The following is a 243,800-nucleotide window of genomic DNA, read 5'->3' on the forward strand; positions in this document are numbered from 1 at the left end:
GTCATTTTTTTTTGTAATTACTTAAGACTTTCATAGCTCTACTGGAAAGACAACAAAATTGCAGAAATGTTGCTGTAACCTGAAATGAATACTGGGAAGGTCATTGCTCTTTGTATTAGGTGAACCTTAAATGTTATTAGGACTTTAAATTGTTTTTTATTAAATGTTATTGTTCAGATAAATCATATGGGGGATGCTGGACAATGTATCTGTCTCCCCAGCTGTCTTATTTATTTGCTTATCTTTTTAAAACTATCAATTTGTCTGTCTGTCCCTGCTCTGTGTCTGCATATTGTCTTCTAATGACCTATAGCTGCTTCTTGATATTATTTGAAGACCCATTAGAGCTCTTGTTGTCCAGCGCTGTTACAAAGCAGATACCTTAAACGGGGCAGCGCTCCTTCTCATCTCCCAAACAGAAGAGCCATAAGCATCTTGCTATAGATTTCTTTTTATTAAAGTTGTATATCTCCCTTTTACAAAAACTTGGCTTGTGGCTCGGGAAGTCCAGCTGAGGGCTGTGACTCCTGGGGGACCCCTGTTCCTACAAGTCTTGTTGCTCCAACTGTCCCCCCAGCCTTGCTCCCAGCTCATTTCTCTGTCCCTCTGTTGCAGGTGCAGCCTGACGGTGAGCCCTCCCTTTGCCCTGACCGCGAAAGAGCGGGGAGACCTCAGGGAGCAGCATGGCTTGCAGCTGAAGGCTTGGGGACCTTGATGCTCGGTTGCCCAAAGGCAGAGTCAGACAGAAATCCTCGCCTGCGAGTGCCTCGCCACCGCTGCCAGACACAGAGGGAGAAGCGGCAAGGCCAGCGCTGCTCCTGTCAACCCAGCGCCCTGCGGGGACCACTGCGGATCTCGCCACCCAACGCAGCTACATTGACACCACCATCCTTTGGGAGAAAGGAATTCTAGCTCCAAAGAGTCTCTCTTGTCAGAGTTGTACTGATGACCAGATGCTATATTTATTTTACGTACTAATGTCCATAACCCACAATAATTATTTAAGGCAGACCACAGTTTAAGGCACTTTCCACAGCGACGCATTTGTGGCAGACAAGAAGGTTGAGGAAAACCTGATCCAGCACCATCTCACGGCCTCTCCAATTTACTCCTATCAAATTTCATCAGCAACTCAGAACTTGATCTTCCTATTGATTGACTGGAGTCACCTCTAGATATTTTCATGCTGATTTGGAAGCTTTTACATACAATAAAAGGGGGGGGAAATGAGGTTAAGGAAGACTTTTGACCACTGATCAGCAACTCCAGCCAAAACTTTCCCAATCAAGTGATTTGCGAACTTGGCTCCTCTGCAGAGAGAAACTTTCCACATCCGAATACAGCGTGCAGAGTGAGATCGTTCCTGTTATTGTCTGGATCTCCTTAGACTGGATCACTTTTAAATGAGGAGTTTCCATGCTGATCCTGAGAGCAACCCCTAGCCCAGTAGCTGCCTTCCTCGGGACTCTCGGCACTGCCCTCGCCCAGGGATCCCGCACTTGGCCGCAGCTGCCATGCTCTACCTGCTTGCTCTCCTCTTGCACTGTCTCCCCTTGGCCATGGGACAGTATGACATTTGCAAGTCCTGGGTGACGACGGATGATGGCCCGTCATGGGAGTTTTATGCTTGCCAACCCAAGGCCATGCGGATGAAGGATTATGTGACAGTACGGGTGGATCCGGCGGGAATCACTTGTGGGGACCCGCCAGAGAGATTCTGCACCCACGTAAGTGTTTCCCTCCTTGTTCGATGTGTTCTAACGGACTCTGCGTGCGGGTGGCCAGAGGCAGGGTCCTGCCGAGATGCTCTTAGGAGGACATTTGGGCTCGGGGTGGTAACGGTGGCTGCCACCTTGAGCTCTGTCTCCCTGTCTGCAAAATGGGGAGAAGGTGTCCTGCCCATCCCGGTGCTGTGCCGCCGAGAGGTCGGCCCTGGAGCAGGGATGGTGCTGGTGTGCTGAGGGGAGGGTGAGGAGGAGCTGGGGGGGTTTAGCAAGCCCTGGCTGGGGGTGGTAAGGTCCGGGTGTTGGAAAAGCTCTGCCGCCAGCGAGCACAGAGCCTGAGCTGCTGAGCACATCCCTCTGCTTGCTGCAGTGCGTGGGCTGTGTTCACCAGCCCCATCCCAACCCGGGGTTTTATCCACGGTGGGCGCGTGGTCTCAGCGTGAGTGAAGCCGGGGCAGGGCGGTGGGGCCCAGCGTGGCTCCGCGCACCGGCAGCTCAGGCGGTCGGTCTGACGGCCACGAGTTTCACTGAAGTCCCTGAAAATGCAGCTCTCCCTCTCTTCTGCCCTCCACATGAAAAGACTCTCTGGGCAGACACTTGCCCTTGTAGTTAGAATCTTTAACTTATTTTCTCTTAAATATTAATCATTGCATTTCATTCCGTGCACCACAAAGCTCAGCAGGAACATTTGATTTATAATTCACAAGGCTTTACATTGTTAAAAAGAGTTCGGGGGTCAAAGCAAAGAGCAAAACATCGTGGCTGTACCGTCCTCCAGGAGTGGCCCAAGCCCGCATTTAAGGCCCAGGGACCAAGCCAGCCCATGCTGGCAGGGTTTCACTGGGGTGAGCACTGGGCAAGGAGTGTCTCCTAAAAAGGTATATTCGCCTATTGCCTGTAATGAGAAGCGGAGAGTTCTCCTCCCTCTAAATCAGAGGGAGAGGCGACGGGAGTCCCAGTTTCTGTTGCCAGCGTCACCCAGACTCAGATACCCCATGCCACAGCTCCCCACCTAGAAAACGCACGTACACAGAGAAAACACCCTGGGCCCAACCAGCTCGGGGTGTCTCTTGAAAATCCAAGAGAAAACTGCTGCTTTGATACCAGGAGATGCCAAACATTTATGGCCATCAGAACGTGCCACCCCTATTTATTTACCCGGTTCTCCCCAGCCTAAGGGGTCTCATTAGTACCAGGGAAGATATTTTCCCTAATTCCCAATGAGTAGCAGTGTTTCCTTTTAAAAGATGATTTGAAAAGAAAGATTAAGTCAAAGGTTGCAAATAAAGCAGTTAACTATCGACGGGTCAGTCTGGATTTCCATTTATCTGACTGGCTGCGGAAGGATTAAAGGGTGAACAATACCAGATTGTTTTCCGCTACGTTCACTGCAGCTGTTTGCAAACACTTCCCGACTAAGGATGCCCCAGGCTTCAGCTCCACTGACCTCCAAGGAAGCAAAAGACGCAAACTGCAATCAGCTCTCTACATCTCTTGGTTCAGTCAATACCGAGCTAAAATCTTTCTATTCTGGGCGCCAGCAGTATTTCCTCGTAGCGTACGCCTGCCATGTGCTGTAACACTTGCAAACACCGTGTACCGCCGTGAATGGGAGTTACACAGATGCAAAACACGGATTTGCCTTCCTGTCCCTGCCTCACCCCGGGGTGCGCGCCTGGCCCGGCTCTCAGCTCCCGACACAGAAACCAGCGCTCAGGGCAGCGTCCCTGAGCAATTCCCCTGATGAAGAACCAAGCTGAGAACACGAGCAGTATATTGCAAGTTAGTTTTTTTAGATTTTTGGGCTAGGTTTATTAAACGCCCCCTGTGTTCGTGGCCCTTTCTGCCCCATCTTACACCACTGCTGTCCTCTCCGGGGGATTAAAGAGTTTTAAAAACAAAGCAGAAGAAGAAGGGTGGGCAAGGAGCCCACCCAGCGCTTAGTCCAGAGGTAGGAGATGGCTGCAGGAGAGATCCAGGCTCCGGTCCAGCCCGAGGGCTTGAGTGGTGTGTGCGGGGAGGCCATCAAGGTACATTTTCACGGCCTCTGTCACCGAGAGTGACACATGGCCATTTACTGCTGAGCATCCCCTTATGGTCAGTAGAAAGTGGAATCAGCAAGAAATGGCCTTTCCCTCGCCGGCCTGGGGTGGCGAGACTTGACACCTATTGACGTGCAGAGAGAGGCGAGTGGAGCCCGCAGGGGACGGGAGCCGAGTTTTGCCACCCCTGCGCAGAGGAAGCGCTGGGCAAAAAATCAATGTTGCTGCCCACCGATCGTTACAGCCTCCGAGCGGGGAGGGCTGGTGCTCGCACGAACCCTGCGCGGCTCCTCGACTGCTCAGATGCCTTTCGACGCCCTGTTATCCTTTCTTTTCAGGTTTTAATTATTTTTATGTAACAGGTGTGTTCTCACAGGAGCCTGGCTTTCCAGCAGAGAAGTTCTTACGGTGACTATATTGCTTTCTTAGGTGTCTTTCAAAACAGCAGGGGACTGTCCGTGCAGTTAAACTGACGTTATTCAGAATTAAGCACAGCCTGGCAGGACGCCTGCGCTGCTCAGACAACTGAAATCAAAATTAAAGACACGCAAACATCCCTCCCTGCTCAAGGCAGCCGGACAAGAGGGAGCTGGACGGTGTCCCTGCACGGGGCATGGCTGCGGGCAGGCAGAGGGGGGGACTCCTGGTGAAAGTCAGGGCCCTGTAGGACAGGGAGCGTTGCCTACGCGGCTGCACTGGTACCGAGGAGGCATCGCACAGCCCGCAGCATCACACACTACGGGTGTACCAACTTCGAGCAGCACTCGCAGAGAGTTCTGCAAAAGGAGGCGCCCGGGGGACCGCAGGAATTATTGGGAGGATTGTCCTTTCCGCTCTACAGCAATTCGAGTCACATCTGGCTGCTCCCTTCTGGTTGGGAAGCGTTTTGCTGCTTGTTAAAGTCGTGGGTTTTGCTTTTTTCCCACAGTTTCTGAACCTTCTCCTGTTCATGTCAATGCCTTTCTGGCAGGGTCACCTGAAAAATGAATTGTACTTTCCCTCCTGGCAGGGCAGGGGGAGCGGTGGGAGCAGGAAGACAGATGGATAAGTAAATAAAAGCCTGAATGAATCTAAAAGCGTGGCTGGAGACTAATAGGGAATGGATCTTTTAACCAAGGATGCTGAGGGAAGGGTGAGACTTCAAAGGTCACATCCAGGACACGGTCCGGGGCGGCTGAATGCAGATTTCAAGTGAGGGGGTTTGCAGGACAGGCAGGGCTGGGGAACGGCAAAGCTGCACAGGCTGCGTGGGGCAGAGGGGAGACGCGGCGTTACTTCGTCATCCCACCCTCCTGGGGAGGAGGAGGAGGAGGGCACAGCTGACAGGGCGCCCCCAGGTAGTGGGATGTTCTGAGATGCTGAAGCACTTCTTTGACACCGCGCAGGGACCTCGGAGAATTTCACTTTCGAGCATTGGTGTTTTGCACACATGATAAAAAAAAATTATGCAGGTTTTGTGGGCAGTTTACGGGCAGGGTGGGTGGCGGGCAGCAAGCAAGCACCAAAGCCACGGACCCTGCTCCAAACAGGTTTGCAGCTCAAGGGGTTTCCAAATCCTCCTAGCAAGGCGGGGCATCCAGGAGGGGTGTCCGGAGCAGACTCCCTGTGAGCCAGCGGCCGTCACAAACGGCTTTGCTGCCTCTTGACACCCCGGCAAGAGCCCCACGCACCCCACTGGCGGCACAGGGAGCCCAGCTCGCCCCTGGGATCGGGGCCCTTTCTTTCCCCCCGGAGGTGTCAAGACAGTATTTCTTGTTCAGACACCGCTCTTTGATGCCGGGCCGAGCTCTTAGCCCATATTGATGGGTCAGGGGTATTTTTATTTGGCGTCAGCAGTGTTTCATGTGCTAATAGAACTTGTTGATTTTGGCACAGGTACATGAAAGGAAAAGGCTTTATTTATTCATTACACATTCAGCCAAATTTGATGTTTAGTTTAATTCTTAGCTAAACTTTTCTGAATGACCTGTGGTTATAAGGCTTGTACTAAAGAACTATTTCTCTTAGTAGACCAGGTGCTAAAATTGGAAATGCAGAAAAACTTTTGGGCACAGAAACCATTTTCTCTACATTCTTAGTCCGTGTCATACAACTCTACCCAACCATACCTTCATACGCCCGTTTAGGTGCAAACAAAGGATTGTGCATTTGGAGATGGTTTAAACTAAAGTCAAAGTTTGTAAAAGAAAGAAGGAAAATGGAGTTGCTTCAGAGATGCTCTTTCAAGAGCCTTTTTAAAGATGCAGCACGATCTGGTGACTAAAGGATGGGTCCATCCCTTCTGGTACCCCGAGCAGAGGCAAAGCCCCCAGCCCGCCCCTCGCAGGGAGGTGCCGCCTTTCAGAGAGGGGACCCAGGGGGACAAAGCGCGAGGGGTCCTCAGCCTTGCGACTGCCCCGGGATTCACGGGCAGCCTTTGGGCTGAGCGGAGCCCATATACAAGTCAAATGGAAAATCCTGTCCCAGAAAAGTAGATGTTTCTGCCTCCTCCTTGAATAAACCAGCGCTCCCCAGAGTTGGCTGCAAACCCGTCCTTGGCCTTGGCAGAGGGCTGGGAGTCAGAGCTCCCCTTTGCTCTTCCCTACGGGACCTATGTGGCATTGGGGACAATTACTTTGCTTTTATGCCAAAATCCAGCAGCACAAGAAATCCTCCCTCCGCTGTCAAATTGCCGGGGACATCTCGGTCAGGGTTGTGGGGATGGAAAGCCGCGTCTTTCTTTCCACATCCGTAAAGTGCTAACAGCCCCCCTTCTCCCTTGAACCCTCCAGTACCTTAAATTAACACCTGGAAAACACTCCCCTTTCCTTTGAGGAGAGCCTGGAAAAGGCAACTGCTGCCATTTCCATCTGGATGAAGGTTTCCCTCATCCACCCCTTGCACCGGTCGCGACATTGCTTTCGAGCGTGGGAGAAAAGGCTGGGGCCTGTCGGTTTTATTCCCACCCGCAGTCACTTCTCAGCGTCGGGGCTGCTGCAGAGAACACTATTTGAAGTCAAGATCAACGGCTCCATGCCCTTGGGGCCAGACCCTTGGATTGCACGTTATTAGCTGCTCAGCAAATTACACGCTGCTCCTCTCCTACCACAGAGGCTACTCCGGAGTGCGGCAGGATCTCGCTGTTATAAAAGCAGAGGCTTTACAGAAAACGAAAGAATACAATTCAGCTTTAAATTAGAGAGTGCTGAGCAAACTGGATTTCCCCTCACAGTCCGCAGCAATTTCCTTAAACGCCCAGTTCGGGATTCATCTTGTTGTAAAGTGGGATGCTGCTGCCCTAACAAGGATCATTTCCACTTGCCGATGGAAGAGACACAGCGATAAAAATCAAGCTGTCAAGTAGATTTAATTGGTACAGTGAGCAGAAAGTTTACCCCCATCTTGAAAGAAATGGGGAAGAGTAAACTGCTTTTAAGCAAAGCTTTGCTCTTCAAAGGGAACAGTGTCCAGATGGGAAAAGCTGGAGAGAACTGACTCCAAAGACTTGCTGGGGAGCGCGGCCAGAGCCAGGAGAGCAGCTCTTACAGCAGCTCTTACACTCGCTCGTACGCCAGCTCCACGTACGAGTTTTCCATAAGCAACTTTTGAAGCTGAAGCTGAAGGGATTCAGGGAAGTCCTTCCCATTTATTTTTCAAGTCCATATTGTATTCTATAGCATGGATATGATCCCCATAAACTTTCAAAGGGATTCTCCCTACAGACAAGACAGTCTGAGTGGGAAGGAGCGCTGTCCTACCACACTCTGGTTTCCCTAAGGGAAAGTCTGGTTTCAACCTTAGTTGAGCCCCGGTACAGTTTCAGACCCCAGACACAATCTTTTTACCATCAGAATTTTGAAGCGTGGGGTTTAGGCTGTCCCAGCCCCATGACCCTGCCCGTTGTCCCGCACGAGTGACAGCCACGTCCCCTCTTGTCCCCTTGCAGCAGCACTACCAGCTGCAGAGCCGTGGTCGGTCGGAGCCATTCTGTGATCCGTCTGAAAATCACCTCTGCAAAACAACCCAAACCGCCCCGCTTTCCGCTCCCGCAGCACTGCATGCTGAGGGCTTGGCTGCAGCGCTGCATGCAGCAACAGCCAGGGCGTCTGCAGCAGCAAGGGGCAGCCAGCTGCAGAAGTGGGGTTGTAAAATCACCTATGGTGCTGGATGGGCACCTCTTGCCCCATGGTTACACTCTGGGGCAGCGCAGCAGCAAGCAAGCAATCCTGATGCCCTCAACAGGGACCACCCAAGCTCTCCATGTGGTTTACCCCATGGTTTTGGAGAACCCAAAATGGAAACATGACCAAGGAATGCCAAAACCCCACGGCACAAGCCCACAAAAGCCCATGGCACAAGTGGCTCAGCAGAGCACAGAGCTTCCAGCAACACAGCGATGGCCGGGGGGTCCCCAAGCTTAATGAATTCCTCCTCTGACCTAGATGATGAGCTCCATCAAGCATGAGCAACACCAGCTCGGCAATGCTTGGCTAGCAGAGCCTGAATTTCTGACTTGCTGGAGTTATTATGCACGTGTGGGCTGTTGCTGACCTGCTTAGCGGGAGTTCTCCACCGAGCTGGTGTGAGCACCGCTGCTGCTCTCCAAGGCATCCACCTCCTTGGGCGCCCACCTGCAGTGCTCCATGTGCCCCGGGCACGTTCGACGCAGAGCGCAGGTGCCTGTGCTGGAAAACTCCAAAGGGGCTTTTTCCTCTATGCACTGCGAAGCGCTCCTTGATGACCACCCAGGAGATGTCTAAGGGGAGAAGGTGATGCCTGCAAAGCCCTGGCTAGGACCCACCAGCAAACGGCAGTTTGAGCTTCCAGCCTTCTCCACAGGCAGACATCCCATCCCCTGCAGCCTCAGACAGGTCCTGTGAGGTCTCCCCGCAAGTCCCCTCATCTTTCAGGCAGGGTCACCAGCCCCCACAGAGGGCGCACACGGCAGCACTGACCCCGCACCCACCGTGTTCCACTGCCCCAACTTGTGCTTGCTCCAGCGTTTGGCACTGGCGCCTCCGCACATCTGCTCCGCGCCGTGAGCAGGCGGGCTTAGGGAAACCTGTGGCTTTTGGCTCCATGGCCGTTTCTCCGCTTGTCAGCTGTCCCCAGACCAGGAGCTCCGTGGGCTCAGGCGTGCAGCGACACAGAGCCCCCAGGTTGGGTCACAGCCCAGCCGGCTCCCACCCGCTCACATCTCCGCAGAATCAACTAACGCAGCGGCCTCCCCTCCCTGGAGCAGCTCCACGTGCGACACCACGACTCCAACCTCCGCCAAGTCGCCCGGGAAGGCGAGTGCCGGTGTGTGATCAGAGCAGCGCGGTGACGGGTGCCCGAGCGGGCAGCGCAGTCACCCACCCATGAGCCCATAGCCCAGGACCAACATGGGCAATGGGTCTCTGCTCCTCCAACGCTGAGCTCCATGTGGCTGCTGCCACCACTGTGTCCCAGTCCTGCCCTCGGCACCTCCACATCCCTTTTGGGGGCAATATCCCAAATGGAGAACTAGCACAGGTCCAACTGGTTTTTACCCCCAGCCAAAGGCTTTGTGAGCCCCCATCCCCTGGACAAGTTGGCTGCTTCAGCTCCATGGTGCTGCCATTGAAAGGGTGTAGGGGAGCCCTCTAAAGGAGAGGACGGCAGTCCTGCCCTCGGGGACTGCCCCCCGCAGCAGCCAGGGCAGGTTTCGGGTTGAGCACAGCACCATCCCGGCCACCAACAGGCACCTGCTGTAACGTTACCTTTAAAATAGGGCGTAAAGCAGCCAACTGCTTCGCATGCACCAGCAAGAGCGGAGCGCTCCGCGCAGCAGCCACGGGAGCCCTGATGGGAGGCCGGGGGTGGGTGCCGGGGTATCCACCACCCAACCGCGCTCCCCCCGCCAAGGCCGTGGGGAAGATCTGCACCTCCATCTGAGGACCACGGCAGAGCCTCCGCTCCCTCCCCTTTCCCACCCCCAGCCTCCGCCTCCTGCCCTCCCCCATTCAAACTATCAGGGCCTCTCTTACAGAATAAAATATTAATAGCGGCGTAGCGAGCCTCTCTGCAAAGGCTGCATGTATCGAGCTTACAAGGCGCACAAGCTTTTAGAGAGCAGGACACTTTTCCTACTTCCTAAGCATTTTCTTAGTCCTGAATCAATAATGCACTCGGAGCCCAGCACACAGGTCGCTGCCGCTGTGCTCCTGCTGGTCGGGGCTGCGGCCACGGATACATCTCCGTAGCAAGACACAAGGGCTTAATAATCTGGCAGCAAAGGGATGGGGCAGGATCCAAGCAGCTTAATTCATAGAGAAGTTTCAGGGAAGTGCCCTGGGAAGAGCAAAGCTTGCAACTCTTGGGTACAGAAAGTCCAGGTTTGGAGACGAGCTAAAAAGCAGTCAATGGGATTAAATCCCTGTGTCTTTGAACGTGTGTCCACGGTTGGTGGCTGAGGGGTGTCTGCTTCATCAGCTTCCAGTCTCGGGCTCTAGGTCACTCCGTAATCCACAAATTCGCGAAAGGAGCGGTCGCAGGGGTGCAGCTCCGGCGGGGAGGTGAGCGCAGAGGTGAGCCCAGGGCGCCAGGAGGGACGGGGCTAGAGCGGCTCACCGGGGGATTAGCAGTTCACAAAGAAAGAGCCGCTCAAAAATTATTCCATGGGAGGCCGGGCTGCGGGCGGTGCATGTGTGTGCCCAGCACAGACGAGATTATCTGCTTAGGAGTGGAATTTTCCAAGCGGCGTTAACCCTTGTGTCGCCCACAAATGGTCTGCACACGCGTTTTTCAGGGCAAGGTGCCGGGCAGCGGATCCGGCAGCAGAAGCCGAGTGGCTGCCCAGCCACCCCGGGGCTTTGGAAATGAAGTACTGCCCCGAGGTCACCCTGCAAACAGCATGCTCGGGGCCCTTCTTGGAGAGGTCACCTCTGGACAGGGCTGATTTCAGTCAGGAGGTTAAAATTCACCAGATTTTCTGACCTGTCCTGGCTTAGCCAGAGTGGGCGTGAAGGGATTTGTGTGGTGCACAAGCGGTGCCCGCTGCGCTACAAAGGTGGAGAGGTGACTTGGGACGGTCCCTGTGCGTGACGGGCAGTATCCCCCTCCAAGTCCTCCCTTTGCGGAGAGGATGCTCCCCGCCTGGATGTCAGCCTGCTGCAGAGGTTGTATCATCTGCGGTGCAAAGATCGGTTCAGACCCTTTTCATGGAGGTACTACAGAGACTAGGGGGAGAGTTTCAGAGACAGAGAGCAGAGATTTCCTTGACCCTCATGGTTTGTCTTGACCCTCACATCAAGATTGGGTGAAGAAGCCACTGCTTGGCACAGCTGTAGGTGCCTGGGGGAGCTTGGTCTTCAGAAAGGTGGAGCCTCCGATGCTCCCAGTGAAGCCCAGTCCTGCCCCTGAAATCCCTCCCTGCCTCAGTTTCCCCATCTGGAGATGGGATGTTGTGCAGCCACCACACTACCCTGTCTGTCGCTGTGATGTTTCCCCATGGCTGGTGGGGAGAAGGGCACAGCGCTGAGCTAAGATGAAATACGTATGAGATGCTTCTCGAATTCAGAAGCAGGCTGGAGGGGGAAGGGGAAGAGCAGCCGCAAGTAGGGGTTGAATCTCTTCTCCGGCAGAGAGACGGGCCCAAGGGAGCCCGAGAGCCTTGAACGAGCGGCGCACTGCTCAGTGAATGAGTATCTGCTTCAGGCCAAAGGGAAGAGGCAAAAAGCAAAGGAAAATGTCTCGCTGAGCGCGTCCCGGCGTGTCCTCGCAAAGAGCTGGTGCCGGTTTCTGCTGACTCACGCTCTCCCGAATCCCACACGCAGGCAAAGCGTGTCCTAACGCCCATGCCGAGGGGTGACCTTGCGCTTGGACAACCTCCGATCCGGGAGGAAGGGGAAGGAAGCGGAGGAGCAATCAATCCCCCAAACCGCGGCCAGGGGGGAGACGGAGGGAGTGACATTCAGCTGAGCCAGAATTAGCAGCAGATCTGTGGAGGGACCCCATTTCCACCCTATTAATAATTCATTCCAGCTCTGCCTTTACCTGCTCATAAACAGCAAACAGCTTGTTAGCGAGGACCGGTTTCTCCCTTTTTGCTGTCTCTGCCCTAATAAGAGCCCCTTGTAGATGGCTGGGGGGGGAGGTGGTGAAGGAAGGGCACACGAGCGAGAAACCACCCCACCGGCCCACCCTGAGCACCCCAACCCATCCCATCCCCGCAGGCTCCCTGCCTCCCGCTCGGGGCTGCCCTTCCCCTGCAGAGGTGAAGCTGCGAAATAACCCCTCACCAAACCTTGCCAGAACCTGCCTACACGTACAGGCCATTTAAAACCATCTCTTTGGGGGGCTACCACGAAGGAGGGAGCGACGCCTGCGGGGTGTGGGGACGAGGGGTTTGCCGGAGCATTCCCAAGCCCCCGAGCGGCTCTTGGGCAGCAGCCGTGCAGACAGCCCCTGGGAAAACTGTATCTTCTGCCACGCGAGACAGCTTCTGGTTATCCAAAACACAGAGAGCTTGACCAAAGTGGTATTTTTAAAAAATAGGTGGAAACATAGCGTCTTGAAGAAAGCTATTAAAGACTTCATTTCAAAAAGGCGCATTTTGCATTCAGAGCACCCCCAGCGTCTCCACAGCCCGATGCTGCGGTGCTGGCCCATGGGGGACCCCTCCCTGCACTGACAGACACCCCAAAACGGCGCAGGCAAAGCTGTTTCCGAGACGTGTGACGGATCTGAGCCCCAGCCGTGCCGCGGGGAAAGGCTGCTTGGGCATGGGCGATGGGGTAATTAGTGCAAGAGGAGCGGAGCCTGGCCAGGGAGCTCTGTGTGGCCCCCCCATGGCTCCCGGTGTCCCCCCCTGTCCCTGGGGCACCGACCGGGGAGGGCACAGACCTTCACCCGGGCTCATGGGGAAGGGCTGGTGCGCGGCTGTTTGGCTCGAGAGGGGCCTCTTATTTCTCCTCAATTATCTCCCTGCTCCCAGCCATCTCTGGCCGGCGAGTTATGCCACTTGCCAGCTGTTGGAAATAATCGCTGTAAATTAATTATGGTTGTTTCACCCCTCTGATCCCTCCCAGCCCATGAATAGAGCGAAAATTAATTGTCAGAGAGCATTTCCAGTTCTCTGGGAGTCCCATCCTGGCCACGGGCAGGTTATGGTTTATGCCCTGAAGCATGAGATTTAATTACCCACAAATGTTATTTTTGATCATAAAATCACCTTATCTTTTCATAAATCCAGATAGAGCAGTTGACCCCTCAGGTCAGAAGCAGCAAGAGTAAAAATATCCCGTTAATGACGTTAGGACGAGCCTGCGTTTTCTCCCGGGTAAACGCGATTCTGTTTGGGACAGAGGATCGCGTCCTGGAGCGGTTAGTGGAAGAAAAGCCAAGGAACCTTCCTGAAACGTGTATCGCTCGCTGTGGCCCTTGTTAAAAATTTTTGCTGCAGAAAACAGATTTAACTCAGTATCAGTGGGGAGGATAAAGGTGGTTGCCACAGGGACCAGGTCAGGGACAACACCTTCCCTGCACCGGAGCGAACCTGCAGCCCGGCCGGGATGAGGACGGAGATCCCTGCAAAGCCCCGGCAGAGCCAGGGGAGCCGGAGCAGGGGATGGAGGTGAAGCAAAGCTTCACAACTCAGTCCCAGCATGAACTGGGGGAACTCGGCTGAGCGTAAAGAAGCAGGAAAGCAAAAAAGCAAACAGGCCGAGACGATCATTTCAGCTTTATCCTGCAGCCTCCTGAGCAAACAGATCCAACTTGGTGCTGGACGGGGAAAGGGAAGGGGAGAAAATAAAACTTAGTGGGGAACGTGTGCCAGAGCATCTGCGGGAGTGGCAGGGATGGAGCGGGCTGGCCCCCGCTCCCCTCTGCGGGTTGGGGACCCCCATCTCCCACGGCGATCAGCCCTCCCCGTGACAGACAGGTTGTTCAGGGCAGGGGAGGCCCAGGACACCCGCGGTGGCACCGGTCCCACAGCAGGGCAGGAGGGATCAGGTGCACATGAGGATTTTGCCGATGCGGTTGTTTTGCAGGATCTGGAGGAAATTTGATAGGAGTTTAAGGACTTTGCTGCCACGCAAGAGAGTGTAGGGATGTTGTGAACCTCCTCGGCTAAGATTTAAGCACAAAATCAAAGGCAGGATGTCCTGCAAGAAGCAGAAGGACCTTGGGATGCTTGTTAAGCACCACGGCTGGATGGGGCGGGCACTAAGGAGGGGATTGTCCTGCCCTGGGTGGAGGTCCAGACTGAGGATTCCTCAGCCATGAGTGCTCCTGAGAAGAAGGGAAGGTTTTCGTGCCACCACCTGCCCCACTGAAATCACTCGAGCAACCGCCCAACTCACCCCTGCTTCTGCACAGGGATGTTTTTCCCCTGAATTCCTTGGGCCGCTACGGAAAACTTGACGAATACCTAGAGATAAGAGGGGCAGCACCATGCAGCCCCTCCTCACCCACGTCTCCTCCACCTCCTGCAGAGGTGGCGCATGGTGGTGGCTGCTATCGGCACTAGAAGGGACAGCCTTCAGCGGGCACCAGACCTTCTCCTGTCTGCGCCAGGAGCCTGGTTGTTAAGCAGATCTCTCATTTCAGAGTCTGCAGGAAGAACCTCCTCGTGTCAAGGGAGCCAGACGCGGCTCTCCAGGCCCTTTAGGCTGTGGAGGGGGAGATCAAACCTCCCCCAGTCCCAACCATCGTCAGTGCTTGCAGAAGAGCCTGGAGACACCCAAGGTCTGAGAGCTCTCTGGTTCAGTTTGGGAGGCAGTTCTTGGGGAAAAAACCCTCGACAGGAGAAAGGACTCAAGAGAAACCCAACCAAGAGCATAGACCTTTGTGCCAAAGAAAAACATTTAAATTTTTCCCCTTTGATAAAATCTTCCTGTAAGATAGGAAGAATTTTACCCCACAACTAAAAAAAAATACAGAGTCTGGATTTCCAAAACTAGTCTAACTTGATGAGACCTTGCCATTACTCTTATTAGGAAACTGACTGTAATTAAAACCAAGTTGATTCCAGGGTGACCTAGGTTTTAGCAGAAGCCTTGGCTTAAACAACGCAGTTTCATCAAGCAGAAGAGACCCCTGAAAGCACAGCAACCCCAGGGGGGTCCCTGGGCCAAGACACCGTTAAACCAATCACACCAGGTTGTGACAGCTGTGATGAGCACCCTTGGCCGAGCAGTATAAATTTTCACATTGTCCACTTATTTTTCCTTGCTCAAATCTTGGGATTTTTTCCCATTATTATTATCATCATAATCATTATTATTATTATTATTTTTCTTCATTGTGCAGCTCATTGTTGTAATCACTTTCCAGCTTCCCTTTGGCATGGAGATCTCCTAAAAGCTGCAGTTTTATCTCTGTGCAGCTTTCACCGTTCACAACAGATGTCTAGTTTGTTTAAAATATTCAACTGCTTAATGATTAATCAAGTAATTTCACCTACAAAAAAATATAATTTTATGCTATGAGGCTTAAAAATGGCATTATCTGCCAGGAAAAAAAAAGCAAAACAACTTTGTGCGCTCATTAAGAGCCCTGGAAACCAGCTGGGCTTTGTAAAACCGGGGCCTTTTATTGCGGCTGTTTTCCCCCGCTCCCTCCCTCCCCAGCAAGGTGGGGAGCAGCTTCACTGCAGCATCCCGGATCCCTGTCATCATGCCTTGTCAGAGCGATACCTTGTTTCTTAAGAAATCCTCCTCAAGGAGCCAGTCCCTGCTGTCACCTTCAGAAAGTCCCTTTTGCAGCATTTCTGCCCAGCGTTGACCCCAGGCACCGAGAGGAGGTGAAACCCAAGAGCTGGACCTGCAGTCACTGGGACCGGGACACATTTCCAGCCTGAGAAACAGGCTCGTGGGAACCTCAGGAGGTTCACCAAGGCCAAGTGCAGGGTCCTGCACTGGGTCTGCGCAACCCCTGGAATCAGCACAGGCTGGGGATGAAGGGCTGGAGAGCAGCCCTGCCGAGGAGGAGCTGAGGGTACTGCGGGATGAAAAGCCAGCCATGAGCCGGCAACGTGCGCTGGCAGCCCAGAAAGCCCCTGCACCCTGGGCTGCATCCCCAGCAGGGCGAGGGGGGGATTCTGCCCCTTTGCTCCGCTCGGGCAAGCCCCCCCTGCAGCGCTGCCTCCAGCTCCGGGGCACCAACAGCAGAGGGACACGGAGCTGTTGGAGCGGGGCCAGAGGAGGTCCCGGAGATGCTGGGAGGGCTGGAGCCCCTCTGCTGTGGGGACAGGCTGAGAGAGCTGGGGGGGTTCAGCCTGGAGAAGAGAAGGCTCCAGATTATAAGAAAGATGGGGACAAACTTTTTATCAGGGCCTGTTGCGATTGGACAAGGAGTAATGGTATTAAACTAAAAGAGGGTAGATTTAGACCAGATGTTAGGAAGAATTTTTCTTTTTATGATGAAGGTGGTGAAACACTGGCACGGGTTGCCCAGAGAGGTTGTCAATGCTCCATCCCTGGAAACATTCAAGGTCAGATTGGATGGGGCTCTAGATGAACCTCATCTAGTTGAAGATGCTCATTGCAGGGCGTTGGACTAGATGGCCTCTAAAGGTCCCTTCCAACCCAAACCATTCTATGATTTGCTCCATGGAGGCACAATCTTGCTGCGACGCCATTTGTTAGGACAACTTGTCCTCAACAAGGCCTTTGCAGTTTGCCCCTGGGGTTTTGCCCCTTTGGGCTGAGCCGGGGCTAAGCAAGGCGGCAGTGCTCGTTGGTACACCCTCAAGAAATGAGCAACCAGAAGAGCATGCTGGAGAGCTGGAAACCTGCAACATCTAGTTGCCGTGAGGACACTCACGACTGATTTAATAGCGTGAGACTCAAAGTGAACTGGTTTATTTTAAGATCGCTGAGACCAAGTTTGCCTGGCTAATGCATTCTGACTTTTAGATTGAAGACGTAAATATCTTGAGACTTTGGACAGATTCTTTGGAGGACGCACGGCTCGGAGGAGGAAACCATATTCGAAAATAATACCTGGAATTGTTTCAACAGCGCTATAACTGATCTTACCAGGACCAACGGAGCAGCCAAAGTATGGCCATCTGTTTCCGCTCCCCCCTGCCCTCCCGCCTGACTTCAAACCACCCCACCAGCAGAAAATGCATTGAGCATCCCGTGGAGGAAGGACAATTCAATAAACCTAAAACCAAAAAGGAACACTTCATTTTAGCAGAGGAAGCCATAGTGACGTGACTCGCTTGGTGGCTTTTGAGGCTCTCCCCCACCTTCCAGCACTGTCACTTAGAGGTTATTTTTGCGTTTGCCATGTTACAACCACATAGATCTCGAGCCACGTGCCGCCCCAGAGCATCAGGGTGGTTAAAGAGGTCTTTGCTGCCTGCTGAGCTGAGCATGCTTCCCGGCTGGGATGTACAGGAGCCATCAAGGATTGTGCACCCCCATTCCCTCATCTCTGGGATGAGCATATGGGAGACAGGCAGAGCTCTGGCTCCGCTTCTTCCTGCTCTTGACCGCTGCCAGGGACATGCCTGGCCAGCTCTGTCCCTCCAGACGGGACACCGGGAGGGGGATCACGCTTGTCAGACTCAGTTGCTTCCCTCAGTGTTCTGGGAAACCTGTCCCGCCTCCCACCCTGGCCACCCCGTACTGGTCTGGGTAATGTTTTCTTACCGCAGCTTGGTCACAGAGTCCTTCCCTTGTGTAATTTGGCCACTGCTTAAGGAAGCCTCCAAAGAACACCTTGGTAGGAGCATCATCCCTAGCCCTGAAGGTGAAGCTGGCCACTGTGGCCATGCTGGGGACAGCCCTAGCAGCAAATACTCAGTGGAGATTCATTTTACACTGGCTCGAGGGCTTTGGCAGCCCCAATGGCTGCCGCACACAAGGAAAGGAAGCCACGCAGAAAGAGTACTCTTGGCAGGACGGCTCCGTGCACGCAGGCTCCTGCTCGTATAGAGCTGCTCTGAGCAGCAAGGGGGGGTTATTGGGGAGCTTTCTGCTGCCACCTCAAGCTGGGTCCCCACGTGAGCCCACCGAGACGCTGCACTGCTGCACCCTCCTTCAGACGTGAGGTGAAAATGGACCTCCGGGATGGTCTTTTCAGGACCGTCCTATTAAGCCATCTGTATGGCCACATTGGCAGTAGGACCATACTGCAACACAATATGTTGCCTCAGCACAGGAAGCGTGCTCAGAGCCCCCAGCGCTTCAGCTGATGGGGATTTTTCTTCCTTTTTCTTTTACCACTGTAAAGCTGCGCTAAGAGGCAGCTACATCCCCCAGCAGGAAGCTGTGTCTCATTAGCAGAGGTAAACAATTCTTCTGAACGTGACGAGTCAGGAGAGCATATTAAATATGTCAATATCTTAGGTTTTTTTAATCCCCGCTCCAGAACAGCGCACTGCAGCAGGAAAGGACCCCCCAGCGTGGCTCAGAGCCCTGCCGCACCCCGGCTGGCATCTCCCCTTGCTCGGGGCATCTCCTCCTCTTTGGGAGAGGAGTGGGGACCTCCTGGGCAGGTGCCCTCACCCCTCGTCCTGACCCACCCGAGCAAGCCTGAGGGCGCTCCATTGATTTCCCTTGCTCAACTGGCACAGCTGCAAGTGAAAAAATAATGAAACTATTGCCGTTTGCTTTTAAAACATCAACCAAAGCATTCATTTAGTAGCCTTCCTGCTCCGGGGATGGGCTCCGGCTGCAGGCCTTCCTCCCAGCGCACGCAGAGATGGCAAAAGCCCCGCGTCGCCCATGTTAAGGCTGTAACAGGAGGAGCAAATCCCAGCACGGCACTCATGGCTTTACCGTCAGGCAGATGCGTGTCTGACAGCAAGACAATGTTGAAAACAGTAGGAGTTTTGCCCCATTTTACCAACCGCCTTCTGCTGCTTTCCCTGGCAGCCGCACACACACACACGACAAGATGTGCTTTATTTACAGGAGTGTCCCCTTTTCTCCCCAAGGCCCCCACCGCAGCCCCTGCAAAGGAGCCCGGTGCTCACGTACAGATCAGCTGCTCGCTGTTTTGTTTTATCCCCGCTGCTGGCGGAGCAGCCTTCTGCGTTATTTACAGCGTGCTACTCACACACTGCTCAGAAGACGGAATTATTTATGTCCTCCTGAGCTTTTCTAGGCTCCTCGGCGCTGTGGCCTCCACTCGCTGTGCAAACAGTTGCTCGCGTTCAGCGTGTGTCTCCGAGCTGCGGGGAGGCACCAAAGGCCCATTTTACAGACACAAAGCGGAGAAGGTCTAAGTACCTCCCAGGACTTTTGGCTGCCCAACTCGAGGTGGAAGAGCCCAGATTTTCCAAAGCACCTCACGTTACATGCTGTTTTCCACCTTCAAAGCAACAGCTACACTTTGCACCCAAGAGCATCCATTTGTGCAAGCCAGATCCCCTCCTCTGTTTTGCCCACGTGGCACCCTAAAGCAGGTCACAAGCACTGAGACTCCAACAGTTTCCCAGGTCAAAGCAAGCCCGTGGTGCGGGATCAGTCCCCAGCGCCACGGACACAGGAGCAGCCTCTTCCCAGGCTCACAGCGGGGCTCTCCCAGCCCTGGGACACAACCAGCCTGCACAGACCCCGGCCCCACACCCCCTTTCTTTGAGCCCCCGGGTAGGAGCAGCAGCTCCCTGCCCCCCGGCACAGCCCCAGTGCTGCAGGAGGTCCCCCCTGCATGCTGCCCCCCGCACACAGAACCTTCACCGACTCCCAACCACGCGCAAAGCGTTCACAAACCAAACCACAAAACCCCGCTCGGTCTTACCTTGCAAGTCCGCTGTGCTCGGGAGGGTCAGACCTCACACCCCAGCAGGCTCCTCGCCTCCAGCCATCAGCTCTGAGCAGCTCCAGCTGCTTTATGACCTCCTCCTCTGCCAGGTGGCTCTGCCTCCCTGACGAGGGTCCCACCGCAGCAGAGCCCGCTGCCCTACCAATCCCTCTCCCTCCCCGATCCTCTGGACTTTGAGTCCGAGAGGGAAGTAAAGCGACAGCGAAGAGACGCTTCATATGCAAAAAAGATTTGCAGTGTGTTGCAGAGTTTTTTTGTGGATGGTACCCACTATCGCACAGCCCCACGTCATCCCCAAGGCAGGTCTGACCCACACACTCCGGAGGCAGGGGCTGCAGGGCCAGAGAGACCCCAGCTTGTAATGATGGGCTTTAACACGTGTATGCTTGAGCAATAAACCCATTGGCACGACTAACCCTGATGCTCGCCTCCAAAACGTCAACATTTGGTGCGTGACCTTGACAATACGCCCTTAATGCAGTTCAGCACGTGTGGACGCATGCCTGTCCCCTGCAAAACATGCAAGCTTGGCCGTGCACTCTCACTTGTGGGCAAAATTGGATGGCTGGACCTTTTCTCCCATTGCCCAGGCCTGCAGGCGAGTGACGTAGCAGCGGACATTGTCACCCGGATGGGATGAACCATCCTTCCCTCCTCGGTCCCTGCGGGTGGGCGAGGACGGTGGCACCTCCTGCCTGCACCTGGGGAAGGCAGCGCGGCTTGGGAAGCGCCTGTCCCGCAGGCAGCAGGACTGCCAGGCACAGCTACGTAACTCAGCTTCTGCAAAGACAGACGTTAGGTGACAGTCCCTTCTATTTGCCATAGGTTTAGGCTTGTGGGAGTCCTGGGTCCCTTCTGGGCACTGGCAGGTGGGCACAGAGCTGCCCGTTCCCTCCCTGGTTCCTTCCCTGTCGGGTCAGCCTCTGGTTAGTTCGGGTGGGTTGAACTGCGGGGTGACCAGCAATGGTCATCACATTGGGCTGAGCAGGTGCACCCAGAGCAACTCTGCTTGTCCCCAAGGCCAGGGTGCAGTCCTGGGGACAGCAGAGACAGCAGGAGCACAAATCTCTGCTCTCTCTGCTACTGCCCAGTCCTGCCCCAGCTCGGAGATGAGGAAATCTGTTTTCCGTCCTCCAGCTGTGCTCTGAGGCGCTGGGGTGACAGTGTGTCCCCAGCCCATTTGGCATCAGGAGCCATCAGAGGCATGGATGTGCTTCGGGGATTTCAGCCATTCGGTTTTCGCAAGGGAGCAGGGGTGGGCGCAGCTTTCTGTAGGCTTGTAACTCGGCCAAGCTTAAGTGAAGTTTCTCAGAGACCATCTCAGGGAACGAAAACTCTATGAGAACTGCCCCCGTGCCAAACTGAAAGGCTCTTTCCCAAAGGGCCTGTCAAAGGGAACAGCTCAGCTGTTCTTGTAGCAAAGCAAAGCCACCTCTTTCTGTCTTAAATTCATGCTCAGAAACAGCATCACCCAGAGCCAAACCCCCAGCAAACTCCAGTGCAGCCCAGCAGTTAATATTTGACACAAGCAGCTAAAACCAGGGCCCCATAATGTTGCAAGCTCGTCTGCCTGCCCGCAATGCCCACGCGATGCCCAGCCATTGCCGCCTTCTCTCGTGACCATTGTTGTTGTTCCAGGAGAACCCGTACCTGTGCAGCGATGAGTGCGATGCCTCCAACCCGGACCTGGCCCACCCGCCCAAACTCATGTTCGACAGTGAGGACGAAGGGCTGGCCACGTACTGGCAGAGCGTGACGTGGCGCCGGTACCCGGAGCCGCTGCTGGCCAACATCACGTTGTCCTGGAACAAGAGCATAGAGCTGACAGATGACATCGTGATAACCTTCGAGTACGGCCGGCCCACCATCATGATGCTGGAGAAGTCGCTGGACAATGGGAGGACTTGGCACCCGTACCAATATTATGCAGATGACTGCATGGAGGCCTTCAGCATGCCAGCACGGAGGGTCCGGGACCTCTCCACCACCAGTGCCAACAGGGTCCTCTGCACAGAGGAGTATTCCCGCTGGGCGGGCTCCAAAAAAGAGAAGACCGTCCGGTTTGAGGTGAGGGACCGCTTTGCCATTTTTGCTGGCCCCGACCTCAAGAATATGGACAACTTGTACACCCGGCTGGAGAGCGCCAAAGGGCTCAAGGACTTCTTCACCGTGACCGACTTGCGGATGAGACTGCTGAGACCGGCCTTGGGGGGCACCTACGTGCAGCGGGAGAACTTGTACAAGTACTTCTATGCCGTCTCCAACATTGAAGTCACCGGCAGGTAACTGTGTTTCTTTGGGCGCCTCTTCTCAGAGGGATGAGAAGAGGGTTACTGCTAGAAAACTAAGCCATCAGCGTTTCTGTCGACCGATAAGATTATCAGTGTTTCTCCCTTTAATACCCTCTCTCCCCGGGCAGGGCAGCATCGGTAATGAAACAGATGTGTCCTTGCAGAGAATGGCTGGAGCACCTCCACGGCTGTGTCTGAGAGAAGGGCTGTGTCCTCCCGGAGCTGGTGTGGGGGGAGCTGGGACATGGCTTGGATGGATGGTCGGGGTCTGAGTTCCCTCCGGTGCCCCGTCCGCAGCTGTGCAAACACGGGCAGCTTCTGCCCAAAAATCCCAGGGGTGACAGTAGTGTATCTGGTGGGGTGAGGAATGATGCTCGCCCCACTAAAGTCCAGCTCGCTTCCAGTAGAAGCAGGATGGGCCGTCCCACGTCAGTCCTGCACCCCCGGAGCAGCCCCAGCTCCGGCAGATGACGTTTTGGGCGAGGGTAAACCCCCCGACAGACCTGGGGCAGGGGAAGGCAGGAGGGGGTTTGTTTCTCCGGGCTTTTGTTTTTCATTTCTCTGTACGATGCCATATGTTACGTTATGACATCAACCAAAAAAGCAAAGTAAGGTGGAAAAATGCCGAGATGGCTAATTTCCCATCCAGCTTGTGGATTCAGCTTGTGCGAGACTTTCAGGCGAGAGGGGAAAAATATCTCCCCATCACCCACCCCGCGCTAACAAGAATCACCACAGCGACAGAGGAGCCGTTTGTCTCGGTTCCAAACCGTTTGCTTCTGAGACGTGCAAGCAAAAAAAGTTTTGCAGGTGCCACCGAGGCTGGCTTTGAACGGGCTCCAAGGGGAAGGAAGCTGCAGCGAGGGACGGGAGAGCCCTTTGCTCCGGCGGGGGGCGGCGGGAGGCAGCGGTGAGGGCAGCAGCGGGCAGAGGCGCTTGGTGGCCTGGCTGGGAAGAGCCACGGTGCCTCTCGGCTCGGCTGGCAGCGTGTCGGGGCGCCAGCTGCCAGGATTGCTCAGGGAGGAGCCCTGGGGAGCTCGGGCAGGATTTTGGGTTTCGATGCATTTTGCTTCTCTATAAATATGTGCAGAGAGACGTTTCACCCCTGGCCATAGGAAGCATTGCCAGGTGTACTAAATATCCACGGTCCTAAAACGCTCAGGACGGGGCAAAATAGCAAAGGAAAGAGGGTGAAAGGAAAGCAGGAACAGGGGAGAGGAAAGGCCAGCGCGTTGCCTTCCCCTCCACCCCGACACAGCCAGTCCTGGCCCCCGCTCCCCCGGGCTGCCAGCAGGGACGCTCGGTGTTAGTGACAGCGGTGGCAAAGCCACAGGGATCAGTTCCCAGCCAAAGGCCACGCCGAGCGGGGCGGCTGGCACGAAGGGTTGGAGCTGGTGCATCAATTTATTCGGGCTGGTTCGACTCTGGGGCTGAAACAGGGACACAGAGTTTTCAGCTCAGAAAGTGGTAAATTAAGATTAAATGTCTGATGCCCTTGTGCAACGACCTTCGGCTTCCAAGCACGGAGATAACGGTGCAGGTAACCAAGGACTTGTAACTGCACCTACAGCAGCTTCAGGGGACCTGATGCTTTGAGGCACGTGTTAAAATACTGTCGGTGCCCCATGAATGCCTTCCTCCCCAGAGGCTGTTACCTTTTCTGCCTGGCTTCTGCAGGACGTGCCACTTCAGTACTTCTGAATTCTGGCCGTGCTGGGGGGATTCTCCACAAACCAGCGCCTTGCTGGCTGTCAGCGGTCTTCCTCCCCCCCACCAGTCCCCCAGTGTGTTTTGAACTCACTGTCCAAATTCAATACCATTTAATAGCAGCAGAAATTTCTGCAAGAGATAAAATCCCTACAAACTTTGTGAAAAGAGGTAACTAGGGCAGGGGAGGAAAGCCCCTTCAAACACCCCTGGGAGGAGGCGGGGAAGTGGGACACAACCCGTACGAGACATCCGAGAATCCACAGCGCTGACGCAGGAGGGTCGGGCTGCGAACGCCCGGTGGAAGCTGCAATGCTGCTTTTTTTTCTGCTGGGGCCAGAACCAGACGGGTCAGGGTTTGTTGGCCGATTCCTGGCGGCCCCCCCGGCGCTGGCGCGCTGCCGGCGTGGCCGCCTGCCCGTGGCTGCTGCAGAGCAGCGGCTCCGCTCGCCTCCGCTCCCGCCTTGGCTCCGCTTGCCGAGAGCTGCCCCACAGCCGCTGCTCCGATGCAGCAGGGCCTCTGGGAGGAGAGGGCTTTTCCTTGGCCAGGGACAAAGAAAACTCTAAAAATCTGCTTTTTCCAGCCCAAACTCCCAAGTCCTGAGCTACAGCAAGACCCAGGTTTGCACAGCTCTCCCCAGCTGTCCCTGCTCGCTGAGACAGTCCCCAGAAGAAGGGGATGCTCATCCTGGACGAGGACGGCATCACGACATCAATGCCTGTCCTGGGCTGACCCTTCCAGCACCGATGGGCACAGGGGAGGGCAGAACGGCCGGCTGAGGAGCTGTGGATAAGTGGTGTGTAAGGTGGAGAAGCTTCATGTGAATTAACTCTGCTCCTGTGATTATTCCGGTCCCAGCAAGCAGGTTTTTTCACTGGAAAGCAATCTAATTCCAGCTGTAAGCAAAGCCAGTTATGGTGCAGGGACTAAAACCAAATTAAATCTTGTGTGTGGCTCAACAAGGGGTGGGTTATTGAGAGGAAGACAGGAGAAATCAATGTGAGCCTGACAGGAGCGCTGCGCAGGGAAGGGGGGAGGCAGGGCGGGCAGGGCTGGGGGCACACCGTGCCTCTTCCAGGACATGGGCACGATCATGTTCAAGGAACGGGAGGAAAGTGCCTAGATAAAATGGGGGGTGGCGTTAGGGATCCACTACAGGGGTCGTGGAAAATGAGAGGGAAGGTGATTGTAAAGAACTGAAGGCTCAAAGGCAAAAAGCAGCCAGAAAAATCCCACCAGGAGAGCAGAGGAGCCAGTGACTTACAGATGTGAGCAGCCCCGGGAGGTCGGAGGAGCAGTGCCCGGCCACGGTGTGTGGCATCGGAGGAGCAGTGTGTGCCACTGGAGCGCGTGGCATCGCCTGTGCCCCCTCTGCCTCCCACCAAGGAAGAGCCTTCACCACGATCTCCCAGAGCTTTTGGGAAAAGCAAAGAGATGGAGCAAAGGCCACGGAGAGAAGGGGAAGGAGTTTGCTGCCTTCTCTCCTCCTGTAGGCCAGATGGACTGAGGGGGTTCGAGAGTTTGCCAGGATCTCCAGAGGGTCTGGTGAATCCTGAGGGCCATGGCTCCCTTCCCGGTTTTGGTGCAATAGGCTGGTGCTTCAGGGTCCCCTCTGCTCGCTCCGTCTGCATCTCCTACTCCCACAACCTCAGTCAGGTCCGTTTCTCCGTTCATGGCTGGCAGTTTATTTTTACTCTCTTTCTTCTTGGTATCTTTTTCTTGTCTTTCTTTTTTTTTTTTCTTCTTCTTCCATCCTGTCCCTATTGATCTGCAGAGTAACTGGAGATGCAGAGGAGTCAAGACAGGAATAGACACAAGCAAGCCCTTGGCCTGCGTGCCTGTGCTCCTGCCAGCCAGGTGGGGAAGGGAAGCGGAAAGTCTTCTCCCCGCAGATCTCTATTCACCACCTAGTTTTCTCCTCGGTGCAGCAATGGGCTCGGTCGTCTTCTCGGGAATGGGTGAATGAGCTTTCCTGGCTGTCAGGACTGACAGTGGGCGCAATGAAAGCCGGTGGTTCTCTTTCCATTACACACCGTGTCTCTCTGGAGTAATTTTTTCCCCTTCATAACGTCAGTCACCACAGTGCTCAGCAGGGCACGATCCATCACAGAGACATTAATAAGCCATAATTGAAGTTAATGTGCCATGGCCAGGACATGTGGATCCAGTTAGGAGAAATCAGATTGAGCAGAAGCGAATCAATTTTAGGCTGATTATTAAGATTTCTCTCTTTGGTCCTCCCCTGCCCCAGTGCACGCTCTTCTGTCTGTCTGTCCTGCCAGTAACGAGCAGTCCCCGGAGGAAGGCAGGCAATACCCACCACCGAGCAGCTCCGTGTAGCAGTGCCTCAGCTCGGGCTTTGCTCGGGCCAAAAAGGCTCCAACAAGAAGATGAGGTTTCCAGTTTTGTAACGGCGTTTCCTTTCCTCTCTTCACCAGTTGCTTTTCTGAGGGTTTCCTTGGCTTCTCTTTTGCTTACACAAAAGAATTGAAGGGAAAGGCCCTCTGCGCTCCCCTGCTTTGATCCCTGCCTTCCCCTTGTGCGGTTGTCGGTGCCATGCACCGATGCTCTCGGGGAGGCTTTGCTCTCCACGTGACTTGGAGTGAAGAGTTTGTGCTAGCAGAGCAGAATGAATTTGCCCAGCCGCTATCCTGGTGCCAACAGCCAGGATCAGGCGCTCCAGACCTGGAGGATCAAGGCCGTCCCCCAAAGCACCTCCTCCAATAAATCAAGCTGGTTAATTGTCAATGGTACCCACATGCAAGGGATACATTTTTCTACATTCTTGGTGACTTTTGAGGTGTTGCGTTGCTGTTTGTTAGACATGAAGCAATTCCTGTTCAGCCTGCTGCTGCCTCCTGTTCTGTCCCTCAGGCCAGTGCAATGACGGCAGCTCAGCACACTTCTCCTGCGATGTAGCTCAGCTCGAACTGGGGGTGCCAGTGCAAAGCGCGTCCCAGTTGCCCCCAGGCTGCTTTGCCCTGCTTGGACATTCCTTCTTCTGGCTCTGCTGGTGAAGTTGTTGGAGAGCCTCCGGTCGATCTTGACTTCTCCAACAAAGCTCTCTCTAGAATGGAGGAAAGAAGCAGGTTTGGTCCATGGGACAGTCTCTTGTTGAGGGTCTTAGATTTTGTGTAATGACCAGTGCCCCCATTAAGCGTCTTTCCCTGAGGGTGCGACCTGCCAGCTGCACCACCGCAGCTTCCCCAGGGGGGACAGGCAGGCACTGGGGTAAATCGTCTCTGAGAGCTTACCCAGCTGAGCTTGCCCAGCCCCAGTGCTGGAGCATCCCCCCCCAAAATAGCCACAGGATCACCCAAACATCCCCCAAGAACTAGCCCAATGCCCCTGCAGCCAGCCTCCGCCTACGCTCAGCAGCTTTGGGAAGGCCCCAAAACCCAGGGTGAGCACCGCCTGCGCCTGGCCCCGCTCCTTCCCCCGCAGCTCCTGGCAGCCCGGCTTCGGGTCCCAGAAGGTAACAGCATCCTCGTGTCAAGGACGGCCAAGTCTGCACCAACCCTGCACCGCATTCCTCGGCCTGTCCTCGCCTCCGTGCTGGGCAGCCCCCGAGAGCTGGATGGCTGAATTTCCCTGGCATTCCTCCAGGCTGGAATTAGCTTGAGTTCGAGCAAAATCTTGCTCTTGGTCATATAGTTAAATTAAGTTAATGCCCAGCAACTGTTTGCTTGGTTTTCCTTGAGTCTCGTAAAGGTTTATACTCCCACTGCAGCAAGATGGAGGAGAAACTTGCTGAGTGGGAGGGAGGGAGCTAGCGAGAAAGCCAGAGAGCTCCTCCTTCCCCCAGACACTCGTGACACTTTGTCAATAGCCGGAGACGGATGCCCAAGGTCCTATTACCTGCTCCCGGCTTCGGTTTGTGAAGGTTTTTATTTCCCCTCCGATTTTGTTGCCGAGTTGCGTCCGGCCCTGAGCGGATAATAGAATTTCATCGATAGACTGAGAAGGTGATGTATGTTAAAGCACTTAATATAAAGAGACTTCTACAGGAGCCCAAATTCAATTTGGCCAATGAACTCAATTGCAGACATTATTGCATTCCAGGAGAAAGACCAAGAGCATTTATACACATTACTCTGCAAATATTTATGTTCACCTATCCCTGTGATGTCCTCTTCACCCTTCCTCCCTTCTGTTGCCCGAACCCCTAATGGGGAAGTTTGGTTTCGTGTTTGCTTTTTAAGACAGCTTTGAATGTAAATAATGTTCCACCAGTCAGCAGGATCCTGACAGCTGGTGAGTGTCAACTTATTTAAAATAAATAGCCTCTCGAATGGGAACAGCCAGCTAACGTGCTCTCCACTTTGGCATCTTTTAAATTGTCTCGTCTTTGCAACCCAAACCTCAAATCATTTCGAAGGGCAGCAAGGAGGGTTCCTCCCCGCCGGGAGGGCTCATCCATCCCTACCACACAACCAAAAGTGAGAACCCACAAGGGAAGAAAAAGCTCTCACAACGTGTCCCTCTGACCTAACCCAGGGTTTTTTTTTTTCAGTGTTTTGGCTCTGCAAAAAGCAGTGAAACCCAGAAGCCTCTTTCCCTGCTTAAAAAGAAACAATGCAGTAAAATGGCTTTTCCTCCCCCTTCGGCCCCTGGACCGCAGGCTCAGTTTCGCTCCCAGCCCTGCTCCTGGCATGAATGAGCCACCACTTCTTCAGCCCTTTCAGCCCAGCTCCGGCCACTGGCAGTAGTGAACCTCTGCTGGAGCGATCTCCCAGCAAGGCGAATGCTAATATAACTGCTCGCCACAAAGGGATGGTGCTTCTTCCACGGCCCAGCCATTAGAAGTTATTTTTACCTGCTTCTACATGCACAGATGGGCCAGAAACAATCCAAGCTCAGCGCCCGTTACGCTTTGCCCAAAAGATTTGCTCCCTGCTTTTGCTGAGCTGCCAAAACAGTTGCAAAGAAGCAGGTAAAAAGTGGGTAAGTCATGGCCAGGCAGCTGCCGGAGCGTGCTGCGAGCAACGGCTGGGGATGACAATAGAAAGATGGAGAAGAGTTATTCATGTTTCCCCGAGAGCCGAGATCAGTTGAAACATCGTTTTCCTCAGGGACAGAGAGGAAAGAGCTCCCTTCAAACACATCGTCCCATGAGACTCATTAAAGGCTCATCAATTACAGTGAGAGCAAACAATTCAGGGGAAAGCTATCATAAGCCTTCCTTCGGATGGCAGTCATTAGCAGCTCTCTGCTGTGCACTGCGCTCCCCAACCCAGCTCAGGCGAGCAGAAAGGGAGCAGGGGGGTACCACTGCCAAGGCGGTGGTGGGGGGAAAGCAGGAGCCCGGTGGCCCAGGAGCCAGCAGGAGGAGACCACAGCATCCCTGAGGCCATGCAGCCAGGAGGGGACCACAGCATCCCTAGGGCCATGCAGCCGTGCAGTGGCATCCTCATGGCAAGCACAAGGTGGAGAAGAGACCACAGGCTGGACTGGAAGGAGGCTTGGAGAGAAGTCCACTGTAGTGGACTTCTGTTGCCCCATGTCTTCACCCAGGCTCTATTTTAAGGAGCTTGGGGCAAGGCAGGATTGGGCCACGGTGGGAGCTGGGTGAGAGGTGCATGGGGGTGGAGCAGATCTCTGGGTCTCCACCTGGCAAGCGGTTCCTCCAGGAACCCCCGTCAGGCCTGAGCCGGGGGTGCTGGCACCCCAAGGCTGGCTCAGCCCCACGGGGAGGGAGAGGGATGAAGAAGTGCCTCTGCCTTTCTCTGCCTTAATTCCCTGCTCTGCAAAGTGGGGTTATGGACAGAAAAGAGGTTGTAAAAGACATAAGGATCCTTGGAAGGAAAGCAAAGGGCTGGGGTGGCTTCTTAAAATTATTTCAGAAGTCACTATTAAGGAAAGCTCAGGGGCAGTGGCTGCTTTCCCACTCCCAGCACAGCTCCTGCAGGTTTGCGGCACCCACCCCCGCCTGCACCCCCTTCCGAAGCCTGCGCACGGGCATCTCCTTCCCTCACACACGGGCTTGGCACCAGACGCCTCTCCAACCGCTCGCTGCTGTGACCTCCAGGATGCTGACTTGGAGAAATGCAGGGATGGCAAACTGTTCTTTATGGCTGTAAAGAAAAAGAAAAAAAGGACACTTTCCTGTAAACTTTCCTTGGCACTCCAAGCTCCGAGATGTTCCCTGGTGGAGGCATTGGCAGCGTCTGACCACACTGCACCACTCTGAGGGAAGGCAGCAGCTGAACGACCTCCACTAAAATAAACTCTTAAATACCCTTTTGTGCAAACGGCAACATCTTGGACCACACGTCGCTCCGGCCACTTTTGCTGGGAATGGTGTGAGCCAGTTTCTATTTAATGCAAAATGCAGTTGCGTGCACACCTGTGAACAGCCCAGCCCCGGACTTGGGTGTCCCCAGGCCATGGTGGGTGCCTGTGGGTGCTGTACCTCCCGCTGGGGCTGCGCTCCTCCAGGCTGTGCCCCACCACGGCTGAATCCTGTGTGAGCTCTGAATGCTCACCGAGAAACAGCAGCGTCACCGCTAGCCTTGACCCATGAGCTAGAGAGGAGAAACGCTCCCAGCTCTTCAGGTCTCCTCCGGAGCCAAAGAGACCGTATTGCAACCAGCACTTTGCTGGAGCAGCCCCGGGACTGGAGCGGGGCCATCGCTGCCTTCTGCAGGACACAGCACAGGTGTCTGCCCCACTGCTGCTCTTTAAGCCTCATTGCTAAGTAGCTCCTAACCTTTCCCTTCATCCTCTCTTTCCTGCGATGGCTGGCCGCCCGAGGAAGATGAGCCGAGGCAAGCAGGACTAGCGGCTCCCGCCCAGGGGACCGGGCTAATGTCATTTACTCCGGTCTCCACCAGCTGGATCTTGGCTGGGGAAAGACGTCGTGCACAGACCATTGGCGAGCACATGTCCTTGGGCTGCGGGCCCGGAGGAGGAGGAGGCAGAGAAGCCTGAAGAAGGGGTTAAAGCCGAGCCGCGAGCAGCAGGGAGGCCTGGATGCAGAAACCTTTGCACAAAATGGGGTTGGCAATCGGGGCTGGCTGACGGCGCTTGGCTGTTCGCTATTAAATAATGCAGCCTGATTGATTGGGCTGAAAAGTGCTGTGTTGCAGGGTCAGCTCGCTGGGGTTATAGTTCTCTGCTTAGATTGATGAGCCTCAAAGGTCGAATTCAGAAAGCAATTCCCCGGTAAAATGGATCCTTTGGATAACAAAACTTTTGCACAGTGGCGAAGGGCTGAACAGTGAGAAATATAAGTGACCCGGGCACAGGCAGGCAGGGTGACCGGCTGCCTCTGCTTTCTTGTTAAGTTTCCTTGTTTACACCAATTAGGAAGCGAGGGTCTCCCCTGGGAAGAGCAGTGCCCCATCACCCCTACAGGCAGTGGCTGGGGATGGCCATGAGCATACACCCCATCCCGCGGGCAGAGCTGATGTCTCCACTCGGGACTGGTGGGGTCAAGGACATGCGCCTCCACATCGTCCCGGACTTCAGAGAAAACAAGGGCGATGCCAGGCCCTGCCTTCTTTTACCCCCCTCCCCTGGGGCTCTTAAACTCCCCCTCGGCTGGATTTGAAGGCTGCATCCTGCAGCTGGTTCCCGTCCCCCCGCTCCCACCAGCGATGAGAGGGCGGAGAGCTGCATTTCCCAGACGCTGTTGCTCCGATTCAGGCTGGGCCCAGAGCGGCAGCGGTGAAGCTTTGACCTGCTTTAACCCACTACCTTGCCTGCTCTGCTCTGGTATGCTCATTTTGAAGCGAGAGAAGGAGGCCGTGCTGGGCGGACACTGAATAATTCAGAGTCAGGCTCTGCAGCTCCCCGGGGCTGGGCATCGCCTCTGCAAAGGGCTGGGATGGCTCAGCCAAAATCCTTCCTCAGCAGAGGCAGAGGGGACACGGAGCGGCTGAAATAGAGCATCCCTCCTGTGTAGGTACCAGCCAAAGCTGCTTCCTTCCGCCGGATGCTCGGATTCACAGCTTGGTCCCAGGGTACCGATGCTTGGAGGCTGTTAGTGCTTTCAGCCGTGACGTGGCATCTCCAGCTCTCGCTGAGACACAGATTCAAGTGGAGCATGCTGAGTGTGTCTGCCTCTGCTCCATGGACCACATTTTCTTCCTTCTTCTCTTTTAGAGACTGCAATATTCCCTCCCTGCTTGGTCAGAGACAGGGCAGGGTTGTAAGAAGAGGAGAGAGACCGTTCATCCAGCTTACGCTTAGCCTCTGAGCGGGGTTTGCTAGAATTAAGGACAGGGAGGGGAGGAGGGGGGGAAAAAATCATACGTGAGGTCAGCTTATCCAGCCATGCGTGAGGAGGAGCACTGCAAAGCGGCCTCAGCGGGTCAGGCAGGAGGCTGGGGAGCATCTCAGGGGGCTCCAAGGGAGAGCAGGAGAGGCACCAGGAGCATGCGCGGCGCTGGGAGGGACCCGGCTCACGGCTCCCAGCCTAATCCAGGTTGTTTATCCCAGTGCAGACAGAGCACGAGAAGAAGCAGGCCATGTTTCCTCTATCTTCTCTGCAAGCGGGTCGTTCCCCTCAGCTCTGCAGCTCTCGTGCAATTAGTCCTGTAAAACGAAGCGCTCCCGGTCAGGCTTCTCTACGCAGTCACATAAGGCACAGCATTACTGTCTTCTAATGGTTCTGCTTCTGAGGGTGTAAATTATTACACAGAGCAGTGAAACAATGGTGGGTTATGCTAGGGACCCACTGTCTGGAACGAAATGAGAGGTTTTGGTCCCCAAAGTCTCTGTCTGATGGTCTCAGCTCGGGCCCAGGAGTCGCTAGAGCCACATGTGAGTTATGGGCTCAGCCTCTGTGCTCTGCGCAAGTCACCTCCAGAGTCTGAGCGACAGGAATTATTGTGCACAGAGATAATTATTCCCTGCATGCTGCACTACAGCTCATTAAAAGTTTGTTAATGGTTGCAAATTGCTGAATAGTGGTTTTAGTTGTTGCTGTTCTCTGATGAGGCGGGGACTAAAAGGCAGATTCTGATGGTGACTCGTTCTCTGTGTTATTTTGGTCACAGCAGGCTGGGGCTGCGCTGCACGGAGGCAAAAGGGGTTGTGTTGGGCAACTTCACACCATGGGAGAAAACACTCCTATCTTTAGCGCACTGAGCAGGGGCCGAGCGGCCAAGTCCCAGCAGTGTCAGCCATGCTCCTCCAGCCCAGGCTGTCCTCCCTGCCTCCGAGTAAATGCCTACATCTGAGCTAATCACCCAGATTTCTGCAGCAGCCTGAAACGCGTGACTCCTTCCTGGAGTCTCAGCCGGAGATGCTGACTTACCATTAAATGGCTTGTGCTTCCACAGTTGGATGGTGGGAGTAAAGTGTCTCTCATCTTGGAATAGAGCATGCAGATCCAGCCTGGGCGAGGACACGGACATCGTAACCCCAGCAGCGGGGAAAACAGCTGAGTTCAGTGAAAAACTCCTACAGAAGGAACAGGAAAGGGTTAAACCGGCCCAGCACCACCTCTACATTTTCACACACAGGACAGCACTGGCCAGGGGCAAGGAGGAGTTGCAGTAATACCTGACAGCTCTTCTCCTGCGTTCCTCTTCCAGGTGTAAATGCAACCTCCACGCTAACCTGTGCGCCTTCAAAGAGGGCAGCCTTCAGTGCGAGTGTGAGCACAACACCACGGGGCAGGACTGCGGCAAGTGCAAGAAGAACTTTCGCTCCAGGTCTTGGCGAGCGGGATCCTACCTGCCTCTCCCCAATGGGTCCCCCAACGCATGTAAGTAATCTGCCCTGGCCACGCTCCCACCTTGGGTGGCACAACGCCCACAGAGGAGAGCAGATTCTCATCTTGTCCTTCCCCATCTGGAATCAGTGCGGGATGCTCAGCTTTGGAAAGGGAAGCGGGTATTTAACCTGTGTCTTGGTACACAGAGAAATGAGAGAGGATCTGAGTGGATGCAGAGGTGATTTGTGGGCTACTGGTAGATGAGCGATGAGTCCAAATGACGGTCGGGAATAGGAAGGACAACCTTGGGCCAAGATATAGGTCCGTGGCTTTGTAGCAATGCAAATTACTGTCCCTTGCAGAAGACATTATTTAGCCACAGTAGAGCACTGGCTGTCAAGTAGTCCACGGGCTCAGCGCTGGCACTGCTCAGCTGCCAGAGTGCAGGTTGGTTTCTGGATTGCTTTCTGGATCCCGTTCCGCGTGTGTTGGCGTTTCAGGCAAGCGCCGCGAGCTGCAGTCCCTCTGCGCAGCTCCAGTCTCATCCAATTGCCTGCTGGAGCGAGGCACTGACAGAAGCAAAGGCGCGCAGGCGAGATGAAGGATGCATACCCACCATCGTTCGAGCAGGGGAATTGGGGCAGGAAACATCACAGATGGGCCAGTTTCTCCTGGGTTTCTGTCCAGTCCGCGTTAGCAGACTTGTTTAAATGTCACGGAGCCACAGTAGCCACTCCAGCCTTTCAAGCAGCAGCTTTGAGCATTACCAAAGAGAATCTTTTCCCTCCCTCCCCCCAAATTTTTTGAAAGATTTATGTGCTTTAAGATGATCAAAGCTGAAATTCAGGCTCCGAAGGCCGTGACGGGAATGTTTTGTGTGTGCCAGGGCTGGTAGATGAGCAGGTTCTTTGAAAGGGAACGAGCTTGTCAGCTCCCACCAAGCGGCTGCATTGCTTCAAAGGAGCCTGGGAGAGTTTCTGGTGTTGACAGGCGCAGACATGCTGTTCTCTCTCTTTCCCTCCCCTCCGTTCCTTGTGTCTCTTCCTATTTCTCTTTCTCCTCTGCTCTTTCTTCTCCCATTCGTCTCTCTTCCCATCTGTCACTCAGTCTTCTCCCCCCCACCCCTGACTCTCTCTCTGTTGCTTCCTCCTCCCCCCATCGACATCCTCTTCCTCTCCAACAGAGACAGTTCTCCGAAGCCCTCTCCTCTCGGTGGCCCTACCTCTTCCATCACTGGTCCTGTGCTTTATGTTCATGCAAAGCTGAGACTTTCCATGATTCACCCGCTTCTTACAGTAGGGAGGAGCGTGGCCATCAGCCTTCTGGGTGCCAAATGCCAGAAGCTGGTCCTTGGATGGCTTTTGACGGGTGGGTTTGAAGCCAGTGGCTTTGCAGCATCCTGTTGAGCAAGTGCTGCAGCAGGAAGGGTGTTCAACCCTTCTCGCTCCCAGAGAACTGCCCTAGGTGCAGCAAGCTGGTTCAGACCCTGCGGTTTGTACTTAGCAGAGCGAACCTCAGAAGATGTGCTTGTCCTTTGCTGGGCTTTAATGGCAGGTCAAGGAAACTGTTAACAGAGGAAAAAAAAAAAATCCGAAAGGACCAAGCTGGTTTTTCTCCCCAGGTGAAAAGCTTGAGATGCCAAGACCCCAGACGGCCCTGTCTGGTTGCCTCTGTAGTTTGACAAAAGTAGCTTTTAAGATGTTGCATCAAACTGACATGCCTATGAGCAAGACCCCCGGTAATTAATTGCTGTTTGGTCCCACGTCGTGTATCTGTCTGATCTTCTGCTGGTATCAGAGCCGATGGCGTCCTGCTTCCAGTGACCGGGCTTCTTCTTGTTTTTTCCAGGTGCAGCTGCAGGCTCAGCCTTTGGCAGTAAGTAAAAACATAACTGAAATGCTGGCATTTAACACCCCAGTGCATGGCCCTTGCGGATGTCACTAGGAAAAAAAATAATGGTTGTTTTCTGTCCATTATCATTTTCCAGGCAATAAGTCTTCCCTAATTGTGCCTCATTTTCTGTCCTGTCAAAGAGTCTTATATTTTCTTCCTTTGACTTCAGTAGCCTCATTTTGTCTCTTCCTCTGGCACGGTTTCCCCCCATGAGGTTCATTAGAATGGCAGCCGGAAAGGAAATAAAAAAAGACTCTTCAAAACCACCAGTGCTCGCTGTGAACTTTTCCCCCCCAGTATTGCAGACTTCTGCTCTGAGAAGGAGCTGGGTTTGAATTGCTTGGCATAGCACCCAGTCTGGGTGACCTCGGGCTATCGATTAAAAGAAAGGTATATAGAGTGTGTGGACATCTGTACGTGCACGCGTATGTACAGGAACATGTGTCTATGAAGGGTCGGCAGCAAAGACGGTAAAGCTCAGCGGGGATTTCTATTGAAAGATTGATGGTACGATTGGAGTCCTTATTTAACAAAGCTGGAGGTAGTTTGATATCAAAGAGCCTTGAGTTTTGGGTAAGCAGAAGCCTGGGTTTGAATTTTGTGGCTCGGAATTACCCTCCAGAAGAAACAATCGGAGAGCTGAATGAATAATGGATTCTTTGGTTTGCAGGCAAGTGGAAAGAAGTGGAGGAGAAATAGTTTCAGAGAAATGCAAATGCAATTAAGCAAAGTGCACCTGATTGAAAAGCGGAGGACTTTTTCTGGGTAAATGAACCATATTTAGATTTTAAGCAGTTAAATTGAAATGGTTAAAAATTTCAAATTACAATTAGAAGTCTTCCTCAAGTAATTTAGGGTTAAAAAAATGACGTGTTTTAACAGTCCAAAATATTCTTTGCTTTTCCGGTCAAAACCATTTTGATAATTATTTTTTTACCCCTTAACAGAGCTCGGCAGCCTGAGGCCTACTTCTGTTTCACTGGAAAATGTTTCCTGTCAAAATTTTCTGCCAGGGAGAAGCCGGGAGGGTGCTGGGAGCGATGCGCAGGAGGTGGACAGGAGGGATTTGTGTCCAAGGCCAGTTAAGGAGAGATTATTTAGCCTGCATAGAAGACTAGAAGTGACCTAAATTAAGTATTTAAACTAGCTCAGGGCTATTATGAAATTAAGCATGATAATCTGCATGAAGCAGTGGGACAAACAAGGACAGGAGGGCAGCAGGTGTAAGTTAAGTAGGAATTTGTGTTCTGAGTGTTATTTTAGTTCAGGCTGTTGTGGCGAGTGCGGTGGAGTGGGCACCGCACCGGGGATCGCTCCCGCGCGGCTCCGCGGGGGCTCGCTGACCTTAAACCATCAATTAATTTCCCTCGCGGAACGAAGGGTGCCAGCAGAAATTAATACGTGCCAATGGTACGGGCTGGTTTTGGTGGTGCCGGGTATTTCACTGCCCGTGGGGTGGCAGAAGGGACCGGTGCTGTTGATGGAGCCGGGGAAGGCAGGGCTCTGCCCGCGGGCGCGTGGATGTCGGGCAGCAGAATCCCAGCTCTGCAGAGGGGCTCCTCGGCACCTCCTGCCCACTCTTCACCCCATCTCTGCCCGGGCGTGCTTCTGTTTCCCCTTTTTCAGCTTAACTGGCAATTAGTTTATGATAGAGCTGTAAGTATTTAAGCCAATATCTGCACCAACAGAGTAAGCTGATACAGCCACAGCCTCCGGCCCCTGCACGCACACGTGCTCGCTGCATCCAGCGTCATCCAGCCGCTCTCGCCTTAATCCTCTCGGTGCCCCAGTTGTAACCGCGCTGAGAAATCGGTCACCAGTTCAGCCCCAGCAGCAGCCGCCTCGCGGGCGTACGGGCTGGTGAGGAAACCCTCCATTTTGCCCCAGTAAGAGCCTCCCACCTCTTCTCTTTACTTGCCAGCGTATGAGCGACCGCAGCGGGTTGCCACCGCAAAAACCACCACGGCAAAAACGACCACCACAACAACGTCCACCACCACAACCTCAACCACCACCACAACCTCAACCACCACCCCCCTACCTGCCACCACCACCCAGCCAGGTGGGTGCCACATTCTCTGCCTTGCCTGGAGGGCCAGCACTCCACCGCCGGGCTCCTCTTTTCAGCTGCTTCCCATCCCAGCTCCTCTGGCGGCGGTGGGCAACGCAGGGGGCTGCCGTGGCGGTGGCCCTGGTAATCTGCTCTGTAGGATGATAAAGGGACATGGATAAAAATCACCCTGACTCGGTTCACATCCCCCAGCCTCTGGGCAGTCCTGGTTTGCTTTTCTCTCCCTATTCACTCAGACACGTGTAACACAGGCTGGGAGTGAGTATTATGGTCCCTATAAGCAGGGAGCCAGCCACAGTGGGTCCACTTCAAAGCCCAGAGACAACCACACCATGGGCTGACATCCTCCCTCACCGGCTGAGCTCACTCTCCTGTCACTCTGTTATCATCAGGGCAGCAAGAAGGGACGCCAGGACTGGACGTGGGGGAAGCAATGCTTTTCCCTTTTTTCTCTCCATTTTGTTTGTTTTTTTTTTTAAAAAAGGAAAGGTTTTCAAAATCCATCCCCCCTAGAGCCACTTGGCAACACTGTCCTGCACAGGGCTGGCACGGCTGCAGGAGATGCTCTCTTACAGCTCCATCACGTGCGGAGCAGGGAAGCAATGACGGCTTTACTGTCCCACCCTAAAATTAAACCACATACCCCTTCTTGCCTGGCTGGAAGGAGAAGAGATCTGCACCCCATCCTGCTCTATCCCTGAGCTCTGATACCAGCACGGGCAGGAGAGTTGTCCCTGGTGAACCTCCTGGGTGCTGCTCCCAGGGCGGGATGGGGAAGGCTGGGTGCTGCTCTCTCCCCCAGCCGGGGAAGGTTCCCCCGAGGGAAGCTGCCGGGGAGGGCTGCTGCCACCCCCTGCGACTCACCAGCAGACTCAGAGCAGCCCCCGGGCTTTGCTAAGCCATGCCAGGGACGGGCTGCGGGGTCCAGGGAGAAGCTGGCTCTGTCCTTGCTGGCTCTCCCAGGCCTGCACCAAGTCCCAGTGGCCAGGCTCGGGGATGGAATGCCTGATGGATGGAAGGCTGGCGGCACCTTCCAGGGTAGTTTTCCCAGGGCAGAGCCGCACTCTAACATTCCCCAGGTGGCTGCTGTACAAGCAGCTGGGGAGCGTGTGGGGCTGGAGCTCACACACACGCCAGAAACACCCTTCCCTAATTTCTAAAATCACCCCGTGGAGGAAAACTTTTGTCCTTTTTTCTGGGGGTTCCTCCTTCCCTTCTCCTGTGAACAAGGAGGCAGCGTTTTCACTTGTCTTTGGGAAATGAGCAGATAAAACTTAACAGCAGGACATTTTTTTTAAGCTTCTCATGGGGGAATTAGACACGCATTCCTCCCCTTGCCATGCTTTCTGGGCCTGATATTTCCCAGGAGGACGTTTTACACCCACAGTATGTTAGTAACAGTCTGTCTGGGGGAGCTGCCAGAAGCCAGTCAAAGGGATGAGGAAACTTGATTGCATGTTTATGCAAATATAGATATATTGGTGGAAGTACCCTGCTTGAGGGGTTAATCAGGAAGCCGAGGGTTTAGCTCCAACTTCCATGGAGTTGGAGTGACCCCGGCAAGAGAGAGCAAGTCTCTGCTCAGTTAAGAAGCGCTCCTCGCCCAGAACACGTTGCACACGTTCAGGAGGGGGCTCAGCCAGCGCCCCTGCCCGGAGCTCACACCATGGCCGTGGCCCCAGCAGTGACAGGGGACCACGTCCACACCTGCGCCACGTGCTTGGGGTCATTTGATTTTTATCCATGCTCACCCATAGCAACATTTAGGTCTCATTTTCTTGCAAGTGCTGGGTACGTGTGGGTGGTGTGTTTAGTGTCTATCTCGTGTGTGACTTGCGGTGCTCTGCATCGCTTGTGTCCTACGCCTGGGGCGGGCAGGACGGCATCTCTGTGGGGTTGGGGGTTGTGGGGGTAATGTCTCCTGCCGAACTGCTCTGAGGGACCTGGGAGACACCGCACACCTCCGGGTTTATTCCTTCTCCAAAAGCTGCTTCCTGGGCAGAGAAAATACTTTCATAGTGCTTTCTTTAACCGATGGCAAGCAACTAAATAAATATTTCCCAGTCCAGCCATCGCTTCTCTGGCTTGATAGCAGGAGGGCTGAGCTCTGAGCTCCTTGCCTCTGCCTAGACCCCTGTCCGTGTTTCTGCAGAGCCAGGCCTCACCCCAGAATGGTGTGCCTGGGGATGGAGACAGGCCCTGGAGGGGCTGCTCCAAATAAGAAGGTCGTCAGGGCCACCCAGCAGCTCAGGGACCCGCTCTCTGGCCTGGACGGCATGCTGGGTTTGATGCCAGAGGTCCGTTGTGTGCCTTTGACCAGCAACAGGGAATCAACGCATGGCCTAATTCTGATCTGCTTTTGACCAGAAACATTCCTTCCCCTCCAGTCCCGCAAAATGTAAAGCACTTCTCTAAATACCACGACATCCCCAAGGGGCTGTGAATCTAACTCACCGGGAACCCAAAGGAAATACCTTGTTAAAGAGATGACCCTTTGAGCTCCTGGTAAGGTGCCCATTTGCAGGAGACACAGTAACCCCAGGCTGGGTCAGAGTCCCAAAGACATTCTGTCATTACCTCCCTTTTAAATTCTACACGCATTAATTGAATCCCTCCTTCCTTTAAAGCCAGCCAGACATTTTTAAAAAGTCCCTTAGAGCCCTGCCCCATCCCTGTGCTGTTTCACCCTGTCATTTACACACTGTCTTCTGCCCTCTGAATTTCTGCTTCCCACCATCAGTGAGCATCATCAGACCAGCCTCTGAGCTCGCTGCCTCTCTGCCTGTGAGGGAGACAGAGAAAAAAACAGGTATTTAAAGCCAGATCGATGTGTTTTTCCCTTCTCCTTCGTGCCTCCGCACACTAGTGGGTAGCAGCGAGGCAGAAAGCAACGTAGCACGTAGGCTAGAGGAGTAGATTAGATTTGAGTTGTCTCTAGGTTGCATGGATCTGCTAGACATCTGCTTCCTTCGGCTGCTCGTGGTGTTTTGTGGTCAAGGTGGAGCTGTGGTCATGTTTGTAGGATGTTTTTGTGCCCGGTCGCTTGTTGTGCGGTGAGAGGGGGGAGAAGAACGAGTTCATGGGCACGGTCTGCGGTCTGAAGGCCGTCGAGGCTGCCAAAACGGGTAGAGGAAGGGAAATTGCAGAGTTACCCTATGGAGGATGAATTAAGTGCTATTCTCATTTGCCTTCTGCAGTTCTGTTATTTCGAAACCTTCCTTGAAGCCTGTCAAATTCTTCCTTGCCATTTGTTACATTTTTGCCACATTCAAAATAAGGAAAAAAAAGCTTTTTTTTTTTTTTTTCCTCTCTCCCCCTGCTTCCATTTACCCACCCTGCTCGGTAACCCAGCAGTTCCAGTTCACCTCTGGGAAAAACAAAACCAACCTGCGCCCCGCTTGACGGTTTAAGAGCTCCAACAGAAAGGCAGCACCAAAAGCCTGGCTTTGTGTAGGTCCTGCAGGAACAGGACCCCACGTTTATGTTTTGAGAAGGACTTTTTCAGGGTCCTTCCCCACTACGCCACTGCTGTTTGCCCTGACGGTTTTTGCTGTAAAGCTTCTTGGTTCAATTTATCCTGCTTCCCCAGAAACCCACCAAGGGCAGCGGGGGCCGATACAAACACCCAGAATAAGAGCTGCCCAGTGTTTCCCATTTGCATGAACTGGGTCCGGGGGTGAAACATTTCTCTCCCCCTCCTGCACTGTGAAACTGTCCGTTAATGTCCCAGAGCTACAAAGGAAAGGTTCTCAGGATAATGAGCATTAATAATTTTCCTGGCTCTGTAAACGCGATTGAGTGGAGGTGTATGTGAATGACTAAAAAGCAAAATGCCTTCAGGGCTGTTTTTTATTGTGACTCTAATTAAACCCTTGCCAATTTGCACAGGGCTTTTTTCATATTCTCTTTAACACCATATTAATATCAATTGGTTTCCAGTTTCCAGCTGAAAAGGACAATGTCTATCACCTTCTCTTAGAGCTTGTCATTAAAAAAAAATAATCTTTTTTTTTTTCTTTTTTATTCTGCATTGTTTATCATCCCCTTGACGAGGCTGGGAAATCACATTTCTCTCCTACTCGGGTTTGTCCTTTGAAACTTGGCAACGATCGAGAGATTTTTTTTTTCCCTCCTCCTCCTTATGTTACCCAACTGGAGCTTGAAATTAATAATATGGCTTTTGAAATTTTATTCCTTGGTTTGTTTTCTAGCAAACCTGAAGACTGTTACCAATATTGAGGAGACAGGGAGGGGTACGGAGCCAGTGGGGTGAGGGCTTGCAGGGAAATCAAACAAGTGATCCATACATTTCTTGCTGGTTTGATTTCTCGCCAGTGGCTTGCAAATTCTTTAAACTGGTATTTCCGAGGGAAGAGCAGAGCCTGGGGGAGGGCCTAGAAGTTTGGATTAGAAACCAGGACTTGGTGCCTCCACCATAAGACGCTTGTGCCAATTCTCAGTTCCACTCTTTCAAAGTAAAGCTCCTCAAAGCAGAGGGTGCAGATCAGCCCCCGCGGTCCTTACGCAAACGCACGGGCAAAACGCTGTGTGTTCAGCGGGGCTGAGAAGGGGCAGCTCAGCACACCACTGCCCAGCCCCTCCAGTGCCCCAGGACCCACCAGCTCCCCAGTACCAGCAGCAGCGCTTGCATCCAGCAGGCGTGGAAACCTGCGGGGCGCAGGGCTGGGTTGGGTTGGGTTTGTCCTCCAAAGCTCCGGCCCTCCATCGGAGCTCCTCGCTGGCTGCCAGCTCCCCCCAGCGCACCCAGTGACGCAGATTTCCCTTTTGATCGCTGCAAGACTACACCGGCTTATCGGCGGCTGCCCCGCTGCAAGTGGGCTCTCCCCCGGCCAAGGCTGGCCCTGGACCAGAAGGTAGGAGGCGCGTGGCTGAGCTGGGTCCTGCCAGCGAGTACCAGCTCCCGATGCTCAGCGAACGCTTTAGTTTCTAGTTCTGCATCTCTGCTTTCCATGCATCTCTCTCCTCCTCCCGCCTGGGAAAAAAAGCTCCGGGTTTGTCTGTGCCCGACACGCAGCTGGGAATCTGGTGAGGCTGGATTGAGCCTCAGGGTTTAGTCGTATACATGAAATATGAGGATGGTAAGTGGTAGAAGAGATTGTTCACAGCTTGCTGCTGGGGTGAACAGAGAGGATCATGGAAATCCCGTCGTCTCCCGAGACTGGAGTCTGTTTGTAGAGCAGAATAACTTTGTAAATAGATAGGCCTGTGTCGTTTGTAGCATAGATGCCTTCTTTTGTATTTCCTCGCTTCAGGTCTCCTGTGTGACTGCCTAAGGTGAGCTGCTCCCGGTGGGAAACTTGGGAGGCTTCACGCTGGCTGTTGAGGCTGAAGTTTCTCCTCCTCGGGGTTCCCACCAGCACACACCCTTCGGCAGTTGCCTGTTGCCGCTCAAGTCCCGTTCCCATCTGAGACGCCTGTAGCTCACTCCAGCCGTAGACATCAGCCCCCCCTCCAGTGCAGAACATAACAACTGCTGAAGCTGGGCCCAGGACACAACCCAGTGTTGGGAAATACTCAACTGGGGGAGAGAAAGTGCTGAAGTTGAGGCTTTTTGGAATTGTGCCTCAGACAGAGACAAAGCTGTATTCGATACAGTAACAAGAAATAGGCCTGCACCATGGGCATCGATGCCAGGTGATGCTGACAGTCTCTGCCAAACAACAGGGCCTTTTGAGTCTTGACAGTGGTCTGCAGACTCAGCTTCTCCTCATGCATGGGCAACGTAATGACCGTATGCCAACAAGTGTGCATCCAGCAGCTCCCATGCCCTCTCCTTAGGAGTACTTTTTCTGTCTCTTTTCACACTTAAAGACTCTAACTTCCGGGAGACTTTGTCTCTCATTCCTGCTTCAACACATCCTCAACCAGATGTGGCTCCACCCTCCCACCCTAGATACCTGCCTAGAGCTTCCAGTGTCCCTTTGCCACTTTTTTAAGCAAACAAGAGGAGGATCTGTATTAAATCTGATGTTCTCTCTAACTGATGCCACCGTAAGCTGCTCAGCGCCCACCAAACACAGCAGCACTTGGACCCAAGCCGAAGCCACCAGACCCTCCTGAAAACATTCGAGGTAAGGCCATGCCCGTCCCCAGGGAGGGGCAGGACAGGTTTCTCCCCCAGCGCCCATAGGCTAGGACAACCCACCATCGTACGGTCTGCTCTCCTACTCAGAGGGTCCACCTCAGCTCAGTTCTGCTCAAAGAGATCTCCACAGGGCTGGGTGGAGACATGTTTGGGGCTGGGATGTTTGCAGGGGTCTCCCTGGACCCCAGGAGAGCCATTTCGTGCCACGGGGCAAGGGACTTGCACCTTCGCCCCTGCCCAGATTAATTGGGCGAGATTAATTGGGCTGATGGGCTGCGCTGGCCCAACAGGGCCAAGCCTCATCGGTGGATCACCCTGATCCCGACACTTCGTGGAGCCTCCTCACAGCCACGGCACCCTCCTCATGAGGGATAGGCACAACCGTGAGGGCTTCTCCGCAGGGATATGGCCCCCAGGGCCACCTGCAGCACCCACTGCAGAGATGTGGGGACTTGGGCACCCTAGGGACCCATGGTGCTGCTCCTTCACCTCTGGGCTGCCCTACTTCCCTCACAGCAGGGACAACAGGCCCTGGTCCCCCTGAACTGTGCCAGGCCACTGCTAAACACCTGTGAGAAGGGGCCGCCACGTTCCCTGCTCAGCCATCGTGCCAGGGGATGGAGGAGGCCATGGTGGCAGAGCAGGGCCTGGGCACCACAGTGGCCTGTCATGGCTATGGAGGCTGGAGAGGCCACGCTGGTGGAGGAGGGTCTGGACACTGTGCCAGCCCACCAGGGGAAGCCATGCAGGCCTGAGGAAGCCCCAACCCCGCAGCAGCATCACAGATGGCGTCAGAGGCAGGAGTGGGCCCACTCTCACCATGGCTGAGCTTCCCGCCTGCCCTGTGGGTGGGGAGCACAGCCACCTCCTGCCATCGCTGTCACTGTGGGAGTGTGTTCAGGGCCGGGTTGGACGGGGCTCTGAGCAACCTGGGCTGGTGGGAGGTGTCCCTGCCCAGGGCAGGGCATCTGGAACTAGATAGTCTTTAAGGTCCCTTCCAACCCAAACCATTCCGTGATTCTATGTGACCAGCACCGGTGGGACAGAGCCAGCAATGCCCACCCAGCACCTCCCTAAGCACTGCAGTGCTGTGTAAGGGCTGGTGCACCACAAACACTGGTGGGACCTGTTTCTAAATGCCTTGTGGGGTCCCAGCGCTGCTCAACCTTGACCTTTACTGAGGTTACCAAAGCACAAAACCCCCCAAGCACCAAACCCCATCAGCTCGACTTGGAAGAGGTGGCCTTTACCCCCAGTGCCCCAGTCATTCAGTGCGGGACAGGGTCCGGCTGGCAGCACAGCCCCAAGGAAACAGCGTCCTGGCTGGGGCAGCCCTTTGCCCTGATGAAATATCCCAGCCCAACCGTGCTGGGCTGGCCCCGGGAGCTCTCTCCCCACCACAGCACTCTCATATATTTTATTGTCTCGCGTAGCGGCTCCGAAGAGCAAAGCAGGGCGCACAGCACACTCTGCAGGCAAGAGGCACAGGAAGAAGCCAGGTACGTGCTGGCAGGGACGAGTTGGGCTGGAGCAATGCGTGCTCGGCAGGACCCCTGCCAGATACCACCTCCGTAGCATTTGTCCTCCTAGCTGTACTCCTAGCAGCTTTTTGGGTGCCAGTTGGCATGACCTCTGTCAAACTGAGGCCATGGCCCGTAGATTATCTTTTAAGCTGTTTCGACTTGTAGATCCTTGGCCTGAATAACCCGATTCATGCCACCAAACATGCATAACGGAAGAACGTACCTCCTCAGCCCCCAGCTCTGTACACGGCAATAGCGCCGTGCATGGAGTTTTTCATGCATCAAACTTCAAGGAGGGGAGAAGAAGAGGAGAAATTTAGCAGCTACCAGCTGTCTGGTGCAGAAATAGATGCCGGCACTGCCGGAGCGGTGTTCTTGGCTTGGCATTGTTCTCGTGGCAGAGCTGCTTGTGGTAGGGTAGGACGCGGAGCGGTGCTAAGTGGTGAGAAAAAGTGTGTCTTTGATTTTTCTTAAGCATCCTCAAAGAGCTCAAAACTCATCCGGCTCAAACCAGACTCTGGCCCAGTGGCTCCTATCGAAACGTATAAAGGTAAGAGGACGGAGTGCGGTGCTTCAGGGCTCCTAGTCTTTGCCCAGGTGATGTGGTCCAGCAGCCTCCAACATGGAGAAGATAGGGAGGGTTTGCCTATCCAAGTCACGGTTAGTTGTATGTAGGAGTGCATCCCTAGGGTGAAACAACGCTTGGGAATTGCAGCAGCCAAAAGTATTTTAGGTGAAATTCTTTGGGTATTGGTCAAACAGGCAGTTGTTTCACAGAAGGTAAAGATTACAGCGGACTCAGTTCCTCCTCAGGCAGCTGTGAACCATGGGGAAACCTCTGCCCTGCTCCATCTTCCCTGGTCTTCATTTCATTGACACATGTCTCCTCCACCAGTCGCATGTGCATGTCTACCCACACCCTTCCCTCCCATCCCTCTGCCATCCTTGAACGTTTAATGTTAGAGCTTGGACCAAAACCCCAGCTCCAAGCCTTCCTCCTCCCCTCCAACAGCTGGAGAAGCTCACAGCTGGCTGACACTGTCTCTGCTCACTTTGTCCCCTGCCCATGCTGGCTGGGACACCTCCTGACTAGGACAGGAGGGCCACCTCTTCTTCTCCTGTATTATACTTTTAAACTTCCAGAAAGATGCAGCACCCTGAAGCCAACACTGCCAGGTAGTCACCATCCCAAGTCATGCTAATAACAAGCAAACACAAGAAGCACATAATCAAATTCCTCTGGCTACAAATTAAACCTAGCTGGTTGTTCCCACAGCTGAGAGAGGTCTGCCCTGGGGACAGGAGCAGTGCTCGGCCAGCCAGCGGTGAGACATCTCCCACCCCACCAGCAGCCTTTGCAGGCATCCCTGTGCTGCGCCAGGCAGCCCTGGTTCAAACCCCACGCGCTTCTCCACCATCTTTGGAAGGACCCCACACAAACCACGCTTCCTTGCCTAGACTCATTTTAAGTGCTTAACCTGAGAGTCACCATATTTCACAACCAGCCCATTGGTTTGGGAGGTACAACAGCAAGGGACATGCTGAGAAGGGACACGGAGGGGAAAAAGCCAGAGAAGCAGCGAGGTTTTACCTGAACACGCAGCAGCTTCAGCTCCACTTCAGCCTTGTCCAGGGCCTTCCCATTGCTGGAGGCAGCAAACACTGCTGCAAACGCTGCTGCACCCTCTGCCAGCCCCGTCCCATGGGCCAGCCCCCCCTTGCCACAGTGAGGAGCTCCGCACCCCAGCCCAGCTCCTTACAGGTCCTACAGCCCCCCAGAGCCAAACCCAGGCACCAAGCTGGGCTCTGCTCATTAACAAGGCAGCTCTTTAATTAACACCTGAATCCACTCCACAGCCCACTGCCAGCTCCCATGATTATACATTTCCTTAAAGAGATTGTGTTCTGGGACAGCCGGGGGCTGCCTCCTGCCTGTCCTCCCCCTGGGGGACAGAGCCCCCTGACCCCACGCTGCTCTCTGAGCAATGGCTTCCATCCCGATCCCCCCATGCCAGCGAAGAACGGCAGCGGCTGTGCGCACCCATCCTGCCCAGTCCACCCCAGTGTTGGCAGTGGCCATTGCATTTCACCGGAGCAGGAGCCTCCTCCAAAGCCTCATGGCTCCTCTCCTCTGCCCAGCGCGAGGGAGGATGCTCCTGGCCCAGGTCCCCAGCTCTCTCCTCCTCTCCGCAGACTGCGAGTGCTACGGCCACTCCAACCGCTGCAGCTACATCGACTTCCTGAACGTGGTGACCTGCGTGAGCTGCAAGCACAACACGAGGGGCCAGCACTGCCAGCACTGCCGCCTGGGCTTCTACCGCAACAGCTCGGCGGAGCTGGATGACGAGAATGTATGCATAGGTGAGCGCTCCGGCGGCCTCCATCAGCGGCACCGGGAGGTGGGACGGCTCGTGTAGGACCTCACTCTATGGGGTGGGCTTCATTTCAGCCCCTCTGTGGAGGGTGGTGTGTCCACCTGCATGGTCCCCAAGGACAGCGGCCACTATGGTCTTTGCAGCCCACCAAGGCATCTCTTCCCTGAAAACAAATCCCAAATAATATCCTTCTAATTTGATTTAGAGGCATCATTCTACCAGGAGATGCTCAGCTCCAAAGGGGGGTGGTCTTCGCACATGTGTCTGCACTGTTGGACCCTCTCATGAAACCATGCCCTCTCAGCCCCTCGGTCCCTAACAGCCCTCCCATAGCATGCAGACAGCCTTTTCCCAAGGCCACAACACCTCCCTCGGGGCATTAGCGGGCACAAAGCCCCTGGGCAGGACAGGCACTAACAGCCCTGTCTTTGGCCAGAATGTAACTGCAACCAGATCGGCTCCATGCACGACCGCTGCAACGAGACCGGCTACTGTGAATGCAAAGAAGGTGCCACAGGGCCCAAGTGTGACGACTGCTTGCCCAACTACTACTGGAGACAGGGCTGCTTCCGTACGTACCCGAGCCAGCGGGACTGAGGGAGGTGGGAGATGGGCCCAGACAAGACGGGGATCCCCAGCATTGCCTGCACGGGCGCCCCGTGGGCGTAGGGTGCGCAGACTCCAGCTATCTGTCCCAAGTCCAAAATGACTTGACAGCTTTGCCCCTGGAGTCTGTAGCCCCCACTATGTTCCTCTGTCCTTGGGACTGCTCTAGCATTGCAAGGGTTGGATAATTTAACCCCCTAGGAGCTAAAGAAAGCCAAAAGTTATTATTTTCTGTTGCAGTCAAGGATTTTAACACACCCCAGATTAACGTCCGCATCCTTCCCTCCCTCCCACCTCATAGCCAACGTCTGTGATGACGAGCTCCTGCTCTGCCAGAACGGTGGCACCTGCTACCAGAACCAGCGCTGCATCTGCCCCGTGGGCTTCAAGGGGGTCCTGTGCCAGCAATCCAGGTGCGAAGCCGACAAAAAGGACTGCGACGGTGCCCCCAGCGTGCACAGCAGCCTCAGCACCATCCTCCTCGGGGTGCTCGCCCTCCAGCTGCGCGGCTGGGTGGACCTCTGAAGCCGCAGAGGGGGGAGCTCAGCCCCGGCACGTCACCCGAGGGACCTGGGGAGACTAAGGTAACGGGGTGGCTCTCCCCACCGTCTCCTCCGCCTTCCTTCACGCTAGGACTTGCACAACGTCTTTTGGTCCACTTTCGAAGCAGAGGTATGCAGAAAACCAGGGGCTGACTCCTGCCCACGAACCCACCCCGGCAGCAGCTGGGGTGGCCGCAGCATGGAGCGCAGCGGGCAGCGGCGCGGGGACCGCACCAGCCTGTGCCGGGACCGCGGTCCCGCAGCCCGGCGGGGACACAGCCCCGTCCTTCCCTCCGCGCAGCGACTCTCCTTCCCCGCCCCTGACAGGGCAACCCGGGGCCGGGGCCACCGGGGCCCTGGTGAAATAGTGCCGCGATCCAAGGGAAATTTTTTTTATTACTTTATTTACTTTGGTATAGGCTGGGGTGTTCTTTTTATTTTTCCTCTTCTTAGTGTCCTGTTTGGAAAGAGCCTGTCACGACACCTCCAGAGCCCCGTAACACAACAGGCAGGGGAAGGGGAGGGAGGGAAGGGGGGACTCTGGTCCATCCTTCGTGCACAGTCCCACATCCCACCATCGGCCTGTCTGGCCACGCACATACTGTTGCCTACAACTCTAGTTGCTGCATTGATTTTGTATTTTCATTGCTGGGTTTTGTTTTCTTGCACTTAACGGAGAACGCAGGGGCCATTGGGCATATGGTACATGAGGAGTGCAGTGTCTTATCCACCGTGTACGGTTCAAATACTTTTTTTGGTAGAGACTTATTTTTGTTTGGATTAAATGTTATAAAAGAACCACAACTTAAAGGGACGTTTTGCCATGAGCATTTGATTCTGGTGTATCCTCCTCCAGTAAAGCAACTATCAACTGCTGCTTGATCACCACGTTTTCCTTTTTGTGTGCACAGTTAATTACAGGTAAAGACTTATTTTTTGATTGATAATGTCCTCTTGTGTTTTCTGAGTCACTACCAAGGTGCACCACATGGTGAGGGAGAGGGGAGGGAGAGAGAGGTTGCCTCATCGTTGAGAGCTGTTAATTATTTCTCCTAATTACTTTGCTGAACCTAGGTTAGACTACTAACTGTTGACAATGAGCAAAGCCTGAGTGATATATTAAGCACTGGGCTTGTGCGGAAAGGCCATTTCCAACTGAGAGAAGGCTGGGGAGTCCAGGGCTGCTTCCCCAGGGGGACCTCGGCTGCCCAGCCCCATTGCAGCCCCTCCCAGAGCTGGTGCCAAGATACACCTTTGCAGAAAAAAAGCCGTTTATGCGGGGTATTTTTAAGCAGCCACAGCCGGAGACTTCAGTATAGAGCTCACAGGGACTAGATCAACTCGTTTAAGGCTCACGAACAGGCCCCTATCGGAGGAAGCATTTGCAGCCAAGCACATCGATGAAGGCAGGAGAAACCAGTCACAAGAAATGATGTAGGTCACTCACAACAACGGGAATGAACACAAGAGCTTTAACTTTGCCGTGTCCAAAGATGGACCAAGCCAAGAGCTGACGGAGGGGAGGATCAGGAGGCGCCCCCCACCTCCAGCACGGTCAGTTCTGGGCTAACTCTCTGGGCAAGGGAGCAGCCCTCGGTCACTGCCCCCGCTCTGCCCAGCCGCCCCACGCCACCCAGCCTCGAGCCTCCACGGGCATTGCCAGGTCTGATGTCCTTGCCAGAGCTCTCCTCCAAGAGCTCCTCTGTCAACATCTGTTCTGTTCCAATGCTGTGTCTCCATGGTCCTGTCCCTGCAGCTCGTCCTGCCCGGGGGGGCAGTGCTGGGAGCAGCCCACGTTTCAAAAGAGCAAGAGCCTGCAGCGTCTTCCAGCCTAACACTGCAGACACCACGCACACAGCCCGTGTCCCCAAAACACAGCCACCTCCATGGAGCGGGGGCCACTGAACTGGTACTTTGAAAAAGGAGAAAAAAAACAGGAGTGAAGGCGCAGGACAGATATTGTCACATCAAAGAGCAACACAAAGAAATCGGGTGCGTATTTCAAGCAGCATTTAACATCCCAGGGGCCAGGCTCAGGACTTAGTTAATCCACCATAAAATAAATGAGGGTTAAAGTCACGCTGCTGAGAGGAGTGGGCTGGCACAAGCATCGCCTCCCTTGCTTTAACGCAGCCGGCTGCTGCCTGTTGTTATTGACACTTGCTCCTTCTTTGCACTTTCTGACTGCGATATATTTAAAATTCTTATACGTTACTGTTCTTACAAGCAATAGCACAGAACAGACTGTAACAAGATCAAGATCTCTAATGGCACTTCTGGAAGGTGAAGCAACATTCTCCTTTCCCTGCACTAGTGTTTTTCTCTGGAATATTAGATTAAGCAACAGAAAATTCACTACTTCATAAAGCCGTGTACCAGACAAACTCTGCACCCAGCAGGCTCCCTGCAAACGCGCACTTTTATTGCAATACAAGCAGGAACGTGCCAGGCAGCGGCACTGAACTCCCACAGAAAATAACCTCAGAAGGGCACGACAAAGCTCAGAGCAAGCACGAAGCCTGCTGAGGGTGACACACCACTGCAGTAGACCTTTTTGGGGTTGTGGGATTTTCTCTTGGTTGACTGGGGGTCGGTTGGTTTGTTTGTTTTTAAGACAAGACATCATTGGCTTCCCAGCTCAGCTCCAGAGATAGTACCACCTCCCTGTGGACCCAGAATACCAATAATGGACCTTCTTTAACCAAAGCCCAATGAACAGTTCAGTAACTTCAGCCAGAAGCAGAAAGCTGCGGTGCTAACCATCCTCCAAAGGACACCTGAATAACGTTGCAGATGATGGGGGGGGGGGGCAAAACCAAACCAAAACACAAGTCCACCCTCCACACAACATACACTGTTCCTAGGCTTTTACTAATCGTGCAGAAGCAAAGACCTCTGTGAAATAGTAACTGCAAAGGACAAACACAACGTGCTTCATCTTGCAGAAGAAACGACATGGCCTTTGGGCTGTGAGCAAGAGCAGAGCCAAAAGAGGGAGTTCCAGGCTTCCCTCCCGCGGCTCCGCCTGCAGCCGGGGCAGCACAGCTCATCCTCAAGCTCCGCCACAAAGCTCTAGCCCTGCGTGTTGGAGACCAGGATGGCACTTTACCCATCCAATGGTGCTGCAGAACTTACAATTGCAAAACACAAACCACTGCAAGACCAAAAAAAAACCCACCCTCTCTCACAAAACTTCAACTTGGTCTTTAAGAAAATAATTTAAAGCTTCTGAAAGCTTCAGCACTGAAGATCCATTAACTGCAGACGTCTGTTAGCACACTGGTGTCTAGACAAAGAGAATAGAGCATTATTGAAATAACACAGAGAGAAACCGGCACAGCAAGTACCCACAGATCCAAAAGTTCATCTTCTTTAAAACAGAAACGTTTGTACATCAGTTAATGCTTCCAAATGGGAGAAGTTGTCCAATGAGCTTGATACTTTACTGCTGGAAAGGTTAACCAAAAGGTACTTCTCTTTCCGAGAAAAGCCACTTGCGCTCTTTCAAGAGGTTTTCATGTGTATCCTGTGCCCAGCATGCAGCCAGCATTTGATTCATTTAGAAAGTTTTGAAATTACACTTCTGTCTGCAAAAAAAGAGTGACCTCTTCAAACAGTGTAAGTAGAGCTTTTGATTGTCCTTGTTCACCTCCAATTCTACTCTGATTTTAACTATTTAGAGCGCTGGCAAATCCAAATCAACAAAAGACCCAAAGCAACAAAAATCTGCCTGATGCGACAGAGCGCTGTGGCCAGGCTGTGTCCACCCCGTGTCCACCCCAGCTGCAGAGAGTCACCCACAGACTGGCTTTATGCCTGTTTGCTCACTCGCCCCGTAACACGTGAAGCCCCCAGTCCCTGGGAGCTGGAGACAGAAGGGGGGGAAACTCCATTGGCGCTTATCAGGTATGTTATCTGGTTTTACAAAGAGGAGGAAGCAGACATCTCATCTACAGGAGTGACTCCTAGGGAGCCTTGGGGAGGCTGGAGTAGCGAGAGAGCCAACACTTGAGCAGTAATAAAATCAACAGTCTCACCAACCAATTCTGTTCTGCAATTGGGTTTCAGGAGAAGTCCCAAATATAAATAAAACAAAGTATAAAGGAGGTGCTGAGCGTTCTTGCTCAGAAATGAGCAGAGCTGGAATTTGAAGAGCTTTGTATCACCATCTTCTCATCCCTTCTGGCAGGGAGTTGGAGAGTTTGGCCAATACCACACAGAAAATGGCTAAAACTCACACGCTGATTTGAGATGCAGAGAAGAGCTTCAGACTGTCCTAAAAGCTCCTTTATCATTCTCCAAGCATCGTAACAAGTTTCACTGCAGCGTAAAACGTGTGAGGAAAGCCTAAACCCACCCATTTTTACCATGTAACTAACTTCTCCCCTGGCCAGCAACGATACTGGGCTCCAAAAGCTCCATCCTGAGCCCACGCTCTGCTATTTTAGGGATTAAAATAAAAAAGAGGGGAAAGTGATGGGATTTTTTTGTAGCAAAGGGAGTTCTTGCTTGATAAAACAGTGAAAGCGGTGACAAAATTGGACAGCCACACCAGTGCAGCCTGTCAGGCTATAAAACAAGGTTTTCTACGTTTTCACAATACCAAATGTAATGGGCACTCAAACCACCTTCATTTTCCTTTCTATCACTATTTGCCTGGGAGTTGGTGGCAAATTAGTCGAGGCCTTAGCAGACAGGTACGTATGGCTGGAAGGTCTCATGTGTCAGCGATATTCGATGTACCAGGCTGCTTAGCTTACATTTATTTGCACTAAAGAATAAGGCATTGGGCTCCTTTCCAAGCATCTTAAAAAGACAAGGAGACCTTATATACGGCTTGGGAATGGACCCATTGTGGCAAGAGACTGTGTTATATCATTAACATTATAAATTCCATTTACAATACAGCAGTCATTTCATCCATCATTTATTCATGCAGACTAGAGAGAACGTCTTGCATTTTTAGGACTGTAGTTCTGCTTTATCCTTGGTTTTCTACAGGCGCTGGGCTGTGAATGAGCAGCCCAGCTCCGGTTGGTGGCTGCTCTGGTCTCTCCCGTCTGTAGGCAAAAAGGAAACCCCAGCATCTCACCATGCTTCAGTAACTGGGGGGGGGGGGGGGGAGCGGGGGGGGGGAAGTCTCAACTCTGAAGTTACTGGAGTTCCATGTTATTTTTTGGATCTCAGCTGGGACTGGGAACGTTGTTTGCCCTCAATCAATACATCTGGTCATTATATTGGTCACTCTACGTTCTTTCTTGCTCTGGAAGCACACGCTGCTCGGTGCTTCCCTAGCACCAGTGTTGCAGGGATAGGGGCAATTCCCAGCTTAGGGACCAGCAAGAGGAAAAGGCCAAGTGCCTCGCCAGTCCACACACCTCGCACCCTCTCCCAGCTCCTGTGCCTCCATCCGTTAGACCCAGCTGCTAATCAGTCACTGCACTCAGCTTATCAAGGAGACAGTTCTGTAAAACCTCACCGCTCCGCCAGTACTACCAGCGCTGGAAGGGTGAGCGTAGAGAAGGGAGGGGAGGAGAGGCTGAGGTTGTCCTCACCCCCTCAGCAGCACCGCACACCTCCTGTTGACACTCGAGGGCATCGCCAGCTCTCGGCCTCTACTATCCCCACCACCACACCAAGGAGCAAATGCCCTCCCTGTCACGCTTCCCAGCATGGTTAATGCTCCTGCAAACAACTGGTTTTCCGCTGGCGGGTCCACAGACACCCAGAGGCACAGCTGATAAAGTCACGGTCATAACCCAGCACTCCACGGCACAGCGTGGGTACAACGAAACAGAGGTAAGAAGAAGAACTGATTAGGCAAGTACCTGTTTGGCTAGCATCATTATACATATGGCTCTGGTTTGTTCTCACATCGCTATAATTTGGAGTAATGACAAGGAAAACAATTACAGTAAACCTTAAAGGAAAAAGGAATCACCAGAACTATACTCCACCTTTACTAGAAAGCCTATTTCATGTACAAAGAATTAAAAAAAACCCCAAACCAAGTTTTGAACACACTATAGTCCAACACTTACAAGAGATTTTTCCCTTCTTAATGATATCAAAGTCTAGGAATACCCCAGAGTGAACTGGTTTTGCACTGAGAATTAAGCTGCCAAGCTTGGAGGAAGTGTGGAAGCCTCTCTAAAAACCTGAACACTGCTTCTTCCAAAGGTTTTTGGCACAACCTCCAATTAAACTGTTTTACATAAAGTTACGCTGAATGTGTTTCTTTACTGATTTTTCTGACTTTAACACTCAGCAGAAGAGAACAATCAGTGAACAACCTCCTCCAACTGTCACCGCTTCAGAGATATTAAATGAATAAAGCAAGTCTACACTCAGCTTACCAACACTGACTCTCCATCGCTACTCATTATTTTGTAACACACAATGGAAAGGGCAGAGAAGTTATGAAAATTGTACCTAATCCATTTGTTCCCCAATGCAAATTTTATTTGAGTGAGCGAGAAGTGTGCTTTGGACTGGAGTATGCTTATTTTTCCACGTTATGGGTTTAAGAGAGGGCAGAAAAGGCTAATTAAAACTACAAACCTAAGCTGAGTAGGTGAAGAGGGAAAAGTGTTGTAAGTGCAACAATCCAAATATTTTTTTTATTAAAGAATACACCATTAACGATACAGACTGATATGGTAGCAATAAGCTACCACTGAAAGACTGACAATTTAAGTCAGATAAATCTGGTATTAAATAAGCAAAAAAGTCTGAGCCACTAACCATACCTCAAAGATGATTTATGGAAAGATACAGGCGTTATAGAGTACACGACCTACATACTGGGTACAAAATACAGTAAAAATGAAATGTTAAAACAAAATTCCTTACATTATGTGGTAAGTATAGCTCTCAGAAGAACACATTCTGAAATGCAGATTAAGGAGAAAGAAAACTAGAAGAAAACTTTCAGAGAAACATTCTTTTGACCAAATTTTATTCAATGGCCAGAAAAGCATTTCCTCATTCACACTGTTGCCAGCATCACTTTATTTACATACAGTCTAAATGGCTTCCACAGCTATAGGATCCTACAGCCGGTTGCGGAATAGCAGCCTTTTTAATGTGCTAAGTAGAAACAGCAGGCAGGCCAGCACAGCCCTGCCAAGAGGAGCCAAGAGGTTTGAAAGATGACAGCATTTTTAAGTATTCCTAGTAACATAAAAGGAGATAACACCCAGGGCATGGATTCTGTGATGTGGGGGTGACCGAAATGTCCGATTGGTGACAGATTCATTCAGGCAGCCTTCCTTCTCACACACAGTACACAACATCAAGGAAGAGTCACAGCAGTTTCAGAAGTGCATGCACTGCTGACAAGAGAAAGTCAGGGCTCACTGAAGCGATTAAGATTGCAACATAATGAATAACTAAAGCTAAACAATGCACATATTCTGATTTCACTTCACAGGCATCTCAAAGATGCTCAGTACTATGCAGCACAATGAGCTAGACAGTCTCAGACAGCAACTAAAAGCCTCCCAACTGTCCTGGTCTGATGACACCCACAAACCTACAGTGCCGTTGGTACCAGCACAGCACATTTGTTCTGGGCTGGGATGCATTAAGGATGTAAGTTGTACTGGCAATTACAGTTTGAACCATTACCTGGTGTTTGCACGGTAAGGCACCTGTACTTCACTGAACTGGATCACACGTACCTCTTTGGCAGTGGCTTCAGAGGACAAAGCTAACACTAATCATTGTAATGAAGGTGTCGGGACAGAAACGTAACTAAAGATCATGGCTAAATTCTGGCCAGAGAAGTCTGGCAGCTCATTTGCTTAGGGAAAGCCACTGCTGTTATACTGGTTGACCACAAGTCAGTCTGCAAGGGCCATCTGTATTTTAAGACAGATGCACGGTTACAGCGACCCGATGCACTCACAATGCACCCAGCTTGTATTAACATGGCGAGGTGCTGCATTCGCCGGCGGGAGCATGCTAGACCACCTCCACGCAAAACTCTGTGCGCATGAAATGTTGCTCTTCACCTCCCTGAGACAGACATATACTCCAGAACAAGAAAGTGATACTTCACAGTGACCCAAAGGCATTCCGAGTAGAAATAATTCCTCTTCTATTGTGAAATTGTACAACAAGAGGAAGGCTTTCTTAAAAATAGTACATCTCTCCCCCCATTTTACTAGTTATATATTCTTCATCAACACAGTGGAAAAAATCCAGTAATAACACCTAGAATGAACTGCCTGCCATTTTTATCTCTGTAGATTTCCAAAAGCTCTACACAAAAGAAACTCGAGTGTCATTACCAGTAAGCGTTAACTAGATCTTTGACTAAGATTCCACAGTGCTGTTGCTTATTCCTCACATGGACTCACTGGACCACAGACCTCGTAGGCTTCAACCTGCAGTTTGTGTTGCCACTGCAACAAGGAAAGGATTCCAACTGATGAAGCAGCAGCAAGAGCAAAACTCAAGGCACATTTATATAAACGAAAGCTCTTCTGTTTCTATAAAAACAGGCAATGAAATATACAAAATAAGTAGAATTCTCTCCATCCAACCAATGTACATCTGCCTTCAGTCTTTTCTGAGGCACTAGTGGAGCATGAGGAAGAATCGCTGCGACCACATTTTCAACATTCACTCTTTGCTATCAAATAAATTAGACTTACTAGTGCAAAGGGAAAAAGTCTGGCTGTTTTTTGGATTTTGGGGGTTTGTTTGTTGCTTGGGTTTTTTTGTTTGGGGTTTGTTTGCTTTTTTTGCTTTGCTCTGGTTCTTCATAAAAAAATTGCATCACTAAGAAATTAGCATTTGCACAAGGAAACAAGAAGCTATGTATCTGCCAAATTAAATCTTAAAATAACTGTATACTGTACAAATATACATTGTTAAACATTTACAACCTTAAGTTCCTAGATGACGAAATTCACTGCTCTTCCAAGCAATGCAGCTATCCAACTTTTCTTTTCAAAAGCGCAAAGCTGTCAGGTGTAAAGTGCCCTTCACAATTAGGGACAGGACGGGAAAAAGATGGATCTACTGATAGTAGTGGTATCAATAGAAGGGAGTTCCAGATGTACTAAATAATTTAAAATGCAGTCCTCGCTAGACAGAAACCTGGGAATAGATTTTCAGTAATGAGCCACTAGTAAAGTCAGTGAAAGGTCTTTCTTCGCTTGGCACCGTTTGAGTCTCTGTTCTCTAGCGATTCCTCTGATGTTCTCCTTGTTAAAACACGATAGTCTTTGTCCCACTTACTGCTATTGCTTTGACCTCCTTCGCTGTAGGCTTTTGAACCGCTTTTCAATACAGAAGCTCTCCGGTCACCCTCGTGCCGAGCTGCGTAAGGTGACGTGGAAGGCATGTCACGTTGTCCCATTGTTTGGTGGGGCTGCTTAGAAGTTTCTGTTCTGGAAATCCGATCCCTGGCAGATGAGGACACACGGAGGCCTTGCTGTGACGTTGATCCTGGATTGCTCTGGGCTGTCCGACTGCTGCCTTTTGAGGCCTGCTCCTTCCCTTTTGTTTCAGTTCTACTAGCCATACTTGCCAGTCTTGGGTCCCGTGGTTTCTCTCGATCGGCAGGAAGCGCCGGTGCCTCCACGGGTGCAGGGGCACTGCCTCTCCTGGAGTCTGCAGCCTGAGCCCCTGGGGGCTGCTGGGGCCTTCTGCTTCCTTGGGGCACTGCATGGCCAGCGTCAGCAGGGACATCCCGCGGGCTGCTGGCCTCCCTTGGATTTGCAAGCTCATCCATCTTGCTGCTGGAAGAACAAGCCTGCAAGAGTGGAGGTTTCTTTGTCCCTGCGTTGGCTGGGAGCGGTACTGTTGGCTTAAGCTTCAAGATCTTAAGAGCATCATTCCTGTAGCTTTTTTCTGATGTCTTGATAATGGCACCTCTTTTCTGAGCATCCTGAATCAACCCATTCCAGTCCTTATTGTCCTTTAAATAAAAAGAGAAAAGACACCCCCCCAAAGAAAGAAAACAGTTATCAGAAAGAAGTCAACACAAACAGACAGAGGTGTCAGAGGATGTACAACCTCTTTAATCAAGATACCTGACACAACTGTCATGGAAACCACTGTTATGTTCCTTCTGGAATGGAAGAATCTTATGTTTCACTTGCAAAACAGCAATAGGCACTCTGGCTGCTGTAACACAGGGAAGGCACTTTCAACCATCAGTGAGCTACTACTTCAAATGATAATGTCTATATTTATGCAGGCCAGAAGAGTTCTCTCATACAGAGTGAAACAACAGCATGGCTTTAATGCCCTCTAGTGGTGCAGCTACCACCTCCCACCCTTGGACAGAGACTAAAAATCCAGTACTGTAAGACATTACATCTATTCAAGAGCACTCCCTACACGTTCAGTGGGCCTTTACAGTCCCCAAATACGCAGTTCTGTTTCAGAAACACCTGTTTCAAAAGAGTACAGGCAAAGAGTATCCTCAGAAACCACATGACTACATAAAGTAGCGTCAAAAACAATAATATGAAAATCAGGGGAATGTTTTGGGCTGGTTTGGGTGTTCGGTTGTTGGTTTTTTTTAAAATCATTTTCCTTGCTCAAATTATCCAGTGGCAACTGCAATAGCTGGAGCAACAGTAAGGATCAAGCAGAAAGTTATCTCTGCCATCGTCCTATCTTGTGCAGATACACTTTTCACAACCCCCCCACTTGAATTGTGAAGGACTGCATTACAATTTAGTTACTAAAAATATTGTGAGAGTAATTTCTAATTTTCTTTCTTGGAAGCAAGGAAAACAATTCTGGTTTTTTAAAGTTTGTACGACAGTTACAGCCAAAGCTTTCAAAGAGAACCCTTCAGAGGCCTGGATTGTACTAATTTAACAATACGCTATAAAGGGTCCCCCTTTCATAGACAGGAGCAGTCTGAGGATGGTTTTCACTTCCCCAACCCTGACTTGACCTAAAAGGGTGAATCACAGAAGATCATTTGATTAACACTGTACCTACCATGAGCGTTTTCAGTCTTCCAAGGATGAAGAGGCTGTATCTGGCTCGGGTAATTGTAACGTTCAGACGCTGAAGACTCGCCAGAAACCTAGGTGACAAGACAAAACGAAGCTCATAAACTACTACTTTCATGAGGTTTAAGGGTTATGAGAAAAAGAGATAATATTCAATTTCAGTGAAATGAAGATACCAGAAGCGGTTACAAAGAAAGCAGTAGTTCATGACCCATTCCCAGATCCCACTGCAGCAGCCGTGCCTTACATGTAGGGCTTTGCATGAATTGTGTTTTCTTTCTTTCACCACTCTGATTCCTCGTAGGGAATTCCAGTTCATTCCAGCTCTTGCCATTGACGTTTCCTTTCTTGGAGCAAATCCCCTCTTAATGCCAACCACTGCTTCCTTAAATGTTCCTCAAAGTACAGAAGACATCAACCTCACTTCACCTATCAAGACTTTAAGCTTCTTTTTGTCTTGAACTAAAATAGATTAATAATACTTGCCATGATTAATGGGAAAATTTTCTACTGAAATACTGAACGCTGGACATGAATATTTTATTTTAAAGGTGACCTGCAGTAGAAGCACACGAAAGAAGACTTTTGCTTTGTCATGCTTCAAGAGTGAAATGTATATTCCTTGCAGAAGAAAATTTTCATAGTCCAAACATGACTGTCTAGTCTGGTTTTGTGAGATCAGAAATCAAGGTACTGAAACCTAAACAAACAAATGCTTAGCATATTCTTAAAGGCTGATTTCTGTTAGGGCTTGTTTACCAAAACTCAAAAAAAAAAGTTTGTGAAACTGATATCAACTATTTCTCCTCTAATGAAAAAGCTCCCAACGCCCACAGCTTATTCTATACTAACAAAGTTGGCAATACAAAGTCAAGTTTTTGTACACCTTAGCTTGAACAGGCCCAACATCAACGCCTGGTACTGTGGGCACGGCACTGATACCTGCTCTTCTCAAATTCACAACCCCTGCAGTAAAGACTGCAAAAGCCCCAGAGCCACCCCAGAAAATTTGGGCAGCACAGGAAAAAAAAAGATAAGAGAGGCAGAAAGCAGACGTTGGGAGTGGCTCCAGCAGCACAGATATTAGAGTTCTCTAAGTCTTGGGGTGGGGGGGAGGAAGGGACCTGGAAAGACCATAAATATTTCTAACAGCTTTTAAACCTGAAAGACAAGAAGATTCTTTTCTCAGGAAAGGAAAAAAAAAATACGTTGTAAGTTCTTGGAGAATTTCCTCCTCCCTTTGCAAGTTACTTTCAGTGTAAATTTAATGCTGCACTAGCAACCTTGGAGACCAAAATACTTTCCTCAGCTACAAGACCATAGGTAAGGGGGATGTAAACTTTCCCATCACACCTTGGCAATGACACCAGACCTTGAAACAGAGATGTCCAAGTCATCAGTATGTACAGCTAAGACTGCCAAAGCTTTACTATATAAACCTTCACCACAGTAAGCTGGAAAGTTAACTTCTATCTGTTCTTTTGGAAGAAAAGTCCCATGTCAGCCAAAAGAACTGGCAGGTTCTAGCTGCCTTCAGTTTCCAAACTCCATCAACCAAATTAAGAAACGTCCAGAAAGCATCATTGTTGTTTACTATAGGATTTGGATTCTTTCTCTTCCCAACGTAGCATGGATCAGCACAATTAAGAGCCCTTTATCTAGCAATTAGAAAGTTAGTATCAGAGAAACATAAGTATCTTAAGTGAAACCTGGTGTGCGAAAACAAAGATGTTTGTTTATGTGAAAGGCTTCCCACAGTTTGACTTAAAAGCCGATGAACTATAAGAAGGCACGTTTCGATTACCATTTTTTAAATTAAAATGACCAGTAAGTTAAAGAAACAAATCAACAACTGCTGTAGCAGTCTGGGGTTGAACAGCACACCCAGTATCTAGTTCCTTCTGTTTCAGGTGTGAAAAACCCATATAAAATTACCGAATTTGTGATCTTGAATCTTCCTGCAAACCTCCTAATTCAAAAGACAAGTGCCTTCACTTACAAGTCAAAGATCCAGCTCATCTGTATCACGTTCCTAGCGACACATTTAACTAGTGAACAATAATACCTTAACAGAATGCTATATTAATAGGATAGTGACAGTCACAGAAAATTGATTTAATTTTAAAAAGAGCAGCATCCAGAAAGTTACAACATGTATCAAAAGTTACAAGAAAAATAACTGCTGCAGTACCAATGCAAAGAGTCAAGTTCCCAAGACCAATCCTGCCAAACTGGAACAGTGACAGGCTAAGGCATCCATGCAAATCCCTCAGCGCGCAACGCAGAACACAATACTTAGTGTTTCCATGTCCCTTTTGTTCAGAGATCTCGAACCAGTAACATTAATTCATGCATTAAGATACCCTTTAATTTGCTGGCTGTAGTGACTTGTTCTCTAATCACTTTCTTACTGGTCATATTAAAAATAAAATTACTATCTCCAGAGTGTCGTTGGAAATGGGATTTGCAAATCACTGAAGAGAAACATACCCAATTGACCCTTTAGTGTTGTTTGCCCGGACACACGTCACTATGATGCAGTCTTTCTCTCGTCCCTGGAATGCATCCACTGTGTCTACTTCTCCTGGGCTGTTGAAGAAAGAATTAGCAAGCTGTTAAGTTATGTTAGTCGAATTTTTAAGCAACACACTGATGCAAATAGCCTAAACACCATCCTTAATGATCAGCTGTCAAAATAACCCAGGGTAAGTTTCTGCTTCAGTGTGTGAGAAGATTCAATGTATGAACCTAAAGCCAGATTCGCTTTTCTGAGGCCAGCATCATTGTTGAAAAGCCGTTCAGGGCCATGTAGCTTGGAATTTGAGGTTTTCTTTTAAATGCACGCCTGCATGCCCCCTTTAAAGCAATGACAAAGTACAGATTTTAGTAGTACAGAAAAACGTTTGAGTTTTTGCCATTATTTTAAGAGGATAAACAAAGGACTAACATGCAAGAGCCAAGTCCCATTTGAAAATTCATGTTCTTTTTACCTGTTATTCTTAAACACTCTGTCCAGTTGATCTTGGATTTTCTTTTTTTGTGCACTGTAAGGGGTAATTATTCCAATGCGACGAAGACCCAGATCTTTCCTTTTTTCTTTAATTGTTCTAATTAATTCCATCACCAGCTTCACTTCCTGAGGATTACTAAAAGAGCTGAACGAGATAGAGTGAAAACATTGCAGAAACACATTCGACGGCTCTTTCAAAGTCAATGCTTCAGCCCAATTTGTAGGGGGATTGCGAGTCAAAGCCCCGGTCTTGAACTTCTGCAGCCACCTTCACACAGAACTTTGCAAGCAGGCTGTGTGGAGCAGCTAAGAAGTGTTAGCAGGGACAGGCTGCACTTAACATTCCCTTAAAACTACATAGCTTTGATTTCCTTACAGACTAGGTAAAAGGGAGGACTGAGCCTGACACCTTCTGGCATTACCTCAGCGTGCAGCTGTGAAAGGAAAGTCACTGATAAGAAAATAAACTGGGAACTCAGAAACTGTTATTAGAGCCATCAGAGCTCGTGTAGGCATTCACTGGCACCTAGCAGATAGTCAAACCAGGATCAAACCCACCCAGTTTCAGATTAAAAAAAAAAACAACACAATACTTAACACATGCTTTAGTAAACAAGTTCCTTGTAAAATTAAATCAAATCAAGTTGAAAATGCAGTTCTGGTTACTTAATGTATATTGGGAACAATAGAGGAGAGATGACAAGTCTTCTGCAGGTAATTAATTCTCAGTAAATCTAAATTTGGCAGAGTAGAACGCAGGACTTACTCATTGTCTCGCTCCTCACGACCATCTCCTACATCAAAAATAAGGTAGGGCTGGAATGGCCACTCTGAAGAACATCTGTTCTCTTCTGTTGCTCTGTAAATAACATTTTTTACGACCAGGTAACCATAAAGAAATTCTAAGAACTGATACCTCATTTATTTACACCATGGTTATCAAATACAAGCAACTTCCAGCTTTTTTTCCAAAGTCCTTAATTTTCACTGGTACCTGCATACACTGAGGCCTGAAAATGAACTCTAAGTACACTCAATTTTAAGTGATCTACTTAACTTATGTATCACAGTCAGCACTAGCCGTTGGAATGCAAGTTCTCTCCCATTAAGCATCTTATCCTCCCCACAACCTCAAAACTTTTTAGACTCAAAGGAATATCCTGATACGAAAAGGCTTCTTTGAAATACCCCCTGCTCAGAAAGGAGAACAGAGATACACTCACTTGTCAGTCTTTAGAGTCCTGCCATAAATATAATTGGATGGGAAGAGGCAGATGTCAGGGTGCATCCTGTACTGCAGTGTCAGCTGCACAACTGGCAGGCTTCGTAAAACATTCTTCTGCACTTGCTCCTCCAGGTGCCTGTGCAGACGTGCCATCAAGGACTGATCGTACCCGTATTCCTGAGCTTTCTGCCAGAGGGAAAACATGAGAATGACTAGGTCCCAAATTAAGAACAGGAATTTGCTTTTTGGACTTAAAACTATTTGGTATTTTCTTGTAAACTTCTAAATCATTGACAAAATGACAGCTACTCGCATTACAGTTTTCTATTTGTGTTAGTCTTATTACTTCATTACAGATCACCTTCATAAATCTGAGTATTTGTCAGGTAGTCCTCAACAAGACAACTTTCCTTTGTGAGTCACAACATAGTAAAATTTTAAAAAACATCAACAACAAAAAGCAAGATCTTCCAGGTGGCACCTCATTAAACATGCACAGAGCCCCCAGACAATTTACCCTTCTAGACAAGCCACCCTTGTTTTCCTCCTTCCTTTATCAGATGTTTAAAACATTCCTCCTTACAGTTGGATACAAGAACCTATACGTTCATCCACAGAACACACCCACAGGGTGAGGAAGTCCTCATACAAAAAGGGTGTGTTCATGCTCCATTCCTTAAGGAATACGACACTGACTGAAGCTCGCGTAACAGAGCCTCCTGCAACACAACATCCATCACAAACCAAGCGCTGAGTTGCACCGAAGTTTGTGTTACCGTAGCTATTCTTAACAGTGCGTTAAATCAGTTTCAAGCTACGCCGGGAAAGTCTACAGAGGCTGCACTCACGCATCTGTATTAGTTTTATGCACACATTTGAAGGCAGTATTGCTATGGTCTCCACATAACACAGACTAAACCTGGCAGGGCAAAAGTTATTATCTGATACACATCATGATTTGACATTGAAGCATCTTTTTTCTTTTTATGCATACTTTCTGTAGATACTCTTACACTATATCCACTATATAGCGTTAAAAAATACAGTTTGAACACTTACTATTGACTTTACAGTAGGAGGAAGCTGTTTGGGATCTCCAACAAGGACCAGTTTATTACAGCGATGGATCAGTGGAATCAGTGTTTCAACTTCACAGGACTGCCCTGCCTTTTGTATACGCAAACAGGACAAAAAGTAGAAGCTGTAAGCAAAGGACTGGAGGAAGTACGTTAAATTTCCTGTAACAGAGCCAGAATAACTCAGAAATGCTTTTTAGGGCTTCTAAAAAAAAAAAAAAAAAAAAAAAAAGAAAAATTATTCTCTCTCTCTCCCCCCTAATAAAAAGACTCCAAACAGAGTTTTCTTTTATTACTAAATAAGCAGAGCAGATAGAAATACAACACAACCATCTGGAAACCTCTACAGCAAGAGCCACACTTTAGCCATGACTTAAGTAAAAGCCATCTGCCATAAGAGCACCAAACAAGTCAGAAAAAGAAGCAATTACAAGTTATTCTTTCTTCTTAAGGCTCTACGCGGCAGGAAAGGCTCGTGATCAGTTCAAAGGTGGGGACGGGACAGTCAACCCACAATATATTACACCAGCAGCCAAAGAATCACAAGTAGCTTAAGCAGAGAACAAGGCAAAGCTTTAGAGGTGGAACATGCTGTAGTTTTAAATAGCCTTACTGACCTCATCCACAATGACACAGCTGAAAGGATCAAGTCCTTGCCGCCAAAAAGCAGATTCCAGCAGACTTCCTCCGCTTGTGCTCAGTGTGCAGCAGATGATGTCGGACTCCAAGATGATAGCCGTCTGTACTTTCTGAGAGTGCCCCCGAACCTTCAATACAACAGGACACCATGTCTCCTCTTCTCTTTTAGTTCTCTTGAACCACCTTAGAGCAATTTGTAACTGCCTGGACAATTCTAACAGCCAAACAGATCACGCGTAATACGTCATCCCAACAAAACTATTTCCACCATTACAAATGAAAGTCAAAAGTTTGCTTAACTGAAGTCATACTTTTACTTTAAATTACGCCACCTTTGAGGAGGCAAACGGGAAAGAAGTATTCCTGTATCTCTCCAGCTATGCAATCTACACACAGCAACTGCAAGCAAAGATTAGTTTGCCACCACATTTGCGACTCCAAGCCTCTGTGACCATTAAGAGTCAGCATATATTTGTTAAAGACGAACCTTCAGTTCATCTCATGGTTCATGCTACTCAGCCTTAATTACTCATTTTGCTATCAGTGCTTATTTCTACTTTCAAACCTCTCTCTTTCCACACACACAAAAAATTCTTCCAGTTGTTGCTTTCCTTAAAAATATTTAAAAGTATCTCTCAATCCCAGGAGGATTGTAAGGGGCATGAAAGCAGTGATGAAGACACATCCTAGAACATGAGGACATGCACGTTTCTATTACCTTCTTTGCTAAATATACATTTTGTTTAAAATGAACTGTGAGAGTCAATATTCCCACCTGGGTTTTTTGCATTATGCAGCCAGAGCGCACGTGGATTTCACACTAGGCTAACCATAACTTAGCTCACGATCTTTATTTACCTACTACTTTATAAATACCCCCAGCCACACCAAAACCAAATCTCCACCACAATTAAAGGACATCAAGTATATAGATAGATTAGTTGATGTTTATTAAAGAGCTGCCATAAAGATAAATTCCTACCTCCTTTAGTTGAGAAGCAAGCTGCTGTCTCTCCTTTGAAAGTCTGGCAATTTCATCATCTAACATTTGACTCTAGATGGGGGGGAAAGAGAAATAAAATCAGGAATAATTAACACACATTTCCCATATACCTTTTTTCCTCCCATACCTTAATTAATTTCCTAAACATTTAGACTTGTTCAGTCTTTTAATATCAAACATGTCTGAAAAAGCAGATCAGTTTCTTAGAAAATGGTCAATATATTTACACTTTCCACACAATACTACACTCTACATTTCTGTGCAACTGGGAAAGTGCTTTACCGTCAGTAATCTGTAATTTGAGCACAAATGCCTAAATTTTAGACAAAAAAAATTGAAAACGTCACTGCAACACACATCCCGAAATCTCAGACTGCAAGGTATCTTACTTGTTCCAGTCAAGCAGAGCTTTGAAGTACACAAGTTAAATCATTAAGTTTAATAAATATGGTTACACTGGTGATAGAACCGAGTGAAGACTACTGAGCGCTAGAGCAAGAAGCGGCATGACTGACCTGCTGAAAATACCAGTATAACTAGACACACAAAAAATCCTGATGTAAAGTTCCTCATTCCCTATCACAGTGCTAACCAGCATTTCCATTAGTTGAAAAAGCAGGTGAAGAGACAGTTACTGCTCAGACACGGCATTAAAAGGAGGAGTTCTTCACTCACTGTATTCAGTTATGAATACAAAAAACACACACAAACAGGATTAAAGATACTATTATCTTACTACCTCCCTCTTCTCACATCTGTGCATGGCACGCTGACGAGACAGCATGTCCAGCTTTTGATCCAGAGCTGCTTTTTTTTTCTGAATATCCTGGTCATAGTCAGATGGCATTCGTTCTATAATAAAACAAAGGCAAACAATACAGGAGGAATAGAAAAACTATGTTACAATAACACTTGCTCTCAGTCATGCATCTTAATTTATTAAGAACAAATGGAAAATTTATTTTTTGTTGCATTTTAGTTTTTTCTATTAGGGTCTTATCTTGTAAAACAAAGATAATGAGACTTGGTTCCAACTGTAGCTCTCAAATGCTGCATAGACACATTACTTTAAATTGATGGCTTTTACATACATTTATTACAATTTCTTTTAAAAAAATAAAAAAAGCCAAACAAGAAGCTTATTTCTTTGGTTTTGCTTAGATTTTAGGCCATATGTAAGTTAACACTTTCCCACTAAGACAGAGTAAAACAATGCTTATGAATCACTATCGCAGAAAAATCTTTTACCAGATCTTCCTTCCTTCCTGAAGGACACACAGTCCCAAGTGTAAATCATCATCAAGTTCTTAAAGACGACCGAAGAAAAGTCTGATTTACATGTTACTTACTCATTCTATGTTCAACTTGCTTATCCAGGCTAAATCCCCGGACTTCACTGTTGATTGCCTTTTCAGCACCAAGTCGCACTAGTTTGATATCACCACAATTTCCTGTTTACAAAAATCAGAGTCAAAATACTTATAGATTGCTCCAGTCATCTCTGCACTGTGGTATGAGAGAAAAAAAATTAAACATCAAACAAGGCTTTTCCTTTTCTGCTTTTCAGGGGTTCGCAACAATTTATTTGCACTTATCTAAATGCAGCTACAAAAAAAAAAATAAATCAGTAACTCCAAACTCTTAAAAAAAAAAAGGAGACATTGCCTACATTTCACTAGTGGCTAGCAGTTAGGAATGTTACTTTGAATTAACTGAACCACCTCTTCCCTCAGGCTTCTTTATCTAAAATCTACAGAATTCCTAAGTTAGAAAATTACTGAGTACCAATCGGTAATGCAGCCGGTAAGTCAATACTGAATTAACATCGGTATTGATGTCAATGTCTATATAATGACAAAGTGCAGTTTACTTTTAAAAAAAAAAAAACCAATACCTAATACACCTTTTAAAAAAGCACATTAAAATTATTAACAGTATGAGGAGGTACCAGTCATGTTCTGCAAGAGAAAAAAGCTGCTTAGAGTAGCATACAAGTATTATATGTAATCAACTGTTCCAGTTTCTCCTTCAGGTTTTGTCTATTTAACATATAAACAGAATTTTAAAATAAACCATACCCAAAGGCTCCTGTTTGTTTTGGCATTTTTCCTTAAATGCAACGATGATCTTTTTCATGAGTTCATCTACAGCAGCATTTGATGGTGCACAAACTAGAAAACGGTTTGGCTTGATCTTGGAATTTGTTTTTTGAGTTGCTTTCTCATTCCTAGTGTTCTGTAGATTAATTAACAATAAACCAAAACAGGCTCTTTAGATTGTTGGAATTTGTGATTTAAAAGCCAGACTGTACACACATCTTAATCAGCATGCAGAGTATGGGGACTACTGCACTTGAGTATCTCTTAAGGTATGCCATACTTGGACAAGTCAACTGTATTAATGCTATTTGCATAAATTCCCTTCAACAATTATGTACTTGATGAATCTACTGGATGCTAATATGAAAACCATTAAATGGGACAGGCCAAATAACACTCTTTAATACATCAAAATATTAAGGGTTTTTTATGTAGCCAAGTGTTTATACTACTGATTGTGCCTGTTTTCCTGATTTTACTTTGTAGGAAGTACTTTTTACTTTTAAGTGTTTTACAAGATGCTCAAAAGGTATTATTTCCACCTTTACACCCTACACAGATTTAATTAAGCCAATTTAATGAATTACACCCTCAGTGATTACCAATACTACACTTCCATTTAGTTTAAGCTATCATTCACTTCCATTGGGAAACCAAACACCAGTACACGACGATCACGTCACGTTCACTTACTTCTCTCAAAACACGAGACAGAAGTCCAACAATAGTTTTTGATTTCCCTGTTCCAGGTGGTCCGTGGATGAGGCAGATCTTGGGAAGCCCTGGATGTTGCTTTATCATGGCATAAGCTGTCTCAATGGCTCTCTTTTGACCTTCATTGTATTCATTCACATCCGATGCCTGAAGGAACAGACAGAAAAACAGAACAGAAAAAAATAATTAGTTACTTAATGTTGATCAGATCTTCCATGCTCATTTTATGTATTTTCAGTATGTCCCCCACCCCACTAGCTACAACTCCAAAAATTTAAGGGCATGGAAGCTTTTGATTCTAAGTTTGCTCTACATGCACACCCAATCCTGACTCGAAAGCTGTAATGAAGGTTTCATTTATTCTACACACCTTTATTTTGCATTACCTTTTCCATACTACACCTTACTTCCTGAACAGACACCTCTCCAGTAATGAAAAAAACCTGAAAGCTGCTCAAAGTGCACTACTAGTATCTATGTCAATACAGCAGAAACACCTGAGCAAATTCAGACTCCTCTCTATCCACCCAATCAACCGACTCTGAAAAGCACAGTGCCTTATTGCTTTCAAAACTTGTCTGTTTGCACTTGGTCATCTCAAAAAACAGCATGCAAAACCAGTTTCACAAAACTCATGAAATCTAAATGCCTACTTTTTCATCTCCAACTACCACTTCTAGCTGCAGGACTTACAGCGCTTTCTGAAGCTGTGGTGAAATCTCTGGGACAGAAGTCACTGTAACTTGGATTTATGATGGGTTTAGCCAGGGGACTCCTGCTCAATAGTAGTAGACCTTTGAAAGTTCGGTGTGTGGTCACCAGGGAGCCAACCACCACACACTTCACTTGCTTATTTATGAAGAATGACAAATTGCCTCGAGTTTGCACAGAAAGATGACAGACGGTATGCTGCTCCCTTTGTCCTAATAAAAGGGGAAAGAGAAAAAAAAAACACAAAAAAATCACAAGTTGTTAATTCAAAAGAATATCCAAATTGTTAACTGAAAGATACTCAAACAGGTCACTCAAAGAATTCACCAGAACCAGGTGCTGCCTTCTATTATCAAGGAGCCAATGCAAGAAACCCAAAACCCTTTCCCCTCCACCCCCCAAAAACGTCCAGGAAGAAAACAAAAAACAAAAAACCACCAGCCAGTACTCTGTAAAACAACTCAGATCACAGTTTGAATCAGACAGCATTAATCCTGATTCTTGGTAACACACAACTTCAGTTCCAGAAGACAGTGAAAATTTTAGTCAGTGAGACCACTGAAGTTCACAGCACTTCGTCTCTTACAGCAATGCGCTCCTAAAGATGTATGCAAAGCACTTACTCATCATTAGTTTCTGTTCTTACACAAAGTATTAACACCTGTATTGGAGGAAGTCCCTAGAAAAATGCATGGAAAGGAGGTCTGTAGCTCCAGCTCCTGGCTTTTTACAAAGCTTCTAGCACAGAACAGACATGCTACAGTGGAAAAACCACCCCACTGCCTCTGAGGTAAGGGGCATGCTACAACAAGCAACAGCCAGCTATGAAGAAGCATTTTACAGTACCAAGAAGAATCCCGCTTTTATTTCAACCCCATTTACTTACTAGTTAAACAGCCAGATGCACGAGAAAATCGTGTCACAAGACCAACGTGATTCACTATATGGTTCTCCATCTCACTTTCTTCTCCAAAGGCGTCTTTCTTCTTTTGGACCACCAAAAAGATTAAGTCGTCCTCCTTTGGATGAAGCTGCTTTGCCAAATCACCTTCTTGAAAATGAGCTACCCAGAATACATTTTAAAATTAGAACATTAAAAGGAAAATGGCTACAATTACTTTCTGACTATACTGTATAGAAGACTAAACTGCAATTAACGTATTGCATATACTTCAGTAATATCCATCTGTTAACTTTTAAAGCTATTAAAAGCTATAGCAAAAGACTGCAGAGTTTTAACTTCATCCTGCACTCTTAAGCCTGAACATAGTATTGTATAAAAACAGAGCAAGTCAAGGATTATTTTATTCACCAAAAGAAGCTGTAACAAAATGCCAAATGAGTGAGATGGAAAGTATTCCAACAGCAATCAAATAACTTTTTGCACTGAACACTTAAGGCACAAATTCCCTGCAAAATCCATAGTTCTGTTATGTACATTCTGTAAAATAGCAAATTCAAGATCCTTTCTGTATTTAAAGCAAATAAAAGAAAAAATCTATCTGTAAGCGCTAGGTCATTATAAGGCATTGTCTACTTGAAAAATAGAAGATGGTTTTAAAAAAAAAAAAGCCACAAAACTCTTACCTGTAAAATCTGCTGTATTCAAGTCAGCACTGAAGTTCTGTAAGTAGAAGTAGTAATTCTTCTCTCTTCCTCTCTCCTTTTCTAGCCACTCTTGTGCCAGCTACACGTTGGAAAGTAAAAGCTACGTAAAAATACTTTAAAAGGTCTAGTGTATCAGAAGAATAGTTTACCATGATTCAAAGGGCAAGCATGCTAAGCAGAAATAAAAGAAAGCTAACAGACCATCAAATACAAGACATTAAAGAGTCTTACTCCTTTCTTTTTTTAAGATAGGCATATACATTACATATAGACACACAGGGCAAACAAAAGCGCTTCCTCCCCAGCCACCGCCCACTTAACACACTTTCTTATAAAGCTCTTTGAAATAAAAGTGGGTTCCCCCTGCCTTGCATTTTTACCTTAAGATATCAGTATTATCAGTATTGACTTCATTTTCTACCCTATTTCTGCGGGAGAAGTGATGCAATGACTGAACTTGAAAGCATACAGACTTTAATTGAAGGAACATGGGGTTTTCACTATTAAACTATAAAGTTAAACTGTTTAGAAAAAAAAATACTTCTCAGATTAACCTATCCTCTCACATAAGCTCTCAACATAAATCAAAACATTAGGTTCTTAGCCTCGTTTTACAGACACTGTCATTGAAAGACCTTCATTTCCTAAAGATTTCTGGGTTTAGCTTTATATACTATAAGGAAAGAGGAACCATGTCCTTTTTCCCTCCATTTGCATGCTATTGTGGATGCGCACCCAAAAAAAAGCACCCAAAAAAAAAAAAAAAGTCTAGATTATTTCCCCCAGTTCATTCCTCTATTCAGATCTGTATCCTAACGTTTTCAGAAGGTAAACAGAGGACATAAACCAGTTTACAATCTCTTGGTAAAATCGCCTAGGGTTTATGAAAACAAGCCAAGAGGCAGATAGCTACTTACTGTTTCAAAGGCATTTAGCATCATCAAGGGGAAGAACGTATTAAAATAGTCATTGTATCCATGAAATTGGACAGGAACAGAGGCTACTAAGGAGTGCAGGAGGCTGCTTGGAGGTCCAAACTGGCTGGAGCTCACAAACATTTCGTAAGTCCACTTTAGGACTGCATTAACAAAGATACTGTGATCACGCTGCTGAACGCCAGAAAAGGAAGAATAATATGCTTCTCGGGCAGGTCTGCTGTAAATATTTGAAGCGTTGTCATTCTGTCTATTTTGCGGCTGGAGGACATTTCTAGAAACAGAAGGTTGAGGTACATTACTGAAACTTGGAGACTTGCATGTTTGATTTCCAGTTGGTATAGCCTTTGCATTTGATGGCCTGGCCACCACTGGTTTTGCTGCATTCACTTTGCTTTTTGAAGCTGGTGATAGTTTCTTAAAACCTTCCAGATCCTTGCTGAAGGCTGCATTCCGTGAAGAACTTGCTGAGCTGAAAATTTTGGTAGTGGAAGGCTTTCCTGTTTTAGAAGGTGGCAGGAGAGAAGGCTTGGCAAACAAGTGATCTCCTCCCGAGCTGGTGGCTGCATGCTTACTGCAGTACTCTCCTGGGTTTTCCACTTTTTCTATACAGTCTGTGTACTTACATTTCACAATAGTCGAGGATTCATTCTGCTGAAGGCTTTCAGCAGTATCCATTTCCTCAGGTTTTTTACTAGCTATAGCAATACCTTGAACACTTTCCTCCTCCGAACATAATTCCATATCTACAGGATCTAACTGAGTTAAAAACAGATCGTCGTCATCTTCACTGTTTTCATTTGGGTTAGACCCATTTTCTTTTGAAGTTGTCTTCTCACCCTCGGGCTGGACAATGCAACCTTTTCCTGAAGGTTCATCTTTATCATCTCCAACAAGTGCAGCAGAAGAGAGACTTGAATCCATAGGCGCAGGAGGAGCCATCATGCTGTTATCCTCTGATTTTCTGCTCCAGTCTGAAGAAATAGGCATTTTAGAGAGACACGTCTCCTCCTCCACAGAGGAGATTTCAAATTTTCTCTCATTGGCAGAGGGAGAGTCAGTCTCCTCCCTTTTTTTCTCTCTTTGGTTTTCAACAGATCCCAGTTGAAAACTTTTAGGCTTTTGTTCCGTAGATTTTGCATCCACTTTGCTAACTTTTTTGTTTCTACTCTCAGAACGTCCTGCAAGATTTTTCACTCTGACACTTCTTTTGGGCCTCGTCTGCCTCAAAAACTGAAGGTCTTGGCAGGCTAGAAATTTTTTATTATGTTTTACAGACAAATTCTGAGGAGCAATTTGCTTAATCTTCTGTTTCTGTGCAACCCTCCCTGCGGCTTTACCATAGCTGCGCAATTGAGCTACACTTTCTAAGGAGCGCTGGGATAATTCAAATGCTTTGCGGGGTGCCTTTTTCAGACCAAGTTTTTCTACAGTTGATGTTGGTGCAGGACACTGCCTAACCTTCCTTGGAGGAATCACAGCAGGCATCGACCTGACAGGTTGAAAATTTTTTGATGTACTTTGAGGTAGTTTTTTATTTTGTGCTGGTTTTAGAACAGGTTTTTTAGGACTTCTTTGGATAGTTCCTGCTACCTTAGATTTTGCTATATTCTTCCGTGGGCTCGTGCTATTTTTCTTAAGTGCCAGCTTTGAAGCTAACGAGATGTTTGATGTAGATGCTCTGGGTTCAGTCAATTTTGAGTCCAGGGTGAAGTCTTTAGCAGTAGCAGCACCTTTGTCTGCAGAATTCTCCAGTTGATCTTCTGTGTTTCCCTTACTAATAGATTCTTGTAATGTGGAATTAGTTACTACTTCTGTATTACCAGCTTCTTTCTGATGAGGAATATTTTCTATCTGCTTTTCTACCAAGTTTGCTTTTTCTTCCGTGCTATCCTCACTTATGTAATCCACATCATAGCCCCACTCATTTGTGTGATCGTGCAGTAAGCCATCTGAATTACTAGCATCAACCAATGTTGAAGCGTTACCTTGTTTATACTCTTGAGTTGCTTCCATACTATATGCTTGAGTATCTTGCCAAACCGAAAAGACATCACCTTCTGTTTCAAATTCAAAGTACTGAGACTCACAGTCTTCCAGTGACACGGGAGGGCTTGGCGGCGTCTTTGATTCCAATTTGGTATTACTATCAGAAACGCTGCTGGAAGTTGAAGGTTGCTTTTCAGGACACACATTTTCATTCATTTTTTTTGTTTCCTCCTTGTCAGCCACAACTACTTCTTCATCAGAAGAGTCTGAAATTATAATGACTTGATTGTCAAGGCAATCTGCATCACAGGGAGACTCAGTACTTTGGCCATCATTGGAAGATCTTACAGCACCTTTCACTTTCCTTTTAATATCACCCACATTATGATGTACTGAGCTTTCTTGGCTTGAATCAAAGGGAAAATTGACACTTTTGGCATACGCAGCTAAAGATAATTTACTGAGTTCTCTGTCAACCTGGGAGTCTGTCGAAGTATTATCTTCAGAAACCATCTTCACAAAATCCTCCTCTTTCTTCCTTACCGAATTGTTTTCTCTCTTGAAATATTTTGAAAATTTGAACAACCTGTCACTTGATTCACACTTCACTGACAGTGGCCTAATCGGAGCAGCAGCGTGGGATATATCACTCTGGTTTTCAGAGCTAGGTGGAACATGACCATTTGCTGAAGTTTTATCCATACAGAATGTCTTTGAAATTTGATCTTTAGAGTCATATTTAACCAAGTCATTTAAATTAGGCTGTTCCCAGTCTGAAGTTTGTATGTCACTGTCTGTCTTAAACACAGACTTCAACAATGAACTTGATTTTTCTTCAGTGGATACTTTTTTCAGTGAGGTGTCACTAATCCCTGAAAGCAAAATACCATCATCTTTATTTTCCTGCACACCAGGCTCATTTTTAAAGGAGCTAATGCGATCTAGTGGTGTTTCTTTTGACACCTGTTTAGTGGGGGCCAGTTCGAATTGAAAAGCACTGTCGGCGCTTTTTTCACAACTCCTTGAAGATGGAGTATCAACAGAGATTTCATTTTCACACACAGTCTGGTGTTTATGACAATCTTTGCTCGTACACGGATAGCCAGTGCACAACTTAGGTTGCTCCATCTCTGCTTTTGAAGCACTTGTTGCTAAACTGCAGTTTTTCAAGTCACGTGGCTTTGCTGGCTGCGATACTTTTGGGAGCCATCCAATTTTCTGTATCTTGCTTTTCAAACTTGAGAGTCTATGTGCATCTACTTTAAATTTTGAAGATGAACTAGGAGACGTATTGCTTTCCTTTGTATCTGAGCTGTAAACATGTTCTGGAGAACCAATATGACTTTGAGTAGCCAGACGCACTGGTGTTATGGATCCTGCTTCACATTTGTTTGCCAACTCTCCACCTTTTCCAAAATCTGAATGCTGGGCATTTGGATTAAAGTGCTGATTATCTGTATCAAATTTCCCTGCCACAAGATAATTGTTCCTACTTTCCTGAACTTTCCCACATACTTTTGTTGCCAAAGAGTTCTGTGGGCAGTCGTATTCCTGAGTTGTGAAGTCATTAAGTTCCTTTTTAATATTCACGCAGAGGCCTTCTGTGGATGTCCAAGATCTTGAACTTTTAGATGCACCTCTACATTCCTCTTCTGAGGCACTCTTTGTTCTAGGGAAAAGGTTCTCTTGACAATCTTCATCTCTGCCTTCCTTCTTGACAGCAAATGGTGAACTAAGGTCACCACTACCATGTGCGCTCATCTTGCCTCCATCATCTTGTGCGCTCTTCTCTTGCTTTGTAGAAACGGTAGGCAAAGTTGTGGAGTTTGCATTGTTTCCTACAGGCACAGAGGTATTCACTGCTCTGCTCTTTATACTTCTTATAACTTGCTTTAAACACATTTGTAATTCCTGGGTTTCCTGGATGTTCAGCTGCCAACCTAAAGATAGATTTCCCCGCAGAAGAAGATTGAGTTTGTCTAGGTATTGCTTGCAAAGAGAATGCTGCCCAATTTGATAGCCTTCTCTAAGAAGGCTGCGTATCAGCTGCACACAGGCATGCTGCACAGAGTTAGAAGCTTGTAAAGATGCTGCTGATAAACCTCTCCCACAGTGTCCAGACGCTTTTTCAGTGCACCGTGTAAATGCTACAGCTGGGAGCTTAGCACATCTCACCACTGCTTCCACCCATTCTTGGGAGCTAATCCATAGCAAATGCAGGCACTTTTTATTTCTGTGTAGTTCAATAATGGACACCAAGATCAGCAGAAAAAATTCAGAGATTTTGTCACACTGCTGGATTCTTTCATTGAGAATATCTTTAATTTCCGAGCAGAGGTAGTGAATGACTTCTACTATATATGCTACACCCAAGTCCTTGAGATCCATAAGCGACTGAACAAAAGGGATGAACCACAGAAACGTGCTATGATGGACACGCATATCTCTGCCAAGATCAGACTGAAGCACGTTAGCCAGTGTTTGCATATCTTCATACATGTTGGGGCAGTAGTCTGGACAAATGGCAGCCTTCCATCCAGTATCCTGAAAAATAAATTCACCACACATCATCCTCATCACACATATCTGCACAGTTCAGTTTGCCTTTTTTTTCTGCCCATCAAGGTTACTTTCTCTCAAATATATGTTGATTAAATGATAGCATCTCTTATATCCTAATATAAGTCAAAATCTAAATTTAAAAAATAAAATCAAACTAACACATGTATAAGGAACTCATTTCCTAAAATGTAACCTATGAAGTAAGTGTAAAGTAGTACTTCCTTTAAAAAATCATTGTGAAACCCTCCAAAGATGTTGTTATGCAGACATAATTTAACTTCAGATAATCAAATATACATTTAAAGCCTTTAAAAGACATTTCATAAATACAACGCACCAACATCAAGAGAACACACTCACAAATGTTCCTTCTGCTTTATAACAACAAAAAATGGCGCTATTTCGGAGCATGGTCTAACATTTGAAAGTACATCAATGCATGCATACCTCATTACTCCGTACTCAATATATTAGTTTAGAATACTGAGAAACAAAAAGTAAGACACAAGAACTCTATCAGCAACTTTTCTTTTAAATTGAATGCAGAGTTTTCATTGAGGTACCAATGTTTGTTTCAATCTTGATAGGATTTCTTGGGCTTTAAAATCATCTCTATCCAATTCACAAACCCATTCTTCTTTCCTCTTACAGCCTGAAAGTACCAAGTAAACAAGAAGCGACCAGACTAGCTGCTATTTAAAGTACACAACAGCAACAGAAGTTATTTAATATTTTTTCTTTACAACACCACTAGTAGAAGTAGAGCATCTTCCTCTTTGTATTTTATAGATGGTTTAAAGTCACAGTGTCATTCAGAGATCAGAGTTCAAAGAACAGGGAAATAAAATATTTTTAATACCTTTTGAGGCTTTTCTGTGTTATAATTATACACAATCTGACTGCAAGTAACCATGTCATCACCATAGTCTGACTCTGGTTCAGATTTTGTCCTAAAAAGAAATACAAATCATTATAGACTCCACACAACTAACATAAACTGTAAGAAAGCCAGGTGGCCAAGACACAGATTTCACTTGTCAGATACTGACCATGTGACTATTCAAACTTGTTAGTTACAAAACATACCTATGAAAAGACATCAAATTTAAAGTTGTAGAGCTTGTTCTATCCTGCTCATAAGAGGCAGGGAAGTGACTGCCTTGGGAAAAGGAGCTTTCTACTAAGCCATGGATTTGACTACCTAGAAGAAACATCCAGAAGAATTCCATTTTCTTTGAATTTTCTATGCATAAAGGCAGCTCAATCACGGCTACATACTCATAAATTTTGTATGCAACTATTTGAACACCACACTCAAATAGTTTGTTTAACTACAGAAAAATCTCCTTTAATAGGCCTTCCTTGGCTCTCTGTAACATTCCATACATACGTATCTGTAGCTATCTATAACAGACCGTGTGCGGATAAATATACTGACCATTTAAGACATTGTCACTCAAAGTTGATTAAAAATATATCACAGGAAAACAGTAAACGACTGGCATGGTTATTCAGGTACTATTTTCCACCAACTTTTTAAAATTACACACAGTTTCGGTTTTCAAAAACAGCAAGTGTTCCTAAAGTCTTGGGACCTGGATTCTTATCAAATCCTTAAAAGGCACAGCATGCCACAAGATGGAGACCAGGTTTACCTAACAAAATTCTGTTCTGTAGAAGCTGTTTCTAGACTTCCTAGCAGTGAACTAACCAACCGCTTCCACAATGAACAAACGCTTTACCTAATTAACTTTCTGTTCAATACTGACAACACTGTCACTCAGAAGTGACTCAAAAGCTACCTTTTCATCTTAGGATATAAGCATATGAAGACAAGATGTTTCAAAACAGTATCTGATGCCTGCTATGTGTTTTCACTATGTTATCCAAGCTACTAAGGGCCACTTTATTACCTGCCCTGAAAGGACTAAAATTTTTAAACTCCCATACGGTACCATTAAGCAAATCTAAACTTGTAAAATATTTAAGACTTAACATGAGATAAAAGTAAACTCAAATCAGTTGTCATCTAGACCCACAATAAAATCTAAAACATATCATCCACTGAAAATTCTGGAATTGCCATAATTTTACAAAGAATCTCAGACGTGGCAATCTTCGTTAAACTTAGTGCAAGTTGGTTATAGCAGGAAATAAGCACTAAGCAGTTAGCCGCCTTCCTGATTCAGGAAAAAAATCCTGAAAAGTGTAACAAACATCATAGTAGGCAAAAAGAAGTGAGCATATATTTTTTTGAAAGAACCTCACAATTTTAGGGGACCTACTTCACCTTTTCTTTGTTTGAAGTTGGCAACACCTGATTTTTTTACTTGGCATCTCCCTCCCCCAACACAAATTAATGCAGCACTGACAAGAAAACCAAGACCAAGCTACTATGCTACCTGGTATTAAAATCATAAAACTGTTCTAGTCTCTTAATAGAACTGACCTCTTATAGCTACTGCGTATATTTTTTATTTCATTGTTGTAGCTCACACTGTTGATAATGGTTTGAAAGGCTTGGACAGGATCAATAAGCTGACCCCATACTTTAGATCCGAGCTGATCCAAAATAACCATGAAACAATGCAGCGCTGGCCAGAAGGGGTCAGTAGAATCATCTGAAACATAACAGCAATATTGGGGAGAGTTGAAATGCAAGAGTCCTGTACAGTCTTAGACTAAGCTGAAGTTGAAAGTAGCTGTCTTTCATTGATTTTTCTTAAATACTAATATAATGATACATATTCTGGTAAGTTACAACTATACTTTTTAACCCAGAAAAAGGACGAAAAAAAAGTCAACCTCACTTATCGGTACAGACACTGCTCCTTATACAGCCCTAAATCAACAGGAACCTGGATAACTATTACTAACATTTCCCAGCTCTATGAAATGGATTCTTCCACACTGATTTTTGCAGTTGCTCTTCTAAGAAGTGGGTACTATTTACACAGCTATGACAATTTATACATCAAATTTAAGCTAGAAGCAATTGGCTTTCCTTCAAGTGTGTTCTTCCTTCTTCATATCACATCCTCATACCATGCTATGCTTATAAAGATCTGGTCATTTAAGAGGCAGCCCTGGTCTCTCGAGCCCATGTGCCATTCCTGGGCTATGGCATGGCATGTGGCCTACAAGAATGGCCCAAGGGCTACTAGTTTAAAATCTAAAGTCCCAAACATATGGACAGAAGAGTCAAATTTTAAGCAAGTAGCAGCAATTCAGAAGGGTTTTTTTTATTTTAGGACTCAAAATTCAAGCTTCATGCCACAGTCAAACGCACGTTCCCATACGACCTGTACATTAAGTGAAAACAATATGGTAGAAATTATAGATTTTTCCTCTCAAAACCTCTATGCCAGCCCTAAGCAAAGCCTTGCCATTCCTTCTCCACTTACAGTTTGTTTGAATGTAATTTTTCACTATTTGTCAGTATCGCCCAAATATTGTGCATTATTGGTCATCTTCCAGAAGATAAGCAAGCCTCAATTAAAATCACCTCAGCGTTATACTATTAAAGATTTACTCAATTAAACAAGGAAGTTTGATAAAGATGAAAAATAGCCTCTGAACTGTCTTAATCTCAGTATCAAAGTTAGTTACCATCTGCTTCTTTCTCCATGGTGTGAAGTATAGACTGCATGAAATCATTTTGTTTGTCTGGGCCCAGTAACAAGGAGTCCATAGCTTGTTCTTCCAGCACTGTTAGCAACATACAAATTCCTACAAAAATGAAAAAGCAAGCAACCTGACCATATATTTGCAAAAATTTGTTCTGATTTTCACCAAATCAAGGATCATCTTCCAAATGCCATTACCAGTGTAACGCTTGACCAAAGAGATCGGCAGCAACGTGAAACTAAATAAACACTACTTCACTACTGCAGTTGTGCAGTGCTCAGTTTTGCCATTTGACATGCCCCAAAATAAACAGCACCTGTGAAACATCAGGGTTCTGACTTGAAAGAAGTACTTACAACATGGGAGAGACTACATGCAGAAATTCATTTCTGATCATAAATACTCACCTAGCCAATAGTTCTTGTAGTTGGAAGTATCATATAAGTGAGATGGCAGAAGGATGAGTTTACCCATTTCAATCATTGAAGAGCTGTAAATATCTGGACTCTCAAAAAGCCCCAACTCAATAACTTTGAACAAGCAAGTCAATACTTCCTGTAGGTCATAGTAATCATCCCTGTCAACCTTCCCTAAATTCCTTGCCGTTAGGATGGCCCATCGACGAATCTAAGGATTAAAACAGAAACATCGCCTATCAATAAAAATGTCATGGTTTAATCGCAGCCAGCAACTGAGCACCACGCGGCCACTCGCTCACTGCCCTGCGGTGGGATCGGGGGTGAGAATCGGGAGAGTAAAAGTGAGAAAATCCGTGGGTTGAGATGAACACATTTTAATACGTAAAGCAAAAGCTGCACGTGGAAGCAAAGTAAAAGAAGGAATTCGTTGTCTACTTCCCATCAGCAGGCAGGTGTTCAACCATCTCCAGGAAAGCAGGGTTCCAGCACACGTAACGGTTAGTTGGGAAGACAAACGCCGTAACTCTAAACATCCCCCATAACTCTAAATGTACCCCCCTTTCTTCTTCTTCCCCCAGCTTTATAAACTGAGCATGACATCATATGGTATGGAATATCCCTTTGGTCAGTTGGGGTGCCCCTCCCAGCTTCTCGTGCAGCCCCACAATTGTTGTTGGTAACAACTGCAATTGTAAAGTCTTTCAATCTAGACACTTCCAGTGTTCCAAAATTTCTCATTTTGTTACTTTCTTAAGAAACTGGATTCAAAAAGAAAGCAGCCTCTGCTGTGTACAGTAGCATGAATGATACTAAGATCAGCTGACACTTCTAAATATCATAAAGGATGGAGCTCTCCTGTTTACGCTTTCAAATGAACTTTTGATCGGATTGTTCAATATTAAAATATTCCATACGAATTCAGCCACAGGCAAAAAAAAAATCTCCAGAATTTTGAGCTATTCTACCACTTAACACACAAATCCATTAAAACACAATATTGCCTCCTCGTAAAGACAAAATTCAGTGACGATTAAAGGGCATTTCAAAGAAAGCCTATGCTGAGCATCTCTTCTTGCAAGTAACTACACTATTCTCACTTTTTCAATTTTTAAGGCTAAAATGTGAAAGCTTCTAGAAATGAAGAAAGAGAAGGGAAGGACAAGGGGATTGATACACTAAGTTACAAACCCTGGCCCACTTTAGACGAATTCCATTTGTGAGTATAGGGCATAAATTTAAAGTTTGGTTGAACACCTCTAACTTCTCCCCATTAAATGCAAAAAGTGAAGTGATTCTATAAATTTTGCAAAGGAAGAGTAACTATATTCCTACTGAAATCTCGTTTATATATATATACTGTACAGAAAATCAAACACTTAAAATTCTGAACTCTGCTATTTTCATATTCTTTTCATTAAAAATAAGAATCTGTTCTGCTGCTAGTTAAAACTAAGTTTTAGTGGAACAGAAAAGTAACTTACCACTTCATTCGGGTGTACCAAAAAGAGATAAATTCCTGGATATTTCTCAAAGACCTGAAAGGAGCTGTGACTTTGTTCCATTCTACAGAGCACTTCTACACACAGCTCACCTAAACAGACAAACAGTTACAGTAAGGACTAATTTATACACTCACAAAGCAAAATAAAATATTTAGTGTAAAAATAAATACAAATACATATACAAACATACACTGGTACTTCAGTTTCACTACTATTTGTTATTTTCACCTCCTTCAGTAAAACCGGTATCATGCCTTTCCAACTGTATACGTAAGATACATACTGACTTTCTCATGCAGCAGCAGATATGGATATTTCAGTATTTCTAGAAGAGGCACTCGCAGGTTATTCTCAAAATCCGGGCCCACATAACCCGACAGCTGTGTCTCTCCATTCTCATCCACTATAAACAACTCATCATCTTCTCCAGCTTCTTCACTCATGGATTTCTCAATGTGGGCAACAAGACGGGAAGTTTCCAACTCCCACAAGACCTATTCAGAGGGGAAAAAATAATCAAACAATGTGCATTTGTGAAGTAAGCAACGAAGGACATTTATTATCACATTCAGAAGCCTTGACTACACTTTCAAAACTTACAGCTTCATTTTGAAAAGTTTCTTTCCAAGCACAATGTGAAACAATAAAGTTTTCACATGGCATTCAGATTGTGCAAATCACAAAACTCCCGCTTCAGAATTAAGATTATAAAATCATTTTTAAGAGAGTGGCATTGAAACCAGGAGCGTTTTTATAATTCTATTAAATACTCGTACACCGTTCTAATAATTATTTCAGGCCATAGGTTAGTCACAAAACTTTGTTCCACTGGCCAACATAAAGAAGTGCACAATACAGAAAACTATCATATTGGAGATGGGAAAAGCATTTTTATAATCTTGCCTTATCGCAGATTTTGCAATGTATCAAGTGGAAGGGAGTGAATGTAAACAATGCAAACACACCAACTGACTTGCTGAATACTCGTAGGGGATTCAGCTCACTTAACATTACTCATCTAAATTAACTGCTCCAAACCTCCATTAGAAACCACAGTTATTTCCTACAGCTAACAGTCAGCAGTCCAATCGCTCCATTATACTCAGATGGGATTGCCATTCAGATAATCTAGCTGACTAATTTAAAGAGCAACCTTTTAGACATCTGCATTATGACCAATTAGCTACAAATATTCATTTCACATACATATACACATAAGGGGAAATAAGCTTTCCAAAACACAAAAATGGATACTAATGAGGGAGAATTATAAAAGGCTTATAATAAAGCGGTTTGTAACTTTTTTGATTGTTTGTAATCACAAAAATCTCACAGGCTTACAAGACCAGATCTTTGAAATTCAAGCATAGTAGAAAACTACCAATGAAAAATGAAAGCACACAAAGAGGAACAAACCCAAAGCTGAACAGAAGCCAGAGGAAGTGAACAAATACATAAAGAAACAGAGCTGTTAGTTTATGTGACAGGTGTTCTTTTTTCCAGATATCAGACCATCGCAGCATGAATAAAATTCAAGTTGTAATATCTAGTCAGCAACTTCCCACTACTGTTTTAATTCTCACCAATTTGAATATATGCAAAACAAGAGGGTCCTCTTGTTTTACGATCAGCTCAACTCAATATAAAAAAAGCAGACAGTTAAAAAACAACATACACTATCCCCCAAAGCCAAGAGAATACAACCCCTGCACAAAACTCCCCCCTACACTGCGGCTGGACGACAAAAGCTTCTTCTGAAGTTTTCCTTCAGTTCCAAGTCTTCCCGCTCAGTCGCCGGGGCCAAATCTTAATTACCTCATGCAACCATGGCAATTTTTCCCTTGCTTTGTGGTATTCAACCACACACTCCAGGCAGTAACAGAGATCATCGTTGGATGCTTCAAGATCTTCCTGGGACAACTGTTTAGAAGCATAGCTCTTCAGGAACTCAGTGGTGTCAGAACCACTAGGTGTACACCATCGACATGTGCTCATTCTTTGGATGGAAAGAAGAAGGAATTAACGTTAAGTCCAAAGACTGAAAGCAGCAAAATACTTCCTTTCAGCCACAATAGTACTTAATTTTCAAGTGTGATGAGTTTCAGGATTTATGTAACTCATCGGCAGCATAAAAGCATGTGTTCTTGGATGTTCTTATATCATATAGGCGTATGCAATTAAATAAAGAAATACAAATTAAAGCATTAAAAAAAGTTACAGAAAAATGTTTGCTGAATGACAAACATTAAAAGTAAAGCACCAAAAAGAAGTCAACTTACATAATTTGCAAACTACAAAACAACGTGTGAAAATTCACTTTACATACAAAAAAAAAAAACCTCATCCACGCTTAACGCACGCTTTCCAGAACTACAGTGCTAATGTTCATTATGTTTTACTGGTATCTGTGGAATCTAGGTCTAGGGAGTACAAAATTTAATTAGCTTTTTTTTCTTAATCCCATGCTAAAATTTATAGGTCAACAAATCCCTGTTGTCAAATGCAAAGGATATTTATGCAGAACTTTCCTGTCTTCATTATTATAGTTAGAAAGCACCATAAAATTCTCACCACAGACTGCTTCCTCTAAAAACAAAAGTTCTTCACTAAGCAGCAATACAGTCATCTCAGATCCTGCTAGTCGGAAAAACTCAACAGAATACCGGAAAAGCATGAACACTTGAACTAACTATGGGATGTTACACTGAACTATAGGAATAACGGTAATTGCTTCTGTATGCAAAAGGAAAACCTAGATAAAGCAAAATCATAAATTTCCTTGTATGTATGTACGGGGGGAAAAAAAGCAACTGTGGTGTTTACCTTTGGAAAAGGAAGCTCTTTGCCGTGCAGGTGTGGCAAGTCACATGGTGGGAAAGAAAAGAGAGCTGCCCTGTGGGGGGGGAAGGGGGTCCCGACCTTCAGCCATACGCGCCCGAGTGCAGCACAGCAACGCGGCTCCTTCAACAATCCATCCCCTGGGACCCGAGTCTCGACGGTACTTCAAAGACCTACAGCAGAACAGTAATCATCAGAAAGCGGCTCAGTTCACACGCTATCGATTAAGAATCGCTTTATGACTTAGATTAACACACGTTATACTGAACACGCATTTACTGAAGGGATAAGTATGACTTGCACCTGAAACCATTCTGGCACTCAAATGGGGGCAGTACAACATCTATCGCACCTTTTTGCAACGAAAGGTGTAAAAAAAGTCCACCTACGCGCATTAAGAAGGAAACTACTTGAACAACCGCACACAGACACGCAAACCTCAGCTGCGAGAAGTCCCCTTTACCTGTAACGCTTTGCTTCCGACACACTTTAATAACGGCTGCCCGCCGGTGAGTGCCGACATCCGCCCACACGAACACCCGAGCGCCGGCAGTTTCTGTTTCCCGGTTCTACCCGCCCCCGCCGCCCCGGGGACTCCCGGGCACTCACCAACAGCTCCCTCGCGAGCGCCCCGGCCGCGCAGTCCCACCGCCCCGTGGCCCGCCCGAGCCGCCGAACGCGCCGCTCCCTTCCCGCCGAGCAGGCCCGGCCCAGTGGGGCAGCACCTCCCCTCAGGCGGCGTGAGGGGACCGAGACAAAAAGGGAGCCGGAGGGGAACCCGGCCTCCTCGGCGGGGGAGGCGGCGTGGAGCGCGGCCGTGGGAGGGGAGCGCGGCCCCATTGCGGCCCCGTCCCGTCCCTCCTCGCTCACCTCAGCCCGCTACCGTCGCTACCGTCGCTACCACTCCCCAGCCGCCCGCTCCGCCGCGCTTCCGGCCCACTGGCGGAAGTGGGCTCCGGCCTTCACCCCGCGGCCGGCACCGCCCCCTCGCGCCAGCAAGCCCCGCCCCTCGGGGAGAGCGGCGGGGCCTTAAAGGGCCAGTAACGAAGGGGAAGAGCGGGAGGGGGAAACTGAGGCACACAGGGAGGGAGGGGTCGGAGCTCCACGGAGGGCACTACCTCACGGAGAGAATTACTTCAATACTAAAGGTGACAGGGCCAACGCCGCACCCCAGGCTGGGGGGCTCTGGGGACCCCAACCGATTATAGTTTTTCAACTCCTCAATTAAGACAAGGTGGGTGGAAAAGGCAAGTTCCTGTTTGATCTTCAGCAGCTGCCCACCAGAACACACCTCAGCTTTAAAGTGCTCCTCTACTGCAAACACAACTCTTGTAACCCAGATGTCTCCAACTTTGATAATGACACACAGCCGAGAATTTTTTTTCTATGCCATTCAGGCCATTAACACACCAGGAAAAATGCTTGCAGCAATGTATCTGCTTGAATCACCAGAGTTTTTAGAGGACTCGCAGTGCTTTTTAGACTCGAAGGATGTGTCATGCTCTTCTTTATAATGCAGCCTGATACACAAAGTTTTGTCAGTAGTATTTCCCTCCTCATTCGGTAGAGGCTGGCTGTTGTTTTTTTTTAAATCCCCGCATGGAGTTTGCTCTGTTTTCAACAATATTCAGATACCCACATGAAACAGGTGCCTCCCCCGCCTCTGCTCCCAGGAGCCTTAATGAGATGATGGCAAAGGGGAGAACTGCTTCCTTACACCCTCTTAAGTGCCATTATCCAGCAAGCGGGAAATGACCAAGTAGCATCTCCTTCCCCAAACCATCATTTGTCCGTGTGCAATGGGGTCACAAATACCCCATTACCAAAGGAGATGCCATAAAGGAACTGTTCCCCTACTCCCTTTTCCAGGGCTGGGGGTAAGACGGACAGTGTCTCCCTTTTTTCCTGGGCAGCAGAGGTCAGGTTTAGATCCTGCCCTGGCTTACTCACTCCTCAAAAGCAATTTCTCTGCAAAATAATGTATCAGCAAAAGTCCTCCTTTAGAAGTTTCCCTTTAAAGCAAAGGATAAAATAAATCTTGCTCTGGAGGCAGAAGTTTTTTTCTGTGAGATCTACTCTACAGACTCTACAACCATACCATCATCTGTGCTCCAGCCTGCAGAAAATTCAGATCATCTCCATCTTCCAGGAAAAAAACTTCAAAAATTCAAGTTCCTCAGCTTTTAGCCTTCAAACTCGTCAAGCAACAGAAGCAAATCAAAGGCCTAAGCGCCAGGGAGCTGGGATTTGTTTCCCCCACCCTGTTCCATCTCTTGGCTGGAAAACTTACCCTTCTACCAGTGGCTGATCCCATGGCGGGTCGTGCCTGTCCCACAGAAGTCCCATTGTTATCTACCATCAGAGGAACTAAAGCCAGACTGCGGTTAAATATGGAAACTTCACACTTAACATCCTTTGCTCCAAGTCACAGTCTAGAAGAACATCCAACCAAGCCTTTATTTGAAGCCATTGAAAGTTCTGCGTTTCCAATGATAATTATCAGAGAAGGCAATTATCACTTATCAAAGCGACCATCACAAAGCAGTATGTCAGAGAAAGTAATGCGAGAAGACTTGGTCTAACCATCCATACAAATACTTTAACACATACGCAGAGTAAAATTTATTTTTTTTTAACACATTCATTCGGTCAATTTACAAATAATCACTCTAGGAGATAGTCAAAAATATACAATGACATGCGTACAACCTCCCTCTTATCCCTCAATTGTCTTATAAAAAGGTAGAAATTGTCCTTGGCACAATAAAAATATATATATGTATGTATATATATATACACACTGTCCATTTTGTCTTTGTATTCCAAATATTAACATTCCAGATTTTAAAAACATTTTAAATGCACTGTTCTGATTAGAATGAGATAGCATTACAATTTATGAACAGTAACGGACAAAAAGCCCTTTTCTCTGGAAGGGCTGACAAAAGTACAAGTCTACATCAGAAATAAAAATCGGTTGCTTTTAAGAACAAGATATCTGCTAAAAAACCCAAACTCAATGTTGTGCTGTTTCCATCAACACAGACGTCTTAAGATTTATTTATTATAGATATTTAAAGGCAAATTGAAAGCTGTCCTTGTTTGAGCCTTTTCCCAACTCCAAGAATTTATTTTTTAAAATGGTTTAAAATTCACTGAAGTTCTGAAAACCAGGTTCATGCACAGCGGGTAAACAGCAGCTTCCAACTCAACAGAAAAAAAAAAAGTGGAAAAAATACCATTTTCGAGACATTCAGAAAGCAGCTTGGATGCTTAAAAAGACTTTTAAAACCAAAGGTAATAAAAGGTGACACAAAAACTGCATGAAACAGGGAAATAAGACACCCATATCTTAAATTTTTCCATTATTAGCTAACCTGTGTACCTGCGGTTGTTGATCTATGCCCACTTTCAGATCCATTTTATCATTAAATACAGACTAGGAATTGTTTTTAAGGCAGTCAATTAATCGCTCTCTTCGCTGGAGTCAAAAATGTCACCGAGTCGGAAAGCCTTCTTCTGTTGACTGGCTGTTGAATTGCCAGAACGAAGGCGTTTCCCCTTCCTTTTTTCTAACTGTTCTTCAAGTTCTGGAAGTTTCTCTTCAAAAAGATAATCAATAATTTCTTTGGGGAAAAAAAAAATAAGAAAAAAGTAGTCTTAATTAGATCTGTAGGGGAACTGGATGCCATGGGGAAACAGGATCTCACAGAAAGCAATTATTTTGTCAGTGTTAAATGCAAAAAAAAAAATCTCACTATGCCACAGCAATCACAGTGGCTGCAGGGTAGGTCAGACACATACATACAGGCAAAGATAAACTGACAAAGCACAGTCGTAAAACTTTTAAAGCCAAGGTATTAAAGAGGTTGATAAGCACTGCATGAAGGTATCATTGAAAGTAAACTGTTATTTTAAAAAAATAAATCATTTAGTAACATAAGTATAAAGCCTGAGATTTTAGCCAATTTACTTAGGGGACAGCTGACTAAGAAAGCATTAAACTAGAATATAAATCCTCTTAGATTCAAGCAAAGACCTTAAGGAGTATACACAAACAGCTGGGATACTGACCAGAAAAAGTCTTTTTTTGCCACAAAGGAACACAGGAGACTTTTAGCTTATAAAATTTTGCTTGAACGTAGGCTTTAGGGACATCTCTGAAAAGGGAAGAGTTTGAAGAATTAGTGGTGCATGGAACTATTAAAAAGCGTAGTTGTTATTGAGTTATCCATCCATGGGAGTGATGCCGGTCAAACAATATCTTAGCTTTAGGTAGAAAGGATGGATTTCAAATCCTCATCAAACCAGTTTTTCAAGACAGCAGTTGCCCTTGCAGGTAAGAATGCAAACCATCTCATCATACATCCGCGTTGTATGTCCAGTGAAAAGAAATAGTAAATGAAACTGAAAGCATGTGGGAAAAGAAAGAAAGCAGCACAGCAGAGAAAGTACAGCACTCCCAGTATCGGTAATTTCATATTCAACGCTTGCTTTGTGTTCCAATAATTAACCCTTTTGCTATGTGCTGATTAACAGCTGGAAAAGTCTTTTATCAAAGACTTTAGCACAGACGAAATAACACAGTTCTAGTACACGGAATGTGCTGGGAGCAAAATGAGGGTTGCCTGAAGTGGTTAGAAGTAAGTTTCAGAGACTACAGGCATGGCTTGTTGCTCAGTGCTATGCAAGGATATACAACTCTATGTTACCAAACCAAATTACGTTTTCTATAGTTGCAGAGATCTAACAATTTTGATTCTTTTGTGGAATTTTTAAGACCATCTGCTTCAACTATCCTTTGTATCCATAAAAAGAGAGGAAAAAAGCTTACCCGATAGCATTACTGAGTTTTTCCCAGTCTATTTCATTATCATCCTCCACCTTCATTTCATACAACCTGTGAATATAATACAGAAGCAGTTTGTAGGCAGAATTCAAGAAATAATTCAATAATACTCACAGTTCCCCCAGTCAGAAGTCATGGGACATTTCGTCTAAAGAAAAAGTGATTGTGAAACCTGTATGAAACTGCAGGCATGCCGTTCTCACCCGGCAAGTTTTGAGAGTTCAGTAAGAGATACAAAAATATTCCAGTAACTCTGAACTATACCTTTTAATAAGATTGATCTTGGCCTGTAATCCTTTGGTCCCCCTATATAGCTGCTGCCCTTTGGTCATCTTGTTTGTCAAAACTGTAGTCCTTTGAAAGCACACAAAAAAAGGACTGTATCATTTCAAGAAATTCCAAGCATCAAAAGGAAATGTCTTCAAGCTGTTACTGCCACAGAGAAGCAGAAATCAGGCTTCGCTACCACAGCAAGAAGAAAACTTACCACAGATAGCAAAAAGTTATTTATTTGTCTCGGACACGTTTGCAACATCTCTTCCCTAGTCTACAACTTATTTATTACCTATCTTACCAAACAATCCTCATGGTAACAAATGCTTTGGCAGAATGAAGTTAAATACTCCCAAGAGCACGTTTTACTATATCAATTTAGTATCTCTCAATATAGTAAAGGTAAAACCTTACCATTTCTGTTTACATTGTCTCCAAAAACGAGTTCCCACTTTAGCTGCAATCTCAGTCCATGGTAGTTTATGGCACAGTGCCTCACGGTCAATCGAGATCTCTCTATGTGACTTTTCCGATGATGAAAGAGAATTTCCATCTTCCTTTTCGATTCTTTTCCTTATCACCTCCTCCACTGCATGCATTAACTTCTGGGTCTCTTCCTTTGACCAAGGACCATAATTAACAGCTAAAATTTAAAAATAAGGTTAAGGCATGATCTATCATAAACAATTAGGGAAAAAAAGGCAAAAGAGCAAATGCTTCACTTTGCATTACTCTTATTTACAGGACCAGCTTCTTAACACACTTCCGAGAAACTCTTCTGCGTACCGGATCTGAGAGAGCTGTTCAGCCTAATCACTAGAGAACAGCATCGATCCCTAGTTTCAATCTTTTAAAATCTGGTCACCAAATTCCTCCTGCCTTCCCCCTGAAAACATCTATTTAGGTGCCAGTTCCATTTAATAAAGCGTTGCATTTGTTCCACTTCTTCTCCCTTTTCTGTCAGAGACTGTTCTTATCCCTTTCGTATGAAAATGCAGTCAGTGGTTTGGAAAAAAGAACCACCACCACGAATTAATTTAAAAAAACAATCCACTCTAGGGATTTTTTTCCCTAAAGTTTAAGGCACGTACAACATACAGTTAAAATAACTTCTCAAATTGCAATACACAGAATAATTTTTTTTCCTTAAAATTACATACCCGACTTGATTTCAGAGTATTTCATAGCAACTGAGAGATTAGAACGGGACATCAACTCAGAGATCTTCTTCCAATTATTCCCATGCAGAGCATGATACTTCTTTAATTTTTCTTTTTCTTCTGTACTATACCTAATTGAGGAAATGGGCACAGCTTCAGCCATAAATCCAAACCATGCCAATATTTTAAAAGGGCTGTAATCTTTACAGGTGTTTCAATGTTACTCATCACTACCGTTTTAGGACAGAGGAATTGATAAGGACTAGTCAGAAAAACAAACTGTCAATTAAGTCACAGCAACTGGTACAAATAGGGGAGATTATCTTCATTTACATCCATTTTTAATGTACAAATAAACATCAGAGACTGAGGTTAGCACTCAAAAGCTCTTCCAAATGACTCACCTCCCTTTATAATTATGTGAGTCAAACATCTTCCTTGCTCGATAATATATCAGCCTCCAGGGTCGTGGTATGCCCTCAGCTAGAAGGCAAATGATTAATTTTTCAGAAACATTTCTCACACTGGTGAGGCTGCTTCAAAAAAGCCAGAACAAAACCAAAAACGAACAACATACATTTTCATGACCACGCGTCAACGACAGATTCTCTCCATTCAAGAGAACGTACTTTACAACACTTTGGTAACTGCACAGGAAATAGTCAGAACAGAATCTCCTGAGAAGTTTCGAAGATGTAATCATTATGAGAGTGATAGGATTGTGAATGTGGACAGCTAGTAAATAACTGCGTACCAGCACGCATATGTGTGGGTGAGTATGGAAAAACTGACCTTTTAAACTCTCAAGCACAAAGCTGTTACTCATTAGCTACAAATTGCATGGCCTGGCTGTAAATTTTGATAACATCTGGATGAAATGTAAGTAACACACTGAATGTGCCCATTAACCGAGAGACACGAGACAGCCACAAATCAGCAGGCTGATGAGATATTGTTCTTCTGCATGTAGACTATTTCAATGAGGAAAAGCAGGGGCCAGGGGTATCCAGCAAAAATAAAGTGAAAATCTTGGCGGAAGGAAAGATCCTGGAAGTGGGGGAAGATCCACAAAGACCAATTCCTGGGAACACAAAACAGTTTTGGTCAGCAATGCCCAGGACAGGAGACTCCAAGCAACTTGTGTAACACTGACAAGACTTTCTGCCCAATTTTCCCAGATGGGAAGTCAACACCAGGCAAATGTGACGATGCAGGGGGAATGACTGTGTGTGTGAAATCATCAAGGAGGAACAAATCTGTAGTCTCAATGATCCTTAATTAAACACTAGTATCCAAATCCATTGCAAATCCAAATCCATCTCTCTTACCTATGCTAATGATACAGAACAAACACGGAACGGAAAGCCACTGAGAAAGTGCACTGAGTAGATTAACCAGAGATGTTCCAAAATGAGCATGTTTGCCATATGAAGTGCGTGCGTTTTCTAGCCAAGAGAAGTCTAACAAAACGAGGAAAGAGGAAGAGAAGAGATGCTCCTCCTGCAAACAGAATCTCAGTCGTAAGAATTTTATTGGTTTTCCTCACATCTTGGAAAACTAACTACTTTGGCTAATGACCTAATTTCTTTCAGCTTCTGCCATCACTCACTCAGTCCCAAACCTGCCACCTACTTATGTGCTCTAAGAACGATTGACAATTTCAGACAGGACTTAATCACAGCTCCCATTAATAAATCACTATGCTTAACTAAAGCCTAGCAAATAATGCACCTCAAGCCATAAAGCCTAAATGCAAGTTTAAAAGTCTCTAAGTGCTGCTAATCATGACGACACTTTAACCTCTTCATAACTGAGAAAAGATATTAAGACCAGTATACCGTGCAGATTATCAACTACGTCATCTCAGCAGCATGCTCCTTTTTTTGCCAAATTTGGCAACATTAGTGCTTTTCAATAAAAAAAAAAATGTTAGAAAATATCCTGATATCACCAGGTCATGGAATATAACATTCAGCTATTTGAGAAGGAACTTAAATACTTACAAAGTTTTTCACAAAAAAGATGGTCTGCTTTAAGGCGATTGATAGTGTCTTTATCTTCTGGATACCTTGAGGTAAACAGGAGTTTTTCAGCACTGTCTATTCCAGTAATCAGTAAGAACTCTTCAATATTTTTCCGGATTTGATTATTTTCCTTCTGGGAAAATCTGCCAAACTTGACAGCAATACCTAAAATATAGAGAAAGTTTTATTTAAAAAAAAAAAAAAACAAAACACAAAAAACACAAAACCAAAACAACCCAACAAACCTCAAGTACCATCTCTTGTGCATTACACTTCAGGTTTTAGCAAACATAATATCCTAGTTTCATGTAAAACAGAACCAATTTTCTTTTCAGTAATTTTACTTTTCAGCTAAGCCTCTTCTAACTAACTGAACTCTCTGAAATTAACAGCACGTTTTTCAGACAGTGCAGGCTTCTAGGAGTGATTATTTATAGTTAATACAAAGGAATGCTATGCAGAGGCTCTTACGCTTACTGCTGTAACGACCAAGGTCAGGTAACTTTTTTATATGCCCTGCTGGAGGGTTGGAAGCGGAAGAGCACAGAGGGAATACACCTGCGGGGAGGAGCAACAGGACCCCAAACTGACCAACAGCGTATTCCATGCCATCGGCATCATGCTCAGTATAAAAGCTGAGGGATCAAAGGGGTCAGCTCTCTTTATTCAATGGCCAGCATCCAAGGAGGACTCTCTGTGTTCATCTGCCTTCGATTGCGATCCGAGCATTCCTGAATCCAGTTCCTAAGTTCAGCTCCCATCTGCTGCCGAGTCCAGTCTGGGACTCTCCCAGGGCGTGCTGATGTGATCATCGTCCTGGGAGCTCAACGTGGTTTTGCATGTATTGCATATATTTCATTATTTTCTTACCAATATTATTATCTTCTCTTTTTATAATTTTATTATTAATATTTCATTAGTTTAGTTTCTTTTCAACTCGTAAGTTCTCTCTTCCTCTCATTCTTCTCTCACTTGGGAGGGAAAGTAGAGAGCATGCGTTCTTTGTTTTAGAAGCCAGCCCAGCCCAAACCATAGCACGTGTAATGAAAGATCAACAAATTCTAAAGGTGAAAAAAGAGAACTAAAGAGAGACAAAACAAGAGCTCAGAGCAGGGAATTTACACATACACTTTGTACTGCAATTTGACAATGAGTAAGCAGATATTATGAAGCAGAGGAACAGAAAATGTGTCCGTTGGAATGAAGTGAAACAGACTCCATGCATGTGATAGACAAGATACAAACCCAAACTACCTTCTCTGTCAAAATATTAGCACAACTGCACAGTCCTTCCTCACTGCAACAGTATTTTGAGAGCTCACCTTGCTTTTTAAACTGTTTAAACCTCGCTAGGTCTCTTCCAGCCATCTTCCTGATTGAATTGTCCGATATATTCCTCACGTGAGGAATAAACTCTTCTAATTCTTGTTTTGCAGTATCCAAATCTGAGACTGAACACACGGTAGAGTTCAGGAACTCTTCATCATGCAGACTAAGCTCATCAAGGGCTGCCATTTCAGTAAAGGAACTATTCTGGTCCCTCTTTCTATTTGATGCTGAGGGCTCTGGTGTCCTGATATTAAAAAAATAATTAAAAAAAAAAAAAGTAAAATTTAAGAATAAAAAAAAAAAGAGTAAAATTTAAGAATAAAAAAAAGAGAAAAATACACCACTAGAGTTCTGAAACAGATTTTGTTACTATCTCTACCATTAAAAGAATGAACATGTTCATTAATTAAAGAACAAGAAATACTTCACACATCTACCCTGCTGTACTTCCAACCTTTTAGCACAGACATAATTTATTATCAAATGTCTATACTTACAATATTCAAAGAGCTTGCTGAAGTTTTGAAAATCTACACCTTTCCCACTCAACTCTCACACATGGACACAGAAAAGAAATTGCATGTCTTGCCACCATTGGCAACACAGAACTTTTCCATCTGTCTCTTACTAGTGCTCTTATTGTGGGTTCTAGACACTGCAAAAGCACCAACAGCTACTTACCTGAGCATTTGTTTGCACAGACACTGAATTCTTTAGCTGACCTAAGTATTTGTTTGGCAAAAATGCCTATGTTCAATTTAAACACCAAATTTAACAAATGGAATCGCTTTCTTCTCCTTTTTTTTTTTTCCATAAAAATAAATTACTTGCACATAAATTACATCTATACCTACAGTTTTTAAATAGAAGAAAATAATCTACATTTAAGGCAATGGTATTGCATTCTTACAGATTTTATTGTATTGATAACTAAGCTCTTAAAGTAGGCCTCCATAACACCTCAACATACTGTAAACATTTTTGAAGTTGTTTTTTTAAAATACATACAATACAGACTGAAGAAAAATCTGAGACCTAGATAACATGATAAAAACATATCTAGGGGTGGGAAAAGAAAACAAACAAACCAAACCAAACCCTAAACTTACATTACATCAGATTCTGAAGAGCTGTCTTCCATGACATAAGCACTGCTTTTTATTTTCTTTCTAGCCTGCACTGGAGTTTTTTGCGGAGATTGATCATCTGCTTTAGTCAGCTTTGAAAAATTAGCAGGTACGTCCACAGAATCTTCACTCAGGGCAGAAGTAGCACAGTCACCGTCTTCATACCATTGCTGGGGCGTTGCCACACCACCCTCTGCAGGTAACGGCGAGACTGTGTCTTCCCCGTGCCTGTTTTGCTCTGGATGTGACAACAGTGACTCGTCAACAGTTACATCTGTGTCTTCCTGCATATCTTGGGTACTACTGCCTCTTTTCTTCTTCTTCTTCTTTTTTGATCTTTTATTGTCATTTTTATCATCTGTTTCTGAGGTGGACAGCTCACGTACCTCATCCTCTTCAGGCTGTTTTTTTCTTTTCTTCTTAGCAGGTTGTTTTAAGTAAACGTAATCAGCATCGATCTCCTGACAATTATCAGTGCTATGGTGATTTACTGTGATACAAGTTATATCACTTTGATCATCTGTACTATCATACTTCCGCTTCTTTTTCTTCTTTTTCTTTGGGGAAGCTTCCACTTCAGTTTCAATACTAATTTCATGTTCCAGTCCTACACAAGAATTATCTAACAAAGACTGTTGCTTCTCCCCCTTGTCTTTTTTTTTCTTCTTTTTACAGCCTTCAACACTCTGTGCTGCTCGATCTTCAAACATCAGTGGAGAAGCACGGCTAGGCTCTGCATTTTGTATACTTTTTCCTTCATCATTTTCATGTTTCTTATTGTATTCTTTGCGTTTTTTCTTTTTCCTCTTCTTGAGAAAATCCTGAACTTGAAAATCATCTGCACTTGCTTTTTCTGTCATATTTTTTCTTACCTTAAATAAAAGAGATGAGTTTTACTCAAGTGCTATAATCTACATACCGTTACGCAATAAAAAAAAAAAAAAACAGCCCAAAACATTAAAATACTATGGGACTACTCAATATTTATTATCTTAGAAACGGATGATAAAGATACTACTTACTTTTCAATCCAGCTAATTTTGCAAAGTGACTATGAAAAAGCAGCACCTTCTTAATCAAACAGATGTGCATCACAGCTGTATTGCCTTAAAATTGCCTCCCTATAACAACAAAGATACACTTTAATAACTATTAGTTTTAAGTCGATTTTTAATAACTAAGCAATGACAGACTGCTATATACAACTCTGCTTTCAGCACTGAAACAGCCACAAGCTAAAAATAATAAAGAAACACTAAACCAACCAGCACTAAAACCAAGTTCTCTAATTAGAAGGTTCTGACTGACTTTGCCTATGTTCAAAGAGGCCCAAGCTTAGCCGAGACCTGCACGAAGTATTTTTTAATACATTTTCTATGGTCAGCACATAAAAAACACTTACAAAACAAGATTCCATCATGTCTGAAATAAAAGACCTTTAATTTCACATCCCCAAAACACTTTCCAGTGCTGACAGGTACCAGATGTTACTTCCTCACTGCCGCTGGGAAGCGGCTGCCCTGAAACCCCTGGAGACACCAGACCCCACAAACCACCACACAGGTCTGGGCACCAAAGCCCACGCCACTCTGGGGACGGGCGCCAAAGCCCGCACGGGTGTGGGGACGGGCGCCAAAGCCCGCACCACCACACAGCTCGCCCCTGCACCACGCTAAGAGAGCCAGGCCGCTGGCCACCAGGCGAGGCCCCGGGCAGGCCCAAGGGCGGGCGGTGGGACAGGCCCCGCAGCAGCCCCTGCCCGGAGGCACGTCCCATCCCCGGGCCGGCCCGCCGTTACCCCCCGCCTCCCTCCGGGACCACTGCGGGCGGCGCCCAGAGCACCCACAGGCCTTTCGGTGCCGGGAAAACCGCAGTGTCGTCAGGGACTCTGACGCCCTCCCCGCCAGCCTCTCCCCTACCCTGGCCGGGCCACCGCCCCCGGGGGGGATAACCGTCCGGCCGGTGCCACCCGCCGTACCTCCGGGCCGCGCACGCTCTCACAGCGTCCGTCCGCAACACCGGCCCCCCACACACACGCTGCTACCGGAACCTCCGTTCCGCTGTCCCGCCTCTCCCAGCGGAAGCGGTCCCTGCCGGGCCCATCCAAGCGACAGACCGGCGGCGGGGGTTGCTAGGAGACGGGGCACCGCCACACACACTGTCCATCGTCCCCACGCTCACGGGTGGGAGCTGCAGCTCCACCGAGAGACCCCCCCCTCCCCACCGGATAGCCCAACGCCGCCCGCCTCGGCCCCAGCTCCCCCCGGGGGGCGGCCACATGGCGGGCTGTCCCATGGCGGCCCCGCGGCAGCCACTGTCACTGGCCGAGGTGGAGCCGGGCAGCGAGAACGAGAGGCTCGGGGTGGCCCGGGACAGCATGCTGCGCAACCCGCTCATCCTCAAGGTAAGCCCCTGTCCCTCCCCTCCATCCCTGCTCCCTGCCCATCTAACGCCGGTAGCGGCCAACAGGGCCCCCGGGAGGGGCGGGGCGGTGTCACGGTCCCCATGGGCAGCCCCCGGCCACCACGGCCATGTAGGGGAAAAGTTTCCTTTTAAAGCACCTGGAGGGCGACAACAGTTGAAAACAGTTTTTTTCCTCCCATTAATTTATATGACAAGGAGGGAAAAAATGTGTTTTCTTGGTGCTCCTTCGTGGTTTAGCACCGTTAACACCCGGCAGCCCCAGGATGGTGACCAGCAGCAGTGTGGGATGGGTTTTCCCTCCAAGGCTCGGGTGTTTTTTTGAGCAATAGCCCCAAGGTTTGAGGAGTGCTCAGGGACAGGGACTGAGATGTCCCTGGGGCTGCTCTCTGCCACCTTCCGCAGCAGGGGAGCTCGGGCAGGACACAAACTCTAACTGCCTAAATTAGGATTTTTAGACCAGCTGTGGAAGTTACGGTCACTTCACAAACTCCCAACACTTCTTAACAGTTCACTTGTATCCTGTCCTGTGGATGGGCTGGGTGGGCTTTAGAAAGCTTCAGGCATCCCACTTGGGTTGTCTCCCCCTGATCATCACCTACAAGCACAGAAAATCAGGCTTTAACCTCCCGCCTCCCCCGCAGCCCCCCCCTCCCCGAGCCGCAGCCGCGGTACATACAGCTCTCCTCCCCTGGATGGCACTCGCCGAACGGCTTGACCAGCTGCACCTCTCCTCTTCCCCTGGTGAGGGCAGCCACTTCTGCTCAAAAGCGTGGGGTTTCCACCGCGCCCGGCGGTGACACTTCCACCGCGGCTGCTCAGCCTCCGCTGCGGTAGTTAAGGTCTTGAGTTCCCCCGGCACCGGCAGGCTTGGAAGTCGGCCATAGAATTGTGGAATTTGGAATATCAGAGAAAATTTGAGCCTTGCAACGCTGAACATCTTCCTTTTTTCTTTTTTCTTTCCCCCTTATGAAACTCTAAAATTTGGAAACTATATCAGGAAGGCAAAGAAAAAAAAAATAGGTTATGCGTCATAACTCAAAAGCAGCTTCACTTTTTCAAATTCAAAACTTCTACTTTCTTTTCTCTGGATCCTATAACTTTGATAGGGGTTGCTGGTCTCTGCTTAGAAGTGGAGTCAGGGGGAGATTTCGCACCCAGCTGCCCCCCAGCAAGAGCAGGGTTGGACAGACATAGGGATGGTGAACCTCGGGATGGAGGCAGCTGCAGTGCTGGGAGGGAAAGGAGGCAGGCTCACGTTTTCCCCATCCCTCCAAACTGTTTCTGCCTTTCTTAGAAAAGTGTGCTAGTAAACACATTTTTAGGTGGTGCATGAATATGAATCCGAAGATTATGTAATTATATGGCATTTAAGGTACACTAAGGCATAATTGCAGGGGTTGGGTTGATCCTACTTATTTTCACGATGCATTTACATTCCTTAAATTGAAATAGGTACAAAGCACCCGTCAGCACCATAAATCCCAGGTCTATGAATATAACACTGGGGTAATCCTACGAATGGCAGCTCCTCTCCTGTAGCGTATATGTCGCAAGTAGATTATATGGGGTCATTAAGATTATGTTGATTTATGTGGGAGTTTTGCCTGTCTGGGCAGGAGCATTTGGCTGAGTGCTGTCTGTCCCTAGAGCTCAGTTGTTGTCTTCTCCCCTCAGGTCCAGCACTTTGCTCAGCCCCAGCTTTAGGGCTTGAGTTTTTTTCTCAGCGTAACTGTTGCAGAGCATCCTGGCAGTGGGATTTCTGAGCAGTTATAAACCATGGGATGTTTTAATAAGACTTGATCTGGATTTCTGCTATCTGGCCAGGTGAAACTACAATTTGAGCAAGTAACTGGGCTTGCTCAAATGGGGATGTTTTTACTCTTGGAATCAGTGGCGATTACACCTCAGTAAATTACTTTGTAAAAATCTGTGCAGGAAACTGCTGACCCCTTACCAAGTACTTTCCCCACATTGCATCATGCCCCACTCAATGCTGAATTTACCAGGGTGTCTGCCGCAGCTGGGAGGTGACAGTGACGGGATGGCAGTTTACTGGATAAGCACTAGCAGTTGGCCAGTCCCGCGCACTGGCGCAGGCACCAGTAGTGGCATACTTACAGCGTCAGCCCTCTACCATGTCTCTGTGCTTCCAACTGCAGCCTGGCATCTCTTCCCCCTCCCAGGGAGCCCTGGGGACCAGGCATTTTGGAGAGAGCTGCCGAAGGAGATGGCTAGCAGGTCCCAGCCCTCGTGCTGTGCAGTGACACCTGAAAACCAAGGACACAGAGATGGTTTAGAAGAAGGGGACAAAAGGTTTTGGGACAACTGCTGCTTGGACAAGTGCTTCTGGCAGCCTTGGGAGGGCACTGAGGAATGCACAGCTCCAACAGCTTTCTTTAACATTCACAGGACAGCAAATACGCAAGAACCTGCAGCCCAGCTGCGATGGATGGGAAATTTACTGCCCAGTCTTCCTCCAACTAGCACTCAGTACCCAAAACCACAGTGCGAGTGTGAGGGACATCCTACTTTGCAGCAGCTAACAACAGGATCCCCTACTTTCTCTCCCAGTTCTCTCACGTTATCTTCTAAATGAGGCATCACGTATCGAAACGGAGACCACTGCACAGCCAACTGCCTTGTTTCTGGCTGACCCTCCTGCCTCAGCTCTGCCCAGCCCCATCCTCCCCCCAGGATGTGTCCACACACATTGGCTATCGCAGATTAAAAACATCATCTTTTCACACAAAGATTTCTAGGGATGAACACTCTATTATTCTCCGGTATAATGTGTTTTAATTAATCAAGGAATTAATTTAGTTTATCAATATATATTTGCTTGCAGCATAAAACTGAGGAAAGTATTTCATCTACTGATGCCAGTAAAAATCTGAGCAAAGCATTTTTGGTTGGTTTGTTTTTACCAGTAAAAGCCTTAGCCAAGCATTTTTCTCAGTACAAACTTACTGAAAACTACTGTGTCACAAAAATAAGCCAGCTCTGGGCAGGAAACAAGACTTCACCACACTTAACCCCCCGCATGCCTGACACGCACTACAGAAAAAGTGACCCACACCCGTTTGGTTACACTTATATTAGCATCTTTCAGATAACATGCCATAATTAAGCTCAACATATCGCTGCCAAAGTCCAAAGCCGTTGTGTCACCAGCCTGACATTGCACATGTCCCTGGTGTAAATGGGAAATCACAGCTGCGAGACCCACATGCCAAAGCATCCTCTTACCACACAAAAAGTGGGGAACTGCTCTCCATGGAACGCCTTCAGAGCCGAGAGGCATCCAGCTCGCCCTCGGAGCCCCAGCCGCCGCTCTCAACAGTAAAAACTGGTTTCCGAATCAGCAGTTTGGAGGAGGATGGTGATGGTGCTGTGGAGGCTGGGAAAGGCTGACACCAAGTCGCAATCCCAGTCATTCAGGCTGCTGGAGAAACAGATTTAACAATCAGAAGTTTTCAGCACTGCTGGAATGCGCAATATTTGTTTTAAAAGCTTGTTATTTACATGACAACTGATGCCAGGCTCTTTTTATTGGTCTGAATGCCAGGCCATTTAGGGTTCTTCTCCTAAGCTTTTCTCTCCAGCCCTGAGGGCTGGAATTCTTTCTTTTTTTCCAAATAAGATTGAACAAAAGCTACAGGACTCGGGCAATAAAATTTCACCAGCTACAGTCTCCAGAGGAAAAATAGATGATAAAAAAACCTGCAAATCCACAGGAATTGGCACATTGATAGCCTTGGTTTTGGCAATCCCAGCAGGGGAAGGATTAACTGGGCCAGGGAGGCTGAACTGCCCTTTTTAGTGGAGGAAGGGGACACATGGGAGAGCTGGCCCCACGTTCACCCGGGAGCCCGCCCCATGCCCAGGGAGAGCAAGTTGGTGCAGGTGATGGCAGGGCGCCAGCCGGGCGGCTGTGGGACTTCACTCACTACGTGGGTACCAAGTAAAGGCAGAAAATCACTCACCACATTTTTCTTTTTCCTTTTGTGCCTATTGGACATTATCATGAAGAATTTCTGAGCCGTCTGACTTGTCACAGAGCAAGGCGCTGCTGAGAGTTGTTGCAAACTCGTTTTGGTTTCTGGAACAACCCATAGAAAGGACAGCTAGAAAAGAGAAACGGGCATTTTATCAAACTAAAATTGTGCCACATCATGAAAAAAAAAAACCCTCTAATTATGCAAGAGGCAAACATGGACAAATGCATGGTGTGAAAAAGGATATTAAAACTTTGAGTTGTAAACTGCATGTATCACAAACATCTCTTGCAGTATTAGTTACTGAAAGAGCAGGTTTTCCATTGTTCTGGAGTCAAAGTTTTTATTAATAGACCTGCACTGTAGCTGTAACAGGGCTTTTACACTTGACTGTTGTGCTCAGTCTTTGAGCCTTTAACCCTCACCTTCCTGTTTGTTTTTTTTTTAAGCCTTCTCTCCAAATCCACTCATCTTCTTTAGCTCTCTGGGTCCTGGTATAGCAAGGAGCCAAGGTGAACCTGGAATGATGCTCCCATCTCACCAAGCCCTTTCTCAGGGCAGAGCTGGGAGGCACCGCTCATCTTTGTAATCCTCACCCATCTTTGTACAAGGACTGCTAACCCGCACAGGAAGGGAAGGTAATAAAATAAAGCCTTCCCTAAAAATATACCCATTGCTGGATGCTGAGGGAGCAGCTGTAGGAGCCATCAGAAAGCGTGCAGGTGTAGTGTCTGCGTTATGGCTGTGACTGACAGAGAGTAAAATCATTCCCTCTCTGCAGAGCACCTACACAGGGAGTGCGCAGAGGCAGCGCAGGTCCCCACGGGGTCCACGGCGTGCCTCTGCGCTGTGTGAAGGATCTGGGGGTCAGCCACAATGAGATCTCACAGCTCCTTCCATGTTGACCGAGAGCCCCAGGTGTGGCAAATGCTGCTGACAGCATCACAGCCCCACGACACAGTCCAGAGCGTTTGGATAACTTCCCTCAGGTGTTAGCTTTGTGATTTAAATAACTCCTTCCCTCTCCTAATACCTGCTCTCAGCTGTTTGGAATCAATTAACCCATTGAAAACTTGGTTGGGGACCAGATTTTCGTTTGTCTGTCTTAGGTGAATAAGCCCTGTAACACAGAGCAGAGTAGTCACAAGTGCTGTGCGCCGTATTTGGAATAAGGTGGTCTTTTATTTGGTGTTAATTATACTGTTTACCTCAAATCACTACATGTGCTGAGCATCCTGCCTTCTGTGCTTGCTGCTTAGGGACGCTGAGGATTAATTAGTGTTTATGCAGCATTTTGTGTGCTTATTACTATTATTATTATATCACTACTACTATTATATTTTTGCAATCTAAGGCCAGTGTTGTGCTTTTAAAAATGTATTCTGAAGTGTCTACACAGTACAGCTCAATAATTCATTAGAGAAATAAACTAATGAAGGGCTGGTTAGTCAAATAATCATTAGGTTTGGTTCTGAGCTTTGTCTTTCCAGTGCTCTGACTTCTAAGGGTTTTCTTCTCAGCATGAACTCATTTAAGATTTTAAATGAATTATTTGGTACACTAAAAATTAAACTCCTTATGAGCTTTAGTGCCCTCCCATATTTTGCACAGACATCACTGAAATAAATAAGGCATTTCCAAGAGGCAAGTAAACATTCTGCATGAATGGAAGTAGTGGGTTTTTCTCCTGGTTATTTGAAGACAGGACTTAGGCTGGAAACTGCCAGCTGTGATTCGGTGGTCGGAGGGGCACCCGCAGCACGGGGCATGCCTAGCTGCTCACCCCCAAGATCAGCACGCAGTATGTAAAAGCAAGCAAAAGGGCATTTTGATCCTTTATGTGAACAAAACAATGCAAATTGGTGAGACTAATAAGCCCAGAAACATTACAAGGTGAATGCCTTTTATGTTTGTGAAAATCTTCTATGTTTATTTGTCTAATACAATGGAAGTAAAGCTTCAAAGGCCCTTTGATTTAAAGTGCATTATTGAAGTCAGCACAATAATAACCATTAGACCGAACTGTTGCATTATGACCCTAATAGGAGCATTGTCACAGCAGAGAACGTCTGTGCAGCCTCTTGCCTGACTTGTTGGTGATGTAAAAGCAGAAATTAAACGAAAGGAAGAGAGAATGTAGGCAGAATAGGAAAAAGAATAAAATGAAAAAAGGTAACAAGTAGGTCCATGCACTCACAGTGCATTCAGAGCTGCAGCAGGCTATAAATTTTTATGATGAACTTAAACCTCAGGCTTTATTGTCTGAAAGATTTAAGAAACTTTAGGGGAGAGCCAACACCAGCAGTTTCTGGCATTGGCCCCAAACCACATTAAAACAAGAGATTATTTTCAGACTAATTCAAATCAAAGACACCACGCAGCAAGTCAGGGATATTCCCAATCCCGATAACGTGCCCTTACTCGCAAACCCTTCTCCAGAGACACGGAACCCAGCAGGCTGAGAGCAGCACCAGAGCCCCAGCTAAAACCTGTTAGAGCACATGAACATCTCTGCCCTGTTTCCTCTCCATCCTCAGCTTCCCACCCCAGCAACAATAAATACCTTGCCTTCTCTGGAAGAGGCACAGGAAAACGTTCCAAGTACAGAGGAAAAGCTGGTGGAGGCTCAGTAAGGACCGTCCTGGACAGGAGGGTGGGCAGCTGCCCAGAGAAAAGGCCAAAAGCTCTCCATTTTTGAACCTTTGCCACAAACATTTCCCCTCTTTTTGAGTGCTGCCTAGCGGAATATAGAGCAAACAAAGTACATTCACGGTGATCACAGGGAGCAACGTTTTCAGTTCTGCATTTTTGCAAGTTTTTAGCCACACTTTCCCCAAGGGCAGATTGCTTTCCATGCAAATTCTTAGAGATGCTCTTACGCTTAATTATTGAATTTGAGAAGCCTTTGTCATCTTGCAAGGAATGTTTTGTTCTTGCTTGGCTGCTCACATTGTACAGATTAGACAGAACCTGCATTTTGAGGATATTTTCTTTTTTAACCATTTGTACTTTATAAAACACTGACTTTTCTACCCACATTTATTTGAACTAGTATAGCTAAATGAAAGTGGGACTCTATTATTAGTTTTTCAACAGCAGCCTTTAAGAAAACTTCAATATCAGAGGAATATCTCTAGTTTGATTTTTTTTTTTAAGCAAACCAACGTGCTTTTTTATGCCTGAAAATCTTACAAGTGAAACCTGATTAAAAATAATAGTGTAATTCCTAAGCTGGGGTGGTGGGGAGTCAGACAAGCAAACACAGAGAACCTTGTATTGCTTACTGAAGAGCAAACTAGCCTGAAAAATAAAGATAGTTTTAATCGCCAGCTTCAGGGCTGCTCGCCCAGGTAGAAGAGCCCCTTTGTTTGCAGCACAGCTTTTCAACTTCCCAACATCCCTTTACATTTGCTCTCTCCATCACCCTCCTGCTCGCTGCCCGGCCCCTTCAGTGCTTCCCAGGAGATATCAATCAGCTGGGCAGAAGGCGACTGTAACTACACTAATTACCATGTATTATGGTGTGTTAAAGCTCTAATACACGCCGAAACGCAAGTTTCCCCGCACCGGCGCGGCAGCATCCGTCGCTGCGCGCTGCCCCTCTCCTCCCTCTCCGCAGTGCCCCGTCGAGGGGCTGCCGTGCTACCTCTGCCGCCATAATCAGGGAGCTAAAATTGTTATCAGATTAGCCCCAGCAATGAAAAGCACAGTCCCAGATCACACTCCCAGTTAGTTAGCATTTAGATAGGCTGGGACGGGGGTCTGTACAATAGGCATCAAAGCTGAACTCTTGGTGCAGCGAGAGGGATTAATTTCTTTAACCAACATGCCTGATCTGGCCTATCTCATTACCCTGCCTTGTCAGTGTCGATGTTAGATTTGATTGAAGATTATACCATTTAGGCTTTTCCCCTGTTTTCCACAGAAATCAGGCCTATTGAATTGCACATTCTTCCATGGGCCCCTGTCAATACTCAGTGGCCTGAGCCTCTAATTCTGCTTCATTTAAACTTCATCAACTTTTCCAATCAAGTGGAAGGATCTGAAATAGGCTCCGTAAGCAGAAAGGCCCTTTTTCCTTTTGTCAGATAATTTATTCTGTTTTCTCTTTCTCTCCCCCTCGCTTCCCCACCTCTTTCTCTTTTTCTTCTTTTCGCTCCCTTTCCCTGATGCTGAAAATGAGATTACAGTATTTAAATGACTATGATAATCAATCGGGGGACCTTGAGCTGAGATTGAGGTTAATTTTTCTTAGCAGAACAAAGAAGCGTGATGCCATCGGGGATTTGAAGGTGCAATCTGTGTTTCATGCTTGTATTCTTCCCCCCCCAACCCGAAACTGCAGTTTTAGGAGTCTTTTCTTGTTACTAACTAGGCAGTTGTTGTGATTTTTAACAGAGGCAAGCCCTAGGAGAGAAGAAATGTAATTTTGGGTTGATAAATAGCTAACAGCCTTCAATCAACAATTTTAATAGGAAAAAAAAATTCACTTACATGGTGTGACTACAGATGTAATGGAAGTGCTATCATTACCTTATTTATTTTTAAATACAGTTGGAATAATTTTCAGCAGTGCTATAAGTACTCCTTCCAGGCTGCACAGCAGAGTTGTGAACTTTGAACTGAATACCCCTTTCATCCAGCCACTCTTTTTACTTAGTAGCTTTCTTGGTTGCCTGGAAAAAGTCGAGACTTTTGTCATGATTTTGCTAATCAGAAATGGAATCGCTTATGTTCATCTTAAAACCCACATTGAAATGACTTGTTAAGTCTTTAGATGATGTATTTTTGGTTGTAACACGCCAGCATTCGCTCACCTGGATCTTTCCCCTACCCTTCTCAGGAAAAGAGAAAGAGAAAAATATGCATTTCTTTGCTTCCATCCTAGCTGTCTTGTCAGTGCTGTTTTACATGCTGCCACCCAATGTTATCTTTTATTTGTGTCAGGAGAAAGGATTTGACAAGTTCAGTATACAATGTTCATTTGGCAAGGCAAATTTTTCATACCAATTTTGAGTAGAAAATGAAACCATCTTTCAACACAATGAGCAACATCATTTTTGGACAGACTTATTATGAGAAGAAGAATTGCAAAACTTTATTTCCCTGCATGATCCAAAAAAAACCCTGGAAATGAGACATTTAAACAAAAAAATAAATACATGTATGAATGTTTGAGGCCATCAGTTTGTTTTAGAAATAAAAAATAACCACCAGCTGCTGTCAGGTAGCTGTGGCCTCCTTTTTGTTAATCAGATGCTGCTGAAATTGGTTGCATCATAATGTAGCTTTGTTTCAAATCTTTTAAGCTGTCAGAAGATTGGGAAAGGCAGACCGACTTCAGAAGTTTGTCAGCGTTCGCCAAGCAAAACACTCATTAGTCAACAGCGCGTAGGCTGGGGCTTGTAAAGATGCCCAGGGCCTGAGCGAGGGAGGGACCAGGGGCATTTCAAAGGGCTCTGGGTGCTTCCCCTCCCTCCAGAATCCCAAATGCACCTTCTGGCAGTACCAAATACCCTGAACAATCCAATTAATGGAAAAAATCTCGTTATAAATTCTGCTGTCCCATGTGCGTCATGAGTTACACAGGTACAGCAGGTTCCTTGGGAACGACTCTTGTTTTTGACAGCCCCCTAGCACAATGGGCTTCTGGTCCATGACAAGGACTTGCTGGCGCAACTGCATAGCGAAGACCCAGGACAGTTAAATAAATATTTTCTAAGGAAGACAATGCTTTGATAAAAGGCTGTCAAACCTTCAGTGGGTGACAAGTTCATTTTAGCACCCAGGACCCCTGCAAGGCTGGGAGGTGCAGCCTGAGAACCGTGTAGGGCTGTACGTCCTCCGTGTTCTGCAAGTCAATGGGAAACCTCAGCCTGTGGTGGGAGTTGGGATGCTCTGTGATGCCCCAACTACGACCCTCTGTGAATTTTACCCCTAACAAAGAAGCAGCAGCCCCAAGGTGCCTGTTGAGCCCCACAGACTTGGAAGTTGTGTGTCTCAGGCAGCGTTTTGCTCTAACAGTCTTCTCTCTTTAAGCAAACGTTGACTCACCATGGGGAAATTAAAACTCTATTAGACATTGCCACATTGTAGAGCAGACCCCATTACAGCAGGCGAGATGCAATTAATTGGTTTCCTCAGCTATTACTTAATTCTGGGAAGGCACAGATAGATGGGAAGGACAAGGCCGATCTAAACAATAATTTCCAAAAATAACATAATCTAAATAAACTAATGAAGCAATTACATAATTATTAATCTAAATATAAAGAAGAGTCAAAAGAAAATATTGGGTATGTAACAATTCAGAAAAAACAGTAGAGTTAATACCATTCTGGTTCGACTCATCATGAGGCAATCAGCATTTGTGCTTAGGGACAGATGTTGGTTTAGCAGATTAATTATATTTCATGCAAATGCCTGCCATTTCAAAGTGTCCCATCTTCTGCTTTTTCTTGGTCTGCTGTCCATGCTACTTCACTTTTCGACACGTGGATGGAAGGGGCCACAGCCTACATGGCACTGCAGGTTTGGGGCTTGTTTTTTAACTAAGGTTGCTGTTGGATTAGGAAATATAGAGCAAAATAACGATAAAATGAAAATCCCTTGCATGCAGATGGGGTAATTAGTCATTTGAAAATATTCTGGCCCAGGGAGGGCCATCCACAGGCAGCCCCTCTGCAGAGAGGCAGCGGGGAGCTGCATGCTTGGGGCGCTCGCTGTGTCGGTGCCTTGGGCGCCACAGGGTTCCTAAGAGCCGTGCAGCGTCCCCCCAGCCTGCCGCGGGGCAGGGAGCAGGGCCAGCCGTCTCCCACACAGCTCTTCTGTGCAAAGCTCATTCCCTTGCATTATCAGGGTGAGAAAGTATTTGGATTCAGGAGAATAAATAACTAGGCCTTATAAGTCATTAAAAATGCATTACAAGAGAAATACAGTGTGGCTATAAATAGAAAACAAAGCAACTCCTGTATAAACTTTTACAATGACTGTTACTCAGACTATTCGTCACTGTCTGGTTTTAAGCGAGTGTAGCACCCGTGATCTCTGGAGACTGCTGTCCCTTGAAGCTGCAGTTCTGCTCAGGCACCGGCAGCGTGCTGCCCTCCGTAAGCCTCCCCCGGTTTTGGTGATGAGCATTTAGTGACAGCAGCTCAGGTCTGTGACCTGCTCAGCCTGTCTGAGAGGAGAGGAGATGAGACCAGGGCAAAGGGGCTGCTCAGTCCCAAACCGGAACTTAGGTGTTTTTCCCCCCCCTTCTCTTTTTTTTTTTGTTTTAAGTGGAAATATTTCACTTATTTCTAATTCACTTACGTTCACAACAGTCTGACATGTAGCAGTTACTTCCATAAAAGATATCACCTCTCCCCGCAAACCTCCACAGGTACGGACCTTGACTTAATATCAAATGAACTTTACGTAGCAATACATTAATCATTTAGTGATACATCATTACTGTCTTCCTTTCTGTTATTACTTAAACAGTAGTTCATGTAGTTAAATTCAGGTACACCCAGTCATTTTTAAACCTTTCTTGAGGAATATGCACATTTTTTGAAGAAGCCGATATCTCCACATTCTGCTTAGTGCTCCAACTGAAGCCAGGGCGAGCTGGCTTTCAGGGGGACATGAACTGCACTTTGTGTTTTCAAACATCAGTGTTAGAAGTTTGTCCTTTTTGGTCTGATTTTCTCTTTGTCATGTCAAGCAGTAATGGAAAAATGAGGTGGCTAATATACCTTAATGCAACTTGGCACCCAGCAGCACAGACGACACCTCAAAGTTTCAGCTAACTTCAGCTGTGTGATGCTACAGCTTTGAAAAATCAAGTCCTGACTGTGGTCCCAAAATGAAAACTCCATGACAGAGTACTCGCAGTGCTTAAACTCCTGCGTGTAGCTAATAGGTTGCTCCAAGGGAAAGCCTGGGTTGCCTTGGCTGGACAGTGATGAACAATTAGAGATCGCAGAACCCAGGTGTACTGATGCGTCCATAGTTACACATTCAGGTCAAGGAAAGTAGGCCACAGATCTAAATGGTGAATCCTAATAATCTGAGTTGTGGTTTCTTGGGAAGGAGGACATTTTGTGCAGCTTACGTCTTAAGAAATGTGGTGTTTTCATCACTATGCTACTGGACGCAAAAGAGGGAGCTGCTGCAGTATGGTCCAGAACAAAAATGTTCTGTTCATTTGCAAGACTACAAAATAGCCAGGGGCTGGAGACAATGTTCAGATCTTTTCAAGTGTTGGGGTATTTCAGGCCTGGGGTAACACTCTCCTCTTTGTTTCCAATTAATGTGTCTCTGACTTAGGACCCTGCAAGAGGGTGAGAGATCTGGATTTGCATTTAATTCCTGATTGAAATGTAATGACTCAAACTAGTTTCAAAATAAGCCTGTACGCTGCAGTGAGGGTCATTCGCGTGTTGTGTGGGTGTGAGGGAGAGCAAGTTTGCTCTTCTACATGGGCATTCACTCTGGACTGCACTCCAGGTATGCAGACTGCTGGCTGGAAACACTGGCTGAGGGTTTCTTAACAGAACAGACCCATTGGGCTCATTTCTGCAAAACCGTGAAATTCAGCAAGCGATGATTGGAAAAAGCAATTTCCTTTTCATGAAATGTGGGCACTCGCTTTGTTTTCATCCTAAACTCACAAGAACCTCTTTCTAAAATGCTCCACCAGCCTCCCCCGGTTGGGGTCTCGTTGATCACCTCCCTCCCGCAAGGCTGTTAGCGTGTGGCAGTCCCTTTAATTTGGGAATTTAACAAATAATTCTAAATTGGGATGGTGGAAAACCTGTGATCCTATCTACCATGTCTATCCTATCAGATGTGGTTCTGTGCTTTCACTGCCTTGAAAACAAAGGGGAAGAAAGTTGAACACATGGTATCCTCAACTAGAAAGGGCTTTGCTGTAAGAGGATATTGAGTTGTTTTATAAAGCCCAATATTACGCTTGAATTATGCCTGAATAAGGAGAAAGGACATTGTTAAAGAGCCCTAAACATTGACCATAGTGGATCTGCTTTCTTCCAAACCCTTCAGTGGTGTTGTTTTTGGCTGTTAATGATTTGGTATTGTATTTATAAGCCAGCAGGGTAATCCAGGGAGCAGCAGGAGGGGCAGTTGCCTTAAATAAAGCTTTACAATGCTGCTAATTAAAATGATCCTTCCTCTCCCTGTGATGACTAATGAGACAGAAAGAAGAACCGGGGAGGGTTAATGAAAATGTTGCCATGAGATTCCCTATTTTTAATTGGTCTTTTTAATGTTTTAATCTTCTTTACGGTGTGGGGGTGGAGATGGAGAAATTTTCTTTCAAACTTTCTTGTACCGTGCCCAATAGGTTGTAATGCATGGCATTTGAAAAGTGCATTTCTAGCTATATATTAAGAGTCTGTAACCGAAAGTCTGAGGCAGAATGTAGCCTTGAGATGGAAGAAGCAATTTTGGACTTTAATTGGGAACAGAAACAAGAAATGTGAAACCTGTTTTTTAGCTCAAGCTTCCAAAACTCCAAGGGAGCATTCATACCCTGAGGACCGAGGCTAAGATCTGTTGTGAAGAGTTGGCACTGATGCTTAATAGTATTTAGAGCTTTAGGTCATGATGCGCTGTTAAATGCAATATTTATCCCACGAGCATGTCACAGTTCACCTCAGATGTCAAGAATTCAATTAATATTCTATTTAATAGAATGCACCGTGACCTAACCTTTTAATACTCTTAGTGTGTCTGAGCCCTCCTTATTAGTGTCGCTCTCTCACTTTCCTTCTCAGCTGATACATCTAACAACAACTGGGATGGGGAAATTGGGAGCAAGGAGAGAAGGGAAGAGATTTAAATTACTTTTGGACCTCACTGTGAGGATTCAGCAGCTTTATCCCTTGTAAAACCTGGTTCGCAGGGGGTTAGCACACCCTACTTTTCCCATTTTTATGGGGTTGACATCTTGCAAGTTTCAGCTTTCTATCGATTCAAAACCACAAAAGGCACCGCCAAATTTTTCATGGTTTGAGCCAGTCCGGTTTTGCATTGAAACAGCATTGCCCCTGCCTCACGTCGCATTATCCAACTTCGGGTCAGGGGAAGCCATTCACATGAGTGACACCTGCAAGATGAAATCTTTGGCTTGAAATTTTATCTGTCTACTCTGATGGGGGGTTGTAAGTACTCAGAGATTTTGGAATCAGCACTGTAGAAATTTCCCTGCATTGCATCTGAGAATTGTCTCTGAAAGTGGGATCCCTTGAATGCATCATTATTTTTCAGATCGGACTAGAAAATCACAGGACTCCTCCTGGCCTGAAGTCTAGGAGTAAGCAGGGCTGCCTCCTTTCCCCTGTGACCGGCAGCAGTGCCACAGCAGCCCAGCTTCGCCCGTTTGCTGCTGAAATCAGAGATGCAGAACCAGGCTTGGCCATCCTTGGGTCACCTCTGATGGACTATTAGGAGAAAGCCATAAAAAAATGCAGTAAATTGTGTGTTTCAGATCATATGAAATACAAGATGGGCTTAGTAATCTGGTGGGGCTTATATCTAGCTTTTTTAAAGAATGCAATTAATTTTAAAAACTCCTAATTGGGATTTACCTCAGCCCACTATCTTTTCTGTGCGAGACCTGCGTAACACATGAGAAGTGGAAAGACTGAAAGCGAGTAAGTGTTTTAAATTATTCTGTATCACGTAGCCGTTACATTTTGAGAGGTACTAAATAGCAAAGGCTTTTTTTAAGGCAGTTTTTCCCTGACTTTAGCCAGACGGGTAGGATGGGGTTAGCACAGCAGAGAACACCTGCCTGCAGCTGGGAGGGGGCCACGCTATTACCACACCTGTGATTTCAGTAAGATTTGTTGGGAAGATCAACCAATAAATACAGACTCTGTACCCGCAGCTCCTTAGTGTGGGAGGAAGAACAGACATTGTGCCAGATATTTTCATGCAACTATATTCATTATTTATGCAGAAGAAGAGATATTTCAGGAAAACAGAGCTGAACCATGAGTGACAAGGTATCTTTCCAGAGCGTAGGGTGCAGGAAAATTGCACTGAGGTTGACAGCTTTTTAATGTAGAGTCTCTATTTCACTGAATTACTGCATGTTGGCATTTCGAAAGTACAAGATGACCTATTTATTAGCTGTGAATCAAACAGAAATTACATGCTAGAAAATAAAAGAGTTGTATGTTTCTTCCAGCTGGTAAGATGCTTATCCTACAGAAATAACATATACATAAAAGAAAACCTGCAAACAAAGGACCATCAATCACAAGGCACTAAATTTCATGTCATAGGACCTATATTCATCTTGTAATATTGCAATCATATGTGCTTGTTCCCTTACATGTGATGTAGTATTAAATGTATGTGTGTCATAATACTTTAAAATTTCACTATCCTTGCTCAGCTTAGGCTCCTACCATCCTCTTCCCTTTTGAAGGGGAAATACAGGTGCGGAAACTTGGCTTCAACAGTAACATGTATCCTAGAACAACACAAAATGGCTCGCTCAGATCAAGCTCTCCGTATTCCTAGCTGACCTCTTCAGGCACGTCCCCTCTCCATGTACAGGCTGGGGTCAGAGATGTCCCCAGTTTGGGGATGCCAGGCTGTCTCATCCTGCCTCTCAGTACATGCAGCACTTCTTTTAGCTCTCAAAAATCCTAGCCAAGCTTGAACGAGGGCTGCCCAACATCACCTGTAGTGCAGGAAACAGCAAGTTAGGAAGTGAGAATGTAATTGCTGTGACCAGCAGCAATGGACTATTTTATACAATATCCATCTTGCTATGCCACCGGATCTTCCAAATCCAGTCATCTTGGAAAACCCAGCCACAATTCTTTTAGATAGAGGGGTTCCTACAACACATGGAGGAGGGAGCTGAGTATCACCCATCTAATGTCTTTCAATTACACGTGGATATGCTTTTATTATCCATCTAATTGACGCAAAACCCTCTGGAAATACTACTGATCTTATTTTTCAGTGGATAATGATGCTGCATTTCATTATTTCCTTAGAGATGGCATCATCCAGTGGCTTTCAGGCCATACTTAGAGGTCAGCAATAGCTAGTGGATCTCAGAGTCTCGTTCTGCAGCCATCTTTCACGGTCCACTGTTAGAAAGGCAGCTGTTGCTCAGAGAAAAGCACGTGTTTACTGCTGCTTTAAAAATGTAACAGAGGCACAGCCAGCCCTGGGGCTTCTCTATGATGTTGTAGAAAGTAGGGATTTACTCACAGCTTCTGATACCAGGAAACCACGGGTTTCTTTTATGAAAAAGCTGAATATCAATATACAATGGAAACTAAGCACCACATATTAGGCGCTTGTCTGAGCCTGGAAGGAGGTGTCCTCTCCAGGCCTCTCTTTGCCTTCCTGCTTGTAAACGGGCAGTGCCAGAGCCTCGGGAGGAAGGTAAGAAGCTACAAACTGAGTGCTAGAAACTCCCAGGCCATGCAGATGGGGCATTTCCCTGGGGGAAAGGCAAAAGTGGGAGGAAAAGCTGCCAAAAGAGCCCAAGCAGTAGCCCTGCACTTTGCCAGACGGGCAAATGCCACATCAGAAGGAAATACCCGTACGAAGCACAGCTCGTCATTTGGAGAGGGGAAATTCTGCTTTCCCTGTGAACTTTGATATCTAGGATCTGAACAAAGGCACCAGAAGGAAAAATGCTAAAATTGTTGAATTTGGCAATTGACATTCAAACGAAGGTGGAACAAATTCATGCCTTCTCTTCCCTCACGTTCTTACGTAAACAATTTAAGAGATAAGTTGCAGGAGCAAGTGTCCAAGCCCAAACCTGAAGCAGCGTTAAATAAAGTTTTATGTGTGTGTTTCATATACCTTTTCACTCAGAAAGTAAATAATTTTATTTACTTTCAATTTTTCACTCCAAGAACCACAACCATCAATATGAAGAGTAATCCCCCCACAAAAAAGAGGCCAACACATGGAATATGAAAGGGTGCAGAGAATCATTCAAGAGAGACACAGACACACACGGAGTTGCTACCAGCATGCAAGTGTGCAGGAGTAACAATGTGATGTACGGATTGATGCAGGCCAGCAGCGGTCTGGAAATACAAAAATGTGCAGTATCACAGCGAGTGGGTGGCCTCATTGCCTTCCTTCATCAATCCCTCCTGTTCCCCCACCCTCGGTACCAAGAGCACAAAGTCTTGGTGTCTTCCCGCATGGCCTGGATGCTGTTTTCCCCCATCAGAGCAGCAGGCTTTGTGGGGAAGATGAAGTGATTGCTGACTCTTTTCTTCTCATTAAGTTTGTTTGCATTGTGGACCATTGAGGTTTCACTGGCTTTGTGTCTCATGTACTCTGCTTTGAGAATCCCCAGCATTCATAAAAGTGAAGCCAGCTAAACCTGCACAACTCTTCTATTACTTAGAAAAGTCCAGTGTGAACTTCTATCACACGACTCTTTCCTTTATTTTTAAAAATGAAACTGAAAACTACAAATTGTCTGTGTAGAAAGAAGATTGCTGCTAGGTTTATCCGCAGACCTGGCAGTTATACCCAAACTCATTCTGGACCAGCAGCCTCCAGAATCAGGGCTCTGTTATATCGCAGTGACCATGGCCAAAAGCACTAAACTCATCCTGACTTTGTAATAACCTAACAGGCATTTGACCTGTGTCCTGAAGAGGACAATGAGCAATAACCTCCCAATACAATTATCATTTCTGCTAATCCATCCATGCGTCAGGGGAGGGGAAGACAGCATGAAAAACTATTGGTCCAGACAACTACCGTGGAAGGAAATGAAGAGAAGGAAAAATATTACAAAATTCCTGTTGGCTTATCTGAAACCCATTAGCAGAGGCATGTGGTGAACCCTGTAACTGCACCTTTGGCTCTGACACTTTGCCCTTCTGGGACTGCAGAGCAATGTCTTTCACCAACCTTAAATTCAAATCAGCTTTGCAATTCATCAGCACCACTTTTATATATGTATATATATATTCTATCAATATAATTTTCAGACTTATTCAGTATAGTGTCTACTTCCTCACATTAGCTAGATAAAGCTTATTTTTTAAATACATGCTGATCCAAGTATATTTGCAATAGAAGCAGGGCAGTTATTTCAGCATTGCACATTCATTCCAAGTTAACACTTAGGATCTTCAGGAAAAAAAGAAAAATCTATACATTAGAAATATTTAATTGACCACTTGATATTATTCCAATCCCTTTGTGTTGAATCCTGAACGGTAAAACTTAACGTGACTCTTTTTTGCTTGAATTATCCCCCTGCTCTTGCATATATACAAGCTATGTGCTGTAATGCAAGACTCATACATTCATCTTAGTAATTTATCTCATTTCCTTTGGAATGGTGTCCCTCAGTGGCTCAGAGAAAGTGGAGCGGTTGTTTTAATAGATTTGAGTTTTATCTGCCTCTCTATTTGCAGCAGGGCATAATAATAATAAATTATGATACTAATAAGTAGGTTGTGCAGAATGGACTACAGTGGTACCACTTCCCTCCCCCTCCAAAAAAGTAATTTATGGGTACATTCTTGTGACTTTAGGGGTGTAATAAATTATCAGGGTTCGTTTTTCCATCCAATTTGAGGCAGTGCAGCTGTGTTTTGCAAACAATAAACTCTCTTGTTGTATTTCTTAGCTAAGCACTGAAAAACACAGTGTGATTTTTTTTCCCCTCCCTTCCCAATTATTGCTGCAACGCCTGGTAGCTTCTCTGTAGTTAAGGGTTTGCCAGTGCTTCTATTATAAACCTCAATTTTCAGGGGCCTATAACTTTGCTCTTTTAAATCATAGAGGGCTAGAACTTGGTGTACATCTCTGTCGATCTATATGCTTTTTTAACTGAGAGGAAAAGCAAATTTTCTTAATGAGTCCAGAATTCCCAAATTGGAGCCATGTGCGGAAGTCAGACACACATGGATGCAAGTAGTCAGTAATGCTTGGATACCTCTTCAGCTCCTGAAAAGCCTATGAGTGCCTCTTCTTTTGGACACATCTTGGGGTAATATTTGGACCTTAATTATATTTTTGACACAGTGGACAGGAAGGGTAGCACCGTCTGCCACTTTGCTGCTGGAGGTTTGGGGATCAAGTACAAGTCAGCCATCTGCAGAAGCTCCCTCCTTAAAGGTGATGCCCTGCCACTGAGTGCTGGCCCAGCGGCTCAGCCTGCCGAAAACACAGAAGGTGTAAAGGAACCTGCAGCAGTTCACCGTTCCCAAGCACCGGGTTGCAGCCTTAGCCAACTGTATTGACCAAAATACTGTCACAAGCTCTGAATTCAAGGAGAGGTTAAGAGCCTTTGTGGACCTGGTCCCCATTCCTGATACCTGCCCCCTTGGATTCAGCCTGAAGCAAACAACGGTCAAATAAGCAAGGAAGAAAATGAGAAGACACAATAACAACACTAGAATTGCACAAACTCCCTACAGCAACCTTGGAGACCCCAGGCTGGGAAGTACAGTACGTGCTCAGCTCTGCCAAGAAATGGTGCATTCCTTCCCCTCTGCAAAATCATACTGAATGGGGAAAAAAGCCACCTGATTTTCTAATACCTCTTTGTACGGGTACAATTATGTCTTGCTTGTGGTGCACAGGCACTGCTCTGCAATGGGCACCAAATACCTTCCACTGCAAGGGAGTAAACCAGCAGTGGAGTAAAAACAGCTCTGGGTTTCCAGGGTGCTCTTCGGGGGAGCATCGTGGCAGGGAAGGAGCAGCTTGCGGCCCCTTTGTGCAGGCTGCTGCTCCAGCCGCTCTCGTATAAGGCCGTACAGCACTGCCAGACTAATGCTTCTGCTAAAGCAGCCTTCTACGTGATCGGCAATTAAGCTGTGAAGTCAGCCCCTTAATATTATGTTAACATAGTTCAGTATATTAAATGTAAAACAAGTCATAATTTTTAAAGGTACCTCGGCTTACTGAGTTTAAATGAAGGCAGCAGTAGGACTATCACAGCCATATGCAAATCACCTGCATTTTAAAGCTAACAATAGATTTTGCTTTATTGTTTTGGCATTTAACGAGTGGGAAAATAATAAATTAAGCCACATGGGGAATCCCTGGTGCTTTTACAAACTGAAGCAGTGCCCATTTGGAGAGAGAACATTCCCCATTTTTCTCCCTAGCTGCATTTCTCTTAACCCACCACCTTATTAAAGCTTATAGGGCAAAATTCTCTTCTCATATTCCTCTGGCAGCTCTTAGTCCACATTCAGCTCTCCCTACCTTCCTGGCTGTCTTTCATCCTGCGAGCTCTCTCTGCAGACAGGGAACAGAAGAAGAGTAAAGGCTCACTGGGCCGTAGGGAGTCAGAAGAAAGATGTTGTCGTAGTTTTAGAAGGGTTACAATAGATATTAGAGCACGGACAGCTTTTTCTGCCTGTTGTAATAGGGGATGGAGTCGGCAGCTACCAGTGCAAGGTCTGTGGAAGAGGCAGCTCTGGTCAGCAGTAAGCAGGATCCATGCAGTGAAAATAACAGGACTCTGCAGCTGCCTGGTGTGCCACCGTGCCAGGTACCAGCTACGACACCAGTGCCAGATTCGTGGCTCAGTGGAGCGGTGTTTGTTTGTGGCTGCGTAGCCAAAAGGAGGAAGGGGATGATGAACATCTTAGCATGACCTCTCTGTTTTGAAGTGTTTTTGAGTAGGGTGTTAGACTGCATCTCACAGGGTATGAGCAAAAAAATCCAAACAACAAAGCGGTTTTTTTTTTCATTTTAACTCACTCAGCTCTTGATCACAGCCCTGAGCTAAACGTCAGGCTCGGCTGTGAGCACGCTGGTCATCTCAGGCTGATTGAATGGGCAGGTGTTGGTCTTGCAAATGGCAGTGTTTAGCTCACACATTGCTAGTTATGAAATGTAGCTAAAAACGAATCACAGAATGGATGTTCACTCCTGAACACCACGCTAGACATGTCCTCTCCAGGCAAGTCACCAAAAGGAAGATACACTGCTTCATTGCCCACGCTGCTCCTGCGTGCGAACAAGCACAGATGTCCCTTGTGCAGAGCCGGCACATGAGCACGTTCAACACATGCGTGCTTCCTGTGTTATCTGCAAGAAGTATCAATTATACATGCCCGTGAATATATCCCTGTACCTGCATTCCCCCAGGAACGCTGTTTTACCAACACCAAAGGATGCAACACAAATCAGGAACCACGGTAAACCAGCCAGCCTAAAGTTAACACGATGCTGCAGCGTTAACTGGCAACAGAAAATTGCCAGGGAAAGTGGAAATTTAAACAAGACAAACAACAGGAATGTAGAGAAAATACTTTGAATGGAAACCTACAAACCTCAGACAAGTTTGGAACATGCCTAGGGATAATTCATCAGGTTCCATCTCATGGCTTTGTAGAATCTCTTAGAAAAGCCCCTGCAGTCTTGCCACACACGTCTGTTTTCCACCAAATGTGCTGTTTGTCCTATTTGATGCATTTCATCTGTTGTGTATAATGTTTGCACGTACATACGTGCCATGTGGGGAAACTGTAGATAGAAGGTTTGTGCAGCCCTCTGAACATACGAAGTGCTGCACAAGGATTATGGTTACTTTCATAATAATTCTCCACCGCTGCCTATGTTTGAAGCCAGGGATGTCTGGTGGCTGAACCAGACAAGCAGAACACATGCAAAAGCCCAATTAGCTTCTTATCTCCAAAGCTCTTGCAAACACTAATGCATTAATCATTGTAAAAACTAAGAGATGAGCGTTGGTCTGTACTCCTGGCTCCGTTCAGTCGGGATGTAACTTGACTGACGCTGAGAATTACATGACAAATCTTGTTCATTCATCCCCACTGTGCAGGAGAGGAAACAGAAACAAAGGCAGAGCACCTCAGTGGCCACCCCGCTCTCAGCCCACAAAGTCCCTTTGTAAAACCTGACCAAGTCTCAGCTCAGGAACAAGCACATCCTAGGCTCAGGTCCCGCCGAGCATCAGTCCTCCGTGTGATGCTTTCTCTTACCCTGTTAGAAAATCTAGATGCTGCTTAAAACATGGAAAGTCTAAAAATGACACGTGAATAGACAAGGAAGGGCTAAACAGCAAAATAAGCGTTTGGTTCTGAAAGAACTGCACAAGCACACAAAAGGAAGCTGGCTCTAGGAAGAGCTTTTCAGATTACTTGAATGTCTCTTTAAAAAATGGATTAAAATACAGATTCCCCCTATTATTTTTCAATAATAGAAGTGCAGCACAGAACAACTCACTAGTGCCACAAACTACTTTTTCATTTCTGTTTTTGTTTCATGCTTCAATATCTTCTTCCAGCTGCTCATGTCTCCTTTTCCTTCTCCTCACTTTGATCTATTAGTTCTCCCCAGAAATGGGGTTTATAAATCATTGTAATGCAGCCCTGGGAAAGACGGTGCTTAGTGCAGGGAGAAATACATTGCAGCTAACAGCCACGGCAGGGAGGAAAACTCTCACCTCGTAGTGGGGCTTTGGCGACAGGTTACTGATGGCACTGGGTTATTTTATGTCTGCATTCGTGCCATCAGGGGCAGGGCCGCAGGGAGCGCTGCCTGTACCCCCTTTGCAATATTTCAAGCTTCCTTCTGCAGGCAAAAACAAACTGCTCAGGGGCTCGCAAGGGAAAGGGGGGAGGAAAAATTGCGAGAAGAACGGGAGGGGAGGCGGGCAGGTGGGGACGGATCACTTGGCTCCTGCTTTTGCACAATTGCATCTTTTTAAAAAGAGACATTTGTCTCTAACGCACCCTGAAAAGATGTAAATTTCATGCAAGACCCATCTTTTGGCAGAGTGGCAACATCCAGCTCGCCCACGAACATTTCCACCCCTTTGTGCCAAAGCTTTTCTGTTCCCATTTTGCGCTCAGGAAACTTTGTTGCTGGAGGCCCACGGGCACGACTGACCCCAGCGTCGCTGCCCGGTGAAGTCAGGGGGTACCACAGGGGAGCCGCCTCCGGCACTGCCCCAGTTTGACTCCTGTAAGAGCAGACACAGATACACCTGCTTATGGCATTCAAAAATCTTTTTGTATTTGAAACTTAAAGGTTGGGCTTCATTTTCTAGTCAGGCTTCTGAAAGTTGCCTACAGCTATTAAAAAAATAATCTAAAATATGAAGCTGGGAGCAATGCACAGCTGTGCACCAGGTCACTGAGCAACCTCAAAACAGCCTTCCCAGGTCAAGTTGGAGGAAGGGCTGTTGTGGCACTTGTGGCACGACACTGTGGCCAGCCTGGGGTGAAGGTCTGAGCGTCCCCCCAGCAAAGGGAGTTCCCCTGAGCCCCCTGCCAGGAACGAGTGTTAGTCCTAAATGCAGAAAACCCAAGATCAGCTATGGCCAGAGACACAAACCTCTGCCAGCAGAGCTTTAGGTACTTATCTCCTGCCCTGGGGTGCACCATGGATTAGGGGAACCTATTGCCAGCCCTGTTTAATTAGGGAGGAAATCTTCATAACCTCCTAAGAGCAGCACAATCACACACAAGCTATAGGCTCTTTTAAGCACTTGCTGTGTTTTTAGGATCACCACCTCCTAATAAGACCACCCCAGGCAGACACACCATCCTTTAGTTTCCAAAGCACACAAAAGAGACACCATGCTGGAATCTTACCTCTATCTTTAACAAAGCATTACCCCCTCCTCACCCTCTTCCCCATAATTGCCTTGTTATTGTCATTGGTGCCATTGTTCATTGGCTCGGCCCTAGAGAGGCCCGAGGGAGCAGTTCTGCCTTAGCTAAACCAATATCTCCTGCAATAACCCCCTGCAGTTTCCCCTTTGCTATCCCATGTTGAATAAATCCTCCATCTCTGTTTGCTGAATGATCATAAAGATATGATTGAAGTTTCAGATTTATGGTTTCCTTCGAATCGAGGAGCAACTCCAATAATGCCAGCGCCTGTTTGCTGACTGCTTTTGACAGGATACATGTAAAAGGAGATTTGTAAGAGCAGAAACAGGAATGCAAAGATTCGAGCGAGGTATTTTCTAGACAGGCAGTGCACACACATGCAGTCACGTATAGGGGTTGAATTCACACACACGCTTCCAGAGCATCCTCCGTGCAAGGCCCTGGCTGCAGTTCCCAAGCACCCTGCAAGGCAGAGTGTGCGCACAATATTTTACTCTAACAGTGAATCTGTCTCGAGTAACCACACAAGGGAGCCACAAGAACTGGTTGCCTAGTAAAGGAGGATCCTAACTAAAGATCTCACAGAACTGTACTGGAAACTACTCTAAAGTGGTTGCTGAAGGCTGGGAGAGGGCTGTATATTAAGGTGGTCCTTACTGTCAGCTTCGCTCTCCGTACCCCATGAGTGCCCTCTAGGCTGTGTTAATGCAATCCTCTGGGTGCCCGGGACGCTCTTTGGGGAGTGTGGAGAAACCCTCCCGCTCCTACGGGAGAACATCCCAGCCATTTCCTCTGATCAAAGCACCGACATCCATAAAAGCAACCAGAGGGGTGTTATGCTTTCAGGAAAAAGCAGCTGCCTCCCGAGGACACCCAGCACTGCACCTTCCCCATTGAGGCAACAGCCTCCCAAAGCAAACCCAGGGAACGTGGTGCACGATTGTGAACTTCAAGCTGGGGACGGTTATCACCTTCCCCGGTGCTGTTGTCTTGGCCTGGGTGCCAAAACCCTCCTTTCCCCAGCAGCATTTACTGAGCCAGCTCCATCATCCAGCTGTACTCTGGGAATCACACATCGTGGGGCACAGCACTACCCAGAGACAGGCCAATATCAGTCTTTATGAATCAACCACTGCAAAGCTGAGGTGAAATCAGTTTGTGACTTGGGTGCCAAAACCTGAACAGGGCATTCAAAATACATTCCCTCCAGCCCGGTGGCAGCAGCACATTTGCTTTTCCCTGATTCACAGCCATTTATGCTCATTCTCATTTCAACAAAAACCTATAAAACTCTTACAGCACGATGCAATCCTAAATTAAATGCACTTTAACATCCCTATGTAACAAGGGAGTCTTTGCTCTTTTAAATTAATGTGTATAGCTGAGAAGGGGACCTTTCCTGGAAAATTTATTCCACTTTATTTGGAGACAGAAAACCCCACCTCGTTCTACCTTCTCTGAGAGCAAAGATTATTTTGTGTGTTATAATGAGGAATTTGTAATAACGAGTGTTGTGTGTTCGACTAACTATGAAGCGAACAGAAAAGAAGACTTCTGTGAACAGCAGTGTTTGTGTGATGTATGGTAATATTTTTCCTCAGTGCATTACAAAAGAAAAAAGCAAGATAAAAATATCTTCCATTTTCTCCCTAATTTGTAGTTTTCTGGTGTTAGCAAGGCTTATAAGACACATGCTCCCAATTAGCTGCTCCTCTTAATTTAAATGCTTCATAAATTATCTCCTGCGCTTGTGGATTATCACTTCATAATGCGAGTTAGCATTTAAATAAATAGCTGCGATGTAGGAAATTAGAGAGGTTTACAGTCTGAGGCAGCAGCATAATGAAGGAAAATACCACAGCAGCTGAACAGGGGTTGGGAGAGATATGATGAGACAGAGATTTTTTTCTCTTTACCTTTTAGCAACCAGATTTGGACTGCAGCAGAGAAAATATGGGTCAGAACTCCAACAGAGCAGGAGCCTTTTGTAATGGCTGAGCACGAAGGGAACATAGAGAATTCTTAAGCGCGTGAAACATCTGATTTAGCAAATATGATGCAATTACGAAGTGACTTTTTGGAGCCAACTCTTGCTTGCCTCACAAGGTAGCCCCTTTGAAAGCAATTGGGCCACTTGTGTACGTCACCTGAGCAGTATCTGACCCCTTATATGTTCCAGCCTTTCAAAAAAAAAAAAAAAATAGGACTGGAGAGAAAAACAATAGAACAAAGCAGAGCTGAAACTGTATCGAGAAAATTTGGTGGGGAAAGCAATGAGGGAGTCAGATGTAGGATTATGGGGAATTTTAGAAATATATATATCTTGCAAAGATAACGAGCATTAATTTGTAAGACAGATAACTTTTGCCATGTTTTTAGCACCATTAATGAGATCAACCCATAGGCAACAATAGTTTTTAACCACTGGCAGCTACTTCCCAGTGCTATTTCAGCCCATTTGCAAAATTATTGTCATAAATGTAGAAAATTAGGAAAGCAGGGCAGGGAAAAACCTCACGACAACCCCTTGGGCAACTCAGACTCTCTCCAGTGCTTGCTGGTCTCACCTTTAGTGTCACTGCTGCTTTTTCTGCCACAGGAGAAAACTCTGGGCAAGATCCTGCCGGCAGTCAATGACATTTGACTGCCATTGACTTCCTGGGGAGCTGAAGACATAGAGGCACTTGTGGGTTCAGGGCCCTTTGGCGTCTCTTGCAGAGAGCCCAAGGTTGAGCACTGCAGCTCTCGGGGAAGTGCAGCTATTACAGCTCCCTGCCTGCTCACACACAGAACTCCCAACGTGTCAAAATCATGGATATTTTTTCAAAAACACATGAAAATCATAGAAACCTTGACAGCCTTGACCAAAGTCCAGCCTTAGGCAGGAGTAAAGTTATTAGTTACCTTATTTCCCAGAGAAAGTCTGACACATTAGGATTTCACAGTAACTGGCTCTAAGTGTAATGGGCAGGGTGTGATTTTGCTCGCCAGGTTTTGCAGTTAAATTTCAGCATGTTGAATACATTTTGCTGTAGGACAGAGCAAATGATTTGGGAAGATTCTTGCATTAGCACAAGACCCTCTGTGCTTAATGGGAGTTCTGTCTAACTGACAGCACAATTTGGGTCTTCATTGTATTTAATATACTTCAAGAGCGGTGGTCAAATTGTCTCATCATTTACATCCATACAACCCTGCTAATCCCAGGAGAACTGCAGAGAGGAAGCTCAGGACAACCTCTAACTGACTCAATTTTCTCTGCGTGGCACCTTCCAGCTAAATTTTCTAGCAATGTGCTCCAAAATGCTCTTGGTTACAATCCCAGTTCTTCCCAGGTTGATAGGACTGAACATGGGCAACTAGACTGAAATCTGTTGGAAGGAGATTTCTGCCTGGACGCCTCAGGACACACTAATGGAGTCTGTAGCTGTTGCTTGGATAAGATGCAGTTCACCCTGCGGAGAGTTCAAGTCAGCACAGCAGGATCCCTGTTTCATCCTATGATTTTATATTCCCAGTGTTTAGAAAGTGAAAAAGGGTCTCATCCCACTCCAACCAACATGTGAAAGGTTACAGGAGCTCTTTGTCCCTCCAAGTTTCCAGGCAGTAAAAGGCTCTGTGGGCCAAAACTGTACCCATGCTCATGGCTCTGTCTGTCCTCGGTGGCATATTTGCCTCCCTGTTGCCATCACTGTGTCTTGTGCATCGAGCACCAAACAGCCACAAGTGCTACTGGCTTCTTCTGTGCTTAGAGCCTGAGAAGTCTCTATTTTGCTAGAATAGGAGGACACAGAAACCAGCTCTTCTACCCCAGCTACAAGGGCTCTTCGGGTCTAAGAAAAACCTAGCAGATGTGTTGGGTGCTGAACGGAGAAGGTAGGACTGGAAACCCTGGGACTAGATTCCTTCAGGGAGACGGTGCCACATTTTACAGAATCACCTTTTCCTCTGAAAGGGCATTTTAAATAATAAAATTGGAAGCTGCAGGATATATCTTTCTAACTGATCTACTAATCATATTTCTTCAAATTTTATATCCCTGACCCTTGTAAAGGGATTGCAAGGAAGGCGTTTTTTAAGCTGCATTTTAATAAGTCAATATGAAAGCTCAAAATTATTTAAAGCTTCTTAAATAGGATTATATTTGATTTCTTGTGGGAATAGTGGGGGATAGTCTAGTAAAGACGTTCTGTCCTGCTGAGGTTTTATTACATTAAAGAAACAGCATCCTTTTTTAACAGCAAAAACTTTTACCTATTCTCTAATGAAAATGGAGATTATTCTGTACATGAGGTGACTGAAGCTGGTAAGTTCCTGCATCTGTGATCGAAGATTAGAGTTTCTCCTTGAGTGAAAGCTGAGAGATTCCTGAACTAGGGGTTTGCCCAAATTTAACAAGTTGTCTGTTAGAGTGATATATTTGAATATTTTGTTCTAAAAGGTACCACAAGTGTATTGACTTCAGGCAAATTCTGCTGTGAAATAACAGGGAGCTCTCAAGGCAGCCAGTGTCTCATTCGCAGCCAGGGATTGAATCTGGCCCTAAGAATGAGAGGTCTGTGCCACTGGGGAAGTATTTTGCTATACTGGGACTGTGGCCATACTCGGTCTGCTTGGAAGGGCCCACAGTTGAATTCTCACTTGCATTCAACTCCTTTAATGTCATTGTGGCTTCTATGGATGCTATGCTGGCAGCATTTAGACTAATATCTTCTATAGCCCCAAAGAAATGCAGAAGGAGAAAATTAAAGCTACCTATATCGAGTTGAAGGAGCCAGCAGCAAATTACATGGTATAAACAGCAGCTTCACTAAGTTGAGTTGTGCTGGACATAATCTGAGATAACATCTGGCCTTGAGAACATAAGGGGATTTTTCTTGAAGTAGCAGATGGGGGAGGTTTATAGAACAGATATTACTAAGGATGAAGCGCAGAGAAAAGGTCATAACTGCTGAAAGGGGACAGAAACTTTTTTTTTTTTAAGATGTTGTCCCGTTCTTTAATATTTAAAGAATGTTCTCTCTCAGTCCTCAAATAACCCACACCCTGCTCTCAGCTAAACCTCAGTGCTCCTGCTGAACACAACAGACACAGCAAAAGCATTCCCAGACAGAATTTGACTTCAAGGTTTGCAACACAGCAGGTATCCCCAAGGCTGTGATTCTCTGGAAAGTGACAGTCCCACTATACCCCTTCCAGCCACTCTCTGGAAGCACCACATCCTTCTGGGGAGTCAAATTCAAAGTTGCTAAAATAGTTTTTTTTGGCCAAGTATTCTGCCCACATTCTCCCCAAAGCTCCCAGAACTGCTGCCACATTCAAGACAGAATTATTCCACTGATTTTCCCACCCTGACCTGTTCATACACACCTCCTTTTTTCCCCTGAGGTTGCCTATAGGGAAAGCAAGGACTCAGGGAAGTGTCTCTCCATTCAGCTGCTCCAGGATCACCCCATGCTGTACCAAACCTTTCTGCCATTGTCCCTACGTGTCCTCAAATCTCCTAGGCTCACTCCCCCTTCGAGGCGAATAGTGGTTGTAGCTCAAGAAAGAACAGGTACTGGTAAGACCTCAGTCTAGCGGTAGCTGCAAACTGCACCCGTCTTTATCTAGCCCGAATAACCCATCCTTCCTGCCAGCAGCTTTGTCTTATGACTACAGACCACGCTGCTTCTCCAGGGCTTGCAGGCAAGCGGGGGCTGCTGTGAACTTCACAAGCTGTGACACCCACTACAGAAACGCATACGCTTCTTTGACCTTCAGCGCTGGCAGGAAACCTTACACAGACACAAATTTATCTTAAAGTCAGGAGCAGATTTCATAGAGCAGGAGAAGATCGTTTTCAATATTTCCATCTCAATTATAGTCAAAAACCTCAGTGAGTTTCAGCCTTTGGGGCTGTACCTGGGCTGCCTGCTCCCAGCGCTGAGACTATCGGCAGAATCAGCAGAAATAGCACAACTGGGCAAGGAGGTGGTGATTTATCAATGCTATCAAGTAATTCATACTGACACGGAGGCGCTGAGGAGGAGCTCAGGGTCCAGCAGGTGCCTCCAAAGACCCAAGAGTTACACGGTGCCACACACCGAAAGCGGCAGACTTGGAATCTGGCTCCCTAGCAAAGAGCACCTTCTTTTTTTCCCCAAGACCACTTTCAAACAGCAGAAAGAAGCAGCCCTGTTACGGAGAAAGGCAATTTTAACAGCTGTGGTACCCTACTGTTAAAATTGTCCCTCTAACGGCACATTCTCTTCTCTTATTAAAGAGTGACTAGTATTCAATGTCTCGGAATTTTGGGGCAAACAGAATTTTTCAACAGAAAACTAGAAAGTGAATACAGCCACGAAGACAAATGAAAGTATTGTGTACGCAAGTACTTTCATATCTCTCTGGCCCTTTAAAACCAAAATGATAGAGTTCATTTGCATTTAGATCTCTTTGGCTCCCTCTTTTCATCTAAAGACAAATCCTCACAAAGGCTGCTTAATTAGACCAAATTAGATTTCCACCTAGTGGCTTGTCATTCATTAGAAAATGCTGTTCTTTTTTTCTGTTTTGGTAATTATAGGCTGGTCTCACAGTGTTCACTTCAGGCTCAAAGTATGACTTGCATTCATGATTTTGTGCAGATGAGAGGAAAATTATGCAGTCGCATCAAGTCTGCCCATTTTACAAGTTGGATAAAGATCATCGCTGGAGTCTTTTATGTAATGGGGTATACTCTTTCTTAAGTCTTTAATGATTAATTGTAATAGTGTATCTCATGGCAATTTTCAAGACTAAAAGCTAAGTACAAACAGTTTGCACGTGAAGCTGCTGTACCAGATAGCGGGCGGCTTTCCTTAGACATGGGTTTCTGTGTCGGGGACCCGGGTGTGTGGCCCTCAGTTATCGGCGTTACGGCCCCGCCATGAGCAGAGAAGATGGGAAGGCACACAGGTGCCTGGGGTTGGGTGGGTAAAACCCGGGGCTGGAAGTGCCATCTGCCTTATCTAACTGCCATATCTAACCCACGAGGGGGACCCCTGTGTCCCACCTGTCCGTGCAGTCCTCTGCTGCCAGCGTTATGCAAAACGTAGCTCCTAGAGGGGAAAAATCTTTCCAATAGACCTGACATTCAAAGGTTTCTAGCTAAGGCTACAGCTCCCCGTGCAGGTCAGCAAGGAGCAGAAGTTAGTGCGGAACGTGCGTGTAGACGTGCTTGGGGTTACTAGTCTCTCTAACCTATCTAGAGTCTTTGTAGTGAAAGGGCTTAAACTCACAGTAAGATCCTCGCGCTTTACTCTTACTAAGTCTGAGGGCAGCAGTTGGCCCAACCATCACCCATTCCTCTGGAAGACTCTCGCACTCCTGTGGGACACTGTAATAACTTGGTCTCCCACTCTGAACACTGAGCGGAACGGTCCGCTTCTCTCCCCAGTCCAAACTCCATTCCCTTTGCTGTCCTGCATGGACACATTAATTCCCTGCCTCAGTTTCCCCACTGTTACAGCAGGATTAATGCTCAGTGGAATGTTTTGAAGCTTAATAAGCCAGGGCCAGATTTTGTGATCCTTCATCAAGCAAAGCTTCCTTTGATTTTGACCTTTAATGTTTATGAAAAGCTTCAAAGATAACTGCCAACTTATTATTAATAATCTTCTTGGAAGGGGAAGTTACAAGCAGTTAGCGGCAGGCAGCCCAGCAGCCACCAGCCCCTGCTAGGATTTCTTCTGCATTAACAAATCCAGATTTTCAGGTGTGTTTTTCTAAACAACATTCTTTTTTTTTTTGAGAGAGGGAAAGTAAGTTTTTCCCTCCACCTTTAAAGAAAAAAAAATCTGATCAAATTTGCCTTTCTCAAAACACTGAACATTCCCTTTCTCATCTACCTAAACCTGATGTTGAGTTACTGTCCCCCAGAGGCTTTCAGTAGCTCAGTTCTGATGTATCCCTGCACTTTGTAGCTCACTGCCTTCTTAGAGTGTAATCAAACATCAAGCTAAGTAGCAAATAAATCTCCCGATCTCATAAGCTGCACAGCAAGATCATGTAAATGCAAATGAAGGGCTTGATTTCAAGCTGTCGCGGGGGGAAGGAGGGAAAAATGCTGGGCCTTGTCACCGCAATCACTTCACTCTGCAAGTGCAGTAAATCTGCAATAATAATAGTAATGGCAGCGTGACGGGAGGCTTTACTGTACGAGGGGGTGTAATGAAAAGGGGAACAGAAGGTAGGGAAGGAGGCAGGGCCTGGCGGGCTGAAAATGCACTGGCATGGGGTTTGTAGGCGTTCACAGAGCAGGGCCATCGAGGAGGCGACCGGGCAGCCCCGGCTGAGTCAGAGCAGAGAGCGTTCATGGATTTGCCCAGCATCCCCTCCCAGCGAAGGGCTGCCTTAGATGCAGGGATTAAGAATCCATGCCTCCATCTCTCGCTGTACCTCTCGGCACTGACACGTCTCCTGCCCCTCTCGCAGTCTCAGTCATCTTTAGAAAATGGATGCAACGTGTGTCGATGGGCCATAAATACCAGGGGAGGACACACAAATAAGTCTTGCAACAAAACCTGGAATCCTTAAAGGTTTTGTACTTCCTTACACATTCGCAACACGCCCACCTCTTGCCAACAGACCCATTTCCGAGCCTCCTCCCTCCTTCACAGCAAGCATTTTCCAACACCGTTAGACACTAAAATACAAATCCAGGACTCAAACCTGGGACTGCACAAATCAGAAACTACCTGGCAAAGACTGGGGAGCTCAATACACCCAACACCGCTTGCTCTTCAGCCAACCAGGGTATCCCCGCTGATAAAACACCCCCACCACTGCGCTGTGGCCAGTCTGAGTGTGGCACCCTCCAAACCCAGTTCAGACACACCCAGTTCAACCACGAAAACTATCATGTCCAAGGGGAAAGAACGCATTAACTGAGTCCTTAAAGACAGTGTGAGAGAGTAAACAAAGCCTCAGCATACATCTCTCGCAGCCCTGGGAGGAGGCGATGATCTCTGCTGGATGCTCTGGGAATGCTTCAGGAAAAAGTCTAGAGTTGTCTTTTCCAAACAGGCTGGATAAACAGTATTTAAGATGCTGGATTTTCCTCACAGAGGTCGTAAAGGGAGAAAACTTGCAGAAGGTACCCAGAGAAAATTAGGACCGCCTGGGATGCAGAGAGAGACGGTTTTAATTAGAGCCAAGAGGTGGGAAATAAGGCAGAGAAATGACATCTTAATGAGGTTTAATGAAGTTGTCTGCTGATGGGCACAGCTGTCAGACAGATCTGTATTCCAGCCAAGCAGCTTCGTGACAGGCTAAACCTGAACGCAGGAAACGGTGCTGGAGCTGGGGAAGTAAAAAGGACCTTCTACATCAGCTTCGGCTCGCTCTCCACACAGCTTTACGGCACAGCACACCTACAGTGCCGCAGGACAAACAAATGGAACCAGCCCATGAGGCTGCAACAGCCTTTTGCTAATTTATGAATGAGAAAGGCTGTAGTCTTGGGTTACACTGAGCGAGATTCATTCCTGCTACCTCCTTCCCATTCTTTGTTTTTGGGGGCAGAAGTTGTTGGCAGGCAACCAGAGTCCTCTGAGCCCGTTGAGTTTCTTCAGGCACGGGTTCTCTCCATGTTCAACATATTGGACCAGGTTGGTTTTTGTTTGGTTTTTTTTAATTAATTATCCAGCACCTTCAGCTTTATTTATTCAGTGCAAAATGACTGTAAAATGCCACCCGATCATAAAAAGAAGCAGCACGCGCTCATTTTGTGATGGAGTAAATCCTCAACTGTGTTAACTTCAGGTGTTCTACAAAAGGGAATCTTTAAACCCTGGAATTTCTTCCATTCTACAGAGTTCTGCATTCAAAGGTCTGGAAGCAGCTTTGCCACGGGTTACAAACCTCTCTGCTTTCCCGCAGTTTCTCAGCAAATTTCTCCCGTCTGCCACACCTTTGCCATCACGGCACATTTCTGACCTCACTTAACTGAGCCAGTATCAGAACATGGTCCCTGGAAAAAGCCTTTTCTCGTGCATCTGGGGAATGTTACACCATTTCCCTTGTATAACAGCGACAACTAATCTAAAAATAGCTAGCGTACAAATGCCTGTAAATACAGGAGAAACAGATCAGCAATGAAAGATACTTTATCATCCCTGGCACTGGTTTATAGGCTTTGCGCGAGCTCCCTAACTCGCACACAGCATGCACATATGGTTTAGCGCTGCCGTGTGATATTTCAGTTGCGGTAGCACTAAAAGCCTGCTCACTCCCATCGTGCCCAGCGCTGGACACATCTGCAAGGGACAGTCCCTTCCTCTGCTAGAGGTTCACAGGAGGCAGCTGGGGGAACGCAGCCATGTCATGCACAGGTGGTGTCAGGTAGCTGAATCGATTGCTTTCAAAAAGATCTGTTTGCAACAAAGGATGTGTAGCTTCACACAGGGCAAGGAGCCTGATGGGGTTTTCAAGCCTATCAAAGGATCTTAACAAGTCCAGAAAATTCATTTTCTGGTGAACTCGTGCACGTGAAAGCCGCAGGAATACCACACCTGCTTTATAACGTCACCAGTGCATGGATTTAACAGGACCGAGATGAAGCACTTCCCTCCCAAACCTGGGAAGCAAGACCTTGGATTTATTGTAAAGCAGCACTGTATGGGCTTGCAGACCCCATGATCCCAATGATCACAGACTGGCAAAGCTGACGGCCAGCTTGCCAGGATCTGCAAAGGAGCAAACCTGTTGTCACAACACGGACAAGTTGCTCAAGCAAGAGGGCACAATCCCACCCCGGGACACACTGGTGAGGAGCCCCGTGCCACAGCCACTGTGCCATTTTCAGTTTTTGTGTAGCTGCTTATAGAGACATAAGCTGAGAAACTCCAAACTGAATGCACAAAAAGAGGCAAAAAAGTTTGAGTAATTATGAGCAAATTCTAGAGACCTCAATGCAGAGTCCTCTGGAAAGGTGCCTATTTTGGGTGGGGGTTATTAACCCTCACTCTCCAGGTAAAACTGGCTCAGTGAGAGTTTTGCCCAAGCTGAGCCTGGTGCAGAACAGCTCAAGCTCCTCAGCAGCATCACTCACACTTGGTGAGTACCACCTAACAGCACATTGGAAAGGAGCCGTCAGGCTGGCAGCCTAAAGGAGAGCCATGGCTGCTCCGAGGCCCTGGCCAGGCTTTGCACAGAGCTGGCTGAGAGCAGAAGGTAAATTTGGGTTGGGACAATATTCCTAAACAAGCAGTTCCGGTGAGCAGTGTCGCTTATCGACTGCTGTACAGCCTCAACCTGCCACAGTGGCATGTGGAGGTTGCTCATTTTCAGTCGCACTTTCTTCACTCGGACCCTGTGCAAAGGGCTGCATTTGATTCAGCCTCTCCTGATCCAGAGAGCGTTCACTCTGGAGTGTAATAACAGTCATTTCAATGCCAATGTTCAACGATTCATTCACCCATGAGAAGCACTAGAGGCAGGATTTCAGCACTACCATCCTCCCAGTAAGACCTGCCAACACCTGCAACACCCCAGCTTCCCCACTACCCTTCCCATGGAAAAAAACCTTTCCCAAAGCACCCACACCAGGCCTCGGGGTTCTGGGGTGCTTGTTGCCTGACCCTACTCCAGTTTCTCCTAGCAGGAGCGCACAGACCCAGGCTGCCAGGCTCTCGCCCCTTCCCTCCTCCACCACCTCCCTGTCAAGCAGCAATAAGGTTTCAAGACACACGCATCCTGCAGTGACTTCACCATGGAGATGGGAGGGTAGAGACAAAGGGGTGAGGGGAGGTCAGTTAATCCCACAGACACCACCAGGCTGGGAACGCATGGGCTGGGGAAGAGTTCATTTTAAAACTAAATAAAAATGAGGTTATTGAGCTCAAGTTCTCTTCTTTTCTGTGCTATAAACCCCAGGCTCTGCTCCCCCTTCTCCATCCCCCTTATCCTCCCCCTGCAACATGCCTTGCGCCTTGATTATTCCCAGGCAGGAATGGTGACGTGATTGTGCCTGGGGAAGTTTGTGCCAGTTCTCTAGGAGGGTGCACAACTTGGAAATGAAATAACGAAGGAAAGCTAAGCCTCGCTGCAGAGTCTCTCCAGCTGACAGCACGGCTGGGCATCCCAGCCAAAGGAGAAGTTAACCAAACAAGGCTTCAAGTCTGTATATATTGAGTCAGGATCCTATTTCCAGCAAGGCCAGGTGACTTTCTAACTCAGGTAAAACGTGTGAAATGCAGCACTCCCTAGCCTTCAGCTCTGGTGAAACCTCATGGCTGCGAGTTCCCCTTTGGCACCATCACACTCGCTTGTGCCCAGACGGTGGGATTCAAACCTGTGCCAAGTGGAGCCAAAGCCACTCCTGGTACTTGTGCCACGTTCTGTTACAATTTTTTATTTTCAAGGGCTTTAAATTATCAGGAAAGGTCCTTACACTTCTCCTTTAACTTCACTCTTTTGCAGGCAGAACTGGGGAAGCCCCAGAGAAACCGCTACACCCTGCCAGGCTTTGATTTTTCATATGGGCTGTACATCCAGAGGACAGATGGAGGAGTCCCTGAAGGTACAACACTACCACTAAAATATAAACCTGCAACAAAGTCCTAATGCTAATAGAGACTCTCTTCTCCTTCCCAGTTTTCTTTGATACTTCTCATCAAGCTGGAGGTGAAGAACTCCAACATTCACCCACTTTCATTAATAACACTCAAATTCCTTGGTGGCTAGTAAAGTTTCTGTATCGTAATAGAAACTTTCATAGGATGACACGGAGCCCAAGCAGTGGGTGGTATGGCACCTGCAAAGGGTAATACATGTGGCTACTTTCATAACTGTGTTAGAGCTCCTACTTCATGCTCTCAGGCCAACTTTCCTGTGAAATCAGACTTGCTGAGCAAGCCAGGGCAGAGGGTGAGAAGACATCCGATTCAAATGGGAGATGGGCCCGTGTGAAACGCAGTGGGATAGGATACAAAGTCCACTCCCCAGTGAAACCACGGCAAAACGCATGCAAGCCATGCAAGACCCTTGTGCATGATTCACAAACGTCAGCCTGCCTTCACAAATGGGAGTTACCTGAGATGCCTGATCTTTTTCTCTTTGCCTCTCATGTTTCCTTCCATCTCCAGCAATAGGCCACTGGAATACGGTAAAGCCCAGGACTACTTCAGCTCAGAAGATGCCTCGAGACTTCATCACCATGAACCGTGGTGCTCTGAAGGCTGGTTATACCACAGCCCACGAATTTAATTTGTACTACAAGGCCAAGGACATTCGGCGCAAAGATGATGAACACAGTCGCTTCAAGAGAAGTCCTCCTAAAGTACCTGCAGACTTCACTTATGGCATCACATCGCGGTAAGGGGGAAGGCTTGGGGCCCTGCTCAGAATGAGATTATCCCTTCCTACCCCCACATCTCAGCTACCACAGTTCCCAAAACAGAAGTCTCCTGAACCTGGACATGCAACTGAGTCGCAGCACCACTTCCATGTCTGATTGCACCTGTGTGTCAGATAATCAACTACCTAAATCTAATCTACGTGCCACAACGCATCCCCATTACACCTCTGGCACTAAAGGCTTGGAACCTCTTAAAAGGTCGTTCAATGCCAATCCTTTAACTTAAAGATGAAGAGTTGTAAGCCAGAATAATGGCTTCCCAGGGTCAGAAAATCAGAGCAACAGCATTTCTACCTGTTTGCACTGGTTGAAGTACTTTGGTGTAGTTAAGGATCAGTTCAAGTTCCTTATCCCACTCTCTCTCACTTGTTAGTTCATCTCCCTGCATTGGGCAGAAACTGGTAGTACGGCAGGATGGAGGCAAAGAAGGTTTTCACTGCTCTCTTCTGCTTTCTTGCGCTCCCACCCAAGGGCTGGAGGGGAGCTGGTACCTGCTGCTTCCCCAGCAACCCCTCTAGAAGGGCATAAGTCTACCCGTTCGTTCCTTAGAACGCAACAGGATGTTTAAGGCTTCACACTGAGTTAGGTCTTTTGCGTCGCAGCATCTTTCAGAAGATTTTTATAAAGCATCCAGCATCTGTGAGGTTCAAACAGGTACAGTGTTTAGAAGTGACCCATTTAACGTCCCCCTCACATACCAGCTCCCAACTGCCTGCTGTGCTGATTTCTCATGGGGAATTGTGCGACAGGGAATCTGCAGGAGAGAACACCAGCACCTTGCTTAGACGGACTTCTAGGTCCTTCTGCTGCCTGTCCTCCGCGGGAGCACGAGGGGGGCTGGAGGGCACGGCAGTGCGGAAGAGCCCCTGTGAGTCCAGCACAAACAAGTGCTCGAAGCCTCTGGAAGTGGCTCCGAAGCAGCTCTGATGCTGCTGCTGCAGCACGGAGGGTTTTCTCGCTCTATGCAGGTCTGGACCAGACATTAGGCTTCATTTTAAGAGCTGGATAATAATCACTACCAGAAAAATAACAGCTACAAATTCTAGAGAAAAGACATGATGAACGGCACTGTGTATTTTACATGATAGTAAATGGGCTTTGCATATGCAAATTGAATGGATTTTAAAATGGTATTTAATGACAATTTTCGTAGCAGACATTAACATTAATTGCATCAAAATGAAAATGTAGCATTAGCTTGCTGTTAGCTGCAAATGCCCCAGCTATAAAGCTTTATCTTTATCAGCATCAGCCCTCACCGATGTGACAGGGCTGCTCTGCAAATTGCAGGCAAAAGGGCTTTTATGTTGCAAAAGTATCCCCCAATGTAGACAAAAATCAACATCAATTTTGCTTTATTTCTTCATAAACGGAGGTTAAATGGCTGCCTGTAAGTAGTCTAAGCACGTTTCAAAAGTTTTAAGGAAAATCTGCAGACCCCACAACAGCAGAAGTGGTGGGAAAGGGCTTTTAATTTAAAGTTATTATTGTACAACTTGCCTGCTCCTTAATAGCTACCTTTTATGCAGACTGATTGTATTTATCCCTTTACTTTAAAAGCATGTTATAGACAAAATCAAATTACTGGGATTACCAAGGAGTTGTTACAGCAATTTCGGTAAAAGTGGGAATTTAACACACTTTTCCATGACTGGCAAGTTAAGGATAGCAGTTTTGGTGAGCACTCCCCAGCCCAAGCCTGTCCCAAATCACAGCTGACCAGGTTCAGCAAGACTTGCCCTATTAAAAATGACTCAGTTCTCAATGGATTTAAGTTGCTTCTGCTTTTGGACTCTAAGTCCTGCACAATTGTGTCCTTAGTGCTGCTAATTGGGAAGGCACTCACAACTAAGATACGTGCGTGTCTGGGGACAGAAGAGAATGGTGGCATACGGTCTTTTTCCATGACTCCAAGCACTTGCTTGCCTTTAGAAATGTCCGCTTCGATAAACACCTCAGGTGCAGTGAAGTTTTTCAACAAGAGCAGAGCCTGCATGTCATTCTCTAGCCCAAGGCACAGCACAGACGGTACAGCTGAGAAGGCCGGGGAGCCAGGGTGCCTTCCCACGGCACTGGAAGTCGCAGCCACCCTGTCTGCTGATGGCAATGCTCTGGGACAGTCTCTGGAGTGCCAACGCGAACCCTGCCAGTCTGCACCCACAGCCCTGTTGCAGCTCTTCTGCACAGCTCGTGCCAGCACAGAGCCTTGGGGCCGGCTGCCGCCCTGGGAACCGCAGCACAGGGCGTTATGAGCCCGAGCAGCTCAGGACCTATCACAGGAACGTGTTTGTGGTCTTGCAGCTGCCAGTGGGGAACGCGCAGGGGGCTTCTCAAGCCCTGGCAACATATGTCCAGACCCTTCTCGGGCCCTGGGCTGCACTGCTAAAAGCTTCTCTCTCCTGAAGAGACCAAGGTCAGGAGTTCTCCCCAGGCTCACAAGTACGAAGTCTCCTGGATCATCCCAAATAGAAACGAACACAAATGCTGTGGTTGCTATTAGTGCCTTATTAATCACGCCCTGGCCCTGCTGTTCCCTCCAGCACGGCAGACCGCTTATGCCTCTGCTTTCTGTTCACAGTGGACGTGTGCTGCATGGAGCATTTCACAAGGCAGCGTCAGACACTGGAGTGAGCTTTCTGAACCTTTGAGGACTCTTTCCTTTCCTGGGATATTTACCTTCAAAGGTCACCCGTACCCCTCTCTTCCTTCCCCATGGGCATCTTCCAGGGGAGAGAAGCAGCTCTGGTTTTTTGCTGATTCCCCCTCGTTCTCTCCCTCCCTTTTCCCACAGAAATGTTTGCTACGAATCATGTGGCCAGCTCTGTTGTGAGAGCCATAAAAAGGACATTTTTCATCTCTCCTTTTTCCTGCTCTCGCTCCCTTCTCTCTCTCAGTATCAGACAGAGATTTATTCCCTCCCTGATGCCTCTGGCATTCGGAGCTGGGAGGGGTCAGGGGAGGCACTGATGGGACGATAATAGATAATACAGTGCTTCCCCAGGGTCTTGTCCAGCTCTGTAGCCGATCCATCAGCAGGCAGAGCTCGTGCCAAGGTCAGCGGTAACGAGGATGTGGTAGGGTCCCAGCCTCCCCCGTGGGGCATCCTCCAGTCAGGCTCCCCTGAGTCACCCTCCAGCTTCTGATCTCTACAAGAGCTTGCCTTGTGCAAGCCACAATTTGCAAGGGAGTACATCTGTGCTGAGCGCAGGCGCTGGGGAAACGACCACGTTACAGTGTATGCACGCTCAGCTTCACCTGCCCCAGCCCTCAGCCCCACCACAAACAGGTCTACGGGTTTTCTTTCAAGGAAAATGCCCATCGTTGGCGATGCCTCCCCTTCCAGAGCTAAACCCATCCCATCCACCTGCTTTGTGCGTGACATTACATAGCTGTAAGATGTGTGCGGATTAGGGTTTCTGTCCTCCTGGACACAAGTTCTACCTCCTTTCACTCAAAACAACCCCACAACACAGTGCTACTAGCAGGTGTATACAACTCCCATACCCTTTGTGTAATTACCTTGATTTACAAGAGGGAGGATGCAGGGCACTGAGTGGTCTGGGTTCTGGTGATACTCGAGATCTAAAGAGACACAGACTCTGTGAAGACCTCCAGGATCTTCACTAGGGTCAATCCAGCTTGCTATTGAAGGTGCATTTGCAAACCCCGATAGATGTCCAGACCCACATTTATCATCCTAACCACCTTTTCTCATTGAAGTTCACTGTGCACTGAAATTAGCAGACATTAACTGGTCATTTTTGGAACTAGAAGTAAGCACAAAGATACAGATGCTGTCTACAGCTAGATTTTAGATTATATTGATTTGCACAAGGTCACAGAAGGAGTCTGAAGCCAAAACACGCAGTTGGTACCCCAAGCACAAGCTTTCTCGCCAGGAGGCAGCAGCACAGAGTGCATCCTCAGCAGGAACACAGCGTCCAGCCTTTCCAGGGCTGCTTTTAGAGAAGAGCTTTCGTTTGCCTCTTAATAGTGCAAGTTTCCTAATTCTGCATACTATGTCCCAGAACATATTCCCGGACACAAGGACGTCACTGATGTGCCATTCTCTGCCATCCTACACCTGTACCTCCTTCAAAGCCTGCATGGCCATAACCCTGCCTCCGACGTGCTGCCATCCACTTGGCAGTTGGCCTGTAGGTTGGGCTGACCTTGGGTGTGCTGGCAGGATTTCCCTGGCACTCTGTCATACCCATGTCTCCTGCCGGGTCCCCCCTACCGTATGCCTTCACTTCAACTGTCCCTTTCCTGAATTTTACATCCCATTTTCCTTCTAACTTGATTTCCTCCTAACATTCCACCTCCCGTGCTCTAAAACTGGTCTTAATCCTTTGGCAGCTGCTTTCACCATGTTCCTGCAGCAAACTCATCTCTCTAAAGCATTTGGTCACTGCAGTCTCTCTTCATCGAATTGTTACAATTGGCCAAGGGCATCATTTATCCAGTATCTCCTTTTTTCTCTGTATCATTTGCAATTGTCCTAATGTTCCGTTGACAATTGTCTCACTGGCCTTTAGCAGCTCAGCTGTTGCCTCGGCTGTCCCTGCAGCTTCCTGGCTCGACTGACTGCTCTGTCCTTAGCTTTCACCTTCCCCGAGAAGGGGGGTTTCAATACTCCTGCTTTCCAAGTGGCCTTTCCACCCAAAGTGTCCGTGATGTTTACACGCAGCCAGAACAAAGTTCAGAAAGCTGCCCATAAGGTGCTTCCAGCATCTCTTTGGCACAGAGAGCGCACCTGTAGGTTTCTTTTTGAGACACTTAAAGAACATTTCAGGTCATTAATATATGGCCCTGGAAAAAAAAGCTATTCTATCTATAAGACCCGCTGCAAAGATATGTCAAAGAAACAATATTGAAGAGCAGAGGGTGTTCCTGGAAGGAACCCACCAGGAAAAGCTGGACGGGCAAGAAAGAGCAATATTGCAGCAAGCCCACATCCGATCCACGATCACTGGAAGCCAAACAAATAACGAGAGCGCAAAGCCACAAAAATCCAAAAGACTGGGGCAAACAAAAGTTTTAGAAAAAAATATCTGAGCACTGACAAAACAAATTATGAAAAAGTAACATAGTGACTGAAACCACTGTCAGGCTGAAGGCGCCAGAAAAATGCAACCAAGCTAAAAAAATATAGGACTCCCATCAGTTCAGATAATTGCATATCCTACCCTGTTCCACTGCGAAAGGCACTTTGTGTCTCTGCCACCCTTCTCACATTGCTAAGATAAGAATTTCTATTTCAAGAATCATTTTCTTCTGCTGGAGACGTTCCAGGTGGGTATGTGCTCGCATCGCTGTGTGTACATTAGCTGCTGCAGAGCTCCCAGCCGCAGCCGCCTGGGCCGTGCTGCCTTGTGCCCGGGTGGCTGCAGCATCTGGTTGGCCAAAGACCTGTTACCTCCCTCCAAAAGTCCGGAGTGCATCGTGAAGATGCTGGTTCTACTTCAGTGTAGCTATTTACTGCAGTTGTAACAGTTTCTGACTACTTCAGGCTTCTTCAGACTACTTCAGGATTAAGAGAAAATAAACAGCCAAGTCATGGTTTGGCATAACGTTCAGGTCCTGCACGTCAGCCACAGAGCTGGGGAAAAAAGATCTAAAGAAAGAGATTTAGATCCCTTATTACCAATTGCATTACACTGAATAGGAAAGTAATTTACTCTCTTACAGAGACGGACTGTCGTCTGTGGATTTATCTCCAGTTATTACATCTGGCTAAAAAATTTCTACCAAAAAGCTTTTGCCGTCTAAAACTACTTCTTGCCACAGACGGACTTTCTCCTTTGCAAAATTCTGCTTTTGCAGTCTGTGCAATGAAAACCTGGGTCGGAGGGAAACAGCCACAGAATCCTTTTTGTGAAAGCAAAGCTTTTCAGCCCTCATTGACACCTCTTCCTTTCAAACCAAGTAATGTTCCCACCCAGCCGGAGAGATTCAAGCATGGGATGGAGGTCAAGGGGAAGACCTTGCTCTTTGATTTGTTTTGCTCAGTGTTGTGGGGATTTTTTCTGGGTTTTTCACTCATCAGGATGTTTTGCATTCGTTGATGGCTGCAAACTGAGCGCTGTTCACTCTCAGCCATGGATTGAGACCTCCAGGCAGAATAGCTCTGCCCCGTAATCACATCCCACCTGAGTTTCTCACAGGGTAACGGCAGATTTCCAGTCACAGACTGGAAGTATTGAAGTATTGAAGTACTGAAGTACTGAAGTTGTCTTCAAGTATTGAAGACAAATCTAAATAATCTTCAATTAAGTCAGACAAAGGGTATCTCCAAGCCAAAAATTCAATGCTAATGCACAGATTCCAGCTTGTGAAGCCGGGTATTTAATGGGTAAGAGCTGGCTTGGTATCTTCACTGCAAGACACGTGTTTCCACGTGTGCATTTAGGACCATTCCAAGTACACATCTCACTCCAGGCCTGGGAGGGAATAGTAAAGCAAATCGGTGCTCTTGTAACCATGTGTACTCCTAAGTACAGCTATGAGCATCTGATAAATCTTTTAAAGTGCGTGTTTACAATGGATTTTATTCTTTTTACTGTTCTATACATACGAGCCCTCTGAGCAAAATAACAGATCCTCTGACACTTAGAAGAAGCCACTGCCTCATTGGCTGCCCACAGTGAAATAATTTATATTGTTATTTCCTCATCCAAATTACAAGGATTGTAAAGAAGCTTCAGAAATTCAGAGTAATCAGTGCTTCAACAGCACGGATCCTGCAGTTGCCACAGGGGTGAAAGACCCACTATTTCAACCGAGAGTTTTTCCAGCCCAAAGACTGCAAAAAAAATATTGGTCCCTGAGTGTTTTCTACCAATTTTTCCTCTTGTTATTTTCTTCAGTGGTTAATGGAAAGCGAGGACAAGTGGAGATCATTTAAAAATGATCTTTCAGGCCTCTTCATGGGTTTATTGCCAGGACCTATTTAGAGGACCATAAAGCTGTAAGGGGCCTATAACTTTACCGTATAGTCCACAAGCTGCTTAGGAAAATGAAGAGCCTTTACATTCATGCCCTGCTTGTTTTGCCATCTCTCCCTCTCCTTACAAACACACCGCACACATGTGTGCGGGGACTGCCAGCGCCGCTAATTGAATTCACTCTTGTGAAAGCGTTAACAAATTGTAAGTGACCTTTTATACAAATTTCAAAGTCAAGAATTCACCACTAACTGCACATCCCTCTTCTGCCATTCACTGTTATGCAAAACCCACAAACAATTAAAAGAAATAACGAAGAGCCCAGCGGCCTTCTTTCCTAATTAGCTGCAGGAGGCAATGCTTGGGAGTGTGGCTAAGTGCTTCAATTACCTCGGCCCTCCTCGCTGCCCTTGTTAGAAGAGACAGGTCCACTGGCCAAAGGGGAACAATTAAGGGAAGGCAGAGCCAGGCAGTTTGCAGGGGATGCCGCGGCCGTGCCGGCTCTCGCACAAGGGCCAGAGCTGTAATCATGCCCCAGATTCCTGCTGGGCTACACAGAGACAAATTAATGGTAGATAGATTGCTAGCTCCAGCCCATCAGTAACGAGGGAGGCAGGGAGACAATATAGCAGTACAAGGGAGCTGTAATCAGAGTTTTCCTGTGCTATCAGCCCCCTTTCAGGGCGGAGGGACTGGAGCATTAACGCCTTACTGCTGCCTGCGTTGGCCCAAGGCCCCGAGCGGAATCACAGACCCCAGCTTGTGCTTTATTTGCTGAAGATAATCTGCGCTGTCTGCACCGAGGAGCCCCACACTCCAGAGATGCTGAGGACCAAACTGGTTCCCAATAAGAAACCAACCTGAGGTGGTAGGAGATGGCTTGGCTGTCCCAGCCACAGGCCGGGGGAAGATCTCTGTACGGACACTACTACCACAGGACAAGTCCTTCCCGTCACGAAGTACACAAGAAAGGGGTGCAAAGGTGGTGCCCCCTGCAGCTGTCTCCCCCATGGACTGAAGACCCCAAAGACAGATCCTGGCTGTGCAGTAAAAGCAAGTCATCTTACATGGAAGGACACCAGCAAGGACTTGGACTCAGTCTTAAAGGTCTTTTCCAACCTAAATGATTCTATGATCAAACCCCCTTGAAGCCTCATTAACCTCTCAAGACAGGGCTAAAGTTTCAGGATAGGCAGTGGTGTTGCAACACAGTTTTAATATCACAACTATGAAAAAAAATTCAATTCTATGATTTATGTGTTGCATAAGCGCCCATGCAGGGCCAGATCCTGCTGCCATTAAAATCAGAGCAATGGTTTTGGCAGAGCCCAAACAGCTGCAGAGCTGCCGGGAGCTGATGCTCGTGGCACGTGTCCTCTGCTCCCCCACTCCGGTCCCCACCAGAGCCCATCCTGACCAGCAGCGAGAAGAGGAGCCGCCTGCACTGGCTGGAGAGCTACCTGGAAAATCCAGGGGCTGAAGTCAACGCTAAAATATTTACAAGCCCCTATGCTTTTGAATTATACAAGAAAAAGGCAATCACAAGTCAAGTTTTTACCCTTTTACAACAGAACTTACCAATCAAATTGATTGTACCTTTTATGCTGGTATAAACCCCCTTCCTGAGCAAAGCCCTTTGTATCCACTTTTGCCAAGTACCTTTTTTTCAGTTGCTATATAAACCTTTGAAAATAAGTTTGAGGGGAGACTGACAACCTTGAAACCCAAGAGCAGCATGGCATTGACGGGTGCCGCTCCCTGAGCCGAATATTATAGACAGATTTTAATTTCATTTTACAAAATAGCTGTCTCCAGTGGAAGAAGCATCAAGAGCTAAATGAGGACCCATCTTGAGCTGAATCACGTTGAACAGACCTCGGCACTGTCATTGATTTTCTGGGAAGAAAAAAAACGCCTCTGGCTACTAAACCAAATTAGTAGTCACTGATGACCAATTATTTTGCCCCACTGTGAACGGAGAGGCGTACTAAAATTCCAGTTTGTCAGACCCAAGGCTCTCTTCTCAAACACCTTTCAACAAGCGTGTACCAAAAGTCCCTCAGATGGTTCTGACGCCTTCCTGTTTTCGGCAACTTCTCCTTCTCCAAAGTTTTAATGAGCTGCTGCTCTGAGGACGGCCTGCCAGAAAGGGAGCCCTTCCCAGCTCGGTGGAACACTATTTGGCATGGCACAAATCACAGCTGTCAGAATTTATACACACATACACAAAAAAGTGTCAGCCTAATGTTTGCAAATTATAATTACCATTTCTCTTGCATGTCCCTGGTGCCTTCATTTTAGATAAATCCCAGCTCTGAGGTATCAGCTGCAAAGCACTGAAGGCTCATATTGAATAGAATAGATTTAACTAGTTTGTAGCTCATTTAAGGCCTACACTGTTTTATTTTAATATTGTTAATACTTTATTATACTTTTTAAGATTGTTTTCACAGTAAAATAGCCTATTAGGGGGCTGCAGTTTCTTTTCCAAGCAATTTCTGGCAGACTAGCATACCGCATTGTATAACCAAGTTAGCAGGCGCTTGTCATTTCAGTTGAAAATAGGTCTGTACCCTGACTCTTGAAAGTAAATTAGAGAGAGAGTCTATTAAAGAGACAGGAACTGTTTCAGGGATAATAGTTTTGAAAATGTGCACAGATAAATTTTAAAATATTTAGGAAATGTCAACATTAGAAGTGGCTCCAACTATTTGACTATAAAAGGAAGCAGCTGATTATTTTTTCCACAATTATAAATAATTTGTTACATCCTATCAAAACTTCTCTCCCTTTCCTTTCTGTGGCAGGGTGCTTGTGCCAAAACAAGGAGATCCGAGTTACTCTGAACGAGATGGATTTTAATCCACAATAAGCGTTTTCAGTGGATGCTTCCCCTGCTCTCCCCGCAGCATCCACAGCCGATAACAGCAAAATCCTCCCAGTTCAGAGGAGTGACATCTGGGCAGGGTGATAAAAGGAAACAGAACACACGAGCCGTTCATTCCTGTCCTTAAGTAACGCTAAGGTGAGAGGACATTTTCCCAAAGGCCAGCTGCAAGCGAGAAAAACTGTTGCATTGCTAAGTGGCACTGGTATTGGGGCCAAAATTCCTCATCCACTCCAGTGAGATCAGCGTTTGACCTACAAACAAAAAGCCGCCTTGCTGAAATTTCTCCAGTGCCCTTAGTCAAAGAAGTGTGTTACCTCATATCCCCTGCTCTTCCCCACTTTCTCAGTATTTCTCTCCAAGGAGGCAGAAAAGCCAGACAAAGCCTCATGTCCTACAGCCCCACCGGAGCTTACGTGTATAACTAAGCACACGAGTCATTCCCATCGATTTCAAAGAGGCAGTTCATGCGTGTATTATTCCAGGCATGATTCTATACTTTGCTGGATCAGGACTTAAATGCGATTAATCACACGGCAGGGAAGGATCTCTGAAGAGCATCAACCCAAATGTGTCCTTTCAAGCATTTACTTACAAGCCAGCTGTGGACTAATCAGTCACCAACTGGCTGGTCCACTGGAGATGGTAAAAGTCACCTCCACAGAGATGTGAAAACACATTCAGCTACCACAAAAATCAATAATCAAACACTACACACAAAGGCTCAATGTTTTTCTGCATCCCTCCCTGCTATTCCTGCACGCCAGGAAAGCTCCTGCCTTGGAGAGCAAAGGGAAAGGCCAAGGAAACAAGCCCATTTGCAAGGCTCACCATGTGCTTGTGCCAGGACTACCAAAGTTTACACCATGCCACGAGACTGGAGACCCACCCAGACAATAAGACACTCCACCGCAGGTCTTTTATCCTTTGTAAATATTTTGCCTAGCTGTCATCAGTGTGAAACGCCAAACTGGAAGGGAAGGAGAGGGGAGAAGAGGGGAAGACAAAGGGTAAATGTCGGTGTCCCCTTTGGCATAGGGTGTCTCGAGATAACGGTCCAGAGCAGCACAGCTGATTTGTAAGCAAAGCCTTGAAAAGCCCTGCAGCATGTGATCTATGAAACAGGAGGTCTGCAGAAGGATGTCTCCTCTCATATGAATGCCCCCTTGGGATGTATATTGCTGGATCACACATCTAGTATCATTAGAAAACACGACCATAGATTAGGCTGTTTTGAAGCATGTGGTGTGCAATAATTAAGTAATAAAAGTCACCACAGGGGTGAAGGAACAAGAAACAGAAGAGTTACTATTTGCATACGCGCTGCTGGTGCCCTCTGTGATCATCAAAGATTCTCCAGACTGCTAAAAGCTGCCTGCTACTGATCTTGGACCCACTCCTGCCAAAAGCCTCGAAGCACCAGCTCACTTCATGGCACATGGGCTCTCTCTGCAGAAAATGACCCTCTGGTGGAGCTGGTGGCCCAGAAGTGGCCCAGCAGCTAGCCCAAGTCCCCAGTGTCTTGCAGTCGGTCCAAACAGGCAGGGAAAGCTCTGCCTTTCTGTTATGGGAGCTGCAGCTGAAGGCACTGCGGGCTACAGGTGGGAGCAGAGCTGGGGCTGATGGCTCCACACTGTCATTGGTTGCTGCCGAGGTGGAAAAATCCCTCCCCAGCAAAGCGTGCAAGGACAAGGACCAATAAAACTTCAGCTTGAGGTCCTCCATCACCTTTAAGTGTTTGCTTCTGGGGGAAAAATATAGCAGCACGACCACAGCAATAAGGGATACGCTGTCCTCAAGGCAAGAACCCTGCTGCTGCCCCTGCCAGTGGCTGATGAAGTTAAAGCATCCTCACTTGCAGGGAGCAAGGCTCAACAGTTTCAGGCTGCAGCTCTGCCACAAGCTGGTCAGGTTAATGCCAGCTCAGAGCACCTGAACAGGACACCGGCCAACAAGAAACTGCCTTTCATTTTTACTGTTTTTCTAGAATCATGGTCATCTGCAGCTCCTCTCTGCTGCTGTCTGCTCCCGGCCAGGATGCTCCATGGTACCCTCTTTCGAGGAGCAAATACACCTGGGTCTGTGCAGCTGAGGCGCTAGACCAGGGCTCAGCAGTTCAGATCCCCTCTCTGCTGCAGACACCTGACCATCTGCATTGAGGCCATTTTTATCCCTAGTCAGATGGCTTAGGACAGCACCTACTCCTCTCACCCAATCCGTCATGGCATCTGTTGGTGGCTTTTTGGTATACCACAGTATTGATATTTTAATAGCAAAAGCAGTGTTATTTTAGCAAGACGCTTTGCACCCAGTGGTTCTTCCCAAGCAGGTGCCATGGCTGTGTGGGGGCGGAGGGGACCCAGCAGGTCTGCCTTCAGCTGCTCGGAGCCAGAGCTGCTCCTCCAAGCTCCGGGGTGGCAATGCCAAGGCCCAGCTCTCTGCCTCTGCACATTGCCCCATTCAGTGCTCTCATTACCCACCATCGGGTACCAGCTGGAAATGCTCTCCTGGAGCCATAGCAGGGCCCAAGGATGAGCTGCAGCCCGTGGTGCTCCACGATCCTTCCAGCACACCAGGGCTGGAACAGAGGTGCTGATACGGGCCCTATAAAAAGTTGTGCAAAGATAGAAACTGTGCCCATTCTGAGGAATCGCCTAGCACAGTCCTGCTACAGGTTAGCACAAGTGTGTGCAGGCTGTGGTGTAGCAACTGCAAATGAATGTGGGTTGGAGTCTTGCTTGAGGAAGAGAAAGCCTTTGCCAGTGTGAGGGTTTATTCATGTTCTCACCAGTCCACACTTTTCAGGAGCAGAGATATGAATCATCATGGGGAGGTAAAGAGAGATATTAACCCTGGAGATTATATTGTTGTCTTTTCAATGTTTTCCAGGCCTTGCACTCCCTTTTTTGACCTCCTCCAACACAAATACAAGGAGCTGTGGATGGAGCAGCAGAGAGCCCTGACAGCAGCCAAGCGAGTGGAAAAGAAAAAGGTGATAATGGTCCAGCAGTGCTTTCCCTTGCTGTGCAGAGCACTGCTACCTGGCATAAGGCCCCACTGTCCCACCCCACGGTGGACAGACTTCTCACAGCCACGGGGAGGGCTCTCAGCTGGGAAAACCTCTTCCCAGCTCTACCAGAAAGCTGGTGAAGCCGAACGAAGATCAGCTGCTTCCCAGCCAAGATAGTCCTGGCCTCAGCCAGAGCATGTCCTGTGGGGTGATGCCGTGGGAGTGAGCACCAGATATGCAAATCACAATGTGTGTGCATGAAAGTGCTCTGGAGACAAAAGGGGAGGTGGGGTTTTTTAAGGTATTTTTGTATCTGAAGATATACACCGGAGCCGAGCAAGCTCTCCAGGGCAGTGGTGCTTTGGCCAAGGCCTTTCAAAGGCTTAGACACCTGTCCTGCAGAGACACCTTTCTAGCTATCATCCAGCATCTGTCTGCATCAATGTGCCTCCAGTCACAGGTTGCCCAACGAAATTCCTGGTATCAATTAAAATAGAGGCTCTGGTTCTCTTTGCGTCACCACAATAGTAAAACACCCTGCTGTAACAAAGAATTATGTTTCAAATTATCTTTGGTATTTATGTCATCCTCATGCCAGGAGCCCTGCAGACTGTCCTTCGGACAGCATCAGCGCTGCTCAGGTCACCTCTGACAGGGGACAAAACAACGGAACCGCCAACAAGTGTTCCAAGGACCAGCACCAGTCGTGATCCTGCCATGGTGTGGTTGATGCCAGCACCCGCAGCAGTTGTTAGAGTGCAACGCTGGGCTGTTAAACACAACAATATTATAATAACATTTAAAAGCAGCCAATGACTGTTTTATTAGTTAATGGCTCAAAGAAGAGTCGAGCTAATATGGTAATGACCAATTTCAACGGGCTTACTGCCATCACAAACTATGCTTTATAGTTGAAGTGCAAGAATACAGTGTTCTTAATTAGCAGCTATTTTATGAATACACAAGCCTAGGATGTTGGAAAGTGCATCCCTACCTTATCTATTAATGACTGATGCTTTTAATCACTAAGTTCCCTCCATCAAGTTCCCAAAGCCTGCAGCCACCGATTACTGAATTAAGCAACACAAACCTACATTCTAGACCGCAGAGCAGACAGAGTCCCCAGGGTTTCACACAGTGGGCAAAGCATTCACCAGGTACCTGCACTGGCTTGTACCTGCACATCAAGCTGCAATTAATCAGGAGAGTAACACACACCGGACAGCCAGGAAACACCCCCCATAGTGGGGGTGGTGGAAGTGACTCTTGCAGCTAGTGATGAGCCATTGCTCTAGCTCAGAGCACGGGGCTTCCTGCGGGCAGCGGTCGTCTCACTGGGATGCTGTATAAAACAGACACTCGGAGCTGGCAGCTGCTCTTGTTTTTCTCATCAGTATCTTTTAGATATCAGTATCAGCTGCATGGACATGAAAAGCTACCCGGATCAGGCACTTGTGATTGTCAGTCCAAAGTGACTCTTAGTCTCGTTCATCCCAGAGTCATTACATTGCATGACACCAATCTGATGACTACAGCTGTGCAGCCGTTTCAGCCCATTCTTGTTTACCTTTGGTTACAGAAGGACAAAGTGCATGAAACTCGCACCACGTTTCTGCGAAAACACCCACTACCTGCAAAGGAGGAGTCCTTCTGGCACCTGCCCCGCTTGGAGAAGGTATGGAGCGCTTGATTGAACTCAGGGACACCTTCTAACCTTGCCCACATGCCCTGATAACACCCTTAGCACACAATGAAGGTACACACAAGGCTCTCACCTCAGAGTTCCCTGAGACCCAGACCATAAAATGCTCCCTCTCTAGATGTATCCAGACATCAGCCCCTTTTGGACTGATGGGATGTGGGTGGACTGATGGGAGGTGGGATGTTTTTTGCAGCCATAAGCCCTGGAAGATAGGCAGCAGTAATCCGGGTAAGGGCTTAATGACTTATTTTCTAACTTGTTGTGTGCACTTGCATGAGCATCATCAGATGAGAAGCATCTCTTTATCTCCCTGTTAGTACTGGGCGGCCTTTGTTCTATCCTGGTAGTCCCACAACTGCCCTACACGAACAGGACAGTCAAACCAAAATGGCATTTTGGTAGCCTGCCATTTTATCAGCTCTCACCATAACTAATTCAAACCACAACAGATGTTTCAAGAAGCATTTTCACCCCAAGAATTAGAACTTTCCAGAAAGCCTGCACTCTTGATACCTCCCTAAGCTACCTGATTGACAATATGCACCCCTAGACTGAGCAAAGAGTCTAGCCAGGTTACAAATGTGTGTGACACTTCCTTTAATTGATCCAAATAAGAGCCAAGGTGAAGATTTCTTGTTCTAGCAATGGGATCTAAACATCTCCCTGAATTCATCTGCTCATCCTGCTGTGCTCTGGGGTACTTGTTTGAATTCTGTTAGCTTTGTTTGTGGTGTAAATTACAGGGAAACTTCAAGTGAAGAGCTAGGGGGCATTTTAGGAAGGAAGGGAAAAGAGCTGGGCAAGGGGAATGGAAAGAAGACACCAGAAAGTCTGAAAGCACTGAAACCCTACAGGGAGTTTACATGGCCAAAATCATATCTGGCATTGATAGATACCACTGCAAAGAGCCTCTCAGCCCTCTGCCCCGGCCCTTGTTCTGATGGGGTTTGGGTTTTTTTGCCATACTGTTGATTTTGAACCGCAGTTTCAGTGACTTCCTGAAGCTAATTTACTTGTACAAGTTGGAGAGTTTCAACCAAGAGATGTGTTTTGCACCACCTTGATGTATTCCTCTTACGTCCTGTCTAAGACTGTCCGATTAGCATATGTCAGTAATCATTTATCCCCGCTGCCTGTCAGCACAGAGCTGCTGCTGCAGCTAGTGTCAGGGAAAGAACATGACCGATCGCTGTTAAACAGATTGTGTAAGTCACACGAGATACTGGGGCAAGCCTCCTCTTTAGAGCTCCTCTCACCCCAGACCTTTCCATCACTATTCATTTTTCAGCCTGTGTTCTTCTTCATGCTTTCCCTTTTGTTTCATCCATGACTGGGGCTGGGTTCCTCCCCCAGCCACAGCCCTCAGACCTCTGAGTCTTTTCTTCTCTCTGCCTTTCCCCTTCCTCTCCTCTTCCCTTCCTTTCCAGGAGCAGCATCCAGGGGAGGAGGGACGGCTCGTTTTGCAGAACCTCTGCAGATTTTCTGTATTCCTCCTTTCTCACCACATTAACCTGGCAGATTTGCCTTGCCCCAGCAGCAGATCTAACAGGCACAGCCAATGTTAGAACTTGGATCAGGAAATGTGTTGCTCGGTTGAGTTTCAGTGCAGGGTTTCCTCCGTGGAAAAATAAGTTCTCTTGAACATCCATAAGCATTTACCCAGTCAAAAGCAGTAACAACCCAGAGAAATTTGATGGTTCCCAAAGACACTTGGTAGCCTCCAAACTGTGCTTTAAGTGTCTCTGTAAAGTTGAGTTGTACATAGGTAGTGGTGGAACGGTCTTGAAAGACAAACTGGCCTAACCCTTCAACCAAACCCAGGGACTCCAGGAGTCACTCTGTCAATCCCTCCTTTACAAAGGTGACAACAGAGAGCAGTGCTCCAAAGTGATGAGGGAGATTGTTCTTGTGGTGCTTCTGTCCTCATGACCCTTTCTCAGGCTCTTCCATGGTGTTGGATAACTACTTTATGGCTTTTTTAAGACTCAGTGGCCTGTGGAGGCCAGCAGTTAGCACTGACCACTGTAGGCAGTTTACCAAAGCACTACGTCTTTAATCCATATAATGCCCCCATTCTACTGTGCAAAAAGCAGTAGGAAAAGCAACCACAAATATATCACTTTACAGAAAGCTTGTTAGCAGACTCCCATCTGTGTATTATTTCAGCTTTCCATGACACTGTGCTGTTCTGGCCACTACAGAAGATGCTCGTGACCTGGGAACAACTTCAAACTCTGGGCAAGAATATTCGGAGACTCTATTGCCCCGACCACAGCCCCACTTTGGAGTATTTCTCCGTGTGATATGAGGCTGGTGCAAGGTGCAGGGGCATGACTTTCTCAAGCCACTCATCCTTCTTGTCACTCAGTCACCCCCTGTTGTCTGGCATGATGCCTTTCAGTCTGGCCTACTCTGGGCCTGGGGGAGCAATGCAAGGCACCCAGCTACTGAGATGGTTGTGACCCAAAACAGGGGGCAGCAGGGAGATTTTGTTCCTTTAGACCCATAAAAATCAACAAGGAGGATTTTTCTGTTCCCATCCTGACCCCTTACAGAGAGCTGCAGAAATGGGGCGTGGATGTCACTACTGGCTCTTAAACTGGACCTTCCAGTCGGTCCCCGTAAGACGATCTCCTGGCACCATGCTAGAGCATGTGAAAGGAGTGGAAGAGAAGAAAACAAAGGAGCTTTGCCCTCCCCGCTAACTGCCTCTGCTTGCTCCCTGCATTGCCAGGGCCGCATGACATTACGTAGTCATTCAGTCAGTAAAGTATAGACAAATTGACTATATTTTCATTTGGATTTAGGTTTCAGCCCCACTGCTTTAGAATAACGGTCCGCTCTATTCAGCTAACCGGGTGATTTGCAGGCTCTCCCACACCGGGTGATCGCTCCTGCTCTGCATCTCGCTCTGAAGGACTGACCTGGCGTGTGGTCTCCTGGGACCTGGGCTGAGACAAACAGGTCGAAGGGAGACAGTCATGTCCTGACTGCAGTTGGGTTTCTTTGTTTGTGGTGGGGGTTTTTTTGTACAAAACCAAACAGAAGTTAACTCCTTACTCACCTCAGCAAGGTGCTTCTACTGCCCTCCTCTTCCTCAGTCACCCCTCAAGGCAAATGGCCTCTGCCTGCAGTGACATAATTCCTGGGCTCAGGTTTTGCCAACATGGCTGGAACTGTGCACCAAGACTTCACTTGTTTGTAGATGTGAGACTACATTCCCTGGGGACCGTACCTCAGGCAGGTAGCATGGACATAAATAAATACTCCTGCCGCCATGCTCAAGGGAAGTGTCCTGTCCCCATGTCACTCAACGCTAGCATCATGCCGGTCCAGGCAGGACGGTGTCCCTGGTGTCAACCAAACTCTGGAAAGGATGTTGGTGCCGAAATACAGCATCCCCACAGCCTTGCCTGTGCCAGCCCTGGGTGAGGCTCCAGCTACCTCCGGCTGAGTATTTGGTAGGCACAATCCAAACCAGCAAGTCAACACTTGCTACTCCACAACAGATTTCCAGGGCTCTGTCAAGGCAGTCCAGAAGGATTCTGGTAGCGACACCTCACGCAGCACTGATGTAGGACGGAACTCACCCATGTGTCAAAACAGCTCCATGCACCACGTGCCACTGACACCCACCAGGATTTTTCCTTTGCTCATTAGAGAATTCCAACCAGCAGAGACATTCAAGGTGGCTTTCCAGGGAGAATAGTCTTGTTTACTTGACCAAACAGGAGGAGGAAAGAAAATGCAGCAACTTTGGACAACACTTTTGTCAACATGCGCTGCCTTCCCGAGCAGATGAAACGAGCTGCGCTCGATGCGCGATATGAATAAGCGATAAGCAATTGACGAGCAAGTGTTCGGGTACCTTGGCAAAAGACTTAATTTGCAACCTGGCACAAAATCAAAGGCTCTGTCAACGGCTGAGCGGCTCTCCTGCGTATGCCTTGCGTTACCTGGGAAAGCTCTGTCAGGTAAATTTCCACTGAAAGTAATTAGAGGAGTCCCCACTGTATAAACTTTGCAGCAAAATTCTGGGCTCCAGAATTTGATTCTCACCAGGGATCCGATATCTGCTCACAGCCTGATCCTTCATCAGAATTAACAGTTGAGGTTTAACACATACACAAAAAAATGTTCCACATTTTTTTTTAATGCCTTACCTCTATTTTTGTCTAAAGAGCTGAACTGACAAGCACAGCTCATGTAATCTTGCAACTGTTGTCTTGTCAGAAAAGCCATAGATTCTGCTTAAATAACCTAGGCTCGATACGCGCAGCGCACGGCGGGCTGGCTTTTCAGATACAGCATTTATCCTCCCAGGTCTGAGGGCAGCAAAACTTCATGGAGTTGGAGTGTCATAAAACTTGTCTCCTGTAGCCTAAATAGTGCTTAAAGAATAAAGCAGTGAGTTCAAGGGCTTTCTGTCACCATGGTCAAACCTCCCTTCAGCTGGGATTTTGGCTGACCAAAAAAAAAAAATCAGTGTCACCCGATGGCTGTTCAGTGGCCCAAGTGACATGAATTGGTAGGTCCCAGCCCAGCAGCGACAACCAGCAGCCTTCAGTGCTGACCTGTCTACAACAGGAAGCAATGCAAAAAAGAAAAAATAAAATACAACACCCTGCAGGGTACCAAATAGTCAGCAGAGACCCAGCTACCCGGGCATGATCCCTGCACATCTCCACTGGGACCACAGCAGAGATGTCACCTCCCACACCACAGCCATTCTGTGACTCCAGGCTCCAGACCCTAGTCACTATCACTACATTTTCTTGCAGATTCCTGCAGGTTTTCTTGTTTTGCCCAACAGCTGAAGCTTCCAGCAATGCAGTTGCTCAAATGACTGTGAAGCATTTCCTTGGTCCAACCTTTCCCAGTATCCCTTTGCATATGACCTGGATGCTCAGCCTCTCCATCACAACCTTACTCTGTCCTCTGCCATGCTCAGCCCCTCCTCGTGTCTCCCTCAGACATAACCCACCATTCCTCTGCTGTTTTCACTGCTCTCCAACATCTCCAGGTTGATGCAAGAAACCACCACCCCTCCCTGTGCAGCCTTATAGCCTGGGCCATCTCCAGGGCAGGTCCCACCTACATCCAAGCCCTGGTGTCCAAAGGCAGCACAAGCCACTGTTGGCAACCAATGCCCATTCCCGTTATGGAGATATTCACCCGTGAAGGAACAAATATGGGGTGCTTGCAGCACAGTAATACCACACACGCTGTGTTGGGTTACAGATGAGCCCCTGCTGTTACTTTCGGTGCTATCTACTTTTTCCTACACAAATCCACAGAAGTGCTTTTTAAGTGGACTTGGAGTTTCATTCATGGACCTATTCTGCCTTCTGCAGAGATGCTATTTACCAACAGACAGCTTAGTTTGAAGTAAAATTCTTGCCTGGCATGAAAAGGGTCAAGATTCAAATCTCAAACACACAAGGACAGTGTGAAAGCTGCCAGCACTGGCCCGACCCCGGGACATCTGCCAAGGGGGCCACACGCTGGGCTACAGCTCCAGTGGGTTAGTTCTCCTTTACTCACGCTATTGCCCAGACCAAGTGACCAGTGAACCCCAGCAAACATCTGTGGCCCTTATTTTCAGGAGGAAAAAAAAAAAAAAAAAAACACAAAACACCTCCCAAATCTCCATGGGGCATTAAATACAGCAGCCAAAATTGCTGAGCACTTCTCAAAACCTTCCTGGGTTTGAAGCAAATAAAGACCATTTATCCCAGACTCTCTTGTCCTAAATTTCCCTACATTCTTGGAATTAGAAAGGTGGGGAGAGAAAAATCAACCCCATTCATTAAACTGGTTAAGCGCAGTGCCGCCAGGAAAAGCCACAGTATTTGTAACCCTAATAATCCAACACACACCTCCGAGCGCAGCTCATCTTGGACAGAATAACGTCTGTTTTAAAAATACCTGCCTCTCTCTAACTTGTCATGGCATTTGTTGACAACCCTATTGAAAGCCGCTCTCAGTGCAGCTGTGAAGGATCTTTCAGCACCTCTTTCTCTTTCCTAGACAGTTTTTGAAAGGGAGGGGAGGAAAAAAAAAGCCATCAATACAGGGGGAAAAAGGCATCAGCAGCCAACATCAGCTGATGAAGCGCCTCACCTGGGCCCCCAGCGCACCGCCTCCAATTAAATCAAAATGGTTTGTTTTTAATGGTCTTTTACACTGACAAGTGGGCTATCATTCCAGGCCTAGAGAGCTGTCAGGGAGGCGAGGCAAATCCTCCGTTGATAATGCCCAATGCTTCCAATTAGGAGCCGAGGCCGCTCCTGGCGCACTAACGATTCCCCAGCCTCCCCCAAGGCCCCTTCGGCGCTGGCTGTTTCGTCTTCCCTCTTCCTCCGCCGCAAATTACTGACACAAAACGGAGGCGCCCCGGTGCCTCCTCACCACGCCGGGCCCCGGCCCTGTTGGATTTAATGAGGCGATGGAAGTTTTTGCGGATCTTTCGCTAAATTCTTTTCTTGTTTGACAGCTGCTTGAGTGTTGACCTTATAAAAGATTTAGTGTTTCTCATTATTTTCTGTCAAGCTTTACAAGCGATAGCTTCACGGAAATCATTTGCATCTCGATGTGCGCGCGCGGTTTTTGCCTGTACGGGGATGCTCGGCGCAGTGTGCGTCTGTGTGTACACCCTACCTCTCTCCGTATTGTGTATTTTATTCCCTCCTCCCTCCCCCCTGAAAAAAATCTACAAACATGGCACTGTTGTTTTGTGTTGTTTTGGGGGGGGGGGAAAAAACAAAAACAGGAGAGGACTTAAAAGGCCCAGGATTTGTTAGACTCTTGTAAATGAGGGAGGTTTTTATAAAGGAATGGAGATTGGTTTCCTGTAAAGAGAGCTCAAGAAAGTGTTTTGTCACCCGCTAAAAGGATTCGATCAAATGGATGACGGAAAAACTAGGCTGAGTCTAGGGGCAGCTTTGTTGTTAAAGTGAAAAATCGCAGAAGGCTGGGGAGCTGCTTTGCGCAGGCAGGCAGAGCCAGGCAGGTGCTGGGAGAGGCGCGGGGGCAGCCACATCTCCCTGCAGCCGAGCGGGGATCCTTCCAGGGCCAGAGGAGAGCCTGGTGTTTGCTTCAGCCCTTTGCATGGGTTCCTTCTCAACACCTCCCACAAACCATTCAATCCAATTAAAACTTCCCCCCCTCCCAGGATGACTCATCTACCCCCCCCAGGAGCTAACCTCACTGACCCCCCGAGGGTGCTCACAGTGCCCAGCAGCTACAGCACCCACACCCCAGCACCCACCTCAACGGCAACAAGCTCAACAGCACCCACAAAGCCCTGGTCGGTCTCTGGGGTGTGCACTCTGCTGCTGTCAGAGGAGCTCTGCCGACCTGTATCGGCTCAGCCCTGCCTTCCCGGTACCAGCCCAGCCTTTCTGCCTCTCACATGCTGTTTATTAGCCTTCCGTTAACACACCTGCTTCTGCTTCCAACATGCACGTGGCTGTATCAATGCTTGACAAGTGATCATTTACGGCCTTCCAACTTAAAATGTTATCGTAACTGAGAAACCCAAACAAAAATAACCCTCAAATACATATTTAAGTTTTAGGAGGGATAAGGTTTTTTTTTTTATTGCCCCTCTAATTCTTTGAAGCAAGCACTGACATTACAACATCCCAGCTGCAAGTGTCCTGCAGGTTTTAAGTTGTCAATAACAAGTGCAAAAAACAATAGCAAAACACTGCTTCTAATCAGCAGCTGAAAACCATTGCAGTTCCATCACCCTGCAAGGAAAACCACCAAGCTTGTGCCTACAAACTATACCCCTGTCCTGCTACAGCCAGTGCTCCAAACCCATGATACAGACTAAATCCTGGCATAACAGCCCGTAACCACATCAGAGTAATGGCAAAGATCATCAGCTGTCTCTAGAGGAAGTACCTTTGGGTTCATCATTTAAAATATGAATTAGAAGAATCAGAGATGCCAGAGAATCAGAGATTCATCACTGGCATTGACTTCTCAACACCAGTCTCTGTCATAATAAGACCTTTGGCCCGAGGACACCCTTATCTTGACTCTAATTACTGGCCTGGGACTAATCCGTACTTCTCAACTGTCCCTCATTATAAGAGGGTTTCTCATTTTTTAAAATAGCACTTGTCCCCTGTCCTACACCTGGTGCTTCCCACTCATGCTGAGGGCAGAAGCTGGCATCCCTCACAACTTTGTCAAGGGCTCTGCTAATTTTAATTACTCCCAGTTGTGGCTCAGTGTGACACTTCTCACCCAGGAGCTGTACCAAGACTGGAGTGAATAAACTGCCATTTCCTCCCCTCTGGCTTCAACCCAGTCCCAGGCAGAAATTTCCCCCTGCCCAGTTCCCAGCACTGGTGGGCAGGGAGCACGCTGGGGAGGGCAGAGGCACACTCGAGAGAAGCAGCTCAGCTGTCCTTATCTGCAAGGGACTGGATTTTTCTAGCAATCCCAGCTTTGAGGGAAGAAACTCCTGCATCTTTAATGGGAGACTGGAGTTGGCCCAGATGGGGATTGTCCCTGACAGCTCCCGGGGGCTGCCCACCTACTTCAGCAGCCCATGGTTGTGCCTCCCCTGCCTTTCCCTCCCGGAGAGGGGTTATGTCACTGCTGCTGCTTGTGAGAAAGCAAAAACATCCAGAAACAACTGTCTGAAGTTAGGCGCTCAAATGCATATTTAAGTACCTGAACGCCTTCCTCCAGAGAGGGGGAATAGCTAAATATGCTTTGTTTGTCTTGATTAATGAGATCACTAGCTAGCTTTTCAGGGCAAAGACTGCTGTGTATTTTTACATACGCAAAACCTGACGCCCAGCCAGCCTGAGCAGGGTGGGGGAAGCGGGAGGCAGCTCGGCACATCCACACGAGGCAGATGAATGGCACCAGGAATTGTGTCAGGGCAGGTAAAGCCCGTGGGCCCCCGCGGAGATCCCACTCTGTGCATGAAGGCACTCCCGCATCCCAGTAACTCCGCACCTACTCTATAGGTTTGCTGCATGCGGCTCTGCGTAAATCCACTGCTCACCCCAAAGGGCCCCTGGACCTTCCTCCCCAGGTGACTTCCCCTTTGTCTATTTGTCAGGGGCATTTTTTCACCCCCTCCCACCTCAAAGGCGATTCCTGGGGAGAGGCTGCCCGTGTGTTTGTTGGGCGGGTCATGCACAAGTCCCTGACCCCAGTGGGGGCTTCCCCGGGAGCTCTGAGCCCATCCCAGCCCCTCAGTGCAGCACACACGTCCTGTGCTGTAGAAAATAAGTCATTTATTTCAGGGTCCATCTTAAGGCATGCCAGTATTTGAAAATGTCAGACAACAGACGCACCATAGTAGGACTACAGGATCTTGTTGCTAGAGCAGAATAAATATCCTGAAGTCAATCAGAAAAGTAGTTCTTATTTTAAACAGGTTAATTTTTTAACTTCAGCTGGAGCAACATCTCCCAGACAGGCAAAACCCCTTGCGCTAATCTGCAGTCTCTTCCCTGTTTGTGCTACAACCTATTTTCTTTGGCCGGCTGTAACCAATCGTCCGTCTGCTCCTTTCCTTATAGGTTGGGCCTCATCTCAGTACTTTTCCAGACCGTGATGCTCGTAAAAAGGCATTCAGTGCCTCCCATTGAGAAGTGCCTGCGAGACACAGTGGGACCGCAGCACCGTGCTGGGCATCACAGCCCTTCGACCCTGCAATAGCCATAGGCAACAGGATTTCTCTCTTGTTTTAAAAAGTTACGTTAATGCAGATATAGCCAAATGCATCATAAATATGAGGGGAATGATTCTGTCTCAGCCTGTTCATTGCTTCACATCAGATGCACACCACCTTACCCTGTCTCATCACCACGATTCTCATTGTGCTCAAGGTAACAACTCTCACACCAGGAACAGGGCAGTGTTCGCACCAGTACAGCCCCACAGGGAAAGCAGGACAGTTGCCTTCACTGTCTGTTCTGAACAAATATATTAAACGCAATCATATCCCACTCAATATCAAGTCTATAATATCTCATAATCCATTAGTCCTTCTCATTGCGTTGCCAAACAAGCTTCCCATCACTGCCTGATTCAGCAAAGCCCTTGCCTGCGTGAAGGCATCCAAACACCTGCTTCAAGCGCTCCGCCAAACAAAGGCCTCACCGCAGAGCGACACCTTCGCTTGAAGACAGCCCCAGCCGGTTCCACACTTGCCCTCAAACAGCTGCTGGTGCCTGGTGTCCCTCAGGGCTGAACCTCTCCAAGGAGCTGCCAAACAAGCTCAAACTCCACCAACACCAACTCAACATCACAGCACCCAAACCCCAGCCTGGTCACCAACAGGTGACAGCAGAGGCTCAGACAGGTGCCAACACGTTAAAATCCATCTCCTCCCAACAGGGTATTTCATCTTAAGAAAATACCACTGAGTAATAACTGTGATTGCTTTAGTTATATAATATTTAATTACTTCTAAGTAGTCTGATTCTCACATCTACTGTTAAATCTCAGATTGCACCAGATAATCCTTAAGTCCAATGTTAGCTTTCAGTCTTCGTATTCCTCATCCCATTGGCACTCAGAGAGCTCAGGTGTGCACGCCAGGGCCATGCTCCAAGGGGGTGACATCTGCATCCTGGGCAGCCCCACTGTATCCCCAGCTCAGGAAGGAGCCGGTAACAAGCACCGCAGAGGGGTGGATGTGCCCAGCATGACTTTGCCCCACAGGCCTCGGCACTGGGGCTAGCCCAGCCCTCCTATGCAGACCCACCAGCAACCAAGGGACACAAATAAGCCACGCCGAGCCCGGGGCCTGTCCCCCACCTGACTTCCAGCCAAACTTTTAAACCCGAACCTCAAAGAACAGAGCATTTCATAACATTAAACTCCATCGCTCAAGACACAAGAACAAAGTGAACTGCAGGGGCAGCTTTTCCTACCTCTCCCAGGACAAGGAAGACTCCGCACCAGCTGCTCTGGTATTTCCAGCACTCCCTCCTTAGGGGAAACTTGTGCCTCAACCTGCCCTTTATATAAGGAAGCAGCTGTAGCAAACTCCACCCTGCCCACACCTGAGCTGAGGGAGGAAAGAAATCACCTGCTCCACACCAGGGAAACCCTTGTATTTAGTTCTCTCTTTTTAGTAAAGGCCTCTAAATAAAACCCATCTAAAATGACTAGGAGGGTAACAGTAGGGTTTGCCATGCTGGCAGAGGTGCATTATAACAAGAGACTTTTCCCACCTCCCTACGGGGGAAGAAAGCCGGCCCTTAAATGACTTGTCTTGCTAAAAATGACAGTGTGTACAACTGTGTGAGAAACCCAGGCAAAGGTTTGCCCTACTGCCTGGGGGGAGCCATGTGCAGCTCTTGGTCCAGCCACAGCATCTGTGCCCACCTGCAGCAACTGCTCAGGTCCCCGGGGCGTGCAGAGGGAAGGAAGCATCTCCAGCGAGTCCTGCATCCCCGGAAAAGGGCTGGCAAACAAACACAGTGTGAACCAAGCCCACGCAGACCTGCAGATCTGGGATAATCCAAGAAGCCACCAAAGAGACCAGAAAGCCAGAAAACAACAGCCGAGTCAAACACAGTGTGTTCAGGAGGAGACACCGCTGCGTGGGGCTTGTAGCCAACAGACCTGCCCCACTGCGCCCCGAAATCCTGGGCAGAGCCGCGCCCCAAACGCCCCGAGTCCCACGGTGCCACCTCGGACTCGTCCCCATCGCGGCGCCGCTCCCCGCCGCCCCCAGCCCGTGGCCAGGCTCGCTGTGGGGCACAACCGAGCCGCAAACCGGGCATCCCCCTCCGCTCCCCACTGCCCCGGCCGTGCCGGCAGAGCCCGGTGCCGGGGTCCCGACCCGCCGCGCAGCCCCGGCCGCCCTCCGGCGCCGGACGCTCCTTGTCCTGCAGTGACACCCACTGGTAAAGGGGGTTTTAACGCTGCTGCAGGTTCCCCGCCGCCGGGCCCTGCTCCTCCCCGTCGCTGAGACCCGCCGGCTGACTATCGCCCCCTCTTTCTGCCGTTTTCCCCCACCCCGAGCCGCCCTACCCTTCTCCCTCTCATGAAGATCCATTCATTTCGCTACCGGCGCATCCCGCCGAAGCCTGACGCTGCTGAGCATCCCTCTCTGCGCCTGCCTGGGCATGGCCTTTCCGAGCATGCAGCTTGGGTTCAGAGAGAAATTCAGTACAACAGCCTCCGGGGATTTTCCTCCCTAAGCCAGACCCCTTCAGGATACCAGTCGATGCGCCCCCAGCAGATAATTCTAAACTAGCTCTTGCTACAGCCCCCCACTGCAGACCATGCCCTTCGTCCCCTGGCCCAGACATGGAGGCCAGTCCCTGACGTCCCCCAGCCCCGTCAGGACTCTCCCCACACCCCAACCCTCCAGGAACACCCTGCCCCATGGCCTCATGGCCAAACCCGCACTGGCGACTGGTGCCAGAAGTGCCTGACCCTGTCTGTCGGCAAGATGGGATGCACAGCAGCTCCCGAAGCTGTCAGAGTCCTAGAGCCAACCCTGGGGTGCGACTGGGACTTGTGAGGAGGTGAGTGGAAAAGCAACTGGCATCAGGGTTCTCCTCTTTTCTTGTCCCTGCCTGTTGTTTGTGAACAGAAACAGACTACAGACTAAGAAATGGGTTTTAAAGGCAGATGTGCACAAGGAAGGCAGCGGACGCTGGCTGGTTGTCTGCACACAGGATTTCCTACCCGTGCTGAGAGCCACGGAAAAATCATTTGGAAGCCACTTCTCCAGGGCCCAGTGATGTACGGGGGGGACATCACATATGGGCAGAATGGGGCACGTTTCTGCCTTGGGGAGTCTAGTTCTGAAACGACATAATAATAATAATAATAATAATAATAATAATAATAATAATAATAATTCATTTTTATATATGTCAGCCACACCAACATTAGAACATGAGTAGCAAGTGCATCTGTAGCTGCTGGGAGCTCCAGTTGTGGCCTGGGAGTGACCGTCTGTCCCCAAGGCCTTGGCTGGGGATAGCAAAATATATCGTCTGCTTAGGAACGAGGATTGGACCCCATACACATACGCCCCCAAAATCTTGCACAGCATCAGTGAGTGCATCTGATCTGGAAACTTCCTTGTGGTTGTTTGAAGGCAGGTGCTTTATTCAAGAGAAGGAAACACAGCAGTAGACTCACCAACTGAAACCTGTGCCTGCATGGCTGATCCAAATCCCGATTCTAAACCCACTCCTGATGCCAGCCCCGCTCCCTCTTCTGATCCCATTCTTGGTCCCAAACACAACCTCAGCCCTGGTCCTAGTCTCAGTGCCAATCTCCATCCCAAATAGGGTAGGACAGCAAGGCTGCCAGACCCATGAGCCAACACAGTCACACTGCAAAGAGTTGGGAAACCCCATCGGGATCTCTGCCCCATTTCGTACCGGGACCAGTTCCTGCACTTCTGTAGCTCTGGGACAGCCCAAAGCGGAGCTTGGGCCAACCCTGCCTGGGGAGGCAGACGATGCAAAATGGACCCCCAGCAGACCAGGACCCATCAGCCTGTCCCCGAGTTCCTGGCACCAGGGCAGCACCTTCGTGCTGGGAGGGAGACGGGGCCGAGCGGCAGCAGGGGTCCTTCACAAGGGACAGGGAGGACAAGCAGCCCCCTGTGCCCAGTGTGTTGCACGACAGGGTGGGGGCAGGCTGGGACCGGGGCTGATGCTGATTTTGTCCCTGGTCTTATCCTCCTGTAAAGATCTTTTGTTCCTCTGCCCCGATCCCAGCCGGCCCCGAGCCTGCAGGGCCGAGGGCAGGAGGTGCTGGGGGCCCTGCCTGCGCCGCTGCCCGACAGCTGGCAGCCGGGCTTCCCGGGGGGGGGAGCCCTTCTCGATCGCCTCCAAGCTGCCGGCCAAGGGCGGCTTTGGAAGAGGGACAAGATGCAGCTGCCTGTCCGGGAAGGGGGAGAAGAGAGGAAATCGAGTATTTGAGAAATAACCAGAGACATCTCTTCAAAGTGGCGCAGCTTCGCGCACCCGGGTGTGGACATTTTCTTCATCTCCGCGGCGAAGGGTCTACCCCCAGGAAAAGCCCCTAAATAAACCCCCGAGGAGGCAGGAGTCCCTCTGACCGGGAGGAAGGTGGGAGCCAGTTCCGGAGATCAACAGCAGCAAAATCCCCCGACGGGGCGGGAGGGAGGAAACTTGGTGTCTCCGAGAGAAACGGGCAGGGAGCGGGCAGGGCTGTCCGCCCGGTCTGGAGCTATTGGGGTTTTATTTAAAACGGGGTTGACGGCAGGAAAAATCCGCCCTGTGCGCGGTCCCTTCCCAATTGCACCAGTAGGTACGGCCGCTGGGCGCTGGGAGAGCGGGAAGAGCGGCCCCGGCTCCGCCGCGGCGGGCGGGGGCGATGCCCGGTCCCCGCCGTGCCGGCAGCGCTGGCTGCCCGCTGGCCCCGCGTCCGCCGGCGCTAAAGGACCTGTCCGCTCGTTCACAACCGATTTCGAGGGGATTCAACGAAATTCGCAGCTCCCAGGCTCATCTCGGGCTCAGAGCAGCCGCCTCTGTGCTGGGGCTTTGGGGAAGGTTTCGGTGCTTTTCCTTTTCTTTTTCTATCCTTTTTTTTTTTTTTTTTTTTTTTTTAAATTCTAACACCCAGCAAAACTTTCCCTGCTTGGGAGGGACCGGCAGATCGGCTAATTGCGGGGGGAGGCGAGCAGAAAGCAGCAACCCCTCGGCAACCCCCTCCCCGCCTCCCCTCCTTGCTCCCCCCCGCTGCTAATCACCCCATTACGAGCCCCATCAGCGGGATAATGACAGCAAAAGAGGGCGGAAACCGCCCGGAAAGCGCGGGGATCCGGGCGGCAATTAATTCCCGTTAATCAAGCTGCAAGGTGTCGCCGCCGGGGGAGTGACATCCCCCAAAACACCTCGCGGCCAATGGGCGCGTTCACACCGGGGGGGGGTGGAGAGGTGGCGGGGAGGGCGCCTGGTTCCCCGAGCCGGAGTGGCACAAGTTCATTTTTTTCCCCCCATTTTCCCTATTTCCCCCCGTTCCCCCCCCGCGGAGGGCGCGGCACTCTTGCCGCTGTCCGAGGTGCTGAAGGCTCCGGAGTGACTCCGGCGCCGGGCTCTGTCCGACGTGCTGAAGGCGCCGCCGGCTCCGGAGCGACTCCGGTTCCCCTCCCGGGGCTGTCCGAGGTGTTGGCGGGGAAGGCGGGGGGGCGCCGCGGCGGCCCGACGGCTGGCCACCCCCTCCGCCCTCCCCTCGCCCTTCCCCATTGATTTCTGGATCATTAAGTGGTTAAGGCTCTGCGAAGCACCACTATCGATCGCTGCCTCCCCACCTCCGGCTGGGAGACCCCGGGCTGCCCCCCAGCCCCGCGCCGCCGCGGCTCCGGGCAAGGGTGGGGTGGCCGGGTAAGGGGCCGGGACCCCGGGTGAGGTTGGGGTCCGTCCGCCCACCCCACCCCCTTCGCGGCCAAAGTTTGACTCTGCCTCCCTCTCCCCCCCTCTTCTGTCTGTCTGTCTGTGAGTGCAGCTGGGCGCGATGCTGAAGACGGAGCAGCCCTGGATCTAACGCGCGTCGCCTCGGAGAGCCTTGCAGCAATTGTTGCCCGGATCGCAGGCTGAACTTTGCTCTTTTAATATATTTTTTTAATTTTACCTTTTTTTTTTTCTTGTTTTCTTTTGCCTTTTTTCCCCCCCTCCTGTTATTGTTAATTATCATTATCAAACCGCTTCCGCCGCGCCCTCCCCGCCAATGCCCGTGTGAGCGCCGGCACCTCGCGGGGGCCATGGAGGGCTCCACTGGGTTTGGGATTGACTCCATCCTCTCCCACCGAGCCGGCAGTCCGGCCGTGCCCAAGGGGGACTCGCTGGTGGGCGACGGCCGGTCCCCGCTGGAGCTGAGCCCCCGCTCGGAGGGCAGCAGCGGGTGCCCCTCGCCCCGCTCGCCGGGCCGCGAGTGCCTGGAGGCGGCGGGGCCGCGGCCGGGCCTGGATGCGCACCTCCAGCCGGGACAGGTCTCGGCTCCCTCCCAGTCCCGGACCGTCACCTCCTCCTTCCTCATCAGAGACATCCTGGCCGACTGCAAGCCCCTGGCTGCCTGCGCGCCTTACTCCAGTACCAATGGACCTCAGGAGCCAGCGGGCAGGATCCCCACCAAGCCCGGCGAGGACTTTAGGGAGAAAATGGAGAAAAGCACCAGCAGCTCCTCCTCGGACTCGGAGTACAAAGGTAAGCGCCGCGCACCCCGCTGGGCTTTGCAGGGCGGGCAGGGCGGCCCGGACCCATAGCCTCCGGCGGCCCCGAAGCCTCCCGGTGCGCCGGGAGCTCGCTGCGGAGACGGCTCCATTGATGGGGGGGGTCGCGGCACCGGTCGCCCCCGAAATGACAGCGGCATCGGCACCAACTTGGGAAAACTTGGGGGTTCGGGGCTCCGTGAGGCTCGTTCCGGTGGAAGGGATTGGGGCGATCGGTGCTTCGCCAAAAGCGCCCGAGGAATCCGCCGGGCTGGTTTCCGCGGAGAAGATCCGTCGGTTTCGTTCCTACCCGCAGGGAAAGGGGAGAGGAGAACCGGGGCCGCATTTCTGCCCAGAAAAAAAAAAAAAAAAAAAAAAAAAAAAAGACAAAATAATCACGGAATTGCCGGGTATTTCCCCTGCTCCGGTGAGAAACGAACAAGAAAGTCGGCGGGGTTTGATTCGATTTGTATTATTTGTATTTTTATTTCGGAGATGGTTTAAAAACGAGCACGGCAGCCAGGGAGCCCCGGGCGTCCATGGCGCCGGAGGGGAGAGGGGCTGGATGCGGCGGCTGCTCGCCCCGGGCCGGGGGCTTGGTAGCCCCTTCCCTTCCTGCGGCAGCGGGGGCGGAGGGAGGCACAGGAACAGCACGGGGAGGCGGGGGAATGGGGTCGGTCCTGGCCCTCCGGAGCAGTTTATCCCAGGTGCCTTCGCCCATCCCGCCCCCATCACCGCTGCAAAAACTTTCACCTGGGGAAATTCTTTGCCGGGTGTTTGCGAAGGGAAGGCAAGGCGACCCGGCTCGGGGGGAGAAAAGGGATGCGATGGCACCTTACAGGGCCGCTGAATCTGGGGGAGCTGACATGAAAAGGGGGGACGGGCCGAGCCCCGTCCCGGCTGCAAATACATCCTCGGCCCGCCCGGAGCTGCCGCGCTGAAACCCGATTAATGGGGATAAAAATATTCGCCCAAAAGAGCCTCCAAACGCGGCGGGAGCCGCCGGGCACCGCGGGGGAATTTTCGCTCTGAACGAAGGACGGAGCCCCGGGCGGGTGCCGGGGCTGGAAGTGACCCGCGAGAAAGGCTGGGATCGGCTCCGCCGGTTTCCAGGGCCGGGATTGAAAACAGCCGCGATTCCCACCTTGGCGTTTTGTTTTCGCCTCCTACATCCCCCTCCCCGAATTCGTTCAGCTTTTCTCCCCTTTCCTCAAATCGCCGAGACGCGATAGAAGCGAGGGAGGCGGAGAAGAAACACGAGTTCCCCGCATCCCCCTAAGCCGGCCGAGCCCGGGCTGGGGGGGCCGGGTTTGGGTGGGGGCCGCTACCGCAGCCGCGCTCGGCGCCTCGCCAGCCCCTGCCATGGGGCAGACACGGCCACGGTAAAAAAGCCGCTTAAATGGGAGGAAAAACAACCCTTAATTAGGGAGTGGAACGCGGCTTAAATCGGGGAAAAAAAACACTGTTTAAAAGGGGTAAAAAACATAGTTTAAATGGGCGGGAAACCAGACCTTAAATAGGGAGGAAACCACATGTTAAACGAGGGTAAAAACAGCGCGTAGATGAGGGTAAAAACACCGCTTCAATGGGGTAGTGGGTGAACGACCCCGCTCCCAACGCGATCCTTTTTTTCTGCTTTGGAAGTAGCCTTTCCTGGGCCAAACCGCCCCTGATTTACCCCGCAAAGTGGCTGCGGAGCCAGGCCTAACCCGCAGTGGCGCGGCAGGATTTGGCCCATGCCAAAATGCCGAAAACCCCGTAATATTTATATATATATATTTATTTTTTTTAAGCTAGGTATAGCCAGGGGAGAGAGACGGAGCCGGCCGGGAAAGCCGCCGCGGCCACCGAGCGCAGCCCTTTAGCGAGCAGGAACTTTTTAGGAGCCGAGGACCGTGCGGGGGGCCGGGGGGGATTTTCCTTCCCCGGGGCGCTGGAGGCCGGACGCGGCTTTTCTCCTCGGAAAACTCCGCACAAACTTTCGGGCCTTTCCCGGGAGCGAGCGGGGCCGGGACCCCCCGCCCTGCCCGGTCCGGATCCGGCCCCTTCCCGGGCGGTGCCGGGGCTGCCGCTTTCCCCGGGAACCGGAGACGGGTCTCCGCGGTCGAAGGCTCGTCGCCGGCTCGGGCTCTGCCTGCTTGGCCAGAGCCGGGATTTCTGGTTGAAGGATTTCGCTCCCCGGTGGCTCAATTAACCGGATTATTGTCTTCCTACAGAGAGAAATCAGCTCGCGTTCGGCTACAGCCCTGTCCCTGCTAACCCCCGCCACCAGTAAATTTAACATAAACCCCCGTAAAAAAAAACAAAAAAACAACAAAAAAAAACAAAAACAAAAAAAAACCAAAAAAAAAAACCAAACGCCGCCGATTTGTATAAACTGAGCCTTTTTGCTACATAATCTCCTCCAGGAGGATGAGGGAGGCGAGCACAAACAGGGATTTATTTTTCCTTTTTTTTTTTTTTTCCTGCTCCGATGTTTTCCCGTCACTTACTAATGTAAATTCCCGCGTCGCTCCGCCGGTGCGTATGTACCGACCGCGCGAACGAACCGCCGCCAGCCCGTCTCATTCGGAATTTTTTAAGCTAAATAACAGGACGGACACGGGCTTGAGAAGCCCCTTCCCCAGTATTTCGTTGTGCGCCCTGGAGAGGGAGGTTTGATCCGTGCCCCGGCAGCATTCCCGGGAGGATGGAGGCTTCTCCGAGGAGAGAGGAACAGCATCACCCCGGCGATTTTCCCCTCCAAAAATATGGGCTTAAAATTTTCATTTTGGGTTGGTTTTGGTTTGGGTTTAAAAAAGAAAAAAAAAGGAGAGAGAAAGGAAAGAAAAAAACTATCCAAGCATCGAGAAAGCCGTTGGGTTTTGGGGAACAAACCCAGAGCAGGGTCCTGCCCCGTGAGAAACGCGGGGCGAGGGACGTGCGGGGTTTTTCTGGGCAGGAGCGCGGCGGGGCCGGGCCGGGGCTCCCCGCAGCACAGCCCGGCGCTCCGGCCCCGCTCCCAGGCCCCTGGGACGGGAAAAGTCCAGGCCCGGCTCGGGAACCCCGAGAGTCCCCCGTGGGCAGCTGAGGTTAAAATTTATGGGGTTGTAAAGCAAATGCGCCGTGAGCCCGACTCGGTGCTTGAGCCCTTCTCCTCCGGTTCATGGCTGCAGTGCGTTACCCCACTCTTTTGAGGGTATTTCCCCTTCCCTTCCTGCCCTGACCTGGCCTCTCTTCCTCCCTCTCGGCCCAGTGAAAGAAGAAGGGGACCGAGAGATCTCCAGCTCCCGGGACAGCCCCCCGGTGCGGCTGAAAAAGCCGCGCAAAGCCCGCACCGCCTTCACCGACCATCAGCTGGCCCAGCTGGAGCGCAGCTTCGAGAGGCAAAAATACCTGAGCGTGCAGGACAGGATGGAGCTGGCCGCCTCCCTCAACCTCACCGACACGCAGGTGAAAACGTGGTACCAGAACAGAAGGTAAAAAATGCACCGTTCCCTCCTGCCCACAGCGCCCGGGTCCCGTCCTGCCCCTCTCCCCGGCCCCGCACCCCCAAACCGGACAGGGCTTTTGCACCCCACAGCCACCCCGTCCCTCCTGGCAGCAGAAAAGATGCGGGTCCCCTCCCGCCCCGGGGGCCTTTTATCCCAAAGCTGGGGGGAGAAAAGTGATGCCGGGGCAGGGCTGGTTTGGGGCGGGAGTGGGGGGGACAATCCGTGCCCCCAGCCCCAGAAAGCCGGGGAGGCAGGACGGGGCTTCCAGCTAAACACAACAGCATAACACATCGGCCCATTAATAATAGATACCAATTACTGCTTTGGGCATCAATAATTAACACCCCTTACAGTAATTACACAATTATTATTATGATGAATAATTTACTGGTGGAAATAGGTTTAGCGCTTCAGCGACAAATCTGTAAAAGGGCTGGAGACGTGATGGCTTCAGTGGATTTACCCGGGCGTCCCCGCCGGCGCTTCCCCAGCGCCGACCATTGCCACCGCCACCAAACGAGGGACCCCCGGCCGCAGCCCCCACCCCGTCCCCTCGCTGCCCCCAGGTTTTAACCCCTCCTCTCCCTCATTACCACCGCTGTCTGCAAAGATCCGCGACTTATCAACACGTCGGGGGTTTGGGGGAGTTTAGGGGCGGCGTGGGCTGTGCGCTCACCCCCCACCCCCTCCCCAAATCTCTTCCGCAAGGACACGCCGGAGCCGGGCCGATGCCCCCAGTCCCTTCCCCTTCCCCAGCCCGGCTCCACGGCCAGCCCGGCCCGACGTGGGCCCGTTCCCGGGGCCGGGGCTTCTCCATGAGATCCCGCACATACACATATATATCACACATACTTATACGTACGTATATATGCATATATATTAAATAAATAAATAAATATGTAAATATCTATATTAAACATATATAAATATGCATATATATATATATGCCGCAAACGAAAGCCCCGGGACGCTGCCCCACACCTGTCCCCCCGTGGGACTCCCGCAGCCGCCCCGGCCCGGGGAGGGGTCCCGGAGCCCCGGGCGGAGGAGTGGGGCCGAGGCGGCCCCGGGCCGGAGCATCGCGGCGGCAGCAGCATCCCTGCCCAGCGGCGGGGCTGCCGGGCGGAGGATCCCCCGGTGTCACACACGAGATGTCAATTCTTAATCTGCTGTTAATCTGCAATCTGGAATTCACACCCCGGGAAGGGACTGAAATGTTTGTCGCGATTTATATCGCAGGGATTTACGCCCCGCCAGCGGATCCCGGCCGGGCTGTGGCTCCGGTGCCTCCGGGGAAGCTCCGTGGGCGCTCACACCGGGCTGCCGCGGCGGGGACGACAGGGAGAGAAGTTCCCTCGCCCCGTTAATGGGGTCTACGACCCCCTGCACTGGGCTGGTCCCCCCCCATCCCGTCCCTGCCGTGCAGGGGGGACCGGCCCCGGGAGCCAGCGACGGGGAGAAGGGATGCACAAGGAGGCAGAGCCCGGGGAATGGGGATGTGCAATGGGTAAAAAGAGCCCGAGGCGGCTTTTGGAGCATCCCTCCCTCCTTGACACCCTCTCTCGGCTTGTCGTCCCCCAGGACCAAGTGGAAAAGGCAGACGGCGGTGGGCCTGGAGCTGCTGGCCGAGGCTGGCAATTATTCAGCCCTCCAGAGGATGTTCCCCTCGCCCTACTTCTACCCGCAGAGTTTGGTCTCCAACCTGGACCCCGGCGCCGCTCTCTACCTGTACCGCGGACCCAGCGCGCCCCCCCCAGCCCTACAGAGACCCTTGGTGCCCCGCATCCTCATCCACGGACTGCAGGGCGGCAGCGAGCCCCCGCCGCCCCTGCCCCCGCTGCCCGGCGTCCTGCCCCGGGCCGCGCAGCCCCGGTGAGCCCCGGCCGCCCGGGCAGCCCCACCGGCACCCCACCGGGCCGGGGTGGGGGGCTGAAGGGGGCCACCCCACCTCTGGGGCCGCGAGCAAGCGACAGACTCCCGCTCATCCCCAAATATATATATATATATAAAAATGAGACCTCCCCCCCTCCTTTTTTAAAATATATATAAAGAATGCAAAAAGCAAGGGCAGGTTTGGCAGGACGGAGAGCCGGCAGAGCTGCGCCCCCCCCGCGGGGCACTCGCCGCCTTTACCCCCTTGTGCCCCCGCGGGGCAGCGGGGCCGCTGCGGTGCCCTCCCCTCCGCCGGGGACTGAGCCGGGAGCACGGGCAGGGGCCGGCTGCTGCGGGGGACCTTTGCCTCTCCGCCCCCTCCCCAGGAACTGCCGGGGGGGGTCCGAGCCCCCCCCCTGCCACGGGCGACTTCGGGGAGCCCCCCCTCCGCCTTCCCTCGGCTCACAGACCCCGGGGCACCGGCCCCGGCGACGGGAAGGGCCGGGGGATGGGGGGCAGGTTGGCGGCCCCCGCCCGCCGCAGCGAGAGTTTGGGACGTCCGTAACTTAAAGAAAAAAAAAAAAAAAAAAAAGAAAAAGCGGCGAAATGTAAATACGGTGCGCAAAATGTATATGAATTATTTATTTGTGAACCCTGAGGGCGTATTTGTGTAAGTGATTCTTGTCAGTCTGTATCCCGGGGCCGGCCCGGCCGGGGCGGGGGGCGCGGGGAGGGGGGCTCGGGGCGCCGCGGCCGCTCCCGCTCCCGTTCCCCTCCCCTTCCCCCCCCTTTTTTAAATGTGGAAATAAAACTTCTTTACAAACAAACGGGTCTCGCCTCCGCCGGCCCTTTCTTCCCCTCCTGCTTGTTTGCTCTGCCGGCTCAGCCGCCGCCGAGGGAAAGAGAAAAGCAAAGAGCAGTTTTCCCACCTCCCGTCGCAGGGACCCCCCCCATCCGGGGCTCGGCTCCCCCCGGGCCGGCCCCAGTGCCGGCATGCGGGGCCGGCCGCTCCGCCGCGGGGCTGGGGGCGGCGGGGAGGGGGACGGGACCGGGGCGATGCTGGCCGGCGCGGTGGTAGCCGCGGCGCTGGTGAATTATTAACGCTAATCTTAAGTGTATAATTGCCTAAGTGCTTTAAATGATCGCTTTGGAAAATGGATTGTTTCCACCCTTTAAAAGTGTCGCTCATCTGGCCGCGGCCAGCGAGCCCGGCAGCTGGTCCCCGGGACAGCCGGGCAGCGGCTCGCCGTCTCGGGGAGCCGACAGATGGGCTGCGGGCTCAGCCCGCCCGGCTCCCCGCTCCCCCCGGCCCTCCGCCGCTCCCCCCGGCCCTCCGCAGCCGGCGGGCCCGGCTGGCTGCAGAGCCGTCCCCCCGCACCGACACCCACCGGCCCTACAGCGTCCCCTCCCCGCGGCCGGGTCCCAGCCCCATGCCCCCGGCCCGGCTCCGTCCCGGGAGCTTTGGCCCCGGCACCCCCGAGCCCCGCAGGGGGGGGTTATTGTCGGCTCGGCCAAATGCACAGCCACGCCTGGAGGCGAGAGCCCCCCGGCCTTTGTGGAGGGGGCTTGTTCCTTTGCATGTGAATGGGGGAGTTTGGTAAATCCCCGGGCCTCGGCTGGGGCGAGGAGGAGGAGGAGGAAGGGGAGGGGGGGTCGCTCCCAGCTCGGGGTTAATGAAGTGGGAAAGGAGTCTTTCAGAGAGGCCTGCAAACAACCCCCCTCCCCGGGCAACAAACCCCCGTCCCAAATCCTACATGGATTGACTTAAACCCAGGGGATAAGTGCTTTAAATTAATCTCATTGAATAAGAATGAGGCCAAACAAAACTCTTTAAAATCATATTAAAAATCTATCAAAGGACAACTTGCAGTGGGTGTGCTTTTCATTTTGTGAGCGCAAAGGCAAGGAGCATACAGCAACCTTCCTTCCATTTACACAGCAGGAATGTGAATCAAAGACATTCTCTAATATTTAATTGTCCTTGTAGCCGTAGCAGGTTCCTCCTCTTACATTAATGAAGTACAAGCCTTCGTTACACGTTTGTAATTGCAATATTTAAATTTGCCATTTCACATCTGGAAGAAGCTGGAAACTCTTCTGCAACAGTGGGGCTGAGCCAGCGCCGTCACACAGTGACGGGGTCCAGTTTGGGTCACAAGGACGGTAGGAGAGAGCGGGGCAGAGCCCCGAGGAAACCTCTGCTCTGGGAAGGGGGAACGGCTGTGCTGGGTCTGGCCGGGAAGGAAACAGAGCAGGGGGGAAGCGAGGGCTGGAGCCATCTCCTCCAGGGAGATCTCAAGCACGGCAAGCTTCAAAATAAATCAGTTTAGGGAAGACACCACACGCTGTGGGCTCTCGTCAGAGCGCACCGCGCTTGCCACAAGAACAGCATCTTGTGCGGGAGGATCTCAGCAGCCTCAAAAGCTGCCGTAGGACCAGCCTCGCCTCCAGCTCGTCTGCGGAGACTGAGGCGGGACCCTGCTGCCCAACAGCAGAACCCACCAGCACCGGTCCCGCACCTACAGCAGACCCAGACCAGGCTGGAAACTACTCATTTCCAGAGGCTGGTACCAGGCAGGCATGGTCCTGGTGGGTCCTCAGGGCTGGGACAAGCTGTGCTGGGGTGAAATTCGACGAAGCAGTAAAAATGGTGCAGTTGAGAAGGAGCACCAGTTCTGTTGAGGAAACCTTTGCTATATTGCACTGGTTCTGCTCCACCAATTTCTCCCGGGATACAGAGACTCCAACAGACAGGCTGCTGGTGGTTGGTTTCTATCAGCTCCAGGCTCTGGATCCAAGACACAAACCAGTTAGTGCGGTGGGTTTGCCAGGACCAAACACAGTCCTGGCTCTCAAGCACCTTCTGGGCTTTCACCCAGCTTGAGGGCCATCTTCCTCCTCTCCCGACACAGCTTTAACCAGGAACACCACCCTGGGAGCAGACAAAGAACAAAAGCTGCTCCTCTGAACATGCCAGCACACGGAAATTCAATGAAATCAGCAGAATTGTTTCTAGCTGAGATATTTTATGGTTTCATCTGAACACCAAAATTATGCCAGAATGAAAAGCCCAGAACAATCGGTGCTTTTCCTGTCCTCTCCCTAGGCTTACAGAGAAAATAAATTGTGGTAAACAGGGAAGTTCTGTTGCTTTCTACCCTGCTTATTTACCGGGTGCTTCTCAGTGGTGGGCTGCCACAGCTAAGGTGTCTTGTGTTTGACCTAGACACCCAAAGTGGGTGTTCAACTGTGACCCTGGTACCCAGGTGACCTCCTCACTTCTTCCTATCCCGAAGCCTCGGAGTGTAAACTCAAGATGTTCCAGCTGCAGAGGAGGGGAGGATGGGGGCTCCTATCACCACGAAAGGACACAGAGATGGAAGAGAGCTGAGAGAAGGCACAGGAGCCCCCCTGGGGAGAGGCAGGACCCCAGGCACGAGAGCAGGGAGCGGAGGAGCAGCAAGGAAGGCAAACCCAAACTGACTCCAGGTCTGACCCGCAGGAAGCTTTATATAAAAGCTCCATAGTGACATTATTTTCAGACCAAATGCAGAAACCTCAGGCTGCAGGGCAGCAAGGCCCCTACAGTTCACCACAACTAAGGTAAGGAAGCAAACCTGACCAACGCCAACGCCGGTGCAGTCAAACGAAGTTGCTCTTTCACCAACCACTGCCAAGAGCCGATCTCCGCGCCATCACGAGCTGCGGGGGCAGATCCCACCCAGCCAGGCCCCCCGCACCACACGGCACGTACCTCAGAGCAAGAGGGGACAAATTCAGGAGCAGTTCAGGGTGACGTCCGCCGGCTCCACACCAGAGCTGTGCCAGGGGAAGCCACTGTGACCCCCAGCAGCTCCGCCAGCATTTGGGTGCTCGGGGGACCCGGGAGCCTCAGCACCCACAACATCCCTCCTCCGCGGCAGGTACCACACCCTGCCCTGATGAAGAGACGCTTTGAGGCAAGTAAAATTAACTCCAAACCTACGAGGTTCTTCCCGAGTTGAGTGATGCACGAGGATAAAGCCAGCTCAGAGCAGATCCAGAGCTGCTGAACTGTAAATAAGGGCACAATTTGGTTCCTGCTGACCCAGCTACAATTCAAACACATTTTGCACATTGGCCTTCGAGTTTATTAAGAGCCAACTTGGCTTAGCTTCAGGTGCGAGGGCATTTCTTGTACCACTTTCTCTTTCTTATTTAACAATCTCCTTTTCCCTAATCACACAAGTAATCCAGAGCTATCTGCTAAAAGATGGTGAAGCTGAAAGAACATGGCATTCTAGCTTTTTTTTTCTTAAAATCCCATTATTCATAATTGTTTGCAACACTACATGCCCAGTTAATAGAGACAGCAATGAGATTTCCCAGCGTCTCACTGATGTGCTGTTGGCCTTTATTCCTATTATTATGAATTTGCCAATAGCCCCTATTAATTCATACGTGACAGTCAGCCAGGAAAAGGTCATATATTTTCCCCTCGTGCACAAGATCAGCTCTTCCCAAACTTACACTCTCCGCATCACTCTCTCTGAGTCATTTTCATCCTCAGGGGTTTCTTTTCTGCTTAAGTTGACATTTGCCTTAAACCTGATTGCTCTTCCAAACAGTAATCATAACTAAATCAGGTGGCCTTTGTTGTTATTTTATCTTAATCTAATAAATGTTTGCACCTTCATTCTCTCCGCAAAACCACAGTTAATTTTATACTTGAGCCTTTTAAACATCTTTCTTAAGAGTTCAAAAAAGCACTGCAGTAAAATCAGCATGTTTGGTAATTGCCTGTGAGGGGAAAAAAAATCATTTTGGTTCTCAAAAGTTACATTCACTTCAGAAACCAAACACTTTTGGGCTGATTGTTTCCCTCCTACAGCCCTTAGTATGACTCACTACAGCCCGAAGTAGGTGCCCTCAATTCTGTATTCACAAAGTCGGTATAATTTTCACCTGGTTATACTGCTTTTTCAGTACTTTTTCCCTCCCAGCACCTGAAATTGCCATTGGATTTGGGCGCTTTCTTGGGTCATGGGTGGGCTGCTCTTCCTCATCTCTTGCCTTGAGGAAGGCAGAGAAAAGCTGTGTTTTGGCAAGGCTCTGCGCGGTTGTCCCACGCGTACCGCTTGGCCTTTGTGCTACGGGAGCTGCTGGGAGCAGCACAGTCAGGGGCACGGGCAGAGGGAGGCGGGTGCTCGCCTGTCGGTCCTGCGGGGGTTTGTCAGTCTCCCACGGGCCTCGGGGAGCACCGCTCTGCCCCCCGCAGCCCCCCAGCCTCGCCAACTCAAAGCGGGCGTTTGTCACGGACCTCACTAGAGCTCGGGTTCCATTTCACACACGCTGGACAACGGGGAATGAGTGCTCAGCCCATCGGGGGCCGCACCGCACCCCTTTTTCTCAGCAGTCCCAATTCTGTGCCGATAAACAAGTAAAAAGGCACATGGGAAAAGCAAGAAGTGAAATCCATTAGCTTGGGCCGTACCACAACAGGCCCAGCCAGAGCAGGGAGAACCCCGAAAGCAGGTTACTGCTGGCAAGCGTTAGCAAGAGCCTGCAAAGGCTTTAATGTTCAGAGAGGTGAGACATTTCATACATACTCTGCGTCTTATAATTAGGTATGACAATACGCTGCAGGCAAGGAGAAGTTTGGCGACTGCTGGATTCCACGCTGGCTCCTTCCCACCGTGACAACGTTTGTTCCCAAACTTAGGAGTTTTGACATGAAGTTTTGTGCCCATGAGCTCTGCCCCAAAGGGACCATGTGTCATTACACTGAAGAGCTCTCCACAATCCTACCACTTGCACTGCACTCGGGGAGATTCCTTCCTTCCAGGTGGCAATATCTGATTAACAGTCAGCATCCAGGGACAGACCCTGCCCCGGCGCACAAAGGACAGGAGGGAAGGTGGCAGCAACGTGGCTGCGTGACCTGAGACAGGAGCAGAAGTGTCCCTGCGTATAAATGACAGGGGAAAGGGCAGCCTTCTCTCCTCTCCTCTTAAGTGTGCTCCTGGAACACCTCCTCTGCCACTACTGCTTATCTGATTAAAAAAAAGCCAGCAAACAGATCGTGGAGTGTTTCTACAGGTCTTTTAAACAGGAAAGCATCTCCTGTCTGAGTACACTTGTCTCACTTTCATGTTACAAAGACATCACATTTCTCTGAAAACCATATTCAACCTTTTTTATTTTTCTTGCAAAAACCACCTTAGAAACACGGTGCATCTTCAGGAAGCTACATTTAATTGCAGCAGTGCAACAGGACACGCCTGGATTTGATTCCATTTGGACCTATGGAATGAGGGGGAGGAGGCCAAGATCCCCAAGATCCCTCCCATGTTTGCCTGAGAAACTGAAACGCTCCTCAGTTGATTTGGCAGGTCACCCCGACCCCCGGCTGAGGCGCTCAAGCAGGTTTTGCAGCCAATGACTGGAAGGTCCTGGCTTATGTTGGAATCTGCTGGTTGCCAGGTTTTCTCTGTTTTTTCTTCTTCTTGACCTTGGATACACCAGTGTCCATCCCACTGGAATATTCGGATCGCAAGATCTCAGCGAGGCGATGTTTGCCGTGGGTCTTCTTGAGAAGGTCAGACCTGGGCAGAGGGAAGAGAAGAGGCATTACATTTCCTTCTCTCTGAAATGCTGCTAGGTGGGTTACTTACTTTACAGCTGTGGAAAGTGACATTTGCGCATTAGCAGAAGAACAGCTTCCCTTTCTTGAGGCTTGATTTGAAATTCTGTCTCATGCAAAATTAGATATTGTTGTGACAGGTTTTCACAAAGGTGGCAAAATATCATGCCGTTTTTAAAAGCAAGCCTTTGTTCTGTACAAATGCTCTTGCAGGGGTGGCGGGGAGAAGGAGGGAAGGTTGTGCGCTGAAGGTTGATGAATTAGGTGACACAGCAGTTTGAAAATTATAATAATAATAAAAAACCCTAACAGCCTTAAACATTGAACAATGGAAACATTTTATAAACAGAGCTTAAATCCAGAGCTTGAAAACAGAAAAACCCCAAACAAACAAGCAAAAAAAAATACGTCAGGAGTCTAAACCCAACAGGCTCTTTTCTCGCAGTGTCCTGCAGACATCACATGCACCTTACAGCCTCCCTCTCCAGAGAGCAGCTTCTGCAAAGGTAGCTGCGTTCCGCCCAGCCACTAAACTCCAACATGGATCTCCCTGCAGCCCTAAACTGCCAGCTATAAATATAAAAACCCACTCAGCGTTTTTCCACCACAAGTTCTGCCACTGTCCTGCTCTGTGACCTTGGGCAAATGTCATCCTCAGTGCTGCTATCACCCTCACTTATCTGCTTTAACTGCAACCTCTTCAGTGCAGGACCGAAGAACTTCGGTGCAGTTCCTTACCACGTTCCCTTGGTCCTGGGCACAATGTCCTCACGTCCCACTCTCCTCGTCATTATAAAGACCAGTAGCAGATCTCAAAATTTACCAGAGAAGTGAACAGAAACGTATCTGTCTCTCTAAATATGACAAGTGAATTGAACAGAAGCCCCACATCCATGCCAGCGTGCTTTTATGACAATACACGGACCTCAGCACTCCTAAAGGTTGCAGCCCCCTGGCATCGCCCCTCATAGCTCCTTCAGGTGCCCAGAAGCATGTTGGGGATGACAGGAGAAGGAAGCAACAGATCAATCCATTCATTAGGCCAAACACACAAAGAAGGGAAGGGAAGCAAACTCTTGGCCGTTTGAGGTATTTGCTTGCCCCCTTTTCCACAGCTCATTCTCCACCCCTGTGTAGGCTCCACGGCCACAGTGGGTTTGGAAGGATGGATCAGAATCATAAGAAGGCTGGTGTGATGATTACCAATGAAAGACAGTTTGCCCTAGAAGAGAAAGCCTGGAAGACATAGGCAAGAAGACTTTGCTGCCTTCAGTGTAGCCTCCATTCTCACACTAACTGAACAGTCAAGCTCTGCGTTGGCAGAAAGGCTAGAGACTGGACATACCAGAGAAATAAGATGCACAGCCACCCTCCGGTTTGAACCCACAGAAACTATGGGAAAAAGACTGAATCAACTCAGAAGCGACTGTGCAGCTAACAAAGCCAACGCGCTGTTGGTAAAGCCGTACCTGCAGTACCTCCACAGCAGACGTGCCTTATCAAACTGCCTTCCTGAATGCACAAGCCGCGGCAGCATGGAGGGGTGCTCGTGGGTGCACACACAGCGCCAAGCCAAGGCGTGCCCTCAACCAGCCCGGCTCCGCTGCCAAAACTTTGTAGTGCGGCTGTATCCTCTGCTCAGCCCCCTCCATCCCCTGATAAAGTTTCTATTTGACACCTTCACTGTGTCTCCAAGCATTTACTACAGTAATTTGAGGGTTACCAAGCAACAGATCAGTTTACTTAACAACAGAGAGCTATCTGCTGCAAAAGGATAAGTAATCCACCAGTAGCTGCCAGACTGAGCTTCATCTCAGCAGGGAGGTTGTCCAACACTTTATTACCGATCAGGTGAAATCATTGCCCAATTAGTAAATCAATACCCCCTGCTGTGGTGATCAGCTGTACAGAGAAAAGCAAGGATGCAGGGAAAAGGGCGGTTTCTCCCCCTAACCAGGGCCACAAAAATCAATGGAGCTGTGCTGTGGAACCTGTGCTCGTCACCAAGAGAAGCAAAGCAGCTGTCAAGGCCCTGTTTAACCACGAGATGGAAGAGCCACAGGCAACAGTCTGCAGTGACAGCACACCAGGAGAAGCGCACCAGGTCAGGATCCCTGGCCGGATCCTGATTCCTGTTGTAAACCTGTAAATTCCCTTCTCTGCTCAACTGGTAAAAGTCTCTGGAGCTCTGCCAGAGCGGGCACGATAACATCGCAGGGAAAGGCGCTCTGTGGTTATGAGACAAAGCCCAGGAGAACAGAGCGAGACCTTGACACCCACGCTCTGAGCATCCTTGGGCAAGGTATTTAATCTCTTTGGCCTTCATGTCCATTCTCCCACCTCATAACCCAGGATGACTGCATTTTCCCTGTCGCCGAAGGCTGGCGTGATGTTAATTTAAGAGAGCTGTGTGGTGATACTGTGGCAAAAAGCTCCACAGAAAGGCTGTAAATGTAAGATGCATTTGCAACACAGACAGAACTTGTTCCCATCACTGGATAAACACATGGATTGTCAGCATCTCTTTCTGTGATCTCACGTCTAGATATCACACTATATTGAGCCCTAATGAGAACACATCATGTTGATAACGGGCAGAGAAATCCCCAGCCCTTTAAATCCCTCCCTCCAAACGCAACAGTCAGTCTTTAGGCAGGGAACTATAAAACCAGTGCAGCTAAGGGGAACTTGCAGGGAAAAAAAAGATTCACCGACGACTGACCCATCCCAATGTGCTACAGTGCCAAGATTTCGGCAGGGCTTAAAGGAGACAGGAATGTTCAAACGGATGAGAAAATAGCCACTTTTAGTAGCTGGGGGAAAATGAGACAGGAATAGAGAAGTCATAACTCGGAAAATGAAACAGCCCCAACACCCGAGTGAGGAAGAACCTGTCCCTGAACAGAAGCTATTTGACTTCTCTGTGCTACTGTCCAGCACAGCGGGTGTTGAGTGCCGTCACATATTGGATGCTGCGCAGAAGCACCACTGGACGACTACTCTTTTACGCTAGATATAGGGTTCCAGGACTCCCATAAAAGACAGCTGGGAATTGATAAGTAGTCAGAGGAGCCAGCACCACCTTCTAACTTCAAGTGGGGGACACATCATCCCTTCATTTGCAAGGCTGAACCCTAGACCCAACCACTGCTTTGGGCTTTATGTTCCAGGTATAGGGCTAAAACCATATCACCCCAACCTCTATCTAATCACCTCGTTATCAAGGGGAGAGAAAGGTGCTTTGCACAGTGAGGAAGGGAAGGCAGAGAGCCTAGTAATTGCTTGGTACGGTCTGAGAAAGCCCCCCTCCTCCTCATGGAGGCATACCAAGGAATAAAAGACCCAGGTTTACAGCTGCCTGTGCACATCTGTAATTAAGTTGCAACCTCACAAAAGCTGGTACCAAGAGCCTCACCAGAGACAATAAGGAAACAGAGGAACTGTCCCCGGATGACTTTGTTACAGCCTGAAAGGCCAGGAAAGACCAGGCCAGACACAAACTTTTAAAGACAAAAAAAGCTCTGCCCTCCTCCAGAAAACTGGAATGGTTTTATTTACTCTTTAAACACAAGAAACTTGTGAATCTTGCTAAATACATCACTGAATGATGAAAAGGCAGGAGAGGAACACCTGGAAGAAACAAGAGACAAGAAGTGTCCAGCCAAGGAAAGAGAATAAAATCCTCTTTCCTCTGCTTCAGTCTCCTCCTACCTCCATCTGCAGAGCTGCTCCCGTTCCCCAGCTCACTCGGGAGCCGCAGTGTCCGCAGGGTGCCGGTGCCACCCAACCCTCCACCTCAGAGGAAATCTGAATGATTTGGACCTGTCTCTTTTCTGCTCCCTTGACTCTCAACTCTGCTCTGCTCAAGAGTATCAGAAAGGATTCAAGGCAAATCTTTTTTCACATCATGAAAAAAAAACCCCAAACCCAAACAGGTGAATGCAGTGTAGGGGATCTGCCCAAAACCCTCTCTGTTGTTTCCAGCTCTGTCTTCTGCTCTTCTACATGACACTAATGCACCACAGAAGTCCCACCTAGCTTACATGCAACACACCTTCAACACACTCAGTTTGTGACTTCCACACATCATGGGCGATAGGTGGCTTTGTGAGCTCTGAAGACACCATCTGCTGAATCCCACAATCACTAGCAACATGATGGTAGAGTAACAGAGACTATACTACAGCAAAAAACCCCAAGACAAGTATATTGAACTACGCTTTGAGGATGTTCAATGTAGCTGAGATCCTGTGGACAACTCCAAGGCACAAAGAGAAGTGTAAGAAAAGCATACTCAAACTGTTCTGTTCCTATATAACATCCCATTTGTCTCTCAGGCATTACTGATAAGATCGTAAGAATGATCAAGCTTCACCAGCCGATCCTGTCAGATTGAATTTGTTACAACACACAAACCAGGATCCTGGATGTGGAGACTCTCAAACAGGTGTAAAAGTACCAAGTGACAACAGTAAGAAAAGGAATGAGTACCGACACCATTTTTCATTTCAAAATTCCAATACGTATGTTTCATTGACACATCTGCTTCGTTAGAGAACTGAATCACAAGCTGATGTCCAAGCCAAACACTCCTACGTGCCAGAGTAGTGGTACATACACACATGCATGGCTTCTTGGACACCATTTGATGGCTCAGCCAGTCTTTTTATCTAAATAGTGAGCGAGCTTGTTCTTAGAGATGTCTCCTTCAACTTGGTTGGCCCTGCTGTCTGTTCCTTTGTCTTGAGCTGTGTGAAATGCTGGTGCAATGCAGCGCGGCAAGTGCAGTGACCTTTAACCAACGCACAGCATCTGCGGCAACCAAAGGCTCCCAAATTGCTCCAGCTGAGGAAGAAGGAGTATAAAGTTCTGACGCACAGTCCCAGAACTCATGGTGTGTCTTTGGAGGAGACAGAAGTAGGCTGTTTCATTTATCAGAAAATATTTCAACATGGATCACGCTATCAATCTGCCTGACAGCATCTCCAACAGCTCTCTGAAATGGTGCCAGCAACAGAGCTGGGTTACCTCTGGGCCAAGGCTGCTGCAACACCTGCTTTTTCTACTTACAGTGTTGGATGAACCATCTGCAGCCAACGCAACCCTGTTTGGGTTGGGTTTTGTATTGTTGTTTTTTGCGGAGTAGGGGCAAGAAATTCATCAGCAATCCTACACCGCTCTCGACAAGTCAACAGATGGCCTAGGTACTCTGTTATCAGCCGATACGAACACGAGCTTGAGAAGATCAAGGAAAATTATTACCCAGTCAGACTGAGCATCAAGCGCTGCTCAGTGGAGCTGGAGCAGAGCAGTCTTCATGCAGAGACATGCTAAACAGCAAAGCCCACCTTACACCTATTGAAGTCAACTGTATTTCAGCTACACAGAAAGAGACAAAAGCCCATAGCTTCACCTTCACTACCATCCCTTGGTCTTCAGCCTAGGCACCACTGGGGTGTGAGAACCTCCCAGGATTCTAGTTTCTGTCAGGCTCTTTCCCAGCCTAAGAAGAGAATGTATTTCAATCAGAGAGAGCTGATCATTTTTTCGGTGCGTACCAAACAGCACAGAGGTTTTCCAGCTCCACGTACAAGCTCACTCAAAGATGCAGCAAAGGCTCTGTGCTGCGGCTGTGGTGGAACAGGACAGCAATAAAGGGCGTTGCTGTATGCAGATAACAATCAGATGGATTTCACAATTATAAAACTTTAATTTTATAACAGGACTTTTTTATAACATCATGGCGTAGTAAGCAGGACTCATCTGTGTCCCTGAACTGCCTTTATGAAGAGTGATGGCAATGTTCCTTTTCACAGCAGCCGTGTCTCTTACCCTCATTTTTGGATCCGTTCGCACTCCAGTGCATGAATCCATGCTCTTACCTGAGCTGCAGTCTGGCTTTCTAGAGCAGACTGCTCAAAACTAGTGAAATTCCTAGTGGGCAGAATTCCAAACTTGCATTTTGACTAATTAAGTGATATTAGGAAAGCTGTAAATGGCACGCAAAAACTGGCAGGCAAACTGCTTCTAATGATTAGACAATTGCTGTGCAGAGACACCCAGCTGCAGCCGTGATTCGCAAGCCCTGTCAATAGAAGCATTAGTCTTTCCAAAATTGTCAATGCCAAGACATTCAAAAGTGGAATCAAGGATACGAGGTAGGATAGAAGGTAAAAGGCTACTAGCTTTCATCCAAAGGAGGCTGCTGCCCTCGCCGTACACAGAACACACAGGGCTACAAGGTGTATTCCCCAACAGGAGTCTAATTCTGTCTGACCACTAAATGCTGAAGAATGAATTCATACAATAATTTTGCAGCTAAAACCTTAAGGGCATGATGATATCCATATTCAGAGCAACGGCAGTGTAATAATGATGTAAATCAATCCCCTCAAACAACAGCACCCTGGATACCTTTTCTTGATCCCATTTTAGTTAAGAGTTAGACTTAAATTCTGAAGCATGAGGGGATTTTCACCTTAATTTTTATACTCATTTTTTGCACATGCTGTAGCAGCTATGAATATACATATACGCCTATGTAAAGTCAATCTTTCTGAGCATTTCTGGCATCAGAGACATCCTGTAGCAATGAGTTCCACAGAAACTACTGAACTTAAGGATTTATCTCTTTCTTTGTAATGGCATGAATTCATAAACCAGGCAAATTAAGTTGCAACTCCTCACTACAGTGAAACCCTTTGAGGACATACAACAGTCTTCCAGAGTGCAAAAGGAGAAAACGGACCATCCGTCGCCACAGAATCCCATAAAACCACACTGATCCAAAATGCAAAAGATTGATCAGCACAGGGATGCTTGGTGGAACGGCAATAGGTCTTCGTCAACTGCATTGTGAAGGAACCAAAAGACATGTCTATCTGGCATGTCAGCTACTTCCTGCGCATGCTGCTTCTCTGCAGTGAACGAAAGACAGTTAATCCCTCAATGGAAGAGGGATCAGCTTCCTTGCATCTACCCTCAGTAAAAGCACGAGCCCAGACACTTACTAAGCTGATGTACTGTAACTTAATACACAGTATCTGGTTCATGTGCTCATCTCTTACCTAAATACAGCATTTCAACTTTCCAAAAAATCACGAGCAATTATTTTTTAGTTTTCGGACTGGGTTTTGCAGGAACCACTACAGCTAAGGGGACAGTTGGTTTGCACAAAGAGGTTTAAAAAAATACATGAAAGTTTTACACGTGCACTCAGGAGGAGAGGGCTGCTTCCACATTTCAGCACTGAACCGTCGCACACCTGGCTGCTGCGTCCTCTTCTCTCACTTTCCCCAAGCAGGCTCTCTAAGGAGGTGCTAAGCACAAAAGAAGACTTCAAAAGAAATGAAAAGTTTTCTTTGTCCTCTTAAGGAAACGTTTAATGATTGCCTTTACCCCACTTTCAACCTGGACTGCCTGTTCTTTATTCTCTGGGCAGGTGCTGAGAGATGAGGCTTTAGTGAGCAGACTGACTAAAAACAAGTATCGGATGTTTGGAGACAATGTGTAATTCGACAACCAACACTCACGGTATCATGTGAGAAATATAATTAAAAAGATTGCTCTGTGACTATGCTGTTATCATTTCAAGCCTTGCGTTTTACAATTAAAAACCCTTTGTCTTCCAAATGGCAGGCTAAATTCTGCTTTCTGCTTTGTCAGTGTCAAATCAAAAGCACTATCTTGAATTCATGCTAGTGGAGACTGAATTTAAATCTACATTCACTCTTTCTTGAAACTATCCTATAAATACTAATATATCTGCTCTTTGGGGTTTTTTTGTTTTGTTGGTTGCTGGTTTTGGTTTGGGTTGTTTTTTTTTTTTTTTTTTTAAGCACCCACAGAGAAAGTTGATTAGAAAGTAGTTTCGCAGGCAAGAACAATTGTTGCATGTCACAACTTTGGCTATTTCTGCAGGGTCTTAACTTTCCAGATGCTCCCGAATTTGAAATCTGGAGCTTGAGCTGTGACAAACCCGTGCAAAGTCTGCCCACTTTCCCTGAGCTGCAATTATATGATCCACGTGCAAATGAGCTCTCGAATCACTCTCAGACCGTTTGTTCTAACACCTCCACATCCCCAACCCCACGCGTCCTGTGCGTAAACTACCTACTGGATCTTGAGCTTGCCTGTACTATAATAGGATGAAGACTTGGGGAGGAGGAACGCCGTCTAAGAGGTGCGTAACAAGAAAAAAAAGTAGCTCTAATAGAGTAGCAACATCATAGGAACAGAGAGAGGCATTGTTGCAGGCCAAGTAATCCTGTGACACGCTACTGTCAGTCATAGCTTGACACCCTGCTGGGCCAGCAAGACATCAAAGCCCACCCCATACCATCTTACATGCTCTTTATCAGCTAATCAGGCTATTCTTCCCGAAATAAAGCTCTGTTAAATCCCCTGCTCACAGGGGCATTCCCATCCTGTTGCCCATCTGCTGGTGAGGGTCAGCTGAAGCAGGAGGCAGATCAGTGGCCCGTCCCTGGTGGCTTCTCAAAGCAGGACAATGCTGTCTCCAACTTTTTATTTTAAAATCCCTTCCCCTTGCATTTTTTTTTTCTTCCAAGATATGTACATGTGCAAGAGATGCCACTAGCCCAGGAACAATTATGTGGATTAGTGCTTTAATTGCACAGCTAAGGTTTGTTAATGGAGTCTGCAGCAACAATTACATGGGAAGAGTCAGAACTGATACCAATAAAAGAAAAAAGACTTCGCTTCTTTGAATTATTGCAGTGATTTTCCAGGCAAGCCAGAAGCTGGTATTCTGCTGTTGAGCTAGGGAGGACAGCGAGACCTTAACATTGCTATCTCAAACGGGAGAATTATCTATCCTGTGGAAGGAACTCCAGGGAGCCAGGATGGGACACACTGAACACCTTCAGCTCCACTTCAAGCAGAGGAGAGGATTTGGGGCTCTGCACCTCCAGGAGCATCAGGGAGCCTCGGATTCCTCACACAGTACCCAGGAACAGCCCTGTCCACACACCAGACGGGACAGAGCTGTAACTCCAAGTTTGCTCCCAGACTTTTCTGGGAGAAATCCCACACAGAAATGCTTTTGCCAGAACTACTTAAGTCTACAGGCAGCAGAGCACAAGTTTGTTCATTCCTACCAACAGACCTGCCTTTTGATTTGGGCTTGGACTTACACAACTATGGTTGATCATTTAATTAATAACTCCGAAAATACACTGCAGTCCTCCCCCTTCCTTCAGGTACCAAGCTCACGTCTTAGGGAGAAGAAGTCCAAGCTGCAGCTGACCGTTCTAACAGGATGGACACAATTTGTCCCATGGCAAATCCAACAGCCAGGAAACTGCTGGTGCAACTGCAGGAGAAGGCCTACAAAAGACTGTCTGTCTAGTGTAGAAAGGGTGGAAAAAAGGTCAGGTCAAAAAAGGTCTTTATAGACAGTAAGACACATACTTTGCTCCCGATGCAGTCACACGAGCAAAGAGAGGGTGATGCGGTCAAAAAAGACAAGGCAGGAAGATTCTGAGATTATTTCTGTGCAGCAGATCGCAACAGGTGCAAGAAAGAAGAACTGGTATTTCTCAAGGCCAGGGAGGAAGAGACTGTCTTGTGAGGTAAACAGGCACTCAGTCAGTCAACTTCAAATTGGAGAAGCAAAAATGTTAATTTCTCTGCTATTTCCTCGACGGTTTTAGGGCAAAGAGTTGCTACTGCAGCTGATCCTGGGCCAGGGATCACAGCTGTCTGTAGGACCATGCAACTGGACGTGGGGATGAGAATGGAAAAAGTCTGGCAGCTTCTACTATGGAGGTGCTTGGCCACAACAACAGGACTGCTGCTGGAGCTCTAGCAACCAAGACCTGTGCAAGAAAGAGAACCACTCCAAAATACGTGGAGACTCCTGCTTTGCTCTGAACACTGCCTTATCCTTCAAGCTAGCTCTGGAGTGAAGCCTAAATAAATAAAAGTCAGGCTGCTTCTGTTCATAAGACTCACTGGAGCTGGTGTTTTCAAGTGCTTAGAAAGTGAAAAAGCTACAGCAAAACCCAGGCTGGCCTACGTAGGTGCATCCCCACACTTGGCAGCTTCCTTCAAAAAAAGAGTATCTTTATCAGAAGTAAAACTACAAAGTGAGCTGCTTGTTTGGTTTTGCTTTGTTTTTCTTAAATTGAGTTCCCACTCAAACGTTCCACCAAGTTGACTTAATAAGTGCAATTTTTAGTCTCTCTAAAGCCATTGGAAAAAGGGGAACGAAACGGCTCAGAGAGCAATGCAACCTAAGCCAATGGCTCAACATGATTTAGCCTCTCAGGAACAATCACACGTGACCTGCCCATGGCAGGGGGGTTCAACTAGATGATCTTTGAGGTCCCTTCCAAACCATTCTATGATTCATGGAGAACAAGAACCTTGGGGAGCAAAGCACACCATAGATTGTCATGTGGCATTCCTCGGCTCGAGAGCATCAAGTTGGCCTACCTTTTTGGTCTTGGTTTGGTTTTCTTCTTTGAGCCAGCAGTTGGAAGAGCGGTCAGGTTCTGGGGGGCATCTCTTAGGCCAAAGCTCTTGGCCACATGACCCAGGTGGAGAGATTTGATGTGGAAGATGTGCTTCAGGTTCCTGGGATACGTGGTATAGGCACAAAGGAAAGACTGCAGTGCTGAGGGGAGGAAAAAAAAAAAAAGAAAAAAGAAAAAAGAAAAGAGTGAATTCTGTTTGCTACTGCATTTTTTTATATATACGTATACATACACATGCTTAAAGATTCAGCTGTTCCAGCTGAAAGGACACTGGGCTCGTCCTTTGGGACACTTTCTGGTCAGCAGCTGGTAGAAAAGGTTGGTATGTTAGAACTCTGTGAAGGTTGTGTAGTACTAGTACAATCCCAAGAGGAGAAGGTAGGTGGTGGAGAAGTGTTAGGGACCAAAATAAAGCTACATGAAGTTGCACTAGGTTTGCCTCTTGCAAGGATGCCCCTTCTGCCGGAAAGGGTGATGTTTGTAGCACGTCTCACAAGAAGAATCATTGACACCAAATGGCAGCAGACAGAAGGAGGGAGGGAGGGAGGGAATAGAGACACAGGGACGAAGAGAGGGAAAGAGAAGCATGGAGGTGGCATAGGAAGACTCCTCTGATATTACAGTCCCAGTAGTCCATGCATTTTTTTTCACCAGTTACTCGCTAGTCCCTTATAAATATCCAAGAGCCAGATGGATTTCCTGACTCATCATCACACTGAGAAGAGAGCTCACTTTCTCAAAAGGGAAAAATAATAGAATTGCGTGCAAATTTCCCTTCACATCTTTATATTCCTGTAATGCCCTTCCCTCAGGGATCATTGCTCTAAAGACAATCATCCACTAATACGAACACTACCACTGTTCCTCCACGTACCCAGAACGTTAACTACACCCAGGCTGTCCTCGCTGCTATGGGGAATAGAGGGACTTTTAGTAAGGAAACTCCACAGCTCAGAAAACACCTCCCTTCAGTCCCCTGCTGCTCCTCTGCTTGCTAAACCTCCTGGGCCTCCCCAGCCCTGACTCCAACCACCACCTACATCCTTCTCTCCCCCTCAGCCCCCGACAGCAGCAAGCTCTAAACTCTAACCTCTCCTGCCCTTGCCTGTTGAGCCACCGGACCAGCAAGTTTGCCCACAGCTTATGTCTAATCTCTTGGCAGCAGCCGGAGATTGGAGTTTATGAACAGTAATAAAAATGTCATTTTAGCAGATCAGCTCCTGGAAGGACCCAGGGAATCCATCAAAGCTCTGTTTACTGAGTAAAGCGAACTCCTTTTCCCAATCGATGAGAAGAAAAGATTGAGTTTTTTGCACCTTCTTCCCAATTTCACAACGCTACTCTTTTAGAAGCATCTCAGCATCAAGAGACCTGTGTTTTCCCAAAAAGAGAATGCTAAATTCCAAATACCCCATCTCGGTGTCTCATCTGAAGGCCAACCCTCTGAGGGCTTATAAACCACCTCAAATGCTCTCAAAAACCCTATTCTGCTGCTTTTTTTTTTTCCATAAAGTTATCAGTCAAATTCACCTGCTATGAGAAGGTGTAACTCTTCAAAAGGAACAATACGCACTTGCTCCCGCTAAGAATTTGGTCCCGTTGGAGCTAATATAGCTGTCTTTCCCACAAGGTTTGAAATGGTTGATACTAAAGATCTGTTATTACGAAGGCTGAGCTCACCTTCCACAGTTCTTCAGATAGGAAAGGCTGCTGGTACCAACTCCCCAGATCAGAGTTAGAGAATCACAGCGTCAAAGGCCTCCCTCTTCCCAAAGTCCTGACAGACAACCACCAGATCCAGTCTTGACTTGGAGCGTGCAAAACAAGGGAGAGCTGTAAGATTCTAACCCAAAGCTGAACTAACAGCCCTGCCGCACCAGCAGGTCGAAACCTCCGCTCATGAAACTGTCTTACCTCCGAGGAGCTCAGAGCTGCCAATGTTCGTTACAGCACCCATGAGACTTAAATTAAGACCTTTGTGGGTGAGATTCATTTTTTTTAAATCTTTACTATCAGGTCTTTAGACCCGTCAGCGTTGCCAGGGTCTTGTTTTCCAGCTTTTATGTGCAATTATGGTGGCAAAATATTAAAAGCTTTTTTTTTCTTTTAAATTCAAATTCTTTTATAATTTTGTGATCAAAGAGATAGAGCTTTACAAAAACACAAGGAGACTGGTAACAGTGTTGGTCAGGCCATAATTCACATAAAGGGCACCTCATCTTAACGCCACAGGAGCAAACTGCCCGAGCTGTTACAGTTTTTGCCACACCAACATGAGTCTAAGGCAACACTTACTGGCCTGGGGGGCGAATTCAGCCTCGCGCTTGTGTAAGAGAGGGGATTTAGACGGGGCCTTTGCACCTGCGCATCCCCACTTTTCTATAGCAAGTGTAAGTGTGGAAAGTCAAGGGTGAAAAAAAGAATAGAGCTACATATGACAGAGGTTAGATAGGTTGGTTTGCTGGTTTTTTAAACAGGGGATAAGAGGGCAACGAGGTATGAAAGTGAGACAGGTGCCATAACCTGTTCACCATGCTCTCAGCTGGCAGACAGTTCCCAGCGCTTGCCCCTGAGCGCAACCTCAGCCACACGGCAGGATAAACCGGTGGAGGCATTTTGCCAGCGTATAGAGCATGTGGGAACGGGAAGGAAGAACGCACCAAAACCACCATGGATCCAAGTATCACGCCACAGCAGTGGGCTCCTGTAACTCTGCTGTCCCTCTCAACACACGGGTGGGTGCTGAGGACAGAAAGGATGAGGCAAAATGCTCAGTTATAAAAGGGAGTAGATTCAGATTATATATTAGGAAGAAATTCTTTGCTGTGAGGGTGGTGAGCCCCTGGCCCAGGGTGCCCAGAGAAGCTGTGGCTGCCCCATCCCTGGAGGGGTTCAAGGCCAGGTTGGACGGGGCTTGGAGCAACCTGGGCTGGTGGGAGGTGTCCCTGCCCAGGGCAGGGGGTGGCACTGGATGAGATCTTTAAGGTCCCTTCCAACCTGAACCATTCCATGATTCTATGATAAAATGGTGAAACACAGAGAAAAGCAGTTTGCTTCCTTCCCCTTTCTGTACCCGAGTGGCATGAAGGATCAGAGTCTCCTGAGCTCTACCTGTCCTCACAGCTCCAAAAGAGAGTACCTATCACCACACAACCCGTTGGATGAGAGTCCTCCATTTCCCAGAAGGGGCTCCACACTTCATGAGGATCTGTCCTTCAGGTAGCCGGGCCCAGCCGTACCCCTCCTCCCAGCCAGCTCACCGCTGATCAGTCAATCAAGTTTGAAGGGCAGCACCTTCACTGACCCATTTGATTTGAGTTTGGAAAACACGGGACCGAGAGGCAGAAGGGGTGAGTGGGCAGGGAGCCACTCGCCTTTTGAAAGCGGGCTGCAGTCAAAACACTGCTTATTAACATTGACTAGGTCAGAAAATGGGGAAAAAGAGAAAAAGAGAGAGAAACAAATGCATCTCTGGCACAGTTTCCAATTGATTGTCTGCCATGAAAGCAAAAGCCAGCTGCCGTGTTAATTATTCATGATGCCTGGCGCAGAGGGGAGGAAGAGGGGGCTTATGGAAGCCACTCATCAGTGGAACATTTGCATATGTAGATAGTGGAGTAGGAGAAAGAGGTGGAGTGCTCCTGTACAAGATAAATGGGATGCACAACATTTCAGCATTTTCTGTCCTCCTTGTCTGTGGATAAAGAAGTTATTAGTGCTGAGGGCAGCAACAAGTGTGTGTGGTGTGTATGTGTGCGCGCAGTGACATACGCTGTAGAGAGAGACCACAGAGGTTTTCTAAGTGTGACCAGAGCCATTCAGTTGTTCTCCCTGTCACAGTCATTTTAGGTTAGAAGTTCACATGGGGTATAAGGAATCCCAGGGGAGCAACAAGAAGCTCATCCATGCAGAATCAAGGATTTGATCAATTAGTCACATGCTTTGAGATTGTGGACTTAAAAGTGCAGCTATAAAAGTAATTACACCAGTCAAGCAGCACAACACACCTGAAAATGGGCGCAAGCAAGCTGCGTGTGTAGCGAGCCTCTAACACCGCCACTATAGAGGAAAGGCATTTTGAAACCCCGAGGAAAAAAATCAGCACTGCAACTGTCAGGGGTGTGCGTGAGAATCGGTACAGTGACATGCAGTGGTGGGGAGCAGAGCAAAGAGTGAAACAGTAGGATTTCAAATACCTCGCCCATCAGTATGGCCATGCGTCATTAAACGCACGCAGAGTAATCTGGGGTAAGCAGGCAGTTATAGTACGAGCTCTAGTCGTTCCGCTATGTCATCAACTAACACGTTAGTACATGGTACACACCCATTCAGAAAAAAACAGCACCTCTGACCTCTTGAACAATCACTTCTCATGATTCCAAACAATTTTAATGCTGAACTTAACTTCTATCTTGAGAACAGCCTCTCCTTACCCAGTTTCTGTGATGACATTGTACAGCTCAAAGGCAAATTTCCCCATTTGGTTTTGGGCTCCTTAGTATGTGATTTACATAGTTTAGGACGGCAGGTGTATATATAATGGTAAACAGAAATGACATAGATCATTAAAACTCATCTCAAGACCCCTCTCATCCAAACCTAACTGGAAACATTGCAGAACTGAAATCAGCAGGACTTCTACGCAAGCTTAGACAGCAGGATTTGACTCGGAGCAAACTGACAAATGAGGTGAAAAAGAAAACGATCCAGAAGGGAGATATGTGGGGAGAGGAGACAAAAAAAAGGGGAAAGGCTCTAGTCCTATATATTGTAAGCAAGAGCGATTTAGTCTCTTGCATAAAGAGCTTGCATTTTGTGGACTCGTCTCAATATTTAATAACCAAATTCCAAGTAATTGTCAAGGACCTGTGGAGCCTGACTTCCCACATTGCCCTTAGAACAGCCATTCAGTTTTCAGGTGCACCCAGATCAGCCTTATTGGGCATCAGAACTGTAGGTAGAAGAGTGATGCCTACGTTGCACCACCTTTCTGGCTCCTCTCAGGAGACTGTTTAGTGTTTTTCATCCCTGGCAAGTTTTTAAACTTTCCCCCAAATCCACCTTCCTTTGGATTTTCCAAACTGAGAAGCAGAAGCAAAGAGCTTCTTGTACTGCTCAGGGACAACTGCTGTGCATCCTGCTTGGCAAAGATGGGAGACCAAATCCCAGATTTGCACCTAGCTACACTTATTATTAAATCCATCCCAGTTTTTCTTATTCCTGTCTTTTTGAGTAGTTGCCCTCTCTCTCATTTTTCTCCCATCCCAAGCAACAACCTCCAGTCTAAGATCCTTGCCTGTTAAGAGTTGCTCCCAAGGCATCCCGTCCTACATTCATCCCTGGTGTAAACTGAAAGCATCTAACGGGTATTGCACCAGGATGCGGGTAGGCAGGTCACCCATGACCTTCCCAGCAGAACACACATCAGCTATTCGCTCATGCGATTCGGTCAGAGCCCTTGGATGTAAATCCTATCAAAAGCCAAGATTAAACCTCATTTGCACGTAATATGGGAATGCAAGAAATTAACATTTAATATCATCACAAAGCCTTCTGGGCCCACCTCAACCCCCTACAGAGCCCAATGGCCCCAAAATGTTTCTTCCAGGCCTTTTCCTGAAGCTCTCCGCCAGAAGAAAACCTTGGCAGCTTCTGTGAGTCCTTCTGGAATAAACTGAAAAGAAACACACTGACCTTTCTTTGCCCACCGGACAGTCCCCTCATTGGAGTGAACGTAATTTTCAAATTTCGTCTGCAAGATCGTGGCCCGCTCCCGGACCTCCTGAGGGTCTGTGCCACAGGATTTCTGCAAGGGCGGTGGGAGGATTAGAGGAAAGAGAGAATTTGAGTCAGGAATAATGAAGCAGTTTACAATAGATTTAATAACAGTAAAATCACACAGTAACCACCCAGGGGCCAACAAAGGTAATCCTCTCAATATTACTAGAGAAAAAAAAATATAGATAAAGATGTTAAAGTCAAAGCAGCCAGTGAGCGCTGTGTGGTGAGGAGAGCAAATCAGTTTTAATTTTGTGTTTTCTAACATCTATCATGTTATCTTCCCCCCCCCCCCCCCCCCCCCCCGTTTTTTTTTCCTCTTTCCCCAGATTCAACAGCTCAGATACCCCTGCTTATTTCTACTGGAGTTATTTGGGATAACTCCCCCCAGACTCTCTACACGAACAGTTTTAGACTGATGTTGCAAGTTCCCTTGTGCAGGTCACCAAAACACCTGGTCTGTTCTAGGCACGCGTGGGGCAGGAGAGCTACATTCATCCCCAAGCTCCAGAGAATGGACCAAATTCAGCACCTGTGAACAAAGCCAACTAAATGAACTTCTCACTATTGATGCCTACATGAAGTTCTCCCGCTGTCAACAAGTCGTACTTAACTGTAACTGCCATCACGCGGTTCCTCCAGAATAACACAAGTCCCTTCCATCAAAGACATGGCAGAAGAAACTTTCTTAGACCAAAAGGGCAATTTTGCATGTGCTCAAGCTTTCTCAGGATGCAGTTAAGGAAATGTAACGCAAACGCTCCTGGGAGCAAGCTGTAACTGGGAGGAGAAAAGAGGCTGTCTCTCTCCCTCTGAAGTACCCAGGCAGAGAAAGGAAATGTGGACCAGAAAACAAGAGAATTTTTGATGGAAAGTTGACAGCAAAGCGCAAAGCCAAGAATCCATGGATGTGAACCTCTCCCAAGAAAGGACCACTGTTCTCAAAAGCTACTCGGACAGGAACCAGCATCCAAGCCTAAAAGTGCCAGATCCAAGGCAGTAACTTGATACTGATCAACCCCCTTATCGGACCAGGGCTGACTGAAAACAAACATCCAGCTCCCAGGACTCTGTACTAGGCCTGTGCCAAGGCCACAATCCTGTTGTTCCTCCCTGGTAGATTTGCATGCTAATGCCGTAGGAGCCTCCTTCCCTCGCAGCTACGAGCATCACCTCTGCGCTGCTGCCAGTCCAGGGGAACGGTATCACACTGACACTGCGAACCCCAGCCATGGTGGAAGCCAGGCAATGCTGCTGGCACCCTACACAAAATGTGCTGTTGACCCAGATCTGCCACTCCACAGCCTAACAGCAAATCTGCCCAGAGACGGACCCCAAACGCAGTCTAAATTCCCTGCACAGTGCCCTCTTTTGAACTCAGGATCCCACAGCTTCCAGCCATTGGGTTATTCTTCAGCAAAGCAGATACAGGGACTAGAGCTCCTGCTCGCTCACCACCTGGAATCACTGTCCATCTGCATCTCCAGCAAAGACAACGGTGGGTATTTTAAGGCTAGGTGAAGAGTCTCCCAGATTTCTGGTCTCTGCTATCTGTCTCCCAATCCACTCAAGAAAGACAGCACAGCCCGTTTCACAGCCGCCTTTTCGTTTGACTTAACGTGCACCTATTGATCAGCTGAGACAGTCTCCAGTCGAGGGGCCTCTGTAAAGGTTTAACACACTACAAGTGGAGCTGCCTCCCCGAAGTGGACACTCGTCGCTGGGACTAACAAGTTTCCATTGACGTGAAACATAAAACTTTCTCCCCCCGCCTGCTCCTCCTCGCCCCCATCACTTTTCTTTTGTTAAGCCTCCTGGCAGCACAAAGTGTCACCTTCCCAGCGTTTTTTAATATGAATGTGAAATTAGTGAGGTTTGCCCTTTCCCCTGGCGGACAGAATCCTCTGTTATTAAAAAGTAAAGCACTTTAATAATGAAAACTTTTTCTCTTTTTCCTGTGTTTTAACTGTTTAAAATTAATGAGAAGGGCATAACGGTTGTCAAAGCGATATTGAAAGCCGGGTAGCCAGGACCGAATAAGCACGAAAATCCCTCCAGAGTGTTAAATAAACAGTGCTTCAGCCCCCTCTGAATCCCTCTGTTGGTTATTGTATACATTCTGTAACAGCACTCAGAATAGATCTGAGCACCGGGGAGGCAGAAAGGTTTCAGAATTCCAATAAAGGCCTCAAATTAAAGACAGCCTGGTGCGAATTCCAGGAGAAAATTAAAGAGACCTCAAGCTTAAGTGACAGGTGACTTGCTTCTGTGTCACAACTGTCAGGGGATTTAGTGATAATATGGCAATATATTACAAAGGACTTTTCTTATTCCCCCCTTTAGGTTTCAAAATGAGGCATCTCTTCTTCCTGGTGCTGGGGGAAAAAAAAAAAAAAGTAAGACAAAAATGAGGGATAAAAAACTAGGTGCATAATTTCCAAAGTGTGAGGTCAGTCCAAGAGAAATAAATGAAAAAAAGCAAATGGCAGGAAATATAATGTACTCAGAAAACAGCTTCTCCCCTCCTCCCACCTCCACCTTGTCTTTTATCCGCTTCAGCCCCTTGAGACAGATCTCATTTTAAAATTGCCCCCTAATGGGCATGAAAAAAAAAATATCTGTGTTTGATTCCTGCCTTCCAGAGAGGTTCATCTTAAAAAAAAAATAAATAAAAAATAATTAAAGAAATCTAAATTTAAAACTGACTCAGAGCCAAACTGTGAAAATAAAACCTGCACATCATGTGAGTGCCTGGACAGATCAAATAAAGCAGTGCCACTGGAAGCGCATTGGAAGCCATCCTGTACGCACTAGTCACACAAGCAAGCTTTAATCTTGCTCGTATCCTGGTTCGGATGAACAGGACAATTAATTTGAGACCTTACACATTTTTCCAAGACCCAAAAGATAAAAGCCTACCCCAGAGGTTTGCCTGATCTACTCTCCACCTGGATGAATGTGTTACACGTGTTAAGTAAGAAGCATTATTGCCATTATGGAGAAATAGTGGGACAGGGGAACTTTTTCTACCTTGTGTTTGCTTAGAGTTAGAGCCTGTTCTGGCAGATCCCTAACCACGAGCATAACGACCGTGATCAGGAACAACATCTATAGGCTAAAAGAAGAAATGGCCCTAGTTACAGTGTTATTTAACCGGTTTCAAGACATCAGGGGGACTCCTCCAACCACCAACTACACCAGGAAAAGATGTTCAGAAGAAAGAAACTTTTGATTATAAAGACTGCAGCTTTTAGGTTTGACAGGATGGGATAAGCCCTGAAAGCCTCTGATTTCATTAAGAGAATATGTTAATGGGAGAAGGGATTGAAACACAATAAAACTAGACTGAGGCACAAAAGTTCTTTCTTAAAACAGTACCAAAAAAAAAGGAAGGAAAAAAAAAGACACCAAAAACCCAGGCTGTAACATGTCCTGCTTCCATTATACTTCAAAACAAAATGAAGGATTTTGTTTTAATAACAACTTTTTACTAACCTCCACACACCTTCTCTAGAACTCACCAAGTCCCCCTGCCCCCCTCCATAAAAGTTGAAAGATCAAATTTATTCTCTTTGTAGGCAGGTGAACATTCACACACCCAGACATAGCCACATATATATTTTATACACCTAAATATAAAATATACATTTTACAGGCTCTTCAGCTTGCTCCCTGGCTGCACACAGAAGCCCAAAAAATACATGTTCCAACGTGGTACTTATAATGGACTTCAGTTGAGGCATTGAGAACCGAAGAGCTTTATAATGAGGTTGCTGTGTGCACGACTGTAATATATACATGCCTCAATGCATGCAGAGCTGGTAAGCAAAGCTCACGCTCTCTCGAATGGCAACATCACAAACGGACCAGGTTCAGCCCCTCATAACAAGTCCTCAAGCACTCTCTGTCCTCTGCAACGTCCCATAGCATTCCCAGCTTATTGTACCATCTTTACGGCCAACTTAAAGAATTTAACAGAGATTAACCCTCCTCAAAAGTTGGAAACATGCCCCTGCAGCTTCTGAGAACTCAGTGCAGACCACTTCTAGAGCCTCCGATGGCAATAAAATACAAAGCTAACAAACAGAATGAATCCTTGATTGCATTTAAGGTATTTTTCAGTTCCTGAAGAAGCCTATTTGATACTGACAGGACTATTCCATCCCCATTAAATGGTATAGAATTTTTTCCATGAAGAGAAACTCTATTTCTCAGTCCCAGTCCTTTCAGATTCCGAGTCATACAAAAATAGGTTATTCTGTATTTATAAGTCCCTGCAGCAGATTCAGACCATCCTACGGCCAGAGCAGATATATCTCAGCCCCAGTGAAGTCAACAGCAAAATCCCGTTCACTTTGATGGCAGAGGGAAGAGAGGGAAGAGAGGGAAGAGAAGAATTCAATCCCACCTTTGACTGCAAGAGAAAGGGACCAGCTCCTTCTGTACACGTACTCACGTACAGCGCCTGGCACGTTCGGGCAGCGCTGCTGAGCGGAAAACAGAGGAACAGCTACCTTCAAATACGGTTGGAGTTTTTATTTTTTGGAAGGAAAGGGACAAAGACAAAGGAGGAGCATTTAGAATATTCTGTGCTTAAATGTGTAGAGTGTTTTACAATTTGAAAGCACAGTAGAAATACCAATTTGATCAGTTCTGGCAGCAAACAGGCCTGTTAGCTTTCTGTTGCTGTTCCAAAGGCAAGGATACAAAGGCACGGAGATGTTTAGGTGAGAATTTTCAAAATGTATCAATGATTTTGAACCTCTGCAAGTACTGGGCTCTGACAGTCAACAACATTCAGCGGGCATTTTCTCCTCCCACTTTTCAAAAGTCCAATCATAATTTCATAGAAAAAACACGCTCTCTTTTTTGCCCACTTTCCGTGAAGTAACATTTGTCCTCAAGCCCAGAATAGACAATATTCAATCCCACATCGGCAACCAATGCAAAGTGCAATTTCTGCATAAATGTAATTGTTGAAAAACTCTCCAAAGGAAACCCGAAGTTACCTGCCTGTAAGCACATTCGGGAGAAAAGGAAAGTATTTATACACAGAAGAACTATTTAAAATAAAATCTGCATTAACAAAGCGCCACTAAAGTTACACATTTTTGCTGAATAAGTTAAGAGGTCGTATCCTAGGCACGCTCCAGACATTTAAAATAGAGGCATTACAGGCTGATTGCAGTGAAAAACCGTGCAGCGGTGGGAAAGAGCTTTAAATAGAGCTGTATCTCAGATGAGCCACAGATCTGGCTTCCTGTGAAATATAGGGCACGTAGGAAAACTGAACATCTTTCAAAAGCATGTTTACCAAGAACACCACAGTTCGTAGCAGTCATTCACAGGAAGCGAGAAGGCTCATACATGTATAACAGAAAGAACGAGCAGGCAAAACAGCAACAAGAGAGGAAAAAAAAAAGCATGCTGCATCACGCTTGACGCATTCTTGACTTCCATTCAAAATGAGCTTTCTTGGAGGATTTAATTCACCAGAATGCAGAAACACTCGAGACATCAATTGGAAATGACTGAATTCTGTGAATTAGCAACTTGAAGGCAGATCCGAAGCTTGCCAGAGTCAATGAAAAGGTGCCTGTCAACCCAGTGAGCTTTGGTTTGGGCTCCAAGTAAATACAGATGATAAAAAAAAAAGCCCTAAGTAACACATCACCAAATACATTTTCCTTATTCCTTCAGAGAAGTTTTGTGTCGTTTGTGATCGCCAGCAGTATTTAGTGCAGAAAAGCCAAGGAGAACAGAAATATTGTTGGGGGAAAAAACACAAAGTTTTTGACGCCAGAAACCTTTACTGTCTGTTACAAAAATATTTGCTGAAGATTTAGAAGTGACCGCTTTTTGGGGACAAGAGTTTAAAGATTGGACAATTGTGATATAAGGCAGTTCTATAATTACTTGCATTGCCTGACATCAGGTATATACCAACCCTTGTATTGTGAAGACAGAAGCTAAGGGAGGAATACTTAGGATGTTTAGCTGGTAAATGAAAACTGGAGCAATTCCACATCAGCAGAATAACTCACCTTGCTTCTTGGTCTGTGCAATTTGAAGCGATCATCTTTCATCAGGCTGGATAACACCTTCTCCATCTTTATCTCTGAAACACTGAAGCAACAAAGACAAAAAATTACCCATTTTTCCTACTTTTCAAATATAGAGTGTAACAAGCCTCAGGCTGATAACAGATAGCAAAAAGATTGAGATTTACACATTCAACTTAAGAATTTATCCCTGAAATACATGAGGCCTCATCCCAGACGCTCACTCAGCAACCCTAGAAGTGTAACTACGGTAAAATCTCAACCCCAGCTGAACTGGTACTTTCACTGGTAGAGACACAATTTTACCCACAATCTTGTCGCCGTTACAAGTCACCACCACACACTCCAACTCTAACACAGCATCAAAATAACTGAGGGTCAGCTTTCATTTCACTGAAAGTCTCCTCGGTTCTCAACCAGATCAGGTAGATCAATCAGGTAGATTAAAGAAAAATGTTAGGCTTTTAATTATATTTCTGTTGTTTTCATAATTTTTCTTTCCTTGCATTGAAAAGCACCAAGACAACTGGGAAGCATTTCGTTACGTTTTCCAGCAAAAGAGACTCAAAACACAGTTGATGCAGCTCCTAACATTAATGCTTCTTGTAGAGCTTAACAACTACAAACAACAGCATCTGTAACCTCCACTTTGAACCCACAGGGTGCCAAACATTTTATTGTACGTTAGGTGCCACGGGCAGGGAGCAGAAGGCGTCTGCCTTCCTTTGCTTGTGCAAGCGTGAGCAAGAGACTGAGACACACACACACAGGCTGGAAAGATGCGCTCTTCTTTTGCTGCTTCTACCCCTTGTCTCTCACCACAATTTAACACAATTTAACTCTGGAATCAGAGACATTGCTCAACCCTCATTCAAAGGAACTAATTGCCTTGATGTTTATACACATTTTTTCCACCCAACTATGCTCCCCAAACTAAAGAGCTAAAACTAAAGCTGTGTAAAGACACAGCTCCTTCCTTTCACAGTGACTGGGCTTCAGAGGGTAACAACAGGATCCCAAGGAACTTTTCCTATCAAGCGAACTCTCCCGCAGCTTCCTTCCCTCTGGACACATCACTGCTCTTTCCCACAAGATCTTACATCATTCCAACTTCTTGCTAAGTTTCTTGGGTCAAAGCTCAGAGAGATGCTTCCTGACGGATACACTCACCCTTCAATTCATTTATAGCTTCAAAAGCCACCTCTGTCACCAAATAGACGGCTTGATTCCCTTCCTCATTCTGAGAACTCACCTTCCCTCTCATTTGAAGTGTAACGCCAAAGCCCGGCCCGTTAGGGACCCCATAGCATTTTATTTTTTTTTTAAATACAGGAGACTCAGTCAGCTGTCCTAGCCAGGCTTCACACTGGGCATTTATTTTCATTCTGTCAACTCACGTTCCTCCTGTAGATTCAACCAGATGATTTATTCTCCTGTCCTGCTTGCGAGACACTGCTGGGCCCAGATCCTGGAAACGCTTACCAACCTGCTTCATTTTAAAGCGAGCGCTCCTACTTAGAGGTGCATTTACAGAAGGCTACAAATTCTCCTCCTCTTTAACACTGTCTTGCAGGGCACATGCACGCCAGGTGACACAATACAGGAACAGCTGGGCAGCTCCAGGCCATTAATATTACAGCTGCATCCAAACTGGGTCCCATGTCCAAGGGAATTACTCAGATGATAAAAGCTGAAGTTTGTGGGCCCAAATTTTCAGCAATGGGCAAAGGTCATCTCTAAAAAAGAGATTATTTTCCTTTTTATACCAGAATAAATCATAAATACTGCATGGAAGCCAAGGAGTTCATTTGGGGTTATATCAGTCTAAGGCAGAGAGAAATCTAGGCGGTCCAACAGCTCTCAGACTCCTGAATCTCAGATGGTCAGAAAGAGGTATGCGGTTTCCGAAGGAAGCGCTGCTGATATTCTTTTAGTGTAGAAAGAAATTATAATAAGGACACTCCTTTTCTCTTCACTCAAAGACCTCTAAATGCAAATGCCTGGCTGGAGGAACAGATGAGTCTTTGCCATACCGTGTAACAGGATACCGTGATCCTCGCCCCTTCCCCAGTCCTTCCCAGTTAAAGCAAGAAATACCTTCACTTTTGCAACCTGCCTTTTCAACCTCGGCCAGCTCACCTCCGCAACATAAGGAAAGGAAAAGAGACGGTCCAGAGAAACAGCCATCCAGCTGGGAAGGTACAGGCCAGCGTGGCCATACGATGTCCTATATGGGAGACAACCCCATCGCTGTGCAGCTGGGACTCCCGCTGTAGCGGATTCCTCCACAGAGGACACAGAGAGAGACAGGCGGGGGAGTGACGGGGGAGAAAGGGAAACGGAGCATAAAAAGACAACTGAGGGTTCCTCTGTTTGTTTTTGAAAAGTCTAACAGTAAATTAAAACATAAATAGCAACCACTTAAGCGAGAGAAAAGTATACCACCCCATCTCCCCCCCCGCCAAAGGTTGCTTTGACACCGCTATGAATGAAAACGTCAAACCTTTGACATTGATTTGTCTGAGATGTCACCCCCTCTCCCATCCTCCTCCCGCCTGGCGCGCCGCCAGCCCGCAGCCTAACAGATACATGAACCTGGTTCCCAGCGGGGAGTATCGTGTGAGGGGAGCAGGGGAGGGGGGGCAAGCACAAGCGGGGAGAAGGGAGAGAAATGACTCGTGCCTTCACGCTGATGCGTTTTCCTTTATAAATTAGTTAGGCCGCCGTTAGGAGATAAAGAAATTATCTGATAGCTGTCGAGGCAGGTGCTGCTAGATTGCAGTTGAAGGCACTAAAAGAGACATAAGGAGGAAAAAAAAAAGTGAACCTCACTGACTTTCTTCTGCTTCTTGCCTCCTCCCTTTGAAGGAAAATCTGTTAGTTACGCTTAGAGCTGAGACAGAACATTTTCGAATCTAACATTAAAAAAAAAAAGAAAAAAACAAAAAAGAAAGAGGAAGTGTACAGAAAACATGAGCGTGCATGTGCACACACACACATTTACAGTTCGGTAGAAAAACCACAACTTCAAGCCAAATAAAGACCGAAAAGTAAGTTGCAGAGAGGTGTGCAGCTTCCTTGAGCCCCAACGGGAATTACTGATCTCAGCAGAGCCAAAGTGAGATCGTTTTGGCAAAGGCTAACGCTGCCTTTCCACACTGGAAGCCAAGGAGAGGCTTCAGGTACCGGTGAAAATTAATTGCAAGCGATTTCCAATTTCAAAGGCAGTCATCCCTAATTCCGAAGTGAATTTTCATCCAGGAACAAAGCCACGTCTGCTCTCATTACTTCCGACGCTCAACATTTCTGGACTTACTCCCATGCATGCTGGGGTGGGTGGAGGGGCTTAAGAAAAACTCTGGGTCGGATCCTCATCTACTGTACAATCAACATGGCACCGCGCATTTACACCAGCTGAAGACTGCGGGGACCCGTCTCATGCTTTGTCTTCTTAGAAATACATATTTTATGAAGTATTTACATTTCAATAAACCCAGCGGGAATTTCATTTTAAAAAGAAAAAAAAATTTAAAAAAAATTCACAACACACACTCATCCCCAACAAAAAGCAAGAGATTTAAAAATTAAGCAAAGAATAAAAAAATGCAAACTCCAGTAACTTGTGCGGTCCAAGGCAAAAGCTACAAAGACGTAGGATAAAGAAACAAAAATTATCCGTGCTTAAGAGGATCGGTGACAGTCCAACACATGCTGTCTTTCGCCCTCACACTGAATTAAATTGTCAGGATTATCACCATAATGCTCTGTTTATGAAGGGTAACGGCAATTTGTGCTGATGGCACTTGCTGCCTTTAGCTTCAAGCTGCCTTCCTGCATCTTCTCTGTAATTCATCAGCTCTCTTTTCTATCCCGTTGCCCCTTCTCACACCATGCGCTCCTATGTAGGAAGAGCGGAGGACACATGACTGCAAACGGGCCGAATCGCCCACCCATGCCAATTAGACACTCATTTTCTTCCATCTGAAGACAGGGATCAAGGACGGCAGATTACACTCCTTTTTTGGCAAGTCCCTTATCTGCAGGGCAGCCCGTTTCATGAAGAACATAAAACAAACAAACAAGAAAAGACAATCCCCAGAGTTGTTTGGCTCTACTCATTTGAGAAGTGGAGAAAAAAAAAAATAATTCACATAAACCTCCCTCTGCTCATTCAGCAGAGTCTTCTACAGGCTCCTGAAGAACAGTGGCCAGCCCAACAACAGGTCTCCTTAGCAGATCTAATTAGCAGCGTGAGTGATACTGCTCCTTAAACTTGCTAAAAAACAACAGAATCGGATAAGAACATTAACATTTAAAATAAAAAAAAAAAGGGGGAAATTTCCCTCTCCTTCCTCCAACACTTCCAAAAATATGAAATAGAAAAATAGAACTTTCCACTTGGAGTTAAAAATTCACAATTATGTGGGATTTCACCTTTAAATGTCAGTGCTGTTTGTTACATGAAAAAAACCCCTGTCAGCTTAGCCCTCCATGTCTTGCTGGTGTCTGCTTAATAGATAGTTACCTGGGATGATGGATGGCTCTTTGTTAGACCACTAAATGGCTCACAGCCTAGAATAAGCCTGTATTTACTGCCAACATTTGTTTGTTTCAAGGATGCAAAAACCAAATTCGACTCCAAGTAGCTCCACCCGACATAAACACAAGAAATAAAAGAGAACTAATTTGTGCCTGAGTTTACAGGGCTCCATCAACACTAGTACAACACTAAAGGGACTCTACTCGGCTGCTGTTCTGAAGCACCGGGAGGCAGCAGTGCAGGGAGCAAGGGGAGGCACAGAGATCCAGCTGACTGCTGAGGAGGCTGGAGACCTGAGAGCGCTCCTGACTAGCAATGCTGAGCAGCAAGTTGTGTTTTTATCCACAAAAGGACTGTCGTGCAAACAGAACCGGAGTAAATTCTCATCATGTGTCAGCCATCAGGTAGCCGACGGCACACTGGGCTGCTCCTTACCCAGCCTGGCTCGCTCTCCTCACCGTCTACTCCCAAGTCCGAGCTAGAGGCGGTGTAAGAGAAGCCTTCTCAGCTAGCTTGGAAGCACACCCCACTTTTGGTCTGCAGAGTCCACCCCCCCCTTATTGCCTTCCAGGACCATACCGGGCACCCACCACCTGCAAAAGCCTCTACTATTCCTGTCACAAGCCACTTCACAACACATCGCGGCCAATTACCTGCCAGATACGACCCACGGCTCCCTAGCTATTTCTCTGCCGGATCTCTCCTGAAGAGAAAGCACAATCTCTGACAATATGGTGCTATGCAGGCAGATGGCCAGTTAGCATCTGACAGGCTTGTTTGACTTGTGATCTCCACATAGCCACAATTTGAACCCAGGGCCGGAGAGATAACAACGGAGTGCAAAGGATCTCCAACTATTGTCTCCTCTCTGCCCCTCACCACACACACTCACTCACGCACAATCTGTCACGTTGATGATTTTCACACACTTTCCTTCTCTCCTTTTGCTAGTCTGGGGCCGGTCCTGGATCACAAGAATTAATAAATTCTTATTAAAACCTGCACGAGACACAGTCCCGCTGAAAGTGCCATAGAAGGTTAATTAGCAAGGATGAGCTGAAACTTTTGTTCGCGTTTCTGACTCACTTAATCTTGTGAGAAGCCAGCAAGCTGACATATTCTGCCTCCGAAGGCGCCAGGACAAGCAGGCTGTTCCCGTGACAGCCAATGCGAGCCGTCCTCCCGATCCGGTGGATGTATTCCGCAGGTGAAGCTGGAGCGTTATACTTCAAAAAGGGAACAGGAGAAGGGAAAGGAGGAATTAACAGAACACAGCATGTTAATTATAAACGAGACACTCAGCCCGCTCATCTGAAACAAAAGGGATCTTAGCAAAACCCACATGCTGTACCTCCCTCGGAACTGGCCTGTTTATAAAGAGCCCATCGGGCTCATCCCTGTAACCATCACTCAGCCCCCTCAGCCACAGCAGCTTTTTTGACATGTGAATGTGACACATTGGCCAACTTTCAGATAATAGGACAGTTTCCCCCTCTCAGTGTCTCTCTTTGCCTTTTACATTTTATTTCTATACAGGCATGTCAGGAAGCTGTTTGCTTCCCTTAAAATAATAAAAATAAAAATCATCTCACAAAGACCTCAAATCAAACAACCCCCGGGACTGCCCATACAGAGCAGGAAGCTGCCTGCTCTGCATTTGGGAGAAAAGCCGTAAAATAAAAGACAAGAGATTCAAATTTGGACGTGGGCTAAATTGCTTTGTTTTGATTAAAGGAAGTAACAGTGGTTACTGGATAGAAGAAATCTAAGAGAGAGGAGGGAGTAAGTGCTTTCGGCAGCATATGACAGAGGTAGCAACTGTCTTCCCATGTACAACTATCAGGCACTATGAAAATGTTGCTTAAAGCCCCCCCTGATATAGCGGTGCTTCTCATTTACTTCACTGGGAATCAAAACTGCCCAGCCATTTGCAAGATCTGGTAAAGGGTGACATATTTCCCCCCCTTTAACCTCCCCCTATTCTTCCCTCGCCCCCCCCCCGGCACTTTCCTGGAAAAATGAACATGCACAGAGATACTGCTCAGAAATGAGCCCTCAGCAGTTTAACTGGAAAAAACCCAACAACCAAAGCCCACTCTAGTGTTTATACCTGTGCCCTCTGGCAAAGTTTCTACTGGCTAGAGGTGTGAGTGAGATGCTGTGAGCAATCTAATTGCTCCCTGCAGGTCCTTGCTCTTGGACACAGCTCTCAGGACAGCTGAGATTTCGCCTTCTGGACACGCAGAAGTCTCCCAGGGCTTTAGGTAATTTGCACTGCATTCTAACACTGGCAACTATATCTTTGGTTAAATTATATTAATATACAGACCTGGGAATTAAAGACTTCACTTCCCCAGCCTTCTCCAACTAGCTAGCTGCCTACACAATCTTTTTTAAAAAACACAAAATTAAAATCAAATTTGTTACCTGAAGCAATGAGGTAGAAATGAAGAGGCTTGGTTGAGGCTCTGTGACCTGTTCGTTTTACCCAGGTGTCACTCGATACACAAGAATCTCTGGATCAGTTTTTCCTCCATTCAACTAATGTTTTTTTAATTATAAATCTTTTATAAGAATGAAACCTGCCTCATGCCCCCAGCTTCCTCTTTGAAATGACAGGCTGCTATTTTTAATGTTCAATCCATCTCCCTTAGTTTCTGTTTGTTTTTTTTTTCAAAGACAATATTTCTGTCAACAGCAATGCAGCACCGTTGCATGGGGTTTGGTTTTTTTTTCCAGGGGAAATGTGAACTATGCAGTTCTACTGAAAGCCGAACGCTTACAGCTGCCCAGCCCAGCAAAGCCTCACTTGAAACAGGCCGGTCATTGCACAGACGCCATTGGGCTACTCAGTGTTTAACATTAGCATCGCACTTAAATTCCTCATGGAACTGCCTCCCCAGCAAGCTCAGAAAATTAGAAACACAGAACTGCAAGAGAGATGGCCAGTACTTCACAAGATTTGGCTTCCTGTGGGGGGAAACGGAGGGTGTTTCCTCCCAGCCATTACACAGCTGATAACACTGGAGTTATTGAAGAGGAAAACAGACCGTCAAAACCAAACATATGACAGCAATGCTGTATCCTAGCAAAACCCTGAGCCCCAGTCCTGCAGCCAGGAACACACGGGTCTCCCACACCTGTAGGCATCAGCACAAAGCAAACTGCAGAAAGAGGGTCTGGACTGGAAAGGGATTTCAGCTGAGCAAGACTGCACTTAACACACAGACACACACAGAGCAAACCTACCTGCACGATCCATGTAACTTGAGGCAGGTCTAGGCCACGTGCTGCAACATCCTTTAACATTAGTAAAGAAATTACTTTAGTAAAAACACTTGGAAGATATCAGCAAAGTAAGCCCTCTTCTGGGATGGAATTATACCAGGAAACAACTGCCTATGCAAGCAGGAATTTTTTGTTCCTAGTCTGGGGAGACATGGACTGAAGGTCAGAGATAATGTTGAGGGTTTAAAACACAAGGAATATTGTTAACAGACTAATACAATAAAAAATTATCTACTACTATGGCCCAAAGCCTGGAGGATATAAAACCACCTATTTCAGGAGAGTGGTGTTGAATTATAGAAGTCTGCTACAGTCCCTTTACGTTTTATCCGAGAGAATCAACTGCCCTAATGACAGTGATACCTTTGGTTCTTCAGCTGGTTTCATTGATGACAACAGATCTGCTCACAGGCACCTACTGCCCAAACAGTGAGAGAGGCACAACGAAACCTCTGGAGGGTAACACCACTTCTGAGCACACCTTTCTCCACAGCAAGGGTAAGAACTAAAACCAGGCTGCTAATGAGGGAGAGGAAAACAGCCATAAAGCAAACGGTCAAGGATTCTAGGCCTTGAGCGGAATGTCCAAAGATGCACTGATCTCTACCTACAAGTAATTAGCTGTTTCCTAGGTGATGGTCTGAAGCTGAGGAGCAGATGACTTGCAGGTCGCCTGGCCCTATGATAAAAGGCCAACAAACAATTTATCAGAATCTGCAGGAAGCTGGAGTACAGCTCGAGGAGAGGGGACTACAGGAGAGCTCTCCCTTAGATTTTCACCACTCTGGCTTTGATTTGGAGAAATAAAACTCAGCCCCAAAGAAAAGGGTCTGAAGCTGCTGTCAGGAGTGTTATTTGATGTGCCAGCTGGTGAGAAAACCCATCAACTTGGAGAAGGACTTGAATGAGACCCCTTAGTTATCTACAGCCAGAATAGCTTAAAAAACATACCCTTTCAAAGTGAAAAGAGAGTTTAAATACTGTTCAAAATGGAGAGGGAGAGCGCAAATATGTTTCAATCTCCCTTCTTGATTTTCTGTTCATTAGCAATGTCCTCACATACTCCTTGGATTTTACATTCACCACGCGCAATAACAGAGCAGGTGTGCAGATTTAACTCTGTTAGGAAATGTTTTGGAACACATGTATCTTTTAGCTAGTTGCAAAATAGAATATATTAAGAACGTAAGCAGGAGCTTAATGTACTAAAAATGTGTCAGCCACCCACTGAAGTGTTTTCATGCAACTCCCACACACGTTAAAAGACTAGGAAGCTGATGTTTTGGCAGCAAAGGCCTCCCCATAAGCACTAGCCAGGTTGCTTTGTGGCTCCAACTGCAGTAAAAGAGGAGACACTTTCCACAGCGCCCACTCTGAAATCATATGCACTTTTGCTTCAACACGCTCATTAAGAAACGACTTGTTCCCAGAGTCAGAGTGAACAGATGTACAAAAAGCCATTTAAGGGAGGTTGGAGAAAATAAATCAAGAGAAGTCAGGGAACGTGTACAGCAGTTACCAGGATAACAAGATTATAAACTCTACAGCACGATCAGACAGGAGTGCTGATGTCTGATCCCGATCTGGCTGGGTCTGTTAGATACTTCCATGCTGACAAGTCTTTGGTCTTTTCCTATACTGTGCTCCTCACCTCCAGTATTCTGGGAAAGGCTGTGTTTGACGAGAGGGCTCTGACCTTGGGACAGGGTCAGTTCCTCAAAAATAAACAGATAGCCAAGCCGTCCCTGTGTCAGGAGTAAGCATCTCCAATGTGGGGAGAGGCAGACGGCAGGGGCAGGAGCCACCCCTCTCACCCATCAGGAGTTTTTCCCTCCTCTTTTAAGACACCTTTTCTCTACCCCTCTGGCTGGGAAACTACTGCCGCAGACAGTATTGTTCTCATGTGCGTTTGCCAAAGCAAGCGGGGAAAGCTGAAAAGGTTAACAGAAAGCCTAATAAATAGCCAGGGACAACAACATTTTAGGCGGTGGTGCTCTCCCATCATCAGCCTTGTATTCACTATTGTTTTCACAATGCCACCAACTCCACTCAGCTGCTACTGACACATATCAGCAGCTATTCTCCTGGGGTTTAGCTTGGCTTTCTTTCAGAAGTGTCTTGGGATTTACTGGTAATTGGAGTGTTTTGCAAACTCTCAAAGATTCCTCAGTATCAGTCCACCTGCGTCTCCTGTAGCTCCTTTTCCTCAAAGACCATCATGGAGATCAGCAAGGTAGAACTAGGATAAAAAGTTTGAGTTGATTTGCCTTCCTCTGCTGGCAGAGCCCATGAGCTTCTTGCTTCTCAGATCTTTAGCAAATACTTGTGGGTCACTTTGCCAGGAAAGGGAATACAACTCCAGCGACAATTATGCATTTATACTTGCACTACATTTATTCCAGCAGCAGTAATCTGCTGCTGGTGCACTTTGAAGAGGCTCAACAGATTTCCAATGTACAATGTACCACCCTCCCTTCTTTTCCACTGCCCCAGACGGCATTCCCCTTTCCATGCATGACCTCACACCACCATTCCTTAGTAACAAGGAAATCAAGAATATGACACCTCAGCAGGTCACTGCTGATTCCCTGCAATGGGCAATGGAAGGAGAATTAAGTGACCACCTCACAGGAGCAAGGAGAAATAATCTACACCAGCGTAATTTTAAAGAAAACCCAAATGCCAAGCAAACACGATGATGTGAAGCCTTAATCATGTTCCTGCCCTGACTCCAACGGCAAGCCACAGAACGGCACAGTATCGAGGTACAATCCACCCGAGGGCCCCCAGAAATGATGAAATTTCTGCTCCTAACAATTCACGTTACCAGCCTGTGCTCCTCGTGGTGGGGTACGGAGGGGTGGGTGCAGGGGAAAGGAGGGCAGAAAGGCCACACCAAAAGCGAGGCATATCACTGCAGAAGATCAGAACAACACTGCCACAAAAGTTTTTGCAAGGGCCTTGGTTTGCTCAGTCCCTCTCACACAATTTAATTAGGGCAAAGGAAATTGCTAAAGTTGCTTTTGAAAGACACTCAATGGTGAGGTCTTGAAGGCCCTGAGCTTGACAATTGGCTGCCTACATGAGGCCTAGAAGTACAGATGGAAGGCAGCTTGCTCAGGTGCCAGGCTGTCAGTTGGATTAAAATGACTCATTTATTTACCAAAGAACCTCACAAAGTGCTTTAGCTAACAGGCAGAGAGGGCCTAACGGCTCTCCAAGCTGGGGAAGAAGCTCTCGCGCCTTCCCGGCCTGCCAAAAGTCATTACTGCCGAGTGTGGAAAGCCATCAGCAGGGTAGAGACCCCCGTCGGCAGGGTGACAGATTGGGCTGCGTAATCAGAGGAGGAAGGAGAGAGCACAGAAGCTGTCAGAGGCGAAAGCTCTTGGCTGGGGCCGCCAGAAAACTGGCAAGATGAGTTAGCGTGACTGAGTAAACAGCAAACAATCTCCAAATGATCTTTCCTCTCTCCCTGGAAGAGATGAACTTGTTTAAAAGGCACATCCCAAAGGAAGCCGCAAAGAACTTCAGTGAAGGAGAGAGAAATAGATCTGGATGAGACCCTCTGAGATACACGGCCCTTCTTTATTTTCTTGTCTGCCAGCTTATATTGTCTGGCAAAAATATTTTATGGAATATATTAATATACATATGACACAGAGCAAATTAATAAAAGGAACAGCAGGTCCCATTGCTTACTAGAGCGGAAAGATGGGTGGAGAACGTGGCATAAGGGACAAGGGAAGGACGGTAACGTTATTGGTGTTGCTCTTTTGTGAGCCAGGTTTCAAAATTTTGTGGGCACGAAAGGCGATTTTGCAGTGAAAAGAACAGAACCACCTTTCTGCAAAACATTTTTGCTGATATGAAGAAAAGTGTCAGAAAAAGCAATGCCCTCAGAGGCAGAAGGTGGTCACAGTGCCTGGCTGCCCTTTGGACATCTGCGTTGGGGAGGCACCTGTAATGTGGGACTAGCGCAAAGTGTATCTCTATATTAAGGTGTCCATATGGTCCCCATTACTGTGGTAACAGGCCACCTCCTGGTTTCAATGCATTTGTCCTCCCAACATCTCTGTAAGATAGAGCAGTGCTACTATCCCCATTTTACAGATGGAGAGATGAAGCACGGAGAGATTTTGGACTCAGACACGCAACTTACTGTGCTTAACGTGCTAACCATGTGCCAGCTGAGCCATAGTAACCATAACTGCCAGGATTTGCATCCCTGCCTTGCAGTAAATGCAAAGTAGCTTAGATTAAAATGAAGGAGGGTTACGATAAATGCATTACCTTACAGTACCTTCGTGGCAACCTAGGTTAATTCACATTACCTCCTCTTTATGACAGGTCAGGAGCAAACACACAACTATCGCTGCTCAGCTGACATGCGGCTACTTGCCTTGTCGTCACAATTCCGCATCCACTTGTACGGAGCCTGTAGCATGGCAGGAAATCAAACCACATCTCCAGTGTCTCAAGAGGGGGATCCCATCCACTGGGATTTCTTCATCCAACTTATTTTCCTTCCTACCTTGTCAACAACTCTACATTTCCTGGCAGATTTTTCCTGCCACAGGCTGCATTTCCCCTTCAAACGGTCTCACCCAGGAACCGATATCCCAGTGATTCCGTTTTCTCTTTGTCCGAAATCGAGCATTTACTGTCTTTCTAAACTCATTAAACTGAAATTTGAGTAACAAGACACGTCCCTGAAATTTCTCGGTTATAGACAGCATGTGCATGAAGGATAACAAAGTTTAGCTATTTATTATTTAGAATTTGCCCAGCACTTTTTATGTTCAAAACACTTAACCTACACCACTGAATGATTAAGCTTTGCTATCCTCCTCAGTTGAGATACTTAAGTATTACCTCTGTATACAGGGAAATCAAGTTATAGTTGTTACACTTATGCATTGCAATGATGCATTTTGACCTTGATCCAATCACTGAAGGGTTGCACACACAAGCGGGACCAAGACTACCATGTAACAAGTACAATTTTACAGGTGATAAAATACATAATTTGGCAGCGCAAAATCAAACATTCCTATATACACGGCAGTCCTATTTTGATAAAATTCAGCCCCCACTCTCTGAAAAAAATTGCAACTAGTTTCCTTTAAGAATAATGTGCTGCAAGAACAGGAGTCATTTCAGAGCTGGAGAGGGTTTCTCAGCTCTAATTACTCCCGATCGCTGTAATTTACAAGTTTGCGGTGGGTAGAAATCGCCAAGATTCACACATTTTCAGATCAACAGCTGCCACTATTAGAGAGCAAATCGTGCAGCCTTCTGCACCACTGCAGCAGGCTAGCTGTGGCACCGACAGGTCAGAAACGAGAAGCGGAAGGTGCCACCACAACACAAGGGTGCCAGCAAACTTCAGTAGAGGACAACAATTTCTCCCTCAGCACCCTTGAAGGAAGCTTGAAGGGCAAAGCATGGAGAGCAGCAGAGCATGTGCATTTCTAATGACACCATTCTCTGGTTGGGCTTCCCTTCCATCCCTGCAGGTTTTTGTTTTTAACCTTGGGGTAGTCATTAAGATGGGAAATATCACATTACATCCAATTTACCTGGCAGTTATGGGGCACACTACAAATTAGGACTGCGTTCTATTGACTGCATGTAGAGGGCAAGGTTCCAGATTCAAATGAACGGATTTTTCCAGGCGTTAAGACCACGCAAAATACTAAGAGGCCTCTTGTATAAGACATACACTTTTTCTGTATACAGTACCTTGCAGCAAAACATCATGTAACAGTTTGCAAAGAAGGCACCAGGCCTTATTTAACATGTGAGATGCAGAGAAAGAAGATGACTTTCCTCAAGGTCAGACAGTGAGCTTGAATTAGAGCTCAGTGCCAAATCCCCTGTTCTACCATTAGATATCAGACAGGCCCGTTAGCATGGAGCTGCAAAGGAACTCTAAGTTACTTACAGTGCAAAGCAAGATGCCGGTCTTGGATTTTAGGAACTCCTGGAAGACCTCCGTTCTTTCCTAGAGGATTGAAACAGAAAAATGAAAAGAGTGCTTATGCACATTACAATCAAACCTAAAGCAAATCAGCTAACGTAAGAATTTAACAACTACGCCTCATTCACTCTAACATGCACAGCTTCAAAAGCAAAGGAACTGACTTCACGAGTTCCAGTCAGACTCTTTCTGCAAATGGAAAAAAAAAATAAAATCTATGGCATATAGGTGTGGTCCCAGGCAGGAAGGCACAGCATCTGAATGGGGCAAGCCTGAAGGCATTTGGTCAAATCAAAGGAGCCAAGACCTCCATGGTTTGCACAGAAGCACGGCCTGTGTATGTCAAAAAGGAATAACTGTTTTATGCGGAGAGAGGATCCACAAAGGATTAGGCAGCAGCAACAGAATAAACTATTTCAGATGGAAGGGGCCTACCATGAAGCACTAGCATACTTTATGGGCAACAGAGGCTTTTGTGAATGCAAGAAAAAGCTGGACATCTTAACTGCTGTCTGTCCAGTCACACGATGGGCAGGATAAGCCCATTTTGTTGACACAGCGATATAGTCACATCACAAGAAATCAGCCTCATCATGTGCCCAATGGGGCGGGCAGACAGTCACTGGACTGACTGTGCAATTAATAAGTATCGGGGATGCTCAGCTGCACAGCTGCTCACGTGAACTGTTGTGGGATAAGTCTTCAAAGTAACAGGGCAGGAGAGATGAGACCTTGGCCAGAAACTCCTGCCCCAGGGGGCAACGATACAGGACTCCTGGGCCCTGCAGGCAGCTGCCACAGAGCTCCCAGGGCACCCTCCCATGGCCTTCCCACAAGAAAACGCCTTGTCCTGGTGAGGGCCACCGAGGCTGCTGAGACAGGGATGGAGGTCCTCCCTTCCCACAAGCATTGAGGCAGGTGCTTCCCAGTCTTGCCCTCGCTGCTGGTCTGCACCAGCAGGCTTCCCACAGCCCCCACTTCTAACACAAGCTCGACCTGCATTGTCGGTCCCAAAACCTTCCTAAGTACACTACAGTTAGTTAAACTAACTACTTTGGGGTGCGGGTTTTTTATCTCAATAAAAGCAACATAAACTGATTCTCCAGCCCACACTACTACTATGGTTACAATCTCTGAGCATCAGTAACCAAAGGCCTCAGTAGCATCTGGGCTTCCCTTGCCAGTACCACCTAATCCACCTACACTCCCTGTCCTTAGCTGTGAGAAACAACCGCACGCTCACACTCCCTTGATCCGATTCCATTTACTCTTTTCCTTGTCAGAGCTCAGGCTGCCTCCAGCCTCAGAAACACCATACCCGCTTCCTTCCTGTTCCATTTGCTTCCTCCTTCCAAAATATCCTTGTTTCCATGTTTCAAGCCTTTTTCCTCAGAGTTCTAGCTGGGGATGAAGTCAATGTCCTGCTACGTTGATGATAAAGAAGCAGCCTTCTGTACTTGACTCCCAGCTAGGGGTACTGCTCTAGGAAAGAAGGGAAACTTGGGCCTTGCCGACACACTGAACCCTCTGCTGACAAAAATTAAAGAAGAGAGCACGCTGTATCTTGTTGACAATGACAGCAGCCGTGCTCAGCAGTACCATATGGGATCCACAATTTAGCTCCATTAATGCTCTTAATTTGAAGACATCAAGCACTAATTACACACTGGGTACTAAAAAGGCAAAACCCTTCCCCTGGTGCCAGCTACTTAGTGGTGTTCTGTTGGCTTAACAGCTGGTCAGGGTAGAGTTGGGCCAGACCAGGCCTGCTCACTCGCTCAGGCAGGCAGGTTGAGGAAAGGCCAGACTGCAGGGACAGCAAAGCACATGTTTCTGGTCTCCACAGGATGGGAATGAGTGAGAAAAAACAATGGCTCTTCACCTCTTGCTTCCTCAGAAGAGCTCTATTCATTTACTATCTCTGCTGCACAGCTCAGAGTAGAGCGGTAACTCTCTCCATCACAGAACAAGGGAAGGAGCAGGGGTTGAACTTTCAAGGGAGGTCCCTCAGCTATTGAGAGGAACGCTGCAGTGACAGGTCATTTGACACTCTTTTGGCCTCTCAGCCCTCTGTAGCAAGCTCCAATCTCATCATCCAGGTCTATTCAGCTAAAACCTAGACCTATTTTGGGGTAATTACTGTTATATTGCTATTATTCCATCTCAGGGAAAAGAGCAGTCTGCCAAGACACTGTTCTTCAAAATCAAAGCCCAACTCCTCCATCCTTATCTAATGGGGGCAAGTTTTGAGGCTTGGATGAGGTTTTCCTTTGGCATTAAAAGCTTGTCTTGACTGCACGAGAGAGAATCATGGATATATAAACGGTTTAAGCACACCCACTGGGAATACTGAACGGCTGCCTCAGCCTGCTGAAATAACACCTCTCGCCTCTTCAGCTGTGTTTTTCAGATATAGCTACCAAGGTACTTTCCAGAAGTGGGACAATATTCTTATTCTCATTAGCAGATGGAAGACTGAGGCCCCTAGAGGTGAAATGACTCTCTGTCCTCTCTTCTGCCCTCCTCCCCAAAATAACCACACAATAAATCATAGGGAATAAGGAATAAAACTGCGTATCCTGACATTTTGAGAATGCTTACTTCCTGTTCCATGTTGCCGTGCAGTCGTAGAAAGCGTAAGCATGCAGAGGAGACAGATGAACGTTCAGGCTGTTCTGACTCTAGCCCTCCTGAAAGGACCTTTAGAAGCAGCTCATAGTAGAATTCCACTTGTTCACAGCTGGAGAAAAAGATGATCATCTTGTGGTGTTTTTCAAACTGCAAGATAAACAAGAGAATTGCACATGACCATTTCCACAGGCCTCTCCCAATTCCCTGATTATTATAAGATCTAGATGGCGTCCACTTCTAGAGATATGATTATCCAGGAAAGGATTACAGAGTTTGACACCAACTACTGAGCCCACAAAAGAAGCACAAGCACATGCTGCAGAGGTATCTCAGTGCCAGCACGCGAGACACACCTCAGCTCTCTTGTGGCTCCCTGTACACTAGATGCACTTCAAAGCCCTAGATCTAATCCATGCTACCCTTCACAGAGTAACAGATAAAGGAGGTGTAAAGGACAAAGGGCTACTTCGTAATATAAATGCAAACAGAGTCTCACCTTGCATTTCTCAAGGATAAAAGCTGCTAGCGTGACAAGCCTCAATTTGCTGGGGACCATCATGACATACTGCTTGAGCTTCTCCGGAACAGCAAAGTTTTCCTGGCCCATGCAGTTTGATGAATTATTGGGTTCTGTATCCATTTGTGATGCTGGTTTGATCCCCTTCTGGATTTCATCTGCTATGGAAATGCTGACAGGATCATTCAAACTGATATCAGCCAGCCGTGTTACTCCTGAATCACAGAAAATGAAAAATACGTGAAGACCAGTCTGGGGTGCTGATGGGGAGGGTGGTGATATATTCAAATAAAAAACCCCAACTAACACAATTCCAGTGAAAAACAGTAAAGGGCAAGGAACTGATGAGCCATGCCTCAGACACGACCGAAGACCTCCACAAACTTTGGTTTAGGGCTTAGCTGCTGCAGACTCCACCAAAAGCATCACAAGATGCTGCTTCAGCCAACTGTGTTATTTTACATTATATAAATGTCTTGACCAGATAGAGAGCATTTGGCAGTCCTGTGTTTTAACCACGTATGCAGAACCCCCCCCCCAGATCTTCACTCTATCAAGAGTGCAAGAGTCGTGCGGCCTGGCTCAATTCTTGCCTTAGCAACTGACTTCTTGTATGATACTGAGCAGATCTATAACCTACCTTCTGTGAGGGTGGCTGAGAGCAGGACATTCTGATGTCTCTCTCTCTCAGTGTTTAAAGCGTTGAGTATCACCGCTACATCCTTCTCAAAGCCCAGGTCCAAGATCCTACAAAAACAGCAAAGGTGATGAAAGGTGTTGTGGGAATGAATGAGGAGAAAGTCTTAAGGCTACATGAGCCAATTAGGAGTAGGAGAAGTGCTAGAGCTGATCAGATCTTGGGCCCATTTAGCTTCATGTTCCATCTTCAACTTTTGCCAGGGTCAGACACGTCAGAAGACACTGAGAGAATCTCTGCAATTAATAATTGTACAATAATCTGTCCAAAGGGGACATTTCTTCCTAATCCCAATAATCTGGTGCTTGGCTGAGGCCACTGAGCATGAATTGTTTATGATCATGTGCACACGTGCTCTCTCTCACTTTTAAAAAAAAAATTTAGTGAGGTATCAAATACAGAGGCAGAGGGTATCATAATTATTTTCCATAACTAAACACTCAGAAGTTTACCTGTCTGCTTCATCAATAATCAGCCACTGAGTGCGACGGAAATGAATACATTCTGTGGACTTGATGTGATCAACCAGGCGACCAGGAGTTGAAATGAGGATATTTATCCCTTTACGTAATCTGTTTAGATTAAAAAAATAATAATCCACAAACATCCAAACCAACAAAAAAACCCCAAACCCCTAAAACATACAGATTAGCAGTAACTCTGGAATAGGAACTCAGAGCGAGGAACTGGAATGTACAGAGGAAAAATTCTTGGCCACAGTAAAATTAGCAGGGACAGTATTTTCCCACTGATTGCAACAGAAATTTCTTGCACAGCTAAATTTTATCCTTGATCATCACTGACAGGCGTTAAGAGGCATACTCAGTGATAAAGGCTTGGTGGAAAGAAATATTAATAATATTAAAAAAATTGAAGCCACCGAAGCTAGTTTTCCTTTTCTAATTGAGTACTTTTTTTTTTTTTTACTGTCAAGCGTAAACTTCTTTTTGTGTATGCTTATACACTGAGAAATGAAAATTCCATTTTGGATTACCAGCTTACAATTCAATTCTTGAAAAGGGAAAAGAAAGAGACTTTTAACACCAGGAAATCTCTTCTCCAGAAAGCAATTTCCCCCATAACAAATACTGTAGACAGCACTCAGTGGTAAGCAAATACAGGTGTTTGTCAGAAGAGGGGGAAAAAAAATACTGACACAAGAGATCATCTTCTCAGAAGGCTCATCAACATTTTAGAAATAGACGCAACTGGGGGAAGTGAATACTTCCTGCTGACCCAGTCACTGTGTCTGTGTAAGATCCAGGGGGATCACAGCTTGATCCAAACTCACAATCCTCCCACTAAGAAAAGCACTCTAAGGAAGAGTAACAGATAAAAAGGCTGGAGAGCAGAAGGACCCAAAATACAATTTAAGAAGTTGGCTTCCTACCTGGCTTTTTCCGATTTTCTCTTTTCTCCTCCCATTAGCACACCAGGCACAATCCAGGCAAATGGCTACAGAAAGAAAAACCCAAGACCAATATAGATTCTTCTTAATAAAGAGACGAAGCCTAATCCAAAAATTATGTTTCCTGACAAAAAGAGAGAAGACTGGAGCTGCCAGCAGCGTGCATCTGATTTGATCTAACAGATACAGTCTCCGTGCACTCTCTCACCCACAGCTACATATCAATGGCACCTTTAGTTCTAACCACGTAACTTGCTTCCCACATCGTCTAGGAAGATAGAAATGCAATCATTTTTGCACCACTTCCAATCACATAATAATAATAATTCTTTTCCTTCTCCCCATGTAGCCTAAATGTTCAAAGACAAGCTACAATGCTATTTCTTCATCTTGCCTTTAAGCAATATCTTCCTGCGGCCAAGGAAAATTTAAGAGAAGCACAGGACCTATAAAGTTTATATATGTATGTACACAGACCTCCACGCACAGCAGTCACCGTGTCTGTGAACATTAAATGTCAGTCTCATTGATATTGGCAGGAGTTTTTGCCACTTACTTTAATGAGGTCCAACCCTTCATTGAATCCAATATTGCCCAGTATTTACAGGGGAGGTAATCAAAGCACAGTACTGCCATTGCCTCACTCGAGAGGACACGCAGGACAGACGCAGCGCACAGCTTGTACGGATTGCACAAATGCGTGACTGGTAAATAGGCTTAAGTTTGCACGGGTCACTGCTTGCCAGAAATGCTCCAACAAAATAGTTTCTACAAAAGAGTTCCTTTTTAAGGTTTAAAATAAGGAAGGCGTCTAAGCAAGATCCATACAATATCAACTCAGCAGCTGGCATTAGAGTACTTGCATCAAGAGCAGCTCACCTAGCCTTTTTCTCTCAGTAATGACACAATCGTATCACACCCTTCAGTTGTTCAGCCCTTCCAAGGTTCAGACAATCTAAATCTTCTGCTTTGGGTCACTATGACAAGTTTACACTGGACTTGATGGTTACTACACATTACACGTAACAAAGAAAAATTAAAGGGTGGGGGGGTGTCAATTCAGACTTCATCCTTTGAAGGATATCAAAAGTCCACTCATAATAACTTCTAATTACTATGGAAGAAGACTGAAGTACTTCAAACCTCAGCATGACACAACAAAATCTTCCTTGGTAATTCAGCACTAAAAAAAGACTTAGAAAGTGCTTTATTATTTCAAAGAAAAAACAGAAGAGGGAGTGGGACTAGGGATCAGATAAATGATTTAGATACCTTCTAGCCCCACCGTAAGATACTCTGCCTCAATTAAAAGGAAAGCACTATCATTTAACGATTTTAAAAGCCTTCTAATTTCTCCAGCCATTCAATTGGCAAAGCAGTTCACCAGGTTCTACTCCCTGTCTGAAACCCATCTGTCCAGTATTAGTTTCAGTAAAACGGTACTTGTCATTGTGAGAGTTTCCATTCATAACTCAGACTGAAACAATGGTAGGCACTTCTGAAAACAAAACGCTGTGAAAATCAACTATGCTTGTTTATGAAAACACGGGCAACTAAGGTGCCATAATTAATCACTTAGTTGTTCATTTAATAGCTTAAAACATGCTACAGGGAAATCACACTTAAACGCACTTAAAGACAAACAGATTTATCTTTAAGTACCATGTATCTTGCCAGATGCCGGATTTCCTTAAACATCCAGTTGAATTCACGTGAATGAATTGTTTAGCATCCTACAGCAAGAGGCTCAAGGAATAAAAAGACAGAGCACTGAATTCTTACCTTAAGTAGTTTCTGCATTGTATCAAAACTCTGGAGTGCAAGCTATGGAAATCAACAGAAGAAAGTGAGCTCTGAAGAAATCCTGGGACTACAAAAACAGACTATAAGCCCCTTTGGCTCAAAAAGTAATATAATCTAGTTACGTATATTATCAGAATTCTAAATATGTCCTTAATTTTTCTTTGAGAAGCTGTGTATTATTTTATTCTCTTGCATAATCCTTCTTTTATCATCTTTGGACCTGTTCAAAAACCTCTCTACTGGCTCAGCTCCACAAGCCAGCTCCCAGGACAGTACAGAACTTCTGCCGGCTTCTGTGAACGCCCCAGGCAGAAAACAAGCTGAAGCCACAGAAAATTTTGCTCCACCTGAAGGGTAAAAGGGAAAATGGCACAATTTCTGGAAGAAAACCGCTATGAAAAGGAAATGCAGCCCAGAGGTTAGTTATCTTCTGGTGGTCAGGGCAGACCACTTTATTCCTTCACCTGACCCACGCAGTGATCATAGCACTAGATCTAAGTCTCCATTTCCCAGTCAGCAGAACAGAGGCGGGATGTACAAACCTTGTAAACCTGAATGTCTGGTCAGTAGCACGCATTTAGCTGTTGAGTTTCGTGGCAACGAAGACAACCGAGAAACACAATGGTGCTCCCCTGATTCATTCATGGAATGAGTATGTGAGCAGGGCTTAGTTATGGGAGTAAAACTATTTTAAATGCTCTGACTACACATGCTACATGCTATTATTTGCCAGGCTCTCAAGAAAGGCCATTGCTTTCAATACAAGGTAAAAGTAATACCAACTGTGATTACAAATTATCTTCATAAGTACTCTCAGTGGCAGCCCTTTAAGCAAGCTTACAAACACTTTCTTACGTGCTTAGTGTTCATACAGCATCCTAGAGGGGCAGTAAGTTTGCTGCTGTAAAAATTTAAACAGCTTCAGAGCTTTCTCCTTTCACGAAACTGAGCTGAGATACCGCACTGCAGGTTGTATAAAATATTGTGCCCCAAACTAGATACCTGCAATCAGTTCTCCATATGGAAGTTATTATCTTTTGACATAGGAAAAAGAAAAGAAAAAAAAAAAAAAAGGTTGATACCATCCTCTGAAATTGCCTTTGCAATTGCAAGTAATATAAATCAAATAAGAAGGGAGTTCAGTGGAGAAACCAACTCTTGGTAGCCTCATCTTCAGCATTCACTTATGGATTTGAAAATAGGGCTTTGAAAATGAAACGTATAAACCTACACATTCGCAAAGCTGATTTTGTCGGTTTTACTCAATGCCCTGTGTGAGCTAGGCAAGCTTCTCTCTTCCATGCACTGAGCTAGAGAGTTTCTCCAGTCTTCCCAATTATTTCCCATTGCATGAGGAAAACTTAGAGCTTCCTTCTCTCTTACTTTGGTATGTCACTGAACAGAAATGACAACAGGCATCCAGAGAGCAAACACTCTTTCTGTGAGTGCAAGATCCGAGTAAAAGGGCAGACCACACTTTCAAAGACAGTCCCTGGTGGACACACATCTACACACTAAAAATCAGTGTTCATAAACACCCAGATTCAGACAGAATCAGAGAGAAAAAACGTCACCTACCTCTCTTGTTGGGACTAATATGAGTGCATAAGGCCCATCACTGCGCTGCAAACAGAGAAGACGAGGTCCACTAAGAAGAATGTCGCACTGATCCACAGAGCAATTCCACTTCTAACTGTTATTAGGGGACCAAGTGAATTCTGAAGGGTTTTGTACACAACAGTTTGGGGTATTCCCCTCCCAGCTTTTTTTAAAAAAAACATCAACAGTCTTTCAAATATCAATACTGCATTGCCTTCTCTTTCCTGCTTGGAGACCTACTCACAGTCCTACCCAACATTTTATTCCATACACATATTGTTTAACTCTTGTACTTCTGAGTTGCAGAAACACTCTCATGTTTGATGCACAGCAACAACCTGTAGGTAGCAGCTGCAGAAAGTAACAGTCCAGGATGGGCTGGAAACATTTCAACCCATAAGGAAAGTCAGGATAATCTCTTTCCAAAAAACACACACGAGATAGCAGATCTGCAGCAGTATTTTTTGGTCAAACAGACCATCCAAACTGGGAGCTATTATCAAATCTCCCTCCATGTCAGAGATTAGAAACTTATTACTCCTAAAGACACAGCAGTAGCCTTTGTTTTCAGTTCTCCCAGCTTCCAAGCCATTGCCTCTTTTGTGATCTATCTTCTCCAAACTTGACAATTTAGCCTGTTTAGCCGCTGCATGAAGCAATGGGGAATTCGTAACATTGTTCCTGCATCATCCGTATCTCAGCAGTACAAGAGGATCACATAAGCCACATGCACAAATAAGAAGAGAGACTGTTTAACCTTTGTGTCAAGAAGAGACAGTGATGACTATGCGATAAGAGCTGGATTTCATTTTTATTAATCTTAATATCAAAAGCAGATACATTTAATTCTAATGCGCCTACCTGTATTTTGGATTCCATTCCTTGCAAAGACTGTACAAGTGGAATCCCATAGGCAAGAGTTTTACCTTTTTAAAAGAGAGAAAATTGTAAGACTTTCCATCAAAAAAAAGTGGCAATTACAACACTCCAGTAAATTAAAAACCATTCATCCTTCCATTCTTAAACTGAGGTCAGAGTCTGGAAAAGTTTTAATTACCTAGAAAGTTTCCAGAACGGAAGATTGACAGGCAATTCACCAAAGGGTTAAATTAAAATACTGAGGCAGTGGTATCCCACTAAGATCTATCTAAATAAATACCCTCAGCCCCCCAAGGAAACGAGACATCCAGACAGTTTGCTGTAGAGCAAGTACGTAAGTTTGGACGGTGAGAGCGTGTGCTGCTCAGCTCTGCAGCCCTCCTGGATCAGCATCCCCAGCACGAGCCTCGGAATCGGCACACGTGCAACGGCTGGCAGCTGCACACCACTCAGCCCCACCACTGCATCCTTACAGAAGCGTGCACAGCATCTGTCTGTGTCACGGCAGTCCCATGCCAGGCTTCCCAGCCTGTCACTTCCACGAGCTTTACTGGTAACGTGAGGTTTTGGTTCTGTATTTGGGATCCAGCTTAATACACCCCAGGAAAGGAGACTGACAATTAAACACTGACCTGAACCAGTCTGAGATCTCACTAGAGCATCTTTGCCTTGCAGGAGCACAGGAATTGTTTGCTTCTGAACGCTGTGTAACAAACAAAACAGGTTAGGAAATATGAATGCAACACAGGATACAATCCTAAGGTTTTAGCCTACAATGACTGTTTCAAAGCTGTTTACCCCAAATTCCACGCATTTGTCTCTGCTGTGTAGCTCCATCAGCAGAGGTGATTTTGAAGGGAAGTCTCTAGATAGGCATCAGATGTGATAAACTGAAAACAGCTAGTTTTGACTCAAGTACCAAATTAGAAGGCAGGACTACATGGTTCCATCTACAGCTGTGAAAGCTGACTTACTGTCACAGTAAGTAATAACTAACAAGTTATTTCTCATCCCAAATTTTGAAAGCAACAAACCCTATGGCGATTGGAACAGCTTACTGGGTACTGTGGTCGTCACAAACCAATTACAAGTAATGAAACAATCATAGATGATTGGCTTTAAGGGGGAGTGAAGGGTGAAGTTTTTATATGAATTTGCTTACCTGGTCATGCTACTTATCTTCAGGACATTGTTTATTGTGGAGATCTAGAGAGATAATAAAGAGCAGCAAACAGGTTTCATTGTCAACTGTTCCTTTTGTTACTTTCTGCAGTACAAGACAGAGCAAAAACCAGAAGACTGATACTTATTCTCTACATTACTGGACTGGGGCAACTGGATGTAAAAGTTCCCATGTCCTCAAAATACTTCTTAATTAATCAGAATTACACCATTGCTGGTACATCATGCAATATCGGACTTGTTAAAATACTGCACTCCCAAATAGTTCTCTGTGGTTTTTTGGTATTACAACTGCAAACAGTGAAGGGTGCTGGGACAGCGTGTTTGGGGACAGGTCAGGACACTGGCCAACACGTGGAGCTAAGAGACTACAACAACATCAGGCAAAATACCAGCACGCCTGCCCAAGTCACCAGGAATAACGGTGCATCTCTCAGCTCTCTAACCTGCTCCCCACCCAGAAAAGAATGCTTCAAGGTGCACAGCTTTCCTGCCACTCACCAGATGCGGATGGAGGTCCAACTGGCTAAAGCAATCTGTAGTGAAAACATTTTCTTGCACCTGCTGCACTGCTTTTCTGAGTTAGGGGAAACAAACCAAACAAAACACATGCTGTGGTTAAAAATTATACAGTATTCTATGTAAACAGCAATGAAAGTACTTATACCAAGCAACTACTTTGCCCAAGCAAGGGCAAGAATTCAAGACACTGAATTTCAAGGCATCGAAAGGGGTTTTTTTCCTCCCGCTTATCTAAAATACCTGTGAATTTCTGGGATATCGGGGTTGTTTCTAAACAGGCTGGATGTCTTAATGAAAGGTTTGGTTTTCTGGCTTTCATTTCGGTTGTCAGTCAACTGCTTCTTAGGAAGAGATTTTTGTGATGAACTTCCCTTCTCCCTGATGTCAGCTTCCGGAGCACATTTCTTGAAGGTGTTTATTGACGGCTTACGTTTACGTTTCAAAGGTGGGTTTCCATGTGGTGACTGGAGCTTTCTTTTCAGAGCACTAGACTGCTTTAATGTTAACAAACAAACCAGATAGCAAGAATTCATTGATGACTGAGAATTAACAACATGATATCACGTTCAACACAAACATCAGCCCACAGATATATCCCTTATTTTCAGAATGCCCTACCCCACGACTAAAGAAATTAAGTTTGATTTTTGCAGCTTCTTACTCTTAACAGATTCACCACCATGCCTGAGACCTCTGAACACTACTGAAATGCAAAGAGAAATCTAAAGTTATCTCTAAAGGATTTCATCTGGCTTCTCCAGTAACTGAGCAGAACATGCTTTAAAAATCTCTCTCAAAAGCTCTGCAAATCTCCTGATTACATTAAAGCCATCCCTGTAGGCTTCTTTATTTCTTGGGCAGGAGGCATGGCCTGTACTTCACTCCAACTTATGCTTCTGCCAACTTCCAGCATTTCTGAGCTCTTTATTTCTTCTTCTGTAGCAATCAGTTTATTTTACTGATCTTCCAATCATCTTAAGAGAAACTTTTGCTCTACCTGTATCTCTCCAGGAACAGTGAAGAAGAAAATTAAATTTAACTTCCTTTGGTCCCCAAAGCCCTTCAATGTCCCTCAGCCCTTTTTCCCTAAACTTGCTTTTCCCAACACGATTGCAAAAGTCCCGAAACGTGTGAAATGCCAGCACAATCTTGCTCCACTTTTTTCTCTCTCTTCTCCACTCCTAGTTGCACGCACTGATTTTCTCTGTCCTCCTAGGAACCATATTGTTCTCAAACTCTATTACTTTTTTCACTTCTTTCTTCACATTTTTGACAACCAGCCAACCAAAAAATCAACCTCCTACCACCAACATTCACGATCGGAAAAATGATGGTGGCGCTGCCCTACCTCAAAGTACCCATTATAACCTGGGCAAGTCCTGCCAAAGACTTAACTCTCACACATCTTTGCACAATGTTTTAAGAATGATTTAAAAACGTGCGAATAATAACTGAAACAACCCGGAACTACTGCAACAACAACTTTGATATTGAAAGCGTCTATTTAACCCATTCTTGTTCGCCTTTCCTTATAAGAGTAAGGCAGTTATTCCTGCAGCTCATGACAAGCCCACAATTAGAAGTTTACTCTAAAATACAGGGCTTCCCCTCCCTGGCAGCATTTCAAACATCCCCAAAGAGGCAGAGGCCTGTCAGAGCGTTGCCCGCAGCCCCAGCAGCCAGCCCCCGACAACGCAAACCAGTCAAACAAGGGCTGGCGAGCTCAGGGCGACCCCACAGCAGCCCATTGAGAGGGACCAGCCCAGCTCGCCCCCGCCGCGGCTCCCCCTCCTCAGCCCCCCCCCCGGGGCGGCCGGGCCCGTCTCCCTGCCGAGCCACCCGCGCAGCCATCAGCCCCGTTTGGGGGGGGGCGGGGGGGGAGCCAAAAGCTCCATTTAATAACTTTTCTGACCCTGTCCCCCCGCCGACCGTCTCTCCCCGGGCCAGCCCCCAGCCGGTGCCTCCCCCGGTCCAGTCAGGGCAAGCACCAGGACCTGAGGCCGAGCCCTCAGCCTGTCCCGGCCGCACCTACCCGGCTGGGGGCGCCGGGCCCGCGGCCCCGCGGCGCCGAGCTGAGGTTGAGGAGCAGCGTCCCTGCCGCCGCCATGGCCCGCCGCCTCCCGCAGGGCCCCGGGGCCGCCCCTGGGGCCGGGCCCAACCCGCGAGGGCGGAGGGGAGACGGACACGGGGGGGTCCCCCATGGGAAAACGGCCGCTCGCCCGGCACCCCCAGCCACAGCCGCCCCCGCTGCGGGGGCTCGGCGGGGCCCGGCCCGGCCCTCCCGCCCGGGCCCCGTGGGGCGGCGCAGGCAACGGCGGGGGCAGCCCAAGCCGGGGCGGCCGGGGGCTTCGGCGGCGGCGGCGCATGCGCGCTGCGGGCCCGGGCGGCCCGTGAGGCGGCGGTAAGATGGCGGCGGCGGCGGAGCGCGGGGGCAGCCCCTCACTGTCGGCGGGGGAGGAGGAGCCGCCGCTGGGGCTCGACTCGCTGGTGGAGGAGGCGGCGGCGGCGGCGAGCGCCGGGTTCCGGCTGACGGCCGTGCGGCGGGAGCCGGCGGTGCGGCTGCAGCACGGTGTCAGCGGGCTGGAGCCGCTGGCCTGGTCGGAGGATCACCGGGTGTCGGTGAGCACGGCCCGCAGCATCGCCGTGCTGGAGCAGCTCAGCGACGTCCACAGCGGCGGGCAGGAAATGGTGATCCACCGCACGGCCGTGCCCGCGCCCTCCGCCGCCTGTCTCCTCAAGGTGAGGCGGGCAGCGGCCGCCGGGCCCGGGGCCGCCGCGCCAGGTCCCCCCGGGACCCCCCTGGAGCTGCCTTCCCCCCCCGCCCGCTCCTGCCCCGCACGCCGCACTTGATGCGTTTTAAAGCACGGGGTGGGGGGGGGAAACATAAATAGCCCAGTAATGCCAGGGTGCAACGTGATCCAGTATCAAGTGGATTTCAGGGATTCTAAAGTTTAGCGGTTTTTCTAAGAATTACTTGAGCTCCAGTACTTTGATAACAATGACTTCATTACAATTTTAAGTAGAAATCTTTCTTGGTTTGCTACCTAAGCTGGAAGGTTTTTGCAACAGGGACTGTTTGGGGCTTCAGGGGGGCTTCTGGCTTTTACACTCCTTAGCACAGAGAGGTGGCAAGTCTGGGTCATTATCTTATGAAATAACAACTCTCTTGTTGCGGATCTGAATGTGTTTTCCAGAACAATGCTGACAATATGTAATAACTTGAGTTGAAATACTGAGTGCTTTACAGTTTGAACGTTACGCCAAGTACCTTTAAGTACACAGTTGAGAAACAGAAGTATGAAAACAGGCTCTCTGATTCAGCAGATAGAGATTCAATAGCTGAGAGTCAAAACTATACAAATTCAGGCCAACAGTGAAGTTTATGTCTTATTTAAGAGTGAGGTTAATTAGCCATTGGAACAGCGTAGCATCAGTTGTGATAGGAGTTTCAAGTGGGAATTAATTTTGGGAAAGTCTTCCTAAAAGTTCTACAAGTGTTTTAAAAGTTCTTTTTGTTATCTTTTAGGTTGGTCCAAAAAAAGAGGTAGTAGAATGTAAGGAAAAATTCGCAAGTTCAGTGGATCCAACGGTTAGCCAAACTTTCATGCTAGATCGAGTATTCAATCCCGAAGGAAAGTCCTTGCCACCAATGCGAGGATTCAAGTATTCCAGCTGGTCACCACTGGGCTGTGACGCCAATGGAAGGTGCCTCCTCGCAGCTTTAACCATGGACAATCGGTTGACCATCCACGCAAACCTCAACAGACTACAGTGGGTGCAGCTGGTGGACCTGACAGAAATCTATGGGGAGCGTTTGTACGAAGCCAGTTACAAACTTTCTAAGGCTGACGCTCCCAGGGGAGAACTAGGAGACTTCTCGGAATTTCAGCGGCGGCACAGCATGCAGACGCCAGTGCGCATGGAGTGGTCGGGCATCTGCACCACTCAGCAGGTTAAACACAATAACGAATGCCGGGATGTCGGTAGCGTGCTCTTAGCAGTACTCTTTGAAAACAGTAACATTGCAGTTTGGCAATTTCAGCTTCCATTTCTGGGTAAGGAATCAATTACTTCTTGCAATACCATAGAGTCTGGAATAAATTCCCCAAGTGTGTTGTCTTGGTGGGAATATGAACATAACAACCGAAAGATGAGTGGACTTATTGTAGGGAGTGCTTTTGGACCGGTTAAGATCCTTCCTGTCAATCTAAAAGCAGTCAAAGGCTACTTTACGCTGAGACAACCCGTAGTCTTATGGCAAGAAATGGACCAGTTACCAGTGCATAGTATCAAATGCATTCCTCTTTACCACCCCTACCAGAAATGCAGCTGTAGCTTAGTGGTGGCCGCAAGAGGAGCTTATGTGTTTTGGTGTCTCCTGTTGATATCCAAAGCAGGTCTGAACGTCCATAATTCCCACGTGACAGGGCTTCATTCTTTGCCAATCGTATCTATGACTGCAGACAAACAGAACGGCACGGTGTATACGTGCTCCAGCGATGGAAAGGTAAGGCAGCTGATTCCTATATTCACAGACGTTGCCTTAAAGTTTGAGCACCAGCTGATTAAGCTCTCGGAAGTGTTTGGCTCTGTCAGGACTCACGGAATAGCTGTTAGCCCATGCGGTGCGTACTTAGCAGTTATTACGACAGAGGGCATGACTAACGGTCTGCACCCGGTTAACAAAAACTACCAAGTTCAATTTGTAACCCTTAAGACTTTTGAGGAGGCAGCTGCACAGCTCTTGGAATCCTCTGTTCAGAACCTTTTCCGGCAAGTGGACTTGACAGACCTTGTACGCTGGAAAATTTTGAAGGATAAGCATATTCCTCAATTCTTACAGGAAGCACTGGATAAAAAGATTGAGAGCTGTGGTTCTACTTACTTCTGGCGGTTTAAGCTATTTCTCCTGAGGATTTTGTACCAGTCAATGCAGAAAGCTCCCTCAGAGGTCATGTGGAGACCTTCACACGAGGATGCAAAAATCTTGATATCGGATTCCCCTGGGATGGGCAGCACTGAAGATGATCAAGAGGAAGGAACTTCTAAACAAGCCAGCAAGCAGGGCCTACGTGACACAGGCAAAGGTATGGACATAGATGACACTGCAGAGGATTCACTTCCTCAGTCAAGTGACATAGGAGGCCGCGAGCCAATGGAAGAAAAGCTTCTTGAAGTACAGGCACAAATTGAGGCAGTAGAAATGCACTTGACACGAGAACACATGAAACGGGTGTTGGGAGAAGTTTATCTACACACATGGATTACAGAAAACACCAGTATTCCCACCAGAGGAGTCTGTGACTTCTTAATGTCCGATGATGGCTATGATGACAGAACAGCACGAGTAAGTGCACCTCTATGCTCTGGGGATTCGGTGTGACAAGTGACTTCTTTCTCCCCCCTCCATATCTGTCATGACAATACAACTTTGGGATGGGAAAGAGAACTGTAATCATGTCATCCTTGCCAGGCAGCTTCTATAGAACAGACAGCTTAAGTTGTCCTTCCTTGAAATTGTGGAGTAGGAGGGAATGTAAATACAGATGTTGAAATTTGGATGAGGTACAATAAAGAATAAGCATGCCTGAGATTTTGCAGAACAAGGGAGAGGACCACGGTTATTCCGCTGCTGTTCGTGGGTTTAGAACTTGTACTGATTGAGAGGGATGTTTGTTTTCATGGCTAAGTTTATTCAATCTATCCTCTCTACAAAACTAAACTTAGGTATTTGCCGTAGTCAGTTACGCCTGTAGTTCTAATTTTTTAAGAGTTGCAGTATCACTTCTTAAAGTATTTATAATTGGAAGTGCTGTGACTGTTCGGGTGGTACATCAGGTCTTGTCATTGCCCCTTGAGCCTCCAGTGGAAAGATCAGTTACAGAGTTTCAGAAAGTGATTGTGTTTTATGAGTTAAATCCAGTGATTCAGAACTTTATGCAGGATTTTCAATTAACCAAGCTGACTGAATGTCTTCATTATAACATACATGACGTGAACCTTCGGGCACGCTTGCATTTATTTAACTATAATAAATAAGCATAACTGAATGCTTGGCTGGGCCAGGAACTCTTCCCAAAGTTGCAATACTCCCTACCAACAATAAAAGCATAACTACAAGGACAGTATCCTGACTATTGCAATGGGTAGAGTAAGCATCTGTGTCAGGAAATAAGTGATCATGAACCTTGCACCGGGCAGTGAAGTTTTCTCTGTATAGACATCAGACAAAGGGAGCTTCAGTGGGAACACTCTGCCATCAGCCTCCTGGCCCTTAAGACTTGATGACAGGAATGTCTCAGATGTCTCTGTACCTCTTTGTATGAGCAGGGAACAGTTCTTTGCAGTGCCCAAGCCCTTGAATCGCTTGAACTCTAAAAATGAACCCTTGCATTGCATCCAGAAAGACAGAGGAAGGAAGCACGTTCCCATTACTGAGGTAGTGTGGCGTTCTCTCTGCTGGACTTACCGCCAAGCAGGCCACACAGCACGCCCGTCAGTAACTCACTAGGAGGGTATTCTGGCAGAACTGCTGTGTTTTTCTAGCATCCAATTACTATGAATTGAAGGTTTGAGAGGTTGCTTTTCTTATCTTGTAACAAGATTCTTGTTTTTATAGTGATTAAAAGCTGACTTCCAAATTCTATTTTATCTGTTCAGTTTGCTGTCACATTTTAAAGGTCCTTGGAGTGTGTTTTATATCTATTGAAATGTCAAAGACAAATTTGATCACATAAATGTTCTACTATAAACATTATGTATACTTTAAGATGACTGCTGAAGACATGCATCCAGGTAATTTCTGAACAGGATTTTTTTTAGCGCATCCATTGTGATAGGCATGTGAATGTGAAAGCATTTCTATAATGGTCAGTGGCATCCTCTGAAGTGGTGTGGTACCAGTTTCTTCAGTACTTTTAAAATTTGCAAGTAGCTTAACATAACACTATTGCTCTTAAGTTCTGTATCCCTTTGCTGTAGGACAGAAACCTTTAGATGATCATAAAATGAGGCTAAATTAATACTTATCGATGTATTCTGTATCTTCTGCTTTTATTTCTTCAACTTCAGTGAAGAGCATAGATCTTGAATCCTGTATCATATTCTGAGATCCCAGTATCCTGAGGGAAGTTTCCACCTTTCAGTAGGCAGCTGTCTTGCTGTAAACAACGCTGACTGCTCTGTGTTCCCAGGTGCTGATTGGGCATATCTTAAAGAAAATGAACAAACAGACTTTTCCAGAGCACTGCAGCTTGTGTAAAGAGATCCTGCCATTCACTGATCGCAAACAGGCAGTCTGCTCCAACGGACATATTTGGCTCAGGTAATTGCTTCTTAAAAGAGTTTTTGCTCTCCTCTGGATAATTTAAACATACTTAAATAGCTAACCTAACACACTTCCTAGTGTTGGAGTAAAAAGACGTGAAGTATGTTATCCATGCTGCAGGTAAATGCAATTTTTGCTGGCTGTTATCTGCCCTCTTGCACGAGAGAGCAGGCATTGTAGATTGGATTTGGTTCTTTTACCAGTACGCTGTTTTTTAAAAGAAAATGCTTTTGATCATCTTTTTTCTTCAAGCAGGGGGGGAGCAGGGGGGAAGGGAGAAAGTAGGTGAGAGAAAAAATCAAGCACAAGTCATCCTTTGGAACAGCACATGAAGGAGGAGGGTTTGGTCTAGCTACTGCAGCATTTGAAAACAAAGTAATTTAACAAGAAATGATTGGAAACAGCCACATTGAGAAGTCAGACAAGTTCTGGAACATCTAGGAAAGGAAGTCTTCCAGTATCACTGTATCAGATACATGGTGATTGTCCCTGGAGACTTGGCAAGTCAGTAATCTGTCACAAACGAAAACCTTTGCCTAGCGGGTACAACGTGCTAGTTTGGCTAAATAGTCATTGCCTTACAGACACCGTGCTTCTTCCCCACTGCAGTAACCCTCAAGCTTTTCACCTCTTCTACTCTATGCTAAAACTTTTTGGCCAATGATGAAACTTTTTTCGATGGTATATTGATTTTTTGGCCTTTTTCATTTTTGTGACCATATATAATTGGGTAGACTTGTGAAATTTCATTTACCTGAATTAATAAATTATTAATTTTCATGTTTAATGTGTCTCATTACTGCCCTTGCTCTCAGCAAGGAAGGTCTATTGGGAACAGAACTCAGCCTCCAGTCAGGGCGTAGGATCAGGTCACAAAACAACAGGACAGAACCCCAAGCCTCCTGATAAAACTACTTGTCCTTTCACAGGTGCTTTCTAACCTACCAGTCCTGTCAGAGTTTGGTGTACAGGAGGTGTTTGCTTCATGACAGCATTGCACGGCATCCAACCCCAGAAGGTAAACTGTTCCTGTGGCCAAAAGGGGCAGGATTATGTATTATTAAGATTTATGTGCAAAATGACTTGAATCCGTTTCACCGACTTCTCTCTTTCAGGCAGTTACCACGTGAAGTACCAGTACTCTGCATGTCAGAGTCCTGTTGTTGTCCATGCATTAGTGGCATACGTTAATTACAAAATAGTGACTGCAGAAATTAATTTATAAATATGACATTTTAATGAGAGCTGGGTAAACACATAATCTGTGCTGGAGTGCTACAACCGTTAGTTTATATTCAAGTTGAATATATTAGCATCCAGTTCTGCAAGAGCTGAGGGTCATTGAGATTCTATTTCAGTGCAAGCTGTATTGATCCAGCACAGATTAAGGAATAGTTGTCACCTTGCTGGCTTAGGTCCCAAACCTGCCAAAAGTAAGTACATCGTTCAGAGACAATAATGGCAGGCTGTGGGGGCCAGTCAGCCTTTTGGCTTTGCATTTTTAGAGTTTGAGGAAGGACAAGCTGTGCAGGAAAATTATTTTCTTCCCAACTGGTACACTTAAAAAAAATAATCATGGAATACTCTAACAGTTTGTCTTAAAGTGTAGGTGATACTTTTCCTTTTCCCATAATATGTGGGTATTCCAGTCAGCGCTAAGGATCAACTACAGAACTTAAACCTCTGTGGAGAGAGGCCATAAACTTACTTTCCTTAATATTGGAGAGGGACAAAGAAAGAGGAACCAAGGACTGTGAAGGATCTTATATGAAGGATCTAATTTCAGTTAAGAAAATGAGAACGCTGCATTTGTGGCATAGCGATCCTTTAAATTTTTTTTCCTATATAGCTATTTAGATGAGTATGTAATATAGCGTGGACTGTTTCACCTTAATTTTGTCCCCTACTGAAGGGGGTTTTAAACTGGCATTACTTAAAATGTCAAGACAGAAATGGAGGTGGATTCCTCTGAACTCTCAGTTAATCCTGCATGGTGAATATATACAAACTGTTTCAGGATTACTATTTAGTTTGTCCATCTCAGTCGTCATTCCTGTGTTCATCTCTACCTGCAGCTTTAAACAACTTGTTTTCTTATTTGCAGATCCCGAGTGGATCAAGAGGTTATTGCAAGGACCTTGCACGTTCTGTGATTCTCCTGTGTTTTAGAGAAAAGCTATGTAAAGATTGAAAGTATTTTCTCTATTGCATAAGCTCCCTTCAGTCTCGAAGGATACAGAGCAGAGGAGTACAGACTTTACTGGAGGGGGAAGACGTTGTCCGCAGCCCTGTAAATAGAACACCGGAGGTTCTAGAAATCCTTAAGTCCAGAACCCATTCCATGCTCCAGAAACAGGAGTACATCTGGAAAAGCGAGTTTATAAAGCGGTTTGGAAATGCGCCCCATTGAAGCAGCAGGAGCTGGACACACTTCCTTTTACTGGAAGGGAACTAAAGTCTTAAGCACGCAGTGTGGACTGTCCTTTCTGCCTGACAACCGTGCGATTCCCCAAAAGCTAGGACGGGAACAGCGGAGCTGCCTTTGAATGGTCTTGGTGGGTAGAGAAGGCTTCAGCTTGTAGTGCTCTCTCTTGCTTTTTAACAAGCACTGGCACTTGGTGCAGAATATTAAATTATCCAAATAATTTGTGGTTCTAATTTCTTGCAGAGTGAAGCATATGCCAGTTACAGCCATATGAAAGAAATTGGCCACTATATTAATTTCACTTAAATCTAGAAGAATAACTGCCTCTTAGCTGTTGTAACAGTATTGCAGTCAGAAGGGTAATATCGGCTGCCTGGTCAAATACGGATCAGTAAGAATAATTTTAAAATGTAATCATTATTAAACTAATAGCAATTAGATTAAGCACTAATATATATATATAATTTCCAATGCTCTTAAGTCTCTTGCCCCACTTTCTTTTTCTGAACTAAGTTCTAATCAGTTCCTAGCTTTTGCCAATGCGTATGCCTTTTGTTTCACTTAACCCTCTACCAACAGGAATCATGTTTTCCAGTGTAACTCAGTTACCAAAAACATTACCAGTTTACCTTATTTTCAATTGAATTGTATGGCAAGCTTCTGTAAAACTCAATTACTGTATGAAGGAGACTCTCAAGTAATCACTCCCAGCTGACATTTTCTTTTTTCGTAATAATGCAGTAAAAAAACCTAAACAAAACACCACAAGGCCCACCATGGCAAACATGTCATAGGTAAAGTTTCCACAGGTGGTCATAGAGTCCGGTGAAACCATTCTTGTATAATCCTGACTTTCTCATCAAGAGATTCCTAAATACACCAACGATGTAGCATGGCTGAGCCCAGAAATTTATTCTGCCTTTTAACTGTCCTATCAGAAAAAAACACCTTTCTCTCTTTGGCATCCAGTTCCTATGGGGAGCAGGAGAATTCTTTTCAACTTCCTATGCAGTGTTAGAGGAATATTACCTCCAAAATGTGTATAGTTATTTGGTACAGTTTGTCTTGTTAACTTAAATCCATGTCGTCAATTCAAAGTTTCTGTATTTACATTCTTCAGAGAACCAATCTGGACACTGGGATGTGTTGCCCTGTTCGTGATTCATGACACTTCTAATTGTGTGTGAAGTCCTCTTTAGCTATTTGAGAAATCAAGGAATTGTCCTGACGGTATCAGTCTCCAATGATGCATGTGTGGATTGGTGCTTAAGTTTCCTTGATTCAATGACTATGCATATTTTCTTAACGTTCCTTCACCTTTAATAGGAGCAATTTTTTTCAGCTAACATTAAAACGAGTCAGCTGTCCTTACTATTCAGTGTTTCATGCATTAAGCATGATTGTGCTTGGAGAATATTATTAATATAGTAGACTAGAATGGCAGAAGCACATTCATCTGTAAAATAATTAGCCTTGTTTGTAAATATCCTTGGAAGTGATACCATAATTGTATTAAAGAAATGTTTAGTTTTTTATTGCTGTTCATTGAAAATCAAAATTGCTTCAGTGTGTCTGCAAAGAATGAAAATGTAGATTGTGATAGCATCTAGTAAAACAAAGAGTAACCTCGACACCTAACGTGTGCATAGTTTGGGGCCAGGTTCTGTACCTGGGGCAGCATTTATCTTCTCCTTCCCATGGGGATGGGGTTTGGGAGGGACAGAACATCCATTTCCAATATAAGCAGAACAGAAGGTTTATTCATGGTGGCAGAGAAAACGTTTCAAGTGGAAGCTGCACGTCCTTGTCCAGGCAGCCCTGACCAGTTCATCAGTAAGTATTCGATTCAGAAATTCACCTGACTATGGAAGAGGTGAGAGCTCTCCGGACCCACGTGTAAGTGCTTTTCAAAAAAGGTCAGAGAACATTTCTTTGATACTGGCTTAGGAACCATAGTAATATCCTGATCTGCTGAAACGTTTAAGTCTGGCTGACCGAAAGGTTCAGCGTGATACCATTACGTTAACTCCTGCTGATTACGTCTAGCCGTTACCTTGAATTTCCCTGGATTGAGTTGTAATGCTTTAGACACATAGAAGCTGTAGTACACCTAGCATTAATGTTTATTTTCCTTGTCTTTCAAGGCAGTAGATACTCAGTATACCATTGCCAGTTTATTTAACCTGATTTATGACTGCTGGGAGAATGGAATTTTAAAGCCAATGATGTCGGCTTTGTCTGCATGCCAGTGGAGATCCTTTAGCACAAAGCTTTCACTTCTCACCCTGACCCATTCACAACAGGTAAAGAGGTATTGTGATTTACTGTCTTTTTTTTTAAAAAAACAACATTACTGGTCCCTAAGTGTATTTTTAACTAGCGTAGGCTTGCGTAGCACTGCACACCTCAGACCAGTAACGTTTAACCTCTGATGCTGATCTTACTGGATTTTTCTGCCCAGCTAACAGCCGAGACTTCCTTCAAGAAACCTTCTATCTGTCTTGGACTCGTGACTCGCAGTTTGGGAATGTGGAGGTTAGTCCCACCCCTGTTGGGGTACTGTAACAACCTGCAGGGCTGCAGCAGGGCCTCGACGCCTCCTCCCTCACGTTGTCCTAATCAAACCCCTTGCTTTCGGCCCACACAGGGAGGGCGAGCGGGTGAGGAAGGTACGAGCACCTGCTGCCAGATCCTCATGCTGTTCTGCCATTAACAGAGCTGCCTTCTCGAACTAATACGTAGTCGAGCTATCCAATATTAAGGCCCAGTCTGTTTTGAGAAACGAAGTATTCAAGGAACAAATCCCACAAAATCATTTTTTTCTCCCTAAGCTTTTGCCCTGAGTTTTGTGAGATGTCTCAAACAAGTGAATAGTTAAAGGCACTCGTCAACCGCTTCGCCATTTGGTGGTAAACACTGTGGCTGTTGATGGTGCCTCGTCTCCAGAGGAAGACTAACACCCCAGCAGAGAGACTAAGCGGTTCTTCATGCACTGCTTTTCTTTTTTTTTTTTTTTAAAGGATTGTGGTATTTGCTGTTGCATCTGAGAATTAATAGCCAGAGATGCTGTGTTCTGTGTCAGAAGCCAATCTGTCATTGTCCCTGACAAGTGGCTTCTGATAGCATTTAAGATTTGCTGCTCATGACGAGGACAGGAGTTTATCCCTCCTCCACTGGGACGAAGAAATCCAGGCTAATCCAGGTTCGATGGATAAGCAGAACAGCTCTGGACTGGGCAGCTGCTTAGTGCCTTGGTGCTAGATGCCGTTGTTGGAACCAAGGTGAAAGTCTGGGGTCATGAGGACTCTGTCCTGGGTCTCCACACTACACTCCTGCTCTGGAACTGGTGACAGTGGAACTCATTGCAGCCTTTTACCCCGTTCAGCTGTGGCTTGGGGACTTCATCATTCAATCGGCCTTTCCTTTTGTATGTTCCCCCATCCCGTTAATCCTATTGTATATTTCTAGAGAGGAAATAGTATGGTTGCTAATGCAGACATACAGGCAATAAATATTTCCCTGATTTTCTTAAAACTTACCAGGTTTTCTACTGGCTAGTGTATCATCAGTGATTATGGGCAGCATAACACCGTTTATTCTATCCTCATCAAGGGTTCCTCGATGTAAAAGAAATGAACGCAAACATTTAGAGTCTAAGCTAAAGGCTGACAAATCACACTTGTCCTGTTACGCCCTAAATTAACATTTACAGGAGACTTGTTTGTAAAGCTTAGTTTCTCAAAGACAGAGCCCTTCCTTTATGAGTTGCCCAGTCTGTGAAGCAGTGGCCAGCCCTGCAGGCACAACTGCAGGTGGCTCAGTTGCCACCTACAGCTCCGGCATCAGAGAGGAGGAAGAGAGCCCATCCCAGCTCCTCAGAGCCTCACCGCGGAGCAGCTCGGGGTTAATCGCTGAAGCTATTGCTCTTTTGACAACACCTGACCTTTGTGGGCGAGACAGAGGTGCAAGGCCAGTTAGATGGGGCTGTCGAGAGAGTATCTTCAAGGGGGCAGGATGGGGGCTGCAGGAAGAAAAAGGTACCTCTTCATTCTCTCTACTCTGCCTTCCTGCGCAAGTGGAGCTGGGGATGGCAGCGAGAGACCACCATGTGCCCGCTTGCTGCTGGCAGGCATCAACAATGCTTGTTGGCATTTTACAACCTAGTTCATGCTGTTTATTGAATCCTTTCTGGCAGTCACCTTCTAAGGGTGTAGTTAGTAGCAGTCCAATACTTAACAATGTAATAAACTCCAGAATCTGTTACTGCAGAGCACTAGTTCATGTTTTTGCAGCTGGATGTAAGGGCAATAGCAGTCTTAGCCTCAAAGCGTTGGTAGTCATGGCAAAAGTTGGATTTACAGTAAGCATCTAAATTAACTGGAAGAAGGTGTTTATGGGCTCTCAGTACATAAAGGCGAAATGCTCAAAGCAGTTACCAATACTACGTCTGTCCTCATCCCCCTCTTGTATTCCCTTTTGAAGCTTTCTGTATCGGGTCTGTAAACGCACAAATGACGCTGGTTGTCCTCCAGGCTCACGTCGTGGCGGGGGGTTTACTCTTTAACCAGAACTGGTGCAAATGCCTGTGTGGAGACGGCTGATAGCTTACGGCTCTGCTGGCAAATACCAGGTTGGAAAACTGCTTTTTTTCCCCTCCGTGTGGGTAAACAAGGACAACTTGAGCCTGGCCCTTCATTTGGTGTCCTGTCCTGCCTGTCGAAGGAGGGGGAATCTTAACACAATGGAGCTGAGCCTTCTCTTGGAAGTCTCGATGCAGGATAGCTTTCCACAACTTGCAGAGGGTGGGAAGTGTGCACAGCGATGCCCACAGAGCTTTAGTTTTCATTTCCAACCGAGAAGGGCCTCGTATACATACTCTCACTGAAATGTCTGTCTGTGCTCATCTTTGGCTGTACTCGGTTCTCACTCCTACTTTACACTGGAGATGTTCCCAGACCCTTCACGTCAGTGGGAATGTTCTTATTCCATCACTATTTTTTAACGTGAACTCAGTTAGTACTTTTCCCCCTGAAGACCTGGAACTCCTGCTGCTCTGTCCTGATGCGGGCGGTGACCTCAGGAGTGTCACAGCTGCCTGTGGATATTGGTTTCATTGTTGCAATGCAGTGGGTACACAGGGCGCTAATTATCATTAATTATACTACAGTCAGGGGCAGAAAGTGGAGTGGTTCCCTGTGCTGTCCTAGGCTGTAGCTGAATGAACCCAAATGTGAATGTTTGGAGCCCCTTCATCACAGGGGGACTCGTGCACTGCTGAGAGCCTACAGCAGGCAGCACAGGGCAGTGCCAGCCCTGTGCCATTCTTATTTAACACAAAACTAGGAGGCTGGCCCCAAAAAGGGAAAACCCAAGAGCCATCCAAATGGAACTGTTCGGAGGAGAGTTTAATTGCTCGCTAATCTAGTCGATCTCGTCGTGCTGCTTTAATTCCGTTCTGGGGTGTGAGTGTTGTGGCTGTCCGACCGCACGGTCACCAGGCTGAATGAACAGCAAAGTTGAGTTTTAATCTTCAGTTTGGGGATTTTTTCCTTTGAGACTTAGTTCATGGGAGGGTCTGACAAAGTTGCTGTGAATACTGATGCTGTGTATATGGCACATTTTGTAAACGTGAAGCAAACCTGGATGAATGCTTTCTATACTGCGACAGTAGCATTGTAATCCTGCTCCTTTTTTATTCTAAATAAATAAATAAAGTACTTGTTTGTAATGTCTGTATTTTAAGGGAGTGAATTCCTGGGAGGGACCTGGGGTGCCAAGAGCTGAGACTGGCAAAAGACAGCAGTGTAGTTAAAGCACTCAGACCTTCAGCAAAAAACTTCACATTTAAAAAGAATAAAAAGCTTAATAATAAAAATCTCACTGTGGCCAGTGTCAGAGAACACTGGTGGTAAAGCCTGGGAGGGGACCCGGGGTCTGATAGTGCCCTTCAGCCACACAACCATTCCCTTCTCGCCAGCGGAGGTTCTTTTCCCTGGCCTCCTGAACTCCAGCGCCAGAAAACAATTACGCTAAAGAACCAACGTTCTTTGATGAAAGGGGCCTGACATCACCTTTTCTTTTCTTCCGTAGAATCAAACAGTTCTTGTTGCAGGAAGAGGAGGATAACCCAGGAGAGCCTGCTTGTAGAGGGGAATAGACAATTTTCTGTGCCATGTATGACAAGGCAAGAGTCACCTTTCAGGTTCAGTTTTGGCAACTGCGATACAGATGGGCAGTTACAGGTTTGTAACCAGAGTTTGCTCCTACTTCAGATCAACCGGGCTCCAGCTGCCCCTCCGGGGAGCAGAACTGAGGCACGGGAACCCACCGGGCCTGTCTTTGCTCTAAAGCAAACCTTAAGGACCTGTACGAACGCCTTGCTGGCCCTTCCTGCATTACAGTCCCACGGCTTCTGCAGCACCTTCTGAGTGCGTGGTGCCAAAGCCACCGACATTTAAGGTTTTTCTGCTGGCGTCATCACCCAAGCAGCACCCAAGCCTTACAGGGAAAGGTGAGAAACCAAAGGAGTCGGCAGGGGAAATCTTTCAAGAGCTACAGGGGGTCCTTGCAGAGACGGTGCTGGGGGATTGGGTCTCCTGCCTCCGTTCAAGCATCCTTCCACCACAGGGCACTGAAGGATCTAGTGTTTGGAGCTGGTGGATACAGAAGTTTGTGGAAGAGCTGGACATACTCATCCTGTTGCTGAACTACGTAATTAACAGCATAATATATAGGGTGTAGCACAACCTCCAAGCAGCCCTCTCTGCAAAGCATCTTCGGAAAGCAGAGAGATAAAAGACGTCCATTTCAGAACTGGGCAAGCTCTACAATAAGTAACGTCTGGTCCCTGCTGCGTTCTTACCACCTCCTCTTCACCTTGTTTTTCTCATTGCTCAACATTTGTTTTGCCAGAATAAGATGCTAATAAAATCAAGCGCAGTTACCAAATTGCTTTTCAAGTGTTGCATTCCAATTATAAAAGCCTAATTCCTCCTTCCACCCACTGAACCTTTTTGGTATTAACAGGCTTTACTATGCAAAGTGATGCAGGGGCTGTTTCGTTTACAGTAATTAAATGAATGTCAATTGTTTTAGTTGTTTCCGAGGGAGAGTTCTACATGAGTATTAGCATGTTCTGCTAACCCTTACGTTCTGCACTTCAGGCCTGCTGCAAACCCTTGGGGGCTGACCATTGACCTGAGACTCCGTACCCAGACATGCCAAGCGCATCTCAATGAGAGGAGCTCTTTTTCTCAGTTTCTATGGAACCAGCAGAGCGGAACTAATATAGCGTCCGCATATAGATGAAAGAATGAAGAGGAAAAAGGGCTTTACAGCTAAATTAATTAAGCAGATGTACCTGTCTAATTAAAGATGCACTGTCCCTTTTGTACCCTAGCTGCAGTACAAACAGTATTTAAATACACTCTCTATCCATTTCATCTATCAAAATATTTAGTAGGAACACTGAGATGAAGGTGATATTAGCAAGATGAGCTTCCCATGTATTATTAATAGAAGGGCTCCCAATTATGCATGAATGCTACAGCATATCTTTATAGCGATAGCATAAAAACCAGCTGCCCAAGTAGGTTACCAAACAGCACGTTTGTAACAGGTCAGACTGTTAGAAATGCCCTTGCCCGGCTTTGCAGGAGGGCTGGGGCTGGGCCCTGTGCCGGGGGAGCAGCCGCTGCCTCAGCCTGGCGCTACGAGCCGGGATTTCTCAGCACAAGAGGCGCGGAGGACTCAGCTGGCGTTGCTGGTGCCAGAGGATTTGGCTTTCTTAGATTTCAAAGATATTTATTCTGAGATTTTTAAAGCTGCCCTCAAGGCTGGAAAGTCCAACTCCCATTCACCAAACCACCTAAAGGTAGTGAAAATTCTGACCTTAAACTCTCCCAAAATATCCTCATAGCCATCTGGATAACCAGGGTATTCCCACCTGAATTTACTCTGCAGGTGTGAGAAGAGAACTCGGCATGCATACCCCACAGCACCTCACATAGACCTAGACACACACGATCAAAGACAGCAACAAAGACCCAAACTTATTTACAGCAATAGGATCAGAGAAATCTAAAACCAAAAGGCTCCTGGAGGCCTGTCCTCTCTGAGAGGAGAAGGCACGTGCCTCCTGCATCTTCTCAGACACAGAGGCTTCTAGGAGAAAGACGAAGCTCCTCCCCATGCCCAGGGCAAAGGGAATTCACACTCATGCCCAAGGGAGAAATAGAAGGAGACATAATAGAGGCATCAAACTCAGGGCTCCTCTGAATCACAACAAATCACGCCCCTTTCTTAGAAGCATTAAGGATGTGCCCGTCCATAGCCAGAGTCTGAGCTGGTTAACAGTGCTGTGCTGTTCATCATGGATTTTCCAATTAAGAAAGACTTACCTGAGCATTTACTGCAGCCAGGTCCAGCCAGAGCAAAAAAACCCGGGCACCAACCTGCCCAGCCTCAGCTGGGTCAGGGCAGCCACAGGCCGAGTGCCTTACTCCCCGAGGAAAACAGGATTTAGTAACCTATCTGCTCCTGCAGCTCGTTATGTCCTTAATTGG

The 243,800-nt window shown here is 47.3% G+C and overlaps 7 protein-coding genes across 34 annotated transcripts; 4 read left to right on the plus strand and 3 right to left on the minus strand.

Annotated features, from left to right (window-relative positions):
- Positions 1-969: 969 nt before the first annotated feature.
- On the plus strand, positions 970-48,416 carry NTNG2 (netrin G2). 3 transcript variants are annotated; one of them, XM_054220687.1, is made up of 7 exons: positions 970-1,727; positions 21,128-21,771; positions 33,031-33,203; positions 35,001-35,027; positions 46,939-47,106; positions 47,557-47,691; positions 48,028-48,416. In XM_054220687.1, the coding sequence occupies exons 1-7, from the start codon at positions 1,515-1,517 to the stop codon at positions 48,249-48,251; spliced, it is 1,584 nt and encodes a 527-aa protein (XP_054076662.1). In that variant the 5' UTR covers positions 970-1,514; the 3' UTR covers positions 48,252-48,416. The 3 variants fall into 3 exon arrangements, with proteins under 3 accessions (XP_054076662.1, XP_054076663.1, XP_054076664.1); XM_054220688.1 differs by lacking the exon at positions 46,939-47,106; XM_054220689.1 differs by lacking the exons at positions 46,939-47,106; positions 47,557-47,691.
- A 6,443-nt stretch (positions 48,417-54,859) lies between these two features.
- On the minus strand, positions 54,860-86,167 carry SETX (senataxin). 6 transcript variants are annotated; one of them, XM_054220236.1, is made up of 26 exons: positions 86,081-86,167; positions 85,196-85,383; positions 84,188-84,368; positions 82,656-82,866; positions 82,352-82,461; positions 80,859-81,078; positions 80,434-80,553; positions 79,274-79,445; positions 77,684-77,774; positions 72,256-76,806; positions 71,318-71,417; positions 70,617-70,793; positions 69,713-69,942; positions 68,999-69,166; positions 68,285-68,441; positions 67,556-67,657; positions 66,946-67,058; positions 66,186-66,257; positions 65,182-65,331; positions 64,548-64,655; positions 63,487-63,674; positions 63,030-63,122; positions 62,244-62,408; positions 61,744-61,842; positions 59,240-59,327; positions 54,860-58,199 (listed from the first exon to the last, which is right to left on the minus strand). In XM_054220236.1, the coding sequence occupies exons 3-26, from the start codon at positions 84,365-84,367 to the stop codon at positions 57,414-57,416; spliced, it is 8,451 nt and encodes a 2,816-aa protein (XP_054076211.1). In that variant the 5' UTR covers position 84,368; positions 85,196-85,383; positions 86,081-86,167; the 3' UTR covers positions 54,860-57,413. The 6 variants fall into 6 exon arrangements, 5 of the variants coding, with proteins under 5 accessions (XP_054076211.1, XP_054076212.1, XP_054076215.1 ...); XR_008469261.1 differs by lacking the exon at positions 86,081-86,167 and adding an exon at positions 58,315-58,408 and having other exon boundaries at positions 58,120-58,199; XM_054220237.1 differs by lacking the exons at positions 84,188-84,368; positions 85,196-85,383; positions 86,081-86,167 and having other exon boundaries at positions 82,660-82,736.
- Positions 86,168-87,648: 1,481 nt separating this feature from the next.
- Positions 87,649-98,017, minus strand: TTF1 (transcription termination factor 1). 5 transcript variants are annotated; one of them, XM_054220242.1, is made up of 12 exons: positions 97,951-98,017; positions 96,995-97,093; positions 95,955-96,844; positions 94,839-95,089; positions 93,496-93,681; positions 91,897-91,975; positions 91,493-91,623; positions 90,747-90,975; positions 90,324-90,413; positions 90,045-90,110; positions 89,285-89,370; positions 87,649-88,836 (listed from the first exon to the last, which is right to left on the minus strand). In XM_054220242.1, exons 3-12 carry the CDS (start codon positions 96,830-96,832, stop codon positions 88,676-88,678), a joined length of 2,157 nt encoding a protein of 718 aa, XP_054076217.1. In that variant the 5' UTR covers positions 96,833-96,844; positions 96,995-97,093; positions 97,951-98,017; the 3' UTR covers positions 87,649-88,675. The 5 variants fall into 5 exon arrangements, with proteins under 5 accessions (XP_054076217.1, XP_054076218.1, XP_054076220.1 ...); XM_054220243.1 differs by lacking the exon at positions 97,951-98,017 and adding an exon at positions 97,892-97,916; XM_054220245.1 differs by lacking the exon at positions 97,951-98,017 and adding an exon at positions 97,819-97,843.
- CFAP77 (cilia and flagella associated protein 77) lies at positions 98,005-159,708 on the plus strand. The gene is made up of 6 exons (XM_054220247.1): positions 98,005-98,376; positions 134,461-134,560; positions 135,126-135,354; positions 148,121-148,223; positions 149,821-149,916; positions 159,498-159,708. Exons 1-6 carry the CDS (start codon positions 98,251-98,253, stop codon positions 159,564-159,566), a joined length of 723 nt encoding a protein of 240 aa, XP_054076222.1. The 5' UTR covers positions 98,005-98,250; the 3' UTR covers positions 159,567-159,708.
- Positions 159,709-165,685: 5,977 nt separating this feature from the next.
- On the plus strand, positions 165,686-171,481 carry BARHL1 (BarH like homeobox 1). The gene is made up of 3 exons (XM_054220930.1): positions 165,686-166,127; positions 169,368-169,590; positions 171,187-171,481. The coding sequence occupies exons 1-3, from the start codon at positions 165,686-165,688 to the stop codon at positions 171,479-171,481; spliced, it is 960 nt and encodes a 319-aa protein (XP_054076905.1).
- Positions 171,482-177,625: 6,144 nt separating this feature from the next.
- Positions 177,626-227,776, minus strand: DDX31 (DEAD-box helicase 31). 4 transcript variants are annotated; one of them, XM_054220528.1, is made up of 20 exons: positions 227,517-227,774; positions 225,725-225,975; positions 225,464-225,539; positions 224,943-224,986; positions 224,413-224,483; positions 223,763-223,827; positions 222,881-222,925; positions 221,282-221,323; positions 219,482-219,546; positions 218,544-218,663; positions 218,035-218,141; positions 217,374-217,609; positions 216,848-217,024; positions 214,211-214,270; positions 208,228-208,278; positions 206,065-206,204; positions 200,421-200,502; positions 194,293-194,404; positions 188,558-188,738; positions 177,626-178,061 (listed from the first exon to the last, which is right to left on the minus strand). In XM_054220528.1, the coding sequence occupies exons 1-20, from the start codon at positions 227,589-227,591 to the stop codon at positions 177,914-177,916; spliced, it is 2,148 nt and encodes a 715-aa protein (XP_054076503.1). In that variant the 5' UTR covers positions 227,592-227,774; the 3' UTR covers positions 177,626-177,913. The 4 variants fall into 4 exon arrangements, with proteins under 4 accessions (XP_054076503.1, XP_054076504.1, XP_054076506.1 ...); XM_054220530.1 differs by lacking the exon at positions 177,626-178,061 and adding an exon at positions 191,259-191,340 and having other exon boundaries at positions 188,610-188,738; positions 225,725-225,978; positions 227,517-227,776; XM_054220529.1 differs by lacking the exon at positions 221,282-221,323 and having other exon boundaries at positions 225,725-225,978; positions 227,517-227,775.
- An 82-nt stretch (positions 227,777-227,858) lies between these two features.
- Positions 227,859-242,170, plus strand: GTF3C4 (general transcription factor IIIC subunit 4). Of its 14 annotated transcripts, none has more exons than XM_054220511.1 (7): positions 227,859-228,223; positions 229,011-230,831; positions 232,678-232,808; positions 233,741-233,829; positions 234,916-237,547; positions 237,698-237,771; positions 241,327-242,170. In XM_054220511.1, the coding sequence occupies exons 1-5, from the start codon at positions 227,891-227,893 to the stop codon at positions 234,978-234,980; spliced, it is 2,439 nt and encodes an 812-aa protein (XP_054076486.1). In that variant the 5' UTR covers positions 227,859-227,890; the 3' UTR covers positions 234,981-237,547; positions 237,698-237,771; positions 241,327-242,170. The 14 variants fall into 14 exon arrangements, with proteins under 14 accessions (XP_054076486.1, XP_054076485.1, XP_054076483.1 ...); XM_054220510.1 differs by having other exon boundaries at positions 234,916-237,539; XM_054220508.1 differs by lacking the exon at positions 241,327-242,170 and adding an exon at positions 238,257-240,953.
- The last annotated feature ends 1,630 nt before the right edge of the window (positions 242,171-243,800 follow it).

The sequence above is a fragment of the Rissa tridactyla genome, chromosome 14 (assembly GCF_028500815.1).
Source record: "Rissa tridactyla isolate bRisTri1 chromosome 14, bRisTri1.patW.cur.20221130, whole genome shotgun sequence".
NCBI classification, from domain to species: domain Eukaryota; kingdom Metazoa; phylum Chordata; class Aves; order Charadriiformes; family Laridae; genus Rissa; species Rissa tridactyla.

Excerpts from the sequence above, each read along its gene's own strand:
- NTNG2 (XM_054220687.1), top strand. The coding sequence starts at position 1,515 with ATGCTCTACCTGCTTGCTCTCCTCTTGCACTGTCTCCCCTTGGCCATG. Across the intron at positions 1,728-21,127 it reads CAGAGAGATTCTGCACCCAC|GAGAACCCGTACCTGTGCAG; the intron begins GTAAGTGTTTCC and ends TTGTTGTTCCAG. Across the intron at positions 47,107-47,556 it reads TGACGAGAATGTATGCATAG|AATGTAACTGCAACCAGATC; the intron begins GTGAGCGCTCCG and ends GTCTTTGGCCAG.
- SETX (XM_054220236.1), bottom strand. The coding sequence starts at position 84,367 with ATGAGCACATGTCGATGGTGTACACCTAGTGGTTCTGACACCACTGAG. Across the intron at positions 71,418-72,255 it reads TGCTAAATGCCTTTGAAACA|CTGGCACAAGAGTGGCTAGA; the intron begins GTAAGTAGCTAT and ends TCCAACGTGTAG. Across the intron at positions 69,167-69,712 it reads CCACAGCTTCAGAAAGCGCT|GCATCGGATGTGAATGAATA; the intron begins GTAAGTCCTGCA and ends CTGTTCCTTCAG.
- TTF1 (XM_054220242.1), bottom strand. The coding sequence starts at position 96,832 with ATGACAGAAAAAGCAAGTGCAGATGATTTTCAAGTTCAGGATTTTCTC. Across the intron at positions 91,976-93,495 it reads TCTTTTTTGTGAAAAACTTT|CTGAGGGCATACCACGACCC; the intron begins GTAAGTATTTAA and ends TTTGCCTTCTAG. Across the intron at positions 89,371-90,044 it reads AAACTCAGTAATGCTATCGG|AGATGTCCCTAAAGCCTACG; the intron begins GTAAGCTTTTTT and ends TTCCCTTTTCAG.
- CFAP77 (XM_054220247.1), top strand. The coding sequence starts at position 98,251 with ATGGCGGGCTGTCCCATGGCGGCCCCGCGGCAGCCACTGTCACTGGCC. Across the intron at positions 135,355-148,120 it reads ACTTATGGCATCACATCGCG|GCCTTGCACTCCCTTTTTTG; the intron begins GTAAGGGGGAAG and ends AATGTTTTCCAG. Across the intron at positions 148,224-149,820 it reads AGCGAGTGGAAAAGAAAAAG|AAGGACAAAGTGCATGAAAC; the intron begins GTGATAATGGTC and ends CTTTGGTTACAG.
- BARHL1 (XM_054220930.1), top strand. The coding sequence starts at position 165,686 with ATGGAGGGCTCCACTGGGTTTGGGATTGACTCCATCCTCTCCCACCGA. Across the intron at positions 166,128-169,367 it reads CTCGGACTCGGAGTACAAAG|TGAAAGAAGAAGGGGACCGA; the intron begins GTAAGCGCCGCG and ends CTCTCGGCCCAG. Across the intron at positions 169,591-171,186 it reads ACGTGGTACCAGAACAGAAG|GACCAAGTGGAAAAGGCAGA; the intron begins GTAAAAAATGCA and ends GTCGTCCCCCAG.
- DDX31 (XM_054220528.1), bottom strand. The coding sequence starts at position 227,591 with ATGGCGGCGGCAGGGACGCTGCTCCTCAACCTCAGCTCGGCGCCGCGG. Across the intron at positions 224,484-224,942 it reads AAGATAAGTAGCATGACCAG|CGTTCAGAAGCAAACAATTC; the intron begins GTAAGCAAATTC and ends TTTGTTACACAG. Across the intron at positions 223,828-224,412 it reads GAGATCTCAGACTGGTTCAG|GTAAAACTCTTGCCTATGGG; the intron begins GTCAGTGTTTAA and ends TCTTTTAAAAAG.
- GTF3C4 (XM_054220509.1), top strand. The coding sequence starts at position 227,891 with ATGGCGGCGGCGGCGGAGCGCGGGGGCAGCCCCTCACTGTCGGCGGGG. Across the intron at positions 228,224-229,010 it reads CCGCCGCCTGTCTCCTCAAG|GTTGGTCCAAAAAAAGAGGT; the intron begins GTGAGGCGGGCA and ends GTTATCTTTTAG. Across the intron at positions 233,830-234,915 it reads ACGGCATCCAACCCCAGAAG|ATCCCGAGTGGATCAAGAGG; the intron begins GTAAACTGTTCC and ends TCTTATTTGCAG.